This window comes from Fundulus heteroclitus, chromosome 1 (genome assembly GCF_011125445.2).
Source record: "Fundulus heteroclitus isolate FHET01 chromosome 1, MU-UCD_Fhet_4.1, whole genome shotgun sequence".
Lineage (NCBI taxonomy): Eukaryota > Metazoa > Chordata > Actinopteri > Cyprinodontiformes > Fundulidae > Fundulus > Fundulus heteroclitus.
This window is the reverse complement of record NC_046361.1, coordinates 36,044,123-36,295,523: the sequence shown is the minus strand read 5'-3', so window position 1 is coordinate 36,295,523 and position 251,401 is coordinate 36,044,123. Positions and strand designations below refer to the sequence as shown.

The 251,401-nt window shown below is 40.4% G+C and overlaps 14 protein-coding genes across 27 annotated transcripts; 6 read left to right on the top strand and 8 right to left on the bottom strand.

The window, feature by feature from the left end:
• Nucleotides 1-4,056: 4,056 nt before the first annotated feature.
• On the top strand, nt 4,057-5,292 carry LOC105918350 (P2Y purinoceptor 1). Its single transcript, XM_036142000.1, has one exon. The coding sequence runs from the start codon at nt 4,102-4,104 to the stop codon at nt 5,086-5,088; it is 987 nt and encodes a 328-aa protein (XP_035997893.1). The 5' UTR covers nt 4,057-4,101; the 3' UTR covers nt 5,089-5,292.
• A 3,778-nt stretch (nt 5,293-9,070) lies between these two features.
• Nucleotides 9,071-10,547, top strand: LOC118563384 (P2Y purinoceptor 1-like). The gene has a single exon (XM_036137861.1). The coding sequence runs from the start codon at nt 9,172-9,174 to the stop codon at nt 10,153-10,155; it is 984 nt and encodes a 327-aa protein (XP_035993754.1). The 5' UTR covers nt 9,071-9,171; the 3' UTR covers nt 10,156-10,547.
• An 8,539-nt stretch (nt 10,548-19,086) lies between these two features.
• LOC105918333 (UDP-glucuronosyltransferase 2B19-like) lies at nt 19,087-35,624 on the bottom strand. Its single transcript, XM_036141974.1, has 3 exons — nt 34,937-35,624; nt 27,690-27,780; nt 19,087-22,877 (listed from the first exon to the last, which is right to left on the bottom strand). The coding sequence occupies exon 3, from the start codon at nt 22,873-22,875 to the stop codon at nt 21,286-21,288; it is 1,590 nt and encodes a 529-aa protein (XP_035997867.1). The 5' UTR covers nt 22,876-22,877; nt 27,690-27,780; nt 34,937-35,624; the 3' UTR covers nt 19,087-21,285.
• Nucleotides 32,176-50,772, top strand: pfkfb1 (6-phosphofructo-2-kinase/fructose-2,6-biphosphatase 1). 4 transcript variants are annotated; one of them, XM_036141983.1, is made up of 14 exons: nt 32,176-32,323; nt 40,250-40,375; nt 40,466-40,562; nt 41,883-41,949; nt 42,556-42,630; nt 43,770-43,826; nt 43,909-44,030; nt 44,131-44,338; nt 44,447-44,593; nt 45,687-45,791; nt 47,592-47,721; nt 47,837-47,899; nt 47,980-48,044; nt 50,168-50,317. In XM_036141983.1, exons 1-14 carry the CDS (start codon nt 32,272-32,274, stop codon nt 50,225-50,227), a joined length of 1,374 nt encoding a protein of 457 aa, XP_035997876.1. In that variant the 5' UTR covers nt 32,176-32,271; the 3' UTR covers nt 50,228-50,317. The 4 variants fall into 4 exon arrangements, 3 of the variants coding, with proteins under 3 accessions (XP_035997876.1, XP_021166737.1, XP_012708836.1); XM_021311062.2 differs by lacking the exon at nt 32,176-32,323 and adding an exon at nt 32,398-32,497; XM_012853382.3 differs by lacking the exon at nt 32,176-32,323 and adding an exon at nt 39,329-39,492 and having other exon boundaries at nt 50,168-50,772.
• Nucleotides 50,773-51,324: 552 nt separating this feature from the next.
• itih6 (inter-alpha-trypsin inhibitor heavy chain family member 6) lies at nt 51,325-66,781 on the top strand. 4 transcript variants are annotated; one of them, XM_036141955.1, is made up of 17 exons: nt 51,325-51,815; nt 52,288-52,323; nt 55,314-55,468; nt 57,494-57,604; nt 57,734-57,981; nt 59,236-59,405; nt 59,484-59,600; nt 59,719-59,890; nt 59,981-61,573; nt 61,856-61,885; nt 62,044-62,061; nt 62,158-62,205; nt 62,294-62,317; nt 62,457-62,501; nt 62,588-62,701; nt 62,799-63,182; nt 65,994-66,781. In XM_036141955.1, the coding sequence occupies exons 1-17, from the start codon at nt 51,708-51,710 to the stop codon at nt 66,254-66,256; spliced, it is 3,636 nt and encodes a 1,211-aa protein (XP_035997848.1). In that variant the 5' UTR covers nt 51,325-51,707; the 3' UTR covers nt 66,257-66,781. The 4 variants fall into 4 exon arrangements, with proteins under 4 accessions (XP_035997848.1, XP_035997828.1, XP_035997837.1 ...); XM_036141935.1 differs by having other exon boundaries at nt 62,406-62,501; XM_036141944.1 differs by lacking the exon at nt 52,288-52,323 and having other exon boundaries at nt 62,406-62,501.
• A 40-nt stretch (nt 66,782-66,821) lies between these two features.
• Nucleotides 66,822-78,547, bottom strand: gdi1 (GDP dissociation inhibitor 1). Its single transcript, XM_012853357.3, has 11 exons — nt 78,223-78,547; nt 76,490-76,597; nt 76,248-76,347; nt 74,618-74,752; nt 74,305-74,503; nt 74,023-74,154; nt 72,877-72,976; nt 72,570-72,741; nt 71,922-72,066; nt 71,743-71,797; nt 66,822-69,359 (listed from the first exon to the last, which is right to left on the bottom strand). Exons 1-11 carry the CDS (start codon nt 78,265-78,267, stop codon nt 69,207-69,209), a joined length of 1,344 nt encoding a protein of 447 aa, XP_012708811.1. The 5' UTR covers nt 78,268-78,547; the 3' UTR covers nt 66,822-69,206.
• Nucleotides 78,548-79,884: 1,337 nt separating this feature from the next.
• On the top strand, nt 79,885-88,503 carry LOC105918293 (V-type proton ATPase subunit S1). The gene is made up of 10 exons (XM_012853345.3): nt 79,885-80,053; nt 82,918-83,038; nt 83,990-84,064; nt 84,161-84,351; nt 84,451-84,488; nt 84,573-84,658; nt 84,750-84,976; nt 85,057-85,089; nt 86,196-86,433; nt 87,574-88,503. The coding sequence occupies exons 1-10, from the start codon at nt 79,932-79,934 to the stop codon at nt 87,784-87,786; spliced, it is 1,344 nt and encodes a 447-aa protein (XP_012708799.2). The 5' UTR covers nt 79,885-79,931; the 3' UTR covers nt 87,787-88,503.
• Nucleotides 88,504-88,659: 156 nt separating this feature from the next.
• Nucleotides 88,660-95,450, top strand: LOC105918282 (protein pitchfork). Its single transcript, XM_012853336.3, has 5 exons — nt 88,660-88,878; nt 91,458-91,556; nt 93,334-93,470; nt 93,548-93,665; nt 95,342-95,450. Exons 1-5 carry the CDS (start codon nt 88,717-88,719, stop codon nt 95,405-95,407), a joined length of 582 nt encoding a protein of 193 aa, XP_012708790.2. The 5' UTR covers nt 88,660-88,716; the 3' UTR covers nt 95,408-95,450.
• taf8 (TAF8 RNA polymerase II, TATA box binding protein (TBP)-associated factor) lies at nt 95,338-101,289 on the bottom strand. Its single transcript, XM_021311037.2, has 8 exons — nt 101,105-101,289; nt 100,737-100,890; nt 99,000-99,098; nt 98,853-98,915; nt 98,622-98,746; nt 98,381-98,528; nt 98,148-98,290; nt 95,338-95,948 (listed from the first exon to the last, which is right to left on the bottom strand). Exons 1-8 carry the CDS (start codon nt 101,156-101,158, stop codon nt 95,808-95,810), a joined length of 927 nt encoding a protein of 308 aa, XP_021166712.2. The 5' UTR covers nt 101,159-101,289; the 3' UTR covers nt 95,338-95,807.
• A 1,430-nt stretch (nt 101,290-102,719) lies between these two features.
• On the bottom strand, nt 102,720-103,400 carry g0s2 (G0/G1 switch 2). Its single transcript, XM_012853152.2, has one exon. The coding sequence runs from the start codon at nt 103,374-103,376 to the stop codon at nt 103,026-103,028; it is 351 nt and encodes a 116-aa protein (XP_012708606.2). The 5' UTR covers nt 103,377-103,400; the 3' UTR covers nt 102,720-103,025.
• A 7,210-nt stretch (nt 103,401-110,610) lies between these two features.
• On the bottom strand, nt 110,611-120,202 carry camk1gb (calcium/calmodulin-dependent protein kinase IGb). The gene is made up of 13 exons (XM_021311030.2): nt 120,046-120,202; nt 118,739-118,841; nt 115,569-115,694; nt 115,380-115,454; nt 115,146-115,284; nt 114,065-114,188; nt 113,902-113,977; nt 113,459-113,571; nt 113,287-113,365; nt 113,074-113,161; nt 112,468-112,817; nt 112,284-112,379; nt 110,611-111,438 (listed from the first exon to the last, which is right to left on the bottom strand). The coding sequence occupies exons 2-12, from the start codon at nt 118,822-118,824 to the stop codon at nt 112,322-112,324; spliced, it is 1,314 nt and encodes a 437-aa protein (XP_021166705.1). The 5' UTR covers nt 118,825-118,841; nt 120,046-120,202; the 3' UTR covers nt 110,611-111,438; nt 112,284-112,321.
• A 7,477-nt stretch (nt 120,203-127,679) lies between these two features.
• mical1 (microtubule associated monooxygenase, calponin and LIM domain containing 1) lies at nt 127,680-159,793 on the bottom strand. Of its 3 annotated transcripts, none has more exons than XM_012853304.3 (24): nt 159,642-159,793; nt 150,641-150,950; nt 148,493-148,700; nt 146,738-146,845; nt 146,502-146,597; nt 146,194-146,349; nt 145,125-145,225; nt 144,628-144,885; nt 143,315-143,430; nt 141,899-142,025; nt 141,570-141,642; nt 141,200-141,347; nt 139,676-139,851; nt 137,207-137,313; nt 136,939-137,001; nt 136,583-136,832; nt 134,271-134,335; nt 133,372-134,152; nt 133,155-133,282; nt 132,967-133,071; nt 132,055-132,148; nt 131,254-131,347; nt 130,940-131,013; nt 127,680-128,797 (listed from the first exon to the last, which is right to left on the bottom strand). In XM_012853304.3, exons 2-24 carry the CDS (start codon nt 150,896-150,898, stop codon nt 128,604-128,606), a joined length of 3,780 nt encoding a protein of 1,259 aa, XP_012708758.2. In that variant the 5' UTR covers nt 150,899-150,950; nt 159,642-159,793; the 3' UTR covers nt 127,680-128,603. The 3 variants fall into 3 exon arrangements, with proteins under 3 accessions (XP_012708758.2, XP_021166703.2, XP_021166701.2); XM_021311028.2 differs by lacking the exon at nt 159,642-159,793 and adding an exon at nt 156,625-156,692; XM_021311026.2 differs by lacking the exon at nt 159,642-159,793 and adding an exon at nt 151,115-151,213.
• A 4,095-nt stretch (nt 159,794-163,888) lies between these two features.
• Nucleotides 163,889-216,009, bottom strand: src (v-src avian sarcoma (Schmidt-Ruppin A-2) viral oncogene homolog). 5 transcript variants are annotated; one of them, XM_012853280.3, is made up of 14 exons: nt 215,576-216,009; nt 185,930-186,188; nt 185,746-185,842; nt 183,300-183,317; nt 182,600-182,698; nt 180,326-180,352; nt 177,205-177,308; nt 174,676-174,825; nt 174,417-174,572; nt 172,246-172,425; nt 172,065-172,141; nt 171,801-171,954; nt 168,732-168,863; nt 163,889-165,611 (listed from the first exon to the last, which is right to left on the bottom strand). In XM_012853280.3, exons 2-14 carry the CDS (start codon nt 186,177-186,179, stop codon nt 165,403-165,405), a joined length of 1,653 nt encoding a protein of 550 aa, XP_012708734.1. In that variant the 5' UTR covers nt 186,180-186,188; nt 215,576-216,009; the 3' UTR covers nt 163,889-165,402. The 5 variants fall into 5 exon arrangements, with proteins under 5 accessions (XP_012708734.1, XP_035997767.1, XP_035997765.1 ...); XM_036141874.1 differs by lacking the exon at nt 215,576-216,009 and adding an exon at nt 203,159-203,581; XM_036141872.1 differs by lacking the exons at nt 180,326-180,352; nt 215,576-216,009.
• Nucleotides 216,010-217,842: 1,833 nt separating this feature from the next.
• kcng1 (potassium voltage-gated channel, subfamily G, member 1) lies at nt 217,843-241,844 on the bottom strand. 2 transcript variants are annotated; one of them, XR_002427127.2, is made up of 4 exons: nt 241,675-241,844; nt 228,204-229,048; nt 221,164-222,065; nt 217,843-217,994 (listed from the first exon to the last, which is right to left on the bottom strand). XR_002427127.2 is itself a non-coding variant. In XM_021311008.2 (3 exons), exons 2-3 carry the CDS (start codon nt 228,984-228,986, stop codon nt 221,286-221,288), a joined length of 1,563 nt encoding a protein of 520 aa, XP_021166683.2. In that variant the 5' UTR covers nt 228,987-229,048; nt 241,675-241,844; the 3' UTR covers nt 221,079-221,285. The 2 variants fall into 2 exon arrangements, 1 of the variants encoding a protein (XP_021166683.2); XM_021311008.2 differs by lacking the exon at nt 217,843-217,994 and having other exon boundaries at nt 221,079-222,065.
• Between the last annotated feature and the right edge of the window lie 9,557 nt (nt 241,845-251,401).

Below are 251,401 nucleotides of genomic sequence, written 5' to 3'. Positions count from 1 at the left end.
TCTCAGGTTTTAGATCACTTCTCAGACTTCTTATCAGATTTAGTGTTCTGAAAAGGTTATTATACTGGGGGATTTTAACGTTCATGTTGACACTGAATGTGACATTAGTGTACACTTTAAAACTATCCTAGATTCAATTGGTTTTGCTTAAAATATGCCTAAACCGACTCACTCTTGCCTTCATATGTTGGACCTTGTGCTGACATATATGGCATTCATTACAAAGAATTAACAGAATTTACTCACAACCCTGTCTTATCTGGCCATTTGTAATAACCTTTGAGTTAAATTTAACTAAGTTATCCACCCCCAAAAGAAGATTTCATTATAGTTAATCTTTATTAGATGATGCTGTATCAAACTTTAAAGAGTCTGTCCTTTTATCATTTTGCTCAATATTACAGAAATGCCCAGCAGATGGCAGCAATGTTGTTTCTTCCCATTTGTGAAAGGTATGAATTTCACAAATTCATACTTTTGTTGACGGTGTGACTTTCTCGTTGCGTTTTGCATTACAGAATGTAGCCCCCCTTGATAAAGAAAGTGATTATTTACAAGAAGCTGGCTTCCTGCTTTAACTTAGAGTTACATTATTTTAAGCACAATGTTAGAAAATTGGAGAGAAAATGGCACTCTACTCATCAAGAGGAATCCTACCTAATCAGGAAAAACAGACTACTGTTGCATAAAAAGACCATTTGCAGAGTGAGAACAGCATATGTTTCATCTTTAATATAGCAGAATAAAAACAATATGTGGTTTCTCTTTAGTACAGCTGCCAAACTTACCTACCTGACTTTATGGGATTCTTTATAAATAAGAATTCCAAAATTGATTCCATTCAAAATAAATTTGGTATTCTCCCAAACATGATTACCTCATCCTCAGTAAGTGAGGTGGTGTTGGAGGAATCTTTAAAACCTAATCAGTGTCTGGACTGTTTAGGAGCAGTAGAGCTTTCTGACTTATCTAAAATTTTAGCTTCACCGAACCCTTCAACTTGTATGTTAGACCCAATCTCAACCAAGTTATTTAAGGAAGCATTCCCTTTGTTTTAAGTATGATTAATCTATCCTTATTAAATGGATATGTACTCCAGAATTTTTAAATAGCTGTTATTAAACCTTTACATAAGAAATCATCTCTTGATCAAGATGACTTAATAAATTACAAACCTATAAATAATCTTCTTTTGTTATCTAAAATTCTTGAGAAAGTAGTTGCTAAACACATATTTGAACACTTACGAAGTAATGACCTATTTGAAGAGTTTCACTCAGGCTTCAGAGCTCATCATAGCACTGAAACAGCTCTGGTGAAGGTCACTAATGATATTCTCATGGCCTCAGATAATGGACTTGTGTCTGTACTTGTCCTGTTAGATCTCAGTGCTGCATTTGACACAGTCGATCACAATATTATCCTACAATGACTTGAGCATTCTGTAGGGATTAAGGGAAAAGCATTAGGCTGATTTAAATCTTATCTGTCGGACAGATTCCAGTTTGTTCATGTTAATAATAAATCTTCCTCAAACTCTAGGGTCACTTGTGGAGTACCAGAGGGTTCAGTCCTTTGGCCAATTCTCTTTATGATACATATGCTTCCAATTGGTAAAATTATCAGACAACATGGGATTCATTTCCATTGTTATGTTGATGACACTCAGCTATTTTTATCCATAAATCATGATGAATCCAATCAATTACTTTGACTACAGCCATGTCTTGTTGACATCAAAATCAACTTTAAATTTCCTGCTTTTAAATTCTGACAAGACAGAAGTTGTAATCGTTGGTTCAGTGTCCTCAGAAAATAAACTTCTTAATCAATCACTTAATCTGGATTAACTTGGCCTCTAGTAAAAAAGTAAAAAATCTTGGTGTTATTAACCAGGTTTCCATGGTTTCCTTTTTTCACCTTCGGAATATGGCCAAAAATGGAAATATTTTGTCCAGTACTGACACTGAAAAAATAGTCCATGCATTTGTTACTTCAAGGTTGGACTATTGTAATTCTTTACTATGAGGAAGTCCACAAAATGCAGTTTGAAGCCTTCTGCGAATCCAAAATGCTGCAGCAGGAGTTTTTATGAAAATGAACAAGAGGGATCATATTTCTCCAATTTTAGCTTCCCTTCATTGGCTTCCTGTTAAATCAAGAATAGAATTAAAAAATATTTTTCTAACGTACAAAGCCCTTAATAATCAAGCTCTGTCATATATCAGAGCTCTGATTACCCCGTATATTCCTAACAGAGCACTTTACTCTCAGACTGCAGGTCTGCTGGTGGTTCCTATATTCTCTAAAAGTAGAATGGGAGGCAGATCCTTTAGCTATCAGGCTCTTCTCCTGACCCTAAGCCTGTCTACTTTTAAGACTAGGCTTAAAAAGTTCCTTTTTGACAAAGCTTCTAGTTAGAGTGGCTTAGGTTACCCTGAGCTATCTCTATAGATGCTGCTATAGGCTTAGGTTACTGGAGGACATAAGGGTATATTTTTCACACTCTATTTTACACCCTTTCAGGTAAGCCATTCCTAAAATCTTCCATCAAAATAAACTGCCTAAGTTGTTCAAATCTCTGAATGCTTTGAGATGAACACCATCTATCAAAAAGTACCCCTTTGTCTCTTACAAAGTCAACATACATCTGATCAGAGTGCTTTCTCAATTTGCAAAACCTCTGCCGATATCCATCAGGTATGAGTTCATATGCTCGCAGAACAACTGTTTTGATTTTATCAAAATCAAAACTATCCTCCATAGACAGAAATGCATAGGCCTTCTGCACTCTATCCACATGTTGACACTGCCATAAAAAAGACCACACATTTTTAGGCCACTTAAGTGTCAGTGCAACCTGGTCAAACAATGCGAAACATTTATCTACATCCTTCTGATTAAATGGAGGAATTAACCGAATATTTTTACTCACGTTAAAATCCACGGATTTATGCACCAAGGTACCCACTCCTAGCTCAAATTCTTTCAGACAGGTCTCTGCTTGTTTCTCTGTTTTCTTTTGCTCTGAACACAGCTCTTTATCTAGTAGTGCAATCCACCCTAACTCAACTTCAAGTTGCTTTAAATGAACAGTCTCAACCGGTAATACCACCTCTGATGGTGCTTCACATTGACTTTTAGGCCAAACTGTTGAAGGAAAAATCTCAATCTGAATCAGTGCAGCCAATAACTCTGCCGCAATTGTTCCCCTTTTAGCACGCTTAGACATAGAAATATTATAGTGATCAGCTATCAAATGCAACTGATCCTGTGTGGATTTACACAAAAACTCTAATGCTGGCGCCTCCAAAAACCCCTCTAGTTCAAGCTCTATGTTCAAACACAGAATCAAGCAACCCACAAAACAAGCCAACACACACCAAACTACAGAAAAAGAACGACGCATAAAGTCCCGGAAAAAAAATTGCTATTTACTTAAAACCACCTCAACCTCTCAAAATATACAAAAAGACAAGTTATTATGCATACCAAGTGACTAAGGCACAACATCCTTACGGCAAACCTTGAGTGACAAGTCCCAATGGATATGTTACAACAATATGTTACAACAACATAAAAATGTTAAAACAAAACATATTTATATGGGTAGAATACATTGGTCTGTCAATAAAGTTGGTTTCTTAATATTGCACTTGTCCTCAACTGATCTTCTATCTTATCTATCAACAATGATGAATCACATTTTGTTTATTAGTCTTCAAAAGGCTGTGCTACAAAAAAAGCTAAAGAAAAACAAGGTTTATATGTAACAGATTTTCCCTCTGTGATTGTTTTTTTCACTTTCAAGATTATGAAATCAGCTGTCCTTATATCTCTATAATCCAGGTAGAAAAAACATCCAGAGGACCAGTTCAGTTCATTTTTTATTTATTCTTTGGTTCATAAAAACAGCACAGTGTAATCATACAAACGTGTTTAGACAGGATGTTGCTCTTTGTATCTGAACAGCTGAACCTGCCTACGACTGGGCAGGGCTTATAAGAGGAAGTTATTTAGGTCCTGTTTTATTTCACTTTGCTTTCATTTGTGAGCGGCACCTCATAGGACGGGTTGAATTGACTTGTTTCTGGAGACAAAATGAATGGAACCAAGTGTGCTAAACCGAATAAGGAATTATATGAACATACAATTCTGCCTACTCTTTACAGCTTGGTATTTATTGTTGGACTGGTAGCCAACGGATTGGGATTGAAGTCTTTGTGGCACAACTGGATGAAACTTGGAAATATTAATATTTTTGTTCTAAACCTTGGACTTGCAGACATTTTGTATCTGCTCACTCTTCCCTTTTTGATAGTGTACTACCTTAAAGGGAGTAAATGGATCTTTGGAGACGTCTTCTGCAAAGTAACAAGGTTCTGCTTCAACCTGAACTTATACTGCAGCATCGGGTTCCTCACATGCATAAGTGTGTACAGGTACCTGGGAATCGTCCATCCAATGAGAGCCATGGGGAGATTAACAGCGACTCACTCTGTGGTGATCTCAGTCATTGTCTGGATTCTGGTGAGTGCTCAGAGTCTTCCAGACATGTTCTACCCCAAAACATTTAATAACAGAAAATGTTTTGACACCACCTCAAATGAACATATTAAGAGTTATCTGGACTACACCATTACATGGACATTCTTTGGATTTTGCATCCCATTCCTAATCACCATTGGCAGCTACGGACATGTGACTATCATTGTTTGCCGCTCAAATACGATTGAAAAGGACCTGAAACGACGGAGCTTGAAGCTGTTGGCTACTTTGATACTTCTTTTCTCACTGTGCTACATGCCCTACCATATCTTCAAGAACCTCAGCCTGTATTCCAGAGTTCTGATTCATCAGGGTAAATGCCCCGCGTGGGATTCGATATCCTTCATAGGACATCAGGCAAGTCGTGGTCTTGTGAGCCTGAACAGCGCCCTCAACCCGCTGGTTTACCTCCATGTAAATGAGGATATGGGAACTCAGTCCAGGCAGCTGATGCAGCGAGGTCGACAGATGTTCAGTCGTTTGTTTCAGTCTAAATCCCAGTCTGTCCCTGTACCACAGACAGAGCAAGAAGACATTTGACCGTTTACTTTTTCATTTTAGAAAAGTCATCATTGTTTTTTTGTTGTTTGGAAAGTTTTTTTTTCAGGCATTCATGTATTATTTTCCCTTGTGTAGTTTTGTTGCCAAATGGCTGGAATGTAAGTAGTGAATTAAAAAACAAGTCAGACCTGTTTCAGTAATTGTGAATTTGACAAAGCCAATAAATCCAGCTAAATAATTGAACTCATGCACCAGACTGTTGTTTTCACTGCCATTTTGCATTGTATATTTATTAAATCCTGAAAAAGAACATTAAAAAGGTTCTAGGTTTGAATCCCACAGACTGCCACTCATGGTCCCTGAGCAAAACCCTCAGCCCCATGATGCTTCCTAGATGCTGCACAGTCGCAGCCCACCGCTCCCTAAGTAATGGGTTAAATGCAGAGGACGGATGTATGTTGCAATGACAAATAATGATAATTAAAGTAATTGGATAGCATGTGATAGCTCACTGTGAGACATCCGAAATGTGAGCTACTGCTGCTTCTTCATCTCTTCTTGTAGAGACAGCAGTCATGCAGACCGTGACCAAATAGCTACTTGTTGTTTACTTGTAGTAGCTGTGCAATTTAAATAAATCAAAGTGAAGATTTTTTTGTGTTTTTCTTTTAACGAGTCTCTTTGTCATGTAAAGGTGACTGCGACTGTTTTACCTGGTAAGGCAAAAAACTTTTTTTATTGTCACCAAGCTCTGCGTTACCTATGTTATTGATTATTAGATTACTGAGACTGGGCTGCAAAAGGCAGTTGCCACGGAAACAACAGACACTGGAGACGCAGAGGCTGAAATACTTAGGTTGGTCAAAATGACTGATTAGGGGGAAATGGGTCAGCTTGGACACGTCTATATTATAGTATAATCTTCTTCACCAATGTCATGAAAGGTCCGGGCAAATTAATAACTACAATTATTTTGATAATAAAACCTCTTCTGTTTTTTGTTCAGAATCAGAATCAGAATCATGTTTATTGTTTTGTATCGTTCACTAGGCCCTTACTCTCAGGTTTTAGATCACTTCTCAGACTTCTTATCAGATTTAGTGTTCTGAAAAGGTTATTATAGTGGGGGATTTTAACGTTCATGTTGACACTGAATGTGACAACCTTAGCGTACCCTTTAAAACTATCCTAGATTCAATTGGTTTTGCTTAAAATATGCCTAAACCGATTCACTCTTGCCTTCCTACGTTGGACCTTGTGTTGACATATATGGCATTCATTGCGAAGAATTAACAGAATTTACTCAAAACCCTGTCCTTTCTGACCATTTGTAATAACCTATGAGTTAAATTTAACTGAGTTATCCACCCCCAAAAGAAGGTTTCTTTATAGTAGATCTTTATTAGATGATGCTGTATCAAACTTTAAACAGTCTGTCCCTTTATCATTTTCCTCTATATTACAGAAATGCCCAGCAGATGGCAGCAATGTTGTTTCTTCCCATTTGTGAAAGGTATGAATTTCACAAAGTCATACCTTTGTTGACAGTGTGACTTTCTCGTGGCGTTTTGCATTACAGAATGTAGCCCCCATTGATAAAGAAAGTGGTTATTCACAAGAAGCTGGCTTCCTACTTTAACGTAGATTTACATTATTTTAAGCACAATGTTAGAAAATTGGAGAGAAAATGGCGCTCTACAAATCAAGAGGAATCCTACCTAATCTGGAAAAAGAGTCTACTGTTGCATAAAAAGACCATTTGCAGAGTGAGAGCAGCATATTTTACATCTTTAATAGAGCAGAATAAAAACAATATGTGGTTTCTCTTTAGTACAGCTGCCAAACTTACCTACCTGACTTTATGGGATTCTTTATAAATAAGAATTCCAAAATTGATTCAGTTCAAAATAAATTTGGTATTCTCCCAAACATGATTACCTCATCCTCAGTAAGTGAGGTGGTGTTGGAGGAATCTTTAAAACCTAATCAGTGTCTGGACTGTTTAGGAGCAGTAGAGCTTTCTGACTTATCTAAAATTTTAGCTTCACCGAACCCTTCAACTTGTATGTTAGACCCAATCTCAACCAAGTTATTTAAGTAAGCACTCCCTTTGTTTTATGTTACAACAATATGTTACAACAAAACATATTAATGGGTAAAATACATTTGTGTGTCAATAAAGTTGTTTTTTTAATATTGCACTTGTCAGAATCAGAATGAAGTTTAATCACCAAGTAGGTTTGCACTTACAAGGAATTTGACTTGGTGTTGATGGCACAGACAAAAAATAATAATACAATAAAATAGAAAGGATCTATATAGAGAAGCTGTATACACTCAGTAAACTGTTTGTCAATGTAACGCAGAAGCTTGTAAGTCCTGAACAGGGTTTCACGGGCGGCTCTTGGCCTTGTTCATAAGGCTGGTAGCAGACGGGAAAAAACTGTTCTTGTGGCGTGAGGTTCTGGTCCTGATGGACCGCAGCCTCCTGCCAGAGGGAAGTGACTGAAATAGTCTGTGGCTGGGCTGCGAGGGATCAGCCACAATCTTCCCTGCACGCCTCAGAGTCCTGGAGGCGTACAGGTCCTGGAGAGATGGAAGATTGCAGCCAATCACCTTCTCTGCAGACCGGACGACACGCTGCAGTCTGCTCTTGTCCTTGGCGGTGGCACCAGCGTACCAGATGGTGATGGAGGAGGTGAGGATGGACTCAATGATGGAGGAGTAGAACTGCACCATCATTGTCCTTGGCGGGTTGAATTTCTTCAGCTGCCGCAGGAAGTACATCCTCTGCTGGGCTTTCTTGGTGAGGGAGTTGATGTTCAGCTCCCACTTTAGGTCCTGGGAGATGATAGTTCCCAGGAAGCGGAAGGACTCCACAGTGTCAATGGTGGAGTCATAGAGGGTGATGGGGGTAGCTGGGGCTGAGTTCTTCCTGAAGTCCACAACCATCTCCACTGTTTTTACAGCGTTGAGCTCCAGGTTGTTCTCCCTGCACCAGGTCACCAGATGGTCAGCCTCCCACCTATAGGCGGACTCGTCATCATCAGAGATAAGTCCGATGAGAGTGGTGTCGTCCGCGAACTTTAGGAGCTTGACAAACTGATGAATGGAGGTGTAGCTGTTGGTGTACAGGGAGCAGAGCAGAGGAGAAAGAACACAGCCCTGGGGGAACCCAGGTAGCCTCGTGAGACCATCCTGATCTCGCGAGCTTTCAAGGTTTCACTCGCAGATCAGTCTGGATACTCTCCGTTAAAGAAAATTTGGAGCCGTTCACCAAACGAACGTCCAATCAGCGTTGGCTTTGAGGCGGGTTGAGGTGTGACGCAACGGGAAGCGCGTCAGTTCAGTCTAAACAACATGGCGGTTTCAGCCGATGAAACTACCGTTAGCGTGGCTATCGAGCAAGTTTTATCGGAATTACAGAGTATTTATTTGCTGAGCTAACGAGCCTTTACCTGCAGCAGCAAGAGTAGCTTGGCTTGTGGTTGTGTTTTCGTCGTCGCTCTGTTACGAGCGACGACGAATCTGATTGGTTCATTTGGCCCGTCTATCACCAACATAGGCCAATCAGCTAACCAGTATTTTCGCCCCTTCCCAAAATTACTTCAACGGAAGGTTTCCAGATGGATATGCGGAGCAAATCTATCTGGCGGAGTCAGGTAAGAACCCAGGGTCCTCAACTGATCTTCTATTTTATCCATCAACAATGATGAATCCCATTTTGTTTATTGGTCTTAAAAAGGTTGTGCTACAAAAAAAAGCTGAAGAAAAACAAGGTTACTATGTAACAGAGTTTGCCTCTGTGTTTTTTTTTCACTTTCAAGACTATAAAATCAGCTGTCCTGATGCATCTCGATGATCCAGGTAGAAAAAAAAACATCCAGAGGACCAGCTCAACGTTATTTTTATTTATTCTTTGGTTCATAAAAACAGCACAGTGTAATCATACAAACTTGTATAGACAGGATGTTGCTCTTTGTATCTGAACAGCTGAACCTGCCTACGACTAGGCAGGGCTTATAAGAGGAAGCTATTTGAGTCCTGTTTTCTTTCACTCTACTTTCATTTGTGAGCGGCACCTCATAGGACGGGTTGTATTGACTTGTTTCTGGAGACAAAATGAATGGAACCAAGTGTGCTAAACCGAATAAGGAAATATATGAACATACAATTCTGCCTACTCTTTACAGCTTGGTATTTATTGTTGGACTGGTAGCCAATGGATTGGGATTGAAGTCTTTGTGGCACAACTGGAAGAAACTTGGAAATATTAATATTTTTGTTCTAAACCTTGGACTTGCAGACATTTTGTATCTGCTCACACTTCCCTTTCTGATAGTGTACTACCTTAAAGGGAGTAAATGGATCTTTGGAGACGTCTTCTGCAAAGTAACAAGGTTCTGCTTCAACCTGAACTTATACTGCAGCATCGGGTTCCTCACATGCATAAGTGTGTACAGGTACCTGGGAATCGTCCATCCAATGAGAGCCATGGGGAGATTAACAGCGACTCACTCTGTGGTGATCTCAGTCATTGTCTGGATTCTGGTGAGTGCTCAGAGTCTTCCAGACATGTTCTACCCCAAAACATTTAATAAAAGAAAATGTTTTGACACCACCTCTAACAACCATATGAAGAGTTATCTGGACTATACCATTATACGGACATTCTTTGGATTTTGCGTCCCGTTCCTAATCACCATTGGCAGCTACGGACATGTGACTATCATTGTCTGCCGCTCAAATACGATTGAAAAGGACCTGAAACGAAGGAGCTTGAAGCTATTGGCTACTTTGATACTTCTTTTCTCACTGTGCTACATGCCCTACCATATCTTCAAGAACCTCAGCCTGTATTCCAGAGTTCTGATTCATCAGGGTAAATGCCCCGCGTGGGATTCGATATCCTTCATAGGACATCAGGCAAGCCGTGGTCTTGTGAGCCTGAACAGCGTTCTCAACCCGCTGGTTTACCTCCACGTAAATGAGGATATGGGAACTCAGTCCAGGCAGCTGATGCAGCGAGGTCGACAGATGTTCAGTCCTTTGTTTCAGTCTAAATCCCAGTCTGTGCCTGTACCACAGACAGAGCAAGACATTTGACCGTTTACTTTTTCATTCGACATTATGATTGTTGGTTTTTTGTATTCTTTTCCCCATCACATGCAGATGCCAGGAATGTAATAAAAATCAAGTCAGGCCTGTTACAGTAATCATGAATTAGACATTAATCAGTTATTAAAAGCAGCTAAACAATTGAACTCATTGACCAGATTATTGTTTTTATAAGTCTTTGCTGATCTGTATTGCATATTTATTAAATCCTGAAAAAGAACATTGAAAATCACCTTTGAATGAACATAATTAATATGACAATAATGTTTATCATGCCTTTATGCAATCTTACACTTTTACTTTCTTCATTTTGAAAATCTTAGTTTCTGATTAATGTTCAGAGCATGAACCGCTGCATTAAAACAACTCCGAGCTGAAAATGTCAGATCTCTTTATTTACCTGGACGGCTGAACTGTCATTGGCTGCAGCAGAAGTTGCAACACACACCAGTATTTCCATTAAATCACATCAGAATTTATTCAGTTATGTGGTGAATAGCGTAATTGAACAGAGAATGCAAGTTAAAGCATTGCCACGTGTTACCAAGAGTATCTGCAGAGTATACAGAAGTGAGAGCTTTGCAAGCACATGTGTTTTACATGATAAAGCAGTAGCAGAAAAGCATTTAAGCCAATGGAACCCCCCACTAGCAGCTTGGCAGAAGTAAAACTGCCTTTCATCATCTCACACAAATAGTATGAGTTTTATTTTCGTGACTCATAAGCCTGAACAGCATTTTGTTAGAAAGGTGGTATGCATCAGGAAACCGTTTCAATTAAAGCAAGTCATTTCCATCAGGAAACAAGCTGTGACCAACATTTTATTTGAACAGGACCAGCTTCCATTTCTGAAAGCGATAATAAAAGGCAAAACTAATGCAGATGCAACCAGTATCGTTAATGTTATTATTGGTATTACTTTATTATTGACAAAAGTAGGTCCTTAAAAACAGAAAAATGCGTAAATAAATAAAAAATACATAAAAATATGTCACAAGTTTACAAAAAGGCTGAAACTTGAATGGTCCCATAATGTTTTATTTTTCTTACTGCCATGAATAGTAGGTTTTAAATGGTTTTGACACATATTTAGGAATTTAACTTAAAGGGAGTGGTTGCCTAGCGGTTAGAGGATTGTGCGTGCGTCCTGGAGAGGCTGCGAGGGTCTGGGTTTGAATGTCACAGACTGCAACTCCTGGTCCCTAAGCAAGTCCCTCAGCTCCATGATGCTCCCCAGGTGCTGCACAGTGGCATCCCACTGCTCCATAAGGAATGGGTTAAATGCAGAGGACGGATATCATTTGAAATGTACTTTGCAATGACAAATAATGATAATTAAAGTAAACAGATAGCATGCGATAGCATACTGGGAGACGTCCTAAATGTGAGCTGCTGTTGCTGCTGCTTCAACTCGGCCTTCAACACATCTTCCTGCAGAGAGCGCAGCCATCCCCCCCCTTCCCTCGAGCAAAATTAGCAACAGCTGTAGAAGCAGAACCTACTTCAAAGTGACTGTGGCTTGATGGGTTGAGTAGTCATCTTGCAACCTTGTCACATCTCAATGTGCCATTGGGCAAAGCACTTAACCCCAAGTTGCCCACTGAGCTGCATATCATATAGATGTGTGTGTGTGAGTGAGAGCCATTGGGTGAATGTGGCTCTAGTGTACAGCACTTTGAGTGGTCAGTATGACTTGAAAAGCGCTATAGAAGTTTACTCAATTTACTTGTTATTTTCTCATCAGAGTTGTACAATCTAAATATAAGACATATTGTGTTTTTTTAATGGGCCCCATGTCATCTGATAAGGCCAACAACTTTAGTTCTTCCTGTCACCAAGTTGTGCCATTAAAGAATTTGCATTTGATTAAAAACAGAGCTCTGGGGCTGGCAACAGTTTTCTGCGCTAACCTCAAACAGAACAGAAACAGACTCATGTGCCACTCTTTCACAACAGCATTTATTCTGAGCCTACATTGCGCCAGGGACAGAAAATCAGTTTCATTAACTCAAATCATCAACTCAAACAACATTTAGAAATATATAAGAGGTGTTAAGTCATCAAATAATAACAAATAAGTAAACTTACTTAGAAAAAAAAACATATATCAGTTAGTTCAGCCCCAATGTGTCACGGTGCAGAAAACACTTCTGTCCCATATGAAATTCTTATTTATTAATTTTTTATTTATTTAATTTATTTTTTAATTAGGACAATACACATTCATCAACATGTTAGCTTAAAGCATCAATGGAAATATGCCAGAATTAGCACAACAGCTAATTTGCATCCGCTGTCCTAAGGCAGGTAAGAACAGTGGACATTAAGCAAGACACTACGGGAGAGAACAGAGTGGACACAAACAGATAAGATGACAATAACATAAAATCCCAATAAAAGTAGGTTAACAGATCTGATCACCAACCAACAGTACTGTGCATGTTTTTTTAGTTTTTCATCGACTGTGTCTGATTTTGTTTTTATTATGTTCTAAAGATTTTTACTCAAGAAAAGATACATCTGTCTTTTTCATGGTTGTTTTCCCCCTAGTTTTGCTAAGGCATTAAAAGTGGTTGCAGCTATGTTGCAGAATCTCAAGTGCTTGTGGTCAGCCTCTGATTGTTACAGCAGCCTGATTTGTGGGCTGCAGTAGAGCAAAATTTACAAAATCTGAGATAAGAATCAGAACAGAGTTATAGATGAGAGTTTGTTTGTGGTAAAACTGGTGTATGTTTAGAAACCAGGTACAGATGTGTCGGGAAGCTAAAACTGTCTGTCCTCCCAATACAATCTATTAGAATCATTAAAAGAACTCAAAATTATTATTTATTCAGTAAAGTTTCAATTGTAATTAGAACCTAGTCCAGTCTGGGTGCATGGAAGACAAACAAGCTTGTACACTACTACCTTGTTTGCTATTTTTTGTTCAGCATAAACAGAAGTACTTCCGTGTTGTTGTTTTTTTAGGGAAATTTGATAACTGCACATATTAGACTTGTTCTATTTTGAATAAAGCCTGGTGCATATAAATGCAAATTATGATCGGATTAATTGATTGTATGTCCAGATAAACAGTACATTCTGATTATTTTTAGTTTTTTAATCCGGATATATTTGAATCTGATTGTGAAATTTTGTGCATGCAAACATAGCTATTAATGCTATTAAACATAGCTCAAAGTTTTGCTTCTCCATTTATGCAGAAGAGACTTGAGCCAGGATAACTGCGTGGTCTGGAGTATTGACCCAAAATCATGCCCGCCAACAGGGGGGGACAAACGGGTCAGTTGACCCGGGCCCAGAAGTGTCGCGCTCGTGCGCTGACTGCAGCAGCTGTGTCACGGCACTCTGCTGCTCCCCCTCCCCTCTGGTACATGGAGCGCCAGCCAATCAGCACGCAGGCTCAGCCTGGTCCGCCCACTCAACTGTCTCTCACAAACAACCGCGCTGCTGCTCATCAGACTCGTAAAGAGACCGCAGGAGCGGAAAAACATGAAGAGGGACAGAAGCGCCGTTTGGCTCTATTTTATAAAATCAAGCTGTATGTTTTGTAAAAAGCGGGTTAAATTCAATGGAAACACAAAAAATGTATATAAGCACGTGAAAAAACATGAGCAAGAAAACATGGAGTGACAGAAACGGAGAGAGGAGGCGAAACTTCTCTCATTGCCCCGACAGACCCAGACCCACAGACTGACGTCACTGACTGAGGCGTTTCAGTCCTCCCGAGAACAACCAGGTAGATTAGAGTGGTCATCTTCAGCAGCAGTTCATGTTAAATTTCAAAGTAGATATTATCTATCATATGTTACTGGAGCCCACACATAAAATGTAATTAAGACCTTGAAAGAACCCAGTATATATTTCCTATTAAAAAGTGTTATTTAATATAAGATAACATTAGCAAATCCTTTATTTATCCCACGACGGGGAAATTTATAGGATTAAAGCAACAAGCATGTGCACACAACACAGACAAAATTACATAATGATTGAAAGATATAAGAGGTGGATTAGGAAAAGAACACTGAACATAACATTATTATTATTATTATTATTATTATTATTATTTGTCAGGGTTCCCTGTGTATCTGTGCCCTATTCTGCTCTGCAGGTGGTTCTAGCTGGCGAGGGGCGTGGCCCACACCTGCGACTCATTTGGAGCGGCTTCTTAAGCAGAGCACCGACAGATGGAAGACGCCAGAATGTTAAACCAGTCGTGGTATGACGTGGCCTCCAACTAGCTCTGAAACACTAGCGTGTAACCTTTGCCTCTCGATTTTTGACTAATCTTGGATCTTCTCTTTTGTCACAGTTTTTGTGCTTGGAAACACTTACCTCTTGACGCTCTGTCCGAAGAATCACGCCCGCAGCATCACAAGGCTCAGATCTTGCTCTGGTCGACTCCCCCCTTGCTCCCTGGATATTACCCAGCCGGGCTTGTGGTTCCCCTCCCGGATGCTGCTGGTTCCTCCCTTCATTCAAGCTAATCCATCTGTCACCCCGCTCAGCCGAAGCTCGCTCTGGGTCCCTCGCCAGTTCCACCTGCTGCCCTCCAGCCGCTAGCCACTACACCAACAGGGGGTAGGATCACAGGGTCCTCTTGCCGCTACTTCCCCCCGGTCAGGTCCGCCCAGCTGAGTGGTAAGCTGCGCAGGTTCTTGTATTTCCTTGGTTCGTTCAATCGTAGTCATTTTTCTTTCCTTTCCCACAGTACCTCCCGCTCGACGCTCAGACCTCTCCTTCGGCGTCTCGTCGTTGTATCCCAGCGGTTGATTCCTTCAATAAAACATCTTAAAACTTGTGCCTGGCCTCCCGCTCGTATCCGCATGTGGGCAAAACAATTGAAAACCATGACATTATTATTATTATTATTATTATTATTATTATTATTATTATTATTATTATTATTATTGTAATAATAAAATAAAAATCACAAAACCCGAAAGGTCAACAGTTTTATGATACATCAAGCTCAGGGACTGGCTAATATACAGCAGGTATAAAAAGGTCACATTTTGGCTGTTCTCTTATGAAGTAAAGATCCACTAGTGCACTAAATTCAATAGATGGGTTGAAAATACCCAGGATAAAATACAGAGATTTCCAGGGCATGAAGTATAAAGTTAAGTTGACTTTTTTGGTGTGTGTGTGTGTGTGTGTGTGTGTGTGTGTGTGTGTGTGTGTGTGTGTGTGTGTGTGTGTGTGTGTGTGTGTGTGTGTGTGTGTATGGCGGTGGCAGGTGTGGGGGCCCAAAAAGCCTGCGTTGTCCCGTGTCCTAGCAAAGATGTCAGCTGGCCTGCCCAAAATACTCAGCGAACACACAAAATGAAACTGTTGGGCGCGCTAGTGGCGCAGCATGTAGCGCGACCCATGTACAGAGGCCTTAGTCCTCGACGCGGTTGACCTGAGTTCGAATCCGACCCGCGGTCCTTTGCCGAATGTCTCTCCCCCTCTTCTACCCCCTTCCTGTCAGCCTACTTTTGGAAAAAGCGAGCCACTAGAGCCGCAAAAAAAAAAAAAATCCCCCAAAAAATGAAACTGTTAACAGTCTTTATTTAGAACCAAGGTAAATGGCAGGTCAGGACACTGGTTTGCAGGAACCATGCAGATCTGGAGCAGAGAGACATGGTCAGAGGCAGAACGAAAAAATCTTATTAGTTTTTTGGATTGACCAATCTGTCGAGGTGAATCTAAAAAAAAACATCTAAACTCTGAGATGGTATGTGAGCTGCAGGTTCAGTTCCTGTTTTTGGTCATACGCACAAGCTTGGCAGACAAAGAGGAGTCAGATAAATGGTGAGGGCCAGAAACCATTAAATCAGTCACTGTAGTAAAATCATGGCTGTAGTAAAATGTTTCCTATTTTATTATAGTTAGACCAGTTAGGTGGCTTGATTGAAACATAACATTGATGCAATAGTGTAAAATTGCAGAAGCAAACGAGTACCAGAATTTGTTTCTCTTACATTTCCTGTAATGGGTTTATTAACAGACTACAAAGTAAATAATTGTCTAATATAGATTTGATTTAAATGTTTTGGCTATGTTGTTTGTCTGATGACATTTCTGGATTTTTAGTTGCCAGAAATGGCAGACGTCTTCTTTAATTTGGGCCCCGTCAAACCAGTCCAAATGTCTCCTGTGTTTTTCAGCTTTTAAAGTGATTGTTAATTAAAAATCTGTAGGGTTGTTTTCCACCAATTTGTCTTAAGTGGTTTATGACATAATATTTTCTGATGGTGTCTGTCTGTCATTAAATAACCAGAATGAATCACTTAAGCAACAAGATTGATTTATATCATTGTCATCTTGATCCTTTCTTGACTGTTAGCATACAGACCTTTTAAAGTTATCTGATGCACAACAAGTTTAAAGTAAGTGTGTCTGTCTGTCTGTCTGTCTGCCTGTCTAAGATACTGATACGTCTCTAACTGATATAACTGCACAGAAATTGTGCATTGTGTACGCAGAGGCAGACCGTTGATCGTTGGATCTAAAACACTCCAGACACTTCTTGGTCTACAACATCCTGCTAAACGCTGATGACATTAGTCTTAGTAACCACAAGCACATCTACAGACTGAACAGAACAGACAAGATGGTATCTGGTCAAAAAACCACCTATACAGTACTGCTCTCAATTGTTGCTCTCAGTTAGAGTATTTTTCCACCTCTTCTTAGTTTCTTAAATACACATTTAAAACAGGTTTTATTATGTCTGTTCTCTGATCAGCAGGCCTGAGCAATGAAAGCCTTTCATGTTTCTCTTGTGAGAAGATGTGTTGATTGATCCTTTGTCCGTTAGACTTTTTCTCTGAAACCAGAAGAACTTTGTGCCTCAGAGGTTAGTATTTATTTATCCCCAACATTTCTAACAAACTATAGGTTCTCTTTGACCTTTTGGTACAATTTGAAACTGCAGTAAAGTTTTTCCCTTTTTGGATACTTGCAGTCTTTAGGGGTTTCCAAGCACATCACATCAAGAAAGAGTTAATTAAAGATTAACTGCCCATCAACTACAAAACACACAATATTGTTGAAACACCACAGAGAGAAAAACTTTTTCTCCTCTGGAACATTATTCATCTTATTCCTTCTACTAATATAAATGGACAATTTTGCTTGTCTTACCAAATAATTCAACAATTTCCACTTAATAGCGTCTTTTTTTTCACCACCTCATCTCATCATTGCTTCTTATTAGTAATAGGAGTTTTTTTTTCCTGGACATGCTCGAACCAAATGGCCAACTTCTCCACAAGATTTGCTTTCTCCAGTTAACCAATTGTTAATTTAAATGTACTGGCCTAATCCTGCTTAGCTCTGACGGCCAGTTTTTACCCCGGTTTAAGATTTGACAGTAAATGACAACTCATTGATCAGAGGTAAACATTGTAATATGCATATTTAATTCATTAGGAATTTCCAACGGAGACAGAAGTTTACATTACCATTTCGTTGTATTCATTATAAGCTGACCTGCTACCTCATGGTGATGCAAAAGATCTCTGTCTAACTTTTCCTAATCTGAATACATCTTTTAAAGGCTGCATCCCTCCCATGCTTGGGAGGAGGGTGATCTATTCTTAAAACAAAGAGGCTGTTCTTCTCTGCAAAAGGTCAAGCCAAATGACCTATCCCCTGCCATAAAACCCATGCATGTTATCTTACCCCCAAAGAGGGAGACAGTCAATAACCCTGCATTCCTTTAGCTCTCCCATACGAATACAACTAAGATATTTATTTTCCTCAACACCATCTTTTAGGGACCAGAGGGCAGCTTACAGCACCTATGGCGAAGGCAATCTGGGGCTGAGGGTCTTGCTCAGGTACCCATAGTGGCATTCTCTGCTCTAAAACTAGACCATCCATCCATCCATCCATCCATCCATTTTCCAAACAGCTTAATCCCTCGTGGGGTCGCGGGGGTTGCTGGTGCCTATCTCCAACATTCACTGGGCGAGAGGCGGGGTACACTCTGGACAGGTCGCCAGTCTGTCGCAGGGCAACACAGAGAGACAAACAGGACAAACAACCATTCACACCTAAGGACAATTTGGAGAAGCCAATTAACCTAACAGTCATGTTTTTGGACTGTGGGAGGAAGCCGGAGTACCCGGAGAGAACCCACGCATGCACAGGGAGAACATGCAAACTAAACAAAAACAAAAACAACTAGACCAATAAGAGTTTAATCTTTTACAGGAAATTTACTATGGATAATAGAGTTCATAAGTGGTCCTTGATGGACTGTAACGAGTTGTCAAAACTCTTTTAACAACATAGAGTTTGGTAGGATCACAAACAAGGATTAATTGGTCAAAAATAGACATACTGGAGGATTAAAGGATGCTCACTATATCTGCATTAACATCGGTATGTTTATGTCTTAGCAATGCTAGTTACTTATTAACATTTTGGTATTGGTCCCATAAGTAAAACTAGGTATTAATGACCTATGTTTATTTCCATCTCTTTTTTAATACTTTATTTTTGTCATTTTAGTAGTTTTAGAAATACACACATACATTGAACATTTAGATCCCCCTCTAACAAAAATTACAGAGCAACTGGTTTGACAGGAGCAGTTAAGTAATAATAAAAAAAGGGTAATTACGTTAATTATACAGTTGGTGTCAAGTTCTGATGAATGTTCCATTTCTTCCAATATTTATTGTATTTATAAGTGGCAAGTGTTAATGAAAAAGTCAGTCTCTCCATTGCGTGAATTTCCTCAATGTCCTTCCAGTCTGAACATGATGGTGGCTCCACATCGAGCCACTTGCAAGATAGAGCTTTCTTTGCACCTGCTAATAATATTAATAGGAGATATCAATCAGACTTCTTCAGTTCCTGGGGTAAATTACCGTTAGTAAAATTACAGCATAAACTTAAGTCCATTTTAGTATTGATTTCTTTTATCACTTCTGACCAATAGGGTGCGATCTTAGTACAGTCCCAGAAGACACATTCCCACCATTCCTCCAACACTTTGCCTTCTCAGTGTCATTACAATGTTTACTTTTAATGTTAGGTGTAACAAAAAAAACGCACAATGCATTTCCAGGAAAATTCCCTCCACAGGCCAGAACTTAACGTGTGGATCACAGAATTGCATAAATTTAACCAAATTTATGCAATTTTAGCTTCTTATTCCCATTTAACCTTAAGATATATTGTATTACATTTTCTCTCCATTTGTAGACATGAGTATAATTTGGATATTGTTTTTTGGGAGGTCTTCCGTTGCTAGAATCTAATAGGATTTTGAGTATACCGGTCTCGTCCTCCTCCAAAAATGTTATACATTTATAGTGTCTTAGCTAAAGGCATCTAAAAAAATATTTTATTTTTTTCGAGGTTACAGTTATCTTGAAGTTGTTTAAAACTTTTTAATTCACTATTGCTTGTAATCTTTTAGTAATTTGTTATACCTTTTTGTGACCACTGTGTAAATCTCTTATCCATTCTTGCAGGGAGAAAATCTCTATCATAAGCAGGCCATCTTAAAATTCGGGCAATTCTTTCAATCTTTACTTGCTTCAATATGTTATGCCATATGTTCAACGGTACTTTTAGATTTGATTTATACCCTAAGTAAGTGCCAAATGTCTTGAGTAAAGAAAGAAGATTAGGTAGGCTGACTTCCAGGTTAGTTAGCACATCGTCAGCGTAGAGACATATCTTGTGCGTTATGCCTTTAATGGCTACACCCATAATGTTCTTGTTTTCTCTGATGTTCCAGCCTGTGATAGATGCTCATTAAAAAGCACAAACAATGTGGGACTGAGGGAGCAGCCTTGGCGACAGCCCCTTCCTAATTGTATTTTATCTGATAAATCCCCATTAATCTTAATCCTGGCAGAGAGTGACTCATACAGAGACCGAAGACAACCTATAATTTGATTGTTAAACCCAAATCTTTCCAAAGCCAAATAAAGATAGTTTCAACACACTGAGTCAAACGCCTTTTCTGCATCTAAACTGACAGCTATCGAGTCCGTGCTTTTCATTCGATCTATGAGGTGAAGCGCCTGCCTCACGTTGTCATGGGTTTGCCTGTTGTGAACAAAACCGGTTTGATCTGTAATTGTCTGTAATTTCTGGGATTATAAATTCCAGCCTTTTAGCCAGTATTGTTGCAAATATTCTGTAATCAATGTTTAAAACTAATATTGGTCTGCATGAACCACATTCTGTTTTATCTTTATCTGGCTTAGGAATCACTGAGATCACTGCTCTTCTCCAAGATGGTGGTGTTTCCCCTCCAGAAAGTACATGAATCAAGCAGTCCTTAAGCAGTGAAGTGAATAATTTTCGGAAGTGTTTATACCACTCTGCTGGGTAGCCGTCCTCACCTGCCATCTTATTCCCTTTCATTTTTGAAATTGCTTTATTAATCTCCTCCTCAGTTATTTATTGTCAGCCTATTGTTTTGATCTGTTCCTATCAATGGCAAATCCAGTGAGGCAAGAAATGCTCTCACTGAGGATGTGTCTGCTGCGTCTTCGTCTATCTTGTACATTCCTTAGTGTTGGTATCGAGTTTGAAATGTTTGAACTGTGACAACCCTGCTAATACCACATCTTGAATATAAGATAAGAAATGCTTTATCATCCCACAATGGGAAATTCAGGCATGACAGTGATAAAATCACATACAGAGTTACACAGTTTATAGTAATAGAATAACAAGATAATTTAATCTAAAGTTAGTGATCTAATCTAAAGCAGCAGAGGATGAGCTTCATCAGAAATGCCAAAATTAAACAAATGCCAGTACAAACATTGCACAACCACTGATAATGTGGCAGCAATGTGGCAGCAATGTGTCATTGCGATCCTGCAAAAATCCTGTACACAATTGACAATATGAAAGAAAAAATGAAGAATATAAATCCATTTGAAGGTGCACAGTAATTGTCCCTCTGAATATAAAATGTGAATATGATGAATTGTTAAAATAATAGCTTGTTTGAAATAATAGATTTACAGTACATACTGTGTGCTTCATTACAGTATTATCAAGAACATTTAAGTAGTGATGCATGCCATGTAGTGTAAATTCTTACCGTTTCTTACAAATGAAAACAAGCTCAATTTGTTATCACTTCCTCTATTCAGGCTTTGACTTCCTGTTTTTTATCAAAATGTTAATGCAGCTTCTACAGGAAACCCAGATGATAGAAATGATAAGCAACACACTTGTTACACAGAATGCCATGACATCTAGACCATGGTAGGCATACCAGGGAAGCTTATAAAACTCGGATCGCAAGTGTGCTGCACCTCGATGCCTCATGACATACTCTATCCAGAAAACAGCGCTATCAATGGGTTTCATAGGTTTGTCATGGTGGAGTTGTGATAGTTTGATCATGTTCTGCTTGTAGGGCTTTTCTGGGTCTAAAATGGTCTTCAGAGCAATTGTCAGAGAGTCAACAGTCATCGTTGTCACATCAGCTATCTCTGCCACACCGCGGGCTGTCAGACGGATGATGTTGTCGTACTGGTCAAAGATGAGTGGAATACCTAGAACTGGTACACCATGGTAGATGGCCTCGTAGATGCCATTTGTGCCCCCATGTGTGATGAATACCTTTGCTTTAACATGGCCGAGGATGTCATTTTGAGGCAACCAATCAACCAGCATGGTGTTATTCCCTAGAGTGGGTGGTCGTTTACCAATATGTCTCCACACAACTTTCTGAGGGAGGCTGGCAAATGCTGATGCAAAGGTTTCTGACACCTCAGGCCCAAGGTCACTTAGCAGAGTGCCCAGAGTCATCACAATTACTCCATGTTCCCCAGAGCTTTGCATAAACTCCTCTAATTCTAATGGCAGAGGTTTTGAGGGTTTGCCTTGGAAGCCTCCGATGTAGATGACGTTGGGCATGGTGGGTCGAGGAAGCTCAAAGGTAAAATCGACCCGCATTAGCCAGAGATCGGCGGCTTGCACCAGAGAGAAGGTGGTTATGTTATCTCCAAGATATTTTTCACATACGGCCTGGAATGGTGGGTTAGCGACATAGTAGTGCATGTAGACCAACATGCCGTGAAAGATAATATTTTGGACTCTTTGGGAAAAATGCATTTTGTCAGAGAAATGGGAGAATACTGCAGGAATGTAGGACAGTGGAGATGGAGCAACAGCAGAATGACCTTCTCCACTGGAAATCCAGCGCACATTCAAAACCAAGGGAAGCTTAAGATAGTGTGCCAGCAGCACTCCTCCTGGAAAAGCAGGGTCTGTCAGAAAGAGATCATATCCAGTTTCATTGAGCTGCCTGAGCAGAGTCTTATTCTCAAAAATGCTGATGACCAGCTTTGCCACGTCCTTCTGGTTTTCTCCAAACAATTGAAAAAGGTTCCTGTAAAACTCAAAAAAAGCCCATAACGTGCCTTTATTGCGACGGATCTCCATAGACCTCTCAAGGAAAGAGGTCATGACATCTTGGCTCTCGATGTTTTGGGGCTGTTCCTGGGCAATCGTGATGGACGTGTAAATGGGTGAAGATTCAGAAACATACCAGCTGGTTGAGGAGCGGAACACTGTTATCTGATGTCCCCGAGAATGTAACGCTTCCAGAATTATTTTCATGTTTAGCCAGTGACTGCCGTCCACTGGGAAAACAAGCACTTTTCCACCATTACCACTGGACAGGAGAGATGCTGAAAACAGTAGGACCACCAGAGCTGGACCCATACCTGTAAAACAGACACAGAATTTCATGCTTACATTTTTTTATTCATCTTATGTATAGTTCTATGTACAATTCAAATATATCAAGAAATTTGATAAAAACAGAGGCACACACCACTTGACTCGTCATCGGGCATACCGGGCACTTGCTCGGTGGACCGGTGGTGATTTTGGGCCAGGCATTTTTTTTCTCTCTCTCCCAATTATTATGCTTAATGGTACACAAAACTGTTACATCAGCCAAATATTCATGATTAATTCTGGGCTGGACCAATTACAGCAGCCGAGGGCCGATGTACCTTACCTCCCGGGCCACTGCTGCCAATCACTCAATCAACACAGAGAGAGGAGAACATAGAACAACAGGGAGAGTGGCAAAAATTGAAAAGGAGTCCCTGAGAAAATTTAGATAAAAAGAGCAAGCCCTTCAGGCAGATAGTGGCTATGGTGGAGCATCCACTTCAGCAGCAGCATCTGAAGCAGCCGCAGATGTCGATGGCGGAGGTGTTACACCGTTTTCTGTGACCAACCAACACCAACCTGGTATAATAGGATTTAGACAATTTTGTTGATAATTATGTCCACTTAATCTGGATGGCATTAACTTGGCCTCTGGTAAAGTAAAAAATCTTGGTGTTATTTTTGACCAAGACATGTCATTTAAATCCCACATTAAACATGTTTCCAGACTTTCCTTTTTTCACCTCCAGAATATGGCCAAAATTAGAAACATTCTGTCCAGGTGCGATGCTGAAAAACTAGTCCATGCATTTGTTACTTCAAGGCTGGACTATTGTAATTCTTTACTGTCAGGAAGTCCACAAAATGCAGTTCAAAGTCTTCAACTGATCCAAAAATGCTGCAGCAAGAGTTCTGATGAAAATCAACAAGAGGGATCATATTTCTCAAATTTTAGCTTCCCTTCATTGGCTTCCTGTTAAATCAAGAATAGAATTTAAAATTCTCCTTCTAACGTATAAAGCCCTTAATAATCAAGCTCCATCATATATCGGAGCTCTGATTACCCCGTATGTTCCTAACAGAGCACTTCGCTCTCAGACTGCAGGTCTGCTGGTGGTTCCTAGAGTCTCTAAAAGTAGAATGGGAGGCAGATCCTTTAGCTATCAGGCTCCTCTCCAGTGGAACCAACTCCCAGTTTTGGTTCGTGAGGCAGACACCCTGTCTACTTATATCGGGTTCCCAGGAGCTCTGGGAACCCGATATTCAAGCCAGACAGCGTTTGTGTTTTAAAATATTTATTTTAAAATGAAAGAGGTTGGCAGGGAAGACAAGCAGGCAGGAATGGCTGACCAGACGACGTAGGCAGAGGCAGACTTGACCATACAATGCAGTCTGAGACAGACTTGAACAGATGATGATGGCGGAACCAAATTTGACAGATGATGTGGACAGAGACCAACTTGCAGGCAGAGAAAGATCTGACCAGAAGCAGCTGACGTATCCGCCAGCTTGGGCAGAGAGAGATACAGAATCCCCAGGAATGACCTTAACTCAGTGGTGCACACAAGCACAGGTTAAGTCAACTAGCAAGGGTAGGGTAACCCTGCCAAGTCTGCAGGATCAACAGGCTGAGCAACAAAAACAATGGGGAAAAACACTTGCAAGCAGCGAGACAAGACCTTTTGGCAGAGAGTGGTTGAGTGTGGCAGGTATATGTAGGTGTAGTCCCAAGTGGAATTAGCAGTGGCAGGTGAAACTAATTATGGAGAGTGGATGGTGACTGAGATGAGCATGAACATGGGAGAGATGAATCGGTCCAAAACACAAAATAAAAGCCCAAATCATAACACAATCAATGTCTGAAACTTTAGACTGAAAGTTATCTACTAGTTTATCTACTGAGTTACAGGACAAAATGGAAGTACTAGAAGACTAAGCTTGGTTAAAGGTTTTAGTGGCATCGTCCTCAAAGATGCATTTTCTTATGGTGTCCCTTTGGCTAACTGATCCATCGTAAATGATGCTTTCAAAGATAACAGAAAAGGGATCAGATAGGGAAACATCAGTTACATTGACTTTGGGAATGTTGAGACCCTTAGTGATGAACAAGTCTAAAATGCATCCCTGCTTGTGTGTTGATTGTTTACCATGTTAAGTTAACTCAAGGTTTCTGAATGTGTTACACAGTTATTTTGCACCTTTGTCTTCAGGATTGTCAACATGAAGTTGTAATTAACACACATTGGAGTTAATTAAAATCATTAATTCAAACAGTTTGATTTGGACTTCGGAGGCTTGTAAACATTCAAGAACATAGTTTTAGCTGGAGAGCCAAATATTCAAAACAGTAACATTTTCTGAGAAACACCTTTTTACACTTTAGTAAATCACTAAAGAATATTGCCACTCCTCCACATTTCCTTTGCTGTCTGCTCTCACAAAGAAAATTGTAGTTTGGCGGAGTGGACTCCATCAGAATAGGTGCCTCATTAAGTTCATGTAATCATGTTTCTGTTAAAAACATTAGTTACCACTATGACTCAGTGTGCTGGGTCATAGTGGTCAGAGTAACCCGAACAAGGAATTGGGTTCCTTGTTCGGGTTACTCTGTGGTCTTTTGACCTGTTGAGATGTGGGGTGAGTCCTCCTCGTGTGGTGAAGTCTCTTTCTGCATCATCTTCCTGGCAATTTTTATCTTGGCTGTTTCGGACTGCAATGGGCTTATCATCTGTTTATGTACTTGTACCTTGTTTAAGGACACAGCTGACGGTGCATGGTTCGAGAGAAAAAAAACATGTTGGAAATGAGGTTTTTTGGACCTGGTCTATTTAAAAAAAAAAAAAGGCAAATTTGCTGAATAAATGCCAGAGGAAGTAAGTGCTTGATAAATTAGTTAAAGAGCCATTTCTCATAATGCCGCAGGTAATTATTACTAAATATGTCAAAGGAAACACTAAATTTCCATCACTGTTAATACATCCAAGAGAAAAAAAACTATGTACACCCTCACTACCTTACTGGGATTTAACACATAAAGTAGCTCCCTGGTGCTCCTAATTAAACTCGCCTGTTTTTAAATTGAAAATTACTCAAATGCCACTTTAAAATATAGGGGTTTGTTAACATCATTTCAACTATGATCCTAAATTGATCTTAAAGGGAAATTTTTTGCTGATCATTAATCCAGTCAGGTTATATGGCATGTACATATTGTTTAGAATTATACTTTCATATTTCAGCAAATTCAGCCCAATGTAATACTGTGCAGTACTCAGCAAAATTGCAAAGAACCCAAGAGTTCATTCATACACTCCAGAGGCCTCAGCATACTAAATGTTAAAGTTCATGACAGCAAAATCTGTATGATCAAAAAAGGTCTGAACAAGGTTCTGCCGTGAAACAACATCTTCTTTCTCAGAAAACATGGCCACGTGACTTTAGTTTGCATCTGAACAAGCTATAAAACCAAGATAGCCAGTCTTGCAAGGAAAGGGGAAATGCTTTGTTAAGTTGCCATGGCACTGCTCATGTTGGTTGAAAACCACAAAAAGGTGTTACAACAAACATTAACCATGCACATTTCCTGCATTGAGCTTTGAAAACTCAACCCATAGCAAGCAAAGGATTTTTGTTGAGTATTCTATGTGTTAAAATTAAATATCAAAGAGCATTTACGCAACCAACTGGTATATATTATTTTTGGTTGGAGCTAAGCTAGCATTTAAAATTTTTGAAGTGCCACTTAAAAAATAAATGAAATTGTAAACTTTCACTGGGCTACTGGAGTCATTAAATCAAGCAAATCACTTCAGGCGATAACAATATAATAATACAAATGCATCTAATGGTGTGTAATTAACCTTTCTAAGACTTCTATTTAACTCCTTTTTTCCACCTTTATTTAGTTAATTTTTTATTTATTTTTTATTTAGGTAATTTTTTACTTTTCAGTCAGTTAAATCTAGTTTTTTGGCCAAATTTTCCTTAAAAGAAAGAAGCTGCCTAATAATTATCCACACCTTGATATAGGGGTTTATGGGTTCTTGGGTCACACCCTACCTCAATACAGATTAACTGCTACGCCTTTTTCCATTTGGCATTGAAGTTTATACAGCTTGCAATAGAAAATATGTCTAAAATGATGATATGGTCAAAAATACTCACTTGCCTAATAACTGTGCACACAGTGTATAATTTCATATACCATGTAATGTAATGTAACCACCGAACACATATTACTACAATCACTAATTACTGTTTCTGTTTTTGTTGTATACTTTGGAGCCTTACCTGTTTTGGTCAAGTCTATTTTTATGAATATTCTCTGCTTGATTGTATCTTTTTATCTTTCCCACATTCGCTTACCCATGACCTGAGCTGTTGTCTGTGTTCTATCGCACTTTGGTTTGTGCATATATATAACTATATGTGCTGCACATGATGCTGTGGAGGGGGACAAGCCACATGAAAATGAGAACAAAAGATGCATAGATACAAACCATAAAGTGAACACCAGGTCTGACACAGGGAATCAGTATGATAAGTGCACGTGTCTTTTGATTGGAACATTTGATTGTTTGATAAAGCAGATACATGCATGCCTAACCACAAGTGCCTTTTGTGCTACAAAGTGAAGCAGAAGCAGAGCCAAGACGCAGGCTGTCGCTTAAACTCTGACAACTACAAGTAGCTCAAGTGTGACGGGGAAGTATGTTAAACCAAGTTTAAAACTAAAATTATTAAAATATATATATTTTTTGTTGCTAGTTAAGCGTTGTTGCTTTTGTTCTAAAGGATAAATACAATACTATTTGTAAAACATTGAAAACCAATAGGTAGATGAAGCTGATGCTCACCTTCAGCCGGGGTAGGTTCTGTTTCTTTGAGCTCTAATCCCAATTGAGGGCAATCCAATGTCCAGGTTTATCATGTAACAGTCATGGTCGGCTGCTGGTTGAAACACAAGTGAATGTATAACTTCATGTTCCGAGATGAACTTTTCCAGTCGGCTGTCACTGCAGGCAAACATAGTTTAACTACCCCCCCACCAAGCCCCCTGTACGCACTGCAAACACAAAGCTGTTCTCTTCTAATGCTTGCTTTGCCATTTTCTTTATACAATGCTAAAATGTATCTAACAGCAATCACCGGGCAATAAGAAAAATGTGTTTGTGTTAAAATAATTAAGCTTAACATATAACTGACACAAGTACATCACAGTCATGACTGATTACCAACTGTTTAAATATTAATTAAAGCTCAGTTAGGTTTTTTTAAGCACATTCATTTTAAACAACTTTATCATTACAGGAAAAAAACATGACATTTTCAGAATGTGCAAATATGATCTTTTATTCAAACCAGTGTTATGCATTTTAAATGTATTTTTGTTGCAAGCTGTTCTCAAAATCAAGAAGGATCAAAAAGAGAAGCGTGGATGTGTGGAGGTGTGGCTAGATAAATAAAATAAATGTAACACACATCCATCTATGATTTAACAAGGGTTGCAATAATATTTTCAAATAAAAAGCTTTCTTTCATGAATAAATAGATTCATAATTAGTGAATTAGATTTTGTGTCTATTAACTGTGTGCTTAATATGCACAACAATAAGCCAATCATGCTGGTTTTCCAGCTATTAAGTGAAACACAACTAAAATGGAAATTATATTATTCCAAGAGCGGCTCCCTGACCTCTGAGATAAATGCAATCGCGCCCACAGTCCATGCTTGATTTTGGACCTTTGGGGGAATCAGTAGTACCCGGTGAGAACACACACGTGGACTGTGAGAATCACCCGAGACGTCTTGCTTCAAGGCATCAGGCTAACAACATGGTCATACCTGGGCCATATAGAATTTGCTCAAGTATTTCCAAGTTTTGTTAAGATGTGGTCGCTGTTTGATTTTTATGAACCGTTAACAGGTCAAGGCCTTTGCGTGACATTTAACCAGAGAAGCCATATATCCAGTTTGCAGTGTGGAACCAGACAAGGCAGATGGGAGCATTTGGAAGCTTTTGACTACGTTCTGCTGGGAAACCTCTGATGCACATAACCACCCACCCACCCAAACACTGCTACTGTCATGTTCTGTCCCGGCTGACTGAGAAGATCCTCTCACTCTCCTCCTGCACCTTTCAATCAGTGTGATCTGCTGCAATCAGCATCGTTCCATTCACTTGTTCTTCTGCCTTTATACTGCAGCTCTTCAGTCACTTGGGGCCAGATTATTTAAAGTCATCGAGTGAGTAGATGTCCAGTGGTCCTTGATTGTCTTCTGTTCAAGTCTCTGGATTTCCTTGTCTCGCCTTGCTCACGATCTGCAACCAAGCCCATCGGATCTGTCGGCCCCTCCCGTCCTGTGATGTATGGGTTAGATTTCTGCCTCATCCCTTTGAGATTAATTGGTGAGCTGATCGAGTCCAAAAGCAACCGCGTAACTTATCATTTCTCAGTGCATGCAGCCTGCACATCAAACAGTTTTTTTGGGTCAAGGATAACCAGAAAGAAACATTTCAGAGTGTGGAACAGTCAGAAAGAGCTCTAAGCTGTTGTGGTGATGAACAGCTTTGTGAGCTTGCACGCTTTCAGGAAGAAGCTTTGTCGTTGCAGGTGTGGGATAAACTGTCAGTGAAAATCCACTGTAATTACAGAGGTCTGAGCTGAACCTTCGGTGTTTGAACTGTTAAGCAGCAGTAGTGCTTTCTGAGCTATCTAAAATTTTAGCTTCATCTAAACCTTCTACTTGTATATTAGACCCAATCCCAACTAAGGTATTTAAGGAGGTATTCCCTTTGATTAATGCTCCTATTTTAGACATGATTGATCTATCCTTAGTTAACGGATATGTACTGCAGGCTTTTAAAGTGGCTGTTATTAAACCTTTACTTAAGAAACCCTCTCTTGATCAAGATGACTTATTAAATTACAGACCCATATCTAATCTTATTTTCCTTTTATGAAATTCTTGAGAAAATAGTTGCTAATCAAGTATGTGAGCACTTACAAAGTAATGACCTACTTGAAGAGTTTCAGTCAGGCTGCAGAGCTCATCATAGCAGGGCAGAAATTCAAATCCAAGCTAAACTGAAAACAAAAAAATAATAAACCAAGTTATTTTGTAACATTTTGTAATTATGGGGAGGTGGTGTTCCTCTGTCCCACTCTGTGTGCGACAGGTGCTGACTGGGTCGCACCACTGATTGATGGATGGGGCAGACGCCTTTATAGTTGGACAGGTTGTTTATGTGGCCGTGGTTCTGGGATGGACTACCGATGTCTCGTACTTATACAGCGCTTTATCAAGTCCGACTACTCCAAAGCGCTTTGCACTGGTCAGTCATTCACCCATTCACAGACACATTCCCACCGGTGAGCTACATTTTAGCCTCGGCTGCCCTGGGCCAGACAGACAGAAACGAGGCTGCACAGCACCACGTGCTTGTGCTAAATCTCACTGCACAAAATGTTAATAGTTTAACGGCAATACAATTTTAACTCTGAAAGATGTACATGTATCTTAGTTCTTTCTTAGCAGGACCCCTACTCTGACATAAAACATATCATAAAAAATCCAAGATTTTTGTCTTTTTCGTGTAATCGGGCTAAATCAGTTGTAGCTAAACTAAGTAATCTAAGAGAAAGCATTGCGGTAATTTGATTCTTTTTGTAACTTGTTATAATCTCAGGTTTTGGACAGGTGTAATAATAGCCTTAGTGTGCTCTAGTGATGTTGCTCACACAGGTCTAATGAATGATCAGAGACATGAAAAATTAGGGGGAACCTGAGATTTTCCAAGCCTGAATTCCTTTACTCAAAGCTAAATTAATCAAAACATGCATCAGCATTTATCCTGGCCCTCTGAAGACCAGATGGGCACACATGCCCCTGTAATCGCCACCTTTCTCTAACATCAGACTGGAGCCGTCAACCTGAACTCACAGGAAATCAACATTGTAAGGTGGAGTTACACTATTCAGTGCCATTTTAGTTTAGCACAGTGCTTCTGAGAAAGTTCCTAATTAGCATTATTTAATATCCACACAACAGAATTGTTTGAGTAAAAACAAGGGGGTGGGGAGGGGGTGTTTTTACATTAAGCCAGCGTCAATTTAATTTTATTACTGTAAACGAGAAGCTGGCATTTCAATTCAGAATGTCACCATCTGCAGCAGGGTGATCTTCAGATGCTGAATCTCATTATGAAAATAAAGTACAATTTGTAGCAAAACCTCAGAACTGGATTTCGGACCTGGAGCTAACTAGGCGTGTTTCATACAGTGAATTCTGTGATCTACTAATAGTTTAAATGCGCTTGAACAAGAAGTGGGTGAAATTAAAGATATATTCTTGAAATACAGAAATTTGAGAGGTGTGATGCAGTCAGTTAAATAAGGATCTGAATGCCGTCTCACAGGCAAAGGGTAGAAGACTGGAGAGCCGAGGAACTTTTATTTAACTACAACAAATCCAAACAGGCTGCCAAGCAGGTGGCTGAAGAACAGATGTCCAGCACAGATGATGCAGGAACTGAACCTGGCTCGGGACAAAACAAAATGTAAAACAAAAGCATGATCTAACAAGAAAGGGCAAAAAAAAAGAGAGAATAAATTTAAAAGAATTAATCTTTTAAGCACAGCCCTCTGTCTGGCTTGAATATTGGGTCATCTGTCTTTCAGTTCAGAGAACCACAATAAGAGGACGTTCTAATATCTGCCGGAGTTCACTTTACAAACTTTCATGGTACAGATTCTGCATGTACCACATGTGCTTCACAACGTGTTCTGTGCGCCGATGCTAACTAAAGATTAAAAAATACTGTCACTTATGTGAATTTGGGCTACAAATATCCACATTTGTTAGAGAGCTGTGCAGAGTCCTGAAAAACCAAAATATTTCTTATACTTGTTTATACTTTGTTATTTTACCACCACCGACCTTAATGTATTTTATGCTACAGATAAGTTGGAAAATATGGACGTGATTTATAACATTTACAATCTCAGGAAAGGTTAAATAGTTCAAGGGGTGTGAATACTTTTGCAAGGCACTTGCCACATTGATAAACTTACCACCACAGCTGCCTGCTGTAGCAGAAACGGTCTGATAGTATTAATGTAGCTTCAACCCCATGTGAGGCAACACTCAACTCCTCACTGCCCCTTGCCTTTTCCTCCACGCTCCCTCTGAGCACTGCTTCTCCCAGCTGTGTGTGTACATTGTGAACTTTGGCTGTGGCAAATATCGAAGGACAAGCCCAGCGCGCCGCTATCATATGTCCCGCAAGCCGCAAAAAGGGATGGCTCGGAGAGGGGTGGTGGTTTGTGAATGCTTTGGCAGAGGGGGCTGTTTCTTTAAAAAGATCTCTGCGGCCACATGATCCTGTTTGTGATTGTGATGGTCCGCTGGTTGCTTCACTGCAGGCTTTGCAAAGAATGGAGCCTAGCCAATGGGAATATGTGGGGCGCCGCAGGTGTGACAGCGCAGGTGAGCCATGTCTGCAGAGAGCATGCCATAGCAAGGATTCTATTAATGTATAACACATTACATACAGTGTGACTGAGGCCAGCAGAGTTGAAACAGCGTCTGTGCCGTCATGCTTCAAAAACGAATGGAGAACTGAATCTCTTTTTTTTAACTGTAGAGACTTCAAAGGAGCAGGTGAATATACGTAATGAGCTGAAATTAAGAGTGGCCTGGTGTACTCAATGGTTGATTAGTTTTAGCAGAACTTAACTATTCCCTCCACAGGCGCTTTGTTGACATGTAAATCAACAGCCTCGTGTACTTTCAGAAATAAGCATTAAGGAGTGCCTGTTTGAGATTCTTAAAGTCCGAGATCTCTGAAGGCTTGTTCGACAAAATGATCCGCAAGGGTAAAAGAAAGAAAAATGGCAAAATATTCATTTTAATATATGGTTTAATCCAGGGGAAGGAGGAGAAGGTGATGAAAATCTGCAATGTTTTTATTGACGGTCAACAGGTGGATCTCTTGAAAGGGCAAATGCCAAACAACTCTACGTGTAGTTAATCTGCACGGGTTTAGATAATCTAACACCAGAACACACTGACCTCACTGACCTTGATTTTGCATGCAAAACAAAACTTGGTTTATGATTATATTATATATGTCACGCCTAACTCAACCGCATTAAAGTTGGAATTTGTCATGTTACCAGGACGCTGTCTGACCCACATGCAGGGAAACCAACAGGAGATTAGAACAAGTTCTATAGTTTATTTACAAGCGGTAAATGAACAGACCGAGGTGGTTCGGTCTGTTCAGGAGTGAGGATCCAGGAAAAAGGTCAGAGCAAAGGAGGGTTTCAGATTTCATGGAGTGTTAGTCCTTCGGTGCTTTCGAACCTTGAAGGCAGGCATGAGAACAGAGAGAGCAGCAGTGAGAGCCAATCGGTGTGAGCTGCAAACAAGAGTAACAGCAGGAAACCCAGAGACTTCTTGCAGCAGGGTAAACCGGATAAGAACTTGACCCAAAAACCTTGAAAAGGGGCGAGAAGTCAAGATAACTCTAAGTGAAGGGAAAGAATGGAACAAGGAAACAAACATGAGGCTAGAGATACTTCAGCTGATGACACTCAGAGGTTGATTGCTAGCTCTTCTTATGCTCCAGCTGATGAGCCAGATGGCAGGTGCTCATCCCTGCCTGGCTCAGGCCCAGCCACCTGCAGTTCCCAGGAAGAGAGACACACACCAACACAGACCCACAAACCCAGATCCCTCACTGAACTCGGGTAAACAAGGTTGTCAGAGCAAGCTAGCTAATGTTAGCCGTGCAGCAGCTTCTGTTTATATGTCAGCAGCCGTGACAGCTGGTGGTTTTTTGCTTTAGCTATTTTATTTATTTGTTTTTTTGTTTTTTGGTTTTGTTGGGGGGGGGGGGTGTATTTTATAGTTTAGAGCCTATAACTAATTTTCAGCCAAACAATATATTATATCAACTGAGTTTTCAACCAAATATGTGTTTTTTATCAAGTGTTTTTATCAGGTTCTGTTCTAATCATACTAACAGGTTAAGTTGTGGTTGTTTTAAAAATAAATATGTATAGATTTTAGTGCTTACAGAAACGTTTTGGGTTGTCAATCTCAGGTGTTATTGTTTTAGTGGAAGATGGAAATTAACTATGAGAAGGCATCTTCTTGTTTGTCATTTAAGCCATAAATCCAGCTTGTTTGAGGGAAGCTGTTTTTTTTTTTTTTCTCCTGATGTTGACTTGATTTTACTTAGTTTTCATCTTAAGGTGGAACATTCAGAATCAGAAAGGATACTTTTGAAATAGTTCAACATAAGATATATTCCCCAAGAGAACGTTTTTGGCAGAATTCTGTCGGATTGAATCACAAGGCAAGGCAAGTTTATGTGTATAGCACATTTCAGTACATGGACGATGCAGTACTTTAAATTATTAAAACATAGTAAAAAAAAAAAAACAATAAAATGTAGGAAAATTGAAACAAAATAAAACTTAGAAAAATGGAAACTACAAGTAAATATTAATTCTTTTTAAAACAGTTGGTCTACAAACTTAAACTAATGATGTTTCAGTGAAACAGTTTGACTAGAACAGTCAAAGACAATCCTAAATAAATGTTTTTATTCTTGTTTTAAAGGCACTTAGGGTTTCAGCATTTTTACAGTTTTGTGGGAGTTTGTTCCAGATAAGTGGAGCATAAATGCTGCTTCTCCATGTTTGCTTGTGGTTCTGGTTCTAAAGAGTAGGCTGGAGCCAGAAGACCTGAGTCTTCTGGCTCCAGCCTAATCCTAGAAATGTTCTTCAGGTGATAGAAAGCTGACTTAGTAACTCCCTTTATGTGCCTCTGAAGGTTCAGGTCTAAGACGATTAAGGACGAAATGATCCTGTCTATAAGCAGCTGAAATGAGCTTCCCTTGTAGGGTGGCTGGGTTTTACATAGGAAATAAGGTGAGGACAAGGCTAGAGTAGAACTGATGTTCGTCCACATCAAACGAAATTAGCCAAGATGGTTCTGGTATCGGATTCGGATGCCTTCAAGGCTCCTCCCTAAAGAGACTTTCTGAGCACGTCTCACCGGAAAAGACCTCTGGGTAGACCTAAGACTTACTGAAGGGACTTCGCTTTTGTCCTGTGATTACATGTAGAGGTTCCGTATGAGCAGGAGATTCCTCCTGGATCTATTGCCCCAACGACCTGATCTTGAAAAGGGTGAGGACAATGGATGAATGGATGAATAAATAGATAGATTTTGTTTTGTATGATTACCAAACACCTAATTCAGATCTTTAAATCTGACCTTTGTGACTCTTCTCATGCTCTGGAGGCCTTCTTTCGGCTGAGATCCTAAGCAGCTGCTCATATTGCTTACTGTATCTTGGGCTTCTCTGGTTACACACTTGAAACGCCACAAACCCTGTTGGTGAAAATATTGATTCAGTGCTTTGGTGTAGTGCCTCAATCTGTCAGTGGATCACCGGCCTCCCAAATTGAGCAGCAGTTGAAGCAGGAGAGCATCTTTTTACACAAAATTACCATCAGCACTGGCACCCCACAGGGGTGTGTTTTCGCCCCACTCCTCTACTCCCTGCACACAAATGACTGCACCTGAAATGATCTGTCTGTGAAATTTCTGAAGTTTTCAGATGACACCTCTGTCATTGATCTGTTCCAGGACGGTGATGAGTCAGTAAACAGATGAGCTGGATTGGCTGGTCAACTGGTGCGGCTAATTAAACTGATGCAATTCATGAAAAAATTAATAATTTAACGGTAAAGCTAATATGAGTAAGCCAAACTGAGAAGACCAATTTGCAATTCAAAGTAAAGTTTCAGATGATGTCAATTCCAAGTTAAGAGGAAAATTGAACATAAGAATAGCATAAACCTCCGCTGAGCTCATTTCCTTAACAATTGCGTAACTCCTTCTTAAGAAAATAAAAATATCTCTCAACTGTTTGTTGATTTAGAAAAAATTTAAAAAGCACCAAAAAAGAATTACAGAATAATTACTTGTATAGTGTGCTTAAAAAACAGATGACACAAGGCCCTAAATCTAAAAGAAAACATAAAAATGTAAACTAAACACATCTATTCACAACATAAAATCAAGAAACTCTGAGACAGACAAGTCTGAGATCACATCCATTCATCAATTCACAATTGCGATTTCAATTAAATTTAGACTTTTCTCTGCATTTTACTTATAAAGTTGTTTGTAAACAAGGACTATTTAAAAGAAAAAAAAGTACAATCAGAATAGTACTTTTCAAGCAAATAGCTTGTTGAGCTGGACATCCATCCCGCTGAACATAGAGTACAAAGAGCAACCGACAAACAAGTCTATATATTAAACTATTAAATAATCCATCCATCCATCCATTTTCTGACCCGCTTAATCCCTCATGGGGTCGCAGGGGTTGCTGGTGCCAATCTCTAGGGTTCACTGGGTGAGAGGCAGGGTAACTATTAAATAATAAAATTACATTATCTCACTGCTGCAACTCTCTTCCCTTCTATGTGGAGGCAAACCCACCTTAAACATATTACGAACACTTTAACGATGCCTCTTATCCATTCATTGTTACATAGCCAATGATTGCAGATCTCTGCGATTTGGAAATTGCATTTTCTTAAATTATGATTATAATGCAAGTACGATTCATTGTTCAGCCCTAGCAACCAGTCATCAGTAGTATTTTTAAATGTTGCACCTAGAGAGGGAAATTTGTTGTCCTTTACAGAGGAAGCTCTGACAAACTGCGCAACATGACATACAATTTGGGTACTGCTCAATGTTACCCAATGACTAACAGAAAATCGAAGAAGCAATATCATAATTTTCCAAAAGGTCAGAAATTTCCCAATTTCTGGTCACTGGGTATCTTTAAAAGGATATTGTTATCAATGTTAGTCATTAGTCATACTAATAATAATAATAATTATAATAATAATGAATTACCTGTTTTGTCTTCAGAGTTGGTGAAACAGAGTTCTTGAACATGAGATCTATACTGATACTGTGATTTAGGTGCAAGTTTCTATTTCTTGGATGAGTTGGATGAGTTATGTTATGCACAGTGTTTACCGTCGTTGTAAACCTTCCAAAATTCATCTCATGATACGTGGTAGCTAAATTATTATGAAATGTTTGACTCCACGCAAATGTAGCATGTTGTTGCTCTTTAAGGTGCATCTCAGAATGCCTCAAACTAGTTTCACTATAAGCTTGCTAATTTGAATTAAGGATTAGAAAAGCATTTTCCCTCTGTTGAACAGCAGTCACCTTTTATTCAAGAAAAAAAAAGAAGCTGCCTCCCAATCGTCGCGATCGAACAGCAAGTGTTAGAAGTGTCTAAGGCGACTTCCTGCACGTGGCAAGAGGAGCGTAATCTACTGGAGATTAGCACAAATAACACTTCTTGAGGCTTGACATTTACGTGGGTGAGCCGGGACTTTGAATTATGATTCGCCTCCTTGTTGTTTCTTCCCTTTAACAGATTCTTATCAGAGATAACATTGTTGGCATAATGGCCTAGAAAATGCAGCCCTTATGTCAGCAGCCACTGTGTGTTGTTAGACATAGATCAAAGAAAACAACAGGGGAAAACACTTGTTAAAAGATACACAGATAAGTAGATGAATGAGTTGTCTTCTCTAAAACAGACTCCAGCTAACTGAATGATGAGTAAAATTATATTTTTAAATAAATGTTTTTGCTCATGTACTTTTGCAACATTTCAAAAGGCATTGTTCCAGAAATCTTGTGGTTCATTCAGCTGCAACTGTGTAAATCACGTAAAACATGATGTTCATGTCTATCCCCAGTTAATGGTGTAATTTTTACAGTTTTCATTTTGTTTTGGAGTGAGACGTTACAGATCTGAGTCAGTGGTTTAATAACTACATCAATAACTTTTCACTGTTGTCCTATCAATGTTATCAGTCACTGGGCCTTTTATTTTTACCTTTGTTCACAACATCTATGGTCTTTCTCTTCCACTGCTGAAAGAAACGTAAAAAATTTGTTTTGTTGTCAATAGGCTTCATTATTCTTTATTGAAGACACAAATAGGTCCATATTAACAGCTATACAAACAAATATATATATATATATATATATATATATATATATATATATATATATATATATATATATATATATATATATATATATACAGTGTGTGTGTGTGTGCAGTGTTGTATAGTAACGAAGTAAAAATACTTCACTACTGTACTTCAGTATATTTTGGAGTACTTTATACTTTTCTCCAATATAACATTTTTTGATAACTTTTACTTTTACTTCACTATTTTTCTCAAGTTAATTGCATACTTTTACTCCAATACATTTTCAATGTTTGGTTTAGTTACTCGTTACAAAAAGAGAGCGAGAGAAACAAGTGTTTTGACCCCACCTACTGAATGACTGCGACAAAGTCGGGACTTGCCTGGCCTGGTTCATCGCCACCAACAGGATAGGAGGCTGGTTCAGTGGTAAAGCAGGTTAAATTAACCTTGTGGTATAGGTAGAGCATCTAATAGCAGAGAGTCCTAATTTTCTTAACCAAATGATAACCTGCAGGTGTATCTATTAGCAGGTTTACCACTTCCTGTAGGTTAACTAAGCCTGGTTTATCACTTCACCATGTTCTTAGTATACACCCTCTTTGCCTGCACTTGGTTGTGTACAATTTTAAAGTGTATAGCACCTAACTTGAAGAAGGAAAACTGAAAGCTTACAAAAAGGTTGTATTTTCTGTCTAAACTTGGTCTAAATTTCTCCTGCACTTGGTTGTTTATATTATTTTAAGTGAATTTGACCTTCAAAGTTTACCAAAATATAAAAAACGTCATTCAAACTGCATGTGCTTTGTTTTACTTTTTACTTATACTTTTTATTACATTACTTGAGTACATCTATTTTTATAGTAATTTTCATACTTAAGTACAAGACATTTCAGATACTTTAAGACTTTTACTCAATTAACATTTCAGTCAGTGACTTGGACTTTTACCAAAGTCATATTTTGGAGAGGTACTTATACTTTTACTTGACTCCGAGATTTCAGTACTTTATACAACACTGTGTGTGTGTGTGTGTGTGTGTGTGTGTACATATTGTACCTCTATGCCCGGATTTAGATTAAAGGTACAACCTGCCCCCTAGTGGTGGCCCAATGATGGCCCGTCTGGTGCCCTAAACAACAGCGGAACCGAATGTACTCATCTAAATTCAGGAGCAGCTCCCTCTAGTGTTGCTTGTCCAACTAGTGGGCCAGGTTGTTCTTACCAGTTTAAAGTATAACAGATTAGGAATACTTAGGAATGATTCCTTGCTACCTAAGGACAAATAAGCAGCTCTGATTAGGAGTTTTAAATAATGAAACAGATGGTAAGACAGACATGCAGTCTGGCCTCAGGTCCTCCCCCTCTCCTGCTTACCAAGTACTTTTCCTTGGCAACAGTCAGCTGATCTGCTGTACTCCATGTAGTCTTAGGAAAGCACACAGAACGCAGAGCTGTGCGCCTTAGCCGTTCCCTCTTCCACTGGCCTCTTGGCTTTCACTGGCACCATGTCCACAGAGCATAAAAACCTCACACAGACCCCTCTGCTGAAGATCTGGGTGCCATGGATGGGACGTAACTTGAACCAGCGGAGGGGATGTAAGTCCTGTGAAAAACGTATTTGTTACTTGATTTTAGCCTTTGCCTGTCTTTTAGTCGAACGCCTCCCGCAGAGAGGTGTTGGATTCCAGTTGTTTTAACCTTAACTCAGAATTGTCAGGAGCTGAGAATGCAAGTTAGCAGGAGCAAGAGGAAAACAGTTGAGTAAAACACATGATGACAGCCTCACTAAGCTAAACCGGGTCAGAGCTGCATATTTGACATGGTCCTCTGAGCAGTTTTGCTGATACAGCATAACTCGTTCAAAATTAAATGGCATTGAGGCTGAAACTCTCTCTGTCCCAGTATGAACTCAGTGATGTTGGTAGTTGCCCTGTAATTCACTGATATTTTTTAAAGTAATGACAGACAAATGTTATACAACTCCATCCATTCCTGGGTAAGACAAACAGGTGATTTAAAGACCAGGTTTTCTGTTCATCGCTGTGGCTTTGTTGGAAAAACTTTGAGCAATAGCAATGTTTTTGGAGGCTGGTAAAAGAATTTTGCCTTTCATATCCTGGGTTCAAAGAAATGCAGGTTTGCACTGCGGATATTTGAGTTGCCTCGTGGTTTTGTTGTTCTGTTAATGAAGTTTACCTGGGCAATGGCACACATGAACAACGACACTGAGCCCTACTGGGATTGCTTCTAACAGTCTGAATGTGAGACGGATACTGTATTCTTGAATATTTAATCAGCAATCCAGTCCAGAGTTACAGCTTCTCTCTGTTTTGGTTCTATGTTTTCTCATCAGCATCTGTGCCACAGTTCTGTAACTCCCCGACGGTGATTGTGATGGTAGGGTTGCCTGCCAGAGGGAAGACGTACATTTCCAAGAAGCTCACTCGCTACCTAAACTGGATCGGAGTTCCTACAAAAGGTCAGTGTCAACCTTAAAATTCTTAAATTAACCTTAATTAGTTTTTTTTTATTGGGCTGTGACTCAAATATTTTCTTGGTTTTCCACCAGTTTTCAATGTGGGCCAGTACCGCAGAGAGGCAGTCAAGACCTACAAGAACTTTGAGTTCTTCAAACCCGACAATGAGGAGGCCATGAGGATCCGCAAGTAAGTATAAGGCAAACAAAAACGCACTCAATGGACCACTGTGGATCATTTTTTTAGATTTCCCTTTGATTTTTAAACATTTTACCAGATTTGTGTCTCTTTTGATGTGATTGATTTTTAAATTACTTTTATTTAGTATCAACAATATCTGCCCCTAGCATTTTAATTTAACTATACTTATGCTGGTATAATGCTGCTTTATATTGCTGTCACAGCATCAACTTAGTGCCTTACAAACACTGAGTGAACGGGTCTGTAGCATCAATGGGTTAAGGGGACAGAATTTCTATTATTGTACTTTTTTTCTTCTGTACGGCCCCTTGAACTGCAATTACTGATCTTAATTAAAAAGAGATCATATGGGGGTTCCTCATCATGGCCACTTTTTGAAATTATTATTATTTTTATTTATTTATTTTTTTTTTTTATTTTTTCCCTGAAATTATTATTAACAAAATCCCCTAACCTAGAGTATCTCTAATCAGATCACGCTGGTGGATCATAAATAATTTCATATTTCTGTCACCAAACTGCAAATAGGAAACAGAAGTAAATACAGTTTTCTTGAAATTGGTGTATTTGTCCTTGATTTGAGCAGGTAAGCTTAAATTATCTTTCAGTGGAATAAGATTTTTGCACTTAAAAAAGGAACAACTCATCTCCAATATCGTATTTCAAGTGCAGTAGATCTCATTATCTCATTAAAAATGCTCACTATGTGGGCATATTATTTACCTGCTCAAATCAAGGACAAATACACTAAATAAAAAAAAAACTGTTACTTGTAGCCCCCCTTTTTTGCAGTGCCGATAACCAGACTGCCTTATAGTCATTAAGCTATTAACTACACTAATTGGAACTTTTCTGGAGGTTGGAATTTATTTTACTCTCTGCTAAAGGGAAACAAAAGTAAGTAAAATGTTCTTGAAATGAATGCATTTGTCCTTGATTTGAGCAGGTAGATAAGATGATCTACCAATGGAATAAATCGTTTTACCTCTGAAATAAGATAACTACATATTCTGCACTTAAAAAAAGACGATGGAGATTAGTTATTTCTATTTTAAGCGCAAAAATCTTATTCAGCTGACAGATCATTTAAACTCGCCTGTTCAAATCAAGGACAAATTAAAATTTTCTTTTCAAGAAATTTTACTTACTTTTAGTTCCTTTTTGCAGTGTTGTGTTTCCTTTTTTTAAGCACTTTGACTTAACTTCTGCATAGAGTTCCCTCTCACTATCATTTCCACACATTACTTACTCTTAATTAATTGCTCATATTGTTAATTGTTGCCCATTCAAGTTTAATTTGTCTCTCAGGGCCTGCGCTGCTGCTGCGCTCAAAGATGTTGCTGCCTTCTTCACAAAGGAACACGGACAAGTAGCCGTAAGTTACAGGAGAATTTTAATTTTTTCTCTAATTACCATAAAATATGCTTTAATGATTATGGCCAGAAAGATAAAACATTCAGACAAAATGTTCTGACTTTTTTGGCTGATCTTACATAATTTAGAAAATCCATTACTTTGGATGTATAAATCATGTTCTGACCTAACAAGTATGAAAAACAGTCTGTTTCCTTCTGGATCTTTACAAAGCTTCCAACAAATGTGTCTTGCAAAGTCAACCTAAAAAGAGGACATTCCTAATCCAGACTGCTGTCGATTTTAGTTAGTTAATTGTCTCCTAAGTGCATCAGTCCCTGTTGCTTCTAGAATCTGTTATGTCTTCTCTCAACACTGTGATCTGACTGCCTGACCCAGCCGTTTTAGGCTCTGGGTTCAGGGGGCGGTGTCCTGCCACTCAAGAGACTTAATTCCTACTAAAGTGTTTCTTAGTTATTTGAAGCTTGTGCATTGCCCCTTAGTTATGAATCACTTCAGATCAAAATTAATTGTATTATGGTATTTCAAGTATTGTTAATTTAAATAACATTATTTCCAGGCACTAGATGAATGAGCACTGGCAACAGATGTGTCCTGTGTCCCACAGGTGTTCGATGCTACTAACACCACGAGGGAGAGGAGGGCTGTCATCAATAGCTTTGCCAAAGAAAGGGGCTATAAGGCAAGTGAGAGTCAGTTTTGTAATCCTACTAGATATTTGTCTTTCTTAAGGTTAGAAAAAGACAATATTCTGATTTTTTTCATGGGAAACTATTACTGAATAACTATTTTTTTCTTACTGATGAGATGCATCTTTTTTGCTCTGTCAAGGATGTGATCCAAAAATATGTCTAAAAGAATGCTAGAAGAGATTCTTTATAACATAAAACTGCATTTCCCTAGTCTCAGGGATTGCTATTTCAGTTCTTTTGTGCTTAAACTGCACATCTGCTCTTATTAAGTTTGTAATTAAACCTACCACTTCAACAATGAAGAATATCTGCCTGAATTGTGTATACAGTATTATTTACTGTATTCATTATTCACAAAATATATGAAATTGGTCTAGATTTTGTCTACAGCTTGTAATGTAGCTTATACAATAGATAAAACATTAAGTTGCTATGCAATGCACAATTAGCACCATGTAACTCATCATAATGATCATTTAAAAAGTGCTTCCAATATAATCCTTGGTGTGTGCAGAATAAGCATCAACAGGTGTGCTGCAATACCACATTTAAATGTTTCAGAGCATCATGCAATTGTTAATATCAGGCAAAGATAACTTCAGTAAATACAAAATTAGATTTTTACATGATTGTTTCATTTATTTTGGCAAATTATTTACCCTCAACATTGTGGGAATAATTTAAAACAAATAGAAGATGAAAGCCACAAAAGCACAAAGGTCTGATCACGTTGCCAGAAATAAACATACTTTTATGATCCCCAGAATATTAGGAAAATATTAGGACTGATGAGACAATGAAGGTGTGGCTCCTAGTACATCTGCCATAAAACTAAACCAGCATGTTAGAAAAAAAAAAAGATCAAACCTCCGATCAAACACGGTGGAGGTAGTATTATGGTCTGCAATGCTTTGCCGTACTGTGCTGCTTCTGGACAAAGACCTTGGAGACACAGATTCTGACCTCTAAACAGAAAACCTCACAGGAGAATAGCCGGTCAAAAGTTTAAGTGCAACACAAAAGTAAAAACGGAAGTAGTCTGTGAGGAGGCAAATACTTTTTCACAGCACTGTAAATGCTGAAAATGAAGTGTTGAAATTACTGCTTTCAAATTGCTTCCTATTCGCAGGTGTTCTTCGTAGAATCGATCTGCGACGACCCAGAAATAATTACAGAGAACATCAAGGTGAGGCACAAACTAAAAACCTCCATATTTAGTAGAAAGGAGCGGGGACTTTCTTTAAATTTTAAAACCAACTTCTTTACAGCAAGTAAAATTTGGAAGCCCAGATTACATCGATCGTGACATAGAAGAGGCGATGTCAGACTTCATCCAGCGCATTGAGTGCTACAAGGCCAGCTACACATCTATAGACGATGAGAAAGACAGGTACTGGGCGACCCATGCACGTGATCACAAGAAGGCGATCCGATTCATTATTCAAGTAATTCATTCTTTAAAAATTACTATATCTGCTTACTTTGACCAGGAAACTCTCCTACATAAAGATCTTTGATGTGGGCAGCAGATATTTGGTGAACCTAGTCCAGGACCACATTCAGAGCAGGATTGTCTACTACCTCATGAACATCCACGTCACACCGAGATCCATTTTCCTGAGCCGCCACGGAGAGAGTGAACTCAACCTGTTGGGTCGCATAGGCGGGGATTCAGGGCTGTCTCCGAGAGGCCTGAAGGTGAGTTCAGATCCTGATCATGGGCTTAGGGAAATTCTGAAAAAAGTATATTTTTCTGCAGGTCAAAATAACTGAGTGGAAAATTTTATCCAACCTCTTTTTCCGCAGTATGCGGACGCATTGGCGACCTTCATCAGAGGTCAGAACATCAAAGACCTGAAGGTGTGGACAAGCCACATGAAGAGGACCATCCAGACTGCAGAGGCTCTGGGAGTCCAGTACGAACAGTGGAAAGCTCTTAATGAGATCGATGCTGTGAGTTTAAAACATATTTACAAAAATAAATGTTTGTTTTGTGCACCTGGTGACCTCAAGATATCTCTCTATGCCGCAGTCCTTCTGATCTTAGGAGTGATCTTAGGAGATTTATGCACCTCCTTTACCATCTTCCTTTGAATGATGACAAACTACACTAGGGTCGTGTCTAGCCTTATTAGCCATAGTTGACATTTTTTAAACCCTTTTAATTATTTGTCTAAGTCAAGTATTGTCAAGTTTGGACCTGTAGCTATTTACTTGTAGCTATTTCCGTACTTCTGAAGATAAACACAAATCTACCCAATCAGAAATGCATGTTTTCAAGGCTTTCCCATCCTGAAGAGTGGCAGGAAAGGAGCATAACCCACATTAATAACCCAGAAAAACAAGCAATAGTGGGTTATTAATCATAGAAGTCCAGATACTCATAATTTAACTAAGTACTGATTGCAAAAAAAATCTTCAGTTACATCAGTTTCAATGGGAATTATTGAGGGAGTCAAATACTGACTTACTTAAGGTTAAGTTAGAATTAACATGTTAATTTTTCTGAATAGATATGATTTTTTAAAGCTTGTCCTTTCTTTCAAGGCGTTCTATGAAGTTTTGAAAAATTCAGTAATGTTAATTCACGCATGGTTACACTTAGGTTGTCTTTGAGCAAGGGTATTACAATAAGTACGCCATAGTCCATTAGTCTTTTGATGCTTAACTTTGGGTCATTTGATACAATAAAACTTTGGAGTAAAATTCTAAAATATATTCCTGTTTCCTAGAAGAGTAAATAAAATAGGTTCCCCTACAGATGAAGACTTGCTTGTGTTTGGAGGTTTAATGACTGTCCACCTGGCTCACCTTCACACTTTAGCAGTTGCTTAGTAAATTTTTAATCTTTAGCGACACTTTACTCTCCACACATTACCACTGTGATAGCATGACTTTAGGCTTGTTTGTATGTTGTTTTCTGTGAAGATTGCTTTACACTCACAATTAATTGCAAATGTAGTCAGACTGTTGTACTTTTCTGTGCTGTTTTTGTATGTTTTGTTTTTTTTGTTTTTTACCAAATTTTATTCCTGTTTTCTCTAAGGGTGTATGTGAGGAGCTAACTTATGAGGAGATTCAAGAGAGCTTTCCTGAGGAGTTTGCAATGAGAGACCAGGAGAAGTATCGTTACCGCTACCCTAAGGGCGAGGTGGGACCTGCTTTCATTAGATTATGACATATTTCTACCTTTGTTTTTCTTTTTAACCACTTAACATGTTTGATCTTTGTTTATTTGGGTTAAACTGTTACAATCCTAACCTTTGACTTACTTTTATTGCACGTGATTAAATAGATAGGTAAGTTTGACTTGGAAATGCATTACTTTTTAAATGATAAAGATATAATCAAAAAATAGTATATTTTAAGTTTTTAATATCTTACTTAAGTATTTTTCTGATTAATTAATTCTGAAAATGTAAGAGCCATTCTAATTTTCAAGAAATGCTGGCTATGACCATTAGATATGTCTATTGCCCACATTTCCACCATCTCCACAGTTGGAAATGGTGGAAATATCATGGTTGGGTGCTATTTCTCTGGTGGGACCTGGTCAGCTTTACTGCACTGAGGGCTAGAATGGTAAATGGCTTGTACTTGTTTAGCATTTTAACAAGTCCAACGACCGCAAAGCGCTTTACACTACAATCAGTCATTCACCCATTCACACCCTGATGGTGGTGAGCTAAGTTAGTAGCCACAGCTGCCCTGGGGCAGACTGACAGAGGTGAGGCTGCCATACATCAACGCCGCCAGTTAAAGGAAAATCTCCCTAACTCCTGCGCCATTGTTGCCCCCAAGACACATACATTCATTGAAAAATATTGGACAAGTGCCTTTTTCCTACAGCCAGATTACTAAAGATGGTGCGTGGATGTGTCTTCCAGGATGAACATGACCTAAACCATTACACCAAGGCAACAAAAGGGTAAAGTACAATCAAATTATGCCAATCATAGAATGGCATAATCAATCCACAGATCACAATCCTATGGAAAATCTTAAAAGATATAAAAGATTTAGAGAGATTCTGTGAAGGGGAAAGGGTCAATATTCTCCCCTGAGAAATATTCAAACATGCCGTGCAGCACTGCAAGAGAAACTATGAGGCTTCGTTTGCAGCAAGGTATATGCCAACAAGTTCTAAATCATAATTTAGTAGGAAATCAAATACATTTTCCCTGAAAATTAATTGTTAAATTGTATTTAATGTGATATTTATCTGATTGATATTCTGTCTGACCTAATCAAAACTAAGCAATTATGAGAGTTTGCTTGTAGGTTAGCAAACTTTAAAGAAAAATCAGGAGAGAATGAAAGGTATATTCGCTTGTGTTCATGCTGTAGTACATATGGAAGTCAAAATTACCCATTTTATTTCTTCTTAAGAGGTTCTGCTGGAAGATATAGAGGTACAAGCTGGGAAATAAGCTTTCTCTTTCAGGTAAAATATTGAAGTAGAAACATTTCTCCTCAAAGCTTTCCTTAAGTAGCTTCTTCCTCAGATAAAATTAAAATAAACTGAATTTTGCTTCATTGTTTGCACTTGGATTCAAGTATTAGAATTAAAACTAGATTAATAGCCCAAACTGAAAAGAAATTAGTCAGAAATTGAGGATGAGATTCTTTGAAACTCCAGCGATTACAGATAATTATGACAACAACAACAGCCCCCTCTGCTGGTGGAGGTATGGTCATGTTTTCATCTTTTGGGAATGCCCGCATGCCCATATTGCGAAAAATGAAAAATATTAAAGGTCATGATATCGTTAGATATATATTAACTGGTCCTTATATTTTGCACTTTTTTCTTTGTTTTTGTTCTAGAGATAAATATTACGTACAGTTATATTACTGCTCTCTTCCTTTTGTATAAAAAACATTACAGTTTAAAAAAAAATAATTAAAACTAGAATTGGTTTTATAGATCTCCTTCTGTTCTCTCTTCCAGTCCTATGAGGATCTTGTTCATCGTCTGGAACCAGTCATCATGGAACTGGAGAGGCAGGAAAATGTCCTGGTAATCTGCCACCAGGCCATCATGCGATGCCTCATTGCCTACTTTCTAGACAAACCTGCAGGTACTAAAAACAATCTGCCTCTAGGTGGACTGATTTCCTTGCTTCTTGTTATGCATCACCACAAAATATTCTGGTCTAAAACTTTTAAACACTGTTTGTAATCGTCTCTGTGAAGATGAACTGCCTTATCTTAGATGTCCCCTCCACACCGTGCTTAAACTCACACCAGTAGCTTATGGTAAGCAGTAAATTGTGCATCCTCAATTATTGGTCTCTGGCTGCCTTCACTGACGCTGTGTTTTTTGTCTTTCTGGTCAGGATGTAAAGTTGAGTCATTTTTTCTTAACATTGAAGCTGTCAACACGCACAGAGAGAGGCCAACGGTAAGCTCCACTGGCAAATATTTACTCTAATGCTGATTAAAGACTCATAGACTGTGACAGATGTTATGCAGAATGCAGTCTCCTGTCAAAGGGGTCCATGACTTTTGCTCAACCAGGATCTGACCAATGAGCATAAAGTTTTAAAAATATATTGACAGAAGTGAAAGGTTAGTGGAAACAGGTCATCGTAAAGCTCACCTGTCAGGTAAGCCTACTGAAACAGAACAGGTAGTGAAACAGAAAGTTGGAGAAATGTTGCTAACTGAGGCCATCTAGTGACCAGAAAGAGAACTACAGAAATCCATGGTGCATAACGGAGCAGGAAATATGATTCTCCAAAAACAGACAAAAAATAGTTCATGCTTCATAGAAAATAATAATCCTTTATTGTCCCACAATTGGGCAAATCCAGGTGTAGGCAATTATATATTTTTTCAACTGTGAATATTTATGGTCAAAAAAAATAAAAATCAAAGAGGGTTATTCATCAGACTTTAGCTTTTCAATAACCTTCACCAGGTTATTCACTAACAAAAGTTAAGTCTAGATTCTAAATAAATGTGCAGACTTTTAAAAGTTTTTTGGAAGTTGGGAGCATTTTTGTGAGAAGCTGAAGGAACTACTTATAGGATCACCAGACAGATGAATAAAATAAATTTTCTTACTCCAAAAGATAATCAGAAGTATACTCTGGTCAGACTTTGTGTCAGTTCTGAAAAAAGCAGAACATTTCACCAACCGTTACCAGGTATCTGAACTTAAAATATTTTTGTGCCGTTTGTTATGATGACCGTTAACTTCAGAGAAGGCTACATTATAAGAAGGTTAACTATTCTCCTCATTTTTGCAGTCTATGTGTTGTACAAGGAACCATTACCCTAGTTTCCTAGGGTTGGGTAGAGCTAATGATTGAAGCATTTAGATAAATACAGGAGTTAATTCCAGCATCCAGCCTATTAGCTGGAGTAGCAGTCATGCCAAATATGCCATTGATTTTGCCAACTTTAAATGGCAGGAACATTTTGTAAGTTAACATCATTATAAATTCTAATGATTTTAGTTATTTCACTCAAAAAGTGAGTCATATTTGTTATTTTATTGCACACACAGTGGTATACGGTACCTGAAGTATTTATTTCTAATATTTTTTGATGATTATGACTTACAGCTAACGAAAGCCAAGGTTGCATTCCTCTGAACATCATAACAGTACAGAATATTAAAATTTGTATTTTTGAAAACAAAACTGTCAACCTACTGACAAGTATGTCCATTACTGTACTGTATATGCAGTCATTACTTGCTTGGTTCTCATCTTACATCACAGGTAATTCCCGCATCAATGGCCTTAATATTGTCACAACATCATAATATTTTTACATGAAGTTATTTTTTATTGGTCTAATGTGTGTCTGTTTGCCTGAGAAACTTATTTAAGTGGTTTCCATTGGTTCTAAAGCATAATAATCGCAATTTACAGACATAAATACCTGAAGCATGTAGCTGCATGTGTAATGAATATGTATAATATTTAGTTTCATTTTGAAATGTGATTGCTGCTGTGTAGTGTAGTGTGCAAGCCGGGGCTGTTAGATTGGCATTTGTGCTCCCAAATATAATTTCAAGACACTCGGAAATGGTAAAAGAACTAAATATATTGACTTGAATACTCCTGCCAGGAACTATCAGGGGGAAAAACATTGTCCAAGACAATTACTCACAGTATTAATTGATAGATTAATCAAACTAATCACTTGTCTCTACCTTCAGAGACGATCAGCGGCGTCTGAACTGCATTACCTTGTTCTATTTTGCTATAACATGAGAAAATGTCAAGATTTTAATAGAAAATATTGGTTGCAAAATTTACTAAATTCATTCAAAGATTCATATGCAGATGTATCTGTACTTTGAGGAGAAGAGGTATTAACCCTTAATAAAGTAAAAACACTTTTGGCTTCAGTGAGTAAAAGTGCTACTTTAAAACAATTTATATCAGTTGTCAAGAAGAGTGGTGAGTCCTTAATGCTTTGGGCTTGTTTTCCAGCTCATGGATGAGAAAATATGTGTGGCGCTTTATAAGAATTTGATTATTGTTTCACTTTGTTTTCATCTCTTTGTAGAACGTCAACGTCAACAGAAAGCCAGAGGAAGCTCTTCAGACTGTTCCTGATCACAACTAAAGACCGCTCTGGGAGAAATGGACTACAGCTGTGTTGTACTGGAAGCGTTGCTGCAAATAGGTCTCAATAAATCTTAGAGATCCAGTTAAATTAGTGGTGTGTGGAAACAAAGAAATAGATCAATATAAACGAACTGGAGGGGACTGAACACGGACTTAAGCGGGCTGCAATTGCGACACCCGACATGGACAAAACCTACAACTGTGAAATGTTGCTGTGTCTTATCTGTCTGGGTGAGGTTTTTGGGTTTCTTGAACGCATCACAAATAGGTTGCCAAATGTTCCATAGAAACACACACTCTGTGTGGAGGTTTAGTGAGCAATTAGATATAGCTCATGCATGTCCAACCACCCTTCAGAAGATAAAAAAAATAACTGATCGTGATTAAGGATCAGCACCATGGACAGCAACAAAACAAACAAGACATTTATTGTTTCTTTAAACTTCTTTCTGCTAAATTGCCAAAAGCCGGGGTTGGTTTGAACTGAAACAGTTATAGTTATATGTAAACATAGACAGAACATAAATGGAACGAAGACTTCTATTTAAACTGCCTGTCTTAATTCACAAACATCCAACGCCCAGTAATATTAATACTCTGAAATGTCATATTAAAATCACAAACTTCCATAAAATGTATTCAGATTTTATGTGCAGATTATTTAGGCTTGGACTTTGACTTGGCCATTCTAACACATACACTGAACTATTTGTTTAGGCTTGTTATCCTGCTGGGAAATTAACTTTTGGCCCCAGTCTGTTGTCTAGCTAACCCTTCTTCAATGACCACTCTGTATTCAGCTCGATTCATCCTCCCATCAGCTCTGACCAGCTGTTCCTGCCAAAGAATAGCATCCTCAAAGTATAATAGTGCCACCATCAAGTTTGAAAGTGGATCATTTACTGGACAGGCTGACCATCACTTTTAAAAGGAAAACCAGGTATAATTTACCTTCCGCTTTGTAATTAAGTATTATCACAGGAAATAGAATCCCGAAAAGTGAAAACAGTCAAGGGGAGTAAATACTTTTGTAGAGCTCTGTATGTCCATGTCTCCTAAGTCAGGCTGTGGGTTCTTGTGAAAGAAGGGGGAGCAGTGCAGGAGCACTGCAAGGGGAGGAGATGGAGGCGGAGGTGTTTCAGTCCAAACATTGGAGGGGGGTGCCAGTAACCCTTCATTTCTCTCAGCTCTCCTTGGCAGCATGCGTGAACCCGAGGTGCGTGCGGCGCTCTTCATCCCAGCAAAACTGGCGCAAACCTGTCTCTAAACTCTTTTTTTTCCCCCACCCCTCTCACCTATGGTGTAACTCATTATCAGATCAAATTTGCAGGCCGTTCTCACATGGATCAGAACAGTTTGCGCTGACGGTGGGGAAACACAGCTCCTGCTTGCAACTTGTGTAACATGTGCGGCGTGCGCCCATCGTGAGACCGCGGGACGTTCTTCAGTTTGAATCTAAGAGTTGAGTCACTGCAAGCATGAGGTTTTTGAAGATTCAATGCCTTCTTCTTTGTATTTATCACTGTGTGCAAGAGGGATTATCAGATGGTTCTAAGACGCACCTAAGGAAGAATTTTCATTTCCAGGTAAGAATATGTTTAATTTTATGCAACTTTCTGGAACGTGCCCAGACTTAGTAGCTAAAGGAGTACTTTCCATCTCATATAGGTTGTATAATATTTTCCCTGTGAGGGGTTTCCACTCTGCAGGTTGTTTATGTTTAAAGTCTCACCAATGCACAGGATATTTGGTAATGGACTGACAAAGCAGGGACTTGTGCGCAGAATTAACAGGAGGCCGGAGCGTGTAATCCTGCTCTGCCCATGTGTACAGTGAGAGCATTTATTTCCAGTTCCACTTCCCCTTCTTTCATTCATGAATGGCTAATTCACTCTGTTTTGACACAAGATCTTCACCCAGCCCTCATTTGCTCAGATTGTGGAGATGACTTCATGAAGGTGGCACAATGAACCCAGTTTTGACCTGATTTATTGTGGAATCCAGTACAACATTATACAACCAATGCTTTTTTTCTGATTGACTTTGTTTCTTTTGCAGAGAACAAAACGTCAAAGCAGTCCAGCAAAATCAGTGGTAAGCTTTAAGTGAATTTACTGCGAGTTAACTGGAGGTTCGGTCACATAACACCCAGTGAAGTTAAAATCCTAAGTTTCAAAGACATAGAAGTTTCTGGGTATCCCGAGTCCCTTCTGTTTTCTTCAGGCCTAACTATGAAGCAATTTGCTAGGAGCATACAGTAAACCTGTCTATGTTACACAGACCACAGCTTTCTTAATGACCAGGTAGTTGCCGGCTTGATGTGGCTGTCCTCCTCCTTCATGTCGCCTCGTAATAGACCCGTGCAGCCGCACTGACCAGCTCAGGCGCCGGCGTACCACAAGTAAACAAGGGAAGGGGCCTGAAGTGATGTGTCTCACGTTGGCACACTTAGTTTAAATAAAAACAATGTTTCTTTTCTACTTTTACACGCAGACAAAAACAGCGAAGCAGTAAACCAATGAGAAAATGAAGGCACCGGCACATATTGTGCTTTAAGTAGTACACCGCCATGTGACAGAATTTCTTTATATGACCAACTGAAAATGCAACCCCGTGTTAAACTCCATCAGCTGCCAGTGATGCTGTTCTGTGAACTTAAGAGCTATTCTTTGTGTTTTTTGGTGACCGCTCCTGGTGCTCCATGGCCCAACTCATGACACCACTTGTGCTTTCTGGCGCTCATTATAGATGTGCCAGCAGCTTGTAAATAAAGCATTGACACATCCATCAAGGATGTAAAGGTGCAGCAAATCTAGGTTCCGAACTTAATGCTTCACTGTTTTTGTCTAGGTGAATAATGCGTTTTTCTACTGTGCTTGCAGGTGTACAAATACCCCTTGAACATTTGTTTAGCTTGGTTAGATTACAACCAATCGATCTTGAATGGATCTTATTCAAATTTTATTGTAAATGGTAAATAACCTGCATTTGTACAGCTCGATCAAGTCAGAGGACCCCAAAGCACTTTGCACTACAGTCATTCATCCACACATTCACATGCTGATGGTGGTGAGCTACATTGTAGCCACAGCTGCCCTGTGGCAGACTGGACCGAGTGGGGCTGCCATACAATCAGCACCGCTGGGCCCTTTAACCATCGGCAACAGGCAAAGTGGGTGAAACGTCTTGCCCAAGGACACAACAACTGAGACGGGTGGAGTGGGGGTTCCAACTAGTAGCCCACCCATTACTGTCATTTTTGTAGTAGACCAACACAACTGGCCTCACTGTCACTGCTTTATAGGAACATTTTTTCATTCCAAATATAGCTTCAGGTTTTTGTCAGACCAGCCTTTCACACTGACCAAGGGTCTAAATCTCCAGCTTGAAGGGCAAGTATCCCAAAACCTTTATACCTGTACTGGTTGTAACCAGTTGGAGACCTCAGGCTAGACACTGACATTTTAGATCAGTCTAGCCTAAAATTTCATTTAGGCCAGGACTTTGATCTAGACCATATGAGTGGAAAAGTTCAGTCCGTTTACCATTTCCCATTCCACTGTAGTTCTGCTTTCATTCTTAGAGTTGTTGTCCTGTTTGGAGGTGAACCTCTGCCCCATTTGTAGTCTCTAACAGGGTTGTTTGAAGGATTGCATTTATCTCCATCCATATTTCCATCACCTCTGGTCCTTCTCTGTAGCCTCAAAACCGTGGAATAATCTACCAGTTTATACAAGAGCTGAGTTTTAAGGCACTTTTAAAGATCTAGCTCTACTCCTTGGCTTTTTAAGTAAGTAGAGGTAAAAGTCTTTACTGTTTCTATTGCTACATTAATAGTATGTATTTATCAACTTTATTCAGTTCCTCTATGTCTTCTGTCTTTTTTCGTTAATGATCAGTTATGTTCTTGCTGTGCAGCACTTTGATGTAACTTGTTTGTTGTAAATTGCTATGCACATAAGGCTGACATTGACATTGGTGAAGATCAGCGTTCCCACAACTTGATGCTGCCTTGTGTGGGTGGTGCACACTGTTTTTGTTGTTGTTGTTCAAACATCACACAGTGTTTTGTTTGCAGTTGGTCTTGGTCTCATTTGACATGAGCTCCTTCTTCTACGTGTTTATGGTGTCTCCTACAGTGGTGCAAACAGGATTTTTTATGATTTCCTTGTTGTCACTCTATAAAGACCAGATTTGCAGAGTGCGCTGGTAATAGTTGTCCTGTCCACAGACTCTCCTTTTGAGTACAGTGCATCTCTGCTGCTCCTCCAGAGTTACCATGAGTGCTGCTTTAGTGTCCTGACCTGTCCACCTAGGTGGACGACCTTGTCTCAGTAGGAAGGCAATAGTTCTATAATCTTTCCATACTCAAATTATATATTATTGCTCTATAGATATAGATCTTGGCTGCTACTAATATTCTCCTCAGTTCAGGTGAAGGATCTGTTTTTTTTTTTCAGGTTTGAAGTTATTCCATAATCTTTCAAATTTCACATAATTAATTGAAAAATGAGACGTGATAATATTTTATAATCTAAACCTGCTTTAGACTTCTTTTCAGTCTGTTTGTTGTTTTCCTCCCTTCATAATGACTAATTTGCCTCTCTCTATGATAGTTCTTTGTTGGCTAATGTTCTCTAACAAACCTTTGAGGCGTTCACGAACAGCTGTATTTATAATGAGATTAAATGGATTGTCAATACTAATTAACTGATTTACAAAGAAAAGTTGTTATTCTCGGTTTTATTTATGAGTATAAATGTAAAGAGGAACAAAACGCTTCACATTTTAGGCGTGAATATGTCAAAAAGTTGTGGTTGATTTTTTTTTTCTCCAGTTAACAATGACGTACTTTTGTATTGGTCTGCCATATAAAGTCCCAATAAAACACAATTTGTCATAATATATTATAACATTCAATGATTATAAACACTTTTGCAAGAGACTGCATGCATCCTTCTTTTCCAGAGGCAATGGCTCAGAATGTTATGTTGTGTTACACGTTCTACAAAGATTCTACATGAAAAATTCACTGTTTCTTTTGACCTTTTCTATTGATGGATGTGTTTTTTTTATACCACCAGCTAAAGGTTACAGACTACCATGTCAGGTGTTCAGTGGTGTCCCGTTACGCTGTTACAACAATCCAGAGTTCAGTGTGGAACCAGCTCCCCATTGTCAAGGAGGCAGCGTTTGAGGTGGACCTGCCCTCTTCTGCTTTCATCTCCAACTTCACCATGTAAGATGACCCAAAGCAAATCAATTTTACAATGAATTGGTAACCAGTGCAATTACATTCACATAGGAGAAATATAAGCTCTTCTGTTTGCTTCAGTTTAGGAGCTTTGCTGCAGAGTTTTGAACCACCTGAAAGGGATCAATGCTTTTTTTCTGCTGATTCATGTGAAAAGTGAGCTGAGCTCCTCCTTGTGAGAAACAAGTCTATATTATCCAAAGCTAACAGTTTTCCTTGATGGTTCTAAAGTCTCCCCATCACCTCAGGTTAAGAGTCTCAGTGTCATCCTCGATTGCGCTCTATCCTTTACCTCTCACATCGCTAAGATCGCCCATGCTGTCTATTTTCATGTATGCAATATTAATTGCATTCCTCACTCCCTTTCTCCTCACCATGCATCAATTTTTGCAACTCCCGCATTCATTGCTGTAACTCTCTTCTCTTTGGCCTTCCTCAAAAATCCCTCCTTAAGCCACAAGTGGTTCAGAGTTCAGCTGTTCGCTTTAATTTCGGAAATAAACGAACGGCTTTACCCCAGTCCTACAGCAGCTCCACTGGTTCCCTGTTCAATTCAGAACTATATTCAAAATCCTTCTGTACACGCTCAAGGCCATCCACAACCTCACTCCCCCTACCCTTCTGATCTCCTTCACATCTTTACTCCTTCCCACAACTTTAGATCCCCTCTTCCATTTACTTGATACTGCCTGTGATTTCCAGTTCAGAGAGATTGTTTAGTCACCAAAGTCTGACATTCTAACAGTGACGTGAATCCATTTTTAAACCCAGGGAAAGGACACTTTAGATTCAGCTGAGGTAAAATCTATGTAGTTCAACGGTGCAAGCAAGTCTTCAAAGCCCCTGAGGATAAATAGAGACAAGTATAAGTAATGTTCTTAATGACCACCACAGTCCAAAGGTAAACCTCCCATAAAGAAAGAAATGATCTAAAGAAGCTAAATTTCATTACTAAAAGGAGTGGCATCCACTCTCCTTATAAAATGCTAAATATAAATAAATCAAACAAGATGGCTTTGCTGGATTTGGGAGCGGAAGCAGGTCAGGAGGGGAAACCAGAAGCTGAATGAATACCCAGCTTTGTAAATGAAAGTCAGAAAGTTAACAGAGAAAATGACAGAGGTTTGCCCAGTCCACCCATTTTTCTCCCCACATGGTTTACCAAGGCAGCCTGCCAGTTTTCGTACACTTAGTCCACACACGTCTACATCTACTGTATGCATGCATAGGTGGTTGTAGACTTTGGATGTGGAGTCAATATTTTAAAGTATGTGTGAGCTTAGAGCACGAGCTGCTTTACCCCCCCCCCCCAACATACATTCTGCGTGCATATTTTCACATAAAGGATCAACACAGCTATATCTCTAGATACCTTGAGGGAAATAGCTGTGGCAGACGTATTACGTTGGTTTTTAGGCATTTCTGTGTGCATTTCTGTGTTCTATATGCAGATAATGTTTAGTCATTTCTAAAGCCCCAAAGGCAGCCACATATGAATACACCCAGCACCCCCCCCCCCACTCTCCACTCCGCGCTCTCACAATTTTTCTGCTCTGTGTCAAACAAGACCCTCTTTAAGCCCTCTGATTTATTTTTGTTACACCTTGTCGCTCATTAAAAACATTTACCTGAAAATGACACCCTGCCGTATGACATCATGGGTCTTCAAAGTGAATTTCCAGTCAACTAAAATTGGTTCTGGTCAAGATTATTTATAGGTGTGTCACGCAGAGACCATCGCCAACCCATAAAGATCACGCTTCCTTCATGTTGTTTTTTGAAGAAATGACTCCATTTACCAGCCTTCCCCTCACATGGCACGAACTCTGTCCGTAAACAAGCAGGGAGCCAGTTTGTGAGGCAACTTTGTGACTCCTCTGGAAGTACAAGAGTCAAGATAAAATAAATCTCCCTCCAAAGCTCATAGCGATCCACTGAGCGTAACATAATCCAGCTACTGTAGGTCACACAGAAAGCTACTTCTTTCTCCTCTTCCCTCTATCCCACCAGTGCCTCCAATGGTAAGGCGTATGTGGCTCAAGTGAAGGAAAGAGCTGCGGCCAGGAAAATCTACGACGCCGCTAAGAAGCAAGGAAAAACAGCCGGACTTGCCGCCACCAAGTTAGTGTTGTTATGACCTCTTGTGAGCACAGAAAGAATTTGTTCCATCTTTGGCTTAATTGAGCTTCTTGAAAACGGCCTAACTTAAAACTACCTGCCTCACTTACTCCTTAAATTTTGTCATTGCAGAGAAAGGGAAGTTGAGAAGTTTCGTGTAGCGGTGAGCGTACCATCGGGAACTCGGATGTCTTTCCTCCTGACCTACGAGGAATTATTACCCCGTCGACTCGGCCGCTATGAGCTCAGTTTAGGCCTGAGACCCGGGCAGCCTGTGCAGAACCTCACGTTAGATGTCAGCATACACGAGAGGACGGGCATCAGTTTGATCAAAGTACTTCCTCTGAGGACTAGCCGATTGCTGACAAACACAGCCCAGGGTAAGTTGCAAGGAAATGTAACCGGGAGCAAAATGTTAAACACAAAAATCATTCATCAGTCATCAGATAAATATATAATATAATAATTATATAGGTAAGCTGCCAGGTATCCACTGTGTTTATTGGAATAAACAGCACATTTCTGATCATTCGGGACATAAAAAATAAACAATTTTCATAGCCCGGGTCATAATAATAAATAAAAATGTAATAGAATAATTGATAATAAGCAGCTCTGACCACCACTACGAACCCATGAGTTTTGGTAGTTCCTTGTTCTGAATCATGCAGGGGTGTGTTAACACAAATAACAAGGAGGAAATAAACCAGCTATGACTGTAGAGCTTTTCAAGAGAATTTCAAGTCCATCCTATAGAATATAATATAATATGGATAACCTTTACTGCCCCTCAATCGGGAAATGCAGGTGTGTCGGCAACAAAGTGAAATGCAAGTAAAAGCATGCAGATTTACACAGGGGTAAAAATAGAATATAAGTATTTTAAAATGTATAGTAACGACAAATTCACAGTATAAAAAAACATTGTGTACAGTTGTTAAAAAAAAATAGCATACACAGATTTAAAAAAATGTGCATCTAAGTGGGATAATCTAAACAATGTACAACATGTGCATCTATATTAGTGCCTAAAAAACAACAGACCACTTACAAAAAAAGCAGGGACATAAACATTTACTATAGAGCAGGCTGCTGCTCCGAAGAACTACACCACAGAAAACAGTTGATGCCACCACAAAGTCACAAACGGTCTTGATGACCTCAGTCTGCTTAGCAGGTAGAGTCGGCATCGACCCATCTGGTAAAGAGCGTCAGTGCTGTGACTCCGGTCCGGTTTATTGGTCAAATGAACACCGGTCTCAATCTGGCGGGTCAGTGCATGTGGAAATCCTCCACCAAGTCCTTAGTTTTTTTTTCGTGTTGGTCAGGAGATGGTTCTGTTGCACCACTCCACAAATTCCTGTGTCTAATGTCTGAAAAGGCCTAAACTCCTGAAAACACTCTGTAAATAAGAGGGGAAAAAAACACAGCAGTGGCCTCCATCTGCAAAATCATTCCTGTTTTTGGGATCATCTCCCTGTTGTCCCCTCAGTGCTTCTCTTTTTGTTAATCAACACCAATACAGCCGACACTGATGTAGCTTACATTCATCAGTGCAGTGCAACTAATAGTTTTTTTATCAACATATATATATTTAATAAAAAATGTGCTAATAAAATGCTACTTTCCGTCAGGTGATTCAACCCCCCCTGCCTCCACTCAGGTTGAGAAGAGCAATAGCTGTGCTAGAATTTACTACAGCCCAACTCCACAGCAGCAGAACAGCATATCCTCCAAAGGCATAAATGCAGACTTCATCGTTCAGTATGACGTGGACCTCAAGGACATGTTGGGCGACGTTCAGGTCAGCGGCATCTTTCCCCTTCTGGCTTGCAAAGGTCACTTGAATTTCATTGAATCTTTGACTTCTCACCCTTGTTAGGTGTACGATGGCTACTTTGTGCATTACTTTGCACCAAGAGGGCTTCCAGTGGTTCCCAAGGACATTATATTTGTCATTGATGTCAGTGGTTCCATGATAGGCACCAAGATAAAGCAGGTAAAGCGGGGAAAGCATTTGGAAGGTTCTAAAAGAGCTTTAACTTGCTAATGCATACAGTTATTGTTTCTTTTTGAGATAAAAGTGGGTCAGTAACAGCGTTGATTTCTGTCAGTAGACCAAGCAGGCGATGAATACCATCCTTGGAGACCTCAGAGAGGGAGACCACTTTAACATCATCACCTTCTCAGACAAGGTTCACACTTGGAGGAAAGGTCGAACAGTGCGAGCAACTCGGCAGAACGTACGAGAGGCCAAAGAGTTTGTGAGGAGAATCATTGCAGAAGGATGTGAGTTGAAATCCGATCTTTTGCAGTCAACATGTATGTTCTCTGTGCCATTAAAACTGATTGTCCATGTTTTCCCCACTGTCGTGTCAGGGACTAATATCAACGCAGCTCTGCTGTCAGCTGCCCAGCTTGTTAACCCTTCATCATCCGGATCCTCAAGCCACATTGCATCTCAACGGGTCCCACTGGTTATCTTTCTGACAGACGGGGAAGCAACCACGGGAGTCACGTCTGGTGACACCATACTTAATAACGCCAAAAAAGCATTGGGCCCAGCTACTCTGTTTGGTCTAGCCTTTGGAGACGACGCGGACTTCCTTCTTCTGAAACGCCTGGCTCTGGAAAACCGAGGCGTGGCCAGGATGGTCTATGAAGAGGCAGATGCAGCTTTGCAGCTGAAGGGGTTCTATGATGAAGTGGCCAACCCTTTGCTGTCAGATATCCAGCTTTCTTACATGGATGATCAGGCATTTGACGTCACCCGCTCCTTGTTCCCAAACTACTTCCAAGGCTCTGAGTTAGTTGTGGCAGGGAGAGTAAAACCTGGAGTAAAAGACCTAAAGGTGTCGGTTTCAGCAACCGATTCAAAGCAGAACATAAACCTGGAAGATAATGTTCTTATTTCCAGTGCAAAAGAAAATGGGGGTAAAGGCTTTTTAAACTGTTTGGGAGAGTTGGAAGGCGTGTCAAGCTTTGTGCATCGTCTCTGGGCATACTTCACCATCAAAGAGCTGCTACTGGCCAAACTCAATGCAACTGACCCCGCAACCCAAAAGTTACTGGCAGACAAAGCTGTTAACCTCTCCCTCAAATATAACTTTGTGACCCCAGTCACTTCTTTGGTTGTCGTTAAGCCAGATGCAGATGAAGCAGCTCAGGGTCTGACCACCGCGAAGCCTACAACTACTGGTACTACTACTACCACCACGGCAGCGACGACAGTACACCCCAGCAAAATGTTAGCTGATAAACAGAAGAGGAAGTCAAACCTACCCTCTAATCCCCTGCCTAAGACATCTAAACCGGACCCACCTCAACCACCAGCAAATAAACAGAAAACTAAACCTAAGTCATTGCCAACGTTTCTGGCTAAAACAGTGGTTTCGCCAACCAGAAGAACAGCTACACACCCAAGCCCTGCTCCTATCAAAACTGCCCTCAGTAAGAAAAAAACTGCTGCCTCCCAGAATGATTCTAAAACACCCACCCTGCCTGCGCCATCTGGGAAGACGCCCACCTCTCTACTAAGTGCTCTAAAAACAGCACAACCTCCTGCCACTCAGATGCCCGGTGCCATGAAAATAACCTCAGTCCCGACAACAACAGCTACACAAACATTTGATACCAGCGCTTCGCCTCACCCCAATTCACCCGGAACTGACCCTGCACCGCTGACAAGGAGAACCATGCCCCAACAGCTCAGTCCTCCTCTCAGAGGGACAAGTCTGTCTTCAGGGATGGACAACCACACCAATACAGCCTCAAACCGTCATCACTCTGAAACGACTCCTGAAATTCCTCTCAGCTCGCCCTCCCCAGCCTCAGCACCAGTAGCGGGACACAACAGCTCTAATCTAGATGCCGACTCGGATATGAACATTGCCACCTTGGTTTTGGGTACCTTTGCTCCCATGCCTGGAGTTACCGATGGACCAGGACTGTGGGAAGCAGCTGGCCTTCTGGGTAAGGAGCACACTGTCTGCCAATTCTCTGGATAGCAGAAAAAATTAAATTTGTCCTTTCATTTGGGGGGATTCCTCTCAAAAATCAACCTTTAACATGTACACTTAAAATGATAATCAAAACAAATCTAGAATATAGTTGGAATATAACGAATATAATTTGTACACCTACGTATCACCTGCAGGAAAAATATAAGTAGAGCAGATAGATGGATAGATGGATGGATACAGCGCTGGTTTTAGTATTTTAATTCAAAATGAATGCTCTGTCTTTTTCTCTTAGATGTGTCTACTTCCATTCAGAGTGAAGAAGGTAAATTTGAATTGCCTCCTAATCATTTATATTGTCTAGAAATTTAGAAATAGGAAAAAATTTATAACAGAGCAGGAATGAGAATTTTACTTATTGCTGCTTATGTCTGGTACAAATCTGCTTTTAGACACAAAAATGTTCCTTTTTGTTCTGAATAGATCTGAACCTTGTGAAAGGTAAGTGTAACAGCTCACCTGATTATAGCGCGACCTCATCACATTAGCTTCAGAATAGATAATTTTCACTGCTTAATGACTTCTTCTATTTGCCAGATTACGATGCAACATATAATTATGACTACGATCTCAGCTATGATACCTGTAAGTTGTCTTTTTACATTATTGGGAGGTGTGTGGGGGGCTGCACTTGAGCAATATCACAGGTTTTAAAAGTTTTATTTTTTCTCAGGGGATGATAACAGTGATTCATTTGGTGAGTATTTAGAAAGTGTAGGAACTGCATTTCATTTATAGTAGTGTTGGGCTCTGCAATACATGTCTAGTCCTGTCATTGGTTTCAGTGCTTGGGAGTGAGGAGGACTGTCCTTTAGTTGAATGTCTTGTCCTTTTAGAACCTCAATCCAGACTGAATTCTGTGAGGCTCTTCTCCTCATCAGGTCAGCATGCATCTATTTTTTTTCCCCCAAATCCACAACGGTCAGACATCTGTGTCTGTATTTAGCTTCTGCATTGTCTCATATAGTTGATGGAGATCCTCATTTTGTGGTCCAACTCCCAAAGTTGCACCAGAACCTTTGTTTTACTGTCGATGGCAGAGCCAACGATGTGCTCAGACTTCTGGAGGATCCAGAGCGAGGTAAGCACAGCAAAGTTTCTCGTTTTATTTAACATGCAGTTTAGACCCTGGTGGGACATTTTCCGGAGCGTGTATTTGAGCTACATTACTCTTTAAGGCATCATTGTGGATGGCCGCCTGATGGGGGCTCCCCCAAAGCCCGGAGCAGAAGGCCGTTCCCGGACGTACTTCGACCAGCTCACCATCTCAGTACCAGCAGGCCGTTCGGCTGACATCATGATCACCTTGTCGCTGGATGGTGTGGTAGTGGATGGAGAAGGAAGGGAGCTCCTTCCTGTCGATCAACAGGGATCAGTGACCAGGCAGGGCGTGACGGTGACCGTGGACAACCATCAGAGCTGCTGGATCGAGCTGGCTAAAGGTGTGCGGTTCCTGGTGCTGTTCCATCACTACAAACACCCCAACTATCTGCAGCTGGCTCACCTGGGGTTTTACGTCACAGATGGACGGGGTCTTTCACCGCTAACCCAAGGCCTCCTGGGTAAGCTGCCTGTCTGAAAAACATTTAACTGGAGGAAATGTTTTATATCCCTCTATGTCTTCCAGTAAGAGATTTTGCTGCTGCTCGAAAAGCTTAATTTAAATCTGGTCTGTTTCTACATGTTTACCAGATGTTCCATGTCATTGGTTTTGACATACTTTTGTTTCATATTTCAGCAATTAAACTTGCATTATTATACATATCTATTTATATCTTATTATTGTCCAATGATAACGCATAGCTTGATTGTGACAATATGCACAATGAGGATCTATTGTTGATTATCTGATACATTTTAGCATTTCTTCATGTTAATAACTATGGACAATCATGAAAGAGGCAAATTTAAAAAATTTTAATCTCACTTTTCCACTTTTGTTGTTTTTGACACTGTCTTGTGCTGTTTTGTGTTGCTGGCTTTGACTCCCAAGGGACTGGAGATGGAAATGAGCTCTGGCAATAATCTTACGTATTTGCATTGTGTTAATTAATGCACGTTGCCCCTTTTACAAATTAATAAGTATAAATACAGACAACATATTTTTAACATCATCAACCAACTAATTTTTATTAAACCTGGTTTCTTTCACGTTTCGGAGCTGGCAAAGCAATTTAATGTCATACATTTAGACTTTGAACTAAGTAAAGGCGATTTAAACTTTGATATTTGAGTAATATCTAAGTTTAAATCACCACCCTCCACAATTATTTATTTTACTGTGGTAGTGTTCTCATCTCACTGTTAAAACGTATTTTCTGCCTTCCAGATCTATTCTGTTTATAAATATTTAGTTTTACTTACATGGAAACATGCTCTAACATCAGGAAATGTTGTAGGAGAGGAGTGTCATCGTATTGTAAAAAGATGGTTATACTCAGTGTTACAGCAGCTGTGCTGGTCAGTGTCCTACAGGGGATTTTGCAAAACAGTTATTTTTTTAAATTTTCTTCTTAGTAAATACATTACCATACAATATTTTAGTGTGGGATTACATAACTCCAGAAAATAATGATTTTACAAAACTCTTTTATGCACAAAGTATGGTGGGCGTGGTGAATCTGGTTATTAAAATACTTCTAATTTCGTCTGGCCACTGATTGCTAAATACTTCAAACTTAAAGCAGTTTGTTGTCCTGATTTTACAGATCTGTAGCAGCTGCTGCAGGGAAATACACACAAAGGGCAATTTCATGCAAACCTCACTCCCTACGTCAAGCCAAAAGGGCAGCATTATAAACATTATACTTTAAAAAGTCCTAGCACATTAAGTATTTTTCCTTAATAGCCCAAATAACATTTTTCTGACATGCTCTAAAGGTTTCCTTATTTAAACCAGGTTATTGCTGTTTTAATAACACCTAATATATTCTATTTAGCTAGCTGGACTTTCCTGAGTACACTTTGGTTAAAATAAGATAAATATAATTATAGTTATAATTTTTAACCCACATACACAACATTGCCCTTTTCTAATCCTAATTAAATATTTTATGTGTGTGAGACTGAAAATACAACTCAGTTGGAGCTGTTGCAATACGGTTAGTAATGGGCATTCAGGTAATTTACTTTTACCTGAATTAGTGAACTGAAAACGTTCCCTGTCACTGCAGGACTAACAGGATTAATCGTAAAGTTTACGGCTCCCTGCAATAAAAAAATAAACTTCTGGTTTGTGATAAACAAAGAGTGTAGTTGTGAAGTAAGGAAAACAAATAACAGTTTTGACTTTCTTGAACAAACCAAAAATCTGAAAAGTGTGGCATACACATGTTTTCAGCTCCCTTTTACCGATACCTCTAAATAAAACCCACCTGTTTGTAATTTAATCTCCATCTAAAGACTCATCGTTGAAAGAAAAGCAAAATATGTTGTGTCTCCTATGCAGTTTCCTACAGGAGGCACACAAATATGGAAAAGACACTCCAATCAGATGAGACCGAAATGAAACATGTTGACATAAATGCATAACAGTGTGTAGCTGAAAACACACCATCCTGTGGTAAATCATGGTGGTGGCAGCATCATGCTGTGGGTCAGACTTGATTGAAGATGGATGGAGCTAAATATCAGACAGTCAGGAGGAAAAGAGCTTTGTGGCTCTCTTGATGTGCAAAGTTAGTAGAGACATGAGCCAAACGATTTGCAGCGGTAATTGCAGTGAAAGGTGGCTCGAGAACGTTTTAACTCAGGGAGGCTGAACACAAATACACACCGCACTTTTCAGATTTTTGCTTCATAAAACATTTGGAAATTGTTGTTTTTTTCTTTCTCCCTAAATCACCATGATGGCCTTTTTATGCTTCTGAGTTTCTACAAGTTTATGTAGTCTAAATTCAGGACACTTTAACACCATTATGTTTTAAATTTAAAGCCTTTACGAATTATGACAAATAAAAACGTAATAAACTTTAACCTGGATATTTACTTTCCCATGATGAAGGAGCTGATAGTAATTTAACAAGGACTTTCTGATTTGCATTGTGTAAATATTTAGTCAGCCAGTTCCCTCAGCTGGAACTACAAATCCCAGAACAAACAAATGCCACCAGCACATTTCTCGAGCAACAAAAAAGAAAACTCTTAAAAAAAAAAAAAACTCTTTAAGACTTTGCAATGAAGTTGAGAGCAAATGTAAGATTTAATAAGACTCTCCACTGTCACTCTCTGGATTAAAATGGGAAATTAAATGTAATACAATTAAGAAGTTTTTCAGGAATCTTGTGTGTTGGTCTACTGTGAAAAAAAAAGGTAAAGGCACTGTGACTTCACTCTGATACACTTAATCACTGCTGCTCCGTTTCTGCCTGCAGGTCAGTTTCAGCACTCGGACATGACTGTAACTGTGACGGACGATCGTCAGCACCAACGTGCTCACCCACACAGCAAAGAGGAGATTCTAGCCAGGGGAATCCTGAGCTGGGGAGCACATCGGATGCCGGTGACTTTACAGGAGAAGACGGTGAAAGACTCTGTGCAAAAGCGCCACCTGGGCAAATGCTGGGTGGTTCCTAAGGCTGAGCTCGAGAGACTGCTGAGTCACTCCTACGAGAGTTACGTGGTGAACAATGTGTAACCCTAGCTGAGCCAGCTCCACCTGTTGTTTGTCCGCAGCACGGCTCAGGTACCAGCAGTTCACCAGCGATCAGACAAAGGACGAAGCTAGCCGGGAGTCCCCTGGATAAAGACAACATGTTGTTCCAGTCAGACAGAGAGGCGGTTGTGAAACAGGAAGGGATGGATGCTGCAGCCCGGGGGCAGAAAGAAGAAGTTAGATTAATTAGAATGAAAATGTACAGTTACTCAAATGCAGAAGTGAACAGAGCCTCTTTATCACTCTCTATCACTGACTGCTTTCATTCTGTGTTTCTTTATGTGTCACAGAGACTCGGTGTGCTTCTGGTTGCAGGGGAACAGCAGATCATTCATTCTTTGCTGCCGCTCTGAAATGCGAGTTATTTATTGGAATGATCTTATACGTCATTCTTCCCTGTCTGGATCGTATGTAATTAGTAAAAGCATCTCTCTGTAAGCTGTAACCTTCAGTTCAAGTGTGTATAAGGCCTTGTATGTGTGTGTGAATACATATGTCTATAAATGTTAAAAGAAATAAATAAAATAAATACAAATTTGAGTCAGTCTTTCTGGGTTTGCCATGTGCTTTTTATTTTTCTATCATTTCATTTCATAGTTTAATTGGTTTTATTTGTTACACAAGACATTAGGTATTGTTCACATACTAGTGATCAAACAAGGACAGTAAGTTTTCTACAATTCAGCCTGGACTATTTCTTTTGTCAATTTCGAGGGATGTTGTTGATAGTGGTTTTCAAAGGCCATACCGGATGAACAAATAAAAAACAGCACAACCACACACAAGGCTTGTTTTCTCAGTAAATCAAAAAGAAAAAAAACAAAACAGGTATGGCAAGGAGAGGTGTGGGAGAGAGGGAACAACAGGTAAACAATATTCCAGTTTTCTTCAGGTAAGGTTTCCAGGATGAGCACACACGTTATGCCCAACGGTGCACAGTGTGAACTCAAGGCTGAGGTGGAGTTTCCCTTCAATCAAGACGTGTGTCCGAGCAACGCTAGCGTAACATGAATTCATGGAATGATCACTAAATAAGGAGAAACATGACATACGAGACGGCAAATGAACAAATTAGAGCAACAAAACAATCAGTTTTAAAATCGGTCAGCATAGCATCTTCAGCATTTGACGTAAACCTTTCCATGACGCATCACCAAGAATTCAAATAAATAGATCGTGAGGATAAGACACAAACACGAGATTAGCTTAGAGTTTGTAAAAAGGTTTGGTGGTGGGTGACAAATGGTAGTAAATGACAGCAGAAACCGGTTTCTTTTTCAGCTGCATGAGAATTGATATGAAACAAAACAATTTCCCTTCCACGGTATTCAGCCGGCTCTGCCCACCCTGCTGCAGGGAACTTTAATCATTGCCAATGACAGAAACACCAATTTTGGCACAAGACCGACCTGCAACTATGTTGTTAGTTAAAACAAAGCAGACAATTTGTCAGAAAGGGTCTGCGCATCGGAGGCGAACCCTAACCATTAAGGCTAAACAAAAGCATCTCGGTTCATTCTGAAGGGGTAGCACGTGGAACCGCGGCGTCATACTTCAGCTACGCTACAAAGTCCTCAAATAACGAGAGGATCCAGCTTCTCCTTCCACCTCACACCTAGAAGGGGAACGACTTACATCGACGTCAAACACATGGGGTCAAACAACCAAGATAAGCTGGGGTGGTTTCACCAAAAGCTGAAATTTCAGTCTTCATCTTTAAAAGCCAAAAAAAAAAACCCGACAACATTCTCAACGTTCGTTCCGTCCTCCATGCCACGTTCCAATCGATTCCTGTTGCAACTTCAGAAGCCACGCCCCAAAACTTCACAAACCGCCTCCTGGTTTCTGTTTCCCACAAATTCCCTTTTTTTTTTCTTTTTTTTTAGTTTGACTTGAAGACCACAGTTTTTTTTACCACTGCTCTGTAAACTTCATAACTTCAGCCAGTGAAACGTGCACCCATGATATAGAAATAAACTCTTTAATAATTTAACAAGTTAGAAAGTAAACTATTCAGTTTCAAAACTGACATTACATAACTGAGACAAAGTAAAGTGTTTGTTTTGTTTGTTTTTTTTTGTTGTTTTTTTGTTTTTAGATAGAGGGATTGAAGGGGGGTGACAGTTATAGCCACTGATTACCTTGCCTGCTTGCACTGAAAACACAACAGCGTTGCAAAAAGTGAGCGATACCAGTTGACAGAACAGCCCATTTATATGCCTGTGTCGATCACATTTACGTTTTTGCCAAAAGGAGCGGCGTCTGTTTAAGTCACGCAGGTAAAAGACGGAGTAAGACCGGGGGGGGGGGGGGGGGGAAAGCAGGGTTGACAGGAGCGGTACGTGTTAACGGTCCAGCCTTTAAACCGCCGTGTCCATTCAGTCTATGCACAAAACTACTGTGTAAAAGATGCATGCATTCCAACCGGAGGTGACCCTACAAGAGGATTTGACATTAAGGTCAGCCCAGACCTGTCAACGTCACCATCCTGCCACACGGCTAAAGCCTGACATGAGAACGACAGAGAAAAAACAGACTGAAATGCTCTGAAAATCTGCAACAAGTCAAAAACTCACCCCTAGTGACAAAGCTAAAGTTATGACGATACTGTTTATTTCACAAATGAAAGAAAGACCTAATCAACCCTGCTTTTCAGTGACAGAGAAACGGGAGTGTCTGAAGAGCATGTGTGTGTTTGTTTGTGAGCATTTCACGGATTCCGTTGAGAGTGGAAAGAGGGAGAAAGACCAAAAAGAAATGGAGGCAGATGTCTGAGGAGACGCAGAGCTCACTTATTCCACCACTCCCACCCACCCACACCAAAATCCTCCAAACCGGGCCGTCCTGAGCGGCCTCAGCCGTCTCTCAGCTCTTTTCCGCCTTCGCTTCTTTTTCTGCTCCCACCCTCTGCCAGAAGGCCCTCACACCACCCTCACTGCTCATCCTCCCCAAAGACGTCGTTCTGTTTGCGCTTCATGTTCTCAAAGTCAAAGTCGGTCCCAGTCATGCGTTTGTAGATGTCCTTGATGTCGTTGCAGGTGGTCTCGAAGTGAGTTGTGGCATCGTAGGACCTTGAGGCAAAGACCTGGAAGATAAAGTGAGGTGGTAGGAGTTCACTGGTTCTGGTTCTGTTTATAAACGGTAGGAACTAGTTTAGTTCACACACACCCTGAGAGCTACAAACCAATGCATCTTTTGTTGTATATGTTCATCATAGAAAAAATACATTATTAGAGACTTCAGGTCGAGGCAGATGAGCGTTCACACTGATCCTGGTTCAGGCTCAGTGGTTCAGGCTCAGTTTTCCTCCCTGTTAAAGGGGAGTTTTCCTCTCCACTGTCGCTTCATGCATGCTCAGTATGAGGGATTGCTACAAAGTCATCAACAATGCAGACGACTGTCCACTGTGGCTCTACGCTCTTTCAGGAGGAGTGAATGCTGCTTGGAGAGACTTGATGCAACCTGCTGGGTTTCCTTAGAGAGGAAACTTTCTGACCAATCTGGAGGATCTGATGGAGTCTGACTTTGGAAAGTGCCTTGAGATGACATGTTTCATGAATTGGCGCTATATAAATAAAATTGAATTGAATTGAAATTGAATAATCGTCACATCGACCAGCCCAGAGGTCCGTCAGGAGCTGGACCTTGACGGAGGGGCACTGTTATGATTCCGGCTCGGCTGACTGAGAAGATCCTCTGGCTCCTCGCTCACACAGACTCTTTCATGCGTGCGTTTTGCACGGATGAAGTAGATGTCCAGCGTTCTTCGCCTGCCTTGCCTGTTTATGACCTCGCTCTCATTTTCTGGATTGCCATGCCTTGCTTTGCTTTCATCCGATACCTCATCAGCTTCTGGACCAAGAACGAGTATGCGTCCCATGACCTATGCCTCTTGTCCAGCCTTGGGGATTGTCTGCCTGATTCTGCCTTCATGTGAACAACATCTGACTGCATAACGGATTCTCTCAAGTCTATCCGTCCAAGCTCTGAACTTAAATCTGCCAATTTTCCCTTGGTGTGACATCATCGTTCTCTTCCACTGTGACTCTCTGGATCAAAACATAGCGCCCACAGCCGTAGATAAGATCCATTTCCTCCACCAGGATCCTAATAAAGTTAGTGGCTTATTTTCTGAGGTTTACAGCATTCTGGGGAACATCAGCAGCCACTAACCTTTGTCTCCCCCAACAGTGGTTCCTGTGAGAGCTACTAGGTGTTTCCTGTTTTCCACCAGCAGGTTTATTTTAATAAACCTTTTGAAAAGCTCTCTTTGTTTGGCCGAATTTCCGGGTCCTTTGTTTCTGGGATTACAGTAAATGCTTTTCATAACGCAACAATCACGTCTGATCTGATCTGTATTTATGAACAACGCAGCAAACGAGAGTCACAGCTTCTCAAAACCCGGCAGCTGTGACACCGTTGTTGTTTTTTTCATGGAATTCCCTCCAAACACGTCCAAAAAGTTCAATATGCACAAAACGCTGTTAGCTGGAGTCCTCATGAAGCAGAGGCAACATCAACCTAACCTATAAATCTCTCCACAAGCTTCCCATCTCTCCTCATTGCATACAAAGGTTCTGCATTAATTCCTACCAGCTGATACACTGACACGTAAAAAGAAAAGAAACAGTGTCAGAGCAGCTCAGCTCAGCCCTTATCTCCTGGCGAAGCTTGTGCTTTGCTCCCAGAGAAGAGTTAAAGCTGAGATAGATCTGCTCTGTCGGGTAAAACCACGGACCGGTGCTAAGGCAGGAAGAGCTGGAAGGTGAATGCAGCTTTACCAGAATACTGGTGCTTGACAAGCAGTTTTGTTTTATGTTTTCCATTTCTCCTTTCAATTAGCATGCATGCTAAAATGGTAGAAAAAAGGGGAAACTCCAGTACACTGATAAACTAGCAGTGACAATGTAGGGTGCAATATTTCAATGGATTTTGGCCCCTGGACAGACACTTTGAAACCACTTTAAACCAGGGGTCGGCAAACTGCCACAAGTGGTTTAAAACATATTAAGAACCAACAAACGTTTATTTTTTAAGTAATAATTGCATTGCTTTTCTACAACGGAATAAAAAATGATGTGCTTTTTCCCCAGCAATTTCCACAAATATCAACATCCTACAGATAAAAATGGATCCATCCTCTTTTTTGCAAAGGTTTTGTGTTTTTCTTTATTATTATCCAAAAAATGAAAAATAAAATGGAGGTTCTTTAAAAATGCTCACAAATTTCCTTATAGCAGATATTCATAAAATGTTATAGGTTGCCTTTTTTTTCTAAAAGTCATGTACCATTTGTGCCTCTAAACTAGTTTTGATTCGGCAGACTGAAGGCAAAAATGGCTCTTTAAGGTTTGCAGACTCCATAAATGCTTCTAAGAATCAGCATGGATTAAAATGGTGGGCCAACTGTTAGCATATTAACCAAAAGTAACACGGACATTGTTCGCTGTTGTTACACATAACCTTACCTGGCTGTCAGTGCCATCGTCTGTGGGCTCATAAAGGTCACTAATAGCCACAAACCTGGGGAAATAAAGAGTAAATACACACATCAGCACATTTTCTACACCGACCTGCTCGTTTGTTAAAGCATAAAAGCACAAACTATGGACCGACTGCACAGCGACAAATCAAGCATGGCACTGACTTTTGATCAATGGGCTCCAGAAGCTCCAAGGCTGGCTCGATCTCAGCCTCGGGCTCACTGGTCTCCACTGTGGTGCTGACGATGGCTATGTACTTCCCCTGGGCCGCCACGTTGTGGGCATAAGAGATCATGCACACGTAGATGTCTGGTGAAGAAACAAAGGTGTTAAAATAAAAGGGAAAATGTCAATCAGAATCCCTTTACACGTGTCTAGGGGGATGTTTTCTATTTGTAAGCCTTAAAATCTTATCTCAATCCCAAACTTCTTTATGTCACCAAGGATTCTCCATTTTGGGCTGATTAGATCATTGTGTGTAACGGGAAGGATCTTTAACTGAAGTAGATCCTTTCACATCTAAAACACCCTAAATCTTTAAGCCATGGAATGACCTGCATCTATTCAGATGCTGATAAAGACAAAGACATGTCCAAGATGAACTATCAGGTCTGTTTAATATAACGCAGCTGATTAAAACAAATGCTTAGTTTATTGATAATGTTAAAGCATTAGATATAATTTCTATGATATGTTTTTTATCTATATTTAATTTGTTTAAACCAGAGGGCTGAAAACGGATGTGTCTTTTAGTTTTCTGCCAACAAACCTTATCAGAGCCTTGTGTTAAGAAACACGCAGGTAAAGCCCACCTGAGTTGCGGTTGACCTGATTCTGAGGGATGATGATCTGGCAGGAATTGGCGTCGTTGGTGTTCTTGATGGGGTGGCTCAGGATGCAGATGACACGGATCACCTGGCCCGCCTTACGGACACGGTCCGGGATGTAGCTGGGGTCACAGATGAGCTGCTTGCAACGAGCCACCTGCAGCAGGGGTGAAAATGACCCAGAGAGTGAGTATGCCTCAGGTTTAAAGATACTAATTATTTACTTAGGTATTTTCAAACCCAAACTCACAGACTTCAAAAAACATATAATGGCTCTGGGGGGGGTTCATACCTCGCCTTCTGACTTCACTCCAATCACTTTGCCACCCTCCATTACAATCTCTTCCACAGGCTTGTTCAGCATGTAGGTTCCCCCATAGATTGCGCTGAGCCTAGGAGACAATTTAAATCAATGTGCCGTTTTTTTCCTCATTCTTTATATTTTAGCATTATTCGCAGACGCGGACACATTCGTCGACAAACCAAGAAAAGATGCATAAAAAGCCTTAAAATCAACTAATATTTTATCCTTTAGTTTTGGTACATTTATTCGGAGGGGAAAAAAGCTCCTGTTACTGTTTTACATAAAATGACCTTTTGCATATTTGTTCGTACCCCTGCCGTCAATACTTTCTAAAGTCCCACTTTGCCAATAACACAAAAATATATTGTGTGTTTTAAGTTTGAACAAGGACAAACCTTTAAGCATTCCTCTACCCTTTTTGCTGATCATCCGGTCTTTGGTCTTCTCTTGTGCTTTTCTACTGCTCACCACACAGGTTTTCTATCACATTTAGAGGACTGAGCTGACTGTGGAGGAAGGTTGATTTTATGTCTAGTGAACTCTTTCTGTCTTTATTGGCCAAATGTCTCAGAGGACCATCCTGCTGATGGAGCTATTTTCTATATTGACAAAAGTTTGGATCAAAAGCTATTTGGTTGAACCAATTGCTGCAGTTCTCTGCGAATGAGCTTTGGAGCTTGTTGCATCTCCTTTACTAGTGGACTGTTAAGAAATGAGCTTGTGTGTCACATCATATTAATACCCCAGGAAAACAGAAAGTCGTGGATTACTGATTAGAAGTACCTAGAAACTCTGGTCAGCTTTAAAAAGTGACGTAAATTCCAGATATGCTTCATTTTCATTTATCTTAAAGGAATTGCTAGGTGTGCAATTCAGTTTGTCACTGGTGATTTGTTAAAAACCTTAATTTCTTTAAATGTCATTGTTTCTTTACAGAATAAATGAATTAATTAAACTTAAAATTAATGTGTTTTCTTTCTAAAATGTTCAGAGTGAGATTATGTTACGGGAATAAAACGTAAATTTAGTTTGTGCCTTTTCCCCCACATCTGCACCAAGGTTGCCCAAAAAAAAAAGCTTTTTTAACACATCTGTACAAAACTTTCAACGAAATGATGAACAATGATTAGAAACCTGGCAAATCCCTGCGGCAGCTCTCCCAGACCATACAGGGGGTAGAGGTAAGGGCTCTTTCCGTAACGCGCCAGTGATTCGCTGTACAGTTTGATACGATTGATCGTCTCCAAACAGGGAACGTCAAGATAGCTGGACGAAGAGAAAAAACAAGGATGATTTGGTTCTGCATTAACTGCTTGATTGCCACTTTATATTGTACATGATTCCAAAAGTAAATGTTTACGATAAGGCTACGGAATTTTTATCATGACTTTTTTGGTTTCCTTTGACTGGTCTTACTCATCTGTCCTGTAGAGGGCCAGGGCGTGGCCAGTGAAGTCGATGACATCCTGGCCAAGGTCAAACTTCTTGTAAACGTCCCTCATGGTGGTGGTTTTAGGGTCGACCCCCTCAAAGGTCTTGGGGTCATTCTCGTCGAAATTGGCCACAAAGACCAAAAACTTCCGAAACCTTCTCTTCTCAAACATTCCCATCAGATCTAGACATTTGAATAAGAAGATTCAACTCAGACTGGACCCCCAAACGATTCAATATAAGAGCAACAAACCGCTGTTCAAATATTCATATCCGATGAGACTTTCAGGAGTCTTACTGGAAGCAAGCGCCTCCGTCTCGGTCGACGGCACCTTGTAGATCTTTCCTCCTTTGTAAACAAAGCTTCCTTCCACCACTTTGAAGTCCAGGTACCGTGTCACTTCTGTGTATAGCAACATCTTCACAAGCTGACCTAAAACACACATATTAATTAAATCTTTTTTGCATCTTTAACTTTATGATCTTATTTTCAACCTATGCTGGATATTTGAGAAAGGTTTCCTGGTGTTCATTATTCTATGACGACTTGCAAAAGTATTCATATCCCTTGAATTTTTACAGCAAACCTTGAGGTATTTTAATAAGATTTTACGATAAAAGACCAATGTGAAGTGGTACAAGATTTTGAAAAGGAACATAGGTTTTTGAAAGGTTCAAAGTTCTGAAAAGAGTGTATTTGTATTTCATGAGTCAAGGCTTTGTAGAATCAACTTTCATTGCAATTACAGCTGTCTTACTCAGATATGAGTTTACTAGCTTTAGACACCTACAGACTAAAGCGTTTGCTCATTCTCCAAGTCAAAATAGCCTAAAAGCAGTCAGATTGGCTGGAGAGCATCTGTGAACATCACATTTCATGTCTTATCACAGATTCTCAGCTGGATTTATGTCTGGACTTTGACTAGGCCATTCAAACATAGATGAATAGGCTTTGATCTAAGCCGTTCCTCTGTAGTTCTGGCTGTATGTTTAGGGTTTTATAACAAAACCTCTACCCTAGTCTCAGGTCAGTTGCAGATTCTAACAGGTTCTCTTCAAGCATTGCTCAGTGTTAAGCACCAGCCACCTTCCTGCTCAGCCTCCCTGTCCATGCTAAAGAAATATATCCCCACAGCACAGTGCTAACAGCCTGTTTCTCTGTGGGGGATGGTGTGTTCATGGTGATGTGTAGTGTGACTTTTCCTACACACACAGTGTTTTGCATGTAGGCTAAAGGTTTAATGTTATTTCATCTGACCAGAGCAACTTCTTACCAATGTTTTCTGTCTCCCCTTCATGGCTTGTGGTAAACTAGCCTCTCTTTCAACGATGGTATAATCCTTGCCCCTCTTTCGCAATGGCCAGATTTGTGGATTGTGCAACTCATAGCTGTGGGTCGTATTTCTGGAGAAGGTGGATCTCTGCAGCTATGTAAGCCATGGGCTTCTTGGGTTTGAAGATGCACTCTTTTTTCATCTTCAGGTTGACTGAACGATGCACCTTAATATGTCCAAAGCTTGCGATATTGTTTTACAATGGTAAAACTGCTTTAAACCTTTCATCAACTTTCTGCTGTGTCCTTTCTTCCTGATGCTCTTCTCTAATGTTCCCAAACAAACCCGTCAGGACTCCACAGAACAGTTTATCATTGCAGTCTATTTACTGATTAGGCGACGTTTGAAGGCAAATAGCGTAAAATGGGCTGAATATCATGGTATGTCACACTTAACATATTTTTTTTATTTGTAAAACAGTTATGAATGGCATGAAATATTTTCCTTTCACGTGAAAATGATCTTGCTCTGTTCTGTTTGTCTGTCCAACAAAATTCCAGATTAAAAACGTTAAATTATTGTGGTTGTCATGTGACAAAATGTGAACAGTTCAAGGGGTATGGCTACTGTATATACAGCTAACCCAATACTGACCATTAGCCATGAGAAACTTGGGGATAAGGTCAACGTTCCAGTCTCTTCCTCTGCCCATTGACTCGGGTGGGCTATCGGGTAGACTAAAGCGCTTGTACAGCTGCAGGACATCAAAGAAAAAGAGTAACATGAAATGTATAAGACTTAAACAATTAGAAAACAGAAGAAAGAAAAACCTAAAATGGGGTTAAATGAAGGACAGAATTAATTTTGTATGTGTTCTGATTTGTTGTCCGTCGTACCTCTTCCAGTGGTGTAATGGAAGAGCTTTCCCCGCCATAGTAAGGGTTCCTGTCCATGTGCAGAACCTTTTTCCCATTCACAGACATGATCCCGGACAGAATGCATTCCTGTGTGAAACACGTTTAACACCCGGCATCAGTAGGAGACGACAAATGACGAGGGATCAACAAGCAAAAGCAAAGAGAGGCTCAATTTACAGAACATTTTAGAGATTTACAGAAGGCGTACCATCACTATAACAACTGAACTGTTCTGTTCTGTGTCTGTGAAAAAAGTACATTTTTTTGTTGCTCGTTGTTCGACATAATAATATGTACTTAGCTAAAATTAGAATAGAAACTGAAGGATGTCATTTTTCAGCTGAATGGAAATTCCAGATGGGAGCTCTTTGATTGGGGACTCTGGGAGCTGTATGTACTCATGCAGAAAGATTTTTACACAAAACCTGAAATATTAAACCGTAAGAGTAGAAAAAGTAGAAAAAAATACATAGGCATAGTATAAATTAATAAGAAAATCATTATAAAATAAATAAATAAATTGTGTTACTTGGCATGGACTGGGTCATTAATCCTATAAATGATTTCAGACAGAGGTACATTCAAGGTTCAAATGCTAGTCTGGTGTCTTTCTGCATGGAGATTGCATGTTCTCCCTGTGCATGTGTGGGTTCTCTCCGGGTACTCCGGCTTCCTCCCACAGTCCAAAAACATGACTGTTAGGTTAATTGGCCTCTTTAAATTCCTCTTAGGCATGAGTTTGTGCACATGATTGTCTGTCCTGTGTGTCTCCATGTTGCCCGGTGATGGACTGGCGACCTGTCCAGGGTGTAGACTGCCTCTCACCCATTGAATGCTGGAGGTAGGCACCAGCACCTCTCACAATCCCACAAGGGATAAGCGTGTTGAAAAATGGATGGAATAATAATAATAATAATAAATTATTATTATTATTATTATTATTATTATTATTATTATTATTATTATCATTATTATATATTAGATTATTACATTGTTTTAGATGTCATTCTTATTTAGTGTGTATTTATTTATTAAATGAATTGATAATAATGTTACTTATTAAATACATGTCGCTCATCATCATTAATATTAATATTATTATCCATATTATTATTATTATTATTATTATCAAAAACAACATATTAACGTGGAGAAAGAAAAAAACAACTGTCTAAGAGACATGTGACCAACACTGTGTGCTGTTATAGCTGCGGATGCAAACATGATGAATATGAAGCGATCACATGTGCCTGTCCGGAGTATTTCTGTCATGCTGCGTGCGTTTAAGAGAAAGTAACGCCGTGCATAAAAGCTGTGCTAAGGCCTGCGCCAAGCTCAGGATGGAGGCCTGTCTATGCAAAGAGGACCATGACACACTGAAGGGTTACGCCTAAAAGATGCTACAGGGCGTAACACAACACGGAGCGGTGTCTGCAGCCGAAACAATAAAAAAAAATTAAAACAAATCACCCGGCTGGCTTGAGATCTGCTTGCTTTTGGTGAAAGACGACAAGCTCGACTGTACTTTCATTTAACAATATGTCTAATGCGCATCGCCTAACACAATTATCCGATGTCACAGCACGCAATTGCAGCTGAGGCTTTCACTCCGGGACCGGGAGGAGAAACGACAGCAGGCCTCATTTCTGTCTAAAAAAAACAACACATTCAAGAAGTTCATAGACTCTTTGTTTTTATTTGTCTCTACTTACTGTGAGTCCGGTGCCCAAAACGATCACATCATATTCCTCATCCATGTTGTATCACCGCCTCTCCCGTCTCGCCCTCTTTTTTTGCCTTGGGAAATGAAGGGGTGCTGAAGGAAAGATTGCCAGTGAGTCCACCAAAAAAAAGCAAAGAACGTTTCCTCTCGTTTCTCTCAGGCGTGACTGCTTTAAAAGGCTCTTCAGCGTTAAGTGTTATTTATTAATCATTGGGCATTAATGATCAATGGGGAATACAGCCCACACTGTCACCGGCGGAGACACCAAAGATGGCCCTGTTCGTGGAGCGATCCAGAGCAATGTCCCTCCGCGTCGGGAAATAGTACGCAGCCTCTTCTCTCCCTCCCTCTCTCTCTCTCCCTTCTTCCCACAGACCAGTGGTTCTCTGCCATAGACATAGCAGAGTAGACGCCGCATTTGCTACTGTGCGCTGCAGAAACGATACGTCAGCGCGTAGGACGCGTTGTGAGTGGACACCTCGCTTTGGCAAGCATGCTCGAAAACTGGAAACGCTGAAGTTAACGTTTCAGCTAATTGTGCTGTTTTATTTAGCACTACTAATGTTAATTAGATCCTTTTTTGTTTTGTCAAAAAATATAGAAGGTGTTATGTAAACCTGGAAATCCATTACTATCAATATATCAATTGTTGTATCACTAATATCCATCCATATACTTTGGAATAAATGTTAATGCTTATTGTTTGTATCATTGTGTGAAACAGAGGAATCTTCTTCTGCTGCTTCCCTCACACTATAGTGACAGAAAGACACAGCTTGACCTGCCTTCTGCATTTCTTGCGTCAGGCTCAGCACAAACGCCACTCGTAATATGGCGGCAGCGTTGACGCACAATCCGGATGCCCGTGCGGCGTCTATCTACACTTCTATGCCGATTCTTCCCTCCCAACAACACAATGGACCCAAGAGTGAAACTCCGCTTCGAGTGGCCTTCTTTGCGCTTAACGTTTGCCTCAACAGTTGTGCTTGTAGTTCATCAACTTGTGCGGGAACTAAAGTGTGTTTCCTTCTTCTTTTTTTCCCCATCCTTCTTTCCCAGTTGTAGGTGCAGTGTTGCCTGCGTGGATGCTCGCGGTGGTATCCCTCCGCGGCCACAGCTGGGTGGATGGGAGTTGGTTTTACTGAGTGAAAACATGCTGGCCTGATTAAATACGACAGAAAAGAAAACATTAAATTGTTTTACTTGTGCATATAATTACTTTAAATGTTATATCCCCTGTTTTATATAGCTATAGGTTAACATAAAAGACACATAAATGCTGTGAGGGTAAAATGTAATCCTTTTAGATGGCATCAGCACCATGGACAGCTGCCAGGTGTACCCTCACTCTTTAGACAGGGCATATGTTCCACGTTACATACGTTTTAAACACATCAAGAACGGGGTTTTGTACTAAACATTACAATATTACGGGCAGATTTAACATTAAAGCGGCTGAACTGCTCAGCGTCACCGCGTTGGGACATTTGAAACATTCCCCGAGGCTTTAAATTCGACAGAAACAAGAAAACGCATCGGAGCTCGGGCTCGCTTCTGTGTCGGAAAGCAGCTGTGAGCTGCTCGGGCTGAATGAGAGGAGGAAGCAGGAAGTGGTCTGATCGGAGCTGCGCACATGACTGTCAGCTGGTTCGGGTCACGTGACGCACAGCGGGGCGGAAAGAGCCGAGCGAGACGAAGATGGCAGAATCAAGGAACTGTGGAGAAGGATCAGTGATGGTTTCTGCGTTGTTTCTCGCCGCCTGTTTGGCTTCAGCGAGCAGCACGGCCCAAGTGCCGCTTCTTATGTGGTCTAGCAAAAGGTATTTGATTTTTTTATTGTTATTATTATTTTTAAACTTACGGAGCAAAACTCAGTTGAAAGCCAAGTCTCCTTGTCATGCTAATGCTAACACTCGTAGCTACATAGTTTCTGCTGTCCAGCCTTTCTAACACCAAGACAAGAAGGGAAACGTGTCTTTTTTTTAGTGATTTGTCTATAGATCATAAATAAACGTATAAATACATACGTAATAAATGCGACGCTATAGTGTTAAACGCGTGATTCCAGCTGAAGAAGCCATAAGTTGTTAGTGGACGGGTATGTTTAATACTGGGGTGTCCAAAGTGCAGCCCGAGGGCCATTTGTGGCCCCTGGACTGGTTTTGTGCGGACCCCCCTCCTCAACCGCATTTCAAGAAAGGCTTGGTTGATGCAGATGAAAATATTATTAATTGGGGCAAAATTATTTACAGACAGGTTGAGATCTTACAATTGGAAATGTTAAGGCTGGCTCACACGGGAAGGTTTTAAAGTAGTAGGACGATTCTCAAAGCCTGAGAGACACCACGCGTAACGATTTAAAAAACATCCCAGATAAAACAGGTTTGGTCGTACAGTGTGTGGTGTCCGGTCAAACGACGAGCTCACCACATCACACATGAACAGATTTCGCTTAAGATCATTCAGATGTCAGACGGGAAAATCTTCCGAATCCTCTCAAGATCCAGAGTCAATAAACATGGACTGTGGGGGAGAATAACGGCGGTAGTTTGAGGACTGATTTTAATGGAAAGAAAACATTACATAACAAAAAAGAAAAGGCGTTGGAGTGAATCCCTCACCGCGCTTTCTGATTGGCTACACGTCACATTCAACAGGCTCCGCTCTCGTTTGTCTTCGGGAGACACCGCACACAGAAGAATATTGGGGCAAGACACTCCAACATGTTGAATGTCCCCGATCTGCGGCTTCGACGTTCCAACGAGTAGACTTGATCGGTCTTAACACACCACACACAGCAGGATACAGGAGATTAGAGCTAAAATCGGGGTAAATATGCTGCCATGTGAACCAGACCTTAGGTACAATGGAAGGTATTCGTGTTTTGATAACCACACTTCATTCTCTTTAATTTCATTGCAAATAGATCCAATGACTTTAACTGAAATGCATTATTTTGTGCATTAAAAATTATTTGTGTTTTGAATAAATTTAATAAAATTAGCAAAATACAGCAAGTGGTTTCAAAAGCAATACTGACCCAAATCCTGTTCTTAAGATTGCGAGACCAAAAAGAATCCAGTTTTTTATTTTTATTTTTCAACCGAGTCTAAATAATTTGCGAAACTAGGCGAACATCTTTTAATAAAGCAAATGAGCTTTAGATCTACAGGGATTTATGCAACCCTTTCCTACAGAATCAGACTGTGTTTAATTAAAATTATCATATTTTGGGTAGAGGTAAAAAAAAAAAAAAAAAATCACAACATTTTTTGCTTGTTTTTTTTTTTTAATCTTTTATTTAAAAGTTTTTGGCCCTCCGGTACAATTTTGGCCCTTGTGCAGAAAAGTTTGGACGCCCCTGGTTTAATAGGTGTGATGCTCCCCAACTCCAAACTAATGGACAAAAGGCGGCGGAGAGGCTGGTGGATCCTGGGGGGATCCGCCAGCCTTCAGATATCCTTGGAGTTCACATTGATGATGACCTCAGCTGGCTGGTTTGTGCCCTGGTTCCCCTGTAGGGCTTGACAATTAATCGCATTTGCAATATAATCACATTTTTAAAAGACGCAAAGCGCTTCACACTACAGTTTAGTCATTCACCCATTCGCACAGATTCACACCCTGATGGTGGTGAGCTATGTTAGTAGCCACAGCTGCCCTGGGGCAGACTGACAGAGGCTGCCATACACCGGCGCCACCAGGGCCTCTGACCACTACCAGCAGGCAATGCGGGTGAAGTGTGTTGCTCAAGGACACAACGACGGAGACAGTCAGAGCAGGGGATCGAACCGGTAACCCGCCAATTGCAGGACAAACTCCCTAACCTCTGTGCTCATGTATCAAATCGGTGGCTTTTTCAGCATACTGAAACCATTATCGAACAGACTATTTGGTTGATTTGAAAAAAAAAAACATGTCATCTTCAGGTAAATCAAACACAGCTTTGCAATCGTCACTCTGCAATAAGCCCTTGACTTTTGTTGTTACCAGGATGGAAAAAAGGTAAAGAGTGATATTATGGAAATGTTTCCATTAACATAAGTATTTCTCTAAACTACAGTCTGCAATAATAAGACGCTGTTTCTTAAGGGGACATTTCAGTACAGGGGTGTCCAAACTGCAGCAGAAGGGCCATTTGCAGCTTTGCCTAATGTAGCAAACATTTTAAAGTAGGAGAGACCCAAATCCACTCTTATTGATGAGAATAGCTACAAAGGTAAAAAATGAGTCAACATCCACATAAAATGTGCAAACTTTATAGTTGGCATTGCTCGTTCACAACGAGCAATCACGTTGTTGGCAATCCTGTCAACCGCAGTGTTGTTCCTTTGCCAAAAAAGGGGCAAAGTGTGCAAAAGCACATTTAAAGGAATGTGCATCTCATAAAATGTTTTACTAAAAAAAAAAACCCGGTTCGATCCCCAGCGCCTGCACTCTGGGTCCCTGACCCTTAACCCCAGATTGCTCCCCGGGCGCCACACATGGCAGCCCACTGCTCCCCAAGGGTGATGGGTTAAAAGCAGAGAACAAATTTCGTTGTAATGTATGTTTCAATGACAATAAAGATGATATTACTAATATTATATAGTTCATTGATCAACAGGTAATCAACAGCCAACCTAATGCGATGCCTGTCCTGAATGTCTGATGGTGAAGCGTCTGTTGTTGTTATCATTTAAAGTTTGCCTCCTCTGGCTTCTCCGCCGGCTGGACACATAACATCCATGGAGGAGCTGTCCACCTACCTGACCCCTGCCTTTGGCTCCGGCTCCCACACCGTCCTCCTGTTCCTGCAGGACAAGGTCAGTTCATCCGTTGCTCACGACACTTCCTGCACAAATTCATATCCCCGTTTGGCCCGATGCTTTCCTCTGTTTCTTACCTTTAAACAAGCAGTTTGATACTCGTTGACTGTCCTGTTTATTTCTATTAGTACTTAATGAAAAACGATGGGGATAAATTATCATACATATACATAATTTTCTGATTTAACATTTCGTTGGACTCTGTGGTCTCTTTTTAAAAGCCAGTTAAAACATATCTTTTTAATTCAGCTTTTTATTCATTTATTTAGATTTCTTTTTATCATTAATGGCTCTTGGACTGTTTTATTTTAATGCGAACCACTTTGTGATTTTTCTTTTTATATATATATATATATATAGTGAACAGTAAATATATAAAAGTTGATGTATTTCACTTTTTACCCCTTTACTTTGATCGTGGTTGTGATCCAACATAAGAGTAAACTTACATTAAACTTTGAGTAGACCGATATTTTAAACCATCAGTTACCCAAGCAGGCATGAAAAGTCTTCCTGGCGATCACAAATGGGTGTATAGTCGGCTTGAAATGTCCAAATGGCGGGCAGAACCTTTTTTTGTGGACCTCCGAAAGTTAAGTACAAAACAAACAAAACGGCACAGGTACAAATTGACAACGTGGGTCAAATGGAAACCAGATTCCTTCTGTGGCGTAAATGTTGACCAATACGGGGCTGTAAGGGTGAATCATGAGAACAAGCAGGAGCCTGGCAGGGGACTGAGAAACGGACTTCTCATTGTGGCGTGACGGTGAGCTTTCACAGGACTTCCCTTTGCACAGTTCCCTTTCCTTTCCGCAGGCTTTAGCACGCGGCGAAGCATTTCTGTGAGCAACGTGGTTATCGTGTTGATTCTTACCTGACTCATGTTGAGATTTGTCTTTTATTTTTTTTTTTTTTTTTACTGAATATGTTTATTTGTATGTTCAGCTAAGCAAAGATGACTTTACCCGGTTTGGTGGAGTGTTTGGAAACAAGCAGAAAAGTGCCTTTAGGAATCTTGAGGTAGGTTTATTTGGTGCATTAATTATAAGCTGGTTACTTACATGCAAAACATTAACATAAATACAACTTCTCGCACCTCGCTGTGTTTTTTTTCAGGCAGCACTCCAGTCCTCTTCATCAGTGACCTTCCCGGCATTGGAGTGGACAGAAGAGTCAGCCATCCCCACTCTGCTGCAGGAGAAGCTTGGTGTTTCCCCCCTGCTGGTAGATGCAGAGACCCTGTCTCACCTGAGCCTTAACACATCCGTCAACAATTTGCTGCTCTTCAACCTACCTTACTGTAGCAAGTGAGACTTTTTTTTTTTGTTTTTTTGATGGATTTCCACTTGTTTATCAGTTTCATATGCAGAGTTGGAGATATTAATGTGTTTTGTGTTGCTTTGCAGCTCAACCAAGCCTTGCAAGGAGGTCCTTTCTGATAATGGTATGTTTAAACTGTGGGCCAAAAATGTCAGATGACAGGGTTGAGTCAGTAGAGTAGATGTAACTCAAATGTATTTGTCAACAGATCAGGTCATAGGAAAGGTTCTGAGTCTCCTGAAGGCCAAAGATGTTTCATACACAGCAATATACACAGGGCTGCAGCCATCACAAGTAAGACATGAGAGGAGTGAGCGTAGACGGTGAATGTTTGGAAAAACTGAGTTAAAGCTATTCACTAAACCTACATTCTCTATATTTTCAGGTTATTTCAGAGCCCTCTATATTAAATCAGCAAGTGGGCCGGACCTTGTTACAAGCCCCCGGAGCTGATGTTAGGCCGCCTATAATGTTTAATAGTTCTGGAGGTCCCTGCATTATGCTGTGGGCTCAGAGTCTCCTAATCAGCCTTTCAAGCACTCCAGAGTGGATCGATCTCGCTGCAGAAACTCCAACATTATCTGGATCCATGTGTAACAGCACAAATTCAATGTAAGGCAGCTCAAGTATACAGCTGATTGTTTTTTTTTTTGTTGTTGGAACTAAAAAGAGTTACTTTTTCCCCACCTCAGGCTGATGCTTAACTTTGTGAACTACACTCTGAGGTAAGGCAATAAACTGCATGTGTGAAGAAGCTTTTAAGACATTTTGTACCATCCAATCTTTAGCAAAAGTCTCGACCCTGCTGTGATTTTTTTTCTTCTTACTGTTTACCGTTTAGTTTGGATTTTTATGTTTGTTTTTCTATGAACAGTAAAGTAACATAGGTCTAATTAACAGGATCTGCCATTGTTTTGTCTGAAGCAGCCTGTTTCTAGCTGTCTGTTGCTAAATATATGACAGCAAATACACTGGCAGTGCAGCAAAAGTTGACCTAGGTAGAAAATCTGATAAAAGACATTCATTTGTTGGTTTTTCCAGAGTTGCGTTGTGTTGATTTAGTATTATTGGGTATTTTATTGAACAGAAAGGTGCAAAAGTAAGTTAGTAGGTCGAGCATTATAATGTCCTCCTAGAGTAGACGAATAGAAGACCAGGGAAAATGCATAAAGTTAGCCCTTCTCAAAGCATCTCTTAAAGCTGTACCGAAAAGAATAAGGCTTGTTGTATATAATATTTATTTTAAAGCTTATTAGAATTGAAGAAATCAGATTTTCACCTCTTAGAGTATATTGTAAAGCTCTGTTATTGTGAACATTTTCAGTTTTTTTTTAATTGCTGCTCCTTTATCAAGCTTTTCTTGTAAAACACAAGCTAACTTTTGCAGAGTACTTGATTACATCCAGTCCAGTTCAAGAAAAATGTATTAAGTCAAATAAACAAAAACAGAAATTAGACAGTTTAGGAGCTTTCATTATCAAGGTTTCTTCAAAGTCATAGATGTCCTCCATAAAACTTCCTACCCAGCTAATCTGAAGAGAGCCAGGGTTATCTTTTTAAGCCCAATTTATCTGATAAACTGCAACAAAAGACTTCTAACTGTTGATCAACATCAGATATAGAAATGGAATCAACAGATAATTTACTCAGAGTTTGTAAAAAAAAAAAAAAAAAAAAAAGACAACAACAAATGAACATGTGTACTTAGAGGAATGCTATTATAGTACTGTTTTGTAATATAATTTGAGTTTTAATTTTTTTTATTTTATTTGTAGAGCTAAATTAAATGTTTCTCAGTAAGTTTGTAACTTTCTTTTTTCTTCTTCTGCAGCTTTACAATGAGTCAGCGGTTCTATCCAGTGTCTGCTCGAAACTGGTTCACCCTGGACTCTGTGCAGCTGCGGGTGAAATCAACCGGTCAAACTGGGTCTTTTATCGGGAGTCGCGGGATCTACGCCCCCGCGGAGTATTCCTTCCGCTGCCAGTCGGTCACCAGCTTTAGAGACGCCCTGCTAATTCCCAGCAACCAAAACGCGACTCAGTGGAGGCTGAATTTCGTCGACTTCCAGGTACAACTGTTTTCCAGCCGGTGTAGGTACCAGATTGACTCAGGCTGCCAGATTGACTCGGGTGCTACCCGATGACGTCTATATATGGCAACTCAACTCAAACAAACTAGATTATGGCCGCGGTCTCCATTTGTTACAAATCAATTTTATTGATTTGTTAATTTACGGTTATTTTCCTGTAAATTAGTCGAGGCATGAAAACTTTTAACATCATTTTGGAATACTTGTGTGGTAGTCTGATAATTTAATCAGTAATTTTGCAGGATCAAAGAAGTTACAACCTTAGAGAAATTTAATTCCTCCAATTTTTTTTAAGTTGTGAAGGGAAACTAAACCATAAACTCATTTCATTTTTAATAAAAGTCAGCAGCCAAATTTTATTTTATCACGGCATTCATCACTGTAAAATCAATAACGTTCATTCCTCCTTTTTGTACTGATGTTGTTCTTTCTGATCACATGTTTTTTTATTATTCCAGATGAAATTGTGATGAATTTGATTATTTTTTTTATTGTGGTATTTGGTACATTTAAGATATATGCTGGATAAATTAGTCTGGCTAGCCCTTCCATTTTTGTTAACAATATTCTTCCAAACATTGAGCCAATTGTCAAATATTTGTTGTTGTTTTTTTATTTATTTGTAAAATGGCTTGAATATTTGTTCAAGCTTTTGAGAAAAAAGAAACCGCCAAATTAACTTAATAAAATTGATTCGTTACAAATGCAGACCGCGGGCTCTATGTAGTTTGTTTGAGTGGCGTTGCCATAAAGTGACGTCATCGGGAGGCGCAAGGCCCACGGAGAATCTGGTGACGTCATCGGGAGGCGCAGGGACCACGGCGATTTTGTTCGTAAAATTGTCCGTTTACAAGCCGCAATCCCGCTCTCGAATAAAACCTACACCCCGCTATAATTACTTTAGTAAGTTGTCCAGACCAATTACAGTATTTTGCGCAATTGAGCTAACGTTAAACCAACAATGTATAGTGACGTCATCAGAAGGCGCAGGACCCGAGTCAATCTGGTACCTACACCGGCTGTCCTTGCAGGAATGCCTCGGGTGCTTTTGTTTTTGATGGAATTTGTGATTCTATTAACTCAAACATATTTTTGTATTTTGGTTCTTTTCTGGTGCAGATTCAGGGCTTTGGTTTGTCCAACGGGACAAACTTCTCCTACGCCAGCGACTGTGCCGGTTTCTTTAGCGCTGGGATTTGGATGGGCCTCATCACCTCACTGCTCATGCTGCTAATCTTTGTGTATGGCTTGCATATGATCATGCAGCTGAACACTATGGATCGGTTTGATGACCCCAAAGGTCCATCAATCTCTGTCCCTCAGTCAGACTGAAGCCTTCATTCAAAGACGCGGTGTCTTTCAGTGCCTAATGCAGCCAGAGGAGACACTCTGCCATATTGCTTTTACGTCTGGGCCTTTGTAGATGCTTTTTTTTCGTTTTCTTCAGCAACTCCCTGACAGACGTTTTTAGAGGCTGTTGTGTTGTTTTTGTTTGTTTTTTTTAAGCCACATTCCTTTTTCTTTTTTTTTCTTTTCTTCAAACATAATGTTTCAAAATTGATGCAAGTCATATGATTTGATTTCTTGTCTATGTGCCTAAAGATTGTGCCTGGTACAGCAAATATTTAGCAAAAGAAAAAAAAGAAAGCAATTTGCACTTACCAGAGAATGCCTTTATTGCCAAAATGCACGTGGTCGCTGAATGCTGTCGGACCATCACAGACCTCAAATCTTACTTTTTTCTAAATAATTTGCCAATATGACTAACACAAAAGCTACTGGTAATGCAGAAAGTGCCTGAGTAAAATATATATATTTTCACTTGTAAGCGTATGGCCACATGAGTTTATCACTTGTGTTCTCTTAAACTGTAATTTATTTGTATAAAAGAATTTCTCTGTTTGCCTTCCGAGCCTATGGGTTAACAGCTAATCCATTTAGTACCTCAGTTGGACGTTTGTCAAAAACTATTAATGTGCAAATGCTACTTCGTGTACTGTAAATGGTCTCTAATTGCCAATAAAAAATAAAGTGGATTTAATAAAGGTACAAATGTGTTGCAAAAAATTTTTTGAATATATATTTAGATTTCATGGTATCTGGTTGTGGGAGCTATTGTTGCACCAGAGCAATAAAACGCGGCCAGTAATTATTACACCGTTGCGTCATGTCGCCACGGCAACGCTTCCCTGTTGCCATAGTCACGGCTATTCAAAATGAAGCTAGCTTTAACTAGCCTGTCAGTTGTCCCATTTTCGAGCGATGGCGTCTAAAACGGCCGCAGGTCGTGCTCGTAAAGTTAATTTCTGGACTTCCCAGGACAGGAAACTTTATCCCTGCCACTTCGCGCCAGACAGGCTGGGAAACCAGCTGAAACGAGAGGAGGCGCCGCATCTCGGACCCGGCAGCTATGAAGTCCATAAGGTAAACTGGGTAATCAATTAACATAAATAGTTTTACAACTGTGCGACGTTTTGGATGACTTCCATAAGTATCGTTTTTTGTTTTCATGTTCTGGTATTTACAATTAATACTCCTCTGGCGCCTTCTGATAGGTCGAACTGCTGGGAGTTACTGGGAGCAAGCATTTGCTTATTTTATTCAGTCTGCTGAGAATCCAAATACTTGATTAAAAAAAAAAAGTTTATGCTCAACTTATCTGGAACAAACTTCCAGAAAACTATAAAAGTGTGGAAAGCCTGAGTTCTTTTAAATCACGATTAAAAACACATTTGTTTAGGATTGCCTTTGACTGTTCTAGTTAGCCTAAACTGTTTTACTGAAACATCATTAGTTTAACTTTGTAGTCCAACTGTTTTTAATATTTGCTTTTAGTTTCTATTTTTCCATGTTTTATTTTGTTTCTAGATTTTATTCCAACTTGCTTTTATTCTGTTTTATTTTCCTATATTTTAATCATGTAAAGCACTATGCATTGTCTTTGTACTGAAATGTGCTATATAAATAAATTTGCCTTGCCTTCTACATGTGTTAAACACAAGGCCTGTGGGCCGAATACGGCCCGTTAAGGCAATTTATTTGGCCCTCAAGCACCACAACAGGCATATCATATCATAAAGTAGAGGTATATATTCTTTTAAAGTGTATAAAGTAGCTAAAACTGTGCGTCTTGTAGGAAAAGTTATTTAAAAAAACTTTGCAGTAACAGTATCCTGCCACTAGATGTCAGTTTTTTCACAACACATTAAAACAACCCAGAAATGTCCAAAAAGAGAAAAAGTGATGCAGAATGAGGGGTTTAAAGTGTAAGTCACCTTAATATGAACTTTTTTTTTTTTTTTTTGCAGATAAACTATATGAACTGGGCCTAAGGATGCTACTTTTATGTTACTGTCATTTTTTTTTTTTTACATTCTTATGTGAACTGAAATTAAAAGTGTCTTATATACAGATGCAACCGGCCCTTATAATGACTGCATGATGCCAAAGTGGCCCAATGTAGAAATTAGTTTGACACCCCTGCTCTATAACCTCTTGACTCGGGCGTTTCAATTGATTAACTGATTATTTACCAAACATAGCACTTTAAAAACAGTATTAAAGTAAATAAAGACAGAACTGTTGTTTGAATAATCTATAAATTACCGTAGTCCATATTTAACGTATGTGGGGGGTAAGGGCCTGTAAACCCCAAGAGTCGATGCAGATCCTTAAAAAAAAGACAGAAGTGTAAAAAATGAAACTTACCACTCTGCTGAGCTGGAAGTAAAATTGTTTGTTCAAATGTCCAGAATATACAAATGGACAAAGAATTTTATAAAAAAATATGAAATTTAAATGCCACAATTTATTAAATTAGGACCCCATTTGTATGTCAAACTGGAAGGTCGTTTTGTTTTTTGTTAATTAATAATTGAGAACCATTGAAGTGTTGAAACTGAGAACCAAGTTGAATGCACACTCATTAATGGCATTAAAATATGTTATTCTGCTGCTTTAAACGACTTCCTTTTTGCCTCTAGAACATTTTAGCCCAGGTTTTAAAAACAGACGTCCAATGTGATTAACCTCTGCTGAATTATAGGCCAAAAACCGCTCTAACTGCACATTTCTGAGCTTTTGATGTCAAAATGTCACAAACCAAAAACCCTTAATCTGTATTTTACATAGGATAGTCCATTCCATGTGTCACAAAAATAATACTCTCCTGTACAAACTACCCATATTCTTACTTTTTCCCTGAATAATGTTTCTTCTGTTATAAATTGTAGTTTGCTGTTCTGCTTGACGTTACTTGTCTGTTTCTTACGTGTTGCGAGTGCTGGAATCAAAAGTCAAATCCCTCATTTGAACCTAGAAACTTGGCAAACAAAGTTGATTCTGATAAAACCTAACGAGCCAAGTGTTTTGTACTTGATTGTCTTCAGTGTTGCAATGTTATAAAAAATGAAATCTTCAAATTCGAGTTTGGAAAATTATGAAATTATGAGACATTAAAATAGCAGCTTTAAACTTGCCAAAGCCCATGATTTTATAGCTCCTTATTGAAACGTTTTACATTGAATGTACTGTACTTATGTACTTTGGGTAAAAAGCCCATTGAGCTCATTAAGAAAAATAAATAAGTAAATAAAAACTGCTCTTTTAGCCCTTTTTGGGCCCTTGGAATCCCTTAGATGAGAGGTTTAAATTGAAAAGGTGATTCTTGAACTGGGTACCACAGATCAAAAATTACACTTTTTAAAAAATCTATATTGGATGAAGGATATTAAAGTCCAGATTGTATGGTAGAGTTTTATATAGCACTGATCAGTTAGTCATTAATTTCAAAAACGAAAACTGTGAAATCCTTCTCTAGTTTAAATGTTAAACTTCAGCATCATTCCTGTGGAGCGTACCAAAAATAAAACCCCTCTGGGTAAATCTAAGTATTTTGTAAATGTGCTGGATGTTATAAAATCTGTTGAATATATTTAGAAAAGCAGAATCTAGAAAACTATGGAATTTTAAGAAGGCACCTTATGTTTTCCTTCTCTTTACAGTTTGGCACCATCATGTATGACATACAGACGAAACCCGAGAGCAAGAGAGGATATGTTCTCGCTGCCAGGACTGCCCCCCGCTTTCCACCTTTTAACAAGGTAAACCAGCCGCCATTTGTCAAAAAATGTCACGTTGAAAATAAAGGTCCACAAACTAGATTTTTTGCAATTTTTAAAACACTACTTTTTTTTTTTTTTTTTTTTCATTTTTAACTGCTTAACAAACTTAAATCACATTGGTTCATTTATATAGCACCAATTTATAAGACGTCATTACAAGGCACATTACTGAGTCAATTCAATCAAACCATACAGACAGAGTTGCAGAGTTCACTTCAAAAGTTGCAGAATTCACTTCTAAAAGAATACGTAGCCACAGTGGACCTTGACTTTGCAGCAATCCCTCATACTGAGCATGCATGTAGCGACAGTGGAGAGGAAAACTCCCCTTTAACAGGAAGGAAAACCTCCAGCAGAACCAGAACCAGGCTCAGAGTGAACGCTCATCTCTCACGTTCAACTGGGGAGGTTGAGAAGACAGAACAGAGACACAAAAAGAGCACAGCAGCACCGGGGTACTTTACTGAAGGAATACTGCTATGTGATAGGAAGTTAAAGGTTGGTTGTAATAGCAGCTCCTGCAGTGGCTTCATCTAGGAGAGACACGGCCAAGCAGATAAACTAAGAGCCAGCATTCAAGTCTAGAAGCTAAAAGACCGCAAATAGAGCTAGTAACAGTAAAAGCTGAGCCAGTGGCTGTCTACGAGCGAGGCAGCGCTAACCACTGCAAGGCAGGACCAGGCGTATCATCCGTAGGAAAACAGGTTGCCAGCAGCAGCAGCCCAGACAGTATCCACCTCCAGACCGGAGTCTCAGCTAAACAAAACAACAGGCAAGATGTGGTTACTGTGGAGAGAGAAAAAAACATTCAAAACAACCAAAAACCAACTGTGGAGAGGTCAAAGGTAAGAGAGCGAGAGAGAGAGAGGCGATATTGAAACGACCAAAGTCGTCTAATTTCTGTAGAAAAGGGGTCTGTAATTAATTCCCAAAGTCTCACAGGTTTGCACATTTAAACAAGGAAGGGAAAAACATGTTTTTGTGTTGTGTATTTTCAGCATTAAGAACAGGAAGTGGCTCACTGTTGCCTTATTTAGCCCAGTTTAATAAAGGACGACTCCAAAGTCTGCGTTTCCGTGAGTCACTGGATGGCTGGGATTTATCTTTACTATCAAATTAAGTTAAAAGCAAAAAACATGGTACTATAAATACTTGGTGGTGCACCTTATGTTTTTTATTGTAAGACTTGGATTTGTGTATTTGTTTTGAAAAGTGCACCCTAACATTTTTTTAAGTATGTAACTTCAGCTACTAGACCCAGGAAATTCAACTAACATTTTATCTGTTTTATCTACCCAATTCTTATGAAAGACAAAGAATCTGCTGTTCACATTTATTAAAGGGACTTAATCGTGTACTATGACTTTATATGCCAGTAGATCTCTCTGGTTGCATACGAAGGTTTTCTGGCTTTCTGATAGTTCTGCGGTACCGCCGGCAGACGTCTGCTGATGGCGGCCGGTGCAAAACTACTTTCAGGCCCAAAATGGACTAAATAAACACTATCAGGACGAGTGTTTGGCATATACTGTTTAATTTGAAGATGAATATGTTTTTTTTTTAATATAGTCATAGTACGTGACTAAGACCCTTTAAGTGAAAAGTGGGGGAGTATATGATTTTGGTGCAATTTTTCAGTACTAAAAAAGCAGTCGGTAGTCAGAGACCATGACAGAAAAACTATTTTTTGTTCAACTTTATGTACTAATAAATTCCTAAATGCCTTTTTTACCCCGTGCAATCTGAAAACGACCAGAACCAGTTGACCCCTTCGTCTCAGCAGTACCAGCCGGATCAAAGCCAGTCAAGAGTTCCTCCTCCTGGCACGGCGCCGTTCGGTTCAAACGCGCACAGATTCAAAGAGACGTCGCATCCTGCGGGTGACAGCCCCGGGTGAGAGACCGCCCCTCGTTAAGCAGCGAGACGCCCCAGCGTTGAACTGAGCTAACAGATGTTACTTCCTGGATCAGGCCTGGGACGTACTCTCAGGATGCAGTCACGAACCGGAAGGTGAGCTGGCCCATGTGCTTTGGGAGACCCGACTGGTCCAATCTGCCTCAGCTGGAGAAAAAGGCTCTCAGGGTGGAGGTGAGAGACGCAAACCTAGTAACTAAACGACAAACCTTTCATGTTAAAAAGGAACTCACAAAGAATCCACTTACTGCCACAAATGTGGTACCTTGCAAAAGTATGTCTGCCCCTGGAACTTTTTAGGCTTCGGTTATATTACCGCCAAACTTCAGTTTTACTGGGCTTTTATGTGACAGACCGACACAACGTGTTAATTATTGTTTTTAGGTGGACAGAAATGATACACGGTTTAATTATTTTGATTATTAATGACGAATGAAGTCATTAGCAGAATTTGACTGCATGACGAAAAGCTAAATCAACCATCTGGTTCAGGTACTGCCTACAGTTGTGAACCCAGTGTGTAAAATGGATGGCACGAAACCAGAAGACTGATAACATTATGGCTTGTAATGTAAAACCAAATCATTATAAAGCCTTTCTCTCCTTTGGGTTCAAAGCAAGTGGAGGCCCCAGATAATTAATATTCTATCCAGCCTTAGGAAACAATGCTTCACTGTTACCTTGGGTCAACATCTGCCTCAAGCAACGTACTTGTGTTTTCTAGACAACTGACCAACTCTTTGCTTTCATAATGTTTTTTTACTGCATTAAACCAGTGTCACAAATTATATCACAAGCATGGAGAGCCCGACTGCATGGTACCTAATGACATGCGTACCGCCAACTGTAATACTGAAACGACTTGAAATTTGCAATATATTGCGCAGCCTTAGGGGTGGCAGCATAATGCACTGCAAAAAAAACGAACTAAAAATTAGTAAAAGTTTCTTAAAATGTGTGTATTTGTCCATGATTTGAGCAGGTAAATAAGAGGATCTGCCAATGGAATAAGATTTTATTTATTTTTTTACTTAAAGATAGGAACAATTTATCTCCATCATCTTATTTCAAGTGCAGGATGTCTAATTATCTTATTTTAGGGGTCAAGATACTCATTCCATTGGTAAATGAGCTTATTTAACTGCTCAAGTCTAGGAGAAAAACACAAATTTTTAAGAACATTTTACTTATTCTTATATCTGTTTTTGCAGTGTGCCGAGATGTTTTTGTGTTGCTGGGAATCTAATAAGCATCGATAGGAAGATGGATGGAGCTGAAAACAGGGCAGGAGTTCAGCTTTCAGCAGGACAACGAACACAAATATACCGTATGGCCAAAGCTACAATATTAGATAAGTGTACTAATTTTTTACTAAATAAAAAAAGCCACACTCATAGACCAGACCTACAGCCAACAGAGAAGCCATAGCAAGACTTACAAATATATTTTCAAAAACTCTTCAGCTGAGTGGCACATAAGAATTGCCACAGATTTTGCCTTCTGTGCAAAGCTGGTGGAGACAGAAGACTTGCAGCTGCCATTTTATGTTCGTTTTCCACAGTTCTAACTCAGGGAAGCTGAATATGTGCACACTGCAATGTTCCATCATTTATAAAACGTTTTAATACCCACATATCCTTTTCATTCCACTTTACAACTATGTGCTACTTTGTGTTGGACTCTCACATGAACCCAAACAAATACAGAGGCTTTAGGGGTGCACATATTTTTGCAAGTCACCACATTTTAAGCACTTTGTACAACTTCCCCAGATGTGAAACTGTGCCTGCTTCTGCAGAATAATATGAAATGACTGAAATCCAGCTGTTTGTTCTCCTTCCTCCCCTCAGTTAACCAGTGACAAGGAGTTTGTTAAACAGAGGAGCAGACTGGCGTATCTGAGTTTATACTATTAACTCCACAGCTGAGGCATGAAAATACATCACAACACCGCATGGAGTCGTCTGATTTTACTGATACTTCGACAAAACAGCCGCACAAATTCTCACCGAGTAGATAAACAGGAGCAAGTAAAAAGGAGGAACTCATGTTCTCATATGTACAAAAAGTAGCCAGACGCCTGTAGGATCACGTGGCGGAGCGCAGCTGCTTACGAAGTCCGTCCGAAGCGAGATCTCACAGAAAACGTAACAACGGAAACTGTTTTTCGGCAGCAGGTGTCAGTCAGCTGCTGGTCGCTGCTCTCACAGCGGGTTTCCACGCCGGGTCACTCCTCTGGGACTGCCAAATATCGGACCGCTGGCGGCCCCGACCGGCCCGGCCAACGGGGGTCCATGAGCAGAGCCCGGTCCCGGCTCATTTCTTCCTCCTCACTTTGGGTTTCTTGACGGGCCGGAGGTACGGGTTGTCGATTACGTTGTCCTCGCTGGCCTTGGCTGATGGAACAACGCCGCCGGGGGGGAGCACCGAGTTCTCTTTGTCAGCGCTCGGGTCGTCCTGAGAGACGCAGAGAAAGAAAATGGAAGCTAGCCGTTAAACCCAGTCCAGTTTATACATTTATACATCCAAGTGACGTCCAGCATCAGACTAACTAAAGTGTTTGTTTGGCATAAAGAGGGAAAAAAAAATATTAAAGCACAGTGTACAGAAGTATAATGGCACCACAAAGTATTCACACCCTCTTATTTATTCCACATTTTGATGCCCTGCAGATTTTTTCAGGATAGGTTTTTTTTTTTTTTCATCCTGAAGGATCCAAACAAAGTAGCCTGAACATTTTGAGGCAAACCTACTTTTCCCAAAGGTACTGTGTGCTTATGTTGCTTTAATATTATGTTGAAGCACTCAACCTTCCTTGGGTATGTCTCCACATTAGCAGCTCCTCTGAGGCTCGGTGCGGCTGGACAGGCCGTGTTTCAGGCTGGAGACAGCAGACCGCTCCTGCTGCCAACTGTGTATCATCTGTGCTTTGGTTCGTTGCCATGTTGGAAAAACATTTTTTGTGAAGAATCTTAATATATTTATCTTCTTGTCATCTTACCCCCGCCTCTGAATAACGTCCCTTAATGATGCCGTTTTCTCCAGATATGCAACTGGACTCACTTTGGTCAAAACCCTTTTTATATGTAAACGTGGCTGATATCAGCTGCTGCTATCGCCACAGAGAGATATTTGTTACTTAATCAACAAGGTTTTAGGGCTCAGCTCTCTTATCACACTAAATAACACTTTAGTTGACCATAGCATCAGTGGATTGGAGCATCTTTGAATATTGATGTTTGATTAGACAGCAGAAGTTTTAGCTGTCATCCAAACGGTGACTAAAGGTTCCTCTTAATTTTGCTCAGAGGTGGTCGGATAAAAAAACAAAAAAGCAGCTATTAACGTTCCTCTGTCCCCCCAGGGCTAATTACGGCTGATACAACAGAATATACAATTAAACATTTGTAGCTATATTTATCAAGAACGACCCTATTCTAAAATTTGTTTGAAAGATGAATGAGTAGCAAATTTTAGGGAATGTAAAATTCATGCAAATGTAAATTTATGTACGATTGTCAATGTATTTTACAGAGGAAAATATTCAGTGTTGAATGAATCAAATGTTAAAAGTCAACATTAAATGTCACTTGTGCTGGAGTCACATTCATCTGCACCGAAGCTGCAAACCAATAAATAAATAAAATAAATAATGCATGGCTCATCCTCTGTGTAGTCATGTTTCTTATTTTATGTTTTTAATTTTTTTTTCATTGTATTTTACCTTCGTGTGAATCTGACTGCTTCTATTTGCTTTTAAATTTACTGTGGAAACACCTGAGTTTCCTCCAAGAAACAAAGGATATTTCCTTTTTTATTATTATTAATATTCTTTTTCTATACCTTGTTTTCACATTAAATTTTAAAACCATTTCTTTATTAAATAATGTCAACTGCAATTGGAGCCCAAAACCTTCCTGAGCCGACTCTGATACCAACAGGTTATGTCTTATTTCTCTGATTAGAGGCCATTTTAGCTAAAGCCACGTTACGTTCCATTCAACCAAGGAACCATTTGACATTTCTGCTCTGTTGTAGCAGTACATTTGCTTTAAAAGGTCCGCAGCTGTAAAATGTCGTGGAAAAGCACGGATGAGCTTTTTTTTTTTTTTTTTTTTTTAGATATGAGGCCGAGTGCTTCCCAGTTGGTTTAAAATGCCATGTATTTAATTAAACTGATCAATATTAATGCAGCTTTTATGTTGCATTTATTCTCAGTGCGCTAACAGAACACACAACAATCAGACCCTGATCTAGAAATCCTCTATTGACAACATCTACAGAGGATTTATGGGGAAAACCTGTGATTTCATGGGAAGGAACTCTGGATTTCTGTCAAGCCCTCATGTCTGTGTGTACTGCTATAAAACAATGATGCTTTATCAAAACGGCCCTGGGAGCCACATGCAGCTGTTGTACCTGGACACAAAAACCCCCGACCATGAACGTCTGCAGCTCAAAGAAAGAGTCAAACCTGCAGCTGCAGCGGTTTGTGGGGATCTGTGGTCAATTTGCACATCGTTCACATTCAGAAAGACAGGATCAGCGTGTGTAGCTACCGTAAAAACCAAAACAGCCTCCGCTCTGAGAAAAAGAACACGGCCACGCGCTGCCATCAATGAAACCCAGCAGCAGATTCCAGCTGTGAGGACTTACGGCGTTTGCGTTCCCCGCTGCGTTCTCGCTGTCCGTCTGCTCGTCCTGCTCTGAAGAGTCCGTCTCCTCCAGGCTCTGCAGTTCCAGCTCTGAGGGCAGGAGGGCGCTGAGATACGGGATGACGCTCGGCCGGGCGGCGATTACTGAAACCAGCCACGGGGAACGTGTTACACAGACGTCCCGCGGAAGCTTGTGCTCAGAAATAACCGACATGAGGCGTCGACTTCACTCACATGGGAAGGCAGAGACGTCGTCTTTGAAGAGGCTTTGGGTTTCTCCCGTTTTGGCCATGAAACGCGTGAGGGCTCGCTCCACATCTCTCCTCTGGGTGGCTGCCTTCTCTCTCACTACCTGGTAGTCTGACACAGGCTCTCTAAACGTCTGCAGGACGTCACACACCCGGTTACGATTCAGCCAGCAGTTACATTTAGGAGAATAAAATGGTTTGGTTTAGGAAGCTGCTCTCTGACTCACAGGTGTTTTGATGTAGGTGTGAGGGTCGGGGAACTCTGGGTAGTGGCTGGGGATGTGAGACGGATGAGTCCGTTTCTGTCCAGCAGAAAGAGATTTAGGAGTCACCGGCGCGTTCGTCACCGGAGCTGAAATTCATAATGGGGAGGTTTTTTTTTTTTAAGGAATTGAAATCACTGAAAACCACCTAATTCCTCACAGAGAGAGCAGATGCGTGGCAGAACGCTTACTTACGGGCAGTTATGACCATCCTCTGAGAGCGCTTGGCGTACACAGGCAGGGTGTCGACGTTGAAACCTAAAACAACACAAAGTTTGAACGTCATCAGACTGGAGCGTCTCAGCACCGCCCTGCATGATGCGGGTCGACTCCTGATCTCACCCATTTCAATGAGGGTCACCACTGCGTCTGACAACGTCGGGACGCTCCTCGCCGTGTGTTCGCAGTACGTTTTAGCACATCGACCTATTTCGGTTATATCTTAAGGGGAAAGAAAAGACAAATATTTACTTTTTTTTCTACTTGAACAACAAAATGGGAAAGTCATGAACTATAATATTCGATTGTATAACAAATAGTTTCTAAGAATTGGCTGGACTCAAACCCCTCACTAGTTCTGACTTCCTATAAGAGTTTCTGTATGTACAGAAAAGCAGATACAATACTCATGTCATAAGTTGATTATTAGAAAGAAAAAAATGAAATGCATTTTAACAGAAAAAAACATCTGCCGTTCATACAGTCAACGATTAACCGTCAGTCATACTCTCCCATCTATGTCATCTTAGGTGAATTATTTAAACACTCCACCTCTTAGAGAGCGCTCACCGGTGTTAAGGCAAGAATTAAAATCAAACATTTCAAAGACCTTAAACTGGAGATCATAATGTTTTTTTCCAAAAGGGCCACACTGGCAGAGCAACGGCATAAACTAATCAAAATATTCTGTGCTCATCTTGTATAAATCCTACCTTTCGGTTTTTACCTGTAACCTTAATCATCGGTGTTCCTTACCCCTCTGCTACATCTTCATCTTAATTTTTGTGGACACCTTCAAACTCTTTATCCTCACGTCTGTTTTCTGCCTTCGTCTGATCAGAAATCGTTGCACTTCGTCTGCTGCATGAGACACACTAGCTAGTGGAGTCACTGTTGCCTTGCAGCGAGCTCTGTTGTCACTGTGTGGCAGCGATGCCAGGTTTGATAGTATCCCCCGGTTGGAAACGACTTTGAAGCAAAAGGAGGAGTATAACGCAAGTGTTTAAAAATGCATCAGCTGTGCTGGCATATTGCTGTAAGATAGCTAGAGAGCCATGCAGTTAGCTGACCTAATTGGCTGAATCGTATGTAAAAAGCAATTCCTCATGGTGTTTTTGCTCTAGTTTGGCAATAAATGTATCACTGCATACATTCAAAACCCCACAAACAAATACACCAGTAAGAGTGTGTGTGTTCTTATAATGTTCTCACTGACAGATGGGAGCCTGCTAGAAAAGAAACGGCTCTAGGTGCTCAGCAAGCTAATCACACATTTTACCATCTGTTCAGCCGCTTTGTCCCACTGTAGGTATTTGACCCAAGAAATGTAGGCAACAGTACGCTTGGCTATGTGGGTGCCTTTAAGCAGCCTGTGCCCAGAGTATGCCCTATCAACAACAAACAAAGTAACTTAATTCAATATAAAAGTTACGTTTATTTTGGCTTTATGTTAGAAAGAGGGCAATGTAGGCCAACAACTCTGTCCTCCTGACAGAGACAGGGATATTACACACTTGGGAAGAATATTTAGTGCGCTTTATGGTCCGAGAAATTAAAAAAAAGTATATATATATATCAGCAGTTAAGCTACTTCAGTACATCACTTGTACATTAGTAATGTTCTTCTAATCAGTGCAATGTTATTTATTTATTTATGCGCCCATCGAGCTAACAGTTTCAAAATTAGGTTCGTTCCTTAAACTCCTTTTCAAACTCTGCGGCTCTGCAGCATCACAACTTATAAATGCCGATTTGTGGCAACACAGTTTGTCGCCCTTCAGGAAATCTGAAAGAAACAAGCAGAGCTCTCGGCTCGGCTGATGGATGCCTTCACCCTCCACCTCCAGGGCTCATACGTACAGCTCTGCATCATCTCGGTCAGCGTCTCCACGGCGGCCTTCTCCGCGCTCTCGAAGCCGCTCTCCGTGAGCAGCGCGCTGACCACAACCTGCAGGGTCCGCCGCCGGGCCAGCTGGTAGTTCTCCGCGGGGCTGGAGGCGGCTTTCGCCCCACGCTGATGGAGCACACATGGGGGAAAAAGAAGCCTGAGATCGCCCACCTTTTAGGAAGGATTTATTTGAAAGTGCAGAACACCTGAACTCGCTGTTCACAACACAGGAGGCTCTTAACTGTTCGGTTAAGTTACCTCACTGATGTGGAGGAACTTAAAGCTAACTAGCTTAAACCCGCTTCCATTCGGCTCCTTGGCCGAAAAAAGCGCCTCTTACCCCGCCAGAATTCAGCGACGTCCCCGAAGCTGCCGAGGAATCTCCCATCTGCATCCGCTTCACGTGTCTGCCTTTTACTAAATAAACTTAGAAAAGTGTTTTACTTAATCAACTGGCGCGTAGCCACTGATAGTAAACACAGAACGAATTAATGACGTCGTTTCCGCTACCTGGGCGGAAGTAGAACCGTGCTGCAGATTTACTTAAAGTCGCCATCTACTGTTTATTTGTTAAATTACACTTTCAATTCGACACCTGGCGACGAACCCTTTTTTTAAATTTATTTATTTATTTATTTGCATTTATTTTATTGATAAAGTTAGTTATTTTCTTCCAATCACCTTGATTTTAATCATATTACTGTTTCATTGTATACTTATTTACTCTATATGTTTTTGAAATAAAAACGTTTTCAATAAAGTTCGGAGAAAAGACACTCACCGTGTACAGAAAAAGTCTAAATCTATGGTTTTCACAAATTTCTGGCCCAATATGCGATAGTAATGTGTGCTGTAAAGATAATAATATAATGGTAAATATGATTAAAAGATGTGTGTACTTTATGGTGTGTTTACTAAAGTCCAACCCATTTCAGGAAAGTGGATTATATCAAAGCAGTCCCCAAATCCATGTACTGGCTTGAGATTTTTCACAAATGTATGTTTAAAATCTTGTTGTGGTTCTGTAAGGCTTGTCTTGGTGTTAAATACAACCAGAATGAACCATCTAGTATCATCAAGACCCATTTACAAGCTCAGGACTAAACTGGGGAAGGCATTTCATTGCTGGGACCCAAGGCTGTGCAAACAAATCCCTAAGCAGTGTAGAATATGGCAACTTCTTTCAATCAGGACAAAAACAATATTGATTACCACAATTTATCAATTCATTAGATTATTTAATAAATTTTATCAGTTCTCTGTTTTTTATTTGAATTTTAAAGGTTATTTTTATATTTTGCTTGCATTTTCTATGTATTTCTTTAAATTAACAAACCTATTTTAGCAGTTAGATGAGCTCATCAGGAAGGCCATCTCTGTCTTAAGGGGCCACGTGACCCAGTGCAGGTGGTGGGACACAGAAAAAAATGCAAGTAAAAACAGCATCACTGATGGACAATGTCTCCCACTTCATGCATGAAGCTGTTCCAGAGCCGGAGAGCTGCTTCAGTGGCAGACTGTGTTATCACAAATACTTCTTCCCTGGCTGTACAATTTTAATAACTCTCTTTGCTCCCAACAAACTCAAATTATATAAGTTGTTTACATTCCTGCTATTATTTAGACAGTGGTTTTATTTCTTGTAAATCTGTTGCTGTTTTTTAATGCTGAATTATACATGCATGTTTTGTACATTTCTTTAATTACCCCTAATTTCTTTTGAATCTGTGTATGTTATTTTTAATTACTGCACATTGTAATTATTCTATGTTGTAAAGTTGTCCCAACTGTACAGACTCCTGTTATTATTTGTTGCTTTTATAGTTATATCCTTGTGTTCATCTGCATGCCTCCGTTTGCCTTTCACTTTGCTGCGGGTCCATCAGAATTCGCCCACTGCCAGACAATAAAGGTATTTCTGTTCTGTTCTATAATTTTAAAAATCATAACCAGAATTTAGCTTGAAGAAGAAAAGCTGTTTATTACTATACAAAACACAGTTAAAACATATCAAATTTCTTCCTTGAACATCCGGTACACGTCGTCTTTTAGAATCTGCTGCCCAGCAGCCTGTATCCTGCAGTTTTCAGTCTAAAAGTTCACCATGCTCTTTTTGCCGACAACAGGGGCAAACTGCATTTTTAACAACACGAGAAATAAATTAATGCACAAAAAGGGACCAGTTCAGTGTCGTGGCTGGATTCATCACGACTGCCATCAACAACCCCGCCTGCAGTGTCCGTTTCTGTGTGAGGGTTTCCCTAAGATGCATGTAAACGGTTGGCTGAGCTTCTCTGCAAAGCAGTCCCCAGATGTTTGACCTTCGCCTCAGACCGTACGGCCCTCATCGCGTCTTCAGCTTCCGTACGAACAGACGTGGTGTCAGCTTTGGGCGCCTCTTTCTTCTTCTTCTTTTCAATGAAGACGTCTGCTGGTTCTTCCTCTGTGGTGCAATCCTCCGCAAACGGCATTAAAATCATCTCCACCATTCCACCAACCATTCCGAGGACTGCCAGGGTGGAGCCGAGCATGTAGATCTTTAACATGCTCCGAGTGGGTCTCTGTCTCAGCATATCTTTGGCGAAAGGGATGATGTCGCTTATGCTGTCCATAGTTGAATGTTCAATTTTACCCCGCTGAAAGAAAGAAAAACACAAGAGAAGATTTAAAGACCTGTTGTTTTTTTTTTGTCTGAGAAAATGATCCTTAAAATGTTCAATATCTTTTAGAAATAAAAGAGAGCAGCTACTCACCTCGAAGCACGCACCAAAGGCTGGATTTTCTGTTTGGCTTATTCAGGCATTTGTTGGTGGAAAGGCAAGAGCAAGTCCTGCCATTTAAGCACGAGAAGAGCAAGGTCCACTCCCTCAGACCTGATGCATATTCATGAGGCAGCGTTTTTTTTTTTTTTTGGATTTATACTTGTTTGTGTCAAAGGCCATGGAGTTGTAGAGCTAGAAGTAAAACACTGCTCGTACGTGATGTTGTGCATGTGACATCAAATTTGCTCCTCAGCAGTTACAGTAAACAGCTTGGTGTGTAGACAGTCCCTGACAATAGGGTTCTGGTCTGTCTGTCAATACTTGTACAAACCGAACAACATCTGTGGTTGATTTGCATTGGGTGAGTTGTAACTATGCACATGGTCTTCCTCAGGAGAGCTCGAACAATGTCCAATCAAAGTAAGTGCGGCTGAGAAGATTCACTCCCATGTATTGACTGACAGAGATTGTTTGGTTATACAAGGAATACCCCTTATTGAACAATAGCAGATAAGCTCCGTGGCCAGATAATGCTCAAGAGTCTCCTTTGAATCATGCAGTCCTGTGCTGCTCTGGCTCCTGCAGTCCTGCAAACAGTCTGACCGCTGACGGGACGCGGTGAGAGACTGCACAGCGTGTTTGCGTGTGGGTGCATGTGTGCATGCAATCTTCGCCTCAAACTCACTGCCCTTCGACCCAGATCTCCCAACACGCGACAGCGGGGTGAAGTCAGGCGAGTGAGTTGGGAAATGTGTCTGATCTTTGTCACAGAGGGACATGTGTCATGCACACTCAGTGAAACGGACCGCGCGTCTGAACACACAATGGGGGCCGTAACGAGCGCTGCACGCCAAATGATGCACGCTTCGCACAGTAGCTTTTAGTCCAGTTGGATTTCAGGGCAACGCCGATGGATCCAGGGTGGCCAGTGTCTTTCAGGCCGTCTGTCCCGTTAGTGGTCCAGGCAGAGAATATATGATGAAATTAACTATAAAAACTTCTGGGTGCCACCAGGCTCAACGGCACTTCGATTCTTAACCCTAGCCATTTACTCCATATACAGTCATATTCAATAAATGGCATTATGCATTCTAATTAAAAGTACCTTTTGAAAATAATGATCTTTAAGCAGGTAGTAAACACTTTTCATTAACCCCACATCTCTGTATTAAAGTGCTTTATTGCTGATCTAATACTGTTGTATTTTTGTTTGCTGTAAGCGGGAAATCAATACAAGAAAAGGTTAAAAAATAAAACAACTGGACTTCTGTTCTGAAGCTGAAGACGTTTCGCTTGCCATCCCATCTGAGGGCCGATCAGTTCCAGGTGAACCTCGGCTCCAACGAGGCCTCGCCGGCAGGTCTATAGAGCTTGGAACGCCACATTACTCCAGACATTTTGAACTGAGAAAGCTTCCTGGATAGGAAGTGAAATGTCTTCAGCTTCAGAACAGAAGTCCAGTTTTATTTTTTAACCTTTTTTTAGATTGATTGGACCTGGATGACTGAGAACTTCACCGACTCATGGAAAATCATCACAATTAACAGAAAACATTCTGTGTTTTATTAATTTCTGTGTCTCACTTGAGTTACTGAAATAAAGGAATTTTCTAATAGTGTTATAATCATTTATACTTCTTCAAATTCTGGGAAATGCTGTAGCATTAATACCATGCAAGGGTGTAAATAAGAACTAATTCTGTGGTCAAAGTTGTCATATTGATTGACAGTGTCAACAAGCTGGAAAGAACATACAAAATGAACTTTTTAAAAGATTAGGACACAGAACAATAACAACGCCTTGGAAGAAACTTCCATCTGTATCTTTTCATGAGTGCAGATACCCAGAGAGAGACGCATGAACTCATCACAAAATGTGTAATAAAAACACAAACAAGTAATTTGTTCCTGTCCACCTATTACTAAACACATTTCCCACAACACGGCATTACTGCAGCTGGACAAATGTAAGCCGAGCAGGAAAGAAGACCAAAAGCACGCTTTGCTTATTCATAGGAGGAAAATGTGCTGGCTCCATAAAATGTTAATATTCAGGAAACAATCTTAATTACAGGAAAAAAGATGAGCAGTCAGGAGTGAGTGTTTCCGAGAGAGGCCAATGATCTTAAACACAGACCAATTTAATTCCATATGGCAATAAGATTAAAACACATTTCTGAAAACTTTTATTCTTCATTTTCTGCATTTAATGGACCAACAAAATACCAAATAATTACTAATTTACCAAGAGGCTTTTTGTCCCAAGCAACACAACTTAACGTTTTTCAGTGGAATACAACAGAAATAGTTTTATTGTTCCACAGTGGGCAAATTCAGGTGTGACAGTAGCAAAAACACATAGAAGACACCAGACGTACACAATATTAAATAATATGAATAAAAGTCTTATGTTAAGTTAAGCTGTACAGCAGAGGAGAAACAACTTGTCAGAAAGGGAAAATACTGTGCCTTTATTAACAGATAAAACATATTCAGATTAGGATGAAATGTTCAAGTTAATAAAAGAAGGAAAACAGCAGCCGATTTATTTATTACATTTTTTACAGTGTTTTTAGGATTACATATGCAGTATACCAGACACTGAGACACAATTTAATTCATTGTGCTCTGTTGTTGCAGAGCTACTATAGCGATTATACATTATTCCATCAATCCAGGCCTCCATTTATGCCTTCATGCAGTGCAAGTAACAAGTAATCAATTACCCTGAAACAAAATGTTTTATTTCTTGTGCCCCAAGATTGTGAATGATTTAAAATCTATCTTTAGAAGTGTGAAATCAAAGATCACTTGAGAGAAGAGCAGCTTTTGGCCCATCGCTCTGCAGCCAAGCAGGTAGTTCCTTGATTAGCAACAATGTCCATCCACCTTCCTGCATTCAGTCTCCATAGTAACAATCTTTTGAACTTACCATTCAGGGTTTGTAGGTTTTACTACTTTCAAGACCCCATTAGGATACCTAGCGCAGCGGCCCTCAAACTGGGGTCCGCGGACCCCCGGGGGTCCACGAAATACAGGTTGGGTGTCCGTGAAAACGTTGCTGAGGATGCGTTGGGGTTGAGCTAAGTAACACAATGGATAAATATTTAAGTCTGTCCACTTCATCAAATAAGGGAAAAGCCAAATCAGCTAAAATCAGGAAGTACGACAACAGTTACATCGAGTTTAGCTTTATCGAGAATGAGGATCTAATCTCCAACAAATCTCTGATGTCAGGTGTATTTATATATATTTTTAAAAACATACATAATTCTCAATATATTTAACAGCACAAAGGGCTGTTTAAAAATACAACCAGCATGAGGTATCTGAAGGGGTCCTTGGAGAAAATTTTCACCGTTGCTACGAGGTCCCTGGCCATGAAAAGTTTGAGAACCCCTGCAAAGATTTCCCAGATCTACAACCTTATTAGTTTCTGGAGGGAAGTGTGTTGGCTACCTGCCCACCAGCTGGATACAGATATTTTCTAAGGTGATGGTTAAAATCAAAAACACAGCTGTCTCTTATATGTGGATATTCCTGCTTTGTGTGGCTGCAGCTGTTAATAACTCACCCTGTTCTTCAGGTAAGTAACCTTAGAAGGAAAAGTGTGGAGTAGTTGTTTTGTTGACGTCTTCTTTAAGCCACAATCGGCCAGTGGCTCTGGTACCTAAATAAACTTTAAAAAATTCATCTGCAACTGGATGATTTACCTTGGACTTTGCTGCAGTTGTTTACTAGGTGATGGGGAGATTCAAAGGGTTCTGGGTTCATATCCCAGGAATATTGCTACATAATGATAAAATTACATTTTCTTCTATTTGCTTAATTAACATCGATAAACACAGTAAACATTGCTACACATGTAAAATACAAAGGAGATGTTCCGCCTGCAGGTTTCTAGTCAAAGCTGATGTGCAATGTTCCTGATATCCAGCCCCCTAGGGCTCCAAGGATTGGGTGGCATAGGAAACAAACGAATAAATCAAAGTAAATTAGATCTTCTTAAGTGTTTTTTAGTATTAATCAAGATGTTCTCGCCCAACCTCACCTCCACCCCCCATCCCTGATTGGACAGGCTGGTATAGATGGTGAGTGGATGGTTTCGGATGTTTCTATCTCGCATCAAGCAAAGGGAAACACGTATTATCAAGTTCACAAAAGCTGGACAACAGACCAGAGAGTTATCTGCACTGCTGATGACACCGCTCAGGTCTGATTTACCAGTTTATCTATATTCCAGCTCTTATATGGTCATGAAATATGGATCCTATGTGAGATGATGAAACGACAGATCCAAATGGCTGACATGAACTTTTTTTTTTTACTATTATCAACATGTCATTGTTAAAACCTGACTGTTTGATTATATTTAGATTTTATTTCCATGACTTCTTTAAAAATGTAAATGTAAAATTTATTAGGCTGATCTTAAATGACAAAGTAAAACTTGACTGCGATTATATGCGCTGGTACTTCTATGTGGATATTCTGTATATTAAATGATTTTAGTTATTTTCTTTTTCTTTCCTTTTTTAAATTTGTTTACTATGGACAGTTTATGTATGTTTTTATGTAATGGTGTGTTTAATACATTTTTTATATTAATATTTTCTGTTGTTCTTGATATTTTACCGTATTGTCTAGTTTGTTATTGATGTATTGTTCTGTTGAGGGTGGCTCTGCTTCCTGAGGGACTAGAGATGGAAATTAGCACTGCCTATAATCTGGCATATTTACGTTATGTTTATTGAAAGGCGCTGTCCCTTTATAAATAAAAAATACAAACAACATTCAGAGGGTCGCAAGCTTAGCCTTACCGTAGAGGTGAGGCTCTAAATCCTGGGAGCGCTTCTGGATGTTTCACTTCAGAGGTTTTCCAGGCAAATCCTACCAGATTGTGACCCTGCAACAAAATACTATAACTGTGCAGCCTATAATTGCCGAGAGTGAGTTAATGGACATAATCCTGTTACATCAGATATCTTACTTAAACTTTTGATATTGTTTATTGTCCACATAAGGATAATTGACCACCAGTTTGTCTCTATTTTCTAATCTACTACAGAATTAGTAGTGTGGTTAGGCCTGAGCAGCCTTGTGTAAGCCTATTGCACATTGAAGTTTGCTTTAGCTAAATAAACATGAGACTTTCCAAAGACTGTGGTAATCTCACTGTGATTGCGCTGTTCAAAATTTTCCTCTTTAAACAAAGTGACTTTGGATTCTGGGCATTTGAGTTGGCAGCTGCAGTGAAAAGGTTGGAACTGTTTGGAGACCTTTGCCCCAATTTGCTGTCTGTGCTTGAATGGACAGTCTGTCTCTGCATTGGACTTCACCAAGCCAGTCGTCTGGTGGTTGGGGGGGACAGGGGTGGGGAAAGGGGTTAGATGTGAGGAGCCTTTTCAGTAACAGTTTGGATGAAAAGGGAAGGGGGTCCTGTTTGTTTTTGTTTGAAATTCCATTTATTAAAAGTGATCTGAAAGCGGGAATATTTTTATATAAGAGTTATTTACATATGGGCTCCTGCTTTTATCTCAGGAAATGCTGACAAGTCAAAAACAAAAATGAATATTACTGATTTTCTTTTTGTAGCTTCTGCTTCTCACGGGTGTTGCTGCGTGAGGAATCTGTCCTTTATGAGCTTTACACTGAGTGTAATTGACATTGTTTCAAACCTACTCCTCTAAATGCACTCTCTAGGTAATCCTAACTGTGTCGGGCGCTTAAGTGTAATCTAATCCAATTAACTGTTGCCTGCTAATTGGCTTTTCAGGTTAGTTTAGTTGGAGATTCTAAATCTGATCAAATAATAAGTAAAAATGTTATAATATGTCCATGGAGTTTATAAAAATTGGCAGCAGGAGTAACAAACTGTTGATTTGCGCTTCTAATGGTTTGTCATTAAATCAGCACAGCCCCTGTTAGTGGCATATGTGGCTGCTTTTTGAATGGATAAAAGAGGACCAATAAATAGTTTTTGACCTGTAATGCTAAATGAAGACAATAATTCATGAATTCCTCTGATTTTCCAAGCTTTCCCAACACATTTCCTTCTTTGAAAACAGCTTTAAAAAAGGCAACTTAGCTTAATTGGGATGAAACACCCAGCACAAATTCAGAATTGTGGAGATTCTTGGACTTTGGGAGGTCCACCTAAATCAGACACAGGCTTTGTTTTATTACACAGATGCCATGAGCAGGGTCTGGTCAGAAGCAGACAAGGCCTCTAAAGAGCATGCAAATCACATGAAAATTGTACATAAGAGAATAAACTAAGGGGTATGTTTATTTATCCATCTACCCATCTATTGTGGGAAACAGTCAATATTTAAACCATCATATAAGAAAAAAGTAGACATTATTAAAAGAACCACCCTCTAAAAAACAACAATTATTTTTCAAATAAATAGACAGAAGGTTTTTACATCGATTGTTGGCCTTCAGTACAGTTTTGATCTGGGTTATTCATTCTCTAGCATTACTACAATTTTAGGTTGAAGTGTTATTTTTAAATGCCTATTTTATATTCTTACCCAGTCTTTTGTTTATCCTCTTTTCATACCTAATGTCGACTCCCTCAATGCTGATCGTTTAATCAGGCGATGATAAAATCCTCCTGCTCGCTAGTGCATTTTCCTCATTTCTGCAGCCTTTCCCAGGTTTGTTAGTTTACACCTGAATCAAATTTTATATAGTAAAACTTTCTAAACACATTAAAGTGGATCAGCAGAGAAGCAGAACACAATTTGCTGTTTCTAGAGTAGGTTCAGTTACTACAATGACTAGAGCCTTATTTAGACTGTGAATCCGCTCTTAGGCGTCAGATTTGTCGCCTTGTTGCTTATATTGAATGCAAAATGATGCCACTGTTTTGCTTTCTACACTTTCCCTGAGCCATTGCAAAACTAAAATCTCATCCAGATATGTATATGATTATGCAAATCTGAACTACAATAAACCAAAGTCTGCGCCTGATTCTAAATTTGCAGCTTGCAGAGACCTTTCATTTTGCATTTAAGAAATCATCTTTGTTTTAGACAGCAGCAAACAATTCCAGTTGGTTTACAGAGTTAATGACGTTGTTGGTTTATAAAGAATATTTATTGAATAGTGAGTTCAAGTAGATGAATGACAAAGATTGTCCGTGTAGCTTTTATTTCTAAGCAAACAGGATTCCCTTAGAATACACTGAAAAGCTAAAGCTTCACAGAATTCAATAAAATAAAATAAAAAACAGCACGGTATAAAGTGCATTTTACCAGAACACTAACAGTGATGAATACACTTTTAGGTTTTAACATGCTGATGGCATATGACAGCTATGCATTGGCAACTTTAATCATACTTGCAACATTCATACTTAATGTGACTTATTTGCTTGAACAAACAAAGAAAGACAATTACATGAAGAGTCAAGAAAAAACACCTTACATCAGTGTCACTTACAAGAAGCTAGGAGCTCTTATTTAAAATTATTTACAATTTACAAATGCAGTTTGGGTTCATATTTATTTACAAAGGAGGATGCACTTCCTGCGTGTGCCTTCTGTATTTCAAACGCTGATTTTTCTAAAAGGTGCAAACAAACATGAGACAAATCATGCTGTCTTGGACCTCGGAGGTCAGGAACTGTCTATTTCAGTCCAACATTAAGTCCATCATTTCCTCCCTTGGATTTGAAACATCTACCATGTGAAGATGTGCATCTCGGGTAAAGGTTTGGAAGTTTGTGTGCTTCAGTGTGGCTGTTGGGGAGTTTTTATTGGCACTCTTTCCGACAAAAAGCCTCACAGACTGTGGACGGTGCGGACCACACGGGTCCGCTGGCGGGTCAGCCTCTTCTTACTCTGAGCAAAGAGGAGCTGCTGACACAAGACAGCGTCGTGCTGAGTCAACACAGCAGCACTGACCTGCAGGGGGCAGAAACACACGACGGGTTAGACACTTTTTTTTTTTTTGGCACAGGTTCGAACTCAGGCAGTCGTTACAGTGCCTTGCAAGAGTTTTCATACCCCTTGGGGTTTTCCACATTTTTGTCACTTTACAATCACAAACCTGAATGCAGTCTAATGGGATTTTTTTTTTTGAGATGCATAAATGTAGAGCACATGTAAAATGTGTTTTTTTTTTTTCAGCCCTCTTTACTTTGACACACCTAAATAAAATCCAGTTCAGCCAGGTTACACAGCTAGTAAAGAGAGAGCAAAGCTGAATTTAACATTAGGAAGGGACAGAGATGCTGATGGCAAGGCTGGAAAGTGGATGGAGGATAATATTAACATAATAAAACTGCAGGAAAACCCTGGGAGACTTGTTGGATGCTGCAGAAGACTTTAGACTGGGGTGGGGGTTTACCTTCCTGTTGCACAGCAACTATAGCCAACAGACGGAGGCTTGTTGGAGTGGTTTAGATCAACGGATGTTTGGGTGTTAAGTCTTAAGACCTAATATTAATTGAAAATCTGTGACAACACCTGCAAATTTATGTCCACAAAGGCTCTCCATTCAGTCTGACCGAGCCTGAGCTAGCACTGATTCTGAGTCCTGAATATTTTTCAGATTTTTAAATATAAAACATGTATAAACCATGCTTTGTGTGGGTCGATGACGTGAAATACCAGCAGCATTCATTACATTGAGTTTGGTGTTTGTAAAGTGACAAAATGTATAAAAAAAAAAAAAAAAAAAGAAGAAAGTTGAATGAGTATGAAGACCAGTGCCGTGAGCTGTATATCATGTTAGATCATCGACCTACCAAAAAATGCTTTGTCCCATGAAAACGTCACCCGGCTCTCACATGATGGTGCAAACTCCTGTCTGCAAAGTCTTGCCGCTCTGGTTTTTAGCGTACCTAAAACAGAGAAACCGCGTCACTCGTCAGGTCTTTGTTTCCGTCAAACAGCCCAGATTCACAACATGATGGGATCCCCGAGACGTACCCGTTGAGGTTGGCAGGCTCCGAGTGGTACACGTGCTTCACCTGCTCGGCCATGGTGGGCGCGTGGTGCCCTGCCGCCTGGCTCTGGCTGGCCTTCAGCGGGTGGAAGGGGCTCTTCAGGTCTACGTGGCTCGCGGGCAGAGACATCTGATGGGTCTCGCTTATGTTGCCGTTGACGTCTCCCTTCTTGGGCTCCTGCTTGTCCGCATCAAGACGTTTGCGGCTCTTTGTTGGCGAGGACACGTCGATGACTGTGATGTCCGGGACGCTGACTTTCCTCAAGGTGACCTCCGAGTTGGCCTGCTGCAGCTTCTTCATGTGATTGATGGCTACGGCGGCGTTGATGGCTTGCTGTATGGTGAACACAGAGAGCAGGCTTCACTTTAATTCCTCCTGTCGTGACGACGTTTAAACACAGATGTCGTTTTGAATGGGAAACGATCCAATTTGGTTTGGCACCTTATCACCAGTTAGCAAGTTTTACGTAAGCCCGTCTTATTTACCTGGCCTTAATCGGGAAGGATTTAGGCACACACCCGATTAATGGGCTTCAAACTGCAACTTAGAGTTACATCACGTTAAAGCCAGGAAATCAGTGGGGACTGACCTTCCACTTGGTTTTAGCAAAGTTCTTCTGGATCTGAACGCTGACGGAGTAGTAGATGTCTTGGCTCCGGGCCGTCTTTCCGATAATCCTGGGGAACAGACAACGGAAAGGCTAGCTTTATTTCAGGGGAGAGATTAGGCCGTTGCCCATTGAAGTTCGCAACCTTTCCTTTGGTTCGGTAAAGCGTCAAGGCAACAGATGGGAGCTACTCACCAAGGATGTCTGAGAGCTTGGTCTGTGCTGTAGCGCATGCTGGGGCTCTTCTGCATCATGTTACGAATGAAGTCCTTCGCTGCGGAGGGAAAGTAGGACGCTTCAGAGGGCGAAGAGACGGGCAAACACCAATAAAAGGGAGAGCTCTGCAGCTAAAAGACGTTCTAATTACCAGATTCAGATATGTCATCCCAAAAGGGCGAGTCGAACTCATACTGGGCCTTCATGATCTTGGAAAAGAGTCTCGTCTCACTTTCTTCATAAAACGGGGGGTAACCACAGAGTCTGAAATGAAAACATGGGCATGTAATTATTAATTTAAAGCCACACAGGCTCTCTGGAGGTAATTGTTTCCACCAGAGGGCGCTATTATACACTTAAATTCTTCTGCTCGCCTACTATAAACGTGTTCAGATCATGGACATTCTGCATGTGATGCATAATATGTTTGTATCCCTGTTGAAAATATCTGCACTGTCTCTCATTTATATTGATTCTCATCTGAATCAATACTTTTAACGTGTAGGAAAGTAGATATTGCAAAGCACGTGTCCAGCAGCAGCTTTTCATGTTAAAATCAATTTGCTACAAGAGGCATTTTAAGCAGATACTTACAAAATGTAAGTGATGACACCAATGGACCAGCAGTCTACCGCCTTGCTGTAGGGCTTCTGTGCAAGGACCTCAGGAGCTGAGGGTGAGAAGATGTGTAAAAGCATTTTATAAATCAGAGTCACGTCTCTGGTGTCTGAACATCTTCTGCAGAGTGTTTCCTTACCTACGTAACCCGGGGTGCCGCAGGCTGTGGACATGATGCCGTTCTCGGCCATCTTTGACAGGCCGAAGTCACTGATCATGATCTTGGATTCCTCGTCCTGGCTGTAGTAGAGGATGTTCTCTGGCTGCAGGGGAACAAACGGAGACAAATATCGTCACACAGAGACAATGTTTGTTGCGACAGGCCTGTTCCATTTTGTTCTAAAATCTGTATTCTGCTGATGGAACCGTGCCAAAACAGTGGAACATGTAAAAACCAGAGGAGGAGCTTTCTTATTTATGCTACAGCTGCCAACCTTACAGCAGAAACAGAAACACGCTGTTGATCTTTTGGCATGCTGGTTGTTATACCATGCAGCAATAACACAGTTGATCATTTATTATTATTCTTAAATCCCACTGCCTTTCAAACATGACTTCAACAACCTGCAGTCAGTTTTGAACTTTGTTGCATTCTCCTGCTCACTAACACCCAATTATTTCCTGTATTATAATAAGCAATAAAATGCAAATGCTTTGTTTGTTAGACACAAAAAAAGCATTTTGCTGTTTGTTAAAATTTACTAGCTATTTTTTTAACACAGTGTGTAGGTAAATCCCTATCTATTTGTGTAGTATATTAAAAAGGGTAATAAAACATAGCTCTCCTCTGTCTTCTCTGACCACCAGTCAGTCGAGGCAGATGAGCCTGGTTCTGGTTCTGCTGGAGGTTCTCCTCCCTGTTAAAGGGGAGTTTTCCTCTCCACTGTCGCTTCATGCATGCTCAGTATGAGGGATTGCTGCAAAGCCATCAACAATGCAGACGACTGTCCACTGTGGCTCTACGCTCTTTCAGGAGGAGTGAATGCTGCTTGGAGAGACTTGATGCAACCTGCTGGGTTTCCTTAGAGAGGAAACTTTCTGACCAACCTGTCTGTATAATCTGATCCAATCTGTATAATCTGATTGAATTTGACTTTGGAAAGTGCCTTGAGATGACATGTATCATGAATTGGTGCTATATAAATAAAATTTAATTGAATGGAATAACTAAAGCATGTACCAAGACTTGTATGGGAGCCATCACTTTTCCCCGGTCTTACCTTGAGGTCCCGATGGACGATGCCGTTTTGGTGCAGGTAGCTGACGGCTTCCAGCACCTGCTGGATCACCCTGCTGGCGTCCTTCTCTGAGTAAACTCCTCGGTCCAGGATACGGTCAAACAGCTCGCCTCCTGAGACGCTGGGACAGAGACACCGCACCGTTAAAACCCAGTCATCGTCGTCGTCGGCTGCTCGGATCAGACGATCACACAAGGAAATAAATGGAAAACTCACAGCTGCATGATTAGATAGTAATGCGTCCGGCTTTCGTAGAAATCTTCCATCCCGATAACATTCTCGTGTTTGATTCTGTTTGAAGAAACACACACAAGATGTATTCAGCGTGCTGACAAAACTGAGACATTTTTGATGCTGTTCGGTCTCCACTGAGGGAGGACTTAAAGGTAATAAAACAGTGGTTACTTTCTCAGCACTGCAATCTCGTTCTCCAAGTTGATGTCCCTGTTCTTTTTCTTCTTTATGCACTTCATGGCAAAGTTCTTTCCAGTCTTCCGCTCTCTCACCATGTAGACCTCAGAGAACGCTCCCCTGGAAAATGACACGGAAAGAGACAGAAGACAGTGAGGATACAATCGGTGTTCCTAAGAGACGCTTTCCAGGAGGAATAACAAGTTTTCTCTGGTGGGAGGAAATTAATCTGGCCTTTATGAGATCATAACAATCTTAATCGTTAATCCGCTCTCTGGTTGCTCTCTTTGAAGCTTTTCTGATGGTTTTCCTCGTTAAATGCATTGACTCGTAGATTTAATCGAATAAATCAGCATCAGACGAAGCAGTAGAAAGCCATTGTTTCTTTTAGAAAATTACTTTTTTATTTGTTTCAAGGCTCAATTTTTATTAAGAACACTGTGAAAATTGCAAACATATTCATGCCCTCTGAGCTTCCTGCGTTGATTTTGATGTGACAGAGCAGCAAAAAGCAGCACTTAATGGTGAACTGAATAAAAAGGATATATCGCTTTTAAATGTTTTTCAGATATATAGAGACGTGTATTTGTATTGACAGGACTAAAGTACTCTAATACCCTTGAATAAAAGCAAGTGTGCCTGATTATCTGTGCGCTAATGTCCAAAAGACATTTTTGGTGGCAACCTAACATAATGTGATCAACTGTGCGTGGCACTGTGGCCATTATTTCTAATTCAACACATCTTTCAAGTGTTTTTGAATTGACTCCAAAAAAAGGGGGAAAATTTATTTAAAAAAATAATTTTTTTAAAATAATTTTCTCCCTTCACACTGACTTATTGTATCTTCTAGAAAAAAAATCAGGTCAACAATAGCATCACCGTGAGGTTAAGCTCTTCTGATAAACCGCCGTTTAACTTTTCACCTGTCGGCAGCGTCTTGTGCTGCTCTTGTACCGTTACGTTCTGTCCTCGTGCTATCTTCAGCCCCAATCTGGGAATAGTTGTTCCACCAGGTGGATTAGGCTGTTTATCCCTGACGCAGTGGAAACAGCGGCCAGCTGAGGGCTCCAGGCGCAAAGGTCAGACTGTAAGCATGTGGAGCGGGGCCTCTTAAGGAGCACTGACTGAGCGGGCCAGGTCGCAGACAGGTGTCAAGGTTTGCAGACAGGATATCATAAAGCCGCCATCTGTCCAGAAGGTGACACACTTTCAGCATGATGCGAAAAGTCCCCACTGGCCCAGACTGCAGCTGTTTGCAGTTTTATGTCCCAGTTTGCATGTTTTACCGACGGGTAAAGCTGCAATCACAGATCTGTTTTTATTGGCGCTTGAGAGAGTCATTGATGATGACGTTATTTGATATAATTTGATTTGATCAGCATTGACATTGGAAGAGCAAATACAAAACCTTTACTTGTAGAATTTTTTTTATTTGTAGATATTCTTTTTTTATTCACAAATTACAGACCGAGAAGTGAAGACAGAGGCATTTTATTACAACTACATGTTTTTACAGTCTATGCAACTTTTTCTAAGCAAGCAACACATAAAGAAAGAAAAAAAAAACAGCACAAACAGGGACAAATAAAAAATGTGATTAAGTTGGGAGAGCCATGTTTTACAATGATAATCTAATCTTCAGTTTTGATTTGTTTTTGCCACATGCCTTTGGTTAATTTTGAATAAACTTTATTGTAAAACTGATCTAATTTTGTATTTGCTTATAATTAAATATAAAAAAAATATTAAATGTAATTTAGCGTTACTTTATTCATATCAAACGTTTTCTTTAAAACTGTCATTCCCATTTTGACCGTTTGAATGCGCTCTTCATCCCTTCAGGATGATCTTTGGCTTTCTGGGCAGGAAGCTCAGCTGGACACCTGAGAATGGGTCAAACAGCCGAATGAAAGCAAAGTGACGTACGAAGAGACGGTAATCACGTTGTTTTCGTGCCACTTTAGAATCTCTGAGACGATTTTGTGGCATCAGAAGATCAACCGGCGAATAAGCCGATCGTGTGTTAGGGTTCCCTGAAATCTTCGCCCACACAACCAAAACCATAAACCTTTGTTTCTCAAGTCGTTTAGGGAAATAAAAGGAATTGCTTTCGACTAAGTGAATCACACACTGTGCCCTGGGGAGAAAACAGCCTCCTTCACAGTCTAATCAAGGCTGATGTTTGCAGCTGGAACCCCCCTGACAGCTTACGCTGCAGGATTGTGTTTTCATGTGGGCGTCGCATTTGATTTTTAATGTCTGTTGTTCTCAAAACCTTTTGCTAAATGCTCGACTTGCTGACTATCACCTCTGATAGGGAAAGAAATTAGGCCGGCAGATGAGATTAACTGTCTGCAAAGAGAGGAACAACAAGTTACAGAGTAGTGATTTGGCCTGAGGAATGAGAGCTAATGCAGGTTGTTGAGGATTTTCCTGAATCACATAAAGATTTTCCTGTTTCACTGGTTTCTCATATGTAAAGTCAGAATTTTAATTTGTGGTATGGATTGATCTCAGGAGCAAATAATATGTTTACATTGATGCATTTTTTTAAAGTGCTCTCTTTCACATTTTGAACCATTTAAAATGGTGAAAATCTTCAGGCACAATATGGAACATACGTACAAAAACAAAGCAATCTAAAATAGAGATGTAGTGAAACAATAAATTGCATCTTCAACAGCCAAAATAAATGTATAGAATTCATCAAAATGTAACAATAATATAACAAGTCAAACATTTACAGCCCATTTTGCCTCAGCAGTTTCTTTCTTTTAGAAAACTCAAGGTGTGTTGTTGTTTTTTTCTGTAGATAAAAATTTGTATTTGTCCAGTTATCTGCTGATACAGACAGATAAAGCTATGACTTATTATAACATTGTTTGAGCTACACATCTTATTGTTTTCAAACAATTTGCTTGGATCTGACAATTTTTCTTTAAAGAAATATACTGACAGATGGGTTCCTGTTTTTAGTGAATGGACTTCCTCTCTGCCTTATCAGACAGACTCCATCAGGGCAGCCAGACTAAAACTTTAACAAAGTAGGCCTTCTTATGTCAATCCAATCAAACAACTAATCTCTTCCCCTATCTCCAGCGGTGCAAAACATTTCCAGGATGGCTCAGAAGACGGGAAGTGAAGGTAAGGCAGCTACTTACGATCCCAGCTCCTCTATGATGTCAAAAATCTCCTGGATGTTTTCCGTGTTCTTCTTCCACGCGTAGTCACCCTCCTGGCGGCCCATGTCTGCAGCAGGGATCTCTTTCAAAGGGAAACAGAGCACAAAAGCACAGATGTCAGCACAAACCGAGAGGCCACAGCGAGCCGGTCCTCTTCCAAGAGAACCCGAGTGCTGCATGGAAAGGATCCTTGCTCAATGCGCAGACTCCTCCGTCATATTAATCATATATCCAGACAGTCGTGTGGGATTACGGAAGTCGTGACAAAGGGGTTATGAAGGTTGCCGTGTCTGCTGCACAGCTCAGACTGTCTCACAGGAGAGCAGGTAGCCAGACAAAAGGTTAGAACAATAATCTGCTCTGAATCCAACTCACGGTGATGTGTAATGCAGCTTGCTCCGCGCAGGCAGGTGGAAATGTTTGTACGGCTCACACCTGTGCATCAACTCCAGCACGGAGTAGAGCAACGGCAAATAACGCACATAAATACAAATAAATAATTAAAGTCAAGTCTTTAAACTCCTAAGAGAGTAACCAGATCAAGATCTGGAACGATTAAATCCGAGTTCAGGCAGGAAGAAGTCCCTAAAACTGAAGGTACTGAGGAGGATTAGGAGCACGTTTAATGAGCAGGTTACCCAGTTTGGGTTCTTGTCCCCTTTCCTCTTATATAAGGGATTAGTTGCTCCTGATCTGGAGGCCTGATCTTCTGACAAATGACATCCTGAATACCTCAACATCTAACGTAACAGTATTAAGCTTAGACACTGAAATCAATGAGTTGATTTTAACAAAGGTTTTAAAGCAGGTCCAGCTTTCATTTTCCAAGCACAAAACACGGCAGAGACTCAACAACACCAGCAAAACTAAAGTCCTTTCTGAGAGTCACAACGTGCAACAAGTTGCATTTTTAAACAGATCATTTCCTTATGGTCGTCTCTTTTCACGTCTAATCTAACAGCCATTTTAAAGAAGGGATGATTTTTTTCCTTCTGACTGTGGTGAAAGGCAGCGACTGAAAGAGAGTGATGCATTCATGCACCAACAGAGGAGCCAAAGAGGCTGCAGCATTTGTGGGGGGAGAAAAATGAAATAAATAAATACAACTCTGCGACACCACCGAATCATCAGACATTCAGGTCAGGTTTGGACTCAAAAAAAGAGAGAAAAAAACTATAATAAACAGGAAAGAAAAACTCAGCAATGAATTCGCTTTGAACAAAACAGTAATTACCATGTATTAAAAAAAAAAGATGTTCATCAAGCATCAAACAGCTGAGACTCACCTCGAGGCTTTGATCAGCAAGAAGTGTGACTCTCCTACCAAAAGCTCAGCGGGATCTGCGCAGATTAGTGAGTACAGGAGCGCTCAAATAGCCGTCGTCACGTTGGGGATTATTGCATCCCAATGGAGAGAGCCTGGGAGGGGCGGACCATCTCATTCAGACTCAGAGCAGATCACCTGGCTGCTGCTGCTGCTGCTGCTGCTGCTGCATCATTCATCTGCCTGCAGCAGCGGAGACCAACAGAAAGAGCAGGAAATGTCTGGACAACACTGCTAGAGATCACCGTCTTTTTGGGACTGACACATAAGGAGCTTCTATGACTTTTGCAGGGATGGAAGGATTTATTACATTAATTCCAGTCATTATGAAGCGACCTACAGGCCTTCCTGGTTTAGACCGGCTGTGTTCAAACTATTGAAACAATATATTATAAGCTTTCAAATAATCGAAATACTAGAATGGATGCGTTAGCCTGGGGTCAATCCATCCAAAGCAATGTACACACACACACACACACACACAAACACACACACACACACACACACATTTATTCAATATACATAGTGAGGACCGTGCCTTGATTTCCAGACTTGCATTCATTTCCTAAGGTCTAACCCAACCCGAGCTCTAATCTTAACCTTTACCGGTTTATATCTAACCCTAAATCTAATTGACACCTTAGTCCTAAACCTGACCTCTGGCCCAGAAAAAAAGTGAGGACCCATTTTTAATAGTAAAATGAGCAAAATATGTTTTCGCTCACCTGCAAGAACACACACATCCTTGTTTAAAACACAAAGCACTTTCCAAAGTCAAATTCAATCAGATTATACAGATTGGTCAGAAACCCAGCAGGTTGTATCAAGTCTCTCCAAGCAGCATTCACTCCTCCTGAAAGAGCGTAGAGCCACAGTGGACAGTCGTCTGCATTGTTGATGGCTTTGCAGCAATCCCTCATACTGAGCATGCATGAAGCAACAGTGGAGAGGAAAACTTCCCTTTAACAGGGAGGAGAACCTCCAGCAGAACCAGAACCAGGCTCAGTGTGAACGCTCATCTGCCTCCACCCACTGGGGCTTAGAGAAGACAGAGAAGAGACACAGAAGCACAGAAGCTCACATTGACCCAGGAGTACTTTCTATGTTAGATGGTAATAGTAGGTGATGTGTCTCCCCTGGATGATTTCACAGCTAACAGAACGCCAGACCAGGTGTACCTTCTATGAAGAAAAAAAAGACAGAGAACAAAAAGTTAAAAGCTGAAATAACAACAAACAATGCAAATTGGAGAACAGTAGGAGAACTCAGCAGAGTGAGAGAAATAGACCCTGATGTCCTCCAGCAGCCTAAGCCTATAGCAGCATAACTATAGAGGTAGCTCAGGGTAACATGAGCCACTCTGACTAGAAGATTTGGCAAAAGCTTAATGTTAAGGAAAGTCTTAAAAGTAGACATGGTGTCTGCCTCCCGGACCAAAACTATCTCTCTCTCTCTCTGTCTCTCTCTCTCTCTCTCTCTCTCTCTCTCTCTCTAAATATATATATATATATATATATATATATATATATATATATATATATATATATATATATATATATATATATATGCCTCTCATACATGAATGCATGCATTTATATTCGTACAGATACAGTATATAAACCACTCAAAGCACTTTTACACTACTGTGTCATTCAGTCATTCACGTAGCTGCGCTCTTCATGTTGATGCATTAATACATCAACCGCAGATCAGTGGGCATCATGGGGTTAAATGCCTTGCCCAGAGGCACATCAGTATCTAGTGGGAGGAGCTGAAATCACACTCACAACCATCCAAATGAAATACTGATACTTTCCTTCCTTGTCAGTCAATTGGGCTTCTACCCTACATTGACTGGGAATGCAAATTAGCCATAGAAAACTCTTACAGGCTGCAAGTGATGTTGCGCCTGTAAAGTAAAGAAGGCTGGATGGTATGGATGGATATGAGGCATAATGAAATAAGCCATGTTTGTTTGATTTGATTTACATCAAAGCCATGACTAAGTGTGTTACTGACTATATAAACGTCTGTGTGGGCAACATCACCACCATAACAGTGAGGTGCTTCCCCAACAACAAACCCTGGATCACCAGTGACCTGAAGGAACTGCTCAATGAGAGAAAAAATAAGCCTTCATGAAGGTAAACAGGGAATTATACAAAGGAAACCTAAAGTCAAGACAACAGAAAGCAAGGAGGAGCAGGAGAGCAAGAGATATGTGGTCAGGGATGAAGAAGATCCCTGGCTTCAAGCAGAGGGAGGATTGGACAGATGAGAGTCTGGACAGAGCCAATGAGCCGAAGACGTTCTACAACCGGTTCAGTCCAGGAACAAGCTCGGCATCCTTCTCACACCCTCCAAACCTCCCGGTCACATCTCAGATGTTTTCTCTCCTGCCTGAGCCCTGGACCCTTCTGCTTCCAGTTTGTTCTCAGCAGAAGACGCTGCTGCTACCTTTGGCTCCCCCTTCCACTTCAAACTGGTGACAGTAAAAAGCAATGATGGGAGGCCAATCTGGAGGTGGCAGAGATGACGCTTGTATGGTTTTCACAATTTGTAACCTGCATGGACAAAATTAGAAATGAAAATGTCAGACACACATGGCTCCGGCTAAGCATTGCCTTCTCCAGGGTGGAGGGGTAGGAAAAGGTGTTTTGGTGCCTTTAAGAACTCGCTATATGAGCTTTAAAGAAGATTTGTCGCAAACAGAGAGAAGCAGTCACATTTAAGCAGATGTGACAGGTTCATAATAGCATATATATATATATATATATATATATATATATATATATATATATATATTCCATCCAAAAACAGCTACTAAATGAAAAAGTCAGGAAAGAGCTCACATCACCTCCACATACAATGTGCCGTGGGCTAGCAGGCCTTCTTATATGGAGCTTGGGATTATTGCAGTATACTGCACACCATTCGACTTCAGCGGCAACCTTTAACAGGCTTATGTATTAATCTGCATCAGGCGCTCACGTCGCCTGTTGCACAAAGAGCCAGGCAGCAGGGATAGAGGACATGCTGTGCTGACCACACAGGCGCTCCCCTCTGGTCACGTTTTCACAGCTCACAAACATTAGCCTCGTTAGTGTCCAGTGCAATAAATCTTTATTGACCTCTGAGTAATTAATACGACGCAGCTGCATCAGCGGACAGACGTGGAGATTTGGTGCTATGTTTTTACGCATGCTGTACAGATATGGCGAATGGAAACAGTTCTGTTTCACTTCTAATGTTTGCATTTTATGACCTGATAGAAGAATAACATTTGCAAGCTGGTACTTTCAAACTCCGCAATCCAGAAGCAACAATCTCAGTCCGTTTTTACTGTTTCCACAGTAACACGGTGTAGTAGCAGCCAGGTGCTGCTAATCAAATGCGCTGAATAACTAATCATCAGTAGGAGTAAGTATCTGTATAAGCGAGGCAGTTTGCTCCTCAGGGATATGCAGGTGTGTGTTAGTGCAATGGAAAGGTGGAAATGTGTCCGCCGTGACCTTGGAGAAGCTATCGATGGTCAGAATGGGATGGATTATAAGGGTTTTTTTTTTCTACTCTCTTTGTAGGTCATTATTGGACATTGAAATTATTCGAAAACGTCAAACATGTTAGACACACATGTGGAACAACAGACCTTTGTTTGAAGTAAACATCTTAAAAGTCAGGATCACACACACACACGCACACACACTTAGTTTGAGATAAATAATAGGATAAGAAATACCCAAATGCATGTAAAACACTCTATTTAGGGTGCATCAGACATGACTTACTACAAAAAGAAGACCAATAGTTGGTAAAGATTGCAATCAGCAAGTAAAAAGGCAATCACAAGATTATAGTATAAATAAGAACCACCGACAGTGGAGCAGTGGCTGCACACCGTGGAGGAGATATAGAAACAAAGGAAGACATCATAACCAGACGGTAAAGACATTAAACACAATTATATATATAATGAAGTAATTTTCTATTTACTACTTCACTGTAAATGTTTGACAAAATGTTCAATAAAAAAATAGGTAAAAAAGAAAGAATCTTAAAAGGTCAAGACAATGAAGAGTCACAATAAGCAGGAAAAGACTGAAGGCGTGTCGCTTGTCCAAAAAGAAAGTTTATTCACTCTAAAACAGCAAAGCTGCATGGCACAATCTGCAGAAGTTGGTTCTGTAAAAAAAGACCCGGAGTCTTCTGGAAAGAAGTCATGGATAGTCTGATGTGTTTGTTCATTTAGTTCACTTCCTGTTATCTGAAACAATAGAACCAGGGGAGGATGCAGATAGATGTGAATCTGATGGAGTCAGCTGCCTGGTCTGGCTCCTCCTGTTGCCAATAGACAGAATATGAACAGGCCGGTTATTGCTCTTGTGTTGTCATGGATACTGGCTGAAGAGGTTACTGTGGTCATCTGCTATTTTAGGTGTTTCATCAGAATCAGAACAAGTAGATTTTTTTTTTTAACGATGAAAAGAGAAATCATCAGGTCTGCGGGACCTGCTTACATAACTCTTTCAGCTTTCAACAGCTCCAAATTACCTACAAAATACAGGTAAGAGTTTTTGCAATGAGAAAACAAAACCTGCATGTTGTTTCCTCATGAGAAATGTAGCTGCTTTGAAAAGGTTGTGTTTTGCCTCAGGTCAAAGGTTGCTGGCTCCGTGATGTTCTCCTGCACAGCCTAAATTATTCCCATTCGTCATTTTGCCATTTACTCGGTGTTCACCCACTTGTAAATCACATTAACGGCACTCGATCCTGGTGTTCTGTGGCTTAATCCCTTATGTGTTCCTGGACAAACTGTAGATAATGTCGGTGCTTCCAATCAAGTTGAGCTTTCAATCAGAGTTAATGATCAGCTCTGTACTCTTTAATCTCATGGGAAGTAATGGACCATCAGAGTAATCTTGTATCTCCGTCAGGATCATGAGACAGCCTGTTTAAATAAAGGTTTAGTAAAAAAGAAAGTCCGGAGGATCTGCAGATTTTCTCTAGTACGATTTTTTGGAAACCGTTTAAATACAATGCTTGACTAAATGTCATAATTAGTCAGATACAACATCTGTCCCTCTATGGCGTATAAGTCAGCAGCTTTGCTATGGGGGACCTGGGTTTGAATCCCAGTTGCGTCACAAAGAGCATCTGTTGTAAAAAAAAAAAAAAAAAAAAAAAAAAACTCCCTGAATCCAGAATATGGGAGAAACCAAAGCCAAGTCACTCATAAACTAAAATATTAATCTTGATTCACTTTCACTATCTATATAACTGTTTTAATAGGAAGGACCTTTACCATCAGGACAAATGGTGGTATGTGCTTCATACCAGGTTCTTTGCCAGGAAACCATCTAATCAAAATAAGCTCTACCATGATAAAAGTAGTCAGATGTTAAGATAAAGCAGTTTTCGTTGGATCTTGCTGAGAGACACTTAAACCAATTTCATTGCGGGATGTACACACACTCAACCCATTTGGATATTTTTGACCTTGTGTGAATTAAAAAAGCTAATTCAAACCATACACCATTTTTTTTTTTAAATGAAAACATCGCAAAGATATTTAAATGTTAATTCTCTGAAAATAATTAGTGGCTTTTATTCCACCCAGCGTGATTAGAGCAGCGCCATCGCACCAACAACACTTTAATCCCAGCTGGCCATGATCTAAGACTCTACCTTTCATTATGTCATTTCTGTGATGTAACACAAAGCTGTCCACAGCTGAACAGCGAACAGCCACCGCGACCTGAAGCTCTCTAGAATGGTCAATGGGATTACACTAAATGGATCAAGGGCCTTGTATAACTTGATTTCTACCTAAAATGGTAAATGAGCTGCCTTTTTTTGTGACAGTATTTAACGTCAACATTTATTTTTATTATTCCATGCTTGGTTCTTTAAATACTTCTCTAAACTGATTCACAAGAAGGAACCAGCATTGTTTTTATTTGGGAGTTTGTTTAATCCATGCTCATATAACCTGGATTAAACACATGACACCAGGGACTAAATTCAACCTATCTACAGTGAAGATTGCTCCGTGTTATTTTTAGATTAACATTTGGTGGAAAAAAAACTTAATTGTTTTGTTCAGATAAAATACAATCTTTTTTATTTAGAAGCAAGTGGGCGCTCTGCTGCTGCAATTATACACCTTTATTTAGAGTCCAAACATTCAGGGTTTGTGTAAAGGTCAAGAGGCGTCAGAAATAATTGCTGTTAGTCAGCAAACACTCTTTTGTTGGATTATCAACAAACAACGCTCTTTTCAGAGGCTAAATCAAGACCTCTAGGGGTGTGTGCTGCCCACACATCAGATATTTTAACTTGTTTTGGACAATTTCCTCTTTTAACCTGGATAAGACTCAACATGAATTACTGTGTATTAATTATAGAATAGATGTTTAAACCAGATTCAAGACCTGAAGAGATAGAAAAATTCTTGGCTGGATCAATTTTTAAAATATGCATTAATAAGTATTTATTTCACCTCTACGCCCTTTTATACCTCCTTGAATACCATTTTGTTTTAGCTGGATTGTTTCCCAGCTGACACATGACCATAATGAATCCTGGAGAGCTCGGAGAGTCCTTCACAAGACGATGCATCTTTCCACAGAGTGGTGACGGTTGCTCTCCATGTCGAAGACGTACCCAGAAAACACACACCTTAAATTGGAAAAAAGTATTCCTGGCCCTAAAGATTGCTGTGGCAAGAAAACAGCATGTAACACATTTATTTAATGGATATTTTTTTCTTTTACTAAAAATGGTGGAATTATTAAATAACATTTCTTAAACATCTCTCAGTGAAAAATGTTGATTTTCCAGACAAATTTATAGGGTAAGCTTTGTGAATTTTTTGTCTAGAATATCTTGGTAAATTTTTACGCAAAAGAGCAGTAGAATTTATCAACAAAATATGGGCAGCAGCAACCTGTGTATTAAAACATTAAGTGTTTGAAGCAAATGAGCTCCATGCCTGACCCAAAGACGTCACCACTACTGACCCAAAAATAAGAAAAGCAGTTCCAATCTGCTCCCATCTACACAAACAAAGAGAAAATGGATTTAAGATTCTATTCTGTGTATCTATAAATCCAAACTGGAACATTTTGGCGGCAAACAGCTCAATCAGGTATGTTACAGGCCTTAGCAGTAAAAAGGTGCTTTGTTGCGTACTAAAGATGCTTATCATGAACGGCCTGATTGAGGCTCAGGCTGCAACTTTGATTAAAACAGCTGAAAAGAATTTAGAAAAATACTAAAAAAAAAAAAAAAAAAAAAAAAAAGGTAGCTATCTAGAAATCCCATTTGAATCAAATTAGTGTCATATGCTCCTTTTCGCTCTGTATCCTTTGGTACTTTTCATTTCATTAAAAAGTAAAAACCTCGATGTAAGAACAAGCAATTCAGAAGCTGCTAAGGATGACAGGGTCTCTCTTTTGAGTCCGGTGCGCCCCCTAGAGGTTTAAAGTTTGAATAGCAGTAGCATTAGACCCATCATTGCGTCAATACTACTTCACATTTGTGCATTTAGCTGCTGAGTGGTTACAATACAGTCTTGATGCATTAAAAACCAAAGAATCAAAGTGTGAGATCTTTATTTGATATACTGTGAAGGGGTGTTTAAATGGCACAAAATGGCAGCAGGATGATAAATATGGCGTAAGGCTTTAACTGATTTGTTTCAGTGCCGATTTCTTTCATTTGCAAATGGTCAATGAAGGCAAAAAAGTTCAACAAACCAGTCCCGTTCAAGTCTACTTCTCACTCATTCGAAACCCCTCCCGTTTACACCCCAACAAAGGGTGCAAACTACATCAGACTCAACTGCCAGCCCCTGAGATTACCAAACCAGCCTGGTGTGAAGAGAGAACACCTTGAAAAGCAGAAAATGCTACGAAATTCCTCCACAATAACAGATGAAAACTGAATAGGGAAAAAAATAAAAAAAAAAAAAAATTAACAGACTTAAAATCCACCATTTTGCTATTGTAAGTTCCTCTCGGCGTTTGCATCTGCGTCATGTTTATATTCAGTATGCAAACATGTAAAACAGAAGCTAGATATCCTGTATGTGAGTTTTGCACATTGGTACTTAAACATACAGTTAAAATCATATAGAAACAATAAGCCAACATAACTGCAGGAACATTATCCCTCCGTGTTTATCTGAAGCTTCTCTTGCAGGCTTTCTAATCTCCGATTTAGCTTGACTTTAGTCCCAGTCCAGGTTTATGGCACTGAAGCAGGAAGGTTCACCAACTCCAAGGCGATTTTTCAACAGACTCGTAAACATCGGCGTTCCCATAAAATCTGTCGCCATGACCTGCGCCTGCCAGGATCGTCAGTTCGTCATTCTCCGATGGACCACTGCTGGTCTGCTGTCTCATCTTTGGCTTTGCAAATTTAACGTTCGGTTTCCAAGTCGGAATCTCACACATGGAAAAAAGCGTCACCTGCATTCTGCACAGGTTCATCCAGCCCGTGTACGTGTGTCCAAAAAGCTTAAGCCCACTGAACTTGAGCCCCCGTCTTAGACTGTCTTTTGGCTTCCATGATGGAGACAGCTTCTTCCTTCTCGCTCATTTCTTTCTGTTTTTTCTCATGCAAAAATGTCACCAGAGAGTCCATCATGTCCACCACCTCAATTATCTGCACAAAGAGTTGCTCCTCTTCAGCCTGCTGCTCTGGTGTCTTATCTGTTAAAAAAGCCAAAAAAATGACAAAGTGACATAAATAAAACAATTTGCATTTTTTTTGTGCTGAAAACAAAAACACTTGAAGGGATGAAGCCAGTATTAACTTTAAAATCCAAGTGTTTTGATGTATAACAGTCCTATTTAATGCAGGGTAGTTTTTTCATCACAGGTACCAGTGGCTTTTATTTTAAAAGATGCTGACAGGAAATGGGGTTGAGAGAGAGAGAGAGAGAGAGAGAGAGAGAGAGAGGGGAGGGTAGGGGGTAGACGTTCCAGGGCCGGGATTTTAACCCATGACGGCTCACAGTTGAGGACTGATGCCTGCAGCATTACCACACCCTGCTTTTTCTTGCTTTTTAAATCATAGATTCTCTCTGGTAGGAATGAAGTTCATAGAACAAAGACATAGGCTATGACCGCTGACAGACAAAAGAGCATAAAACAGGTTATCTCTTCATTATGGCACCCTTTAGTGATTGGGGTGTATTAAGTAGCAAGTGGACATGCTGCCCTCCAATTTTAAGTTTTAACAGCATGAAACAAATGGGCCATAAGTATTTGAGTGAGTCTGATATGAGAACAATGACGGCTCAACAACATGCGTCTGCAGACCAGGAACACCTGGTACTGCTCTGCAGGTGTTCCTGGTCTGCAGACCTCAGTATCTATCAAGAAATCCAAGAAAGAAACGGTGGCGAATCAGCAACAGCTTTATTGATCTAGGTGTGGCGCAGAGGTTGGCCCATGTTATCTTATCGAACGGATAACTTACTGTAACTCAATATTGCTTAAGAACTTAACGCAGTTAAGTAGTTTTGATACAAACGCGTCAGAACACAAAGTGCATTACAGCTTGTCGCACAGTTATGTAGCTGAAAAGCAGTCAGAGTTCATGCTGGTCATACATCTGATAGGGGTACACAACAGCAGACTGACAAGAAAAAACAAAATGTTGAACAATGCCACATGCTACGCTAATGCTACAAGCTAATGCTACAACATTGATGTTTGAGAGGAATGTAAAGAGGTTAGTAAAGCTCTTGTACCTGCAACAGTGAAGTAGTAATCATCCCAGACAGTATAAACTAATGCCATATGTTTAAATATTAGCTTCACAGACTGCCCAGTGATGGAGTGCTGTCGGTCTGAGCTCCCCTGTCAAGATTAACTTCTCAGGAGCTACGCTCCGTTCTACTAGGGTATGATTCAACACAGGAAAAATGTTAACCCGCTGACAGCTCAGTCAACTAGTAAAGCAAAAAAAAAAAAAACAGCGCACCCCCTGCATTACTTCTCTGTTCAGTTGTAAAGCTACTGGAGGCTAATGCGGCTAACAATAACGCAGGTTGTGGTAGAGCCAGACTGAAGCCGACAGTCGGAGCAGAAAAACCCGCAGCAACCTACCCCGCTGCTGTAGCTGAGTTAGCCGATCACTAAATAAAATATAAGGCAAAATTCCCCAAAGGTCAAAAATTGTACAGCTATGCTGCTGAATGTATATGTGTGGGCCTGATCCCTGTTTGCACTGTAAAAATATGGTTGTTTTTGTTACGCACAAGAACAATGTTTGTTTTGAGATAATTGTGATCCATTATTTGTCCCAGTAGTAACATTTAATTGCATCAACTAATTGACAGACAAATGGAAGCACACAGTAGCACACTAAAGATAAGCAATTATAACTGTGTGACTGAAACAGAGATGCATTCTTCCATGAAGGTATTAACACTTCACCTAAGTCTTATCTTCTCTACTGTTTAGCCAATATATATTTATCTTTATATAATTCTCTAAATGAAGGCTGAATTGTTCCATACTTAGAGGTTTTGGCAAATTTAGTTAAAGTTAACTTTGTCTCATTTTAATCAATCATATTTTTGCTTAACCAGAAATAACCCTGTGCTTTTAAAAATGTTGCAGTTTTGAAAATGGTATTTGTTATCTTGAAATAAAGTTTGAAATGTTATCATTGCGACAACACTAACAGGGATACAAGATGATTAGAACTGGGAAAACAACAAATCATGCTTTATTGTGTTTTAAGTGTTGTGCACAACTGCTGCTTGTGTGTTGGTTGAGCTGCTCCACCTTTTCCTCACATTCAGAGTGAGGCCGGAGTTTCTGCAGATGAAAACTACCTACCTTTCATCTCCATTAGCTTCCTGTACTCCAGCTCCAACGTGGCGCGCTTGTCTTCCAGTTCCAGCTGTCGGGACCTGAGGGGAAAACAGACCGCAGCTCAGCCATGTTCACAGCACATCCTGCTGATGCTGCAGGTCATTAAACAGGCAACATGAAGGCCCACTGCTGCCATGGTGAGAGCAAACAGTCAGCACAGATTGCTCAAAGGTCTACCGTTATTAACCCCATGGCTGCTCTGCACAACGCCGTGCTGTTTTCCTGATAGGACCCCCACAAAGATGTTACTGTGCAGTGCTGCTTGGATTCTGACTTACTCCACCATGAGTTCAGACTCCTCTGAGACCAATGCGTTCTTCTCATGGACCAGCTGGATCCATTCTTCAATCGTTTCAGAGGAATCACTGGTGCCTGGATGAGGGTATAAAAAAAAATGTTTGTGAGTCTGGGTGTTTTGAAAGAGGAAGAACTATCAGGCCAATATGCATCATAAACTCAGCTGACTTCTAAAAAAAAAAAAAAAAAAAAAAATCCATTTCTTTCCAGTAATTTTGCAAAAGCTGTTTGCTTCATTGTGTTTTTGTGGTTTTCTCACTGTAAGAAATTATTGCTCTCGACTAAAACCTTCTTCATACCTGCTATAATCCTGGGTTTAGTTGGACGCGAACAGCTTTAGGCACAAATGTTTAAATCTGTGTTTAGCACTATTCACATGTGATCAGATCACCCAGGACAGAGTCTAGCACCCAGGTCTGAATGAAAATAATTACCTTGACCTGTTATAACAGAATTGAAAAATACAGCTTCTGTGGAATTTAAATGGAGAAAAATAAGCATGTACAGCAGATCATAGGAAAATATGTTAAAAATAACCCTAACAGGGAAAAAAACACTGCAAAAACCTGCACTGCAAAATATTTCAATATAATATTGATTCTGTGTAAAGGTAATGTTCAAACAAAAGAAGTATTCTTGATGACCTATGGTGTTCATGTGTCTGTATTGAGGACTTTGCTTTACCGCAGCTTCTGTTTGTCCTGTAAAAACTGCCACACAACAACCTCCAATAGTTATCGCATATAAAATTTTGCCTACATTAATTATTAAAAAAGACTTACTGGGTTCTCTACGCAGGCTTCTCTCCAGCTTCACACCTTTCTCCTCCAGGTCCTTGTAAGACACTTCGATCTCCTCCAGTCTACGCTGGATCGCCTGAAAAATAAGAAGCATTTTATTTTACATGGGTAGACCCAATATTTAATATTGTTTTAGATTCAGTGAAAGTAAAAACAAAGTTATAGCCAGTAACTTTTAGCCTATAAAACACCTATAACTCCTTGGATAATTTTCAGTCTTTTAGTGAAGTAAGCATTAACTTAACACCTTTAAATTAAGATATTAATATATCAGTAAAGACTATTCATTTACATTTCTGAAAGAACAGAAATACACCAGTACTTAACCTTTTTCTCAACCGTGCTAACCAAAGGTACTGCCAAAAAAAAAACTTTTAACTTTTAGGAAAACAACTCTCTGCAGTCTACCCAAGTACTCTGACAAGCTAAAATCAGGAACACATTAAATAGTAATTAATTGTCATCTGAAGACGACCACATGTGTCATTAAAACCTGCTTTCATTACCTCAAGTAATAATCGTTAAAAATGAAGCAAAATAAACTCATCCAGTGTGTAATAAAATCTATACAAGTTTCACATTTTTAATTGGAAGACATTATAATTCATTAAGAGGCTTCTGTAAATTCCCTGCACCACCCAAATCTGATGAAAATGTTATGAGGCCTCGCATACGAAAGGTTGTGTTTGACTATATTAAATAAAAAAACAACAACATGATAAGATGAAGTTATTGCGTGGCAGAAAAGCATACCAGAATTTTAGTTCTGCAGTCTCAAAAAAACAGAAGTAATGTAGAGTAGGAGTGATCAGATCACCCAGGATGCATGTCAACACCAGGTCCAAACGCAGGGAATCCACAGTTATGTCGATGATATTAGGCTTTCGTTCTAACCTGAGCTTTGCAGAACCGCTCCATGAGGCTCATCCTGGCTTGCCGCTGCAGCGTCTTCATCCTCTTCAGCTGGAACTTTTCTACTTCAGCTGGTTCAGTTCCAAACTACAGGCAGAGAGAACGTTGAGCACATGAATAACTTTGAATTCATCTACCACCAAAATAGCACAATCTCCTCAAAGCTTTGCCTTCACAACAACGATGTCGTCCTGATCAAAGTCATCATCTTCATCATCATCATCATCATCATCGTCATCATCATCGTCTTCATCAACACCTTCCTCCGAGGCGCTGTGAACGTGTCTGAATGTTGTCTCTGTCGTAAAACAAGTGTAGAAAATGTTAATAAGATTATTAAGTAAAGCCGGGGGGGTTTGTCCAACGGAAGATGAGCGATAAACTTACCCACTCTGCCGGGGTGACTAACGTGGACGCTGAGGCCGCCCTCTCTGGTGATCCTCGGGGAGGAGAGATTCCAGGGGGAGAATTTGGATCTAACTTTTCTCTGCCCGTTAGGCATCTCCTTTTTCTTAAAGCAGTGTCGATTCTTCCTCTCTCGGTTGAGACTGGCGGTGCTCCCGCTCCAGTAACCTTCTTCCTCCTGTCCATCCGGGCCCTCTCGTTTAGGAGGCCCGCCTGCATTTGCAGAGGAGGACGAGCAGGAGGAGGATCCGCCTTGGGTTTCTGAGTCAGAGTCTGCGCTCAAGCTCTGCAGGTTCCCCAGATCGTTTTTCTCCTCGACGGACAACTGGAGCTTCCGCAGCGGTTTGAGAGAGAATTCGGGTCCTGCTTTGGACGTTTCCTCTGAAGGAGTTGGAGGGGGAGGTGTTTTGGGCGCCAACTTGACATTGCGAGGCTTTGCCACAGGAGGCGAGGGCTCGGAGGTGGGGGTTGTCTGGCGCGACAAGCGTGGCTTTGGAACTGGGAAAGGCACCGCCTCCTCAGGCTTGTCTTGAGCGGATGCTGATCCCTCAGGCTTAGATGCTGGCTTTGGAAAAGTGCTCGGCTTGTGCGGTTCGTTGGACCCTTCTTTGGACTCTTGTTTAATCTGAGGTGGTTCTTCTTGTCCCTCTGACTGGGCGGGGGTAGAGGAGACACAATCAGGTTTGAGGAAGAACTCCTCATCTGATGGAGACAGTGTGGAATCGTCGCTGGAACTCCCGTCGTCTTCATCCTCTTTAAAATCCTGAATAACAAAAAAGTCACGAGTCAAATAGGCAATAAACCAGCCAACAGAAGGTTGATTAAAAAGAAAGTCATTATCAGCAAGCGGCAGAACATTTCCCATCTGTTTGGTTACCCACCTCACATGACGTTTCAACATCATTTGTAAGCAGCAGATCAGAGTGCATTTCACAGTAAAACCTCCCTGTGGGCAGAGATGGAAGACATGTTCACGTGTTATCCTTGAGTATAAGAGGAGAAGTGACTCATTACTGTAAAAAAAAAAAAAAAATTGTCATAATATGTAGAGACTGTGCTGTCAATATCCCAAATTTGTCTGGGGCACAGATGCACCCGCCATGACTGACAGGATGTCAGAGCTCCCGCAGCTGTTTTTAACATGCAGAACATTTCCACATAAAAGGAGCAGCAGTTTATCGTGGTGGGAGCAAACCTGCTCGCCGATGGGGCGAGCGTGAATGAGGTGGCAACATTGGTAGCATTTCTACTCTACATGATCCACCTGAACCCGTACGGCTTAGCTTTTAGAGAATTTAAAACAGCACTGGAAACACCCATCCTGGGCTGCTCTATGCACTGTGTCCACCCTCTGCTCTGTTTTCAAACAAAAGGGACTCGCCAGAAAGGCGAAAAGAATAATTGAGGCCCCTTGCACAAAGGAATCAATGCGCACTGCCAACCTCAACAAAAGGGGCACCATTTTAGTGGAAATGCACACACACCTCTAAATTGACGCAACGCCGCCTGTCAATCAATCGTGGCGGCTTGTCAGTAAATGACCAATCAGCGATCGCAATCTGTCCCAAAGTGAAACGCCTCCTACCTGCAGAAGCTGCTCGCACTTTACCTCCAGCAAGATTGCTGGGATTTTACATTACAAACGCATAGCGGTCGGAGGGATTGTGTTGTCAGTGGGGAGGTACAATTAAGACGGGTGCTTTTCTGGACATTTAGAGGGTGGAAAAGAGTTTATTCCTTTCCCAAAACCCAAAAGGAGTCTAGAAAAATGTCAAAAATGGATAAATACATGCACCCGACCTCACGAGCAGCTGAACACAACAGTGATCGATGGAGAATCACCGCATGTACGTTTGTACAAAGGCAACTCAATTTTTGCTCATAATTACATTGTATGCTCAATGTATGAATTAAGGCATAATGCTGATCGCCAGTTCTGCTGTGTCTTATGTGATCTTGATGTCTGAGTGTTGCAACTTCTGGTTGCATAAATTAAGTCTTTTGTCAGCTATGATCAGTTATAAAAGGAATCAAATTTAGCACAAAACATTTAATGGGTAGCGTAATGTAGAATTTTCACTCTAAGACTGCAAATCCTTGCCATGAAAAACATCTACTGCAGTAACCATTTTAAGTTTACTAATATATATTATATGTTGGATATTTAAACTTCAACGTCAATTTGTTCATGGTAACCTTGAAATTCCTTCACTGACTTGATGTACAACTCGTTTGATAAGTTGTACATCAAACAAGTGTCCATTGAACATTAAATAGTTCCAGAATAAGATTTAGTAAAGCTTCTTGCAGAAATAAATCATGTGCAGCACTATGGTGAGTAATGTTCCACTTGTCAAAGTAAACCTGTTGGGCTCTGTTTGGCATTAAGACAACAATTTCTTATACTCCACTGCCAGACTGAAAATGTTAAAAAAAAAATAATAATAATAATGATGTACAGCTCATTTGAACATTTTCTTCCCCGTCTTCTTTGCCTCAAAGTTGGCAGACAAGGCTCACTATCACCACCATTACAAGTTATTTGTTGTTGGGGGTTAGATCGGCCTGGGGTACACCTCCGCGTGGGCGGAGTGATCTTATAGTTGCCGTCAATTGCATCAGCTGTGCTGGTTGCTGTGAGACTGGGAGAAACTGTCAATTATTTAGATCGTATTTCAAACAAAAGTCTACCTGTCCGCTAGTCAAAGGCCTCTTTCACAAAACATTTGGCAATAATTATCGTCTGGGCGATAATCCAAAAATCTACCGAAACTGAAATTTATGACAATAACCAACGTCATTTTGCCCATGTCGGCATTTTTGGTACTGAAAAAAATGAAAGGTAAAGTAAAGGTAGGCCAAGCTCCTGTCCCTTTAAGACGCAGCGCTACGTGGACAGTCTGTAGTCACGTGACTCCACGCCATACAGTCTGAAACAAGAAGTGATCTATTGCTCGATATAGATCATTATTGAAATATCATCCAGCCCTACTTTAAACAATCATTAAAAAAAAAATAGTACCAATGTAAATGTGCAGATCTGATAAGAACAGAACAGAGTGCTAAGAATGGGCACAGGTTGCTTTTCTACCTGAGGAAACATTTCGTATGGAGCCTTTTTTTTTACCGATTTATTTTAAATGTCTTTAGAACAGATGGCAGATAAAGTAAAGCAAACGTATCTTGGACTCACCGCTATTCTTGTCGAAGGCGTAGCCTCCTAATCTGAGCGTGATGCCACACTTATGACAGGTGAAGCAGCTGCGATGGAAGAACATTCCCTCCGCGCTGACGCGCTCCACCGCGTACACCATTTCCTTACAGAAGTAGCACTGCTCACTATTCATCATCAGCACCGCCTCAGCTGGTTCAGGCTCCGGTGCTGGAGCAGAATCAGCAGAAGGGGCTGGACGGACATCAGCAGACGCAGGTAGCTCTTGCATCTGAGGAGGAGACGGTCAAAGGGACAAATCCGTAAGCTACTTTTAAAAAAAAAAAAAAAATACATTAATCACTGGAAGTTGGGATGATTGACTGAATAAAACTCACTTCATCCACATCTCCCATCGTTTTATCAGTATTTGCACCTCGTTTCAGAGTCGCCAGCCTTTCCTGCAGAGAAAAGAGGGAATACTATCCAAGGACTTTGACTAACAATATGGACTTTAAAGTCACAAAGTGTTAAGAAAACAAGACAAATCGAATGCAACAAAACTGTTTCCTGAATGAGCCACAGATTCACAAGTACGAGTGTCTTAAAGCCTTCTTATCCCACATTTCTGCCTGCTGTGGAGGACCTATCTGACAGTGGGCATACCTTTTGTCTTTGCAGCGAGCAGTGCTTCAGCCTGTTCAGGAAAAAGACAGCCGACTGTGTCCGGGAGAGACTCAGAGGCTTGGACGGTGGCAGGGGGCCTGCAGGTTCTGTTGTCAACACAAGAGGGAAGAAATGTCAGAAAGGGGGGGACAAAAAAAAAAAAAAAAAAAAAGGATTTTAGGCAGATTTCACCCGAATACTCACCATGGCCCCATTTCTAATGTTATTCTGATTGCACATTTTCTTTTCAATGCTCTAATGCATCATATCTGATTATTGCGTGTATTTTCTGTGACGCCACAGCAGCAGCGGCAGACTTTAACTAGTCTAACCAAATACAAACTGTCCAGCCCCAGTAATCACCAGCACTCCCCCTCTGCTGCTCATCAGATGCGGTTACTCGACGCCGACTGCTCCCTCCTGCCTGAACATCACTCAGCAGATCTCGAGCACAGCAGCATCACGGGCAAGAGAGTCCATCAAACCCACTTCGGCTCATTTAGTCCCGCAAGTCGATGGAGTCCTCACCGCGTTACCTCCTCATCTGAAAAGGCCTCTGCTGCTGGCCGTCGAGGGAATCGCTCCCCTTGAAGAGAGGCTGCTCCCCCCGTCAGAGGCTGAAGAGCCAGCTCCGCATCGTCTGTCTGCTCTGCCTGCTGCTGGGCTGGCTCAGCGCAGGCGAGCAACACAACCAGTACAGGCTGGCTCTGAGCACGGCACAAGCCACTTAAGCCCAGGGAATTATGGGTACCCTCTTCTTAAAGACACAGTCTGCTCTACATTGAATGCACGTTATAGGGACACCCCACCCGACTCTTTATATGTGATGCTGAATGTACCGTGGTGCCTAAGCAACCATGTTCGGAAACGCAGGTGCATCTCAATAAATCTAAGTATGGTGGAAAAGTATTTATTTGAAAACCCTTAATGTACAGGAAACACCTGATTTTTGCACACATCTGCTTGACACCCTTCACAAAGACGGTAAGCTGCAAAGCTATATTACTAAAGAAATATTTACCACTGTATTCAGGAATATTATTAGAAAGTTAAGTGGAAGGAAAAAAGCTTTATTTGTATTGTTTCATCTCCTTGGACAACACTCGCCTTGTATTGTTAACCCTTCCACTGTACAAGATAACATTTGTCTTGTATTAACCTTTTTTTCTGAAACAGTTATGACTGTTTAATGCATTGTTTTCACACATTTCGTGTGAATGTTTGGTACGTTTTAACATCTCCCCTAGGATAGAGGATTAACTTTGGCTCTTATATTAAGGGCTGTAAGATTTTGCCAAAAAAAAAAAAAAAATTATCAAAATTGCGATATATTTCAACCACAATTGCTTTGTTACATTTGTTGTTATAAATAGTCCTTGTTTACAAACAGTTTTTATTAATCACAATATTATTATTCACGAGAATAGCTTTGAGAGTTGGTCATCAATCCTTATTGAACATAAAGTGCAACCAATAAACAAGTCTATGTATTAAACAGTTTGATCGCTACTTAATGCTGTGGTGAGATCCATGAATGTTTCTGGTAAAAAAGTAAGATTATATAAACTATATAAAACAAATAATAAAATTAGATTATGTCACTGCTGCAACTCTTCTCCCCTCCATGTGGAGCAAACCCACTTTAAACATTTTACCTAAAGGACGCGTCTCATCCATTAATTGTTACATAGCCAAAAACCGCAGATCTCTGCGATTTGGCAATTATGTCTTTTTATAAATTGTGTGCAAATGCAATTAATTGTGCAGCACTAATGCTAATTCCAATATTTACATTGAGGCGTAATGTCAATGTGTTAATGAATGAAAATTTTCTAAGTAAAATAAATAAAGTTAAACTATCAGAGATAACTGCTGCCTTGAGAGGATTTTAAAACGATGAACTTTAGAGAATTTGAAACAGCTGCATAGACTTTAGAGGTGTAGTGCCAGCAGATTACATGGCTCAATAAATCAACACTGACTGAGCAAACTACACAATGGACTTGTGTGTCTACTTTCATCAGAAAAAAAAAAAAGAACCATACCACTGAGTAATAGTCCAGTGCACTGTCTCATGTTATTGGGAAAAAGTTCCTGGTGGCTCAGGTTCAGCAGTAGCTTCACACAAAGAATTGTTGTAGCCAATGCTCTTAATACATGTGTGGAAGGGCTTCAAGCACCGACTTCAATCAGCTCTAAGCCATAAGCTTCAGAACCAACATAAATACATACTTGCAATATATCACACAGTGTATTCCAAATCCTGGTCAGGTAACGGTGTCAGTCTTTCAACTGAATAAGGTAAATTACATTTTCAATGATTTCTAATGTATTGTGATACACCTCCATGTCAAATCAAGAAGATTTCTAAGACACGTTTCAGTTGTGACAAACTGTTGAGATACATCTGATAAGAGATTTGTTGGAAAACAGAAAGAAAGAAAGAAATTCCAGAAGCACAGAATTTACCTTTTGGAGACAAATTGAAGCCATCCTTGATTTGGGTGAGGTAGAGAACCATGGACAACTTGTCAATCTGACCACTGGGAGACATGACAGGAGGGATGCCCAGCTCCTTCTGCACCACGCTGAATGCCAGCTGGTAGTTGTGAACACTGTTTGACTCATCCAGGGAAGACATGTCGCTTTTAAAGAACGAGAGAAAGACCACGTTCTGTGTCAGCATCGTCAGATATTTAGACAGTCAATGCAATCAGACAACTCGGCTTTTTGGTAAAAGACAGACAACTTTTTTGTGAGTAGGAAAAAAAGACAATAACAGCCCACCCAGCCTTCATTCCATCCACCACACCCCATCCATCCATTGGGGGGCAACAAGTATAGCAGGGAAACTCAACAAATCCCTCTTCTACAGCTCATTCTAGGGGATCCTGAGGCTAGAAGGGACATATAGTCCCTCCAGCGTATTATTGGTCTGTTTGGGCGTCTAAAAATGGAGGCACACCTCAGCGGGCTCTAATGCGGAGGACCAGTGGCTCTCCTCCAAACGACGACTGAGCTCCTCTCCCAGTCTTTGAGGCTGAACCCGGTGGTGCTGTAATTATTTGTTTTGCAGCTACATGAGCTGACCACAAACCTCTCTGTATACCAAGGTTTTCAACAATCAAAAGCTTGACCAAGACGATCTAAAGCAATTAAGTAATATTAAAAAGCATTATGGACTAAAAACACCCTTTCAATAATAAGGGAGACTGAAATAAAACCAAATTGTTGAAGTTTGCTGTCCTCTCTTTTCATCTATTTGGATTCAGGATATTTGATGTTCTAAAAATATCCCAGATATACAAAACTGCATGATCAGAGGGGATATTTATTGCTCTACAGAAGCTGCAATCTAATCATAAACTAAGCCATGAAATTCATAGATTTAAGCTTCCAGGCTTCAGAGCCTTGGCGGCTCTATTCACTAACGGCACAGATTGTGTGCATGATTCTGTTTGGCTTTACTTTCCCAGACATCAGAGCAGGGCAGCATGCTAAGCCACGGCACAGAAAACTCCTCCATCATTCCCTGATGCTGCTTTGTGGATGAAAATACGCATTGCTGTGGTGTTAGGTCAGGCATACACTGCATTTTTTTGCCCTTTTGTGCGAGAACTTTTGCATCATGCGTTGTGTAGCATCCATGTGGTAACGAGGGGCGATTAGCCTCCCGATCAGGAATCGTACGGTCAGATAAAAATCAAACATGTTTGAAATTCAGTCGGCCCTCATGAGTGATCGTGAGCGCCTCCTGCTGTTGGAGCAGAACTATGAGCGTCTACGAGCCGATTTCCCCCCACCTCGCACACTTCTTCTTCTTCTCCTCAGATGAAAATCAGAGCGTTGGGCCGTACAGTGAGAACAGATATGGTGAGCTGTGGACTTTTAAACCCTGCGATTTGAAAATTTAAAATATCGTACAGTGTGTGCCCGCCATTTATTATGAGAGGACGGCAGGAAGAGCAACAACCAAAAAAAATAGCAACTCACATCAGATGAGGTCTGAAGTGGTGGATCAGAGCACAGAGAGCGAGGCCGGACTTCCAGGACTGGGTGAAGTCTTTGACGTTCACGTTCTTGTACCCTCTGGTGTTGTTCTGGCACCACTTCAACAACTCGTGAAATCCACTCATTGTATCTGAAGAAGTAAAACACATAAACAAACAAACCCTCAGTCACTTTCAGTGGTTCCTCAAACATAAGAACAGTTCCCAGTAACGCGTGCATGCACAGTAAAACGTGACCATTTTCACACAAAATGTTTTCAGGTTTGATGGATTTATAGGGGAACTAATAATCACAACAACCACTGCTATTGTACTCAACTTGTAGGGAAGGAGAAAAAAAAAAAAAAACATACCTTGACGCATAGGAGGCCGACTGTCTTTCAGTTTTATGGTTTTGCCTTTATCAGAATCGTACAGGTGCTGCACCTGGTGTCAAGTGGTGGAAAAGAAAGTCAAACATTATTTTTCCCAAACGCTGTAAAGGATTCAATAGCAGATCATAAACTGCAGCTAAACATTAATGTTTTTGCAAGATAAATGCGTTTTGTTCAACTCTCACTTTGTCATTTATTGCTCATTTATTACCGTCTCTAAGACTTTTTTTAACCCTTAATCTGACTTATTGTCAGATAGTTGGAGAGACTCTGTCTCAGTTGAGCAGACAGAAAATGAGCGTACTCACCTGGCTGGCCTGGATGGCTGACAGGTTGACTCTCTGGTACCGTGTTGCAGGGTCGATGCTGTACTGAGAGTACTTCTTGCTGGTGTTTTCAGGGGTGGTTTGGGAGAGCAGCTGGTACATACTTTCTCTGTGTAATTTTAAAATGGAGCAGAATAATTTAGTTTAAAACAAATACAACCAATAGGAAATAAGTAAAATTCCAACTCATGCTTACAAGCTAGTCTAATTATCCAGCTACACCTTGCCTGGCCTTCTGCTTAGCTGACACCTTCCTGGAGGGGGCCTTCGGCTGAATTATCGCCATCAATAACCTTTTGTTCCCTTTCTGTCGATGCATATGATGCATTTCTGTTTTTCTGTCCTTCACCCAGTCATAGACAAGGCAACTGAAGGCAAAACTGTTACCCCGGGGTTGCACTGATTGTAGAAGCGTTGGGGGTGTGCTGCACCAATAGATTAAGAGCAGGCACGCAAGATGCGGGAAGTACTGGCCACATACCCACCTTACTGGTTTATCGTTCTATTTAAAGCCTACTAGTACACTACCATCAGGCGGTGATGCAATCCTCATGTGATCCAAGTCCAACCGCGCACCAGTGCTGCGCTCTGAATTACTCCAGGTGAAAAGCGTGCAGCACGTATCCGCTCAGAGGAATCCTGGGGTTAGTACAGACTCAGAGCTTATATGTTGATCTGCGTTTCTCTCCTAAATGATGCGACAGGAGCTGCAGCTGCCATTAACCATTTACTTCTCTTTAGCATAGAAAGTACTCCTGGAGCTGTGGTTCTGTGCTCTATGTGAGCTTTATCACACTAATGCAGGCTCTGCTAGAAGGTTTTTTGTGTTTAAAGAAAGTTTTCCATTCTACATTTATCACATGCATGCTCAGCATGAGGGATTGCTGCAAAGCTAACGACTCGACGGCTTGAAGCAATCTACTGTTCACTGTCGCTACATCGTCGTTCAGGGGGATTGCTGCAGAGACAGGGACTTCATGCAATCAGTTGGTTTTCTTTGAATGAAGAACTTTGTTAATTTCAGTGAAAAACTGAATTTAACTGAATGGTTTAATAACTAGGATTGAAGCTCTGCATAAACAAACTGAACTGAATTAAATTAAGATCAAGGAAAACATGTTGCAGCACACATTGTCCATTTCACACAACAACAAAATCACATCATGCTAATTATCTCCAAACTGTTAGTATTTATTTGCGTTGTATTAAAAACAAATTCTTAACATTGCAGCTTCAAAATATAGTTTTTTATCTTCCTGTTAGCAAATATCATACCTGAATTATTTGCTTTTGCTGATTTTGTAAAATAGAAACTGCCAGCAAGGAAGCAGCAAGAATACATACAGTAACACCAAATATGTTAATGTACACATTTTGAGTTTTATCAGGTTCACCTACCTCTCTGCAATGACCTTCTGGGGTGGGATCCCCATACCCCAGCTCCTCACAGTCCACGCCGTGTCAAATACGGCGAAGAACCCTCGAGCGATGCCTGTTCCCAGAGGCCAGAAGGGCTGCAGAGGGAAGACCATGTGAGTGAAGTAACTGGGATACTTGAATATAAAATATAATTATCTATTTTACTGAACATGCTGCATTTTTCACACAAGTTCTCTTGATTTTCTCTTAAAAGACTTTCTGCTCATCACACCAATGGTAATTTTAAAGATACCGATATAAACTAAGCTTTAAATAAGGTGTTTTTTGTTAGTGATACACCAATCTATCTGCCGTTGAACAACATCAGGCAATGTTATCAAGATTGATTCTGACAGGTGAGCAGCAGGTCTACCACCCCCCCTCCCCCAAAAAAAAAAAAAACTGCAGTTTATTAATTATGTCCTCTAGGTTAAAACAGATCAAAACTAAAAGGCTCCTGCTGCTTTGGTCGATTTAGACGTCAACAAACGGCATGTTGTTTGATGAAGCTTAGACAAAACCTGACGTTAAGGATCCTTTTAGATGCATAAATAGACATAATGTTGAAATTCTAAATATCACCTCTATAAACATAGTTGAAGCATATTTTTGTTATAATGGAAATAAAGGAACAATCCAATTTGTACAAAGAGAGACAATATTTCATAGCTACAATTGGGAAAAAAAATCATGATTATTATAAGTCCAATCATCATAGCTCACTTTTTACTACTGATTATTACTTTAACATCAGTATGCCATTTGTGCAATATTCAAACTGTTTTTTTTTTTTTTTTACTTTTGGTGTGAAGTTGTGACTCTTGAAAATATTCTCAACATTAAAACTCATCTTCTGTTCACATCCATGTGTCTCCAGTGGAAAATTAAACAAATGATGACCATCAATTTGCCTTGCCTTGCCTTGCCATCAATGAAAGTCTGATCATACAGCAAACATGTTATTAAAGGCATTTAATGCTGAATCGTTTTTAGGAATGATGTTATGAAAAGAAAACGTTTCTTTCCAAGTCTCGGCCGGTGTTTTAACTTAGATAAAACATTTTAATTACAGTAAACAGCTAGATATCTGTATTAGACTCTAATTTTGCCAAGTCACTCTGAAAACAAGGCAGAAGCTAAAGCCAAATGCAGTGTTTATTGTCGTTTGAGCTTCAGATAAAAATAAACAGACTTCTAGGAAGGCTGATGAACAATGCAGCTGCCCCACAGGCATGTTATCAAACTGGTTCCCAATGAACCCAGAAGAATGACTCCTAAGTGCAGTCCATTACCTCTACCAGGCAGTCTCCAACAAGAGCTACCAGGAGCTTCTTGCCCCTCCTTTCTCGGACCAGGGAGGCGTTCTCGGCGCGGTGCATGCAGGTGAAGTCAAACATGGCCACGTCAGGCTTGCCGGACGGATTCAGAGCAAACTGTAGGTCGGGCAGCTGGCCACCAGTGGAGAAGTTTGCAGCATCATGTGCATAATGGCACAATGCCATGTGATCTACGTTGTCAGGTGCCAGCAGCTGCTCCGCGTTACTAAAGTCCTGCAGACAAAAAGTGAAAGACAGCATCCGATGAGTCATGACAAGGAGAGTGGCATTCTTTATACTTGTTTTACAGCAGGCTGCAGAAAGGAAGATCTGATTCAAATCTTCTCTTTCACGCAGAAACCCGAGCACAAGTGTTGCATTTCGTCGGTTTCAAGTCTTATCTCTGCAGGCCAGAGATGCAGCTTGTGCCAAGAAGACACGCTTTTTCTCGGTAATGGATGCGTTGTCCTCACCTGTTTAATGACCCCCCTCTTCAGCAAGCTCTTCCTCTTGGCTGTCATGACAAAGTAGTGGGTGTCGTCTTTGTAGTACACAATATTCTCCAAGTCAATATCTGGAATAGAAAAACGGAGAGGCAGAAAGTTGGGTTTAGAGGCAGATAATCAGAAAGATTTGGTTTTCCGATTGCAATATCTTCTTTATTTACAGTATTTTACTGGTTTGACTAATTCTAGACAGGCGGTATTGTAGCAGTGTGCACTGAAAGTTTAAAGGGGATTAGAAAATAGTTCAGCTCACTTGGGTCAGATCAGAGTAAGAATGATTTCTAAGGCTCCAGCTAACCAGATCACTTCATATTTGTTTCTTCTTTATTTATTTTTTACACCCAGCACTGATTATAAATAATACTTGATTATATCTACTCTGTGGGAAGACATTGTTCTTTTGCTCTGGTTTTATAGTTCACATGATGTAAAAAAAAAATAAAAAATCTGATAAAATTGTAACATCTTAATGATATGTGTAATTAGTCTGACAGAGCAAAACTATTTGGAAATCTCACTGGTTGCCAACATTCACCTAAGTGTTAAAAGCTACAATTTATTTTATTCATGTACTTTTAGACAGGTAATCTCATTTACAAGAGAAACACCTACACAATATATCAGCTACATAAACAAAAAACACAATTCTAATAAAACTTTATCTTTGTATTTGAAAGGAAACAAGAGTTGATAACAAAACTTAAAAAATAAAAAAGGACAGAAATTGCAACGACAACTTTTCCACTAGTATCAACAATGTCTCACTAAGGAAAATAAAATTAGTAAAGAAGCATGTATTGGCATTTTGATCTGTGCAAGTCTGAGCTTTAACTATGCGTTTTGTGCTTCAGGTTTTATGATGACAACTTTCTGTCCAGATTTTGTCTGCAAAGCATCATAAAGCTGCTCCTTACAGAGGTACAGCATGGGCTACTGTGCTTCTTTACAGGAGGGGTCTAAAAAACTAGGTGCCTTGAAGAGACGGTTCAACTACCCTCCCATCAAACATGATCACACATTATATTTGGATTGCTACCTGTCTCATTGAGCAGGTCTTGGAAGAACCTCTGATTGTAGATGCGGGCCACGCCGCTGATCTCTGGTACTTGGGCCTCGGCAGCTGTGTTCCCGTTGATAAAATTGGCCGTGATGCCAATAGCCAGCCTCCCTCTCAACTCCTTGTGCTTAAAACCTGACAGAAAGAAGACAAAGTAAGGAAACAATTTACTTATTTAAAAAGAATACAGAGGCATGTTTGTTTTTTATGGTAATGGCTAAGAACAAAGTGTCCCGTTTAAACTGTAACAGCGATTCTTAGCTGCACGTTTTGTTTTCCCCCCTCACCATCAGGGACGAACCTGCCTCCCCCTGCAGAGATAAAAACATCGAACTGGAAGGCTGCGGCAGGATGAGACTGAGGCTCCAGTCTGGCCATCCAACCTGCAGAGAAACATCAAACAGGTACTATATTTACTTCAACTCACTAGATTTCCAGCTACACCCAGCTATTTTAGGTGCTCAAAGTTTTTTATTAAACGTTGTAATGTTAGTACTACAGAGAAAGCCGGTAAATGAGGTACCTTTTTCACCAGAGGGCTCGATCAAGCCCTTGTACTCCACTCTGGTGTGTACCTCCACTCCGAGGAGGAGAGATACCTTCAGCAGGATCAGCTGTAGCTGACGGATGCCTTAAAAAAAAAAAAAAAAAAAAAAAAAAAAAAAAAAAAAAAAAAAAAAAAAACATGTTTAACTAGATATCTAAGATAACCAAGACAGAAACAACTGTTTTCAATATTATTATTATTATTTGGTAACTATTCTATAAATTAATTTTCTGTTCAAACCAACAATCATATTAATTCTGGCAGTTTTAATAGTAGCAAGACATGATTCCTTAAAAACAGATGACTATTGCTGCCTCTGAGACATTTGGAGTGAAAACATGGTCCACATGTAGGTAGTGTCAGGATTTTGAAGGGTCACCATGCATGTTTACCTTTGCAGTGCAATTTGACTAAATTGCATGTGTAAAAATAAAATATTTTCATTATCTTGTAGTAAAAACTCATTGAAGTATTAAATTAAGTAGGCTTTAGAGCATTTGTGATTGCAGCAGCAGTGCGTGCAACACAACCGCAATCACCTAATAGATAAAAATATCCTTAGAAAGGGGACTGATCCAAACCAATATCAGTCTCCTAAGACTGGCCTCGTTTTTGGATCTGATATCAAAGTGGAAGCATCGATCCATCCACCAACGTGGACGCTATAGTTCTATGTTTGAGGTCTAATTTTGGCAGATTTTACTCTGGCAGTTTAACCTAAAAAACAAACCATGACATAGATAAATGATAAAATGAACAGTATTTCCATTAATTGTATAAAAACAGGCAAAAAAATGCATTGTTCAATAAAAGCGTTCCAGAGGGGGTAGGCAAAATATCCAAATTAGCAGATATTTAAATTCAGAAATGGGATCTGAGCAAAGAAAGAAAAAAAAAAAAAATATATATATATATATATATATACAGAATATTTCAAAGTGCATGCGTCACTCTGGATGTAAAATAATATATTCTGCCACTTTGTGACCATAATGTTAAAGCTGGTGTAGAATAAGGGTTCCACTTTACAATGAGGCTTCCCTTACAGATGGCTGATACATAAATTATAGTTGTTTTGTTAATTAATCTGTAAACACTTGACGTGTTTATTATGCATTAATTAAAGGGAAGCAAGAGACAAAACTGTTTCTTGCCAAATATTGAGCCTAATCTGTTCAACTATTTGTTTCGTCTAGAGTCGTTTATATTAAACATTTTAGACCAAGTTACTACCTTGTAAGCACAAACCCGTCAGTTTTGTCTCTTGCAGGTGCTTAATTAATGCATAACATTTAAGAATGAGTTATAATGTGTTTACAGATGAATTAAAGGCATATTTATAAACTATTAGCAAGCTATAAGGGAAGTATTATTGTAAAGTGGAACCAGAAAATGATGTTGCAATATTAAAAATAATATTGTGTTTCATATTTTCTAATTTTGTGCAGCCCTGATAGAATGCAAACAGATTTAAAACAAATCGTCTGTGGATCTCTTCCCACCCATTAATGAGACTGAAAAAAGGACTGAAAAGGTCTGCATGGTTGCAACTCTGTCAACAATGAACGCTTAAACATGCTTAACTGAATATGGCCCATGGTGTAATTATTTTATTAAAAAGGCAGCAAATCATCTGTGCAAGTGGGCTCTAAAGGTTCTAATATCCTGTTTGAAGCGGTTGTGCAAAGGCTATTTTTCTTTGCATTCAGATTAGGCGTCAAAGTTTCTTACTGATGTGATCCAGGGAGCCAGAGCAGAATTTGCCGTATAACTTTTTGGCTCCGAGCTCCCGGAGGTCATGGATGGTGTAAGGCCACAGGTGGAGAACGTTGTTCCTAGAGAACATCTCTCTCTTCTCCAACACCACCACCTGAGCCCCCAGCAGGGACAGTTCGATGGCTGCTCGCAGCCCACATGGTCCTGCACCCAACACCAGACACTAGGTGTGAGAAAAGAAGAAAAATTTTCATAATCCAGGTTAAAGTGACGAGAACTCAAACAGGAATTGCAGGAAACAAAGATTCTGCAGCAAACACTACTTGTTTATTTGTCCCTGCACTTCCCTGTACTTGTAATTGTTTTCTTTCTTCTTTAAAATATCTTAACTTGACTTTTTAACCTCTTATCCTGCAGGTGGCATCTAAGAAACCTCAAAATAAGATGAGGTTTGCTCAGAAGCTTGTCTGAATACATCTCAAGATTATCTAAGTCTTAAGTTGCTAATTGCCCACATTTTAAGTAAATCTATAACTTTAAACATTTATCTGGATCCCTGAACAACACCGTTGACCACAGATTGCTCCCGGGGCGCCACTCTGTGTCGACAGCACATTGATCCCAAAACACAGAGACAAGTCTGTGATAATATGAAGAGATTTTTCATCTTAAATCAGAAAAGATAGAAGTGGTTTTTATTGTAAGATTAGATGTTTGAACATTAAGTGCTGTAACAACCTCGGTCATAAAACAGTAAAATGGTACTTGTATAGTGCTTTATCAATTCCCAAGAAACCAAGGCTCTTTACACTACATTGAGTAATTGAGACACACACACACACACACACACACACATTAAGAAGTATATTTTAGTGTGGTTAAAAATAAATACAATGATAAAAATGTATTATTCTTTTCTTATAATCCCTACCTGAAGTGTAATTGCATGACTGTAAATAAATCTTATTTCTACGGTGGTCAGGAAGTGCAAACCAACAATACAAAATCTGAAAAACTTTTACAAAGCTCGAGACAAATTCACATTTAAAAGAAAAACAATCTAACAACGCACGAAACATGTTTAAAAGTTCCGGAACAAATATAATAAAAAAATAAAAATACATTTGTAACATGCGAAACACTTTTGCAATTCCCGAAACAAATTTACAAACAACAAAATCAACCAGAAAGTGAGAGTCTCTGAGGCTAGCCCGGAAGTGATACCGGCAGCGTTCATGATGATCCGAGATGTACAGCAGTCAAATGACATTTTACCCATTTTGTGGCAAACATCTAAGTATAAACGCGTTTTTGTTTTTGTGTGGTCGGTCCAAGCTATCACTTCTGGGTTAGCATCACAGTTGACAAAGTCCCTTTCCCGTTGATTTTGTTGTTTGCAAAATTTGTCTCAGGAATTGAACATTTGTCTTCTGACCTGTAAATTTGTTTTTTGTTTTTTTTACAATTATATTTGTTACAGAACTTTTAAAAGTGTTTTGTGTGTCGTTAAATTGTTTTCTGAAATGTCAATTTGTCTCAAGCCTTGTAAAAGTGTTTCAGATTCTGTACTGTTGGTTTGCACTTCCCAGCCACCATAGATTTCAGAAAACATGCAGAAATGTCCCGGCTTCTTCACATTAGTAAATATTAGACTCATTTGTCTTTGAACATTAAGTCTACACAGCTTTATCGTCCTATTATGGGAAATCAAGGCAATAAATGAGAGCAGGTAATTATCTTCAAAACTTAGTTTAAAAAAAAGAAGCTTTTACAAAAATCTCTGCGTGGAAACCCTTAAAATATTTAATGTAAAAGATCACAACAAAAGTCAACCTTGTGCTTTTTCTTCAACAGATTAAGACGAGGCAGAAACCATCTAGCTAAACCTGATTTACTCTATTGTCTGGAAATCAGGCCCTGCACCCAACACCTATTCCCGCTCATGTTTCAGAACATGAGAAGGAAAAGACCGTCACCTTAGAGATAAAGCAACATTTTCTCAAACCACAGCAACTGCTCCAACACAAGCTAATGTTGCTGTTAGTTATTAAAATAAAAGACTTCCAGCTCTTAAAGTACCTCATCAGGGAAATCAAACACTAGAGAGAGGTTGTTTTTTTTTTTGCTTTCCTTTTGTCATAATAGAAAGATCAACAACTGTACCTTGATCTGGGCACAGGCTTTTCCCTGCTGGTAAACCTCTTGAGAGGCTCTTTTGTCCAACTTGGTCCACAAGGCTTTGGCCTTCCAGTAGTTCAGCCGTTCCTTTAGCTTGTTGTAGAAACCCCTGAAATCTTTAGGATCGAGCTGCAGTTGATTACAGAGGTCGGCAAAGTGCTGCTTTACATCCTTGCAAGTCTTGGCTTGGACAAAGAGGTCAAATGTGGCGTGTGAGGGATTCCTGTCTTCCTTGCCCGCCATGGCTGAAGGTGAGGAGATCCAGATCCGTTTGGTCGCTGAGATTTAAGCTGAACTGTGGAAGGGAGGCAAACCATCGCATTAATACCTGCTACCAGGAAGAAAGAAAAAAACTCTTACAGTGAAAACACGTTCAGTGTAGGTAATCAGAGGGGTAGCAAAGTCCATCTCTTTGTTGTTTGCATCTATAAAGCTGCTCCAGTCATTAGGATTTCCTACCTGCTGTGTAATGGGAAGCTCCATCACCATGGACTCTTAATTATAGCCCAAACCTTTAAAACACAGAGGGCTTGAAGCAACGCGGTCTTTTGAGTCATTACAAACTTCCCCTCAGTGGGTTTTCTGGTTGGTCATGTGTTTGTTTTTATGACCAGTTTGCAAATGATCAACCTCTAATGTGTCATTCTCACACACAGCTTGAGGATGTGTCACATTCAGTGGGTATGAGCTGCTGGCGCATAACACATTTTCAAAGTGCCTTAACAGGCCCAACTTGTCTTTAGCTTTATATTTACGATCACAATGGATGGTGCACATCTGCGAGTTCAAATTCCTTTTTAGATGTGCACCAATGAGCCTTTTTCTGGCTGATTTCCATTAACCTCTGGAGATCTTACCTGCAGATTCTGATTTTGACAGATACCTTTTCTTCTTTTGCTAAATAAAAAGACTAACAAGTACAACCATAATAAAAAGACAAAGAAAGTTTTGCATGTATACTATCATAGAAGTAGCAGTTTTTAAACTAACAGAAAATTAAAGAATTACAAAATGATTCGTATTTATGAACCAGAGCTATTATTCAGCTGTAAACGATGAAAGACCTTAATTTTGATGCAATTGATAAAAAGTTTTTAAAAAAATCTGGTATGCTGACCAACTACCAGAGTGGATCAACATAATATTGGCAGAGAGCAATATCTGCCTAATAGATTGATGCATCTCTATTTTCTGATCTGAACAGAACCGACGTACAGTAGGTAGAACCAGTTTACTTTAAGAGGCTTGCTTTCCGTAGCTGCAAGAACATATACCAAATATCTCTCATTACAAAAGACATGCATACAAAAGCGACATGCGCCATGACATTCCGTACAACATTTACTGAAGCTCAAAAGAAGGAAATATTAAAGTCTTCCTAAACCTGCTAACATTTTTAAAACTTATGCATGAAAATGAATCTTTAGAAAAATCCCTGGATACATGTTGATATGATAAAGGAAACAATAATTTAAATAATAATAAATTGTTTACCTAGAGTCTCTAAAAGTAGAATGGGAGGCAGATCGTTTAGCTATCAGGCTCCTCTCCTGTGGAACCAACTCCCAGTTTTGGTCTGTGAGGCAGACACCCTGTCTACTTTTAAGACTAGACTTAAAACTTTCCTTTTTGACAAAGCTTCTAGTTAGAGTGGCTCATGTTACCCTGAGCTATCTCTATAGTTATGCTGCCATAGGCTTAGGCTACTGGAGGACATCAGGGTCTATTTCTCTCACTCTGCTGAGTTCTCCTACTGTTCTCCGATTTGCGTTGTTGATTGTGATTTCAATTTTTTACTTTTTGTTCTCTATCATTTTCTCTTCATAGAAGGTACACCTGGTCTGGTGTTCTGTTAGCTGTGACATCATCCAGGGAAGACAGATCATCCACTATTACCATATAGCATAGAAAGTACTCCTGGATCAATGTGTGCTTCTGTGCTTTCTGAGTCTCTGCTCTGTCTTCTCTAAGCCCCAGTGGGTCGAGGCAGATGAGCGTTCACACTGAGCCTGGTTCTGGTTCTGCTGGAGGTTCTCCTCCCTGTTAAAGGGGAGTTTTCCTCTCCACTGTCGCTTCATGCATGCTCAGTATGAGGGATTGCTGCAAAGCCAGCAACAATGCAGACGACTGTCCACTGTGGCTCTACGCTCTTTCAGGAGGAGTGAATGCTGCTTGGGGAGACTTGATGCAACCTGCTGGGTTTCCTTAGAGAGGAAACTTTCTGACCAATCTGTCAGGAGGATTTGATTGAATTTGACTTTAAGTGCCTTGAGACGGCATGTGTTGTGAACTGGCGCTGTACAAATAAAATTTAATTGAATGCTAATCAGATCCTTCAGACAGTTTGTTTCAAATCACCAAAATAAAATGTAAACCAGATCTCATCAGCTGATCCACAGTGGAATATTGCCTAAAGGAAAAAAAAAAAAAAAATCAGCCATCTAGAACAGAGCCAGATTAACAACTCATGACGTAGACAGTTATTGAAAAATATTAATGATCATTTCCTGCATAGTTCTGTATTAGGTCAGCCTATAGTTGCAGTAAAAGGCACAAAAACAACACTGTGCTGATAAAAGTCCTAATCTTTTAATCAGTGTAAAGATGTTGCTCATGTTAAGGACCAGTTTTAGAGCGTTAAAACATGCTTGTCTTCAGGATCTAGTTAAAAGCTTTCAGTTGAGATGACTTGGCAAAACCAGCTGCAGGATTGCTCTCCCTATCAAGTTTATCAGGTTATCTGTGAGGTTTATAATAACAAGAAGGGAGGAAAAAAAAAATCAGCTGAATATAAATGGTTCATAAATGTGAACACAATGGAAACACTGTCCATCATAATATAGAGTACGGTTGTGAATTTTTACTAAGCAGAGATTTGTTGACCGAAGAGGCCAATTAATAATGTAATCTTATAACTACTCCCAGGAAAACAGCAAAATCTGATTTGGAGGATAGGTCAAATATAAAAATAAAAAGATCTCCAAGTATTATTAATTATATTTGTTGAATTTATTGGTTTGAAAACAAAACATCATTTGTTTTGTTTGTTCATGTGACTGTTTTTGAACCGAAGTACATCCCGGTCACGGGTTTTAATTCTGGAGGCATGTGGGGGCAAATTATATTACCAGATATGAAGACATGGACACTATTCTGTCAATACAAGTATTATCCACCTATCCTTCTGCTGCAGCTGTTCAGTCCTGGTCAGTGTCATGGGAGGCTGGAGCCTAACACACCTGCTCACAAGTCCAACTCTGTGTTGGTCCAACAAGGTACAGGCAACAATGCTCAAACAAACTCATGCAAACTAGAACACATGCAAGAAGAGAACATGCAAACTCCACAGACAGAAAATTTAAGCTTCAGACCCTTGGGCTGTGGTGTAACCAGGCTAACCGCAGTGTATCCCTGCAATGATACAAGGAGTAAAGAGCCGTTTTGTTCTTCTAACATCTAAATTCATCAATTTTCTCAGCTTATCTCATCTTGTTCTGGCAGCTTGCAGAGACAAGGGCCTATGTGTCACTTCATCATTAGTGAGTGTTTCTACAGCGCTTTTCACATAGAAATCATAAAGTGCTTCACAATGACAGAGCAGATAAATAGAAACATAAATCAGACGAAGAGAGATACACCGGATGAATGATATATCAGCTCTAACGTCATTATTGTCCGGCTTTAGTCATTTCTTTGCATTTCTGAATCACTTTCATTAGTAAAACTGAGCTGATATTAATAACCGTAGTTTATTTCCGTCTTGTTGCCGTGTTTCTGGAGGGGGGGGGGGTTGGCCATGTGGTTTTTGTTTGGTCACGTGACAGTTATAGCGACGCAGTGCAGGGTTGAGGGCTGTTTAACTGAAGCAGAGCAGCAATGCCAACAGTGTGGTCTTTTTTTCACAGTGTCAAAAGGATAGGTGAGAAAAAATAAAATAAATGATTTGGTTAAACCCAGCCCTTCTGATTGTGTGATTTCCCTCCATTCAACGCTTGTTTTAAAATAAAAGCGTTTCCTTCATTTTGTTTCTGAGTGAAATTTTACTACTGCAATAAAAGAAGGGATGTGTTTTTACACATCTATGCCAGGGTGTCAATAAAAGTGACGCAACACTGTAGATAGACCAGTGAGGCCAACGTTCCTGATTAACCCAATAAAAGACAAAATGTAATGCCACAGCCAAGTTTTGAAGTCACACCCTGGATGTAAGGGTGCCAACCACCAAGTTCCTGTGAAGGTGTCCTTGGCTCTTTGTAGATCAATGTAAGGTTTGTTACACTTGAATGAATGCTGGAAATACTTAGTAATGGAAAGGAAGGTGACCGAGGGTTAGGGTTGACAGCGTTTACCAAAAGTGGGCTGGTTTCAGGAAGTAGAACCAACACCTGCAAAATGTAAATGTTAACAATCCAACAGTAAACCTGACAACAGGAAAACAACTGTTTAAAGCAGCTTCCCCACATTTGCAATATTTTCCATTTTCTATACGGCAAGACAACTCGCATGAAGAAAGGACTAAAAATGTAAAATTCAGTCGGGTAACGTTTCCTGTAACAAACCCCAAAATACCACTTCCTCATAACAAATATTCAACTCACAGTGACTGTGCTGCAGCAGTCCTGCATCTGAGACCCAGAACACACTGCAAAAAGCAAACTAAAAAATAAAGTAGCATTTTCTTGACATTTGTGTATTTCTTCTTAATTTAAGCATGTAAATAAGATTATTTGCCAACGGAATAAGATTTTTGGACTTAAAATAGGTACAACTGATCTCCAACTTTTTTCAAGTGCAGTGGATCTAATAACACTGAATGGAAAATAGTCCACAATACATTTTTATTAATAATTGCCAGCAGATTGTTTCCTAGAAGTGAAGATCATGATGACGCATGTTTGACATAAAGCATGCTTTAAAAAAACAAACAGGCTTTCTTCCCTTTTGTTACATTTAGGGTTAGGCCAGTTTCGATTAGTATGCAGTAAAAATAACACTGTTAGTATATTTTTCTTCTGTAAGCCTCCCCGGACGCCTCTGTGACATTCAAAACAGACTGCAGCAGCAGCAGCAGCACCACCAAAGCAAAATTCAAACTGAAAATGAAACAGCTTTCACCTAAAGAAGCTCAACAAGCTTATAAAGAAGTAGGGTGGGGCGATATGGCCTGAAAATCAAATCTCCGGTTTTACAACACCTAATCTGATTAATCAATTTTTATTCCTCCCTTTCGTGTCACCAAAAGAAATTTAAAAACTTTCTTTTATGTCAAGCATAGCCTGAATTCAAAGTGCAACTCAATAAAAGCTGTGAAAGATGCTCATAAATCAAGATGGTGGCCCTGCTGTTGTAAACAATGAAAATATGACTAAACATTTGCTGCAAGTGATGTTACATAATGAGCTAATAACAGCCTTCAATCACTTGTGTAACTTCAAACTAACTTACAAAAGTAAACGAGTACATTAAAGTGCCTTGTATTATGGAGTAAAAAAGTTTCCTCTTTACAATATATTTTTGTAAACATATATTCAGCATTGCATGCGATTCCCTTCATGGAAGACCATTGAGTGCATTGGCAAAATAAAATCCACATTATCCAAGAATTACATTCAAATTTATCAATTAAATCGATTTATCGCCCAGGCCTATAAAAGGAGGCCAGCTCTGTTCTGGGGACTCCTATAGAACATCTGGAGATGACGGTGCAAAGGAGGATTCTTTATAAAACGCAGAACATTATGGACAACCCTGAGTCTCCTCTTCAACAGCCTGTCGTACAACAACAACGTCTCCAGTCAGAGACTTCTCCAGATCCGCTGTGAAGGTGCGTTCACATTGTGTCAGGCCGAGCAACAGTTTTACATGATACCCCTACGCACAGGTGATGCAAAGCGAGGTCACAGAGGAAATTATAATGACACAAAATGTGCAATTTTGGCGATTAAAGTAAAGCCAGAGTGACACGACACCTGCAAGGGACTGTTGAAGTTGAAAAAGCTGTTGTGCCACGACAACCAATCAGGAACTGCATGTGGCTGTGACGTGGGGTGAAGGACAGCAGCGGAGACGAAGCAGTTTTCATTCAACATGGAAGACAAGCTGATAGTGACGGATCTGCGGTTGGCCTGAGTTGTAGGACTCAACCAATTATTACCACCGGGACAAGTCCAGAAGGGAGCAAGTCTGGAGAAAAGTGAGTGAGGAGACTGGAATGGAGCGAAAGCGTCACTAGATAGCGACATTGTACGGCTGGCGATAATGTCAGGCGAGCGAAAGCACGCAAAAGTGTCGATTTTGTCGCCTCAATGTGAACGCACCTTAGAAGACCGTGCATAGGGTCTGCAGAAGACCCTTCTCTCATGTAGCCATCACAATCTGCAACAACCCGTTGACAAAACCACACAACATGAGATATGTTTTTCCCTGCTGCCATCAGACTGTTGAACTGCTGAAAAATAAAACTGGACTCTGTATCACATGTATCCTGCATTGTTTACATCTCAATTGCTGTACTGTGAAATCACTGTGCACTTTATCCGGGAACTGTCCTGCAAAGTTACTCTTTGTATCCTGCAAAGTTACTTTATTATCCTGCAAAGGTACTTTATTCTGGAATCCACTGCAATTCACTGAAATTCTTAAGCTGTATGCAAATTAAATTTCGTTCTGTACGCACTCTGTGCATACAAAATGACAATAAAGTTTGTCTAAGTCTAAGTCTAACTACCCTTCATTGTAAGTAAAATTGTTTTATACCCTCAAAAAAAAAAAAAAAAGACCATATTAAGCCATAGTACTGTAGCTGAAGGAGTAGGAGATTTCCAGAAGAGTATAATACAGCATCTAGCGAGAAGGGAACAGAAAGCCAAAATCTAATTTTGCGGAGAAGATGGGTTCAACGTGGAGCTCCAAAAATGACAATTAGCGGGTCACTTTGGTTCTGGATTCTAAAGACTCCTGAAAATACAGGAAAGAAATTACTGCCAGAATTTCTGCAAACTGGAACAGAAGTAAAACGTAAGACTTAGGCTGCAAGACAAGGACTGACATCTGTCACACTGGTCTAAAATCAAAGGGAAGCTTTTGGATTATTTCTGATTGGGCCTAGGCACCAGAAGGTCAACCCATGGAAAATGTGGAAACGGTGATGAAATACAGCGTCCAATTTGGAAATAGAGAAACAAATGAGAAGGAGGCAGGTTAGATTTTGAGGACAACTCTGAAAAACTGAGAGAAAAACAACATCTTTGTAAAGGTCGCTCATGGTTTTAATTCCTCTCCCATGTCAAATCCTATAAGCGGCATTAGTAGCAGCATGGGGAAATAGATAATTTCTTAACAGCATGGGGTTAGGAGAGATAAATTTAAAATAGGACCTAAAGTGTGACCAAATCTTAAATGCAGAGAGCATAACGGGATTTAAAGTGACAGAAGCTAATTTAATAGGCAGCGATGAATAGATAATAGAGGCAGGTGAAAAGGACTGAGACATTAATTGAATTAGAAGTTTACACCAGATCAAATTAGGTGAACTTAGCCAATTAGTCAATGTATGAATATCTGAAGACCAGTAATATATATTTTTTTTAAAAAAGGGGTAGGGAAAGACCACCCTAAGGAGTGAACTGTTGCAACAGAGTGAGTCTCAGTCTGGGGGCACTTCCACTCCACACTATAAAGAAGAAACCTAAAGCCTAAAGACTTGAAAAACTACTTAGGCAAAAATAGAGAGACACATTGATACAAAAAGGAGGTCTGATGAAATCAGGTCTGATGCAAATTGTGAGACCAAAGGGGCAACATTTTTTGAAGAATTTGAATTGAATTTAAGGCAATTCGAACACGGTATGGTGACAGTATGATGAAAGAAAAATAAATAAAGTCCTACAATGTGGCCAGTAGAAGGAAAAAAAAAAAAAAAAAAAAAAAAAAGCAAATGGGCCTCATTACCTAAATGCTGCAGCCACTTTTGACCAGAAAATCATCATCTTGTGCATCAATGTTGCACGTAAATGTCTAAAAACAGCTACAAAGGGAACCAGATTGCTCAATTATCCATGAGGTGGTATTTAAAGATAGGGCAGGCTGTCAAAGCTAAAAATAACACTAAGAACACCGGTGTGTTCATACTTGACAAGTCATTTGTTGTTTGAATGAGATTTAAAAAGGCATGCAGCCGCTCAACCAGAAATATTTCTGCTTTTGAAACACTGCTGCAGTAAATATAGATCTGCCGGGTGACTGTGCCGAACGGCTGAGCGAACCCCCGCAAGTAATCACCATCATCTGATGCGTTTTAGCAGGAATCCTTTAAACATGACCAGACAGATCATACGGGGCTTTTAACGTGAAATGACGTCATTTTCCTCGCAGCGGGTGCTTGGCTTCACCCACCTTATTGCATGAGCGCTGTTGAAACCCTCCTCCTGCCAGAAACGCAAAGAGGAACAGATAGTAACAGGAAAAAAATAAAATAAAATAAAAGGCAGATACGGGAGGGGAAAAAAAGAACAGAGATACAATTTTCTCAAGTCATCAAGCTCCAATAAGCGGGCAAGTTGTGTTCGTCCTGAAACGTTTAAAGTCAACGTTTCAAATGTTGCTCACAATGATAGGAAGCTGATGAATAATAATGAACAATTTTAAAAAAAGAAAAAAGAAGAAAGTGTGGCAGGGAATGGAGAGCTGAGATACCAGAGCAGGTTCTAGTCTCAGCATGTAACGAAGTGAGAGTTGCCAGATTTACACCCAGATCAGTTCAACTCTTTGCCTGTAGAAAACTGTAATTAATAAAACGAGTTAAAAAAAAAAACTCAACAATTACAAAGTGAACACAACAAGCGACTGTATACAAACAAAACGCGCTCGAGAGAATCTTCAAAGTAGCAAACTGACACGGTTAAATAAGCCAAACCGACATACACCATTTAAAACACGCGCTCCAAACTTTAATCCTTTTTTTTAACGTTTGGAGCTAACACGTTACCTGGGTTTGAAGCGGGTTTCTGGGACGCTGTATCCCGGTTTCCCTGTTTGCTTTGTCTCTCTCCCACCTCCTCCCCGTATGCGCAGGTAAACAGCACAGAGCGCACCTCTCCTCCTCACCTCGCGCCCCTGGCTGCTGCACGAGAGAAATAACCAGCAGCAACTTCCGGGACATTCTGGCACCGCGAGCTCGAACACACGTCACGAGCGAGCGGCAGCGGCAGGAGGTGGACTGCTGGGTAACACTTTTATACATGTTTTCTTTTGGGGGTCTTGTCTTTTCCGCTTTTTAGTGCCGCGGCCTCTAAACTGCATTTATTTCCTTGTTCTAGGCAGTAGGAAGCCGGTCCTCAGTGACTTCATGTATAAGAAAACATATTTATAAATTCAGGAAAATAAACCAGTGACGCTTAAAGGGCAATAAAAATATGGCAGATTGTTTTCTTAAAAGGACTCTATTTTCCTGAATTTATAAATGTGTTTTTTTTTTTTACACATGAGATCATTGAGGAGTGGCTTCCTACTGCATACCTATTAACACTTTTAATAGGTAAGTGTTCCTCATTAAACAGTTAAATTGTTTCAATCCTTTTTCATTCCCAAATGAACAAAGTAAAGTCTTTTACAAAATCTTTATATTACGTAATCACATCCACCTATATGGTTGCTCTGCCACTCTGGGTGGGGCAGCAAATCTTTTTTTTCTACTTTTTTAAAATTGAAAGTCGATTAAACTTTGAAGATTAAACATATACATATATCCATATTTTTCACAAATAGTAAAATGCATGCTACGTTTCTGATCCAGCTCATAAACATATATATTAGTTTTTAGAAAATATTATAGATTGGATATGTTTTAGTACCTGGATTTTTTGTATATATCTAAATCTGTATTCTGAATCCTGAATGATTTTGGCTGTTTGAATAGACTCTAGTTCATCTTCCATTTAGATCTAAGTTATGATAAAATGGGTCAAATTCAGTTTATAATACCGTTTGGTTAAAAGTAATTAAAGAAAGCCCGCTGAATGCTTCGTCTAGATTCAATTGCAACTCCCCTTATGTTTGATCGTTCACTCTGCTCTTTGAGCATACTGCTAATCTCAGATTTATTATATCTGCCTTTGATTATTTTAGTCACTGAAGATCCTAAAGGTTGGTCTTATCAAAGTCCCATTTTTTTTCCTTCGCACATCCACCGGCCGTCATTGGTTTGTTTGTGCAGGTTATAGGTTACAGCCGCCGTGTTGCCATATTTAGAGGTCAAAGCAAACAATGAGCGTTGAGTTTGTTTTGGTTTCATTTAATAAGGTTGAAATGTTGATGTATGTCAGTACATGCGTTCATGCTCACCACAGTTCCTTTGTTCAGACCAAGCAGGCCGGACTGGTATGTAGCAGAGGTTGCTCGCTTAAACCTTGTTTTAAAGTCATTTATGGATGAGCTCGCATGTTACACTGAGAATGTTTGTTCAGCTTCTCTGTTCTAACAATACAGGTTTAGTTCAACCTGTTGCTAATACGGTCCAGCTTAATGCACGTGTGTGCATTCAGTTCTGCTGGTGATCTAAGGCTTTGTAAAATAAGAACTGGAAGAAGACAAATCGTTGCCTTATTGTCAAACAGGTCTCGTCAGCTAAAGACTGAATAAAAAAAAAACTGTGAATAAATGTCAATCCCAGCAAAGTTAAAATACACCCATTGCGCCACCACCTCCCCTTAGCAACAATAAGACTAACTACAAGCCAGCTGGTTGTTTGGGAAACACCGCTTTTCTGTCCTCCCATCACAAGCTTAAGTGTACGGTGTTTGCTGAACTCTGCTCAGGTAAAGTAAATATGCACAAATGAAGGGAAAGGAAGAAATATTTCTGCCAATGTACAAATTTTATTCAAACTTTTCAAATTTAAACAGTATTTCTTAGAGTTTAACAAAGGGTCATTTGTGTGAAAATACCAGCAGAATATGGTATAAAAAGAGTACAGTATATGTAGGAAAGTTACAGATTTAAAAAATATCTGTATAGGCAGGAAGGAGACCTAAAAAAAACTCAACATAAATTAAAAAAAATTATGCATACAAACTTTATGAACTTCCAACATGCATTTTTTTTTTTTTTTTGCTTTGCAAACAAACATTAAGTGGGGGTAGAAATTGGGAGCGATGTTAAAAGTATTTAATCTAAGCGAGCATGCCAAAAGGCGACAGGACACAACGGACAGTCAACTGCGCTCACTAAAATCAAAACATTGGACATTTTGATACCTGTTTTTCCAAAAATCAGTGGTATCAATGTTAAATTGGTCACAATCTCTCTCCACCTCAATCATTTTCAAAACATTCAGGCCATTTTCACAGAAAAATGCTCCCAAACACTTGTAATGAAATTTATTTATATCCATCTCATGTTATTCATCCCGTAAAAGTACCACAAACAAGAAGAATATTGCACGTATGTGCTAAAAGGGAAAAAAATGGGTTAATTTAAAATGAATAAATAAGAGAAGTTGATATATATACAAATTATTATTATCATCAAAGATATTTACAATTAAGTTTTAAAATGCCAATTTTTATATTCTGTACATGCTTACAGTGTGAGTAGACAGGATTGCACTGTGGTCTGCCTCCTGCAGGCCACCGAGAGGCATTACCACAATGAACACACTCCTGCTGCCCATTTGTCCTCTTCACCGAGAAAAAAAAAGACCTCCAGTGTAAGATTGTACCCAAGCTGGCACAAAGAAAAAAAAAAACATAGCAGTGCTGATTAAAGATGAAAAATCTCTTGGATTTTAAGAAAACTGGAGACTTCTGTCTGATTTTTGTCTGGAAACAAACCTGTACACAGAGGGAGCATCACCCTTTCAGAGCAACTATCTAGTTCTTTTTTCTTATAAGAAAAGTACCAAAAATAGAGCGTACAAGAGTACAAAATAAACTTTCATTGGCACAAAAACCATTGCAGCAGATTATTATTATTATTATTATCTTTTGTTTTCCCTATCCTGAGTTGAGGTTTTTTGACCAGTACATATTTGACTAAATAAAATAAAAACAGAAACAGAATGCACCTCGCAGCAGTCATGACACATTTCCAGTTGATCAGGGCATAACAAGTTCCAAATAACCAGATCCACAATGTCCGAGATAATTGTTGGCTCAATGAAAGTCAAGAAAAGGAAGACAGGGCAGGTATTTTAAAATTTTAAATTGGTTCCAAAACAAATAAAAGCTGCAAATAGGGCCGCTCCAGTGTTGTTCACCCCTAGAGAGCCCTGTTGTCAAAATATGGCTGAAGTCAGAGCTTCCTGATGGCAGTTGGAGTCACTTCCTGTTTGGTAGCAAAGGATTAATGAGGCCTTCCTGCAATGTTTGGACAGAACCCTGTGACTTTGTTCTCAGTGGGCACGGTAAAGTGATACCTTTGTTTCAATGTGTTGAACCGTCGTCCGTAAGGAAGCACTCAACATTTGGTGTGGATCTGATAATGCGTCAGCAGTGGTCTCAAAATCCAATGCAATCCAATTCAACCTCCAAACAACTGACCTGTTTATAGGCTGAAAAAGATCATTCACATCCAGTTTAGGGCAAATCGCATCATGCATGTGTGATTTAGAGCCGACCGTATGCAAGATGCGAGATATCGAAACTTTCCACACAACCTCAGCCAACAGCCACTGCTCAGAGAAAGATTCAACTTCTCTTGTTCTGTGTCATCAGACTCAGCTTGAAACGTATAGGACCCCACCAACGAAACACGTTAGTGGCTGTTCTGAGTGGGTGGAGCTAGAGTGACATCAGCGAATGTCCCTGTGAATGTGTTGAGTGCTGGTCTGTGATTACGCACAGAGGGTTTAGTATAGAAGTTTGATGCAGCAAAAAGCTGTTGATAACGTCTCATCTCCATGCCTTATGACTAGTGTTGCGCCAATGCTATTTTTTGGCCCCTATACGATACCCGATACCTGGCTGTGCAGTTTTGGCCGATATCGATTCCATACGATACCATCTGTTTGAAATTGATGTGTGTGTATATATGAAGAACAGCATACTACTTGGATGTAAAATAATTGCCATCATGGCTTTGTCAAACTGGTACCTTTGTAAAGCATGAAAAAGACTGATACAAGGTGAATCCAGTAGAACTAGTGAGTGCCGGGAGAGAGAAGGCTGCGTTCAAGTGACATACAAACATCAAAATGGTATCGTGCCCTATTTGTTGGTACTCGCCGATACCGATACCACCATTTTAGTGCGGTATCGGGGCCCCGGCCGATACTGGTATCAGTATCGGTGCAACACTAGTTACGACTACACCAAGTCATTTACAAGCCTGTAAGTCGAAAGCTGTTGGAGGAGTTTGCCCAGATACAATGTGTGTGAAAGACACAAAAGGATCCAAAATGGCCGATACCCTCCAGGCGACTATTTTGTAGGTCTTGAGACGCTTCACATGTCTACCAAATTACATAATCCTCCTCTAAAGCATGGCTTGATGATGTAAGTTTTATTGCTTCTAGGGGGGACTATGCAGGTTTTTTTTGTTGCCACGCCCACAAAATCGTGGCAGAAATATATTTTAGAAGTTAGATTAATATCCATCATGTTCAGTTTGGTGCAGATCAGCTGATCTAGCAGGAAATTGGAGACAAACGTGTGGCCATGGCATGACGCAGCCATTCTCTCTGGCATAAAGTCTCTGTCTGCAGTCCAAGAAACACCAAACTGTCCTCTGTCACTGGGCACCGTTTCATGTTGATTAGGTCTGGTGGGTCAAATATGGACCTTCTAAAGTAAAACATTAGACTTCTTGGTCTTAGGGGGCGGGGCTTAGGTGATGTTAGCAGTTGACTACTTTTTGTTGATGTGGATAAATTACAGGAGGTTTTGGGTCTCTGTGACTTTCTTTGTAGGCGCTGTAACAATTTTGACTTTCATGGCGAGAAGTCAAACTTTAGTCTGGCCCCGTTCCTTAGACATGCATGAAAAGTCAGGAATTTATTAACTGTAGATCCCTCATGCCCTGTGAGTAAACTCACCAAATTTCACGCTGACGGAGAAAACGTCTGGAAGGAGTTTGATCAAAGGAAGAGACTAGAAACAGTTAAAAGCGGGTCAGTTTTACATATTCAATCAAAGATGGCCGACTTCCTGTTTGTTGTAGAGCAGAAGAGTTGCGTGAAGGTCTTGGGAAGATCTGCTAGTTTACCAGTTCCCTACTTCTACGATAAAGGTAGATGAGAAGGGTGTTTTGACTATTTCAAGGAGGCGTTATGGAGCTGTTTCTATTGCAACTTTTGTGAAACCGTTAAAATACTTACATGTCCTGCATGACTGGTGCATGCGCAAAATTTGGTGAGTTTTTGTGCATGTTTAGCCCTTTCAAAAAGCCAATCCATTTGTCGGGGAGAAGAAGAAACAATCAAATTACATTAGACCGTCGCAGTGCTTTGCTGCTTGGGCCTAAAAATGCTAAAAATGTACCTTTGACTGAAGAACTTATCAGCAGGACCATAGTTCTCAAATTTAACTCATTGATTATGTTCCATACAAATCAAACAAAGCAATTATACATCTATCTCACACTGTTTTTATATCCACGGAATAAAGATGTATGAAGAACGACAATGACTTTGAGAAAAAAAGGGGAAAAGTCAGTGATTGTACCCAGATTTATGCTGATCTCTGCCCCATATTCCCACACATCCCTGTCCAAGCATTTAAATCAATGCATCTGGTCCGATTTGCATAGCCTAGTTACAGGTTATCCCCAGGCTGGTACTGAGGCTCTGTGGAGGTGAAGTAATCCTCCAGGAAGCCCTGCAGGTATTCAAAGGTGGGCCTCTCCTCAGGCTCCTTCCTCCAGCAGTTTAGCATCAGCTCGTGGAGAGAAGCCGGGCATTCTGCTGGACACGGCATCCTGTAACCACGCTCCACCTGATCCAAAACCTCCCTGTTCACCATACCTGGGAAGCAAAAAAAAAAAAACAATAAATCGCACTTTTACAGTTAGATTATTGTGCACAGTGGAAAAATAAAGTACAACTGTTTCTCTGCCAGACATTTACATATCAGGAAGTAGTGTTGCACCGATGCCATTTTTTGGCCCCGATACCCGATACCTGGTTGTGCAGTATTGGCCGATACCGATACCATCTGTTTGAAACTGATGTGTGTGTATATATGAAGAACTGCCTACTACTTGGATGTAAAATAATTGCTTTGTCAAACTGCTACCTTTGTAAAGCAGGAAAAAGACTGATACAAGGTGAATCCAGTAGAACTAGTGAGTGCCGGGAGAGAGAAGGCTGCGTTCACGTGACATACAAACATCAAAATGGTATCGGTGCCCTATTTGTTGGTACTCGCCGATACCGATACCACCATTTTAGTGCGGTATCCGGCCGATACTGGTATCGGTATCGGTGCAACACTATCAGGAAGTAATAAAATGTTCTGGGGTCTCATTTATAAAGCTTGCGTATACAAAAAACGGGGATTACATCTCGTCTAAGTCACCTTTCACGCAAATGCAGTGATCTATGAAAAAACAGACTTGACATCAGAATGGGCGGTCCCCATTACCTGTCAATTTAACTCCATAACAAACTTTAATCCCAGATCAACTTTATCATAAGTATTCAAAACCGTGGTGTAATTCATGCTTGGCTGGTGAGCCACACAACTACACTTCAATCAAAGTGCGCTCAGCATTTCAGAAGGGCTTTCTGCCATCACATTCCTCTCCCTGATGTTCACCAGGGTGATGTGCACCACAGATTAGCACAGACGTTGTAACAAGGTGTCACTGCTTGCTGTAAACATTTAAATATTGTGGTGACACTGGTGCGTAATGCTGCACGGTGGTTGCAGCACCGCAGGAAGCCATTGCGAAGGCGGAGGATTAGGAGGGAGTGTGTTTTCAGGGATCAAAGTTTTCCTGGCCCGTGATTGGTTAATTCGCTGATTTAGACTCCCTACAGCAGGGGTCACCAACATGGAGCCTGCGGGCACCAAGCAGCCCCCGAGGACCACAGGAGCCTGCTCTAGGAAAAGCCCAATCCACCAGTGAGCTGCATCTAAAACTTTATTTTATTCTGCTACTCTTCCTGTTTATTCACACTTGCATTTATGTAGATTTAGAAATGACAATATATAGCAAAGCATGAAACATTTGGTTATTTTACTTTAAGTTAAGGCAAATTCTCACTCTTCTAGTTCAAAGGTCAGTACTGGTAGCCCTTCCTATGACACAACACCAGTGAAGTAGCTCTCTGTTTCAGAAAGGTTGGCGACCTCTGCCCTAGAACCCTCATCCTTCCTGGCCTCCTACACAGAATGAGGATCCTGACGCACAGCCTCCACCAAGATAAGAGGGATTTCAACACGGAGCACGACTCTGTGAGGACATCATGCAACGTTTAAGATAGTAATAAGATTCCCTTATTCCCTTTTTAACAATTATTTTCAATGTGGACAACTTATGTGCTTTTGCCTCTGATGATCACGTTTAAAAAAAAGGCCTTTATGGGACATCCCCCCCCCCCCACTGTTTCTTCGCTCTTTTCTCCGTGGTCGCCATTGTTGACAGTGAAATAACGATGCTCAGCTGGCTCATTTTGCACATTTAGCCGTTAATGAGATGCTTTGAGATCGTTTGCATTGACCATTCATGGTTGAATCTGGGCGTAAAGAGGGCAGAACATGAGGCGGAAGCTGCTATGCCGATGTGATCTATAAAGGGAAATGACTTGCTGGTGTGTGTGTGTGCATGATTTTATAATTTATAATAACAGCATTTTCAGGTTTTAGACGTATGCAAAGTTTAGTATTGATCCTACGCACTGCTTTATAAATGAGACCCCTGCACTTTACAAGGTGAGACATTTTTAATGTCACATGTACAAATAAAATGAACAACAGATTTAAAACTGGCAATATGTATAAAACAAAGCTAAAGCCAAAGTGGAAAAGCTGTGTGCAAAAAGAAAAAAGTAGATGATCTGAATACATGGCCATCAGTGAAAGAGCCTCTATAAAACAAATGTTCTGGTAGTTTGCTCTTTTGAAGCATGCAGTTTTAGCACAATGCTAAGAAGGAAATAAATCTGCAAAAGATCAGAGAGAAGCCATAGTTGCTGGCCATCAATCTTAGAAATTATGTTAGAGCCATATCCCAACAAATTTACCTCATGGCCAGATTGCACAATGCTCAGAGAAACTGCAAAGAGAGAGCTCTATCTCAATATCCTCATATAGCATAAACAAGTTGAAGTTCACGACCAAGCATTTACAAAAAATGCTGCACATAACCTTGTTAAGAAATGTGCCAGGAAATAGCCTCTTATCTCTAAAACAAATATACCAGCACGGCTTATGTTTGCAGAGATATGAACAAACCACAACTGCATTGTCATGTTGGCCAAAACCCAAGCCTGGCATATCAGCACAAAGAACTACAAAAAAAAAAAAAAAGTCAACCAAGGTGGTAGAGGTGAGACGATCTCTGCTCGTTATGGAGCGACCCGACCTGAGCACCTTGTAGCCACTGAGTTGACGATGAACTCCTCCGTGTACCAAAGTATGCTGGAGCCAAGCGTGAGGATACCTGACCGCCTGCAGCAGCCTGGACCAAACTGGCATATAAATAGGCTAACGATCCAAATTACAGCAGCAAATCCACAGCAGGACGGCCGAAGAAGAAAATAATGAAGGCGTTGCAATGGCCCAGTCCAAGTCCAACCCTCAACCTGGTTGACATGACGTAGCGGGACCCTAACAGAGCTCGGAGAGCAAGCCCAATCAACTCAATTAGTGACAGAAACTTCTGCTAATGGAAGCTCTACAAGCTAGAGAATGATAGGGTGCATTTACTTTTGCAGCTTTTCCAATTTGGCCTCCATTTTGTTTGGTACAGATACGACGGCGTTACATTTTAGAATCTGGCAAAGAACAGAGCATTTCTACAAAGACATGAACGATGCTGCGCTTCGTCGTACGGTTACTGCATGCCACACATCAGCAGAACACTCCCAGGGAAGAATAGAGAAGGATTTAAACGGGATGAAGAAAAAAAAGAGCCTTGCCTGGATAGGGCACACGGCCTTTGGTGGCCAGCTCCGTCAGCAGGACCCCGAAGGACCAGACGTCAGATTTGATGGTGAATCGGCCGTAGAGCGCCGCCTCCGGAGCCGTCCACTTGATGGGAAACTTGGCGCCTGCAGGCGAACAGGTTGATCAGCATGTCAGAAAACCAAACACTGATATGAAGCTGCTTTAGCAAATCTTATCTACAATTACCTGGAATCAATATTTTTAGAGATGAACAGTCTTACTATTGAAATGAGGATGGTAAGGGGTTGAAGACTCGCAATAACAGAAACGTCTCCATGTTTGCTACAGATATCTAAAACGTCTTTTTGACAGGTCAGAACAGTTGTCCCTGATTTTTAAGGAATACTTTCCCAGCAAAGCATTGCATTAGTAAATAACATGGGACAAAAGCAAAGTGAGTGGTTAGTTTTAAGTAAAGAAAGTTTTCAGTGAAGATGGTTTCCTTCTTGTTCCTCTTTGACATTTTGTCACTTCTGAGGCTCAGGATGTTTCTGTGTGACGCAAAAGCACTTGCTGAAGTGAGCGTGCATGTTTTAAAGGGAAACCACTTGCATCACCTCCCACAGTCCGCAGCTTTCAGCGTAACTGCAGGAAGCAATCAGAAAATGACATCGACTACAGTTTCGTTCTGACCGAGCGAATGCTGACTATATCTATGGCTTCGTCGCTTCGCTTAAAGGGATCTAAAACATCTTTCTGATTAATTCAAACAGAGTCGGGTCATGCGACAGGCACATTATAAATGTATTTTAACTAGTGTTGCACCGATACCGATACCAGTATCGGCGAGTACCAACAAATAGGCACCGATACCATTTTAATGTTTGTATGTCACTTGAATGCAGCCTTCTCTCTCCCGACTACTATTATACATGTTATATAAGTTCATGAAAGTTGCACTATTTTGGCATTTGAGAGCCAAAACTCAGGGTTTAAAAGAGATTATTCAATTATTAATGTAATTTTACTGTCTTACTGTTTTGGCCTTTGAGAGCCAAAAGTTTATTCAACTATTGTCACCCATTCCAGGTAGGCAATAAAAAGTTACTACTACCCTAAGTAGTATGCAGTTCTTCATATATACACACACACACATCAATTTCAAACAGATGGTATTGGTATCGGCCAATACTGCACAGCCAGGTATCGGGTATCGGTGCCAAAAAATGGCATCGGTGCAACACTAATTTTAACGGCACGATTTTAAAATGGAGGCTACTCAGGTGTTAATCATAAACTAAAGGTAATAAAGATCATGAGATATGTGAAAGAAAAATGTTTTCCTTCTACTTTCTGATGCTTATCTCAGGACTGGGAAGCAGTAAAAATGCTATAAAAATAGCATTGAATGTTTATTCTTGAAGCCTTTCTGTCATAGGTAGTCACTGATTATTTCAATTAGCACCCAAGTTGACGTCACACTCGCAATAGCTGTAAAGAAGGCTTTAACTAATATTTTAAAACAATATGTAGACATTTTAAACATGTTTTAATAATTTTTCGCATTGTTGACATTCCTAAAAGAGCAGTCTGAGTGTACCGCGTACATGTGATTGAGTGTATTATAGTGTTGCGTATGTTGCATTCATGGAAAAAACTAAATGGCCGATCAAACTTAAAATCATACGGTTCGGGTCAACAGACGGTTTCTAACCCAAAATAGGTTTCTCATTCTGTCACTCTGGGTGAGGCCAGCCGTTATTTAATGGAAGCCTTGCATCAGGCGTTTATGTCTGCCACCTATCATCTCCTTTCAGTAACCAGTTCTGCCTGGCACGTAGACGGCCGAGATAAATCGCCTGCTTCGCCTCTTAGGTGTATGAATCACTGCAGAGGCTGTGCCTACACGTTTTATGGTTTTAATATTCAGATTTCAACGTGATTGTAATCTTCAAACCTACAGAGCTGTGAAAAGGTATTTACCCCCTTACAGATTTCTTCTTTTTGTTGTTGTCTTGTCACATTTATAAATGTTGGATCATCACACACATTTAATATCAGACAGAGATAATCAGAGTAAATACAATAAACAGTTCACAAATGACAATGATGACTTTTTTTTTTTTTTGGAGAAAAGTGCTTTTCAAACCACTCAGAAATTATGTGAAAAAGTAATCAACCCCCCCTGTCAAATCACACTTTCACCACGATCAACAGATTTTGTGGAAAGCTAAGCTCAATTTCACAAGCTAACCCCACTAGGTCAACTCCCAGACCTGCAGATTCAAGAAATCACTTAAACCACATAAATGGAACCCATCTAACATCTTGAAGCAGGCTAAAAGCTCTCAAAAAGCTACACATGGTGCAAACGTATGAGAAACTAAGATCTGTGCGTCTGGAGAGGGTATTAAGCCCATTTCTGAGGCGTTCAGGTCCCAATCGACCACAGTGAGAGCATCTACAAATGGAGAAACCTTGGAACAGTGGTGAACCTTCACGTGAGTGGCCAGCCAGCCAAAATCACCGCATAGAGCATCAACGCCTCATCCATGAGCCCACGCAAGACCCAAGAACATCGCCTAAAGCACCGCAGGCCTGTCTTAACTCAGTTACGGTCAATGTTCACCCATGAGAGAGAGCCAAGGCCAAAACCACTGCTGAGCAAAAAGAACAAAAAATATTTGGTGGACTGATGAGACTGAAGTTGAACCTTTTTGGAGGTTTCATACCAATTGTAAAACTAAAGGAGCATTTGAGAAAAAGGACATCAGCAAAATTCTGCACTCTGCTAGAAAAATTACCTTCAGTGAACGACCCAAACATAGCAGCAGGTCCAGCTTTAAACCGCTCATAGAAAACAAAACCCCAGTGGTGGAGCGGCCGAGCCACAGCCTGGACTTAAATCTGATCAAGATGCTGTAGAATGACCTGAAACAAGCTGTTCATAACAGAAAACCCTGCAGTGTTGCTGAATTAAACAATTCTGCAAAGAAGGCTGGACCAAAATTCTTCCACAGCAACGTGAAAGACTCATCCCCAGTGATCACAAAAGCATGATGGCCGCCAGTCATTGGGTTCAGCGGACTGTCACTACTCACCTTGCCTGGCCGTGTATTCGTTATCCTCAATGAGGCGAGCCAGACCAAAATCAGCTACTTTGCACACCAGATTATCCCCCACCAGGATGTTAGCAGCTCGCAGGTCTCTATGCACATAGTTCATCCTCTCCACATAGGCCATCCCTGAAGCGATCTAACGAAAGGCGGAAACATTTAGCATTTATTTTACACAAAAACCAAAAAGGCAAAAACAGGCATAAAATCTCAAGATAGTGGCAAAAATATATATATATTTGTGCTGACCTGTGAGGCAAAGTCCACCAGCTGTGGAAGGCGGAGCACTGCACCAAACTCTCCTTTCAGACACTCCAGTAAGCTGCCTGTTAGCAGAGACACACGCTTCATTAGGTCAACGTGAAGCCGGCCGAGTTTGTTGAATGCTGCCGACTAATGAATTTCGGCGTGAGAGGACTTTGTCCCAAACCTTGGCCCATGAACTCCGTTACGATGTAGATGGGCTCCTCAGACACCACGGCGTACAGCTGCACAAGCTTCTCGTGTCTCAGTTTCTTCATGACCTGAGCTTCCTGCAGGAAAGCCTCGGGGGACATGGTGCCGGGCTTCAGCGTCTTGATCGCCACCCGCGTCGTACCGTTCCACGTTCCTGGTCGAACAAAGCAGATCCGGCATCGGTGACAGTAACAACTCAGAGGATTTCCTTCATACTCTCAGTCACGAGCGAGACCTTCCATCATGGAGTCAAAGCGATTACGAGAAGAAATTTGCTCTTATAAGCTTCCACAATAAGTACAGAATTATTTAAAATGGCTTTTATTCTGTATAAAAACTGCAAACTCAAGTTAAGACACATTTTCTAGTTATAGATCTCCATCATTTTCAAGACTTTCCTCATTTATCACACAATTTCTGTTTAGTTTTACATTGTCTCAGAAATGAAATCCGACATATACACAAAGCGGACTGACTGCATTAAGCTCAGTTATCCAAATTTGCTGAATCACTGACATTTAAGCCTTTATGTAAATTTGTGGCAGGTTTTTATTTTTCTAACTTTATTTTTATCTGTCTGCTAGGTTAAGTCAAGTCTGGTTTATTTGTATCACATATTTCAGCTGCGAGGCGGTTCAAATGGCTTTACATCGTGAAAACATAAAAATACTAATCATAAACACATATTATGGGTCGAAAGCAACTCTAAAACAGGCAGGTTTTCAGTCTTTAAAGGAACTCTGTGGATTAATAAAGCGAATTAACTAAAGCATCCACTTCCAGTTTAAATTCAAGGAGTATTTAGTAAACTCCACACATATATGTGTATATGTACATATGTTAATCTCCCAAAGAACCATTTAGCATGTAGAAAGCATTTACTTTCTTTGGTGACTCTAAGATGTCACTTTTTGATGCAGCTTTCCAACACTGAGCTCTGGAGATTTTGTTTTCCCTCTCTTCCTGTCCTCCTGTTAGGATAAACAGATCCTCGCCCAGTCATGTTTGTCACTATTTGACTGAGTTTAGCTTCTAATTATTGCTCTGATTGCATGTTTAGGCGAGTTGCTGTTTCCTTGGAGCGATCCACACACTTCTATCTTCACTTAATTGCATGTTATCTTGTCATACCATGGAAAAAAAGAAACCAGTCAATTAGAAATCCGATATTTTAACATCCGTTTTATAGGAACTGCTCAGGGAGCCATTAACTGGCCACCAGTTGTTTTTTAAAAAGCAATTATTTCTTGACGTGGTTTGGACTAAATGTACTCAAATGAATGGTTTATTTATGCTAATGTGGTTATGATGAAATAAACATAAAAGTATTTGTAATTGCTTGTAACATACCATTAATTGTGGACAGCTGCTGCAGTCTGTAAAAATCTAATAATCTATTATTTCTTACAAGCAGTCAGAGTTCTTGATCCAAGCCTGTCTGACTTCAAACCAATAATAATAATAATAATAATAATAATAATAATAATAATAATAATAATAATAATAATAATAATAATAATAATAATAATTATTATTATTATTAATTATTAATAATAATAATAATAATAATAATAATTATTATTATTATTATTATTCATGAAGGGCTTTTAAAGATTTTCTTTAAACATTTCAACTTATTTTAGAACCCAGTCTTTGTAACTGATCATTTGTTTAATTATGTTAAGTCTGACTATTGAATCATTTATGGAGGAAAAGGCATGAACCTGTGTTGCTGCTACATGTAAAAACAACTTGGTAAGTAACCAATTTTAAGAGAAGGTCTTTTATTTTGTCGCTTTGCCATCTTGTACTTGTGATTTTTTTATTTTTCCTGACTTTCAGAAAAATGTAAAATTTCTCCAGATTCTGGAAGTTTTATCCTGGCCGTTTATCACTTTGTTCCCCGCCTTGAGGACGTTTTGTTAGAGAAACATCCCTACAAACGAACTGCTTGCATACACATTTTGCAATGTGTGTACATTTTTAAATAAATTCTATCGGGCAAAACATCCCACAAAATGTATTGGTTTAAAACTCTTTAAAAAAAACTTTTAAGGGGATAACAAGCCAGCATTTCAGCACTGAAAGGCTATTGCAGAGTTTACGGCAGAACATTTGTGGAGGAAACGGATGAGTGTGACTTACCCATCCAGACCTCTCCGAAGCAGCCCTGCCCCATCTTGACCTCCAGGCGTAGGGACTCTCTTGGGATCTCCCAGGCATCCCTGGATAAGCCCTGAGTCTGAGGCTTCAGCGTGGGACAGATGTCCGTCAGAATGTGACACAGCCCGTCTGCGTGCTCTGAGGAGGAGGAGGAGGACACAGGGTTTTCGCCTCAGCAGGTGGGGGGGGGGAGTTGTCCGTCTAAGTGGATAAGAGTGGGAGCTCTTCTCCCTGGACTCACTGCGGTAATGGTTGACGAGCTGCTGCAGGCTGCCGAACGGCGTGCGGGACGTGATGTAGAAGCCCCCGCTGTCCAGCTTCCTGATCTTGTAGTGTTTCACATTGAGCCCTCTGGTGTTGTCATAGTCCAACACTGACAGACAGTAGGCACCTGGGAGAGAAAGCAAAAGAGAAAAAAAAACACCACCATAAGGACTTATTTATATTTTACAATGTGCAATGTGTTCCTCTCACCAGGAGAGGGCGCAGTTGTAACGCATGTGACTACAGCTGAAACAGCCCAAGGCCACTTCCCCCTTCCTCTGTGTTTGAACTGGGTGATGTGGCTTGTGGTTGTACAGTTTTTAGCTTCAGCTCCACATTGACCTAAATTCTGTGTTTTTTTCCCCCCCCTCATCCAACCAGTTCTCCCTCACCGATTCTAATCAACCTCCTCCCTGTTTTCTCTCCCCAAAACCTGGATCAGCTGATTAAAAGAAAGATTATAAAGAAGCTTGGTGTCCCTTTTAGGACCCACATGGTTTACCTGTGACCTTACATGTCCGCACCTCGCTCGGTGCCTATATACACACACACACACACACACACACACAGGAGCAGAACAAACACAGATGCAGCAGCTGCGTATGAGAGACCCTGTTACTCGACGCGGGCGTCACATCCAACCTTTTCCCCGGGCACCTGACGGGGTGTCTTCTGCACAAACGCTTTTACAAGAGGCGCAGCAGGGTGTGCAGTGAACAGCAGGGGAACACGTCTCATTGCTCCAGGCCTGCTTTATTTCCCCTTCTGTGTCTTTTTCGGTGAGACACGGCGCAGAGTTCAAACCGAGCTTCGCGTCGACGTCTGAACATTTTATAAGCACACAGTCCTCCACGTTTACCGACAACGCCAGTAAAAGCTGCATGCAAAGCTGCAAAATACACTTATCTTTCCTTGCAGTTGCATTGTATGCTAGTGGACAAATAAAAGAAATCCTCCAGTTAACTTGAGATTATTTATTCAGTCCAGAGAATTGCATTATAGGATTTTTTTTTAAAACCTTTTGTACAACCGCAGTTTGCCAACAGGAGGGGAATTAATCTTCTTCTATGATGTCTGAGAAGGTCGGAGGACACAGAAAGGAAACTTTCAGCTTTCCCCTGTGCACAATCCCTCCGTCATGTTCTCAGTTTCTCACACAGGTTTTCTAAAGCTGTTCTGAGGACTGAGATGATGATGGAAGGTTGTTTTTGTGACTTGTGAGCCATTTCTCTCTTGATTTGGCCGCATGTTTTATGACTGAAATGCAATAACGATGACTCTTCTTTATATTTCTGGTAGAAAGCACTGGAATTTATTTTATTTATTTTAGATCTCTTGCAATTGAAATGATTTCTGGATGAGATGAACTTTAAAAAGCTTTTGGAAGTTAAAGGGAAACAAGACCACAGCAGCACACATCCTCCACCCGATCGAGAATACAGTGCTTCTTCATATGTTTATCTTTCTTTTTACATGCAAAACGTGAGTGCCGTTGCCACCTTTTTGCTGCAGTTCTCACTGAAAGCTTAGGAGATTTTATTCTTATTTCGTCCTCTTCGCTGTGCATGGCATATCCAGCCCTGTTGGTCATGATTTCAGTTCTTTTAAACTTTTCAATAACTTCTGACAGCGGATGCTTGTCTTACGTTTGTTCTCATGTCTTTCCACATTTGGGTGCCCAAAGGAAATGGGCCTCTATATCATGACATATTTACACATATCGGTACAGACGTTCTAATAAAGGAACTAGCAATCTTGGAAAAAACAACAGAATTTATTTTTTTTTGCTAACCTTTGATTAAAACGTTCCTTTATTTCAGTGAATAAAGAAACTGAAGTTGAAAAGTTAGCTGTTTCTAAAGTTTTTAGAGTGAAATTTTGCAACCGCAATACCGCAATAAAAGATGAATTTATTCCAAGGCCTTTTACACCTCTTCACCAGGCTAAAAGCAGGAAAGATGCTGTATGTTCACTAAACCTGGTTCTGTGAAACAGTAAAAGTGTTTACACATTCTTCTTTATGTTTTGCTAGGAAGGGAAACTATCATCCTCACTGGCTCTTTATTTTTAATCACCAAAAACTGCTATTTGTCAAAACAAAGGGGAACATTAATTAAAGACTTATAAGGAGTTAAAATTTGTAAATATGTAAAAGCACATATAATGCATTCTGGTTTTCATATAGCGCTTCTGACCAGACATGGTGTAAAGGTATATCAATGTTATATTTTCATAAACATTTCCCTTTATACAATTCCTACAGTTTAAATTCCTTTTAATTGCTGACGGTACATTTAGATTTTTGTTTTTGCCACAGTCTTAAGATAAAAAACGTAACTTAGGTGTATGTAGGGGTAAAATGTTCACGATCTACAAGCACTAAAAAAATATATAATTTAAGTTAGGTAACAGGAATCTCAGGAGATTTAATTCCCGGGTTTATTTTGTAGTCCTTTAATTCTGTTCTCGTAACTCAACAGATTGAATGGGAGACTGACACACTGACCTTTGGTTGTCTCACTCTCTCTCACCACGAAAGTCCCTCTTCTGTTGTCCAAAGCTAGCAGCATCCTCTCTGAATCACGGCGTGTGATTTTGGCAAAGAACCATCTTGGAAAAAAAAAAAAGACAAACACAGAAACCCAGAAAGTCAGGGAGCAGATCAGTGGGGAGGGATATGAGTCTTAGGGAGATATAATTAGCCAAAAATAAGTGGTTTTTTTTTCCTCAAACAAAGCTTGAGAGTAGATGTTTCCAACTGGCTGCTGTCGCACAAGTCTTACACAGTGAAATTATTTTGTTACTCACATAGATAGGAAGATAAACACATTATTTGATTCTACCCACTGCGGCTCAGAGGGTAGATTAGTCGTCTCGCACATGTCAGTCTGCCCTTGGGCAAGGCACTTAACCCCAGGTTGCCTACCGATCTGTGAAGCGGTGTGTGTGTGCGCCTTAGTGGGTGAAATTTGTTGAATGTGGCTCTAGTGTAAAGCGCTTTGAGTGATCAGTCTGACAATAAAAAGCAATATATACATTCAATGCATTTATTGTTTACTAAAAGTACTTTATAAGATACTTTTTCACATTTTATTTTGTTAGTTTGTAATTTTTTTTGCTCAGTTGTTCTCGAAGGATCATTACTTTGTTTCTTAACATAAAGTAAAAAAAAAAAAAAAGAGTGAAGGGAATTCTGCTACTACTAAAGGTGACTCTTTATTCAGTAACGGGTAATCTAATTAATAAATTTTTCATCAATCAAAGGAATAAAGGAGTCATGGTGAACCAAACAGAGGCAAAATCGAACCGGTGTTCACACAAAAGCATCGGCAGAGGGAGCACACTTAAATCGGCGAGACAGAGAGACACGGCCGTCGTGAACTCAAATAATTTAAAGGTTGCATTTATCAGCGGAATAACGGGCATTATTTTTCTCTCAAGGAAATGAAAGGCAGGTATCCATAGGTGGAAAGTAATTTATTACATGGAACAACGTGATTTTTGTAGACTAGACGCCAACATCATGGGAGTGAACGTTTACTGACGATCGACGGTTAAAAACCCGTTCCTTCTGTGGATCCTTTCTTGTGACAGACAGGGACCCGTATTGTCCCGGGTGGCTTCACACCAAACAGAGCCAGAGTGGGATCTGACTCAAGGTTTGAAAAGGTGTGAATTATAATTATTTTTCAATATGTAGTAATAAAAGGACAAGTCCAAAATATATTTGCCCGTGAGGCCGGTTGCTGTACAGAGACTGGTCCAACTGTGTTGGAAACAGAAAACGCCCTCCTCCGTCAAATTTAATGGGCGACACAATGAGAAATTTAAAACCAGCAAAAAATAAATATTTGTTGAGGGAGAAATCTGATATTTTTTACTCATCATGGTAACCTTTCAGAAATTATTTCAGCAAAAACATCTAAATGATTTATTTTGTACAAGTTGTCCTCTGACGTCTGTTCAAGTATCAAGAATCTTTGCTGTCATTATGTGTCACCATAAATAAATATTTGATGAGGCCGACACCAGCTCAGAATACACATAACTACACATAACATGTAGACACAACAAGACATAACCCTTACATATTTTTACTGTATTTTTTACAGTTGATTGCAGTGGCAAGCAACACTCCCTGACGGGTTTAGGCGTGCCAATAATCCTTAGCAGCTAATAGACTCATTCCGAATCCAAGTCAGACAGCAGTCGGCAACACAGTGCAATAATTTTAGTTGCAGAATTGTGCCATTTGCATGGATTCCTAAACAGACAGTCCCCGGGAGTGTGCGAATACACAGTTCTAAGTGAGAGACGGTGCAAATGATTCTCATCTGATCATCTGATCAGATGAACATTTTGACCAATCTGTATAATCTGACCCAATCTGTATAATATGATTGAACTTGACTTTTGTAAAGTGCCTTGAGATGACATGTTTCATGAATTGGTGCTATATAAATAAAATTGAATTGAATTGAATTGAATTGATACCCGTGTAACCAGTCCTGTCTTTGTAACATGTAACAGATTATGAACTGGGCTGGTGGTTGATTCATTGTCAGCAGGGGGCGACTGCCCTCACAGCTTTGGGAATTAACCAGTTTTTAAGTCTGTTAGTCTTCAATTTAAAGGAGCAATAAGCAAAATGTCATTTTAGATAGAAAGAACTAAAAACTTGTTTTGTCAAGAACTAAATGCATCTTTTTAAATGGCCTATGGTTAAAAGTCACACATTATCTCTGTGTGTTGTTCTCCAATCTCTTGTTTACATTGCTGGGCCGGGTACGTACCCAGCTATGTGCACGTACAGCTGTCCCCTCCCTGCCCATAAAATGCCACCGTCAGGCACAAAATGGCGGAGGGCACGTCCATCGACCATCGGATCAAAACGTTCTCTTGCTAACAGCATTATCAAGTTATGAGTTACTCACTTCTTCACTTGACATGTTCCTCTGAAAGGTGAGGCTGTTTTGCTGTGTTTTTATCCTTTGCTAATATGCGCATAGCAGCCAATGGGTGAGCAGGGGAAATGGGTGCCGAGGGCTGGTGTGGAGTCAGAGGAAGGCGTGGCTTGATACACGTCTTGTTTTGGTCTACAGACAGTGCTCAAGCTTCACCTAGTGGTGAAAAAATGGCTTATTGCTCCTTTGATGTTCCTGATGGAGGTGGATTGCCCAGGTGGGTGGGATCTGTGGCGAGATCCTGTAGACGGCATGTGGTTTGTCCTTCTGAGTGTCTGTGTTTGTGTATTTTATATGAAAGACTTTCAATAATGAAAAAGTTATTTATTTTTTTAGTTTGTGTCAGATAAATTAAATGGCAATAAAAGATTCTGAACATGTTGAAGAGACAATCTGTTTTTTTTTTCTTCCAATTATTTCAGACAAAGCAGGAAAAACATCTATGATTAGGGGAAAAAGTGAAGGTGTGTGGAGAGTGTGAGTAAAAGAGCAGAAATCAGCAAAAGAGAAAAAAAATGTCTGGACGTTAAGACGCAGAACAGTGGTGGAAGTGTTAAAACGATCTGAATTCAAGCCGAGCATACTGAGTTCTACCTGCATAAAGCTGCGCTCATAAACCGGAAACCCTCATATGCAATACATATTTCTGTCTCCAGTGCTTACCTGGAATCTAGAGTCAGTTTGAGATCACTGGCGGAGCAGGGGGGGAAAGTGAGAAAGGAGGTTGTTACAAATTAAGGTTAGCTTGTAAGCAAGCAGGTTGGCATGCAAATTCAGTCAACGCTAAACACCCACACAAAGGAAACGTTTAGGTGTGTCTGGAGCCATTTCCACCAGACCAGATTTTAAATGAAAAGGTCAACATAAGACCATGCAAAGACATCCTGGCATCAAAGCAGACAAGCAGAGAAAACAGCTCAATATGTTGTATTGTCTTAGAATCAGAACTGCTAACGTGTGTAAGTAAAGCAGTGAAGTCCAAACCTTTTGCAACAGGGGCTAATATTATTAAAGGTGCATAGCCACGTTAATTGACTTTTCTTATTTATACGTCAGTAGCTCACTCTGGTTGCATACAAAGTTTTTATGAAAGATTATCACATCTGTATTAGTCGTTTTTTGGTGTTTTACGCTTTGTCTTTGCTCAATTTGTTACTAAATAATGCATTTTGTGTTTATCCTTAATAACAGAGGAAGCACGACACTGAACACATGCAGCAGGGGATGGAACAAGGAAGCGACTAACGGCTGTTAGCATCTCCCAGCGAAACAATGAAGAATGGTTCAAGATCCAGTGAAAAGAAAATGCAAAAGAAACATATGATTCAAAGAAGAAAAAACCTGGAATGTCTCTGGGAATACAGTCTGAACATTGGTGTTCACTGAAGCGGACGCTAAACCTGCCGAGGCTCAGATGTGAAGTTCTTAAAGTTGCTGTAGATCTTCCATCACGCCGAGCTGCTGCTTTACTGTGAGGCATTTCAGAGGATCAGGCTCAGTCCGGCATTATTTACAAGTGATTTATTAATTAAGCAAACCGGCATTATGGTAGTTCTGCGATACTGCCACTAGATGGCGCCACATCTGTTTATATCTATTTTTATCCACATAAAAGACCATCAAAACATTATCTGGATGGAGGCTTGGTTTTTATAACTTTATCTCATCATGATCAAATGGTTTTTGGTCTATTTTAATAAGCAAATAACGTGGCTATACACCTTTAAGTGGAAATTAATTGGGGTGCCACAAAAATATTTTTTTGAATAAAAACCTTTAAAAATTTTAATTTGGATCTTTTTCCTTTTACATGCTTAACAATAAACAAAACATGGAATATTTTAACGGCAGAAATTAATTAGTTTGATTTCGTAGTAAAATAATGTGCAATTCATATTAAATCCAATATTTCAAATGGATCTCACACTGTTGCCCTATTAAAAGAAAGGCATAACTTATGGATCAACGTAATCATGCATAATTAGAATTAAATTGCAATAAGCTTTGCAGTTAGGGGCCTGCACAGAATCATTTTGCGGGCCCCAAATGGCCCCCGGGCCATGGGGACTTAGACACCCCTGCTATAAAGCATTTTGGTACGGGCTTCACTTTGGACAATCAGTAAATATGTACAGTTGTGGTTAAGAGTTTACATTTAACAGTAACGGTGGCCATGAAACTCGTATCAGCTCGAGTCTTTCAATAATGTCAGGTGAATTAAAATCTGTTTGTAAGTTCAGGAAGAACCAATCAACCATCAAGGTTTAACGGTGCGTTCCTTTTACCACAGAAGTTGGAACATCTGGGATGACCTGAGCTCACTCCTATTAGCAATACAACCAAGTGATGTACTTTGTCTCTTATTCTTACTTTCTGTCTTTATATTTTTTACCTCTGAGCCAATCAGCATGGTTAGGTTTGCTTTTCGCTTGGCTGCTGGTATAGAGTAAAGGTTATTTCTATTTGTTTTTCCTTCTTGTATAAAAAGTAATCTTTTAAAGTATCCCAAACAGATATGCAGTTAATGTTCATGATTAGTGTCTAAACTTCAGGCCGTAGCTACATATTTATCCTAAATACATTCTGGGGCTCTGCTGGCTGTTTGCTAAGTGACGTAGCTATTGTTTGTAGTTCCACCGTGATCTAAAAGGTTGAGGTAACAGGATTTCATCTCTTTTCAACAGCGCCAAGCCAGCTGATGCAGCAGCCGAAGCTAAGCCCAGAAATACCCCAATGATTTAACTCCTCAAAATGTTAAACATTTCATTTAAGGAGTAATTTCAAATGAACATAAAGCATCGAAAGAGAGAGACAGAGAGAGCGAGAGAGCTCCTTAAATTTGGGAGTGGCTCTTCAGGGCTGTCGATAAGATGGATAAAACAGAACATGTGTAAAAAAAAAAAAAGGAAAAAGAAAAAGATAAATGAAGGGGTTTACTCTTCTGCCTGGATGGAGTCAGATGGAGCCACATAATTGCTGGGGATATAGCCGCTCTTTCCGGTGGTCAGGGAGAGCGCCAGCCACCAGTCCCCTTCCCTGCACAAACAAAATGATAAGACAGCTTTTAAGCAAGGTTTGCCACAGATCCGGCGCACAAAGATCCGGCGAAGATGGCTTAACACGGTCTTTAAAAGCATGAATCAAAGAGACATATTGGTAAACACACACACAAAAGCTACATTTGGGCACATTTGAGTTCTTGGCTGTCGCAGAAGCTTGATACATATAAGCCACGGTCGCTCTACTGTTAAATTAAAAACAAACAGTTTGAAGCCACTAAATCATACAGTCATGCATTCATGTGGGTATGAAATAGAGGGGGATGCAGTTGCTGTATACTTTATCAGGGAGTGGGGTTGCTGCAGCTTTGCAGCAATATCTTCACTTAGAGAATTTGGGCCAAAACAGGGTTCACTCTCGTTACCTCTAGCTGACCTATTACGGTGATAGTGCTGCAAGGCTTTGCATCAACTCCCCTGGATTACTGTAACAATGCTTTCTGGGCCAAGGGCAGAGTTATGTGATGAAGTGGTATTATGGTGCAGAGGCATTATACAGGATGCGGTCTATTGGAAACCCAAGGTCAGACGTTCAGTGTAAATACAAATACCAGGGGGGGAAAAAAAGCTTCACAAACCTGCAGCTTATCTTCCTCCTACAAACAAAATGATGGTTTGTGATGCACAAACGGCGAAACAAAAACATGAAGGGGGAAAATAGTGGAAAAGCAGAGAACAAGTTAAGAGCAGCAAGGCAAACGTCACAGAGCAGCGCAAAGTGTGGAAACAGTACAAGACTGCATTAGCAAAACTTTAAACACTTTAACTTCTAAATAATCAGGTTCAACATTTTCTAAAGTTTCTGAACTTTATTCATGGAAATGTTTTATGTTCTTCTTACATCGTTTTTACCGTCTACATACAAAAGTTTACAATTAAGGTATAGCAGACAAATTCATAATGAACTTAGCCTACAATGGTCAGGCTTGTAACATGACAGGAGATATAGATGGATGGACAGACTGATGGATGGATGGAAAAATGCCGCATGGATTGATGAACTACCATATTTTTCGGACTATAAGGCAAACTTAAAATCTGCTGGTGAAGATTCTCAGTCATCCAGGTCATGATCATTCCAAAAAAAGTTAAAAACAAAACAACTGAACTTTTTTCCGAAGTTTGAAGTCTCGCCTGAACCTAACGACTCCCCATTGCTAAGGGGTGGACCAGTTTCGGTTAAATTTGCATGTTATCTAAGCCATAATAAGGCGTTTCTGGGCAATAACATAAAGCTTGGAACTCCACACTACTCCAGACATTTGAATTGAGAAAGCTTTCTGGATGGGAAGCGAAACGCCTTTAAACTTCGGAAAAAAGACCAGTTGTTTTGTTTTTTCTTTTTTTTGGAACACATTTAAAATCCTTAAATTCTCTTAAACATTGATGCTTTGGTTTATAATCCGGTGCACCTTATCTATGATCACCGTTGTGCTTACTGGCTGATTTTATGTGCTACAATACGCTCAAAAATCTGTTACAATGTGTAAGTACGACTTTGGTTAGCAACGAAGTCGCTCCGCTCACTGGATATTCTGAGCATTACGGTACACTGTGTCACTACCTGATAGGACCCCTGAGCTGTCTACAAGACTGCCTGACTGTAATGTCTAAACTAGAAGTGCATTCATGTAAAGGCCCCCGCATACTAAGGCATACTTCACTCCGCAGAGGTCCATGCATACGGGTACGTGCACAGCTCAATTTTTACAACTTCTCAGAGGCAAGAAGTCTTTACATCAAACTGTTTTCTATGTGATATTGAGCTTGATACACTGAGCTGCTCCAAGCAGGCGGTCTCCAGGACGCAGCATCACAGTCCCTCTGTTCTCACTGACAGGTGGGAGCCTGCTGGAAAAGAAATGGCTCTAGGTGCTCAGCTAGCTAATCACACATTTTACCATCCGTTACGCTGCTTCGTTCCACTGGCAGAAAGTCTGGGAATTGTAGGAATTTGCCACAAGAAACGAAGGCAACAGTACGCTGGATTATGAAGGGTAAAACGTCCGTGGAGAGTCAGCGTGGAGTCCACCAAGCTCAAAGTGCGCCCAAATATGTGGGAGCCTTTTGGCAGCACGCGTCCAGAGTACGCGCTAGCAACAATAAACTAGTAAGATAATTGAATATAAAAGTAAAATTGATTCTGGCCTTATGGGGCGGAGTGATATTACACAGTTGGGAGGAATATTTAGTGCACCTTATAATCCGGTGTGCCTCAAGGTATGAAAAATACGGTATGTTATTTACGAATACACAAACAAAAAAGGTGGACAGGTGGATGATTGATAGATGTACGGATGCGTGGGTGGATGAAGGGATGATAGACAGACAGTTTGATGCATGGATAGATGGACAGACGGATGGACAGAGTAAATTATTCATGGATGGATGTAGAAATGGAAGGATGGACGTCCAGAAGAACGGACTGAATGGATGCATTGAGTCACATTACCTTACGTGGTTATATCTAAATGAACCCGACAGTACAGGTTGGCACAAGTTTGACTTTAAAAACCTCTTTACTAATCTAATTAATTAAGAGCTGTTTTGACGAGCTACAACTGAATAATGATCCAGATCCATTTTTTTTGTTGTAAGGGGCCAGACACAGCAATAATCCACTATTGTTCAATGCTTCTGCTTTCTAGGTCAGCAGTTTGTTGGTGGGTAAGCAGGATTCTCTACACCGTCTACGGTTCACTGCACCCCTATGGATAATCCACAAGTGAAAAAACAATCATGAGCCTCCCCTTTAAACATGTTAGCACTCCACTTAGTACATAAGTAGGTCTGGTTGAAAGCTCGGCTCTTAGGAAAAACAAATGATACCTGCTAGGTCGGTGCAAAGGGGCAAAAAGAAAATAGATTATCTGAAAATACTTGGGAAGATATGTTCTGATGGTTATACTTTAGAAGGAAAAAGAGCCAGAGGTACAGCTGAGCTGTCATATATGCAGTTGCAGTTTGTTTAGGGGGTCAACAAAAGGGGGAAAAGGCAGTAAATGTTTTCTGTATTTGTCTTACGTGTTATTTATTATCTGGAGACGCTCCCCCTTCTTGAAAGACAGATCTGTCTCTGTTCGAGACTCGTAGTCGTACAAGGCCACAAATGCCGTCACACCTTATGTAAAAAGAGAGAATGGGGCTTTAATGAGCTGCCAGATGATGATGTAACAAAAAAAGAAAAGGAAAAGTCTAGAAATCTCACCTGCTAGGGTTATTCTGTTCGAAGAGATGCTGTGATTTTCCGCGCCTCCAAACAGAGCGAGTTCGGCATTATTGGTGATTGACTGGTTGTTACTGAGACCCGTGTCCACAGTTGGGCTACGGTTGGGTGTCGCTGACTGTTGGGCAGATTTGTGGTGGTGACCGCCAGCCCCTCCCCCAGAGCTGATGTTGCTGTCAAGGCTGCGGGTTCGCTGGCCGACATCTTTGGGCTTACTCTTGGATCCACCCATAGCCAAGGCCTGTAGAGCATTCAGCGACCGTGGAAGAGTTAGCGAGAAGGCAGATGAAGAACAAAAATAAGATACAATTTCTGTGTACCGTAACATGAAAATTACACATAATTTGACATCCAGCAGTCTAGCTTTCATGTCAGATTGTTCATATAATCCACTTAGGGGCCTTTTGACCACCACAAAGCCAGACACTGAATCCAGAGAGGGTCTGGAAATGTCCAATTTCATCCATAAAAAAGGCACACAGAGACCAGTATCACCCAAATTTCCCCACAGACAGATGAGCAGCTGTCACTCTTTGGTTTCATGACAAATAGGAAATCTCCCTCATAAAACTGCCACCAGCAGAGCAAGCGCACAGGGAATGTACGGCACAGACAACTGCGAGGCCAAATCTCTGCGACAGCTGCAGACAGTCAGAGGAACTGCTGTTAGCATCACTTTCTTCATGCGGCGCTCAGAGATCCCCCTCGGGCAACGTATTGTTGAACACAGACAAGTCCGTATTGTCCTCTGTCTAAAAAAAGTGTGATATTTTTTAAAAGATGTTCACATAAAAATGTACAGAAAGTTTGGTAAAGGTCTCATCTAAAGTAACACAGCCAATGCTCAACCCTCATAATTAAGTGAAAACTAGAGTTTAACCGATGCAGTTTTTTTTAATGCCAATACCAATTAAGTTGACATCAGTATGGCCGATACCTGATATTCGCTGCTGATTTTTTTTTAGGCCAATATTGCTTTTTCTTCAACTGTTTACATGATAAAAAAATGACATAATGATAACAAATGTAATGTAAGTCTCAAAACCTGTGTTTAAAGCAGCTAATATTAATCAGCTTCACACCGCAGTTTGAAAGGTACACAGAAAAAAACCTGCGTTTTTATCCAAAGGGAGCTTGGAGTAGAGCTTCTCCTCTCTACGTGTAGGAGACCCTAGGGCCAACCCAGAAAAAGCTGGATAAACCATATTTTGCCTTTGGCCTGCGAATGTCTAGGGATTATTACCCACGATTAGCTGGCAGAGGGAAATCTGGGTTTCCCTCGCGGACCTGTTCCTCTCAACTGAGTCTTGAATAAGTAAAAGGCATTGGTCTGATGCACAAAGACACCTCTATATGTCTCAATAGGTAGGTTGAAAGCTGTCTTTCTTTATCAAATTGGCCAAGCATGCATCATCTTCAAATTCTGTTTAGACTGAGTTTTGATGGGCGCAATGAAATACAAAATGTACAGGGCTAAATTAAGAGGAGGACTGGTTTACCTTAAATAACCATAAAATAATGTGAATAATTGTGCAGATTTAACTGTGTAGAAGAATATTAATTTACCTGTTAAAGCTAAGTGCATAGAGGAGTTGAAAGTTCACTTTTTGCACATTATAATGGCACATTCCCAAAGCTACAAAACAACTTCCCACTATTAGTCCTCCACAGTCGTGCATGACCGTTGGCATAAGATGTTTACAAGCTTAAATTACTTTTCATTAAATGCAGCTTGGTGGATGAAATGAAAAAAAAAAATGTCCATTATGGTTTGATCTGTGAACAATACAATGTTTCAGAAGTCTTCACGTTAGTTCAAACAAATGTTTGCTCAGAACTTCTCAGAGTCCGGACATCTTGAGGTCCGAGGTCAAACCATGCATGTTTGACCTCGACAGAAACCTTTTGTAACATCCACATCTGGGAGTTCTGTCAGCGGTATTTAATATTTTTTCACCTTTCACTCTGTCAATAATTATTTTTCATCTTATAAAGTACTTTTCATCCTAAAGTGGGTTATATTATTTTTTACTATGACCATCTGGTGGTCACTAGACGTCACACACACCAAGAGAAGGAGACGTAATGGTGAGATGAGCTGTATTTAATATCATATAACCAATTAAACAAACAAACAAAAAAACACCAGAAATTTGAAATCTTTTGCGTGATAGCGGCTCTTTAAATAGACTCCTAATAGACAATGGATCCATAATGTGTTCTGGATTCAGTAGATTTACGATGAATTGCATTTTCGTTGTCTATTTCCTAAAATTGTTTCATCACAGTAAAAACAACACACGAACCCTAGGCTAGCCACTGGTATTTAAATAGATATAGCTGTGGGGGGTTTGGCTGGAGGCACTAATTTACAGAAAAAAGTGTTGTGGGGGCTGGGAGGCGGTGACTGGCCAGTCATTATGATAAGTAGGTGAAAGTAAAGGTTAAATTAGGTTACGTCAAGCAAACCCAGCTTTCTGCTCACATCTGTTGCACAGCTCTTCCGTGCATCTTTGAGATACACCAAACGGGGCCCTTGAATTCAAGGGTTTACGAGCAAAGGTTCAGCTCTTAAATGAGAGAAATGACATTACTCTGTCTGGCTGTACTCAAATCAGACTGAGTGACGGACTTATGACACATGGTGGAACATATCTGGCCGTAAAAGGCAAAGCAAAACAGATTAATCTGTCAGTGAATCATCTTGAGTGGTCCTCCATGGCTGCAACTCCCCTAGCATGGGTAATATGAGGTAAAGCCATGCAATGTGTCAGTGCGTAATGTGTAACCCAAAGTGGGGCATAGTTGGGCAGTGGAAAGGAAAATATACCTGATTTAAATCCTAAAAAGTATGTTTAGAATTTGTATTCTTTGCAGAATAATTTATGTTGAGTCAAAACAGACAGAGACCATCTGGGAACTAAGTCTTGCAACAACTTCTCAAATGGATTTGAATCTGGACTTTGAGGGAATCCTAATAATCTGATCTATGATCTTAATTCTAAAAGAGCAGCTTTGGCTGTATATATACGTAGAGTCACTGTAGTGCCATAGGGTTAATCTGCCCCCCCCCCCCCTTTTCCCCATGTCTTGCTGCCTCCAAAAGGTTTTTTCAAGATTTGTCATGCATTTAGTTCTATCTTTCCATCAACTCTGACCAGCTCCTCGGTGTCTACTGATAAAAATGTTCCTCACGCGAGGCTGGTTAATATGTTTGGAACGAAAAGATGCTGCATCATTTGATGGAAATGAAAACCATCAGCCCACAGGTGACTTAATCTGAAGTCCAAGAGAAAGTGAAACCGGAAAACGTATGCGGCAGGCAGGTCCAATTTGCTGAAACGTCAGTAAAGCAACTCAAAAATCATACTCAGTAGTCTATATGACCCCCATGTGCTCCTATGCATGTCTGATAATGTTGGGACATAATGGATAGTCTAACGTGCAAACTGATGGACGTAAATATGATTTTCTCTTGACTTAGGTTAAGGGAGCATGTAGCCCGGTCAATGGTATAAATTTCTTCATCCTCCAGGAAATACCTGTATAACTCTTGGCACATTGACATTAGCATGCACCAGGAAGAACCAAGGAGCCACTGCACCAGTGAAGGGTCTGACAATGGGTCTACAGATTTCATCTTGATACGTAACTGCAGTCAGTATGCCATTGTTTATCCTGTGCAGGTCAAGTAACTGCCTGTCTGCTGGAATCTGCTCCATGCTCTTTAGACTGTGCTGTGAGACCCAGCAAACCTCCTGGAAACCGTGCTGATGTGCCATCCTGGTGGAGCTGGACTGCCTGTACAACCTCTGCAGGCTCCAGGTATTTGTCTTATGGTACCAGTAGTAACACCGACCCTGGTCAAACGTAAAATTAATGAAAAAGAAGGCAAAAACCGAGGAGCGAAAACATGCCTGTGGCCTCCACCGTCTCATTGTTCCTCCTGTTGTTAATGTCATTAACACCGGAGCAACAACCTCCTCTACTACAGAACGGACCAGATCATTATTCCAAAAGTTTAACTGATTTCATGTAATACTCAGATAAAAAAAAACAGTGTATTTGGGAAATTATTTGTACTTTCAGAATCAGAATCAGCTTTATTGGCCAAGACTGTAGACACAAACAAGGAAACTGACTTTGGTTTTATGCGCTCGCAGCGTGCAGACATAAATGAATAAACTTTAGAGGGAATGAAACGAAGAATAAAAGAAACAATATATGTTTATGTATATGTATGTACAGGGATTTTTACAATATAAATATATATATTTTTTAAAGTAAGGCTGGTTGTGGTTGTGCGATATGCTTCTTTTGTTATACAGCAGAACCGCTGACTACTTAGGCTGTAAGATGTTTATTGTGTTATCAGATTGGCAGTCTTGGGGGGGGGGGGGGGCTGCAGTTTTCCTGACTCTAGACCGGTAACAAACCTGAATGAAGGGAATATAAGCCCTGACGATCCTCTCTTCGTATCCATGCACTCCTTTGTAGTCTGTCTCACAGATCTCCAGTAAAATAGATTATGGTTTGTGTTTGTACTGTTAAAAAAAGTGAAAACTTCAAACAATACAAATGGTTTAGCAAGGCATGTGAGTAAAGAAGAGATGACAACAGAAAGGAAGGAAGGAACGCAACAGAGGTGTCTTAGGTTGACTACAGTGAGGAGGGGGGGGAACATGACATGTAATTGCTGAGAAGTCGATGGGGCAGGACGGTAGATATGCACATCCCCTTTGGGTATGTCTGCAAAAAAATGGGGTGGGGGTGCATGTGTGAGGGTTAACCCACAGTACCAAGAGAACAGACACAAAGATGCCGGGAGGCTCAGGGAGCTCTTCTTTGTTGGTTTTTTGCTTTCTCCCCAAGCAGCCTCTTCCCCTTATTAATAAGCCGTCTGCGCTGCAAAAAAAGCAACTAAAATTTTCTTGAAATGAGCATATTTGTCCTTTATTTGAGCAGGTAAATAAGATGATCTGCAAATGGAATGAGCATTTTGACCCTTAAAATATTTAGTTATCTGCGCTTGAAATAAGACGATGGAGATGACTATTTTAAGTGCAAAAAATCTTACCCCTTTGGCAGATCATTAAACCTGCTGCTCAAATCAAGGACAAACACACTTATTTCAAGACAATTTTACTTACTTTTAGTTGCTTTTTTTTGTAGTGTGATGCATTGCAGAGTGGCGGAACCACCTCGCTCTGCTGCAGCCGTCAGTTGTCAGAAAGCCTAGGCCAATCCTCAGATACGCAGCTTTCACTCGCCTTAATGTCGGCTTAATGATCCTCAAATGCTGCTTAAAGACCGATCATGTGAACAGAGCGTTAGCAAGAACGAACGGAGCCGATATGGCGTTGAGGATTAAACCGGATGTGCTGCGTGCAACACCGACTCTGATGTCAGAAAAGAAATGGAAAGAATAGAGAATCACTTCCTCCAGACTGCCGCGTTTTGAGACCAAAACTCCATATGAGGACCAAATCAAGTAAAACATGAAAAGAGCATTAAGTGAGCCTTTGGTCTGTCTCAACTCTCAATTTCCAACAAAGCCATCTTTTGTCAGCTCTCAGCAGTCAGAATGAACCGCATACAGGGACGGGCCTGTGGCTTACTGGCTGCGTGGAAATATGTCTGGATGGCAGGAAGGGGAAAAATAAGAGGAGGGGGGGGGGGAATCAGAAGAGTCAGCAGTCCATGTTTGTGTCAAAGACCAATGTTGCTGGAGAGGTGTTATTATCTGCAGAGTTGATGATAATGAGAGGTCAATTCTGACCTCGGAGGAGTGAGTTATTCTAAAGAGCGGCAATTCTCCAGGAGGCAAAGCTGCTGCAGGAAAATCCCACAGGCAAAGCAGGGGGATGTGGCTGTATGGGTGGGTGGAAGGGTTACAATTAGCTTAATTATGCATAAGATCTGGCAATAAATTCCAAATCCTTCGTGCCTCTGGAGCTTTTGGGAAATGGGAATAGTCTTTTAACGCGGCTGCTGGGGCTGTTTCGCTACACGGCACACTGCTTATCAATGCATCGTCGTCTATTCCCATTTCACGTGAAAACAATTGGTTTCTGAGGAGTGTCCTTTTATTGAATTTATATTTCAGTCTTTAACAAGATTCTGAACCAGTGAGTAAGTTCGTCACAGAGGTTCTTTTTTTTTTTTCCTCCACATAACACAGCTTTTGTAAATGAATTCAGCCGTGCTGTTGACCCCCTTGGAAAATCTTTTGTGACGGATCATGAATAACAAAACAGCTGTGAACAAAATCTCGAGCAATCTTTCTGCAGAACGCTGTGTGTGCAATCTTAATAAAATGTTTTCAAACTACAAAGTCAAGCAGAAGAAGGCGGAATGTAAATTTAAAGCTGCTGCACAGTGTTTTCTATCTGGCCACCTATAAATATATATGCTGGCATATTGAAAAACGCATAAACATGATGAAATGAAGGAGATTGTTGTGGAACATCGAGTCCAGTCATGTCTTTGAAGCATGGGTGTTGCCTTTGATGCATTCCTGCTCTGAATAGTACATGAGTATTGGGAGTAAAAGTGTGGAGTTCAGCATTCAATCCTCTTTTATTTATTTTTCTTCTATTCTTGTTTATTTGACCGTCTAGGAGGACATTTCAATGCTCCAGGAGTGCCACCAAGCAGCTAGATACATTTTAGACAAGCTAATTAGAAAAAAAAAATCATGTTAGTTTCACTTTTAGTTTTAAGCATCTAACATAATGAGGTGAGTTGACCGTCTGCATGCTGTAACGTGAGATTAGGCCATTTCACGATCTGTTCATTGCTGCAATATTTGAGGCCAAGTCGAGTAGATTTGGTTGCAGTGTTGCACTTTAGAACTGCAGTCAGGACAAGTTTCTGTCCAAAAATCTGCTGCAGCCTGACTTAGTAGGAGATCTGGGTCAAATATGTAGCATATTGTTAAGCTATTGCTTTTGATATAAGATCTATTGAATGGATTTATCACTTTTTTAATCTTTCTTCACAAAATGTTTATTAATTTCTATAAGGCATATGAAATTCTTAATTTTAATGTATGCTTTGGCTAAAATTGATCTCACAGGGGCCATATAAAATAACAGTCTCAGCACAATAGCAGAAAGTCAGCTCATTCCAATGTAGTCCATTTAAATTCAGTTCAATTCTTTACAAAATGCAGATTTTGTAAATAAGTAAAAATAGCTAAAAAAAAAAAAGCAACTGAACTGCATTAATGCAACTGATTCAATTACCTGTCTTTATCAAGGATCATATTTTCTAATCAGCTCTAGAACATTTTATGTTTTATTATAAACATACACGCCAAGTTCTGACCGTCTCAGTCGTATTTTCCTTGGGCAAGACACTTCGCCCGCATTGCCTGCTGGCGGTGGTCAGGGGTTCCGGTGACGCCGATGTATGGCTGCCTTGCCTCTGTCAGTCTTCCCCAGGGCAGCTGTGGCTACTAACAGCTCACCACCGTCAGGGTGTGAACGACTAGTTTGAAGTGCTTTGGGTTTAAAGTGCTATACAAGTACAAGCCTTTTACCATTTTTATGAAGTCCTGAGAACTGACTGGTTCAGTCTGCTTTAGACCGGGATGGGGGGAGGGGGGGGGGTGTGGAGCCTTACCAGACTGACTTATGCCTCGTGTAAATCGGCCAGACTGACCGACTTACACAAGGGGATCTTCAGTGGTTCTGATCCTGATATTTTTTCCTCACAGTCCGTTTGTCTCGCAGGATGCATATCTTAATATTGTGTGTTATGTAAACAGGCTGGAGTTTTTTCCCCCACTGTGAAATATTTACTCTGGTATTTACTTTTATCTTCTACTCTTGGTGTTTCTGTAGAGATAGCTTTAGATTAGACTGGTTTGTTTCTGCTCGTCTTCTTCTTCTTTTCACTGCTGATAATTCTGTGTGACTGTCCACGTGTTTGCCACTGTCACACCCGAATTTCCCCTTTGCAGGACAATAAAGGGATTCTTATCAGTGACTTAAGCAATTTGAAGGAGGTCATCATGTGTCACTTCAGCCCAGAGCATCAGTTAAAAGCAAAATGATCTGATTCGTAGTGTGACCCCTGCTCTGGACATGTCACATAGTGTACATCAAAGACAGATGAACACCAACACGGCCCCCCCCCACCCCCACACCCCCACCCACCTCCACAAGTCCACTTAAAGCTGAGCGAACAGCAGCTGCCAGACCACAGGAAGATACGATGGTGCTTTTATTGCATTTGCATAAGCAGGCATCAGGCATTTAAGGTTGTGCAGCCTGTTGCCATGAAATGGAGAGTGTACGAGGGGATTTTAAAATCAGTTGCAGTACTGGTATAACAAACGGAGAAAAGAAACATTTTCCAAAGTCAGAGATGCAAAAGGTCCAAGCCTGTTGTGTTTAAGGCCCTTCACTGATTTGACGTGTCACAGAACATGTTCAAGGGATCAGAAAGTCTGCGAGCATGTTCAGATTCTGAAGAGAGCCTGGTGGATGTCTTCTTTCATCTTAATGTCCCCTACGTAATTACTACAAGGGGAGGGGAGGGGGGGGGAGCAGAAAGGCTTTGGCTCCTGCGTCACTTGCCGCCAATTGTACCATAATCCAACCCTGCTAGTTCTGTCCAGATTATCATCTATTTTCTAATCGTATTCACAAAATGCAGCAGTGACATTCCATCCGCGGCTTTTAACCATAGGCGAGGCAAGAAAGACCAGTCCAACAGCGGCAAACTACAGCAGCTGCCATGAGCGTCAACATTTCCCCTTACTGTGGTACAAGAAAAAAAACATCTAGAGCATGTCAAACTGTTTTCTCTGATTGTGCACAGGTGGGTTAGAAATCGCTGGTTTCAAACAACAAGACAAAAAATGATGGTTTAGGTGGGTGACTAACACGTTTAAAGGGTTCCTATTTGGAAAACGTGCTGTGAAAGAGTATTTGGCCCGTTACAGATTCCTTCTGTTGTTGCTCTGTTGTAGACCCAAAGACCCAGATCTTAAACTTAGTAAAGATAGCAGGTAAAATAATGGGAATGGCTTCTCCTCTGTCTTCACAGGAACTTTTTGAGCAGTCCATCCTCAGACAGGCAGATGAGATTTTATCCGACTCCTCTCATGTGCTTCACTCTGAATTTGTGCTAATGGAAGAAGGTACAGGACCCCCTTATGCAAACATAACAGACTTAAACATTTGTTCATCCCATTGTCTATAAAACTTGCCTCAATGTGCTCATGGTTTGGTATGAGAAGATTAACAGGGGAAGTGCTAGACCACATGGTCTCTTATAATCTACAGCAAACTGGGAGGGCAGTGGCGTTTGAAATTATCCTATTTATAAAGGTTGATTTGCACAGTTTTAATATGATTGTTTTAGTCGAATTGTGATTTATGAACTGTTGTTACTATTGTATATTTATTTTTTATTTTACCAAAACTCCTTTTATTGATTGAACATGTAGTGCAATGCAGCTGATCCTTGTACCCAAGGCAAATTTCTCTCAAAGGAGACTAATAAAAATACTTTGACTTTGTCATGCTAAAATGTTGTAGATAATCAACCAAGTAGGGATTTTGTTTATTAAGAGAAAATGCAATGTGAACCAACAAAGCTCTATGACAAAAAGTAATCCCTCCCCTAATTAAACCTGGAATTAGTTCTGATTAATTGAAATTAATTGGCTCAGTTCCACTAGCAACACACAGGCGGTGCTCCGTCAAACCTTTGGAATCAAAAAATCCTGCCTGACAACATGAAGTATGCCAAAAAAAACTCAAAAAACTCCATGTTATCCTCTAATGTATAAGAAAATCTGAAGAACCAGGCGACTTAATTGCTCACTAACAAAGTGCCTAAGTCTCTTCTATGCCTTTGGGATTTCAACAAACCCCAGTAAGAGCTGTTAGCCACAAATGGAGAAAACAGAGGAAAGGGAATCAGATTATCAAATTTACTCCAGGAGGTCACAAAAGAACACAGAGCAACGTCTAAAGGACTGCAGGCTTCAGCTAAAGTCAGTGTTAATGATTTAACTGTAAGGAACAGAATGCGGAAGAGTCCCCCAGACCAGAAACTGCTGACCAAAAGGAACACAAAGGCCCACATAACATTCCCTAAAAACATCTTGATAATCCCAAAGACCTTTGAGATCGATGCAGTTTATTTAAATCACGCTACTTCACAACACGTCACCTCAAGGCAATTTACAAAGTCAGTTCTAGCATTGTGTTGTTGACTTCCCAGCGTTCCCTCATGCTAAGCATGCATGTAGCGACGGTGGAGAGGAAATTATATCGACATGTATTAAAAGAAAAATGGAACTTTCTGGAAGGTCTGCATCGCGTTCCATCTGGCATCGGAAAAAGAATCACAATTCCAGACCGTCAAACATGGTGGTGGTCGTGGTGAGGTCTGGAGCTGCTTTGTGGTTTCAGGACCTGGGAGACTTGCTCTAATTGATAAATTAATTAATTCTGCTCTCAGCTAGAAAACCCTGAAAGATCTGGTGTGCTTGAGTCATTTCCATCTCACCAGCCAGTCCAGCCCTAAGAGAAGACAAAATGAAGGTTTTGGAGTGGCTGAAATTTGACAGAGATGATGATTTCAACAGGCCGTCCATGCCTGAAAACCTTCCGGTGAATTAAAACAATTCTGCAAATAAACCTGGATTAAACTTCATTCACACCGATGTAGAAAAAAAAAAAAACGTGTCACAGTCATCGCATGTTTCCTCATGGCTGTTGTTACTGCCAAGGCTGGAGAAACCGGTTCTAACGTTTAAGGGGCTGTTGGTTGTTCAGGTAGGGCCAGGTTGGTTTGGCTAGCTCTGTTCCTTTGCTACATTTAATTAGCATTTAAAAGCTGGTTTTTATTTACCCACGTTGTCCTTACCTGATACAAAAGACTGTCTGAAAAATCTGAAACACATGATAACAGAACTAGAAACAGTAGAAATCTCTCTCTTCCCAACACGGAGTTTCAGAGCGTCCCAAAGATGACGCTACACAGAAAAATAAATAAGGAATAAAAAAAAAAAAAAAAGTTCATCCCTGTTTGGAGGCCTGTAGGTAAACACCCACCCCCGGTGCCAGGGCTCTGCTGAGTCCTGGATAAAGTGTGTACACAGGCCCAACACAGGCAGCACAAAGACGGGGAGGTGGCGAAGTCAATATTTACTGTTGCAGACACGCGCGCGCCCCCGTCGTTTCCATGGAGGTGATGCCGAGCATTCCACAGAGCAACCAATTGCACAGATGTAAGATAGCTGCACACACAGTCACACTTTCTGGGCCAAAACTCCCAGAGAGAGCGCTGCATACCGATCTGATGAAGACGAAGGCCAGATTAGCCGAGGCTTTGTGAAATATGTGGGACGTCTGACGCTTCCCACAGAGATACGGGAGAGGAACGGAGACCGAGAGGGGACTAGACGGAGAAACGGAGACCAGGGGAGATCACCTGGGCATTTTCCTCAATCGGAGATTCTAACTGAAAAAAAAAACAAAAACATACATCATGTTTAGTCGTTTACTCGCCTCTAGGGAGCCTGTGGCACTTCTATAATAGGATCAGGGGTTGAGCCCCTATCCCTTTCACTGTGTGGAAATGTGTGTACATTTCTTTGCAGTTGCGTATAACAGGAAAAAAAATGACCCAGATAACCTTTTGTTTGCCAAACACCGCAGAGAAACCAGGCATTAAAGTGATCTGACAAGGCCAGCAGCTGGCCACTGAATCCTAACCCCCCGGGTTTACAGGGAGGTTTTATTTTTTTATTTTTTTTGTTCTGGTCCGACTAAACGCTGCTGGCAGCCGCCGCAGGTTCATGGATTTTCTGTCATCCACTGCTCCTAATCCGAGTGTGACATCTATCAAATTATTTTGGGATTGAAGCTCAGAAAGAAAATATCTGGGTCATTTGAAATTGTGGGTTGTGTCGCTTCCTGCTGACCAGGGGTGTCCAAACTTTTCGCACCACCATTGGCCGAATTCAGGAATATTAAAATTGGAATATTTTCATGGAACAAAGTAGAAAGGATCAAATTATTGCAATTGCCTAAAGCTTCAGGACGAGGTTTTCTATTATTTTGTTCTAGAAATAGCTTTTAAAATAGAGCTTGCTGCATTCAACTAATAAGCAATTGGTGCTGATGCAGCTGGATCTTTGTGGCCCTACTTATAAGGATATTAAAACAAAAATTTAAGCTAAAAGAAAAAAAACATGACGACTAATAGAAAATACTTTGTGTTCTACCTACAATTTTCCATTTAAGACTATATAAAATTGTCCTAGAAAATCTCGTACTATAAAATTGCAGGAAGTGTCCATCTGCGTCAGTGCCATTTTCTGGAGGACTAAATTTGTACCATTGTTGGATCGCGGTCGGAGGCCCCACTGATGGTACTTACAGATTCACTTCTATACAGAAACCCCCTATTATTATCTTTAGCTGTCACTTTATACATTTTATATTAATTAACACTGTATATTCTTCAGTGATGGTGCCAAGGCGTAGGTTGTTTGTACCTGTAATACTTTATCGGCTGGTTTTGCTGTTCTTTTTATCTCTCTCTTTGAAGATGGAGAAGCAGACTGAGGATGCTATATTGCTCTCTCTTTTCTCTCCTCTTTATTCCTTTCGGCATTTATTTATTTTTTTTGCATTTGTTTGTCTCCTTTTTTTCCTCTTCCATCTTCCTATTTTGTGTCCATTTAACATGAAATAGTCTCAGCATAAATTCTAATAACAAAATGATTGGATGTCAAAAAACAAACCTGCATGACAGACAGTTGCTGATATATTTATTAGCATGGCAACCCGCCAATTCCATGGCAGGAACTCAGTGCGTTCAGGCATCTTGAGATGAAGGTGACTTACTGAGGTTCATACCAAGCATCACAATGAGAATAGAATACAATAGAAATTCCTTTATTCTCCCACAGTGGGGAAATTCAGGAGTGACAGTGGCAAAAACAAGCCACAGTGGTAAAGAAAGGTTGCCGTCTGAGTATTTCTTTAGAAACAGCTGATTTTCACAACCACCTTACATGTTTACAGAGAATAGTCAGAAAGGCAGAAAATATCCAGTGAGTGACAGCTGTGAGGAGAAAAACAGGCCTTGTTGATGCCGCAAGTCAAAGGGCAATGAGCAGGCTGGTTTGAGATGGCAAAAAACTAGTAGCTCAACACAACGGCAGCAGCTCAAATATCCACTTATTACAACAAAAGTGTCCTGAATGGCACGTGTCAATGTAAACTACATTGAGCTTTGAAGCAGACATGCTACAGCAGCAGAGAACCACACAGGGGTGCCTCTCATGTTATATAAGAACAGGAAACTGAGGCTACCATTGACACAGACTGACCATAAGTGGACAATACCAGAACAGAACACCCGTCATACGTAACAATCACCTTAATATCACTGCCTACCTGCACACTATCATCTCAGAATATCCAAATGCACATCGCAATAAACAAACCTTCAAATCATCACTGTTCAATAATTACCTCATTATCTGTTATCTGTGACTTTCCTAAACGGCAAAACAAGAAGTAACCGTTGTTAATTGACTGTTTGACAGTTGTTGCCTTCGTTATGTGTCACGTGAACCGGAGTGGCCGAAGAGAATTTCGGCGCGGTAACACGCGGTGATAAAATAAATTATTCTTGATTCTTGATGCCTGGTCCGATGAGGCTACATTTTTTTTATTTTTTTTTATTTTCACAGATCAAAATAGAAACTCAGAATACATCAATACAATAAAAAATAAAAAATGTGATGGAGTGTGACAGAAACCCCTTAGGGCTTATACCAAAGGCCACACCCCTAAACCAACAAAACATCAGGCAGCTCACATTATGAAAGTCCTTTCATTCAAGAGAGAAAACAGAATAGACATGTACAGTAACATTATTTTTTACATTTTAGCTTTCAGATTTCAGGGAGTCAGTATTTGTAAATTCATTCATCACTGTCTTTTTTGGATAACAGTATTTTTTTCAAAGACTTTCTACCATTTATTTCTGAAGATTCCAAATATTTTCCATATTCATTCCATAATTTTGCACCACGATGCCGAAAAGAAAATTGAACTTGAGTTTTAATACTTAACGGTAAATGAAAAGACAAAGCTTGTCTAGTATTATAAGAATGCACTTGGCAATTCTTAACATTTCGAACGTGGTATTCAGGTAAAGGGGCAGAATTTGGTTTAAACTTCATCAAAGGATGAATTCATCCTGCTTTTTTTGTCCACAGCCTAGGCTGATGGGGCGGGGGATAATTTCTATAGAACATTTTGGGCCCTATGCCCATCCCTGTGTGAGCACGGTGTACCCAGCTTCTGATAACACACAGTCTCACCTCACTCCCATCCTCTTTAACTGGTTTCTTGAACATGAACACGAGTTCAATGCACTCTTTAATGGCCTCCACGATTAATTCAACTCATCACAGAAGATTCACATCAAGGAAGTGGAGCCTTCAAATCTGCAGCAACTGCATAATGGTGTCGTGTCAATATGGAGAAAATCTCTGGGAATTTTTTCCAACACCTTCTTGGAATACTTGGAGTCCAAGTTTATGTGATCAAAGCGTCCCGTCAGGGTGTCCAATGGCTCTGGGACTAACGCTGAAGGCTCACGGTTTAACGACTGCCGATCAACCTTCGCCAACTTGGGGTGGGGAGCACAAGCTAACCCGTATAAGCTAACTCATAATTCAGTGCAATTTATTTCTAACTAATCTTTACTGCATTCGATTGTCTTAGATAATTAGAACCCTGAATTATATTTCACTAAAGAGAGACCGTTTGAGAAACTATTTGAGATTTGGATAACGGCAACCTTAACCTAAGGCGTGAAAAGGATAATTTATAGACTGGTCAAACTTAGATTGCGCCTGAAATGTTTGTGATGTTTATGTAATGGTGATGGTACTGAAACAGCAATTTCCCTCTGGGATTATTAAAGTATGTCTGATTCTGATTCTGATGATATATATGTTGCAAACCAACATTTAGCTTCACTCATTTGGAAATTTTGAGAAACCACAAGCTAAGAATTGTAATGTTTCTGTGGAAAGTTTTTCAAAACCCAAATAGCTGGTGAACATATCAACATCTGCTGCACCGCAGCTTCACAGTCAAAAGGAAACTGAATGTCAAACACGTCAATGCAAATGTAGGATATTTTACGTCTGAGAAAGCTTTATTGCAAGTTATGAGCAGTCCCTCAATGCTTTAATACCAGAAGAGACGAAATCCGGTAATCAGTCTCTGCTGTGATGAACTTAGTGTTCATCTTTCTTCTTTCCAATAAAATTGTATCAAAAATGCACTTAAAAGCTGAATTATCAGACATCAAATTGCTTTCTTCTACAAAATATGGAGTCAGGAATGTAGATATTTTCCCAAATTTCTAAATATATGCTGGCTTTATCTGTACCGACCATTTAATTACGCTGAGTAGGTTAAAAGACTCACAAACTCACTCTCCAGGCTTTTACATCCAGCCCGCTTTCAACACCTCCAGCTTAGGCTTTTAAGGGATTGCATCACTATTTCGGTTAAACAAGAAACCGCCCTTATGGGAAAACAACGCCAGGCTCCCTGCCGGCTGGGTGTTAGCTGGAGTAGCAACGGATGAGACAGTTGGAGGACGTTTTTGTAATCCCTCCTCTATGCTCGTCAGGTTTGATGCAAACCTGTAACACTAGTGAAGCTTTGTTTATGATGATGAGATATCCACTTCCATAATCCAAGCAAGTTAAGGCTATGCCTTCTTTCTCTGTGTCGTGGTTGTTGAGCTGTTTCCACGTCATCTTGAATTTGGCACCTGCCACTGCACTGCAAAAAAACTTAACTAAAAATAAGTGACGTTTTCTTGAAATGAGTGTATTTGTTCTTGATTTGAGCAGGTAAATGAGATTATCTGCCAATGGAATGAGTATTTTGACCCTAAAATAAGATAATTGATATGCTTCACTTCAAAAAAGGTAATGGAGATGATCTGTTCCTATGTTAAGGATCATTCTATTTACCTGCTAAAATAAATACACAAATTTCAAGAAAATTTTACTTACTTTTAGTTCCCTTTTTGCAGTGTGGCCAAATGGTTCATTGGTTGGTAAATTGGTTAATTAATAAGATTGCCGGTAAATTTGATCAATTAGATCGCCACAGCAGCATAATTGCAATTTGTACAAAAGAACAGAGTCAAACACTGGAGTATAAAAGGTGCAAGAACAACATTCATTAATGTGGGGATGATTAATTCCTGAAAAAAGCAGATAGTAGAAGTCATCCCTCTTTTTTAAACAGAGGAGCCAAACGATGAACCTCAAGGACTGAAACGGGTGAGTTACGTCACTGACTAGTTTTTGTCATACCGTGAGTAGGGAGCACAAGAATAGTCAAAATATAACAAAAAAAGTCATTTGTACCCCGAGCAGGTCTTCTATTGCTTATCTGCATGACCAGCTGTGCACAGAAAGAAAATGTTGCTGTATGGCTGATCATGCCAAAGACAGACGGTATGTGATTGGTTGCGCATAATTCAGTGCAATTTATTTCTAACTAATCTTTACTGCATTTGATTGTCTTAGATAGTTAGAATGCTGAATTATTTTCTACTAAAGAGAGACTGCATGAGAAACTATTTGAGATTTGAATAGCGACAACCTTAACTTAAGGCATGAAAAGGATAATTTATAGACTGGTCAAACTTAGATTGTGCCATGATGATTACAGATTTGTTACATCCCTATATGTAAATAGGAGGTTGTGTGATGGTGTGGCAGAAAAAGTTTTTTTCCCAGAGTGCCTTGCATGTATGCCGCTGTCTGATGTTTTTGGGCGTGTTACCTCTGCAATGACAGCGGATAAATTAAAGTGATTTTCTAAAATCTATTCCTGTCAGCTGTAAGGAAACGGGTTTATATGGCTCCAAATAAAAACATAAGACATGTTAGCAGAACGTCGCTTAGTTTTTTGGTTTGATCAGGGGTAAAATCAGTAATATTGAATTATTTAGCCAGCATAAATGGGGATATGAATGATAATCAACAGAAATGAGGTATGTTATGAAATCTGCAGAAAAAATAACAACACTTAGATTTCAATAGAGGTAACGTTATATTGCTTAACTACCTGCAACTCACCAGTCAGTTTATGGTTTATTTGTTCATTAAATAAATATAAAGTGTACCAATTTCCTTTCACCAGCTCCAGTCCATCATGCATCTTGCAACGTATGAAGGCGCGTGACAGCAGCAGCAGTTTTCCTCTGGTCTTTAGATTCAGCAACACTAATATTAGGCCTCATCTGAGCAGCTCTATGCAAGTATCTTTGCAGACAAAAAACAAGTTCTGTTACTTTTGATACATATTCCTAACCTAGCCTTTATAACTCTTTCGCCTTGTCCCTTGATCTATGATTACTAGGAGGATGTGAAATCACCAGTCCTAGTTATGAGCTTCAGAAATGGGGGAGGGAGAAGAAGTAAAAGATAATCCTCAAGAGCTTTGAGTCCATTCCTTCAGCTGACCCCTCACCCACTAGATTAGTCCCTTATAGTCTATCACCATCCTCACACTCTTCCCCTTATTTTTCCTCCAATCCCTTCTTCTCTGACAAAATGGAGAAAAAAAATGCTGCACACCTAAGCAGTATATCTCATGAGCAAAAAAAAAAGAAGCCCAACCGTCAAGGAAACGAAAAGGTCCTAAAAATGTCAGGAGGCAAGATCAAAAAAAGGCACTTCAGATGTGCTCCAACATCACAAAGGCCTAGATTTTGTTGCTTCCTTGCTCTGCTCTGCGCTGCGCTGCCTTCTGTGAACTCCAGCACTGTACAAGCAAAGCCTTAAATTCACCCCTTCTCTTCGCATTTCAAAGAGGCTGCATTTGATCCACTCGATTCCACGGAGACTGAAATGAGCCTCATGCGTCGGTAAGCTGAAGCTTTCCCAGCAGCGCTCACGCCGTTTAGCTTCTCATCCGCAGAGCCATGCAGGAAGAGGAATCCCGACAGCCCTGAAACACAACACCCACAGCGCCCTCCATCCTCAGGGACTTTACATAAAACATGCAGATGGAGGTATATATAGATACGCTAAACATAACTCTGTCTTCCTGTAAAATGAACCAGGTGTTCTTGTGGCGGTCCCAGGTTCCTCGCAGGCACCGGTGTTGCCGGACCCAGTCACGGCTCTGGAATGCAGGCTTGAGAACGAGGCGAGTTTAAACTGCGCTCTTGCTCCTGCAGCCGGGGGCAGGAATGCGTTGGGGGGGGGGCAGGTACGGATACCGTCCACGCAGGTCGTTCCCGTGCACAGGTGATAACGTGGGGCCAGCCGGCCGCGAGAAGGGCCCGGCGCACACACTGTGCCGGTCCGAGCCGCTGTGAAAGCTTTACAGCCAGCATTGTTCATTATCAACACTGAATTAAAAGGCGTGTGGAGGGTTTTAAATTGTGCCTGATCATCAGTTAAGACTCCCAGTCTGTCTCCGAAAACACCTCAAGTAATGAAGGGCACTGCCTTTAAGTGGGCAAGGGCCGATCAACGTTATTAAGTCATCCCAAGCTGCTACATACACTTGCAATATTCAGCAATATTAATTTTGTCTTACACATAGCATTTCTTTTATTGCAGCCACATTCTTGACTACTTTTATTTATAATGTTCCTCTTTTGTCTTCTGTTTATTAGAGGTCGACCGATGCATCAGTCGGCTGATATTTGTGTTTTTTTTTATCTTAGGTGCATGTGTTCACTGATCCAGCCTCAGGTTCAGATGGTTCACATTTCTCTTTATCAGTTTATGCTTTTGTTGTATTGTTGTTTACAAATGTTCACAGGAGGATCATTTGTACTACAAAGGCCTCATGCTGCTATATAAAGTTGCTTCAAACATTTAAGTATTAAGTTTGTTTTTACTGTTATATAGTTAAATGTTCGATATTGTTTGCTATCCATTGTTAATATGTTTGTTTGTTTGTTTGTTTGTTTGTTTGTTTGGTTGGTTGGTTGGTTAATAAATGTTTAATTTTGTTTAAATTTAGACTTGTGTAACATTTGTTATCATTGTGTCATTTTTTTCATATAAAAAAAATAATAATAATAAAAAATCCGTGACTGACTGTCAAAATAATTGGTATCGGTCTTAAAAAAAAACATGTATCGGTCGATCTCTACTATTTTTACTCTGAGCATTGTGACAATGTTTTTGTCAAATGTACACTGAAACCAGAAAGAAAGTGTCCATGAAACAGGTTTTATAGTTTAAAATCCTTTCAATGGGAGAATACCGGAGTGTTAGACGATGCCAAAAGAAGGGTCCTACATTTGTGGTCACTTACAACACACTGGAAATATCCTCCGCCGTGCTTGTTGCACTAAGCAATGCAGCAAAGACGTGTTTGCTCCGTCATTTTAAACGAACTGGAAATCTGTAATGCTATATTAAAGAAGGTTTGAAGAGCAAAACTGCAATTTTCTAGTTGGAGAAACAAAACAGGAAAGTCCAGTTTCCTGAATTCAGAAAAGTTTCGCCCAATCCCGACCCCAAAATCAAACATGGAGGCAGCCCAACATTAGGATAGCTAATAATGTTATCCTACTTTTGCATCAGTATAAATAAATGTTGCTTTTTTGTTTTATATAAAATTAAAAATGCATCTTTTTGTTTGTATTTTAGCTTGTAAAGAACTTTGTGCACCATATGGATTGCCAAAAAGTGCTTAAAATAAACTTTGATTGATTGAAAGATAAAATGAATTAGTTCAAATGACACATTCATGTTTTAAATTTGTATTACATAACAGTGAAATGGTAATATTTTAACTCACATATAGTGTTGAGTGACAAAGGGAAACCATTTAGGGCAAATATAGTTTAATATTACATCTCTAGACTTATGCAGACTACGTTTAAACTGAAAGTGAAACAAAGGATCAGAAGAAGAAAAAAACTTCTTCCTTAGAGATAGACAAATAAAGCATTCAGACATGAAATATGTCCATGTCACGCTTCATCATCAAAACATAACTGCTTCCTGTCGTGACATTTCCATAACAGATTGGAGGGCGCGGACCCCCGACACTGCTGTAATTTCCTCCACCTCATTTAAACCACCCCTTTGTTCACAGGGCGCCTGATTTCAATATTCAAATGCAGGCCGGTGGGGCAGTAAGGCACTGAACGAGACGCCGACTGCGAGGCAATCAGAGCGGAGCTGGAGGTTGGCGGCAGCGCCTCTGCTCTGTATCTCATCTGAGTCTGACATCAGCATGAAGGGGAGAGATACCGGGGGTCACGGCCTCACGAGAGAACACTTCCTGAAAATGTTCCAGCTGCCGGCGACAGACTGAAACGCAGGCACGCTAAGGTTTAACGCAGTCCAACGTCGCACATAAAACCCTCCCCATACAAAAGGAAAAGAAGACATCGCATGTAGAAACAACCACAGTCACGCAAGCTCAAGTTTTTGTTTTCTTGATGGGATAAATTACTAATTTTTGTCCAACAACGATAGAACAGAATAAAAAAAAATCCTTTATCGCTCCTCAGTTGGGAAATTACAATATACTAGCAGCAAAGTTACAGGTAAACAGAGGGATGCACATAAACACAAAGGGGGACAAAAAATAAGAAATACACTGCAAAAAGATAACTAAAAATAAGTAGAATTTTCTTGAAATGAATGTATTTCCCCTTGATTTGAGCAGGTAAATAAGATTATCTGCCAATGGAATGAGTATTTTTACCCCTAAAATAAGATAATTAGATATACAGCACTTGAAATAAGATGATGGAGATGAATTGTCCCTATTTTAAGTGCAAAAATCTTACATGCTCAAATCAAGGGAAAATACTCTCATTTCAAGAAGATTTTTCTTATTTTTAGTTCTATTTTTGCAGTGTAAGAGGCTGTACAGTAAGCGCAACCCTACAACAAGAAAATAAATACTATACAGCTATTAAAAATAGATTCAAGGTGCTATTAATCAATTTAATAAACAAGTAGTTTCCAAGAGTGACTAAAGTCCTGTTCTTAATGCTGAAAATTGACAATTTCTTTCATCACTTTTCTTTCTTCCAGCCCAAAAGAAATTACAAACTGGAAACCTTTTGTACAAACCCCTTTTTGAGTATTAGATTTAGAATGATTTACACACCCCTTTCCAACAAGAAAATGAGACTGTTTGACTAATTAAAATGTTGCATAGTCAGTGTATTGTTAGACAGGTGAATAGATATATATTTTATGTGATTTTAGTTTGTTAAAAGGTGTAAATGTTTATTGCCCTCATCACAGCTACTGAGAGGAAGGACCTGAGAGAACGCTGCGATTTCAATAAGATGTTCAATCAAACTTAAACAATTATTCGGACATTCCTAAAGTGATAAGCTGCCCAATCAATTCTAAAAAAAATATATATATAATCTGGATAAATAATAAGATTTGGGCCCATTTTAAGTGACAAGTGAGAGGGAAAAGTGTCCTAAATACGTCAGAACGAATGTCACTGAGTAGAAATTATGTTCAGGACTCATATCTATCCGTTTGTGTCCCATCTGATTTTGTTGGCATAAAAAGATTTGTTTGGACCCGAGGCTCACTCTAAATTATTCGCAACTTCCATAAAAAAAAAAAAAAAAAATGTCCACACGGTCCCATGAAGCCACACTGCCGTGATTCTCGGAGGGCGGAGATCGGCACGTTTTAAACGCACAGCTGCGCCTACACAAAGCCACACACACAGAGGCATCTTTCTAAATGCCAAAGACGCTTTTCCTGTCACAAGAAATGTGCGCGGCGAAAACGGGAATAAGGGGGCGAGAGGGATCGCTTTTCCACAGAGGACACAGTGGGTGGATTGAGCGGGAGATGGGTGGCCTGTGTCACCCTGGCCCGTTCCCAGGGCAGAGGGACAGGAAGTGGCCAGGGGATCCTGGGAGGATACAAGCCGTCCTCTGTTTGTCGGCATCTACACTATCGGATACTTTATTCAAATAGCAAGGGAGCACAGGACCCTGGGATTGAGAGCTTGCAGAAGTATTTCAGAGTGCCTCGGCTGTGCGTCCAACTATTCAGCGGCCTCTGTTGAATGCGGTGGAAACCGTCTCTGCACATATCTTTGTCGATAATATGAAACAAGGCCAATAGGAAACAGAGCAAAGAGCCCGAGAAGGAACAAAGAAGGGAAAAGGAGTCAAACTAGGCCACTGAGGCACCAGTTTCTCACAGAAGCAGATAAACAGAGCAACAGGATGGCGTGATGGGAGCGATGGGAGAACAGGTGGCAGCAGCATTCCCATGCTCGACCATATGCCCGCGTATGAAGCTGGACACTAATTAGCAGCGAACCGCGGCCAGAGCGACAGACGTTCCGCGTCTGCAGCATAAAAAATTCAAAAGCCTGAGTCAGCGGGACGCCGTCGCAGCTCTCAGCCGCCGCTTCTGCATTTATGATCCGTTTCTGACATTCCCGCTCTTACACACACGAGGCACCAGGAACACTGAAGGGGGTCGGTGCTGGAATCAGACAGTGGCTGGTTGAGAACTCCAAATTTCTGCAGCTGCTGCTACAGTAAAGACTCATGCACACTCCCTGGACTTCATAAGCTCTAATCTTCTGCTCCTGTGGATTGGACTTGACAGTTATGGTTAAAAAAGAAAGCACCCGCATCTCTAGCTTCGAAGTGCTTACTCATCAGGGCATAATAATGCGATCTTCACCAGAACCCAACCTCTAGTATACAAAACCGATTCCGCATTGGTTTTTATTTACTAAACAAACATGAAAAGAAAGCTGAAAATCATGTCCGTAAGCCGAAGTACAGCAGCTTGTTGAATCCCCTTCAGCAGCAACAACCTGAAGTACTAGTTTTTCTTTTTTCCTGTCAGACTTCTTCAGTCTCTCACATCACCGCTGAAGCGATTCTGACTAATTTTTTCTTTGCAAACACAGCTTGACAACATGCATGACCCAGTTTCAGCCAGACTTTACAATGCCATGCAAAAGTATTCATGTTTCACATTTTATGTCACAGCTACACGCTTCAGTGTGTTTTGTGGGCGTTTTATGCAATATATCGACACATAAATGTGAAATAGAACAAGTTACTTTGTTTTTCTATTTCAAAAAAACTAAAACCTTCGCAGTGTGGCGATGGGTGGCTGTCACCTAACCTGACAGACCGGGCTAGGACAGCGCCTTGAGAATATCTCCAAACTTCATCCTTCTCTCAACCGGTCCACGCCTTTGTCTCCTGCAGACATGATTTCTGTAACGCCTTGCTCATGGGGGATCCCAGCAAAGAATGTTCAGAAGAACACGCAGCAAGAACCCTCATGAAAGTCCGCAGAGCAGAACACCTCACGCCAGTTCTCACGTCAAAAACGGAACTAGAAATAAGTAAAATGTTCCTAAAATCTGTGTATTTGTCCTTGATTTGAGCAGGTAAATAAGACTATTTGCCATTGGAATAAGAATTTTGCACTTAAAATAGGAACAATTCATCTCCATCATCTTATTTTAAGTGCAGTATGTCTAATTATCTTATTTTAGGGATCAAAATACTCATTCCATTGGCAGATAATCTTATTTACCTGCTCAAATCAAGGATAAATACACTAATTTTAAGAACATTTTACTTATTTTTAGATCCGTTTTTGCAGTGATGGACTTCACAGGCTTCCCATTACCTATATTGTCCATTACAAAATTCCTCTCCTCGCACCCCTCTCATCCATCCTCTCCCTCCGTTCAACATCATGCCAAACCTCCTCCATCCACCTCGCATTTCATTACAGACATACGCTGACGAGGCCGTCGCTGCAGCTTCCTCTTGCCTTTGGAGCTCCCTCCTCCACCGGAGAGCTCCACAGAAACTTGCATCTTAAAAAAAATATTAATTTATCCTCTAGCACTGGAGTCTTTTCTATATTGAAAAATGCTATACAAATAGAATGTATTGTTATCATTAAATTATTAAGCAGTGAAGCAGCCAAAAGCCTTAATGTTAACTCTGGAGGAGCTACAAAGATCCACAGCTCAGGTAAAATAATCAGACAGATTAGCAATTAGTTGTGCACTCCTCAAAGCGTGGCGAGAAGACATTCTACAAAAGGAAATTAAGGAATACACACCAACATGTTTTCATGCTTTTGGTTGCTAAAATTTTATTTTGTTAAAATAACAAAATTTTCCTTTTTTGTTATTTTCCAACCAGACAGCACTCTGGTCTATCACCATGGGCGCTGGGTGTCAATAGAAATGAAAAGAAGTTTCAGCTGTTCACTGTAGATCTGCTGCTCTCATTGTATACTTTGAAAATGGTTGAGAGTCACAAGAAGCAAAATATCTTACAAGTTTATGACGAGAAGAGCAAATTGGAAGATTCTCTCACTTGACCCCCTTAAGGCTTTAAGGAGCAGGTAGGATGGTGTTGCCCATGGGCAACCATCCTACCATCGTTTCCTTTAAATGAAGGAAAAATCCTTCATTTAAATGACAGAATTTTTTAAAATTCTGATGAGAACTTTCTAACAACTAAACTTAAAAGTTTACATTTTACATTGTTGTCAGTGCTGGATTTGATTTCTTTGATGAAACCTGGTCTAAAGCCTGTTTGAAAATTTTTGATGGGGCACCAACAGACCCCTGCAGCGGCACTGCATATCTCTAGGGTCTGCAAGCTGCTGCTGCAGAGTACAATTGGCTCTTTAGAGCCACCAGTGTTGCTCCTAATAACTTTTGAAATATATTTAAAAAAAAGCTTGTTTTATTATATATTTTCATGCAATATTTGCAGACTTTCCACACCTGAGCAGACGTAAATGTTACTGACCCCCGGTTTATCACAGTAAATCCATCTGAAATAAACCCAGGGTTGCAGTCAAAACGTGACAAAAGAGGAAAATGTGTTGACAGATGTCCTCTTTGGTAACCAGAGGCGTTAACTGGAAGATGGACACCTTAAAAAAATCACATGGCCCAGATAATCAGCTGCCCTCCACCATGCTTCCCAGCTGATCTGAGGCGTTTCGGCTTCTACTGGACTCTGTTCTGCCATCAATGACCAGAAGGGTTAGAGCTCAGTTAGATGCAGCCGTGCAAACAAAACCAAGTCGATGTTTCCTTCACAGAGAGAAGATATTTTGGGAGCTCTCTGCAGAACGGTGGAATGCAAATCGTTTCAAACTAGCCATCAGTTGCATCTCCAGCCTCATTGTCTTCCGATTTAATGCCTTTCCTGGTGGACATTGTATCGATGCATTTATGACTGCATATTTCCGAAAAGCAAAATGCAAAAAGCTCTGCTTTTATCAAGGTACTGATTCTAACCATGATTAGCAGTACCTGGCTGCTACTTATGCTCTTAAATCTAATGGATGCAGAAAGGATGTGCTTTTTGTCTTTATCTTTATTGGATATAAAATAACAATGTTAAAACGTACATAACTGTGGAGCCTGTTAAAGACCAAATCACTCTTTTGTTTGCCACCAGTGGCCTTTATTTGACAGTACAATGACAGGAAATGGGGTTAAGAGAGAGGCTGAAGACATGCAAAGGTCCAGGGGGCGGGACTTGAACCCAGGATGGCCGCGTCGAGGACTAAGGCCTCCAAACATGATCGCATCCTCAACCCCTGCGCCACCGCCGCACTCAAGACCAGATCATTTCTAATATGTCCTCATTTGTAATCCTGACATTGAGGAGGGTGCAATATCTTTTTATCACCACTGTATCTTTATGATATCATAAAAAAAATTAATTACATCCACACAGCTCCATGTACATCTATCCTCACAGGTCCTAAAGGGAAATGGGACACTTGCAAACTTAGCTGCCAACCCGACTGCATTTTACTTCAGTACTGTCGAAAAGCAGCTTATTACACGAGACTAAAGACGTCCTTAAAGCAGTCTCGAGTTGTCGACCACCCTGAATGCTTCCTTTTGCAGTCCTTGAGAAAAGACGCACAAAGGTAATTAAAAAAAAAAAAAAAAGTGGAAGTGACCTGTCTTAAAGCCAATTCTGACGCTCCCAGAGCGGCGAGCCGAGGAAAAACAAGCAGCTCATTGATGCCAGTCTCAGTGTATCAGCCTGACACACACAGAACCCTCCTGTATTAGCCAACAAAGGCGCCTGTGCGCAGCTACGTTGCCAATTAGGAGGAATTTTAACCTCAAGAGGCACTTTCCAGCAATCTCACTGGAGCTGACACAAACGTATTTTGCTTTCACTGGGATGCATTCATGGCATTCCAAGGAGCATTAGGTTCCCCTGCGCCGAGCCCGGACCCTGACAGTTGGGGAAGAGCAATGGACCATTTTCCCCTGCTTGGAGAAACGCCTCTCGCTCATCCTCAGCTGGGTGCACCGCTAACATCGCAGGAGCCTCTTTAAACTGACGTCAATTAGAAATTTAGGGGAAAAAAGTGCACATAGCACCAGAGATAAATTATTAGGCACGGTCTCGGGCATTTAGAGAGGCATCGGTTTTTGTGACACTACTGTAATTTTAAATGCAAGGATGTTGGATCCAAGGGAACTCTGTGTTTGTGCCTGCTGCAAAAAAATAAAAACATCTGAATTCTTTCAGGAAAACATCTAAAAAAAAAAAACAAAAAAAAAAACTGAGCATAAACTCTTTTGGCTAAATCTGGAGGATTAGTCTTATGCACTCCTGATGATCGTGCGTATTAGCATTTTTTATTTTCATGAAAACTCATCTGACGGCGCTTTGACACAAGGTTTCAGATTTCAGGACGGATTACAGGGGGAGGAAAACAAGCCGGGGGTTTATGCGCAATATTTAGGTTTAAGGCAGATCAAAAAGCTGTGGCAACATGCTGATATGGTGGCACAGCAGGCTGTAAGTGTGCATGTGTGTGTGTGTGTGTGTGTGTGTGTGTGTGTGTGTGTGTGTGTGTGTGTGTGTGTGTGTGTGTGTGTGTGTGTGTGTGTGTGTGTCAGACGTTATTTGCAACGTCAGGCTGGCAGAAATGCAGACAGTTTGACGTTGTGCGTGGACAGAGAGGCCGATACTTAAGTGTCTGAGAGGAAAAACTTGTCTAGACACTGAACCCGGTTGAATTATCTCGAGTAATGAAGGCAAATCCTGGATCAGTGGTTTGGCGTTCATTCAGGCCTGATGTGTACACTTGTAAGCAGTCCGACGTATGTCCACAAGTATTTAAAAAAAACAAATAATATAAGGAGGAGAATTGATTGCATTATTGTGAGAGATCAGGCAGAAACAGCGGTTCAGTTTGATTCCTCGCTGGCATAATCTTTTCTATTATTAGTTTGACCACAGACAGTCAATATTTGGACATCTGAGCTATACTGAGGGGGAGACACTAATCCTGAAGCGTGTCTTTTTTAAAGTGTGTGGGGTTCTGGGAAAGGAAACCGTGGCTTGTACAGTCAGCAGCTTCAGAGGCAGCCCTAACCTTGAGGTAGAGGTGGGCCCCAAAAAACATTTCAGATCAACTTCATCCAATCCACAGTCACACACATTCACAGATCACCGTCTTCCTAGAACAATCACGTACTGTTCCTGATACCCAGAAAGGCCGTCTTCTGATCAAGAGGGAAAATTGTAGATATCTTAGCAGAAGAAACTCACATTTTTTAAAAAAGCATGATTTAGACATGTAGGTATGAATTTTCTGGTCAATATTTCCTAAATGCACAAAGGAGCATTATCAAAGATCCTTCCTCCCAGCAGCTGTTAGATTTTATAACCATCAACTCCCAGCCAAGTGTTCAACATCTCTGCTGCTTTTGCAGTTTTTATTAATTCTTGTAAATAAATAATCAATGGTGTTCTTTTACATACATATATGTCTTGCACATTTCTCACCCTACTCAGTTGCGCACCTTTTTCATTTCTTGATTATGATATAGTCAATAGCTAATAGCTGTACATTACCTGTATTGTGTTGCAAATTTGCTTGTACTGCACCCACTCTTATTTCTTGTTTCTGTGTTTTTTACCCTTATGTGTATCTGTGTGCTTCCCTTTGCATTTCACTTGCTGCTGGGACATGTATGGGCCAATAATAATCAACGCTAATCTATCCCATTTGACCTTGTTTATTTGATAGGTTATTTAAAAATAAAAGGGATAAAAAAATTGCAAATAGTAAATTTGAGCTATTCAAAATGTGAGTTTCTCTCAGTGAAAAGCCTTTGAGCTATTAACAAAGTTCATTTAGGAGAGAAACAAACTGCCTGTTGATATTTGGAAGCGACAAGGCAGTAAAAAGAAATGTTTATGACATTTGGGTGTGAATCGCCCCCATATGGATATCTGCAGTGCATAATTAGGACTATTGAATGCTAGAAAGTGATTTTCAGCTATATCTAACTTAGTGTTTACAGTTTAATTTTCTGGGGATCTGAAACGTGAGTTTTATTCATAAAAATGTTAACTTCCATTCCTACTGATACCTATACTGACTCTGAGAAAAGTAATAGCTGATGTCTTAAGCAGTATACAGGATACAAACATCTCAACTCTAAACAATAAGAATAAACACAAATTGGCATAAATGAAGTTCAACATTTAAATACAGTATTTAAGTGCAATCATTTTTTTTTTTTTTTAATGCAGTAAATTGTTCAAATAGCGGAGGAAAGAACAGCTGCAGGCACTGCTTTAAAAAATAAATGTATGGTATCAGAAATTGATGTTATGCACAGCTTCAGATCAAGTGTAAAATGAAATTATTAGATTAGATTAGATTAGATTAGATTAAATTAGATTAGATTAGATTAGATTAGATTCAACTTTATTGTCATTTCACAGGTACAGGTACAGGGCAATGAAATGCAGTTTAAGTCTAACCAGAAGTGCAATAGCAGCAAGTGCAGGATAAACAATGGTTCCATAAGTACATGACATGGGTTTTTACTAAGTAAATATAGAGATGGATACTACAGAATTTTACTGATAGATTTGTCCTCTGAGTATAATAGTTAACTAGTATTGATACTAGTATTATTAATACTAAGCAATAATACTAGTATTATTGCTTAATCAAGAAACAAAGGACTAGAAAAACATTTGGAAAATACTGTGTTTGTTAGATAAGACCAGAACAAAAAGAAAGTAAGTGTGAAAAATTTTACTGAGTAGGAGGAAAAAGGGCCCCACACCTACATTCTGATCTGGGTCCAAATATTACTAAATCCGCTTGTGAACATGCCAAATGAAATTATTATTATTACTACTACATCAGTCATATTGAAGGGTAATTTGACTTTACAGCCAACTTTCTCTCAGGTCTCTGTAAAACTTGATTTTAAGCTGTGGCTGCTGCTGGGAGCCAGTAAGGTGTGGTGGGCTTGCCTCATTAAGTCCAGCATGGAGGTATGAAAAGTATGCAGCCTGTTTCCTAAGACAGGCTGTAGTTGAAGAGGAATGATGGATCAGCAGGGATTGTGCCAACATTGCAATTAACAACAAGGTAGAAAAAAACAAACAGTGCGGGAGTAAAACAAGATTCAAGACACAAAGCTGTGGCTGGTGCGTCTAAGCCCTCATTCATTTTTCATGAACTTCTGTCTGAAGTCTCGGAAATAACAAGTTTCTGCTACTCACCCTGAAGAGGTTTAGTTTCTTCGCTCTCTTGGAGGTCCGAGTTGGGCGTCAAACCATCAATGATCTGTTCGGCGACACTTGGTGCTCCCAGATCCCAGGATTTAAAAAATAAAATAAAAAAATAAATCAAATCTGCTTCTTGGAGAGGAGCAGGGAGGCAGCCGGGTCCCGGAACGAAGCCGGGATCAGTGAGGAGCGACGAGGAATCCCGGTTAAGAGGAGCGGCGGCGCAGTGAGGTCATGATGGGGGAACCCTCCGGAGCCGACGAGACATTCTTCCACGCAGGCAGGCAGGACGCAGGAGGTGGAGAGAGCCGTGGGACTCTCACACGCGTGGCCCGCGGAGATCCGTGGAAAAAAAAAGCCGAGCGAGGGTGTGCGCCTCTGCAGCAACAACACCGAAACAAACCTGGATCAAAACACTGGGATGTGCAGGAGGGGGGAGAGGGGGCGGGGCCTCGGGAGGGTTCTCAGTCTCTGATTGGTCGGCTGCTTTTACGCACAAGTTGGCTGTGATTTGGCTGAATCGGGTCTGTGAAGAGCGCCTCCTCACCTGCGGCCGCATGTTCAAACCTGTGGCTGTGGTGGGCCAATGATACACCCGCTTCCCGCATTTTCTCCCAAAACACAGCTACCATTTAATCACCTGTTTAGGAAATTAATGTTCAAAAACCACGCTTAAACGCCCAGTCGTCTGCTGCAAAATCTATGACTAAAAACTGTCGAGAAAATATCTGAGAAATAAATAAAACTCACAATTACAGGGAGATGAAAATTTTCTTTTGTTTAAAAAATAAAAAGTAGTTTAGAACAATGCTGCCATCTACTGTTCATATGAGAGCGCACGCCGCGGGATTACAAATAAACGGATCTCACTATGATCTGCACTTTATCGTTATTATTCTGGTGTTTGTGACACAAATACCGCGAGAATTCATCTTTAAATAATTAAAGATTTTCAGACGTATGCCAAACATGTATTTGGACAGTAGCCTGCATGTGCATGTTTGGTTTGGGCTCATTCAAGGATGTTTTTTATTTAAATGATCTGTTTCCATAAACTAAGACGCTGGAGAAAAGAAGGACCTGAGTCAGGAGTCTGCAACCTGCGGCTCCCGAGCTGAAAGTGGCTCTTTGGACCTTCCACAATGGCTCTTAATAACTTTGGCCAAAAATGATAAGGAACAATCTAATATTAAACAGAGATTTAATAACAAATCTAGGTTTGAGACGTTTTTCCGTTTTTATAGAATAATAACGATAACGATTTCCACAAAAACATGACAATAATCTATATATGTATATATGTAATCTTATGTATGTTTTTTTGTCATTGGGTTTGAAACTTATTGTGCGCTTATTGTTTTTATGTCATTTTCCAAAATATCACTGTCCTATAAAATAAAATTTATCCACCCTCTTTGTTTTTCTTGATTTTAAAGCCTGAAAATAGAAATATAAAGGTTATTTAAAAATGACAACACATTTACCATAGTGTATATTTATCTAATATTATGAGTTGTCTTTTTTCAAAAGGTCATGTGACATTTGGGACTCTAAACAAGTTTTATTTGGCTGGACAGGGAACAAAAATGGCTCTTTGGATTGAAAAGATTGCAGACCCCTGGCCTAAATGCTTACACTGAATTAAAGTGCAAGACGTTTAAAGCTCAACATGCAGCAATACGCTATTGGATTTTTTTGCCAATAAAATATAATTATAACTTGTTGAAGAGCTAGTGCACGGGTATTTCTAAATAAATACAGAATACAAAGATAGATGAACATGATCTGAGGGTTTCAGGGTGATAATAACACTTCCATAAAATATCCTAACAGTTTGAATAAAACAAAAGTAATAGCAAGAAATAATGATAGATTAAACAAATAATTAGAAAAGCTACAGCCAATGTCTCCCAGTTTAAAAAAAATAATTACACAACCGCAATTAAAGTGATATTGATAAAGTGATCATGTATATTGCATGTAGGATGGTTTGTGGTTAAATGTTTTAAAACACTGGAGGTGACCATAAACTCTGTAAATTCACATATTGTTTACCTTTCTTTACCAATCCTGTACCAATATTATTAAGTTTGACATTCAGATCCTGAGTGTTACTGGACTGATTCCCTAAAAATGGACGACAAAGGTTCCAGCAAACAGAATCCTGAAGGAAAACGCAGGTTGTCAGGTCAGATGAGACGTTATTGTTTTTCATATATAAATCTCCCAGGCAAAGAAACATGATTCATTAAAAGTTCTTTTTTCATCTTTTAGTTCTTATTCTTTAATGATCTTTTAAAAAAAAAAAAAATCAGCAGACAGCATTACAGCATTTCCTGGCTACTTATGTCTCGGATCCAAACACAGGCACTACGTGGGTGCACAATCCGTGTCCGTGGGAATCAGCTCAAATCTGCAAAAGGGAGTTTGGGGTCAGAATGAGAAGCAGTCAGACAGCATTGTGCACAAAAAGACAGAATCCAAATGTAATCCACTTTAACAGGGGAAATCGTTTCAATTACCACAACATGATTAATATGTAGACACCGACTGTGTTGGAGGGCAGAGAATAACAAAACGGCTATATCATTATGAGTTTTTACCGTCGCCCAGAAAACACTCAGTGGATTAAATGTTGAACTATTTGAGCTTTTCTGCCTTTTGCGATTCATGATGAATTCCATTAAGCTACACTGGGACAGTGTGCAAGCAGCCATGTTGAATCCACAACAATTAGATATCAGGAAATATAATGGTTGTATAAAGAAACGTATGCTCTCAGTGTTATGTAGCATTTTCATATCCCTTAATGTATGTTAAAGGCTCTAACTTTAGGGATCATGACAACGGATATAGTTTCTCACGTCCTCATTTTAAAAAGCCTTAAGGAATTAGCCCATTCTTTCAGTAATTATGGTTCGGAGCTCTCTTTTAAGTGGAATGCATTTTATTCTGCTGAATCATGATCAGGTTGTGGGTGGTACTTTAAAAATGCAAGACTTGGTAAACTGCTGAGGAATGCATTCACATCCGAGAATACGTTTGAACTCAAGTCGGCTTTTTAGCAACTGATGAACAGAAAAGAAAAAGTGTGAATAAATTTGTCTTTGATGTGATTTTACATCTGGGATTCACGGCCAACTTACAGGGAAGGCAAAGTGGCTTTCTGTCAAAACCTGCATGGCTTGTTCGCCTCTTTGCCGCCAGGGTGACTTGCAGGAAAACCACTTTTTTAAATGCCTATAAAGATCCTGAGGATAATGGGACAAAGACCGATGCTGACGGTGGCCTAAGATGACACTGGTGACAGAAATTTTTTTTTATTAAACTTTTAATCAGCTGAAGGACAGCTTTTTTGGGTTGAGTTCAACAATGTGGCCACAGTGTCTTTTTCCTGTTCCTTGTTCCTGTTTCTCAGTTTTTGCATTTTCAAAGCTCAACTTACAACCTAGTAAAGGTTCTGCAGCACAAAATGGAGGGGGTGAGGGATTAATGAAGCTAAATGAAACAAATAAATCATGAAATGCAGCCGGGGGGGTTGACCATTCATTCAAAAACCACTTATGCCTTTCAGTTCACTGAATGCAAAAAGCTCTCTATGATGACATTACACTTTTTAACTGCAGAACTTAGTTGCATATTTTTAACACGTTCATTAAGTTGTCTGGTATTCCACTTGATCTTCAGCATCGCCTTTGGATGTAACTTTTTAATTAAATGCAATGGCTTGGACTTATTATTTTCTGTGTATATGTTTCGCAAAGCCTTCAGCGATTAAAGTGAAATGTGTGTCGTAGGTGCTTCCAAGTTTTTATTTGAACCTTTTTTTTTTTTTTTGCCAGACGTCTCATGCTACACAGCAGCCTGCTCTTCCCGAAGGAAAACCATCAGCGTCTTCCGCTTCTTGTTTTCATTTTGTGTCGTTACTTCTCTGCCAAATCCTCCTACAGCGAGGCTTACAACCACAAACGTCAGCGTAACATCGTGGAAATGTTGCGAGGCAGACCGGCACAGAGCAGCACATAATTGTGAAGTGGAAGGAGGACGACACGTGGTTTACAACATCTTACACAAACATCTTCAAATCTGAGAATCGAGGCGTGCATTTGTATTCGGCCCTCACGGAATAGCTGGATAAATACTGAAATCAAAGTGCACAAAGTTTGGATCTAATAATGTCTTAGGCGCCTTGCGGTAGGAAGATTCTGGGTTTGAATGCTGGAGTTTGCATGCTCTCCCTGTGCACGCGTGTGTCCTCTCTGGGTACTCCAGCTTCCTCCCACTGTCTTAAAACATGACTGATAGGTTAATTGGTCTTTCCACATTGCATAGTTATTTGTCCTTTGTGTCTCCATGTCCCTGTGACGGACTGGGGACCTGTCCAGGGTGGACCCAGCTGCTGGAGACAGGCTTTGGCAACTCTGTGCAGATTAGTGTATATAGACAAAGGAATTTGCCTGCATTGCTTTGTAACTAGAAAGAATCTGGAATGTTTGTACTTAAATCTCTTAAGTCTGTCTGAATTATTGCATCGTATTGAAATTATTGAATTGCAAATTCAGTCATTTCAGTAAAACTGAAGAAAAAAAACAATGATTTTAAAAATTTTTGTACAATGTAACAATAAATAAATAAATTAAATAATAAGAAATCACATTATGTCCTCACACAGTATGTTGAAGGAGGTTCGTCCCGTTTCGGACATTTATTTTGGTGTTTTCATGGCTGTTCAAGGTGGGGTTGGGGGGGGGGGGGGCTATGGTACAAAGAGCTGCCTGAAGCCTTCAGAAAGGAGACTGGAGTACCGGAAGGGTCTGGCTAGAGATTTAGAGAAGTCTCAAAAGCATTTGAAATCACCCATTCCACTGTACAGAAAATAGTCCACATGTGGAGGACGCTGAGACAGCCGGCAGCATGGCCAGCAGGCGTGTCATCGAGGGACTGTTGCTGCTGCTGACATGAAAATGAATGCCTGTTTGATGAGGGGCTGCTTGGCCAAGCAGAGGCCCAGATCTTGACCTAATTGAGATGCTGGAGGGGTGACTTAGGCTGTTTTTGCAAAAAAAAAAAAAAAAAAAAAAACTTAACCAAGGGATGTAAAAGTAGCTTCTAGGGGCTAGGGTATCCCTCGGTTAGTTTCTGATGCATTTTTGTGTATACTGCTTTCATAACTGGTTAAGATGGTTAATTTTTTGTTGTTTAGGTGCAATCAAATCCCTTTATATAAAGACATTTCACCACGGTAACATGTGGTGACAATAAAGAATATTTGAATCTTTATATTCTGGGGTTAAAGAAATGATATTGCTGGAAACTGGGGGTTATATAAAGGGAACTTAAGTAAAGTAGCTGCACGCAAGTTTATTTAGGGTTGTGAGAGAAAATAATGGGGCTAAATACAAATGCATGTCGCTCTTTTCACATGTTTCAATATAGTAAAAGAAAATAAACTATGCCCTTTTTCCTTTCACTTCACAGCTATGCACTAAAAAAATGTCAGTTTACTCCACTGAGGCTTGTAGTTGCAATGTGACAAATGCAAAAATGTTCAGTGGGTATGAATACTTTTGCACGGCACTGACCATCTTTCCACACCATTTCTTTCTCAGATGGCTTCTCTTCCTGTAATTCCTCCGTGACATGTCCTTTGCCGCCTCATCGTCCTGTCCAGTCACCCAGACCCTCCTCCTCTGTCCCGCCAGTCTCACTTGTCCATGTTCCTCGCCTCAGACGACCTGACGGGAAAGAGGACGTCGCTCTCCAGGGAAAGGTTGCTCCCCAGGCCGGCCATGCGGCTACGCAGCAGAAAGTGCGTCCTCCGCTGCAGGATCCTCTGCTGCTCCTGCTTCAGCTCCACGTAGGACCGGGAGAAGGTGTGAAAGATGGAGGTGACGGGGAACGCCATCAGCAGGATGCCACTCAGGATGCTGCTGAGCGCCACAACCTGACCCGGGATGCTCCTTGGCACCATGTCCCCGTAGCCAACCGTGGTCATTGTGATCACCGCCCACCAGTAGGTGGCGGGGATGCTCGTGAACTCCTGCGTGGCGGCCATTTCGTTCTCTATCAGGTACAGCAGCGGGGAGTACAGGGCGATGGCGACGCACAGGAACAGGAGGAGCAGGCCGAACTCCCGCGTGCAGCGCCTCGCCGTCAGGCCGAGAGTCTGCAGGCCCAGCGAGTGGCGAGCCAGCCGCATCACGTAGAGGATGCGCAGGGCCCGGAGGACACGCAGCACCAGGCCCACCTTGTCCAGGTAGCTGCTGCCGGAGCCGGGACGCTTGTCCCCCGCGGACGTGTGGTCCACAAGCAGCGTGATGTAGTACGGCAGGATGGCCACCACGTCGATCAGGTTCAGAGGCTTCCTGAAGAAGGTCAGCTTGCTGCGATCCTGAATGAAGCGCAGGGAGAACTCCAGGGAGAACCAGGCCACGCACACCGTCTCCACTATGAAGATGTTGTAACACATCTTGGAACATGTGCCCTGCAGGAAAGAAAAACAGAGAGAAAGAAAAGAAATTGCCACTGTGGTCATCGACGTGATACGTTCACTAGAGGGAGCCACATCAGCATGAGATCAGGAAGTAGTGCAGGATGCTGCTGCAGAGGCCGTGAAGTAAGCATCTGCCCCGCTTTTGATTTTCTGTCCCACTTACATGTTGCAGATGATCACATTTTAATTTCTGACAAAGATACCTCAAGTTAATACAAAATGCAGTTTCCAAATATGGATTTCATTTGTTAGTATGCAAAGGAGCCTGAGCCCGCCAGGTCATTTTCTTTAACTATAAAATGCATTTGGGAAGAAGTTTAAAGTTCTGGGTCCCAATTATTATAGTTTTTATCATCTGGGACAACCTGTGAAATCACATTTCCAGCTCAGGAAGTCAGAGGTTTTCTTTGGAGAGACTGATCTCATAATGGAATATGGCTGAAGTAGATTTAAAGCACATTAAAAACTGCCTGGTCAAGTTCAGAATCAGAATCAGAATCAAGTTTATTGTCAAGTAGCTTTGCACTTACAAGGAATTTGACTTGGTGTTGATGGTGCAGACAAAAAAAAAAAAAAAAAAAAAAAAAAAAAAATATATATATATATATATATATATATATATATATATATATATATATATATATATATATATATATATATATACAGAATCTAGAGCTATATACACAGTAGACTGTGCGTCTAAGTGGACAAAAAACGATAATTGTCGCATTATTTCAATGTCACACATAGGACTGATCAAATGAACAAGTTTCCTCTGTGTCTAAATTCAAATAATGCAGACGAAGAAGAAGAGATTGTTAGAATTGATCAGATTAGATAAACTCACTGTGACGCCTAAAAGTAAACCTGTGCTCATCTTCAACTTTTTCTGAACACAATATGGTGACAAAAACCTCATTTCCATCTGAGGTAAAGTAACCACAGAGCATGATGCAGCCACCGCCATGTTTCATCGTGGCTATGCTGTTCTATTGGTGAAACTACTTTTTTTTTTATTTTCTCCTGACAGGTTCCAGTTTATTTGGTCTCTTCAGACCATTGGGTTTTCTCCTAAAAGGTTTGGAGAGATTTAAGCCAAGCAAGGATGTTTTTCTTTGGAACAAAATGTGGCAACCATACTCCTTAGTCCTGACATAAGGAGAATCCAGGGGAGGGAAATCACATATTGAACACTTTTTGCTGATTTGGAAATTGTTACAGCTCCATCAATGATACTATCCACCACTTGCCAGCTTCCCTTGCTAATTTCCATCTTTTTAAAAATTAATTCTAGAAAAAACAGGTCCAATATCTATCACCATGGTCTCATATTGTTTCATCTTTTTGCATCTTCATCATGCCATATGCTATATAAAAATATAGCAGTGGATTATGTTTGTACTCCAAACAACAAGGACAACAAAACTTCTGCATCGTCACCAGCGGGTCTGAAGAATGAACGCTGGAATTATGTCAAAGGGTCTTTTTCTCAAAAGACTGGTTTAAGAATACCTAGATTAGACTTTTGAGAGGAACTGTATGCTACAAAAAAACTATCAAGCAAATTAAAAAAAAAGTAGGACAGGAATCTGTGACTTTCCAAGTCAGCATTCTGATTTCAGGGGTCATTCCAGCTGACTTCTCTGACTCAGAGCCAGAAAATCAAACTTCCAAATGCAAATGGAACGCATCATTGTTGGTACCATAGATGCAAAAAATAAATAAAAAATCCCCTTTAAACACCTCAGAATGACACAGTTTAGTGTGGACCGGACCTCAAAAGCATATATGACACAGAAATGTCTGCGTATTAACCGTCCACATCAAATATGGTTCCGTTTGAACAGTTTTGCCAAGACACAAAAGAGAAACATCCACAGAATCAGCTCCTTGAGACAGCTCTTTCCTCCACTGGGAATTCAACTAAGAGTCTTATGTCTTATGTAGTTAGATTTTTTTTCATCATGTCTTACAAAGAAAAAAAGAGCACAGTTTGCCTAAATTGCCAGATTAAGGAAGAAAACATGACACATGGCTTTGATCCATGTCATGCTGATTTTGAAACTGTCAAACATACTTGGAGGGAACAGCTGTAAACATGCCACAGCCTTGGAATGCGGTTTATATAATATTGTTCTGGAAATCCTGCTGAATCACAGGAAATGTTGAGCAGAAGCTTATAAAGCTGAAAAAGTCTGCTGTCTGGCAGCCGGGAACCAGACGCAGTCTGTTACAATCAGATTGTTTAATTAAGCAGCCCAGCAGAGACATAATGAGAACAAAGAGGTGTGAACACGAGGGAGATCTGTCAGGTCAACCTGGATTTTTTTTTTTATACAATTAGACCAAAAAGTCTAATTTTATCGCTTTTTATTAAGTTTCATTAACAGGGATTTTACTTGGTTTGCAAACGTGTATTAAAGAGGACTTTTTCATGAAACTTGTTTACATCCCATCATTTTCTGTGGTGCAGCACAAAAAAAAGCCACACTTGAGAATCCAGAAATACTTTTCAGCAGTAGAGTTTTACTTTACAGAAATCTCCCATTAGCACTGCGGCAACCCGCTTCACAGCTGGAAAATGTAATTTAGCAGTGGCTCGTAGGTTTTGAGGTAAAACCTCTGGCCAACATTGTAAAACCTCTGGTGCTTTCTGTGTGTGAGTGAAGTGAGAGGCTAACACGCTCCTCTCCTTTATTTGGCAGTAGAGGCCAAAGCTCTTAATTAAAAATGTGATTGAAGTAAAATGTTTTAATGAGGCATGCTGCGATGCCTTTGAATGTTTTCCTAATCCGGAAAGAAACAACCGTTGTGTGCCGTTACTTTCCAAGCAGTCTCTCTTTATGTGTTTTCATTTTATTTATTTGACTGTACTAACGAAAAACGGCATAATTATAAATTTAGTTTTGATTACATTGAATCTATTGAAGGTCTCATTTAAAAAATTTACATTTTTATGCCCACTGTACAAGGATTAGTTATTAGGCTGTGATAGAATAATAAACTGCAAAACTGGCATGTTCTGCTGGGTTTATCTTTGAAACCTGATTTAATAATCTTCTATATACTTTCAATTAAATTTTATTTATATAGCGCTAATTGGTGGTACAAGTCATCTCAAGGCACTTTCCTAAATCAAATTCATTCAGATTATACAGATTGGATCAGATTATACAGGTTGGTCAGAAAGTTTCCTCTCTAAGGAAACCCAGCAGGTTGCATCAAGTCTCTCCAAGCAGCATTCACTCCTCCTGAAAGAGCGTAGAGCCACAGTGGACAGTCGTCTGCATTGTTGATGGCTTTGCAGCAATCCCTCATACTGAGCATGCATGAAGCGACAGTGGAGAGGAAAACTCCCCTTTAACGGGAAGGAAAAAAACTCCAGCAGAACCAGAACCAGGCTCAGTGTGAACGGAGTCAATATTTATTGACTTTATTTTATTTTAAGCTTTCACTGCTTTCCGCAAGGTTTGGGGAAATGGCACCTTAGGCCTGCAGCGGATTTTCACATCCATTAGTACAAAAACAGGAAAGGTGAAGTTTTTGAAGAGAAAACTATAAAGTATCCGGATAACTAGACAATGAATAGTTTGGGGGGGAAAATCCTCAAACTGTTTAAAAACAACAGTCCTTAAATGAGGACTGCCAAGGATCGGCGGATTTTGTTTAACTCCTCGCTAAAACTTTCTAGGGAATCGTGAAGAATTTCAGAAATGGATCATGGAGCAATCCCTGAGGAAACGCTGCATCAACATCTGCTACAAAGCCAACAGAACCGCCCAGACAAGGTTTGCTGAGACCTCGTGGCTCTGTTGGGCTTCTACAATCTCTACAATGCAGAGTCATATCCACAAATGTTACCTGAGCCTTTCCCGGTTCAAACAAGGAGCCTCGTGTTGTGCCGAGGCAGCAGCTCTGGGCACAGACACATCTGGGAGTGACAGCGCCCCTGGCAAAGTTCGTTCTCACTTCTGTGGCAGCGCATTAATGCACAAAAGCACGCCGAGGTTCAGGAGCGGCGTATGCTGCCAGCGGGAGCACACCGTTCCCACAAACGAGGCAGGGCAGAACTGCCCTCTGCACACATTACAAAAGCACGGCCGAGGAAAGGGAGCATGGGGAGTTTTCTCTGGAGACGATGCTGGGGAGAATTTGGAGATATAAAAAGCAATGACGCAGTTCCTGCCCTCCTGGACAACTTGGGATATATGTTTGCCAGAAGAGCAGGTAAAAATAATACCAGAAAAGCTTAATTGCTTGGAGTTCTCAGTATTTTCTTCTTTGAGAGGGAATGAAACGTAGATTACTAAAAGCTTTATTTCTATTTCTTGACAAAAATAAAGGAGCAGCCTGTAACTCTTGTGCTTATGCTTTCTACAGTGACGTAAGTATTGAGATTTTTTTTTCTTTACCCATTCTTTACCGCTCGTGTTTTTGGGGTGGCTGTTTTATGTGTTTTTCTATATTTTTATGTTGTTTCAACATGTTGTATTCAGTAACAGTGCTATAAAAAACTTACATCCACTCATCATGAGGACTCTTTTCAGGCTGGGATTGTACATATCCAGCATACCTCTGGCTGGACACATCTCTGCTCCCACTATCAGAACTGATGGAGTCTGAATTTACAGGTAAACTTGGTCTAGATTCGCCTTTAAAGTGGAAACATTTTCAACAGGGTCGGGCTCGGAGACTTGGAAGGCTAGTCCGGCTTTCTTTAATGATTTCTTACACCAGCATGGACTTAGAAGGGAATCCATGAGGGAAGGAGTTCCTATTCCAAAATCAACACTTTCAAGCTCAATATAAAACATTCAGCTGCACATATGGCCAAGCTAAATGCCTTCAGGTGAGAAGCTTTGCGGTCGGATGAGACAAAGATTGTGTTTTTTGGCCACAATAACAAGAAGAACATTAGGAGAAGTTTTTCAAACCTACGAACACTATGCCAATGTACAAGCATGGTAGTGGTGGCATCGTGCTGAGGGTCTGTTGAGCTGCCAGTGGTCCTGGTGCATTGCACAAAGCGGATGGGATAACAAAGAAGCTGGATTATCTCCAAATTCATGTTGCACATGTTGTTTGGATTGGGGAGGGCACGAACGTGAACGTCTTGCTTTCACTGGCCAAGTAAAAGGCTACATCTTCAAAGAAACCTCTGATTGGATGTAAATTACGGTCTGTTGTTTGTGCCCGGTGGGCATACCCAAAAATAAAACTAGAAGCTTGAGACAGTTAGTCTGAAATCCAGCAGGAAGAATCTGAAAGAACTATTTGTCCCTGATTATAAAGCAGCCTTTCCTCCGCTGCCTGAAAGAAGACGGCATTGGAAGTCACAACGTTGTGTTTGGTCTGCGTAAGTGTGTAGTGCTTGCTGCTAGCAGCGTGCCAACTCTCTCCTCCATGTATTGTTCTATAATACCACCCTTCACCAGGCAGGTATTCATAGACTATCTGACTATAAGCTGTCTGGCTATTAAAGTCCTGATAGTCAGGTGGCGCCCAACTTGGTCATTTTGATTAAATCACTGACGTCAATAATGGCCTTTGCCGCTTTTAAATACTATTTATTGCTGTGCAACAACACTATAATTGAATTTACATACGTACGTGCTTCATGGTTGCACAGTTGGTAGCACTGTTGCCTTGCAGCAAGAATCTCCTGGGTTCTTTCTGCATGGAGGTTTCATGTTCTTCCCTTGCATGCATAGGTATTCTGGCTTCCTCACACAGTCCACAAACATGAACCATTAAGTCAATGGGCTACTCTGAGTTGTCCTCAGGCATTAGTTTGTGATTGTGATGGGCCTGACAAGTGTGTACCCTGTCTTTTGTCCAAGATAGCTACCAACTCCCCTGTGACCCTGCATGGAGAAGCAGATATCGACAGTGGATGGATGTATCTCAGTAAATGTGAATTTGGGAAATCTACGATAAATGTGAGCTTGTTTAGCCACTTTTAAAAATCTACCTCTAAAAAAAAAGAATCTCATTAAAAGCCCCAAATGGAAATGCTATGAAGAAAGCCTCAGATCAACATTGCACATGGGGGGGAGTCTGATCTAACGCCTTTAAATCTTTGTTTGAACAAAGCTACATTTATATCCATGAAATGCGCTTTTTACTCACCGCTTCCTCCTCCTCTCTCATGGCCGGCATGGTGCTGATGGAGAGGTTGACGGCTGTGATGGTCACAAACAGCACCGACAGACAGGCGAAGATCTTCCCCGGCAGCCCGGACTGAGGCCTCTCCACCATGTCCCTCAGTTTGCCCATGCACCAGCTGATTCTGGACTCAGCTGTGCGCTCCCTGTGCCCGTTCTCAGAGTCCAGCAGATCCTCCAGGAGTTCGTCCTCTTCCTCCACTCGCTCCATGGCTTCGCACTCCTCCACGCGCTGCAGCAGGCGCCGGCGACAGCACCACTCCAGGCTCTCCTCTGGGACGCCCCAGTAGAGGAGCTCCTCCCTGAAGGAGAGCGCGCACATCTCCCTGAGGGAGCGCAGCTTCCCCGCCCGCAGGAACGTCAGGATGGTCCGGAAGGCACAGGGGCTGCGGTCGAAGAAGAACTCGTTGTGCGTCACGTCGTAGTCGTCACAGATGCTCATGATCTCGTCGAAGCTGCTGCAGAGGTGCAGCTGGCCCAGACGGGAAAGCGGGAAGTCCTCCAAGGTGGTCCAGGGCATCTGGTAGCGCAGGCCGCCCACATTGATGATGGCGTGGATCCTGCGGCCGCCGGACAGCGTGGTGCCGTCAGGGATGGCGCCGGGCTCGGGGGCCAGCTGGGCCCTTTTGTAGAAGGCTCCCTTCCGAGCCTCCTCCTCGTGTTGGGGAGGCTGATCGAGGGAGGTGTCAGAGGCGCAGCTCAGGGCGCTGTAGTCATAGTCAGAGCCATCACCCGCCAACAGGGTCATCTTTACTGTCCGCTCACATGCCTGTGCTCAGTCTCCCGTCAGCGCGATCTCGCCCTCACAGACTGAGGAAGAGAACAAAGTTAGTTACTCTCTGACAATGCTTCGAAAAGTATGAAAGGTCAGCAGATGCTGTTTTTTTATTCAAAATAAATATTTGAGGTTATATCGCCCATCTTTAGCCCGATGCAGTTCTTTTTTTTAAATACATATTTTTATTAGGAGGTAATGCACGTTACGATAGAAATGTATATCCATTTCATCTCTGTATAATAATTAACACCATGTACGGATTGACACTGTAGAGATATTGTGCATCTCGAAGAATTAGGAACAAGGCATACAGTCGATCTCCTTGAGTGTTTTTCTTAATTTGGTGGCATGAACAGTACACCGCGCAACTCAAAGACAATAATAACTCAAAATAATATATCCAAAAACAATAAAAAAAAAAAAAAAAACAACTGGACTTTTTTTTCTAAGTTTGAAGACGTTTTGCTTCCCATCTAGAAAGCTTTCTCAATTCAAATGTCTGGAGTAGTTTGGAGTTCCAAGCTTTATATCATTGCCCAAAAAGGCCTTTTTATGGCTTAGATAACATGCAAGTTAAACCGAAACTGGTCCATCCCTTAGATATAGGGAGTTGTTAGGGTCATTGTTGGTCTGGTTTACAGGGGAGATGTTCTGATCACCTGCAGTCTGGATGGGAAGCGAAACGTCTTCAAGCTCCGGGAAAAAAGTCCAGTTGTTTTGTTTTTTTTTTTTTACTTTTTTTGGACTGACCATGACCTGGATGATTGAGAATCTTCACCAGCAAAATAATATATATATCGTAATAGTAACAACTAAATAACTGAAAATCCTATTAAGCAATAATTAAGTATAAATAAAGCCCACGAAAAAAAACAAAAAAGCATGCCATTCCTTTTTTTTTTTGTGCTTCTCACTGAACACCCGTGTGTCTAAAATTGTGCTTAGAATTAGCAACAACACACTGCGTCATTGCTGCCAGAGACCAGTAGGCTGTTGGCTTTTTCAGTCAAACGGATGATGAATGGATGTCATCAACAGAAGGCCCAGCACAAAGGACAAGCCTCACTCAGAAAAAGAGGAAGCAGGAAACTTAGCAATGCCCATTCATAGCAAAATAATCTGATACAGCAGGGAATCTCTTGAAGTCCTAATGATACAGGTAAAAATAGCGCAATCTGAGAGGTTTTCCACATTTCCAAGACCAGGTTGCTGGGGTAACCGGTCCAGCATGCAAACTATTTCTATAGGAGTCAAATGTATTCAGTCTATTCAGGGATGGGAACCATAATCAGCTGGCGATGGTAAAATAAAGTCTGAAATCTTTACAAAAATACCATTGAACTGAATCAAAGTAAAGAGACTGGAGCAGTTTTGCAATTATTTATCTTCATAATTCATTAGAAATATATAGCTTCCAATAAAAATGAGCCAATCGGTAAATGAAAAGGTATGAAACGTTATTTTGTGAGTATAAAGTACAAGTATGAATTACAGAAGGTACAAATCAAACAGGAGCCTCTGTGGTCTGGGCTGATAGAGCAAACTAATTCCAGCAAGTTAACTATGACGTGAGAACGAAGCCGAAAACTAATTATTACTATCATCACACTTGAACGTGCCTAAAGTAACTTCGTAGTAGCCTTAGAAGTGTATACTCCTGTATTATAACTCTAAAACCATTTTATGGGTTATAAACCACCAGATGGCCTTTGGGCCTGGTTCTGCTGGAGGTTAGAGGGGAGTTTTCCTCTCCACTGTCGCTACATACATAGTCAGTATGAGAGATTGCTGCAAAGGTCTTCAATCTCCTGGGTTTTCTTAGATAGGGAACTTTTTGACCAGTCTGTCTGTGTGATTTGGTTGAATTGACTCTGTAAAGTGCCCATAGATGACGTGTGTGGTGAATTGGCGCCATATAAATAAACCGATTAGATTTTCAAGCTTTTAATGTGACGCTTACATATTAAGATGTTTGTGATTTACCAAGCAGCGGTGACTTGCTTGTGTGAGTGTGCAGCTGTTTTGAATTTCAAAGTCAAATGATGTAATCCCATTTGTGTCATGGTAATGAAGGAAGAAGAAGAAGTTAATCACAACATGCAGTTGAATAATTCAGGTATGCAAAATACACTGTTGTATTTTAACAATACGCAACAAGGAATACACTTATCTGGGAAATAGCTGCAGTGTAGTTCAAAAAGTAAAAACAACTGACTATCCATCCACATAGTCCTCTATAAGGTAACATTTTATTTTTCTGTAAAGTCCCCTGAGACCAAATGACTTGTGAATTGGTGCTAAATAAAGACATTGAACTGAAATAGAAAGAACTGGAGCAGAAACTATATTGCTACCTGAATGCTAAACAATTTTAGTGTTTCAGATTACGTTTGTCACAAGTGACTCTGACCGTCACAGACTGCTCTTAAACCCCTCTGCAGGTCGCTCGCTTAGGTCTCCAAGGGCAACATTTTCTTCCTCACAGGAGGACTCAACGTTATAACGCTCACTTTATGAACTCAGATTTGATCGGCTGACTATCGTGTCACAGCGGATGTTTTTGGTAGACATCGTGTTATGCTTTGATCTGCTGGTTTTTGGCATTTCAGATGTTACAGCATCAACATTTTGCAACTTTTAGTAACATTTTTGGCTGTTTTCTCCCCCACTTGTTTTCACGTGATAAATGATGATGTTGATCTTACGAATTTACCTGTAGTTTTGATGTATAGTTATTCATTATAGAATCAGTTTCGTTAAAATTGTTTAGATTAATCTGCAGTTGTTTCCCAAGCTAATAGTTATAAAGCAATACTGTTTGCTCTCAATTAGAAAAAAGCCTCTCTATGGCTGGATGTGTCCAACTTTTTTATGAGCTTTGTTAATTAAATTAAAGTTGCATTAAGCTGCTGATACCCATTAGGGGGTAGAGATCCCACATCTTTCCGAACAGCCATAGTGTAATACCAGGGTTGTTACAATTTTCAAACAGCAATAATACATATTATTCTGTTTTTCTTTTTTTTTTTCATGACATGTCCTTAATTTATTATGGTAGACTGAAACAATTTTGTTGTGCTAATGCAGGTTTACAGGCAGGAGTTGTTTAGCTCAGACTGAAGACTGGATGTCGAGGGAAAGAAGTTGAGCTGCAATTGAGATTCCTGAAGCTCTGCACCTGACCTTTAGCAGGCGGCAAAAATATTCAAATTATTTCTGTTTTTGGTTGCAATCATAAAAAAAACTAGTGTGGATCATATTTGATGATGAGCAAATAGTTTAAACTGGGACAGAATTTGGGAAACTGTGCTCTTGATTGAGGTACAGCCTAAAAACATCGAACACGATCATTTCCTCCCAGTTATGACTAAGATATGATTCTATTTTCAACATAAAAAATACCTATATTCATACAACTCTGTAAATATGCTCTTAAAACATTACAACACATAATCAGATAATTATTAGCGACTTTGTAAGAAACCGTATTCTCCTTTTAAATCATTGCATGAGTTAACATAATGAAGATATTTGCTGCACTCTCTGATTCTTGGTAGGTTTTAGTGCAGTCATGCAAACAGGCAATAAAGCGGCTTGAAAACATCCCTTCAAGTCTTTCTTGCCATCCAAAACAAGAAATATGTCATTTATAATAAATCAAACGCAGTCACTGGACGATACAGGCATCAAAAACTAACAACTCCCGCTGTGTGCATGAAAATCTGATGCCAGCAGCCTGGGAATTATAAATAATGATGTTCTTCTGAGTGTTAGATAATTCACTGATGTAACTGCGTTCTGTATGCTCAGAGGAGACTAGATTTACAATACCCACTGAGTAATCCGAATATTTCATTATATTTTTTATTTTTTTTGGGCAGTCAGTCAAGCAGAAAAAAACTACTTATTATTTTCAACCCCATTTTCTTTAGAGATCACATTAGAGGTAGGTCAATAGACAAAAGAAAAAAAAAGAAAAGGGAAAATAGAACATTTCACCTGCGAATCATCATTTTACGTAGGAACTCCTGGCCTGTGTACGCACTAATTGAATCAATTACAGTAATTTAGGGGGAGGCCGGTAAGCCTGTCGCAGATTAAACTGTCAATGCTGCAATGCCAGTGTGTGTTTAGGAGGAAGGCCTTGGCTGCTAAAATGGGGATGTGGGTGTGTCAGCTGAAGGGTTATTAGGCACCTGCACTGTCAGCTTTTGTTTGCCGCACTGATTACAGCCAGCAGGATCCTCCACCCATGAGGCCAGATGTTCTGCACTCTGAGATCGTCTCCGTTTCATTGGGATTTTTACACAGCGGGGTAATTCCTCCTGCTAAGTATCAGTGTGACATGTTCCTTTTGCTCTTGACAGAAGATAAGACTAACACATTCTCTGACATGAGGACAAACCCAGAGCCGGACAGTAACGGAGTACATTTACTTGAGTACAGTACTTAAGTACAATTTTGAGGGATCTGTACTTTACTCGAGTATAATTTTTGGGGAGTACTCATGACTTTACTCAAGTACATCTGAGAGGTAAATATTGCACTCTTTACTCCGCTACATTTCTATCCATAACTGTGAGTTAAAAAAAAAAATCTTCTAAAAAAATAAAATAAAATAAAAAAATCTCGGAAATCTTTAATTTGTTGTTTCCCTCTCAAACGTGATTGGATTGTGCAGGAGGCAAGGCGCCACTGATTGGGACAGCCTATCAGCATTCACATTCAGCTTTCCGCCGAAATCAACTCCATGGTCAGATTTATTAGACAAGAGGCGAACAATGGATGAAGACGCAGCAGTTCCATCCCGGGAATGTGTCAACCCGTGGCCCCACCTCGCCCGACTATTTCAATTTTCGGAACAATTGAATGATAGTTTTCGCTTCAAGTGTTTGCTGTGTTTACCCAAACAGAACTTCATCACTGCCTACAAAAATTAAGCCGAGCATTTGGTTTGATGTTCTTTAGTATGCGGTCAGGTACACAGTCAGGTTCAAATGTGGGTGCAAAAAAATCCATTCAAACTCTAGCAGAGGTTTGTCAGAGTGTTGCCATTGTGCTACTGCCTTGTGAGAAATGTTAAATAAAGCAACATGGTAAAAAGATTAAATGACTTGGTTTTACTTTCAATTCCTTTTACATTCTCCAAGGTATTAACATTAACATTTTTCATAACTCGACGTGTAGGACATTTCTGTACATAAATGTAAGCACTGTGGCAGTAGTAATGCAATATTTAGAAAATGTACTCTTGATACTCAAGTACTTTTAAAAACAAGTACTTCAGTACTTTTACTTAAGTAGACATCTGACTGCAGTACTTTTACTTGTACTAGAGTAAAATTTAGCAAGGGGTATCTGTACTTTTACTCAAGTAATGAAGCTGTGTACTCTGTCCGCCTCTGGACAAACCTAATGGGAACAAATAGCAGCTTTTACACACGAGACCTTGTGACTTTTCACACATTTCGTCACATCAGAATCACAAACATGAACGTTTTGAAATTAGGATTTCCTGCGATGGACCGACACAAAGTAGCGTATAACTGTTAAAGGGGAGGCAGATAGTTAATGGTTTTCAAAATATCTAGCACATAAACATCAGAAATTAGCGGCATGCATTTATAACCGACAGCCATAAATAAACTCGAGTGCATCAATTAACTTCAATTTTATTTATATAGTGCCAATTCATGATACATGTCATCTCAAGGCACTTTCCAAAGTCAGATTCAATCAGATTGTACAGATTGGTCAAAAGCATTCACTCCTCCTGAAAGAGCGTAGAGCCACAGTGGACAGTCGTCTGCATTGTTGATGGCTTTGCAGCAATCCCTCATACTGAGCATGCATGAAGCGACAGTGGAGAGGAAAACTCCTCTTTAACAGGGAGGAGAACCTCCAGCAGAACCAGAACCAGGCTCAGTGTGAACGCTCATCTGGCTCGACCCACTTAGAGAAGACAGAGCAGAGACACAGAAAGCACAGAAGCACACATTGATGCAGTTTTTCCTCTTTTTAATTTGGGTTGTGTTTTTTGTTTTCTTTTTTGGATATTTCATTTTTGTCTTCAACTAGTGTAGATTTATTCTCAAAAAGAGATGCTTCATGTTAGATTTTAGTTCATATTCTAGTTAGTATTCCTGTATTTGTATTTTATAATTGTCACTCATATAATGAAAATAAATCAGCACCTAATCTTTAAAGGGTTACTCTACAATCAAAATACGACACAACTGCAAACCTACCACTGCATGACGAGTCAACTCACCAACAGACCCAGCAAGGAGAGCATTGACCAGAGAGTTCGCTGTAACTCTGGAGGAGCTGCAGATATCCACAGCTCAGGTGGATGAATTATTTTTTAACAAGATGACAAGCTGGCAAAAACACAACTTTTTGCTCTAATATTAATTACTCTGTGGCAGAAAACTAACCCTGTACGCATCGTCCCCCACTGTAAAACACGGTGGTGGCAGCATCCTGAACTTTTTTTTCCCAGCAGGAACAACAAAGGTCGTTGGAGTCGACAGGAAGAATACTGCTGGTTGAGACACACACCATGAGCAAGGCAGCTGTAACTGCAGAGCAAAGGGGTTCTACACAGCATGGATACCGTATATAGTTGAATATGAACACTTGCACCACTTTTCAGTTTTTATGTCATTTTCTTTTCATCTTTCTGTTGTGCAATACTTTGTTTTGATTAATTGTGTATAATCCACACGTTTCCATGTGTTCTGGCCTCATATACCTCCTGTTATATATCCTATTATATTCTTCACCTGCCTTACTTGAATCTGACGATCTCAGTCATACACAGACTGGGTATTGATTCCCAACTTCTTTCCTCCGAGCATAAACTGCATGGGTTTATTTTTATTGTTCAAATCAGCCAATGTTTGTGGTTAGAAAAACAGAAAAGCTAAACCCCAGAAACGAAAGTGTGCAAATTCTCTCACTTTCCCACTTCTCACACTCCGCCTTTTTGAGTAGCAGAGGTCCTTCATACACCTACGACCCATCGCCGGTGTGGAAGTGCTGGAGTCTGTCGGAGCCACCCTCCAGCTCGATCAAAATCACACGTAACCCCCCTGGGGCCCCTTTGATATCTCACTTTGCCTTTAAAGTGATTGTGCTTTTGTCTCTCCACAGAAGCAAAAGCGACTTCTAAACTCTTGCTTTCTCTTTTCTCTGCTCCGTCACGGCTCTGATGCATCCTCAAGGGGGGGTGACGGAGTCTCTCTCTCTCTCTCTCGGAAGGAGAGATGAAGGCTGTTCTCCCCAGCAGATCGGCTGAGGTCTGGCCTCTTTCGGTGCCAGCGTTATCGCAGCTAAGCCACAGGGCATGTTCTCCAGATTGCCTGGTGAGTCACTGGCCTCTGAGTCTCTGCTTCCTGCCTGCACGGTGCATGTGTTTCCCACAATCCCATCCACAGGAGGATGTGAACAGCATCGATACCAGCTGAAGGGCGAGATAATGTTAAGCGCTGCTGTGAAACTAAAAGGAAAAACTGGTGTTTTAGAAGCAAATAAGTAGTTGAGGCTGTGTCCATCTGTCGAGAGGCGCGCGAGGAGTCTGTTTTCTAAAACGAACATATGCAGAGGGGCAATATGTTCTTCTTAAAGACTGGTTATTGCTTTATTAGTTACGTCTATTTTTGGTTTGCGGTCTCATACAGTAGTGGTGGAAGTGTTATGCAAAACAGATTTTACCAATCTGTCTCTGAATCAGGGATTTGCAATTCAGCTTGACTCACTGCGAATTACAGACACATGGAAAATTCATGAGTAACAGACTTTTTGTCAGTGTTTCTGGATGCACAAAACGAACTTGTGATCCTAGTCTGAGCTGTTCAAACTGAACATTATTGTCTTATTTTCTTTTACATGCAGCTTTATGATCATTTTGAAAACAACAAGATACTCTGAGGTGTTTTAGAGCAACATATACCAGCTGAAAATGGAGTTCTATCATGTCTTTCCAGCCTCAAAGACCATTTAGATTACACAATGTCCATTTTTCCTTTTTTTTTTTTTTTACAGCAACCAATTGTCTCTCTCTTCCTTTAACGGCTCACTGTTCTCTAATGGACCATAAGAGCTTGGTGTTTCCAGAAATGGACCACAAGAGCTGCCAAGACCCCGCCGTCTCTCTCCTCCTTCTGAAATCTGGTTAAACACTGAAACAGTCAGGCAAGGCAGAGGCAGATCTGATACAGAAGACCCTTTCTTACAGTGAGTCCTGCAGGAAGAATTGTAAACATTTCTTCAATAGGAAGTGGGCGGCGTTAATGCATGCAGGAACCCCTGCAAGGAAGGATAGCCTTGGGACGATAATCTTCTGCACAAGTCTGTGGTCCACCGCAGAGGGCTGCTCTCTGCTTCTCAGGAGATAATACTTTTCAGTAATGAGCTACGTTAGCTCTAATGGCCGTTTTTCTACTTTCTCTCCATTATACCATTCATTTCAGCATCACACAGGATATTTAAAAAGTACATGTCCTCATATTTTAGAGGCAAAAAAATAAGAACCTTGAAGAAAAATAAGAAAATGATATTTCAGTTAGTTTTCATTGTGGTTAAGTGATAGTAAAACCCCATTTTTAGAAAAGCGAGAGCGCTTAAAACCCCAAGGACTGCGGTAGCAATCATTAGGGCTGGAAACATGTGGGAGCTCCGTGGAACTAAACAAAGACAAGGAAGAGGAATATTTCCACTCTTTCCAAAAATGGGAATCACTTTTTGCCCTTTAAAGGGAAAGAAACAACCTAAACTCAAAGGATGTTGACATAGCACAGATTACGGCGAAATGATGACTGAAGCTGTAGGCCAGTCTACTGCCAGGCCATAGAGGTGATTGTAGATGTTGTTTGTGAGCTTAAATCAACTAGGAAATGCTTTCTTTTGCCAAAAATTCATTTTAGAAGATATGTTTTTTACTATAGATCCTGTCTGAGTATTTTCACCCCCCCCCCTCCTTCCACTCATGTCTTAATTTTGCTTAACATGATTTTTTTTTGCCTGACTAAACAAAATGGAGAGAGCAAAACACAAGACAGACTTATACATTTTGACTGGTGTGACGAACAGTGTCCAAAGAAAACTATTGCTGTAGAGCAGTTGAACACTATCTAAACACAAATTGATCACGTGGGGAAAAAAAGTGTGACTTGCACAATCAGAATCAGAACTGATGCACACGGGCCGCAGAATAATAATGCTGGTCAGAACAGGAACATACGTTCCAAGCCGCCTGGATTCTCCAAAGAATGCTCTGAAATCCCTTCGTAGGTTGCTAGTTTGCCAAGTCTCCAAGCTACAATGCACAGCCAGCAGATTTCTCTGCGCATGTGAATCCTGACATTATGAACTCCAATCCAAATTTGTCAACTTTGTCTGGATTGGACATTGGGTCATGCAGTAAACTTAAAGTTTGAAATTAGGTATAAATGTAAACGTCAGCAACTCTTCTGCCAATTTCTAGCTGTATTCTCAGCTGCCTTGTATTAGCTTTTTTTTTTCCTGTCATACTTTTTCTTGCATATTTGTCAATTCCAGTTGTATAAATTGATATAACTATTAAGAGGTGATCTGAAAAGGAGTGAAACGTATGGTATGTGCTACTTAAAGACACAAATTACCAAACTTTTTAATGGGATAAACCCCTTTAGAGAAAAGGGCCAGCAGGAAGCGTCACACCTCCGTCACTTTGTGCCTGCAGTTTGTTTGCCAGACTGTCCACTGTCTGTCCATGGTCCAACAAATCCACACATTTCAGCTCCACTGATCCACATTAACCCCGCAGAGTGTGACACACAACGTTTGCTCTGTCTGCAAGACAATGCAGTAACCTCCCAACTTTACATCAGTACTTCAGATACAGCCGATAACTACATTAAGTTTTGTTTAATTTCCATCCCAGGCATTTTCCTTTTTTCCCCGAGTGGATGATTTCTCACTCTCACTGTTTGTGAGTGCTCATCTAACTTGATTATATAAAGATTGCATAACATTAAGTCCTCTGCATTGACTTTGTGCATCATTTTCCTTCTCTTTGATGCATTTTCTTTTCTGTGAGGCCAACAATCATGCACCCAGCTAACGGCTCCTCGGCTTTGTAAACAAGTCTTTTTTTCTACGAGATGCTGCAAAATGTCTCGGAGGATTGACTCGAACGCATCGTCCTGCAGCTGCAGCCCCCTGTCTGTCGGGTTGAACAGATCTGCGGAGTGACTGGGGCAGTGGTCGATCACAAATAGTTTTTTTTTTTTTTTTTTTTTTAATATTAACACCAAAACACAGAGAGTGCTCTAGCCGATGAGATGGGATGAACGGAGCTGAAAAACAGCCACAGGGCTTTCCTTTGAGCAGAAGGGATGGATGTGAAGTGAAATTGAAGGAGATCAAGAAGTGGAATAAAAGACTTCTTGGTTTGGTGTTAAGCAGGAAAATAAAAAAAAGTGACAAAAAATGTGTAAGTCTCAATATTTTAGCACAAAGTGCTTCAATATCAACCACTTTCAGGGTGTAAATTAAGCTAGAACTAAAGTTCTAGCCTTAAACAACACTCATTCCTGCAATATAGCAGAGACTTAATAAAATCTCACCCTCCACTTATCAGAGCTGGTAAAGGTGCTAACAGGTGAAAGGAGCTGTTCCAGATCAATCTTTTGCAGCACAATCTCACAAGAACAATTTTGGAGAATCCAACCTTTAATGCATGTATTCAATTGGGGAAAAATCTCTACATTAGGACTGTTTTTAACTTAATCATAAATTGTAATTTTATAGGCACCCCTGCTGTTATGTAGCAGAGGGGCCAATAAAATGTTGCTAATAAGATAACTCTTACTGTTCTTCTACAACATTTCACAGATCGGGGCATTCAGAGAGAGAATCTTTAACAGTTCCTGTTCCAACCATTTCTCTAGATCATCCAGACTGATTGGGCCTCTTTAATGGGCTCTTCTGTTTATTACATCCTAGAATGTTTACAGGATTTAAGTCTGGGACTGAGGTGACCATAGAGGTGGATGGATTGTATGTACAGTAATGGATTTCTTTAACGATTTGGTCAAATGTTTCAGATTATTGTCCTGCTAAAAGACCCAGTGATTGCCTTGTTTCAGTTTACAGACAGAGGCCACCAGTTTATTTTCTTAGAAATATCGCGGTATTTCTAAGAGTTCATGATAAGGAACGTCTGAGCAGCCTAACAAGGTTTCCAGGGCCTTTGGATGAGGAAAAAGCCCCCACCATTACACATCCTCTATACCCGTCCTTTGTCTTCAGCTAGACTTGTCTGTATTTGTTGCAGAGAAGTTACGTCTTTGTGTTTTTTGATTGACAATTGGACAGAAAAGCCTTACTTCTCTGGAATGCCAACTGATTGAGACGGTCTGCTGGTTGTTATGCAGACCTGGGACCAACCCATTGATTAGTAGCTATTTTCCTTAAAAAAAACATGTTCTGCTGTTCTCCCCGCTTGGAAGGGTGGCTGAAATAAAAGTGCTTCTGAGTCATGTAATATTTATAACCTACTAACTTAAAGGTCTTAGACACCCTGATTATCCTTTAAAGGGAAAAAATTCAAACTGCCTAAGTAACATTTACTTTTTAGGAAATATTACATTGGGAAAAATTTTGCATTACTGATTTAAAAAAAACACGGAATGACTGTAAACATCTATTCATATTAAAGATGAAAGTTTTCTAAATCTCTCAGTGTGAGACTATGTTATTAGAATAAACAAATAAAGTAATTTGACCCTTTATCTTAAAACGGCACCTGAGAAGAGGAGATTGTAATTACTTTGTGGGCTTCTCTTTATGGAAGCGAATCAGACAGACACTATTAGAGCAAGAAAAAAAAAAAGTCATTAGTTCATCTCATTACGGTCACAATTACCTGGAGGAGCGAGAGCCGTTGATCTATTACGTATCATATATCACTGACCCCAAAGACTTCGACTGGCATCAGGGTTGCAGACCCATAATCAGGTTATGCGCCGTAATCTAACATCATCTTAAAAGTGAGAGCACGGTCTGTGCTTGGTAATGGTCTCCTGGCCGACCTGTTGTGCTGTTTGAGGACTCCGAGCTGCAAAAGTTTCTCCCACATCAGTTCTCATTGAAAGAAAAATTAGATTTGGTGGAGTGCCTGTGATATGCGATGCCCGTCCAGTGCTCAGCGTGCAGCCTCCACGCCGAACTCAGCCTGCGAGAGATCAGCAAATGTTTACAGATCATAACTCTGCGATGCGGCCGCAGCCTTGTTACCATGGCTGTACGTGCAGATTATCCGCTATGCAAATCACCGTCATCTGTGAAAGACCAGTAGTGCATTCTCCAAATCAGCAGCACACTTCACGGAAAACATGCTCACTCTTTCTCTCCGAGCAACGCTCCGGTTGGTGTCAAAAGACGGTGAATATTTTTGCACGTCTTCTGCGAGGCTCTCAGGTAACACAACTCTTTTTCTCCATCTCTCTCTCTGTTTCTCATCCCCATAGCTGTGGAAATAACCACGGCGGAGAGGGTTTTTCAAGTTGCCTGACAAACTCTCCCAAAGACAAACTTGCTTGAAAAGACACTGCACCTTTCTGACGTCAAAAAATAAAGTTAAAATCTTTAGTTTAAATTAGAAGATGCTTACTTTGCTCTCGTATCCCTGCAGAGGAAACCTGAAGACGAGGAATTCACGCGAGTGAAGATGCAGAAGGTGTCTCCTTGTAGCTCTAACTCTGCTCCATCTCAACACAAGCGCTGAAGCTTGTGGAGCAAGAGGAGGCTGTTTGATCAGGAGCAACAGGCTGCCTCCCTGCTTCCCTCCCTCCCTCTCCACTCCCCCACCCCGGCCCTTTCCCTTCTCCCTTGTCTCTCGCTCTTTCTCTGAACTCCTTCCTCGCCCCTACTCCATCCCTCCCCTCCATCACTCCTTCCCCGAGCGCTGACATCAGAAGTGGGATGTGCCGGTTTGCCCAAAAGCTTTGGAGAGAATTCCATGGCAACTGCAACTGCCCTGTTCTCGGCGTTCATCTTGAAATAGGAACGACCGGCGTTTTTTTTTACTTGTAGATTTCACGTGCAGGTTTATATTTGTCAAGTGGGTTAGTCGACCACAGGCGAGGGAGAAGGAAGAGGAGGGGAGGGGAGGGGAGGGAAGGGAAGGGCGGCTGTGGGCTGCCTGAGACTCAGCAGGGCGCCCACATTTAGAGAAGTGGTGGGAAATGCTATGAGGTACGGTGATGATGAGGAGGAGGAGGAGGAAGGCATGGCTCATACAGAATGTTTTGGACCGGCAGCATAAATGCTACAAATGTTCTTTTTTATGCTTATATCCATTTTTTTTCTTTTTCTGATATCCACAAATTTAACTTGCAGGAATACATATGTGCATTTTAACTATCTATCAATCTATCTATCTATAGCTAGATATATCTATCTAGCTATAGATATCTCTCTCTCTCTCTCTCTCTCTCTCTCTCTCTCTCTCTCTCTCTCTCTCTCTCTCTCTCTCTCTCTCTCTCTCTCTCTCTCTCTCTCTCTCTCTCTCTCTCTCTCTCTCTCTCTCTCTCTCTCTCTCTCTCTATATATATATATATATATAGATAGATAGATAGATAGATAGATAGATAGATATAGATATAGATATAGATAGGTAGATAGATCTCTACATATATATTCACAAAGTGTGCTTGGAATAATATCCCGTTTGGTATGAATGTGAAACAACAACAAAAAACAGTCACGTTGCATATTATCCCTCTCTTGTTCTCCCAGGATTGAAAACAAACTACATCTTTACATGACAGGTCAATCTCAGCATATTATTCTCACTTCAGTAGAGCAATGACACATAACGGTGAAGTGAAAAGACCTAGATGAGTGTGATTTTTTTCACAACTGTAGGTGCAGTTTTCCGCCCCTGTCAGCAGCATATGGCTGTTCAAAAAAAAAAGAAAAAAAAAGAGAGAGAGATATGCAGGGAAGGAAAGGTCAAGTGTAGTTCCTGTGCGGGGTTGTTGAGATTCGGAACAGAGCCGCTGTTTGCCGGGGTGACTAAAGGGAACTGATGATTGGGATAATGCACACAAAGAAAAGGAGCTCCATCATCACAACATTAGACTTCAAAAATAGCACCGGATCCTTGTGGTGGAAAATCATAAAGGGAAAAAAAAAAACCCTGCCTGGGTTCTCAAACGGCGCTGTTATATTAGGGTGGATGAAATAATGGTCATGATGTCTACACCAAAACACAGAGCTGAATGATCACCACGTCTATTTGTGGTTTCATTCAAAGCTACATGTTAGGAGTGATGGTTCATACAAGAAAATACAGGGCTTTTATTAAATATGATTACTGAGCACAAGCAAGATGTCCTGCAGCTAAAATCCAATAAGCATCAAGAATCACATAACGGGCGTTGTGCAGATTTAACCTTTTACATGTAGAACTCTTTACCTCCAAGCACATTCAAAACGCACATGCCAGACTACGTGTCTAAATGAAATATCTGTTAATCCTGTTGTAATCAGTTGGTTTCCTGGACTCTCCAAAATACGAACGGCAAGTTGTTTTGCCAAAAGTGTAATTCATTTTTCTTTGACTGCCTGTCAAAACACGTGAAAGTTTCTCTTGTAATGTATCTTAATGTGCTTATGTTGAAATTAGTTGTTGGAGGCGAGGAAGCACGCGGTTTGTGTGAGATGAAAACATGATGCATCATTATGATTTCTTCATTTCATACCCGGTGTATGAGCAAAATGAAGGAGAGCGTTTTCCCTGCAGCTGCTTCTTTCCTGCATATAAGTAGGTTTTTTTTTCTACCTCCTCCCAACCACATGCTCATTATTAGCTTGAAGAGACTTTCGGTGATGTATTGAAGCAAAAAAAACAGAAAGGCGACCACTGCGTAGCGCGATAATTTAAAGGTCAAGAGTCTGAATTATGTCTAATTGAACTGCTGCAAGTCCTTACCAGGATGTGCGCCGCTGGAGACACAAAGCAGCCATAAGCAGGTTGGTTGGATGAATGCACCCAGAATTTTAGCGGTTTGAAAATTTGCTTCCCAACCTAATAGTCTAACACATTTATCCAGACTTCCTCCTCATCACCGCTCAAATTAACGTGTAAAGCTTAATTGCATGAGCTCATGATCAGGCTGGAGACATCGCTATCAGTACTTTCTTTTTTCCGTTGTGTCATGCAGCGATCCATGAGGTCGGCGTCCCCAGCTGATGACAACATCAGGACTCGCCTGCAACATTCCCTCCTTGAGGCGAAGGGAGCTGGAAAATAATAATAAACAAATTTTACGTGTAAAGCACTTTTCGTTGCTACGAGACAAAAAATCTTTTTTTTTTTTAAATAACAGCATTCCAAGAACCAGGAGTCTTCATAGTCATCGTGTAACGGTAATGACATTTTGGTGAGACGGCGGCTCAGAATTCACACACAACACAGAGAAACAAACGAGACGTAAGGTTCGGGTTGAACACACTGACAACACCTCAGAAGCTGAAAGTGTGCAAATAGTCCCCAGCACCCGATGAGATTCAATGTTCCAGTCAAAAGCAAATATATACCTGTCGCTTTACAGAATGACATAAATTACTGTGGTATTGCATGGATGTATCAGAGAAACGTTCCTGGAGAAGTTAAAAAGTAGACAAATAGTCATTGGCAGAAAAACTGAAATGTTCAAGTGAATTGATGCTCGAATAAAAAAAAAAAGATAGATGCGATTGCCTACATTTACCAGACAAGCTTTCCTGAGAAGGTAAAAAGTGTGCAAATAGTCATTTGCATAAACTGAAACGTTAAAGAACTGTGCAATTTTCCTGGATGTCCAAACAAACACTCTTGGGAAAATGCAAATTGGATTTGAGACAGCGGACGAATGAGGAACCTGTGGAACCTGTAGCTTGTTATAAAGGTGCAAACAGACTATGATTACAACATACTACTGGTTCCACAGGTTTCACACAGGAAAAAGTTTTTAATTAAATGTGGCCTCGTTTTTTGTTTTGTTTTTTCAACTTTGCCATTTTTTGGACCCGACTTTTCATTTACATGCAAGCTTGCTGGAAAATACACTCAAAAAAAGTCTAAATGTATTCAGAAATGTTGCAAATAACAAACCCGCCTTGCCGTCTCTGAAACTCGACCCTCTGATCGGCGTGCAGCACACCAGGATTCAGGCACGCCGCGCTCCCTCACAGAAAGCTGCTGTAAACCCCTCGGAGGTTTGCAACACAAATCTAACAGAATATTACAAGAAGGAAATCAGGAAAGCAGAACTTGCATTTCTCCAGAGGTCTTTTCATCAGTGATTGTGCCTGCAGGTTTGTCGCCTGTTGATTCCTGATTGCTAATTACCGCTTCAGTTTGATGAGTTGTCATTACTTTGTGATGGTGATCTTGCAGACACTGGTTCTTGTTCCTTTCAATTTCTCTCAGTGGTGAACTGCTACCCTTGTTCTGTCTTGAGAAAATTTCAGCCCCTTATTTAAGACAATTTTCTCCCCCCTGTTCTCAACAGTCGCATTCTCTTTCCAAGGCACCTTTTATCTCTAAACCGCAGGGAAGATAAAAAAGAAAAAAAAAGAAAAATAGACCTTTGAACAGATTCTCTGAATACGGAAGTACATTCTTACATTAAGAATATAAATTAAGAAGCAGATGGTAGTGGGTTGAATTGTCTGGATCTTAATAGAAAAAATCCCGCCTGTGTGTTCCTCCCTACTAGTTTAGACGGTTTAGTGTTACACTACTTCCAACTCTATTGAGGATCTTAAAACACAGCGCTAACAGATTAACCTGACAACAGCCAGCTGCATGTCTCGCTCCGCCTAGCTTCACTCACATACATCTGGGACACCGCGATAGGAATTGCCTTTACTGAAGGCTGGGCCTTATCAAAACTCCTTGCATATGATTGGATAAGCCACTTGTCTGTCATCTTTATCGACGTGCTATTTCAACCACTCACACCAAAGCTAACCCGTGACGCTGATGTGAGCGACGCAGGAAAAAACAATTTTATTTTTTTTTTATGTGTTTGCGGCTCTTGTGGCACGCATTTTATTGACAGTGAGCTGACAGGAAGAGGGGGGAAGACAGGCGGCAAAGCGCCGCGGGTCGGAGTCGATCCCGGCCCGACCGCGTTGAGGACTAATAGGCCTCCTTATATGGTTAGCGCTAACCGCTCTGGGGCGCGTCCGCGTTGCGCGTCCGCGCCCCGGAAAACAAAACTTGCCAAATCCGGTCGGGAGAAGGGCGAAAACATGGTTTCCACCAACAAAAGCCTTCAGAGCCGTTCTCTGATGTTCTTTTAATGAAACAATATCAGATAGATTGGACAACACAGAAGAAATAGCAGCATCAATGCTAACGCTTGCTTCCTCGATGCGAGCCGCCATTGTTGTTGGAATCTCACGGTCACTTCTCCACTACGTCACATCCAGGAAACACCCGCCCTGCGTCCTGATTGGCCAGACCATAAATTTGGTTGGGGAAATCACTTTCAACGAGCAGTGTCCCAGATGTATGTGAGTGGAGCTAGGCGGAGCGATACATGCAGCTGGCTGTTGTCAGGTTACTAACAGATACACATCAGGAGAACATTTGGAATCACAATGGACTTTGTTGCAGAGGATTATATGCATCACTATCACGGTGATAGTGATGCATAAAAATGCTAAGCTGTTACCAGCTATATTGTAAATGTATTGTAAAGTATTAAACTGCAGTTTTCTTATTTTTGCTTGTCGATAAAGGCCCCAGAACTCAGACTGGATGACAGGCTGCTCTGAACTCTTTTTTTTTTTTTTTTTTACCATTTTCCATTTTATTCATGTTTCCAGTTTGACTCCTGTTTGTTTCCCACCCTCTGCCACCCCGTAATTCAGCTCATTCACTTTACCTGCGTCAGTCCGTCGTTTCTTTTTCCCACTCATTTGCGTTCCCTGTTACAGAAAAGCTGCTGCCCGTCATTGTTGCGTTGCCCGACCCCCGTTTGCTCTTTCTACACCTCCGTTTTTTCTGTTCCTGCCTCCTGCTTTCCCCGTTTGTTGAAAGCCTCTGTTTTCATTATTGAATTAGAGTCCATTTTCACGTCTCCGTCTCGTTGCCGCCGCAACTTTGGGTCTGAAAAACCTCAGCACATCAAGGCAGCCCAGTTCTCTTTATCTACCCTTTTCTTGCATTTTTAGATTAGAAATGCAAATTTATATGTATTTTTTTTTTCCTCACTAAGTGCTGTACCACATGTAAGGTCTTTTCGTGTGAGTGTTGTATAATTCAGCTATTAAATGTAGCAAAAATTGACTGTGAAAGAAAGAAATATCCAGGAAACCAGGATCCTTGATGAAGTAGTTGTGAATCTAACTGAAAATGAATGGATTGCAGGAACTTCCCCTTTTATGCATTAAAGCCAACCGGGGCACTCAGAAGGGTGCATAGTCCTGGTAAAACGTTTTTTACCAGATTAAGAGAACATTTGTCAAATAAGGCGGACATATTTTGTCAAGTCAAGATGTTGTTTGCTAATGTGACTCTTTCTGAGACAGGATGCTGAAACTGAAGGAAAAATAGCATCAACGAGGAATAACTTTAAGCAAACAGTTTGGCACGTTTTCTGTTTTTTAACCCCCCAGTCAAGCAGAATTGTTTCTTTTCCATGTAAATTGCTCAAGAGGAATGTCACATTAAACTTCACAAAAAGCTTTAAAATGTTTTTTATTCATTCTTTATTCTTGAGTTTACATCATACAAACATGGCCTTTTAACAGGGTGATGTAAACCTTTTATTTTCACTATACCTTTAATTAAATGAACATGTCTTCTGTAGTGCACCAGTTTTAGACGTGAAAACTAATTTTGATCAACCTGTTTAGCTCATGTCAAATGATGAACTGCAGATTACTTTACTCTTTATAATTTAAAGTTCAATACAAGCCTTTTACATGTCTCTCCACTCTTCTTTTGATGTTTTATTACAATAAAAGCATCTACTTAACACAGTCCTGTGTAACCTTCGTTTAGTGAGGCGGGCGCCAGGCTGCGTCACACCATGCTTCGTCTAATAGAGCATCTTCTGGGTTCTTGGTAGCCAAGAACCAAACCGTCGAGCATGAATGCTTCGTGAGCCGTGTAACCAGTGCGGTCTGCAAGGCAGGATCAGCTGCACCACATCTCTCTTAAAGTTCACTGATGGACGGATGGGAGGTTCATCGATCCGACGGACGGGACCACTCAGACACGGCTGTCTGTTCCTGCTGTCAAACTTTGCGACCACGTCAAATGCAAAGGCAGGCCCGCAAAGTTTCAGGAGTTTGACATTGATTATCTGAGAGCGCGTGGCTTTAAAAACGCTCTGACCATTATTTTAATCATGCACTGATGCACGGACGATCCAACACTGCGGTGACGTGCATTGAAGTAGAAAAAGCCATCCAACCACTTTAAGGCTCCACTGTTTCAGCTAAGAGGAGAGGCGGCGGCGGGGGGGCAGATCCACTGTGGGAGGCATTGTCTGAATGAAAAAGGACAAGTTCTTTATTTCCATTCCAACAGGCAAACAGTCTCTTTCACTCTCATAATTGCATTCATTTAACAGCTGCTCTTCGCTGATGCGCCATTGTCATCAGAGTAACCAAAGCGGCTTTCTTTGTGACGAGTAGCTCTTGTGCTTGTCAGTTGCTTTTCATGCAGCGTTCCCGGCGAAACCAATGTTGAAACTCCTTTTTGAAATGCATTTAACCAGATGTCTAAACAATAACGAGGATCACGTTTACAGTGCACTGTTTCTTTTCACCCAAAAAGTATGACATACGTGAGAAGTTATGGGCCGAGCTCCTTTACAGGTGCAATCTTGCCTCCATGAAGACTGATTATCTGGGAGGACGAGTGTAGGAGGATGAAAAAGACGGATAATCTAATTTTCCTATTATCTGACCCTGTGGCAAGCAGAAGGTTTTTTGCTTTAGCAGGAGCAGCAGAAAGCTATGTGTATGAGAGTCATATCTTACTAAAAAAGCTAAAAAAAATAACAAATCCAACCTTAAATTTGGGTTAATTCTATAGTCAGCCTTCCCAGTTTTAGATCAAGGTGCAACAACACATTTGAGGAGGGCAGAGACAGGCCTGGGGTCTTTTCACACCCTGGTTCTCTGACGGAGGAGTGGGCCATCTAGCTGGGGTCTGGGCTGGGGTTGGGGATGGCGCTTCTGCTTTCCCCGGGAATGTGGTGTGGGGTTCAGACATGGAGGGATGGGTTAGGGGGGAGTGCTAATATTTTAGATAAATCAGAAAGCTCAACTGGATCAAAAACAGTCCAAGCACAGATCAGGTTCTACAGATACCAGCTGCCTCTAATGTTGCCCCACTTACAGAGGATGAAGTAATCACGTTCAGGAGAAAGCCAATGGTTTTATTTTCATTTAAATAATTTGTTTATAAAGAGTCCCAATCTAAAGTAAATGCGTCTTTGGTTCAGTGGCGTCAGTCTATCTGAGACCAGCTGGTGTAAATTTTGTCTTGGATTTGAATTTCAAAAGTACTAAAGAAAAAAAAAAAACTATAAGCAAGCCAATATAAAACCAGAGTTCTTGTAACTTAAAGTTAAGTGCTGCACTTTATGACACATTTTATGCAATTCAATTCAATTCAGTTTTATTTATATAGCTGCAATTCATGAAACATGGAGCTTATGCGAAAATTCAAACTGAAGAAACTCTATTGCCTACCTCCATCAATCAGAGCATCTGCCTCCGACGCAAGCCAATCAGCTTTGAACTGCTCCTCCTCGAAGCCAATCAGCATCCTGGGTTCATCTTAAAAGAACTCCACATCCTTGTCTCGGCCTTCTGCTCAGCAAGCAAGCGGTGGATGCGCCGTGTCCGGTTTGGACTCTGATGACTGGATTCAACCCACCTCCATCCCCTTCTCCACCATCGTACCAAGCTCCGCCTGGCTTTCCTACGGTCCTCCTTCAACCTCGTCCCTATCAGAGTGTAATTCCTCCTGGACTCTCATGGAATTCCCAGTCACTCCTTAAAACGGTCCGGCAGAAGACCATCATGTTAAGCCTGGTTCTGCCAGAGGTTTCTTCCCAAAGGGGAGTTTTTCCTCTCCACAGTCGCTTCATGCTTGCTCATCATGGACAATCATGCAAACCTGTGTTTATCAAGTTGGACATCTAGTTCAAACAGATCATCATATGGACTGAACAACTTTATTTATCTCCACTCCACCACCAGTTTCAGGCCTGGGGGGAAATGTCCCTATTCTCATATGCCTGCTTAAGCATATTGAAGTATAATTCAGCGTGAATTTTTCCTGCCGAGGTCTGAGCGCCAAACTCTTAAAATATTGTGTCAATAAAATTCTTCTAATTGCCTTTTCTTTCTGTGTGAGTTTTTCAGATTGAAATGTCATCTCAAGGCACTTTCCAAAGTCAAATTCAATCAGATTATACACATTGGGTTAGATTATACAGATTGGTCAAAAAATTTCTTATATAAGGGAACCAGTTGATTGGATCAAGTAGCAGCAATAATATTCAACTGTAAAACTTGCACTACCAAGCAGCATTCACTCCTCCTGAAGAAGCTTAGAGCCACAGTGGACAGTCGTCTGCATTGTTGATGGCTTTGCAGCAATCCCTCATACTGAGCAAGCATGAAGTGACAGTGGAAAGAAAAACTCCCCATTAACAGGAAGGAAAACCTCCGGCAGAACCAGAACCAGGCTCAGTGTGAACGGTCATCTGCCTCGACCGACTGGGGTTTACAGAAGACAGAGCAGAGACACAGAAAGCACAGACAAAAAAGCACAGAAGCACACATTGATCCAGTAATCTGTTCTACATTAGATGGTAATAGCGGGTGATCTGCCTCCCTGGATGATGTCACAGTTAACAGAACGCCAGACCAGGTGTACCTAAGAAAAAAAAAAAGAGAGAGAACAAAAAGTTAAAAGCTGAAATGACGACAAGCAATGCAAAACTGGAGAACAGGAGAACTCAGTAGAGTGAGAAAAATAGACCCTGATGTCCTCCAGCAGCCTAAGCCTATAGCAGCATAACTATAAAGGTAGCTCAGGGTAACATGAGCCACTCTATCTCATTGCATTTTCTGTTGACAGGAGCTCTACAAAGATCTGAGAAAAAACAGTGACATGCACACCGTTGAGCCGCAAACGAGGAAGAAAGAGAGAGAATAACAGAAAAGTCCCGGCTGTGTCTGTTTGACTGTGAGATTAGTCCTAATCCTCTTCAGCTGAACTCATGTGGAAGTGCCAGTGTCAATATTGTTTTTTTTCTTTCAGTCTGAATAAGGATCAAAGTTTGGAGCCCTCAGATCTCTTCTCCCTTTGC

Bases quoted from the DNA above. Each gene is read 5' to 3' on its own strand.
- LOC105918350 (XM_036142000.1), top strand. From the start codon at position 4,102: ATGAATGGAACCAAGTGTGCTAAACCGAATAAGGAATTATATGAACAT.
- LOC118563384 (XM_036137861.1), top strand. From the start codon at position 9,172: ATGAATGGAACCAAGTGTGCTAAACCGAATAAGGAAATATATGAACAT.
- LOC105918333 (XM_036141974.1), bottom strand. From the start codon at position 22,875: ATGGGTCCAGCTCTGGTGGTCCTACTGTTTTCAGCATCTCTCCTGTCC.
- pfkfb1 (XM_012853382.3), top strand. From the start codon at position 39,402: ATGTCCACAGAGCATAAAAACCTCACACAGACCCCTCTGCTGAAGATC. The intron at 43,827-43,908 runs GTGAGGCACAAA...ACTTCTTTACAG, and splicing joins TAATTACAGAGAACATCAAG to CAAGTAAAATTTGGAAGCCC. The intron at 47,722-47,836 runs GTACTAAAAACA...GTCTCTGTGAAG, and splicing joins CTTTCTAGACAAACCTGCAG to ATGAACTGCCTTATCTTAGA.
- itih6 (XM_036141935.1), top strand. From the start codon at position 51,708: ATGAGGTTTTTGAAGATTCAATGCCTTCTTCTTTGTATTTATCACTGT. The intron at 62,318-62,405 runs GTGAGTATTTAG...CATTGGTTTCAG, and splicing joins TGATAACAGTGATTCATTTG to TGCTTGGGAGTGAGGAGGAC. The intron at 62,702-62,798 runs GTAAGCACAGCA...TTACTCTTTAAG, and splicing joins TCTGGAGGATCCAGAGCGAG to GCATCATTGTGGATGGCCGC.
- gdi1 (XM_012853357.3), bottom strand. From the start codon at position 78,267: ATGGATGAGGAATATGATGTGATCGTTTTGGGCACCGGACTCACA. The intron at 76,348-76,489 runs GTACGACGGACA...GATGTCCTGCAG, and splicing joins CCATTACACCACTGGAAGAG to CTGTACAAGCGCTTTAGTCT. The intron at 72,977-74,022 runs GTTTCTAATCAT...ATTGTCTCCTAG, and splicing joins CTGCCGCAGGGATTTGCCAG to GCTCAGCGCAATCTATGGGG.
- LOC105918293 (XM_012853345.3), top strand. From the start codon at position 79,932: ATGGCAGAATCAAGGAACTGTGGAGAAGGATCAGTGATGGTTTCTGCG. The intron at 84,977-85,056 runs GTAAGGCAGCTC...TCCCCACCTCAG, and splicing joins TGTAACAGCACAAATTCAAT to GCTGATGCTTAACTTTGTGA. The intron at 86,434-87,573 runs GTACAACTGTTT...TTTCTGGTGCAG, and splicing joins TGAATTTCGTCGACTTCCAG to ATTCAGGGCTTTGGTTTGTC.
- LOC105918282 (XM_012853336.3), top strand. From the start codon at position 88,717: ATGGCGTCTAAAACGGCCGCAGGTCGTGCTCGTAAAGTTAATTTCTGG. The intron at 91,557-93,333 runs GTAAACCAGCCG...GAAAACGACCAG, and splicing joins GCTTTCCACCTTTTAACAAG to AACCAGTTGACCCCTTCGTC. The intron at 93,666-95,341 runs GTGAGAGACGCA...TCCTCCCCTCAG, and splicing joins AAAAGGCTCTCAGGGTGGAG to TTAACCAGTGACAAGGAGTT.
- taf8 (XM_021311037.2), bottom strand. From the start codon at position 101,158: ATGCAGATGGGAGATTCCTCGGCAGCTTCGGGGACGTCGCTGAATTCT. The intron at 98,916-98,999 runs GTGAGATCAGGA...GTGTTGTTTTAG, and splicing joins GGTGACCCTCATTGAAATGG to GTTTCAACGTCGACACCCTG. The intron at 98,291-98,380 runs GTGAGTGAAGTC...GGCTGGTTTCAG, and splicing joins CGACGTCTCTGCCTTCCCAT to TAATCGCCGCCCGGCCGAGC.
- g0s2 (XM_012853152.2), bottom strand. From the start codon at position 103,376: ATGGACAGCATAAGCGACATCATCCCTTTCGCCAAAGATATGCTGAGA.
- camk1gb (XM_021311030.2), bottom strand. From the start codon at position 118,824: ATGGGCCGCCAGGAGGGTGACTACGCGTGGAAGAAGAACACGGAAAAC. The intron at 115,285-115,379 runs GTGAGTTTTCCA...TCTCTGTCCCAG, and splicing joins TACTATCTAATCATGCAGCT to CGTCTCAGGAGGCGAGCTGT. The intron at 112,818-113,073 runs GTCAGTCCCCAC...TTCACCATACAG, and splicing joins TTGCTAAAACCAAGTGGAAG to CAAGCCATCAACGCCGCCGT.
- mical1 (XM_012853304.3), bottom strand. From the start codon at position 150,898: ATGGCGGGCAAGGAAGACAGGAATCCCTCACACGCCACATTTGACCTC. The intron at 133,072-133,154 runs GCAAAGCTTTGA...CTCTGCCTGTAG, and splicing joins ACGACATCGTTGTTGTGAAG to TTTGGAACTGAACCAGCTGA. The intron at 132,149-132,966 runs GTTAGAACGAAA...CTTATTTTTCAG, and splicing joins AGCGGTTCTGCAAAGCTCAG to GCGATCCAGCGTAGACTGGA.
- src (XM_012853280.3), bottom strand. From the start codon at position 186,179: ATGGGTGGATCCAAGAGTAAGCCCAAAGATGTCGGCCAGCGAACCCGC. The intron at 177,309-180,325 runs GTAAGCACTGGA...TTTTTTTCCAAG, and splicing joins AAACTGACTCTAGATTCCAG to ATGGTTCTTTGCCAAAATCA. The intron at 174,826-177,204 runs GTCAGTGTGTCA...TTTCTCTCCCAG, and splicing joins AGAGAGTGAGACAACCAAAG to GTGCCTACTGTCTGTCAGTG.
- kcng1 (XM_021311008.2), bottom strand. From the start codon at position 228,986: ATGACCCTGTTGGCGGGTGATGGCTCTGACTATGACTACAGCGCCCTG. The intron at 222,066-228,203 runs GTGAGTAAAAAG...TCTTTCCTGCAG, and splicing joins TGAGAGAGGAGGAGGAAGCG to GGCACATGTTCCAAGATGTG.